The sequence below is a fragment of the Candoia aspera genome, chromosome 2 (assembly GCF_035149785.1).
Source record: "Candoia aspera isolate rCanAsp1 chromosome 2, rCanAsp1.hap2, whole genome shotgun sequence".
Taxonomy (NCBI): Eukaryota; Metazoa; Chordata; class Lepidosauria; order Squamata; family Boidae; genus Candoia; species Candoia aspera.
This window is the reverse complement of record NC_086154.1, coordinates 231,046,842-231,335,199: the sequence shown is the minus strand read 5'-3', so window position 1 is coordinate 231,335,199 and position 288,358 is coordinate 231,046,842. Positions and strand designations below refer to the sequence as shown.

The following is a 288,358-nucleotide window of genomic DNA, read 5'->3' as shown; positions in this document are numbered from 1 at the left end:
CTTACCTTTGATTCCTTCGAAAAGCCACTGTCACCGCCTCACCTTAGTCTGTCTCAATTCTCCAGTTCTACCATCGATTCATCTTGTTAAATACTCAGATCACCAGATTCCTCTACCTCAGCTTCTGTGTTAATTCTACTCCCTCGGAACCGCCCTGTTTAACACCTCAAAGTCAACAGCTTCTACAATCTTCAAGAAGTTGGTAAAATAGTACAGTGCAAACAATCCATTTACTCAATTGTATTCTGTCTGTTGCCTATGACTTTCTTTTATAGCTTAATTTTAAGAATCAATCCTCAGAGTTAATTACCTTGTACGTAGAATCCATTCTTTTCCTATTCAGAATTCCATACTGAATTCAGTTTCAAAAATTGAAATAATAAATTTGTTAATTATTAGTAGACCTTCCACTGAGGTAAAATTAGCTTAATAAAGAATTGTTAATTAATTAATTCAGAGTCTATCACCTAAACAGGACACTGCTTAAGAAAACTTCAAGCAAAAAAGATATTATAAACATCTTAAGAGGTTAGAAAATAATCAACACTGTAATAGCTAGAGAAAATTTATTTTATTGCCAGCCAATATTTCATCTGATTGCTTTACCGTTAAATGAGTACACATCTTTGGCAACACATTCAAATGCATATCTCTACCCGATAGCCGCTGTTTGTTGATTTTGTACAAAGAGGTTGATAATGGGGAGACACTAAATTTAAAGTCATGTTTCAAAGCATATGCAGTAGTCTACTAACATCTGTGACATGCAGCACATTAATTTAGCCTCTACTGGAGTTTTTAATGAAGTTTTTTTTATAAGAATGTTATTAAGTTTCAAGCAAAGATAAAAGCTACAGAAAAACAAAAAACTACAAAGAAAAAAAAAACTGAAAAAGTGTAGAAACACAAGAGAAAAATTTTCAAAACTACAAAAAGAGGTGACTTCTGACTTTTAACAGCAAGGATATACAACAATTTTCCATAATCAATCCCTTATTCTATATTGAACCAAAATCACATTATTTCTGTAAATCATTCCATTGGCACATTATAAAAATCACTAAATACAGTTGCTCCATCCCCTTATATTAAGAAAAAAAATATAAACCCTCCTAATCACCTTCCCTCCCAAAGATAACATTTATTTAATTATTTCCTTCCTACTACTATTCTATACATTCCTGTCTGCTATAATAAAGATCAAACTAAAAAAACATATAAATTGTCTGCCATTGTACTTGATAACACAATTTTAATCTTAATCATATTAAACCTAAAACCAGACATTTTTTATTATACCTTAATAATCTTAATCCAAATCATTAAAGATAAATGAAATCAAACCCTAAAAGCAATCCAGATAAATATTCTTAAACCCTTACCCCACTTCAAAATAAACCAGAGCATTTACATATTCCCACAATGCCCCCAGAGTTTTTCTTTAAAAAATCAAACAGCCCAACTGCCCCCCCTCAAAAAACTCTGATTTCTCTTCAGGAGACCTCCCATACATAATAACCCCTTCTTTTCCGTGGTTTTCCATCAGAAGATCAATTTCACTTACGGCTTGCAACTCGATCTCTCCCTTTAATTTCTCCAACTCGACTATCCGATCTTCATCCAGCATTTCAACAGAAGTCCTGATCTCACTCTAAGAGGAGGAATTTCTGTCGCTGTTAAATTCTTCAGTTTCATCCATGACATCCCCAACCAGATGACACATTTTAGACCTCATGTTTTCCACAATGTCCTGAATGCTTACATAAAAACTTGGTAGGAATCAGAAAGAATCTGTTTAAAATCTTGTTGGAAGTCAGAGAAAGTCTGTTTAAAATCTTCCACCTCTCAAGCAGTAAATTATGGCACCCCCTAGGAGCTTAACCAGCAAAAATCAAATATATGAAAGAATTCTGAAATGAGTTTACACAAGCAAAAGCGAGATATGCAAACAGTTCCCCAGGGAAAGTAGAAGCAGAAAACAGAGTTCAAAACAGGCGATTGAGTGTGTAGGAAAATGCCAATATCTTCAAATTTAGTAATAATAACAGGGAGACAATTATTTACTCTCAATCCTCCTTAATATTTGGATGGAAAACAAAGTCCAAAACTTAAAAATATTTTTTTAAAAAAATTGATCCCAAAAATAACAATAAGCACCAAGAGAACCCACTTCTCCTTGCTGTAGAAAGCCTGTCTTATGGTACGTGTACTTAAAAGAAATATAAATTGGGTGATTTAGAAATGGGGTGCCAGTCTTAGTGTCCCTTTAAGGCTACAGTGCGGCTTGGAAATGGTGACATCCTAGCCTCCCGGCTACTCTTACTAGTCAAGCGTGAACACTGTTTGGGATCTTCTGGCTGCAAGCAGCTGTCCAGAGGACAGCTCGGGTGATTCCAGGTGTTTTCCTTTTTTCAGAAAACACTCCTGGTCTTCAGGAAAAACCTGCCTGAGCCCGAAAAAACTACCATGTTGTCAGTTCTGCCTGCTAAGCCCACAGGCACAGCTGTTCAGTCCGCCATGTCCCCACTGGAAGTCTCAATGAAGTTTTTGAAGAATAAAAAATGCAGAGAATATCTGCATACAATCCCTTAGGATTAGTGGTGACTGAATATAACATAGTTATTCTCTGCAGAATTTATTTTTCAAAAAGAAATCACAGAATTGGAAGGAGCCATTTAGGCTAATGAGTCCAATTTTATTAGTGATGTAATCCTAATTAAAGCTCCCTCAACAGATGGCTGTGCTTGAACACATCCAGGGAAGAGGAGCTCCAACCTCCCTTGGAAACTGATCCCACGACTGAATTTTCTAACATCCAGTCAGAATCTCCTTCCCGTAACTTAAGAACATCGTTCTGTGATCTGCAGTCTGGAACAAAAGAAAACAGGCTTTCATTTTCCGTGTGACACCCCTTCATGCACTTAAAAAGGGGTATTATATCCTGCGGCTTTTCTCAGGGCTCAACATACCAGGTTTCCTTAATTTATCCTTGCAAAAATAGTTCCAGAATCATCCTTGCTACCCTCTTCTGCTATTCCAGTTTCTCTGCATCTTTCCCAAAACCTTTGATAGAGGGTTCTTGTTCTGACAAGATTGATGATTATGTGTCATCAAACTGATGTCAACTCTTAGTGACTGTAGAGCATAAATCATTCTAAGAAAGGTTGAATTAGTCTGCAAATACTGTAGCCCAATAGATAATTCTTATATACTACTTTCACACAATCAATAGTTTACTTAAACAAGATTTATTACATTCATCTGTGAATGGATGAATGAAAGATTCTCTAATTCTAGGTTTGCAGAACATACTGAATAAAACTATTTTAGCCTAGAATATTGGGTGAAAACAGCTGAGCAGAGGGAGATCACTAAGCTACTTAAAAGCAACACACAAGTTACTACAAAATGACTTATACCACTTCTTTATGGTACAACAATACATAAATTAATAAGGAAACTTTCAGCCATTTAATCAACATATACCTGCATGCTACAAAACCAATTTCAAATATAAGTGATAGCTACTTGTGTGGACCAGGCTATCACATTAATGCATAACATGGTTTGTAAAACATGGCTTATAGTTTAATGTTATGCATATGTAGCTGACAAAGAATATTGTGGCACCTTAAATATTAATTTTTATAGCATTGGAATGCATGAAAACCAATCTAGTCCAACATACATATGGGTTATTATTCTGTGACAGGAACATATAAACATTCATGAATGGAGAGGTAGATGAGGAAAAGTTGTAGGTCTGTATTTTTTTAAGTCATAGGAACATCAGAGTAGCCCTGCTGGAACAGACCTATCTAGTGTCACAGACTGGTGAACTGGATACACTGGGAAGCTCAAAAGCCTCGACTGAGGGGTGATAGCCTCCTTCCACTGTCAATTCACAGCCATCAGTACTTAAGGAACACTTCCTATGATTAAGAGGCAGCAAACAGACATCAATACTACTAGTCATAGCAGCTGATCTTCCATGAACCTGTTTTAAAAGCTTTTAAGCTGAGTGCCCAAAATCATCCAAAGGAACTGCTGTTGGTGAATTTCAGTTTAACTACACACTGTGTATTTATTTTATTTATTCACTATTCATTTACAGAAGCAAACATGAGACAGGAGGTCCTGAGCAATTCCATTTCTGTTTTGGCTGTTTTCTATTACTGACTCTGTCATACAGGGCAATATGCAAATTTCACTGAAATAAAATGGAATTGATCCTTATGATACACTTATTCCCCATAAAGCTTCAGTCCTGTATTCAGAAATTAACTGATCCCAAATCAATAGGCACCGAGTAAGGTTCAGGCTACAAAAGCAGGGCATCCCTAATAACTCCTAGGAAACAACCTCTATCAAACATGCTTGGCCATCTTTAATAGGGGTTATTTCTATGTCAACAGGCATAATACTGCAACCTTTTAAAGATTAACTATTAATATTTATTGTATGAACCCAGCTAGGTATTCAGCCTAGAGTTACTTTGGTGATTGAGGCAATAGAGAGATAAACAAACATTTATCACAACCATTTTCTAAGCCTCAAGGAATCTTGAAATAATCTTCATAGAAAATTAATCCCTCTCTCGCCCCCATCTGCACTAGTTTATGGCAATCCAACAGAATTGAGCTGGGCTAGGCAGAGTACTCTATCACCAAATTTATTCCACTTTTGCATCCTAGGAAGGATTATATTGCTTTTAATTAAGTACAACTATACTACACAATATAGTACAGCTACTGCTACAGTCTGTATAAATTCTAATACACTGCAGTGTATTGGAAAATGACAAAACTAAACGCAAACAAAACACTCCTTTTCAAAAATCCTGTTCTAATAAGCTGCCTTCTCAGACCTGGAGATCACAAATCCCATAAACCCCAGCCAGCGGTACTCTGCTGATAGAGACCAATAGAGTAAAGGACCAAGATTGGGAAAAGCTGTGTATTTCAAAAGTCCGATTCCTATTCTGTTTATTCCAATACCAGTTCGAACCACCGGGCTCCGAGTTAGCCCCGGGTTACAACCAGTGGCTATTTAGCTGGCTGCAAAAGATACCGCGCGCGGCTCCGCTCGGTATTTCCTCGCCCACCGCACCACACTAGCAAAAAACCCGCCGGCAGCCCCCGTTCCGCGGCCACGGGCGTCTTAGACAGGAGCAGGCGCCTTAGGGCGGCTCCAAAGTATACGGCTAAGTGAGCCGTCTGGGGCACTCGAAGGGCGGCAACCCAGCCATCACCGCACGAGTCCATCGCGCTAGCAGAAATGCGGAGGAACCGCTCTGCTTTCTCTCTCGCGAGGTCAGAGTTCGCCTGCCAGCCCGCCCGAAGTATTTTCCACGCTTACCCGCTTGAGGAACGGGCCGTCTAGGGGCTCGGGGCGGAAAGCTGCCTTTCCTAGCCCCAGGCTCTTCACGCTTCTCCTCCGGGGCGCTGGCAGTTGCTTGTGAAAAACGGACGGGAGGGGGAAGCAAGGAAGGAACTCGGCTGGCTACGGCCGTTCCGACGGTCACACCGTCCGCGGCAACTTTTGCCTCCTCGGCCGGCTGCTTCCACGCCGAGTGACGACTCCGAGAAGCTACCGCCAGACGCCGACAAGCGCCCGGCTGTCGTTTGCGCGCGGAACAAGGCGACTGCAGGGAAGGGGCGCTTCCTCCTAGAAGCCGGGAAAGCAACCAGTGGAGGGGGCGGGAGCGTGCGCAGCCTCCCCCTGGTCCGAGAATTAGGCGAAGAGGTAGTTCGGAGCCGAAAGGGGAGGGGATAGTAATAGTGGCTGGATTCGCAAGTGAACCATGCGAGCACATTTTTTTAAATTAGAGCTGTTGAAAAAACCATGTTTAGTTAATAAACTCCAGTGGATGGGAATCATGCCACATGCTCGGCCCGAACCATACAAATTATGATTTAACCAGATTTGTGAACCAGTCTGGGTTATTATTACTGATGTGGTTACTACTAACAGCTCCCAGGATTGGAAGGTGCAGTTCTGGGAATTTCTGTTTCAAATGTAAATGAAAAGAATAGAGCTAACACGTAACCTGTGTTCACATGATAGGTAAGCATTAAACTGGCCAATATACTCTAGTTTAGCATGTTGTGTGGATCCTAGTCCACAGGATTAATTTATGGTTCAGTGTGTCATGTAAACCCTTAGACTGGGTTCCTTGGGTTAACCATCTTTCAGTTATCCATAAATACACCTGTTCTATGAATCCAATGATGCAGTTTATGTATTGCATGGAAGAAGTCCCTGTTTAAACCCTTATATCTCCAAACCATTTTTTTACCCAAATCCATATGTGGTTTGCTTGTCCCCCAACATGGCTTGTTCAATAAACCCTAATTAAAAACTACAGCTTCTTGTAATGTATCAACCAGGTTAAATCAGTTATGCTGCATTAGGTAAAGGGTAAAGGTTTCCCTTGACATTAAGTCCAGCCGAGTCTGACTCTAGGGGGCGGTGCTCATCTCCATTTCAAAGCTGAAGAGCCGGCTTTCGTCCGTAGACACTTCTGTGGTCATGTGGCCGGCATGACTAAACGGAACGCCGTTACCTGCCTGCCGCAGTGGTACCTATTAATCTACTCACATTTGCATGTTTTCGAACTGCTAGGTTGGCAGGAGCTGGGACTAGCAACCGGAGCCCACTCTGTCATGCGGATTCAAACCGCCAACCATCTGATCAGCAAGCTCAGTGGTTTAACCTGCAGCGCCACCGTGTTAATGCTGCATTAGATGGACCAATTATCTAACTGAGAGTGGGTTATACAAAAGCAAAAATGTGGTTTGCTTACATAGGAGTGAATGAGTTGTGTGAAGCCAGCCACTGGCTTGTAAACCATACTTAATATCTTGTGTGTGAATCCAACCATTGAGATTTATTAAGTAAAAGATGGTTAAGAAAACCATAGTATGTTGTGTGAATATAGCTTGTATAAGGCAGCTTTACATGTTCTATAATACACAGAGAGGTTTGAAAGGTATTTACAGCTCTTTCTCAAGCAGCAAAATATCTTGGGAAGGTTCTGGACTCAAAACAGATAAGCTTCTGCATGAATTTTGATTTACAGTGGAATGAACTTTATGATATTTATTCTAAAGCAAATGATAAGAACACCATCCTGGGTTAGGCCAAGGTCCAGCATTTTGTTTCTCACAGTGGCCAGAAATGTCTGGGGTGCTCACAATCTCTCTCACACTGTTGTTCCATTGAAACTGGTATTTGGAGATAACACTGAGCTTCAAGATCAAAAGTGCTTGGTAGAGCTGCCATTCTTGAATTTAGCTGTCAGGCCATCACTCTGTCTTGGGGTAATGAATTCCACAGGTTAATTATGTACTGTATGAAGAAGTAATTTTGTTTGTTTTAAATCTTCCAATCAATTTCATTGGATAGCCCCAGTCCTAGTGTTTTGAGAGAGGGAGAAAAACTTCTCCTTGACACTTTCTTTGTGCTATTTATGATTTAATACAATTCTTTAGGTATTTTTAAATTAGATTTAGGTGCCACTTGATTCCAAATGACTCTCAGAGGCTCGCAATATCAAACAACCACATACAAACACAATGCAATATAACAAACAGCATCCAGCCAATCAATTCTTTGCATATACAGAATCTCATCTAACAAGGGGCCCCCAATCACACTATCCCAAGGCCTAGGAAAACAGCCAATTTTCAAGGACTTTTTGGAATGGGATCGGGGTGGGAACCCCATGGATCTCTGGAAGGTCTTGTTCCAGAGGGCAAACAGTCTGACAGAGAAGACATACTTCCTGAGTCCCAATAGATGGCATGGTTTAATGGGGAGGACCTGGAGTGCACCAACTCTGCCAGCTCTTATCAGCTGGGCAGAAACCATGGGAGGGACATGTCATCATGCTGCCCCTCAGTTGCCCATTTCCAAGCTAAAGAATTCCAAACATTCTGTCCTTTTCTTCTGGGGAAGGTGGTGAATCTCCTAATCAATGGATGCCTTCTTCTGGACTTTTTCCCATTCTGTTATGGTAAAACCTTGATATGATGAGTCTGGTGGAGGGAAGGAGTGTCTGTTATTCCTGATAGTTAAATCAGAGACTACATCATTTTGACCATGTAAGTCATATGTGTGATTATGTCATTACGTAAATGACACATATTTATTTATTTTATTTATATATCAAATTTATTCACCACCATCTCACTCAGATATTACATCTATGTTATTTTATATTATCACATTTGTGTGATGTCAGTCATTTGTATAATGATATAAAACAACTGAGGCAAGTGTCAGTTGCATTGTACCATCATTTGTGTAATGATGTCATTACACAAATTATGTAAATTGATACAATGATGTCATTTGGATCATGATAACAAGTAATGTAAAGCCCCACAGAAATTGATCCATGGTATACAAAATCTGTTGTATTGAGCTTTAACTGTACAGTTTATCTCTTTTTCAAGTGTGGCAACCAGAACTCCACACGGTGTTCAGGATATGGACATACAATAGATTTGTACTGAGGCATTACAGCGTGTGTGAAATTGGGGTTTGTTGCTCAAATGTGTAATTTACACTTAAATTGAGTTGCATTTGCCATTTAGCTGATCATTCCAAATGTTTAAATATCCTTCTAAAGATCTTTATTGTCGCTTTCTGTTTTTACTACCCTGAATAGTTACTATCATTTGCAAATTTGAGCAGCTTACCTCTTTCCTCTAAGTCAAGATTATTTACGTAAGGGCTGAAGCTAATGAGATGGAAATCAAAAACCTTAGGCCAGTAAAAATCATTATATCAATCTGGAAGCTTTTTATTTATTTATCAACTTTCTAGGACAGCCTGAATCCCTAATGACTCTGGGTGGCAGATAATATTATTGAATGTGAGGTTGACTTTCAAGACAACTGAGAGTTACTGGGCTTGGTAAAAAGTCTGAACTTTATGAACATGTTAAAAAGCATTGGTCCCAACACAGATACTTGAGGGATTCTGTGGTTTAATTTCCTCTATTGAAAAATTTCCTTTGCTGCTTTTTTTTTAACCAGTTAGCAGTCCATAAAAGAATAGACTCTCTTTTCCCATGGCTCTGTGTTTCTTCAGAAGCTTTGATGAGAAACTTTCTATACCTCAATTTTTAAAAAATCTTTGGCAGTGTCAATAGGGTCACCTCCGTCCACATGCTGATGACACTAAAAAAATCCAATTAAGTCCTACTTAATTGAATGGTACACCAGTCCTTAATCAGTGCATACTAGATTGGAGTGGGAACAGTTGAATCTGTGGATTTTAGTTTCTTTTAGTTTTTCATTTTTGCAAACATATTTGTTAAACTTGCAATTTTATAAGGTATACACTAATATTTTCAGGATTTGGGTTACACTGTTTGCTTTTTCTAACAATGTACAGAATTGAAGCCTTAGGTTTGCCATTGCCTTCCTCCTCCAAGAGATTTTGATCCATTAAAAGCTGTACACTGGGCAGAAGTTAGATACGAGATTTCCACTCTAGGATTCTGGTGCAGTGAAAATAATAATGTATCTGTTAAAAATAAACTTGCCTCTTTGTTGTTATTCATTTGTTCAATTGATTTCAATTCTGTGTCTGATTAACATCATTTTACCAGGGTTATCTATCAGTAAATGCTTCTTTTTTTATAAACCTATGCCATCAGTGATAATATCTAGCTACTTTGTCAACTGCTGGCCTGTTTTGAGACTGCCTTCCATTTTTTTCAAGCATCAGAATCTTTTCCAATGACTCTTCATATTATGTGAACCAAATATTTAAGCTTTAGCTTCCAGTAAGCAGTCTGGTTTTTATTGCATTTGCTACTGAATTATTTGTTTTTCTTGAGATTCAAGGTATTTTCAACAATCTTCTTCAACACCATAACAGAGAGGCATCAATTTTTCTTTGTTCAGCTTTTCTGATGATCCAACTTTCCCTGCCATATGTTACAAACTGGGAATACCATCGCTTTAATAATATATATCTATGTTGTCAGTGTGATATATATCTTTTTTAATATTTTGCTTAGATTTGTCATAGCCTTTGTCCAAAGTATCAGATGTTTCCTTAATTCAGGTCTACAGTTACCATCCCTATGAATGTTTAAGTCTAGGGAAAAAATAAAACCTGTTACTTCTTTAACTTATTGTCCAGATATTTGTATTGAATTGGCTTTGCCTGTGGACTTAAATCTTAGCCTTTTTAAAAAAAATATTGACCAGCAGACCAGCTTTTGCATTCATTTCTTTCATTGTCAGAAAAAGATTGTTAACTTTCCTTGTTTCCAGCCATCAAGTGGTATTACCAGCATACCTGAAGCTGGTGTTTCTACCAGCAATTTTTATTTAGATTTCTATTTCTTCTAGTCCAATATATATTATGATAAATTCCATATATACATGACATAAATTAGATTACAGTATACAACCTTGACATACTTCTTTTCCAGAGTTGAACCATTTAGTTACTTTATTGAGTAGATGCATTGGTTGAGTTAACTCACTCAATTAAATTTAGTATTCTTTTTTCATAAAAGTAAATGGTGAGGTTCATAGCAGATTCTATGATATAATGGTTCCATAATGGGGGTTCACACAATATCCTTAACCCAGGTAGCCACTAACTCAGTCATATCTCCTTACTAGTGGTTCTTGCAGCAGATAATCATACAAGTGAGTCAAGAGCATTTGGGGAAATACAGATAGTATGAAGTAGGATAGAGCAAGAATTTGGAAAAACAACCCAGAAGATATTGGCAAACCACTTCCATATTGTTGCCATAAAAACTATTAAGGACAGTCCCTTTAGTTACCAGGAATCAAGATAGATTTGAGGAAACCTTTCCTTTTTAAACTGTAGCATGTGAAACTAATGGTTAATTCAGCTCTAACTACCCAGAAGATACTGGCAAACCAATTCTATATTGTTGCCATAAAAACTATTGAGGACAGTCCCTTTAGTTACCACAAATGAAGATAGATTTCAGGAAACCTTTCCTTTTTAAACTGTAGCATGTGAAACTAATGGTTAATTCAGCTCTAACAGCTGAATCATTGTAAATAAAATTGTCTGAAGTAAATCATACCATGTTACCATGACTCTAAACTCGCTAGCTGAATAAGGCATATATATAAACAATAACCCAGAGAGATCCATACTATGAAAACATCCAAGGACACTTATGCAGTCTCATCCTCTTCTTTGCCATCCTTGCTTCTTCATGTACCACCCACATTGTTAATATTGTTTCTGTATTGAATAGCCTGGGAAATGAATGTGCAACACACCCACTCTTTTTGAAATGTTACTGCTCTTCTCTGACCTGTTACAGCCTGGCTTATGTAAGGCACGTGGGTGCTATACACTTCTGAATGGTTTTATCAAAGTTGCTAGTAGGGACAGCGTCACAACTGTAGCTGCAAACAGTTTTCCTATACATTCACTTAATATACCCGCAATGCCTCTTTAATTTAAAGCAATATCTCATTGCTAATTAAATAGTGTAATAGGAGAAATCTCAAAGGATCTGATATAGAAAGGCTTCTAAAAGAAACAAACATTTTTGAAACTGGTATTTTCATGTACCTGTGCAGACAATTTACAGATATGTGTTTCACAATTGTGAAACTTCTGCAAATGCCCAATTTAAAACAGAACTATGCAAGATTACAGTTGCTTGTTTACTCAGGTCTGAAAACAGCAACCCTTCTTCCTGGGAGAAATCTGATTAGTTGGTGACCAAGAATTTGCAGTTATATTTTGCTTGTTGATATCATGGTAAAATTATAACAATACCAGTATTTCAGCAATCCAGACAGACTTAATTCTCCTTAAGTAATGGAATACGTTTTAAATATTGATAGATATTTCGACATGATAGAATATCACTCATTGGGAGTGGCACAGGACCATATATGGAGTTTTCCATTACATCTTCTGTGTGTCACTAAATGGAGCAAACCAGTCTTTTGGCTCCATCTGGCCACCTAAAATCCACTTAGAAAAACTTTACAGAATAAGATTCCAAGCTCTTTTCTTTATTAAAATATAATGTTAACAGAGTGTCAATGCCTATTGTAAATACTTCATTACAGACCAATAACATTATCTGCATTGATTATTTTTCAATATTTAAAACGCATTCTGTGCTTAGAGTAACACTTCTGTTCCTAGTATTCATATTTCTCAAACATAACAGTGGATTCTAATTTGACAAAGTAAATATTAGGGCTGTGAAATGGTTTGGATTCAGTTCTGGAAAGGTGCTTCACAGGATGCACAAATGGAAATATAGTACCTTCCTGAAACTCTATAAAGCAGTGTTTCTCAACCTCAGCAATTTTAAGATGTGTGGACTTCAACTCCCAGAGTTCCCCAGCCAGAAAGGCTGGCTGGGGAATTCTGGAAGTTGAAGTCCACACATCTTAAAATTGCTGAGGTTGAGAAACACTGACAAGTGCTCTGTTCACATCCTTGAGTGCTGCAAGGTACCTTTTTGGAATTGAATCTGAAGCACTGTATAGGCTAGTAAATGTCAGTATGCTGATTTAAAAATCTAAGGAAAGAGTTGGAATGGAATTTGTTTTTTAATTAGCACTCTGTCTTAGACAAATATACTTTTAAAGTGTTCAGCTTATGAGGCCATCTCTATCCCATACTTTTGTGCTGCATATATTGGGGCCACAATTATTTTGATGGCCATGGATCACACTTTCTTTTGAGGGCCTCAGCGAGTGAGGCTGTGACATGGTGACATCACTACAGTGCTGGTGTTTTAATGGGGTCTTTTGGGGAAGCTAGAAATTTTTAGGTTGTTTCATACTTTTTAAGATATGTCTCTCTATTGTATTATGCACACATTTTGGTTTGTTCTTTATAAGAAATTGACACAAAATAATGGCTTATTCCTGCCAAATTTCAGTGGAATGATTTTAGAAGTTTCTGGGGTTCCAGAAAGGGGTTTGGGGGAACATGGGTTGCCAGCTCCTGATGTATATTGTGGTACATGCACTAAAATGTTTTGAACGGTAATATATTTGATATTGCAACATTGGACAGATCTATTTAATAAAAGCTATCCCACATTCCAAAACACCAGACTTGTATGATTGTTTTTCATCTTTAACTGAAAATATGTCAATACTTTAAAGATTGCCATCTGCATTGGAAAGCTTGAATTTAAAATCCACATTTTAAGAGCATATGCTCAACATTTAATTCCAAAGCTGTATCTACAGCCCTATTAAATAAATTTTTAAAAACCCCTCTGTTCAGAACATTAAACAAGACACAATAATTTATTTCTTGTAAAGGTATATGAAATGGTGATCTGAATAATGAAACTTCAAATGTATTTCTCCCTCTGTTTATAGCATTTAAAAATAAAATTGGGATTGTTTAAAGTAAAATACTTCTTTACGTTCTCGGCTCTTCAGGTAATGGGAAGCTTTGACCAGTCTTTTACAGAGAAATCTTTAACTTTCATATTAATTCAGGACTGAAAGTATGCTAGTAGAATGGCTGCAATATCTATTGCACTCTTATTCAAGAAAAGAGGGATAAAGCATTCGAGCAAAAACTCTTCTGGTGTTGCTTGATCTCTCATTGGCCTTCAGTACATCCATCCTGATATTCTTCTAGGCTGCCTCTGAGGGGTCTGCAGTTGTGTCCTTCTTCTTAAAGGGGTGGTTACTGTTGCTGGTGGTAGGAATGGACAGGCAGTGTCTGGAGTCTTCAAATGTTGCCATAGGGCTCAATACTCTTCGCACACCTGTTTAAAATTTATGTGAACCTGCTGGGTGATATCAATATTGCTGATGTTATTACATCTTGACCCTGGAAGGAATGAGCCCAAGTGCTTGGAGGCTGTTAGGGCCTGGATGAGGAGAAACAAGTTGAGACTCAATCTCAGCAAGATGGAGTGGCTTAGAAACCATAAGCCATCCAATTCTGGAGATATGCCACCTTTAGTTGCTTTCATCTTGCAGAACTGGTTTATAACTGAGGGGTCCTCCAGGACTCACATCTCCTGCTTGATGAGCAGATGGTAGCCAAAAGAGACTTTGCACAGCACCACATCATGTGGCAGGTATGACCCCTCCTAGAATGGGAGGCTTTACTCATAGTCACCCATGTCTTAGTTGCCTCTCATTTGGATTACTGCATTGTGTTCTATATTGGACTGCCCTTGAAGAGCATTTGGAAGCTACAGCTGAACTTGAATGCAGTAGCTCAAGTCCTATGGATGTGCCTTGATATGCCCATGTAACACTTCTCCTTTTAAAGTGCTGTGGTTGCTACGTGGCTTCTGGGTACACTTCAAGGCGCTGATTGTCAATTATTGTTACTTAAAAAGCCTTTAATAGTTCAGTTCACTTTCTCCTAGTAACATCTGCCTACCTGATACAATTGAGTAGGGTGGACTCACTCATCCCTTTTCTCAGAGGCTACTACCTGGAGGCATGCCTTTTCTGTGGTGACTCCCTGCCTCTGGAACAGCTTGCCCTCCAGACACCAAAATGGCCTCTTCCCTCCTGACTTTTAAAAAGTCTCTTAAAATGTGCAATATAATGTTTTGACTGTTCCCTCTGGTGGGGAATGGTGTTTTAATTTGTGGTATTCCCATTTTCTAAGGTTACATTTTTTCCCTGTCAATTTGGCTTTTTTATGTTTCCATTTTAATTTAATTAAGATCAAAGAGCACCCCAAAATAATAGAATTTAAGGCAAGATACAAATTAAAACAGAAATAATATATCCCAATAATCAATGGTCACCAAGTTAAAGAGCAAGTTAATCTTAACATGTTATTGCATAATCACTATGCAGGATAGCAGAATTTCAGAGCTTGGAGTGTTATTTCAGTGTCTGTATCAGCAGCAGAGAAGCATAGAAGGAAGTAGATATGCCTGGATAACATACAAGACTTGGCATAATGACTGATAATCACACAGTTCTCTGTAATATCTGCAGATTATTTGTTGGAAGTCCTGGCAAATCCAACATGCCTCATTTGAATATGAATTAACATGTAAATTGAGTTGTCCCACAGTGCAACTCTGAGGAAGCTGTTTGTTGCCACTCCCACTTCCTTTCCCTCTCTTCCTCCTTCTCCACCAGAAGCAAGCACACGGATGTGTGCTGCTCTCCTCCATTCTGGGTACCATGTGGTGGGCCTGGAATTCCCCTTTCTTCCACACAGCTCTTGGCAGCTGTAGGGCTGAGAGTTTAGGGCAAAACTAAGAATTTAGAAAGAAAAGAAGAACAATGGAACTTCATCTTTTCCACCAAGATGGATGTAACAGAACAACAATAAAGTCAGGAAGAAATTATTTTACTTCTTAACCTAATATGTCTAAATGTGTGATTCTTTATGCTTGGGAGGGCTGAGTGTGTAAGATCCATAACCTGTATTTCTCTGGCATGCTCACTGAAGCTATTTTAAAGATAATCTTTTTCTGTGCCAGCTTCTCAGCTATGTTATAAGCTCTGCTCCAATTCAGTTGGTCCTAGCAGGCCACTAAATTGGCTTCACTATTAAGACATGGCCAACTGATTCCACATCTCCAGAGCCACATGGGCAAAGACATTCAGAAAAAGGAATGCCCACATAACCCTGGAAAACTGCTGAGGGCAATGCTTCAAAGCACTATAGTGTAAATGCCTTCCTTAGTTTAGCCTGAGTAAGTCCATATAAATAATATGCCAATTTATAGGACTCTCTAAATTGGCAATGACTTAACAACTGAACAACGAAAGTGACCTTTTTATAAACCCTCTGCCAGTCTGGATAGCAATGTCCCTTAAGTGCTATTTAACATTTTTCCTAGCCACAGAGAGTACAATGTAGTTAAGATTGATAAATGTAGACATATACTAGCCATCTTCTTTTCTACCTCAGATATCCAGCTAGAGGTTTATCATGGAAAATCAAAGAGATAAAACCAGTCTGTTGATAGTTCAATCTGAAGTAATATGTAATACTCACTAACCAAGCCTGAGTCTCCATCACTGCTAGTCCTAGTTCCACTTTTAATGCCTATCTAGATAATCTCTTGACCCCTCTCACTTTAAATACTTGAATTCCTCTTGTTTATGAACAGGATTTCAAGTTTGAAGTAGCTTATCTAAGGCCAATATGGTAACTTGGTATCGACTGTTTCCTAACAATGCTCTCAAAGAACAAAACAATTAAATTAATAAAGTTAGTCATAGTGGAAATGTACATTTTTAATATTATGTATGCCTTATCCACCTTCTATCCTGTACATAAGAGTCTTCAAGGACATTATATAACAGAAGTTAGTCATCACAATCCAACAAAGATCAATTCAAAAGAATACTTTTAACAGGAACCCAATGGAATTATTTAACATTTTTTTTTACTATGAAATGGGTTAGAGAAAAGTTAGGAATGCCTAGCTCTTTTCAAGAAGAAATTATTCTCTTTTCCCTCTTAGGTTGCATTCATTTTGTCATGTCTATTAACAATCAGTGGCATTTAGATGGGAATGACTGGACTTTATATTCATCTGTACTCTGCAGCTGTTACAGACCTGCTATTTCATAAATTGCTTGGTTTTTTGGCCTCACTTTGTAAGAAGTAAACCGAACTATATTTATGATGTATTTAGCCAGACAGTGACTATCTTATCTGAAATAGAATCTATTGATCTATTTCACTTACATTCCAACTTTCCTTGGGGAGCCCAAGACATAGGATATTTCCTTATTTTATCTTCACAACCACTCTTGGTCTGAGCATAACTGTGTCAAGGTCACCTAGTGGGCTCCTGGGGTCTTCCCAGTCTGAGCCCAACACCATAACCACTATACACTAAATGCACATTATGCAAATATCTGATTGATATTTAATATTCCATCACACGGCATTGTTATTATCAGTTGTCATACATAAATCAATACTATCAGAAGCACAACATTAAGAGCAAAAATCTTAAATACCCTTTAAACTATTCAGAAGGTAATAGCTGTAGAGAGGTATCTGCACTGTTCAATAGCAGCTGGATCCTTTCAGGTAATTTGTTTTATTCTTTCAACAAATGAAAAAAATCGGCACAAGAAAAAATGTTTCACTGAATTCACTTTTACAGTAACCTCAACTATTTACATCTACTAAAAGCCTCACTTTTCTCTCTGAAGTTGACCTAGTTTCAAAGAAGAAAAACATGATTTTTGAAGTGTACATGGATATTGGGATGTTAAAGTGCTACAAAATGAAATGAGATTATGATCCTTATACTAGGAGACCGCAGAAAATTCCAGATACTTCAGTACTAACACTTTAAGAGAATAAATTCTCCATAAACAGTGTGAATATGTCTTCCAAAGTTTGCTGTTACATACTTCAAAGTTAAGTACTGAAAGACAGAATTCTGTAATTAGGAAGAAGCTGTCTTTATTCCTATTTTTGGTATAGTGACTTGGACTTTCTTTAGCCAAGGAGAATGTGTATCTACAATGATCTAAAACTCATATATTCATGCATTCTGCTGACACAAATATTAAATACTTATACCTAAACATCCAAACTGTTTCAGTACTGTGGCTCACTCCATTGCTGTTTCTCCTAAAATTAATTTGGCTGAGAAGACCTCTTTAAGACTCATAGCTGAATTCTTATTTTGGTTTGTGAGATATGCTGCACACCCTTCCTACATCTTATTATTTGAATTTATGCTTCTGATTATGCATCAAATTAATTCTTCAAAAGTACTAGGTTAATAAATGCTTTAAAATATTGTTCTATAAGCCTTACTATACTGTGAGACAGTAGGAGACTCCTCATCTTCAGAAGCATGACCCTCCTTTCTTCAGTAGTCTTCCAGTGTATAAGTTAAAAATAAGTAGCTTTGAGACAATCTTTTATAGAATGAGGGGAAAAACTTCTCCCAGGTACTATGTGGATAAGTGCAATGAATAATATAGCACAATGAATGACAATTTAATTACCAGTCAGAAAGAAAAGTATAATACAGATATAATTTAATCCCCCTCATTCATGCTTTCTTGGGAACAAAGTGTTCTAAACAGCTTAAATATTAAATATTGCTTAATAGTAGAACCAGCAAGAGAGCTGAAACCAGCTGGCCTCCATTAGAGTGCCAAAAGTAGACTGGTGATTCACCTAAAATACACCAGTCTTCAACAAAATCTTGGCGAGAGTAATTACCACATACTTTAATTTATGCAGTCATGATGTATTAGTGGCCTCAGCTGTCCTGGTCAGCCTACTTCTTGTTTCAATGTGGGTAATCTGGTACCAACATACAGTGATTTAACATGATGTCTCTTTAGTTGTATCTATATGATAAAGAAGTGAATGAAGAAAATAGCTACCATAGCTGGTGTGTCCAATCACAAAATATAATTTAACAGAAGGAAAATAGGTGAGGTTGTTCCCAATAATCTCATTTTAGCATCCCAGGATGCTCCATACCATTCCAGTTTAGCTTTGTCTTTTTTTAAAGTTCATATCCAAACATAGCAGTAAGCTGCAGCAACCCCCCCTTTTTTTTCAAGAATGCATGGGGCAATATGAGGCTCAGGCATTCTTGTTGCTCTATTTTGTAATATGACAGATTAGCATCTAAAAAATTAAAAACCTGAGGTGTGGTAGGGAACCTGATGAGTAGGAGATACTGTGTGTATATTAATGCTTACAAACATCACGTTGCCTATTCCTGTGCCAAATGAAATCCTTTCCTGTCATGGAAATAGAATTTGAGAAGGCAAAAAATGATTCTAATTTATTATTTCAAGAAATGTATATCCAAGGGTTCCAATATACCTGGGCAATTAATTTTGTTGCAGTAATGATAGAGGAATGTTTGATTCTCAGCAAAGTCCTATAAAGTACTTGGGATGCAGTTTCAAAATGTAACTATGCTTCAAAAGCTAACATACCTGCACATTCTGAAGATAGGAGGGATCAATGTTGACTATGTGTGATGATTCCAGTTCTGAAATCAGTTCTTAAATCCTAAATGTAGAAATTCTCAGTACAATCCATTTAGGATGTGGAAGAATTCTTTATTAGGATTAAGTAACATGAAATAAGTAACAGGAACCATAGGGCTTTGCCTATGGTTCATTACAACCCACACCAGTCCATCTTCCAGACGCTGCTAGAAGGCACCGACAGGACGACCTTGATGCTAAGAACTTCTGTAAACATTCTCCAACTGTTTTTGCTGGAATGTTGCCCCTCCTCCTTCGCCTGGATTCAGTTCTGGAAAGGCGCTTCACAGGATGCGCAAATGGAAATATAGTACCTGAAATGCTGTTACTGTTTAAAATGCTTCAGTATATTGGCTGTGGTAGACCACTGGATAGCAATCAAGCTGCCAGATTGGATCCTTGGCCCATGTCCACATCAAATTTTGCTATGCTGCGTGTCTATGCCTTTGAGTTAGTTTTGACTCCTGGCAACTGCCTGGACAAGTCCCTGCAGTTTTCTTGGCAAGATTTGCCATTGCCTTCTTCCTGAGAAGAAGAGAGTGACTGGCCCAAGATTATCCAGCTGGCTTTGTGCCTAGAACTTACAGTTTCCTGGTTTCTAGCCCAGTGCCTTAACCACTACACCAAACTGGCTCTGCTATCCTGTATGTATGCTGTAGCCATTAAAATGTTGCTGCCTTTATTAACTTAATTATAATTGTATTATATAGAATGCAATTTAAATTTAATGTAATTTAATCACTTTAGGCACTATCTGACTCCAAACTGACTTGGGTAGTGTATTATAAAACCAACAGAATAAAAATAGAATATAGTGCTTATGAAGAAATAAAAAGAAATAAACAAGAACCAATGGCCAATCTGACTAACCACACCCACACACAATCAGGCAGGGGCCCAACCACCCTTCTCCAAGGCCTGGCAGGACAGGTCTTTAAGGCTTCCTGGAATACAAGCAGGGTGGGAGCCACATGTATATCAGGGGAAATCTCATTGCAGAAGGCAAGCAGTGTGACAGAGAAGACATGCTTCCTGGGTCCCAATAGATGACATTGTTTAACTGAAGGGACCTGAAGTGTGCCAACCCTGTTGTATTGAACCAGACAGGCTGATACCACAGGACAGAGGCAGGCCCTTAAATAACCAGGCCCTATGCCAAGTAGGGCTTTATAGGTAATAACCAGCACCCTAAATTGCACATGAAAGCATACTGGTAACCAGTGCAGCTTGCACTGAGGTGTCACGTGGGCATACCAAGGCATGCCCATCACTGTTGCATCCTGGATCAGTTAAAGTTTCCAAGTGGTCTTGAAGGGCAGCCCATGTAGAGTGCATTGCAATTGTCAAGCCAGGAAGTTACCAAGCATGAGTGACTATATAAATAATGCATAATTATTTCTTTCAGTATCTCACCATATTCCATAGACATTCATAATATAATCTGTCCCATTGCCATTCCAGTTCTAAATTCCATATATTGTTGAGTTATTTAACTTGGAAAAATGACTTATTTTAAAATGCCTTCAGGATGATAGGTAATGCCTCATTCCATTATATACATAAAACAGTTGGAGAGTTCCTTCTCACTTAATTAAGCCATCTGTGTAGGTTACTATGGGGAAAATGACAGGTAGAACTGAGTGAATGGTTGTTACAATTTCTCAGTTGGCAAGGATTTCTATAGAATGCAAAATGCTGCTTCTACTCTTAGCCAAAAAGTAGGCACATTTGTTCACAATATTATTTCAAGTCTTAGAATAGCTTGATGAAATTAGCATGTAGTAATGAATAATTAAAAATTCAGAATGATAGATTCTATTTAATACATTTATTATTATTAAAGGCCATAGTTTTTTTTAAAGACCAACTGTTATAAGTAAACTGGGATTTTATGTTTAAAAGTTTGTAAGTTGCTAGTCACTTTAGAATTTTTTTTACTTTCATGCACTGAAACCGTAAGATAGATATTTATAAAAAATGGTCTGAAATGACAAAACAGAAGTAAATGGAAGATGGTGTGAAAAAGAAGTGCAAAAACATGGTGGAAGAGCAATTTAACAAAACTATTCTGAGATAAAAGGCAATTTATCATATATTATCAGAAGAATACTGAGTACAATTTCATTCTCTCTGTTTTTTCTGGAGAAAATTAAATCCTGTCCAAAAATGATCAGTCACACATGTGATATTTGGAAAGTACCCACTTCCAAAACTTCTTATTGGTGATTAACTACCTAGCATTGGTAATTGCATCAAGAGGTATTCATAAGTGCTTGCTTAACAACTTAATTGCTCTATCTTGATTTTCATTTAAAATAAAATCAATTACTCATACCCCTTTGTCTTCCCCATCCCCCAGTACTTAAATTTTAAATAATGAATTGTCAGGTTTACAGCTTGAATAATTGATAATTAAAGCTGGCATTTCAGCAACTATCAGTTGGTTAACACATACTCAGCTCTGAGTATTGAGAATCTGAGTTAAGGTCAATAGATGGTAGGCATTTTGAACTGTCTTATCAGTTCTGTGCATTCTATGTTTGTCTGTATACCCTATTTAGGTCTAACTTCACTAATTGTTCAGTTGCTTGTATCTTACCATTCAGGATAGCAATCTATAAAAACCACCAACAAACAACTGTTCTGTTGTTTATTCGTTCAGTCGCTTCCAACTCTTCGTGACTTCATGGACCAGCCCACGCCAGAGCTTCCTGTCAGTCATCAATATGCCTAGCTCCCCCAGGGATGAGTCCATCACCTCTAGAATATCATCCATCCATCTTGCCCTTGGTCGGTCCCTCTTTCTTTTGCCTTCCACTCTCCCTAGCATCAGCATCTTCTCCAGGGTGTCCTGTCTTCTCATTATGTGGCCAAAGTACTTCAAACAACATAAAGGGAAAAAAAACTCCTTTGACTTTGACTGCTGCTGACTACAGGAACATGCCATGTAGTTTTCTTGACAACGGTATGGAAATGGATGGGGTTTTTTTACTTCCTGGTCTCCCATCCCATTCCAATCATATGTTGGAATGGTCTTTGTTCACTTCCTCCTCTTATAAAGACAAAGGCAATATCAAATAAGCTGATTACCAGCTAAACTAATTTTAATTTGCAAACTGGCACATATTCAGCACATATATGTTTAGCCTAAGTACATGCAATGAATATATATGTACTGTACATAAATCTGGAGTGTGGCATTTATAGCTTTCCAGATCTTGCTGACCTACAACTCCTAGTATTTCTCACCATTAGCAGAAATGGCAGCACTACAATATTTGGGAATTTTCTACTCTTAGCATAAACAGATCAGACATTGTAACATGATAAAAATGTATATAAACCAGGTGAACAGACTTACCACACAAAAAGCAGGATCTTAGAATCCACTGTTTTATTAATGAAAAATACCCATGGAATGTATTTAATAGTAGAAGTATTTATGAACATTTGTATAGTGCACATCTATATACTGCAGTTTATGTTGTACTATATGAACAATAATGAGAGCGCTAGAATTGAACAGCAGAAGAGAAACTTGTTTTATCTTAATTATTAAAATTAACTGGGAAATTACTTACGACCTTCAGAATCATAACTTTCACCTGCTTTCTGGCATGAAAAATGAGATGCAGATGCTCCTCTTCCTGATTTTCTGCAACTAAAGTAAGCAATATTTGCAAATAAATCTGTTTACAGCAGAGGCAGCTACTCTTAGCAGAGTTGCTATTGGGGAAATGCCTTTCTTTCTTTTTTTTTTTTTTTGCAAGACAGGTTCAATTATTGGGGGAAGGATGTAGCACCAAGACACTTTTTTTCCTTCTTGAAGAGAATAAAAGCCAGGCAAAAGTCTTTATTAATTCTGCAAAGAGTTAGATGTACAGAGGCATTTTGCTCACATCAAATAGGTCTAGATGATATTTTCATAAACTTCAAATTTATACTGAACACCATTCTCTTCCTGGGTATCGACAGGGATACCTGTATAACTTGAGAGAGGAATAATAATTTGGTGGTTAAATACTTATTTAACTGGAAATAAAATGAAACATTTTTTATATATACTGTTTGATTTAAATATTTTCTTCAAGTTTACTTCAGTACAGATAAATCAGTGATTATATGGCTAGTATCAGTAAGTTTGGTTGATGCAAGGTATTTTTTGTCTATATAATACTTACTTAGGTAGAAGTCTGTATTTTTTAGGATCAATTTCTGGAAAAAACGTATCACTTTCAAAGTCATGCATAATTCTCGTCACAAACAGTTGATGATGAATTGGCTTCTCCATCGCTGCCTTTAAAAAGAGCAAGACATAATGAATGAGTTTTGCTTATTTGGTATGCTGGTCCATGGCTGAAATAAAATTGATTGCTTATTTAGCATTGTGAAAGGTACTTGTACCCTGAGCATTAACAATGATTTCGATGAACAGTTTTAGTAGTATGTTCAGTCTAAAGAAAAAGAAATTTTGTAGTTAAATGTCCAAAGCATAAAAACAGCTGGAAAGATGTGTTCCTAAGAACACAAGAACAACCTTGCTGGAATAGGGGGCTTGCCTAACGCTACAGGAGCGTTAGTTACATAGTTGTATCTGGAAATCACAACAGGACAGGAAAAGTTACCTGCTCATTAATACAAGCATTATATTATTACCAGCTCATTAATACAAGCATTTCCTCTGTATTTGGCACTATATGGCTCGGTCTACAGAACACATTACAGCAGCATTTCTCAACTTTGGTGACTTTAAGAGGTGTGGGAATTCTGGGAATTGAACTCCATACGTCTTAAAGTCATCAAGGTTGAGAAACACTGCATTACAGTATGCTAAAGGGTAGTTGGCTGGTTTGTAGCTCAGCATGCACATTCAGGCAAATCAGTTAATTGAGAAAACAATGATTAAGGGAGCCATGTGTTGTGGAAACATGGGCAAGATGTACATGATTATAAAGTAGAAAAGATTTTCATGACTTGGTAACATATCCGTGCAGATTGGTATCCTATCAATATTTTCTTTTGTAGCATAATATTCAAAAAATATTAATGTGATATATACATCAGAAGTAAACCATTTTGAAACAATGTCTCCTGATCATTGATTTTCTTTGGTTTTTAGATGAAAAGGGTAAATTGCTTGTAAAACAGTATGAAAATTAAAAGATGATATAGTCTTATCTGTTAAACTCCCTTTCCTGCTTTTCTTCCACTTAACCTCCTAAAGAAAATTCACTTAATGCATTATTAACTACTGCTTTGACAAATGCCTGTTCAGGCAGACCTAATCCAATAATTTAAGAGTAAGCACTTACAGGGAACATGACTTTCTAAAAAAGCTGCTCCAATTATAAATGTCTTCAGGTAAAAAAGGAGAAAAACATTTTCAGTGGCTGTTCTTCTGTCATTTACTTGCTAAGAAAAGGTGCAAAGACAGACGTGTCTAGGATCAAAATGATACTATTCAGTAATTATATCCCTATCTGAATTTCTCATTACGTTCTTCTAAAACTGAGCAATATTATGATACTTTAGCCTAGCATATCTTGCTTGGTTGGTTTACAATGTTCAGTGTATTATGCAAATCCACAAAATTGGCTTAATTCAATAATATGTGGTAAGGCCATCTAACTGATCGATGCAATTTGGAATAAAAACAGCAGCAAGAACGCAACTTTGTTTGCATGACACAACTGAACAAGACATCTATCTTGGTTACTTACCTCACCTCTGTGCTACAGCACACAATTGGGATGTTCCGTTCATCAAGTGGTTGTGCATATTTATTTCTTTATATTTCAAATTTTGTCACCGCCCATCTCTCATAGTTCTTGAAATATAAAAAGTTGATATGCCAGCCATCCCCTTTGCACTTCCTGCCTGCCCCCCACATGCTGGACCAAAACCTGCAGTGGGACAATCAGGGTCAGCACTACTGTGGACAGGATTGGAAGGAGCATACCCAAGCCCATCCATTTCTGCCTGTTTATGAAAGAACATGCATGGCCATGGGTGGAGGGAGGTAATGGCAAGAGATTATGTATTGGCCCTTTTTTCATGGTTAATTATGATGAAGTTATAGTAAATTCAGCTCCCTTAAAGTTAATTGGTTTACCAAGTTTTCCTGTTTACTGAAAATTGTATTGGAAATTTTTTCCTTTTTAAATTTGTGCTAAAGCATTTTTGTTGTTTCACTTCACAAAGGTTTATCCTTCTAACTTTGGCTGTCAACTATTTGGTCCTCCAGGACCCAAGTCAAGGATAAATTGCCCTATGGATTCTCTCTTAAGGTACAGCTGATCTTGAACTATGAGCAGGATATTATAATACTTAGATAAAGAATCCTGGATATGAATCCCACACTGAAGACAGCAGAATATCCAAATATACTGAGTTAGCTGGTTTGAGATTACTCAGGTGGCTCTCAAAGTAAATTGATCAATTTACTGAAATTGATTAATTTCTAGATTACCAGAGTTTTTATGCTACTACTCAAAGGCATGTTCAAGAAGATTCCTTACATGAAAATACTATGTTCTTGTGATGATGGAATAACCCAATTGCTAATAAACATTTTGGAAAAATAAGTTTTATGTTACAACAGTTAATGTATTTTATCAACCTTTTTCCTGGATAATCAGATGAATGTTTTATACCACAACTCTTCTATAACAAAGATTATGATATAATGTTCACAATAGCCAAAGTATTCATGACTACAAGCAATATTTGCTATCAACTAACATATAATTTTCTACTGGGGCAGCATTTAACCTAACAACTGCTACTTGAATTAATATTTTATTATTGGAGAGCCAAATGATTCCTTGCTATAATCATTCAGCTTACATAAGAAGGGATGAAAAATGAGAACAGCAATGAATCCTATATTTTTGGTTCACATACAATAGCAGGTTATATTTACCCACATTCTCTAGAGTTCTTATGTATAAAAGAAAGGACACCTTACGAAGTATCCTAACTTACAAAAAAATCAGTTCACAATCTAAAAACATACTATAAAAGTTGCCACACTTCTCTAGATATTAAGTCTCCTTTTTTCAGAACTTCAAAAACTTAAGATGATGGAGATGAAAAAGTAACTTTGCAAACAATCCTCACATTTAGAAGCTTCACAGGTCTGTAAAGCAAAGGAAAGCTGAAGTAAGATTATAAGCACAGTTGCAGTTTCACTTAGCGACTGCTTTGCTTAACAACTGTGTTGCTGGTTACAATTGTGGTCACTAAATGAGGACTACTTGTACTTACTAGGATCTTCTGGTTGCCTTGTTCTTTGATTCTAATTAATACTGAATGAGTCGTGCATATTCTATTATCTATCTTATTGGGTGATGCTGCCATAAAGCCATGTTTCATCCCAAGGAAAGAAAAAAGTTTAAAGGGCCTCAGGGAATTCCCACAGAATACACACAGAGAGCATTTAAAAAAAAAATCATCAGCTCTTAAAATCGACAGCTATTTAAAAAAGACCAAGAGACAGCAGCAGGCTTAAACTACCAAATATGCTTTATGCAAGTGGAAAATATCTCTGTGTAATAGATCACTATGTGATAAATGTACATAGTAATACTTTATTGATTAGCTATGAGGCCGTATCAGAATACAAAATATAAAACACAGAACAGTAATAAGACCCTAAGTTATAAATATAAAAAAATAAATAAGTAAAAGAAAATATAACTCATATTTTCATGTCACCGCTACAATTTACCCCAGTCAGATCCACGTATGCAGTTCTCAACCGTACTGTTTTGTTTAAATAAAGGGCTGTGTTATATGTCATTTCTGGATTCTGACGGCACAGGAAGTACGTTGTTTTAATGGAAGGAGCCCAATAGGCCATTTGACTAACGCGTGGTCCAAGATGCTGACCTCTTTCTTACACAATTGACATTCAAAGAATGTTTGTGTTATGCCTTCTATCTCTGGGGCTCTGCAAATACAAGTACATTCATAATAAGGAACTTGGTGAAACTTTCCATATTTAGCCATTGTGTCCAACTGCTCAAACCTTGCTTGAGTTAATAGCCCCCTAAGGTGTTTGGGCATTTCTGTGTTTAAATACTTGGCAATTTGGAAGGGACATTTATACTGGCTCATCCATTTCAATGTGCCAGCCTTACTAAGGGTGCCTATATCTCTCTGAGCTTCAGTATCCAAAATCCTTTGTGCAGCAATCTTTTTGACTTTAGGATTAATAGAAGTTATCAGATAACAATATTGCTATTACAAATCATGATTTTATTTGTTATATTAAGGATATAATACCCAAACTATAAAGGATTTGAAATAATCAGATTACTATGGCTCAAAATGAGAAAGCAGAAATGAAAAGAAAGAGTAGGCTGAGGTATATATTTTATATTTGATGACTTTCACATGCTTTGTATAATTCAGAGTAATAACAGAATGAGTAAATACAACTAGAATGTTTATAAAAATTTAACAGTTTAAACTGTAACATTGGATCTGTTACAGTTTTAAACTGTATTAATTTAACTTATGGAAGCTTGGCAGTTATGTCCTTTACACTTCAATGATGATGATTTATTTTTTTTTCATTGCACCACCATTATGAATTTCATCCAAACTGATTTAAGTAGAAATGGAAGATAATACGGAAAGAGCCACACATTCTATGAAACCTAAGAGCTGTTGTAACACACAGAATAAGCCACTCAAAAGTTCATATCTGATTATTAGATTACTTAAAGAAGTTATGTGTTTAAGCCATACCTTATATACTGTACTTCCTCCAACTATCCAAACCTTGTCTACCTTTCTTTCCAATTCTGGTGTTTCTAGAAGATCGAGGGCTTCTTCCAGACTTTTAGCCAAATAATGGGCTCCTTCAGGAACGTCCCTTAAAACATAAAGATGTTACCAATTAAAATCCAAGGACATGGTGGGCTTAGATGTAGCAGAGTATGGTAGTTGGACTTACCATGAAGTACCTTGCTGGCTACCAAAAGATAAATCGAACAGGAAAATATTAAGGGCAAGACTCAAGACTTCATTATGTTCCATGAAGGAAACCTCTCCTTTCAGTTGCATGCACTGACTTCAGCTGAGTGTAGTTCAACTTTTTTACTGAAGAGATTTTATATTCCAGATGTTAAGAGCAACTGAAGAGGAAGGTACATCACGTGCTTTGTTTGGGCATCAGCCTTTTCCCCCCTTGTTTTTCTTTTCCCCACAGGAGTTGCCTAGAAGAAAGAAGGGTTCTGCCATGGTACCTAATTTGCCCCTCATCCCCTCAATTTGGGGTGTTAATATTGGGTTTAAGACTCATGCTGTTGTCACCATTTAGATGGTGAAAAAGGTACAGCTCTGAGACTGGAAGGTCCTTTGGAATGTGGCGGATGGTCAGGAAGCAAAACCATCCTTTTCCTTTGTGGGAGCGTGAGGGAAAAGGCAAGGCTGATTCCAAGCTGCAATATGAATATGTGGGGAGAGTTCCAAGGCCATATATATATTCCATATATATATGGCCTTGGAACGAACGAACTATATATATATATATATATATATATATATATATATATATATATTTGTTTATTTTATATTTCAAATTTGTCACTGCCCATCTCCTCCCACCAGAGGGACTCTGGGCAGTTTACAACAAAATAATCACAAAAACAATGAATATATAAAATGCACTATAAAAATTACATATCACTAAGAAATATAAATAAGAGTAAAGTCCAAATGGCTGTGATCTCATTCAGTCTTTCATGGAAGGGGTACTTCAAGGCACCATTCAACCCCAAGCATGACTATTCTCTTCGCCGCCCTAGACAGGTGGCAGAGCCAGGTCTTCAAGTTCCTCCGGAAGGCCAGGAGCAATGGGGCTAACCACACCTCTGGGGGCAAGATGTTCCAGAGAGTGGGAGCTACTGCAGAGAAGGCCCGCCTCCTGGACCCCACCAGACGGAATTCTCTTACCGACGGGGTCCGCATTGTTGGGACAGCCCAGCTCTCACTGCTGTGACAAATGAGAAAAGGCAGCAAAATAAGGCAGTGCCTGGGCTCCTTCGGAACACAGCCAACCAACCTAGACTTTGCTGCTGTGCTACCTAACAAGAGGGAGGACCAGAGGTAGGAGTTGCTGCCTCCTGTTTGATCTCTTTCAATGCCCAACAGGCACCCTCTCAGAGAAAAGCAGTAGGGGACCCCTCAGAAACAATGGCAGCTGCTCCTTGCAAGTTTGTTGTGTTGCCCCAGACAGCATAAGATACCAAGGGCCCTTCCTGAGGCAGTGGGGCCTCACCCACTATCCAACAGGATCAACCCTGAAAGAAGGCTTGTTTGCTCACTGTACAGACTACTTACTGCCTTCGTCACTATATTTAAAAATATATGTGGTGCTGGCTACCAGCTAGGCTGGCTTCCAAAAAGGGATGGACGAATTCATGCAAGTCACGGGGATCAACGGCTATGAGCCTTGACGGCAGCAAGATTGCCTCTGAAGGCCATCTCTGGGGACACTAGCAGGCTTCCTTGTGTAGTTGGTGGGTCGCTGTGAGAACAGACTGCTGGACTAGATGGGCCAGGAGTACGATCCAGCAGGGCACTGCTTATGTTCCTAAATAAGAGGTATTAAAATCAGCCAAATAAAAATTAAGGAGAACATATGGAAGTGTTGCCTATTTTTTTAAGAATAGTTGAATTGTGTATTCAAATTATCTTGATTTTTGACATACGAGTGGAAATACTAAGAGCAGCTTTTGGACTATTTGCTTGTAACGCAAAAGAATGAAGTCTTGATTTTAGGTTTTGATGATTGAATGGTTTGATTTTAGAGATACAATATTACTAACTGTTTAATTAATAGTAAGAGATTAACTTTTTTGTACTTTTATACCTGTGCTGGAAAAGGTCAGAAGCCACCGGTCTGATATGCTTTTTTGTTTATTCCTGCACTGTTTTAGCCTTTCCTGTTTCTTTTTTTAGACCTGTACTCTATCGGTCTTATATTCTGCATTATGTTTCTTAATTATATCTTGAAAAATTAATAATAAATTTAAAAAACAATAAAAAAGAGCAGATTTTAGAAATAATTGATTATTGAATGCACAGCCTGTTCTTGGGACAGAAATGGCAATCTTTTATGTTTTCTTCCAACATTACATAGGATTTTGGTCTTCTTTGGTAAATTTATCTATTTATTCTATTTATATAACTGCTCATCTCACATACATGACTCTAGGCAGTTTACAATAAAATAGATAAAATACATCCTATAAAAAATAAAACACATAGCAACCAAGCATCAAAAAACAATAATCAATAAACTTAGCTTGATGGAAGACTTTTTTTTTTGCTTCTGAGATGGGCTTCATGTGTCTACTACATCTGATTCATGTAAAATTTGTTCTCCCAATCAAACCAGCAGAGAGGGCATACCCACTTTCTGGAATACTCACCCCACCCTCTCAGTGCTTAGATGGCTCAGTTTTGATTTGTATTTAAAAGTTAGTTAAAATACTGCTCATCCATGAAAGTCAGGCAGTACTCAGTTCTAATGCAGTAAAATTATCTAACATTACAATAAAAATGAGAGCATTAAAACAGCAGAGCAAAATTAAATAAAGCAGTATAAACCTTCAAAATACTTGGAAATATACATTAAATATAATCAAATCCTAAAAATGATAGCAATGTCAACATTAGGTAAACCTGAATTCCAGATTTATTTATTTAAAATTAGGCTTTAAATGTTTTCATATCTAATAGGCTGTTTTTGTGTCTGTAGTTGTCAACTGCATGCATTTATCTCTACCGCATATCTGCTTCAGGAACCCTATTTGAATTACTGCACCTGGGCAATAGATTTAGAAGTTATAGCAAAAAGAGTAGGCACTTTGGTATTAGAATAGCAAGTAGCTTAGTCATATATAAATCCTCAAAGAACCTGCTGATATATTCTCCCAGATTGCGGTGGGGTTCTCCCAGATTATACAAAATGTTTTTAAAAATCAAACAAATAATAATTTGTTGATTTAGGAGCTAAAAACCACTATTAGTAAAATCTACAGGCATTATTAATGCTGTAGGATTCACTTCTTCAGCAAAGGATCGTTACCTTGTCGTGGTGCTGGAGCTTGAGCACCTCAATGATGCCATGAGCTAAACCGTGAAAGGCCACCCAAGACGGGAAGGTCATGAGAGAGAGGTCAGACTAAATGCAATCCCTGGGGAAGGTAATGGCAACCCACCCCAGTATTCTTGCCGTGAAAACTAAATGGATCAGTACAACCAGAGATATGTTGGTATACCATCGGAAGATGAGACCTCCAGGTCAGAAGATGGTCAAAATGCTATTGGGGAGGAACAGAGGATGAGTTCAACTAGCCCCAGACGTGATGACGCAGCTAGCTCAAAGCCGAAAGGACGGCCAGCGGCCGACGGTGCTGGTGGTGAACGGCGAATCCGATGTTCTAAGGATCAACACACCATTGGAACCTGGAATGTAAGATCTATGAGCCAGGGCAAATTGGATGTGGTTATTGGTGAGATGTCAAGATTAAAGATAGACATTCTGGGCGTCAGTGAACTGAAATGGACTGGAATGGGCCACTTCACATCAAATGACCACCAAATCTACTACTGTGGACAAGAGGACCACAGAAGAAATGGAGTAGCCTTCATAATTAATAGTAAAGTGGCTAAAGCAGTGGTTGGATACAATCCAAAAAACGATAGAATGATCTCAATTCGAATTCAGGGCAAGCCATCTAACATCACAGTGATCCAAATATACGCCCCAACCACAGATGCTGAAGAAGCTGAAGTAGAGCAGTTCTATGAGGATCTGCAGCACCTACTGGACAACATGCCTAAAAGAGATGTTATTTTCATCACGGGAGACTGGAATGCTAAGGTGGGCAGTCAAATGACACCTGGAATTACAGGTAAGCATGGCCTGGGTGAACAAAACGAAGCAGGACATAGGCTGATAGAATTTTGCCAAGACAACTCAATGTGCATAACAAACACTCTCTTCCAGCAACCTAAGAGATGGCTTTATACATGGACTTCCCCAGATGGACAACACCGAAACCAGATTGACTACATCCTTTGCAGCCAAAGGTGGCGGACATCTATACAGTCGGTAAAAACAAGACCTGGAGCTGACTGTAGCTCAGATCACGAACTTCTTGCACAATTTAGGATCAGACTAAAGAGATTAGGGAAGACCCACAGATCAGCTAGATATGAGCTCACTAATATTCCTAAGGAATATTCAGTGGAGGTGTAGAATAGATTTAAGGGACTGGACTTAGTAGATAGGGTCCCAGAAGAACTATGGACAGAAGTTTGCAACATTGTTCAGGAGGCGGCAACAAAATACATCCCAAAGAAAGAGAAAACCAAGAAGGCAAAATGGCTGTCTGCTGAGACACTAGAAGTAGCCCAAGAAAGAAGGAAAGCAAAGGCAACAGTGATAGGGGGAGATATGCCCAATTAAATGCAAAATTCCAGAGGTTAGCCAGAAGAGATAAGGAATTATTTTTAAACAAGCAATGCGCGGAAGTGGAAGAAGACAACAGAATAGGAAGGACAAGAGACCTCTTCCAGAAAATTAGAAACATTGGAGGTAAATTCCAGGCAAAAATGGGTATGATCAAAAACAAAGATGGCAAGGACCTAACAGAAGAAGAAGAGATCAAGAAAAGGTGGCAAGAATATACAGGAGACCTGTATAGGAAGGATAACAATATCGGGGATAGCTTTGACGGTGTGGTCAGTGAGCTAGAGCCAGACATCCTGAAGAGTGAGGTTGAATGGGCCTTAAGAAGCATTGCTAATAACAAGGCAGTAGGAGACGACGGCATCCCAGCTGAACTGTTCAAAATCTTGCAAGATGATGCTGTCAAGGTAATGCATGCTATATGCCAGCAAATTTGGAAAACACAAGAATGGCCATCAGACTGGAAAAAATCAACTTATATCCCATACCAAAAAAGGGAAACACTGAAGAATGTTCAAACTATCGAACAGTGGCACTCATTTCACATGCCAGTAAGGTAATGCTCAAGATCCTGCAAGGCAGACTTCAGCAATTCATGGAGCGAGAATTGCCAGATGTACAAGCTGGGTTTAGAAAAGGCAGAGGAACTAGGGACCAAATTGCCAATATCCGATGGATAATGGAAAAAGCCAGGGAGTTTCAGAAAAACATCTATTTCTGTTTTATCGACAATTCTAAAGCCTTTGACTGTGTGGAACATAACAAATTGTGGCAAGTTCTTAGCAGTATGGGGATACCAAGTCATCTTGTCTGCCTCCTGAAGAATCTGTATAACGACCAAGTAGCAACAGTAAGAACAGACCATGGAACAATGGACTGGTTTAAGATTGGGAAAAGAGTACAGCAGGGCTGTATACTCTCACCCTACCTATTCAACTTGTATGCAGAACACATCATGCAACATGCTGGGCTTGAGGAATCCAAGGCTGGAGTTAAAATTTCTGGAAGAAACATTAAGAATCTCAGATATGCAGAAGATACCACTTTGATGGCTGAAAGCGAAGAGGAACTGAAGAGCCTTATGATGAAGGTGAAAGAAGGAAGTGCAGAAGCTGGCTTGCAGCTAAACCTCAAAAAAAACCAAGATTATGGCAACCAGCTTGATTGATAACTGGCAAATAGAGGGAGAAAATGTAGAAGCAGTGAAAGACTTCGTATTTCTAGGTGCGAAGATTACTGCAGATGCTGACTGCAGGCAGGAAATCAGAAGACGCTTAATCCTTGGGAGAAGAGCAATGACCAATCTCGATAAAATAGTTAAGAGCAGAGACATCACACTGACAACCAAGGTCCGCATAGTTAAAGCAATGGTGTTCCCCGTAGTAACATATGGCTGCGAGAGCTGGACCATAAGGAAGGCTGAGAGAAGGAAGATCGATGTTTTTGAACTGTGGTGTTGGAGGAAAATTCTGAGAGTGCCTTGGACTGCAAGAAGATCAAACCAGTCCATCCTCCAGGAAATAAAGCCAGACTGCTCATTTGAGGGAATGGTATTAAAGGCAAAACTGAAGTACTTTGGCCACATAATGAGAAGACAGGACACCCTGGAGAAGATGCTGATGCTACGGAGAGTGGAAGGCAAAAGGAAGAGGGGCCGACCAAGGGCAAGGTGGATGGATGATATTCTAGAGGTGACGGACCCGTCCCTGGGGGAGCTGGGGGTGTTGACGACTGAGAGGAAGCTCTGGCGTGGGCTGGTCCATGAAGTCACAAAGAGTCGGAAGCGACTAAACGAATAAACAACAACAAAAGGATTCACTTGCATTTACTAGTGAAAATAATAATAACTGAAAAACCGAAGTTATTTGCAATCTTCATAAAATCAAAAAGATATGAATATGGACTGTCCATAAGTATAACTCACAGTATTAAAAATGAGATGTAATTATTGCTGCTAAACAACTCTTTGACAGGATGGCTGCATCTATTTCTGAGCAAGTAAATGATGGTTAAACAAATCTTTCACAATCTCTCCCCCTCTTCTGGGGGAGATGGGCGGTGGCTAAATTTGAGTAATAAATAAATAATAAATAAAATAAAATATAATTATCTAAAAGTTGGTGTGCTACCAACTTTGTTTATGCCACTCTCTACAATCAGTTTACTCATTGTAGCTGATTTTATACATCTCTTTTGAAAACATCAAAATCGGTACTTACTTCAGTTCCCTGCTGAGTACTACATTAATTCTATTTTTTAAAGGACGATGTTTCTCAGGGATGGAGAACCAGGTCTTCTTACCCATTATTACCACATTTTGCTTTCCTGTAAAATGCAAAGATATTTAATGTGATTATGTAGTGACACCTAGTGGTTATAGCGTGGTATTTTTATGAAACCTGTTTCAAGCAACATTGTCATACTTTTCAAAACTCTGAAGTGAAGCTCTTGGTATCAGTGGCTCATTGCTAGAAGCTCAGCTAGAGAAGAAAATAAAATCTGGATGGCCTCTGCTGAAGAGTGACTGCCATTAAAGAAAGGACCTTCTCAGCTGTGGCATTCCCTCTGTGATGAGACTTGCCTGGCACACAACCCAGATATTAGAGGATTTGGACTGCAAATATTTTATAGTCTGGTCCTGGCTGATTGTTCGATTTTATATTTTTTTCATACATTCTGTTATCACACAATTGTGTACTTTGTTTATTGTGGGGATCCTTTCCTATTGGTTTTTATTGCCGCCACCAAACCCTTTCCTGATTTGAAAATTATTTTGTCGTAAAATGGGGAAGAGACAGAACAGCCTAACCACTATGTTAACATTTATACATGGAATCAAATTAACATGATTAAATACTGTCATAAACCCTAACAGATGGAGGTTTTCCTAGGGCCAGGAGTTGGAGCTCCCCTTAGACATGTTCTTCCACCTGCCTCTCCCAACTTTCTTTCTCCTCTCCTATTCCTTCTCTCTGTAATATAAACTGGGACAGGCCCCATGCATGACTATGTTTTGACTGAGAGTTCTAATATCCAATTATCACATGGGCTGATGAATAAACGTTAATAAGGATGCAAATAGACGCATACTGCACTTAGTTGTGCAGCCCTTAGTTGAAAGACTTAGGTAACAGCTATGTATTTCCCCTGCCTAGCTTTAATTCACTAGGTAATTTTAAATAAATCACTCAACTAAAATAATTTGGAATTATGCTAACATACTTTGAAGGGTTGCCGTAAGGAAATACTAAGATGAAAATATAAAATGATAAGTCATAAAATGACTGCAAATTATACTACTATGTAAAATAAATACTACATTGTTATCCTAGCCTGTTAAGGCTTTGCCACTGATTTCAGCTGAACCAAGAATGTAGTTCCACAATACATAGAAATTCCTCTCATTCAGCAGCCTGTGGGCTCCTGATATGATCAGTAATGTGCTTGGACACACAAAGCAGATTTGAGGATCTTTTCATCCAGTTTCTTTCTCAACAATGACAGCCATCACCCAGCCCAGGAAAAATTAGTCACTATTACCTTCTTCTTTAGTTGTAGTTGTCATTTTCTGAAAATGCTTTAACTCATTCCTGTTCAAAAACAAAACACATTTTGTGATGACATAACCTTCACGAGCATTCTCTATTGTTACCCTCAACATCTTGACACTTACTTGGTTAAATCATGGCACTGCAGCCCACCTAGGCACAGACTGGTTTACGATTTCATAAACTTGCATTTGCATTTTAATTTATATATCTATATAAGTGTGCTTTCGATTATCATTACTGTGGCAGCATTCCTAAACCTGATCTCCTTCTAATATGATGGGCCCACAATGCTCAGAATAAGGAAGAATGTTGTGAAGGAACTGAAGTCCAAATGATAATAGTGCTATCCTATTTGAGAAGGAAGAACTGCTTTAACAAGAGCCCAGCTTCTAGAAAATATAAGGGCAGGAGGTCCCCGCTTTTTTCTTTTTTTTTTTTTGTTAAAAAGTCTTTGCTTCCCAAGGCAATGGAATCCAAATGATGCACCCCAGTCCCAGGAAACATTTCCCCAGTTCCAGGAGGCATGTCTAGATAACAGCATGAAATGTTAAGATCTAAACTTCCTTAATGTTCTTCTGTCCTGCTCTTATGCCAGGTATCAAACCAGGAAGGAATAGTTAGAAAATGCAGTTAATTCACATGGACTACTTTTAAGGAGTGCCTTAGAGCCCTCCTCACTGAATTAGATCTTATCGCCTCTTGGATTTTATACTTATTTTTATCTTCTCTTTATATTAGCGAATTGTATTTGTATTTTTGTATGTTTATGGTTTTAATGTTGGTTTTATTGTAAACCGCCTGGGGTCCCCCTTTTCGGGAGAGATGGGCAGTGATAAAATTTGAAAAACAAACAAACAAATAAATAAATAAAATTTCTACAACCGTCTGTACATTGTAATTCTCTTATTTATTCGGTTCTACTGCTTCAGGCAATACATCCCAAGGGACAACACCAAGAAAAACAGAAATGTGCACTTAAGTCCGCTTGCTGCATCCTGTAAGTTTACTGTCCCAAAGGACACTGATCTGCTGAAACATTATTCAACTTCATTTAGGCGGATTTCTATCTGAGGGAGGGCGGGGAGACATTTTATCCTTTGCTTCAAGCAGCCAAAGCTTTTGCCCTGGCGCTGTACTAGGCTACTGAACTTGAAAAGTAATAGGATTTCAGGCACTTTGTAATCAATTGTGTGGCCGCAAAATAATGCTGTTCGTTGATAAAATAGATAAAAAATATTTTAAAAGGCCAGGTGTCCCAACTTTACGGTAGTACTGATTAGGGACGGTCAGAGAGAAAATGAATTCAACAATAATAATCAAGTGCTGTTAAAGGAAAACTTGCGCGATCTACTATAAAGGAAGTATCTATTAGCCTTTGGGCAAAAAAAAAAAAATCTGATCGGGTAAACTACAACTCCCAAGCTACACCACTTCCATTCAGACGAAATGATTCAATGCAATAACCTTCCCGCAAAGAAAGCAGTGCACGCTGGGAGTTCTGGTTTTCCCTTCGCAGTAAAGCGCGGGATAAAAGAAAAGAAGCAGGTCGGTACCTGAGCGGTGGCCAAGGAAGCTTTCCGTCCTTTCCGATGCCCATGTTGTTGCACACAGCAACGATATAATGTAGAGTCGCCACCATCGCTCTTTTTTCGCTGCAGCAACTCTGCACCGGCGGGTCTGCGTCGACGGGGAATTTCGGACCGAGAAAACCCGCGGAGCATGCGCAGAGCGACGCGCCTCCCGTGCGGAGAGAAGGGCGGGTGGTCCTGGCAGCCATGATAGTGGGGTCCATTTCACTCCCCGGCGAAGTCGGAGGGCTTCCGTGACCCGACGTTCGCGCCCCGGCCGCTGCTGGGAGGAAGAGCCAGGGAAGCCGCCGGTAGCCGTGTGCCCGCAGAGCCCTCTGGGCGGCCTGCGCGGCTCGTCTCAAGGGACTCATCGCATGCGTGGCTACTTTCCTAGTTTTTCTGCTCTTGCACCGATCCTGCGATGCTGCCGGGACGAAGAAGAAGGCGGCCTAACCCCGGTGACGGGTCCCGGGGGCAGACCGTGCTAAGTAAATTCTTCCCGCCGGTGGCATCTTTGCAGCGCTGCAGCTCATCTGAGGAGGTGGAAAAGGAAAGCCCTGAAGCCTCTGCTCGGCATACGGTGCGCCTCGGATTGTGGTGACGGCTGCGGGGCAAAGCTGGGTGCTCGTTCGTTAGACTCCTGCACTGAGCAAGGATCTCTGGGCCTCTCGAGAGCTAATTTGTGGCCCCTGTTAATGCAGCGTGATTGGGTTGGGCAGTTTGGGCCGTAATGCCCTCCTCCCTTCTAGCCTTAAGTGCTGTGAAAACTGCTGGGTCTAGCAGGACTGACCTCTCAAATGGTGATTAGAAGCAATGCTGGAGTACAGGTGGTCCTCACTTAACAACCATTCCTTTAGTGACGGTTTGGACTTTCAGTGGTGATGAAAAAACCGACTGACAACTGGTCTTCACACTTACAACCATCATAGTGTCCCTGAGGTCATTTGGGCACTTGGCAACTGGTTCACATTTATGACCATTGCAGTGTCCAGTGGTCACATGATCGCCATTTTCAACCTTCCTGGTTGAAAATGCCTGCAGTGATTTGCTTAAGGACTGCCACAAAGGTCATAAAATTGTTTCAGATTTGCTTAATGACCACTTTGTTTAGCAACCAAAATTCCAGTCCCAACTGTCATTAAGCGAGGACTACCTGTAGCTGCAGAATTGCTCATCCTACTTGGAAAGCCTTCTCTTCAAAAAGCTAAATGTCTTTTTAGTATTAAGTTTGGGGCATTTGCATTTTACTCTTTCATTCGGAGGCACACAACATTAGAATTCAAGAGCACCAACAAGGTTGTTTTGGCAGCAAATGATGGTAAATGGAGTCAGACCAGTTGAAATATCCTGTAGTTTCATTATGATAATTAAATAAAACGTCAAAGCAGGAGTATAAGGGGAACACTCTGGGTCTCAAAGCAAACCACTGGTGATGAAAAAGCTCAGGCATCTTTGCCCCCTCCAGGCTACAGCAACTGAGGGTGGATGAGGAAGGGGAAGATGAGGGTCACACAGCTGCTTGCTTCCTCCCTGTCACACCAGCAGTGGGCTTGGTACACCCAGGAATCTCCTTTCCCATCAGTCACTCAAAGTATCCCCAAAGCCCTCCTGCTCTAGACTCAGGTCAGGGGAAAATGTTCTCTTTCCCATTCAAAATACAGCTGGGCATGTGTGCAATACTTATGCCCCCTCTTCCATCTCAGTAGCCTCCTGGGAGTCTTTCTCAGGCATAACATACCTGAGCTGCAGAAATCTGGACGAGCAGTAGTTGGCAGTTTTCTGTATCCCTCCTTACTGCCATCTTGTTAAGAGTTAGAAGCTGAGATAGAGTATCTCTACTGTACTTAATCTGGCTTTTTGAACATGTAAGTAAATAGCTAGGGGGAATCTAGTAGTGCCTCAAGGCAAGTGCCTCTATGTTCAGTGACACCATGCTTCTGAGTATTGCTTGCTAGGGTAGAGCAGAGGGAAAGGACAAATTCCTTATCCTTGTGTGAGGGAGAAAATCACACCTGGAGATGGTTAGTGCCCTAAAATGGTCACGTGAATGATATTCCAACTATTATCATCTGGATTTTATGTTGTATTTATGTTTTAATATTATATTTGTATTTATATTTATTTATGGTCTTTTAATGCTTTTATCTTTGTTGTAAACCGCCCAGAGTTCCCCCTTTGGGGGGAGATGGGCGGTGACTAAATAAAATAAATAAATAAGTATAAGCCCCAGCATTAGTTCCAACTGATGTCTTAGAACCACACCGGCATGGTTCAAATAACATGCTAAGCCATCCTGTCTGGAGGAAGAAAACTAATTTTAAGTTGACAAGAATCAGAATTTTGAACTCAGTTGTCAGTCTTGGTTTCAGATTCAATTTTCTGGAAACTAGAAATGGTTGTCAGTCTGGTTTTGGATGGTTAGTACAAGTAAATAGGTTTATGGTTGTAATCACAGATCATAACAAGGATGATTAACTTCAGTAAGCCTCAGTTGTTTTGATTTTGTTGGCTTTTATTAATTGAATACAAACAGATTATTATACAGTACAAACATATCAAAACTTCTTTTTTTAGGCTATTGAACCTGATAGCAAAAAGAGAAAACTGGTAAAGAGCAAAGAATATAATGACAAGTCCTCAAAGTCTCTACAGGGTAGAAAAGAAGAGACTAATACTGTGGGTTCGCAGAACACAGGTGAGTTTTAATTAATATAACTTCCTTTTCTCTCTATCTAGGAGTTGTTCCAGAAATTTGGAAGTACTCTATAGCTGTGCCCACTGCAGTCATCTAGGAATCCAGGAGCAGGATAGAATTAGAGAACTCTCCTTGGCTTTTTATTTTGTCATTTACAAAATTCATTTTTATGTACATTAGTGTTTACCACCTAATTTTATCACAGTTTTATCTGAAATATATATATATAGAGAGAGAGAGAAAGAGAGAATGAATTACACCTGTTGTTTGATTTTCAGTTGTATTTTGCAAATGTTCTAACCTGTTGATTAGTACAATATTTGTGAGTCTGTATTTTCTGCAATTTTATTTGGTTTATATATTAGACTTTCACAATTATGTAACCTTTTAAAGCAGGAGATTTTGGATGACGAAGGGCAAAGATCATGGGAAAGGTTTTGTTTAGAGAAAAGGATGGAGAGTTTTAATCAGAGAGGTACAATATTTGTTGATCTAGGAATGGACAGAAAGCAATTGGAAGTGGTCTAGCCATAGCTTTCGGGAAGAAACAGGCCTGTTCCAGATATGGACTATCTTAACTACTTCCAGTTCAAACTGGGAGTGGCAGGGTCCAGAGGTGATTCAGCAAGATCCAGAAAGAAATGGAACATGCAGAGTCCATTCCCACATCAACAAATTTTACTCATCACTTTTATGAAACTTGTGCTTAATCTAGCATCAGAAACTAAGCCGGTGTAGGAAATTGAGATCATTGCGTTTTCAAAGCAGCAAGATAAATGAATGGTTTTGGTAACAGTGTTGGACAGATACGAGAAGATCAAGAAACAATTAGGACATGAAACAGGATGTTTGTGGACTCAGAGAAAAAAATAGCTATTTTTGCACTGTTGCAAAGGGAGAAGCAATATAGCCTAAAGACTGAAGTTAATACAGTATAGCCAAAGCTATGTGCTATTTAGCAGGGTAAGTGCCAACATAGTTATTGGATAAAAAAAATATATGGAGGAAAGATGAAAAATATTCCTTGGATGTAGTGTGTTTGAGATAAAACATTTTTTATTTATATTGCTAATGAAGGGGGAACAAAGAAATGTATGCACTCTGAAATATGCTCAGAAACCTTTGAGAAATTGAGAGCATTTAGCCATTTGGAGCCTCCAAGAAACAGAGTTCCTTCAGAAGCTTTTCATGGAAAAGAGTCAGTAGATTTGAAAAAATGCCAGCGTTCTGTGACTGGAAACAATAAAACAAATGATTCTTCACATCCCCCAGAAATCAGTAAGGTAATCAGTTCTTTGCTATATTTTAATTCAGCTGTTAAAATTCTTTAATTGTGAGTGTTGACTAAATTTTGATGATGCTAAAATTTAGTATTGTTAAATCTTGAATCATCGTGTTCTATGTTACAAATGAATAGGGTGACAATGGTAGCAATCCATACGAGTCAATACCAGACAGAGATAGTGCATGTGAAATGGTGCCGTTAATTGAATCAGCATTTTATGTATTGTGCTTGAAGTCAGCTGTTGGTTAATAAAGACTATCAATATTCGATAGTCAATAACATTCAATATTTAAAAAAATAGTCTGGTAATATGTGCAATAGCATGAGTAAGCATTAAGTAATTGTTATAGATGGCAGCATTTCACTGATCTTGGCTGATTTTGAAAAGCTAAGCAGAATCATAGTACCTGATAAGTGCTTGGATGGAAAACACCAGGAAATCTCAGGGTTATATGATAGCCTGTAAGATGGAAAAACATACTGAAAGAAAGCAGTGGCAAGCTACTTCTACAGTATATTGTTACTAAGAAAACTACATTGACGTGTCTGTAGTTCCCAGGAGTTGAATTCCCTTTGAAGAAGATTTTACCTTTCCTTTACTTGTTGATCTTAAATGTCTGTCTTATTTAATATGTGATCCTAATCACACCCAGTTGTTTTCTGATGGGTGTAGATCTTGAGGAGATCCCTTCTGCCAGGATAGAAATTTCAAGGTCCTGAATTATGGTAGAGCTGGCTTTGGATCTAAAGCTGCTTTGTTCCCAGAGAAGGGGTAATTTGGATTCTTAATCTATGCCAAATAGAATTAGTATGGGAAAATTCCTTTTTATTGTAATTTATAGGAGAGAAAAAAAAAGAAATATGTTCCAATAGGGAAAAGGGGTAGGAAAATCTTCTTTTCTTTCCCATCTTCTGTTTTAACTGGGAATAAATAGCTGATAGATTCTGAAAAAAATTAGAGATATGTGTTCTTGCACTCATCCCCTCTGAGATTGCTGTGCTAATCCCTATGGGATTAAGTAATGATTTTAACAGATCTTACTCAAGCAGGGCAACAGGTAATCTGGTTTAACAGTAAGTAAGCCATATTAAATTCAATAAACTTATTCTGAGAAAAGTACATGTAGGATTGCAACATAAATAATTCATTTTCAAGGTTGTGTAACTATAGATTTATTATTCTATATTTCTATTGAAAAATGATTGCAATTTTTCTTACTACAACAGCTCTTAAGTTATCATTAAAATTTGCTTATTTTAGTCTTCAATCTTTTAAAGTACCTTATACACTTAGGCAATGAAAAAGGAACCAGGCAAAGGAAAATTGCAGAAGTTTGATAAGGTATAATTGGAAAAAAATACATGTAAAGCTAGAAAATTATCAGTGCTAGAGCATTTTTGTAAATGTGCAGTGTGGGTTAAAAAATATAACTTAGTAAAATGCATCCATTAAACAGGACTGATAGAGCTTAATTCCCGAGGAAAAAGTAATAATAAAGATGGGCACTCCAATTCTCTTTGAGAGCATAGACTAAGTTCTATCATAGTAGTAACCAGTAACGATTAGAGTTTCTTGACTTTTCATCCTTATTCTCAGTGTGTTCCATCTCAGAGCAAAACATTTAATTTTGTCTTTAATAATCTACAGTATCTGTTGTCTCTGTTTTTCCAGCCCAAGTGCTTCTCTAAATTGCTTCTCTAGTGTGTGCTCTGTACCATGTCTGCTATGATAAGATTTCTAGTTGCCCACCAGGTTGCTGGCTAAATTGTCTTTCCAACAAAACAACTCTTAGGTTTTATGTGCTGCTGCAGGGTGTTACTTTGAGAGGGCTTCCAATTCTGTTTGCTTCCTGGGTTACACTTGGCATTCTGTCACTGATATATAATTGATGAAGGAAGGATGATCTGAAATTAAACTGTTGAGCTGGAATTCAGATGTATAATAATTTCTTTCTCCTGCCTGAATAATAGTACTTTTACTAAATATTCTTTGTTTTCTTTTCACACATAGGGAAGAAATACCTCCCGGTTTTTTACCATGAATATGAGATTTGAAAACACCCCAAATACATCAGATACAACTTTTAAAAAAACAACCAAAACTGTATATACACCTCTTGAGCTCCAGTTCCTAGAACTAAAAAAACAGTATAAGGATGCTATTCTATGTATTGAGTGTGGTTATAAGTACAGATTTTTTGGAGATGATGCAGAGGTAAAGTGCTTCTCTGTATGGCATTGTGTTAAAGTTATATGTTGCTGTTACTGGTGTTGTGCATAATTATTGAACAAGTTATGTGCAGAAGATAGAATGTGGTTCTTCTACAAACTTCCAAGTGTGATAGGAGCTATAAGCAGCCATTGGTTTATATCTTGGCAGGTTTTGGCCACAGCAGCAGCAGCAGCAGCATGCTATTTCAGTGGCCCAGATGGCTTCTTTTGGCCTGGCTCCAGATAATACTCACACATTTATTTAACAACTTATCTGCAGACTGATTTTTGCCAAGTATTCTACATACATTTGTTTATATTTGGGGTATGTGTTTTAATTACAAAATTTGCTTGAAGTATAAGATAAGTATTGACAAAGATTAGGATTTTTAAAAAATAGTATCTACTTTAATTTCCTGTTTTGTGCTGCTGCATGCCTATACAGAATTACATAAAATTATGTTAATACGGTTGTAGTTTTATTTAATCTTTTGAGACTTTTAAAATGCAATATATTTCAGTAGATGTCATTAAGTGGTTATCATATACACATACAAGTTTTGTAGTATCTATACTGCTACCAGAATAAATTGCTAATTACTGTCATATTTTATAGATTGCTGCTAAGGAGCTGAATATATATTGTCATAAAAATCACAATTTTATGACTGCCAGCATACCAACGCACAGACTGTTTGTTCATGTTCATCGTCTTGTAGCAAAGGGATATAAGGTTTGGTTCTAAAGTTACATAAATAATTCTAGTTTTATATAAGCTCGTTTTTCAGAGTTACATGTTTTCAAATAAATTAAAATATTTCAGACTAAGTTATCTTAACTGGTAGTATTTTGGTGTACTGGTTAAGGCATCAGGCTAGAAACCATGAGTTCTAGTCCTGCCTTAGGCACAAAGCCAGCTGGGTGACTTTGGGCCAGTCACTTTCTCTCAGCCCTAGGAAGCAGGCAATGGCAAACCTTTGCTGAAATCTTGCTGAGAAAACTGCAGGACTAGTCCAGGCAGTCTCTGAGAATCAAACACGATTGAGTTTGGGCGACAATGGGCTATGGCAATGCATGTGCATATGTCACATAATGCTAGATGTAGATTGGGAATACAGATCACATTGCACTAAGCCAGTCATTGTAGTTTATACACTGCATTATGACTAAAATGAACTATGGCTTAGTGGTGTGATGTGTGATCCTAAATGTAATGTCATGATCAGAGGTTGACTACTAAGTCGGACCAAAATGTTATGATTGCCAAGTTATATTTCCAAGGAGGAGGGTCTGCTTCCTGATCATATGTTGTACTATGTAATGTGGTACAAAGTCATAGATCAGTGTTTTTTGGCTGTTCCCTCCAGCTTGGTGTGTACGTGGCTGGTAGAACTTAACTGCATGCAGGAATATGCAGGCATAAATACAGCATGTTTGTGTAGCTGGAACTTGATGCAGGATTGCTAAGATCGTCTGCATCTTTTTGACAGTTGCTCTAGCATCTGGTAGATGCAGAGAAAAGTTGATTGACCTCAGAGCCAGAGAAAGGGGTTCTTAGTTTTACATCTCTACTCTCACCAGATAAGTATGTAGTTAATCCAATTGTTGTGTCCTACCTATCTTTATGGTTGGAGAAGAAGAGTAGGAATAGGACTTTCTCTCTTCCCTTTAAAATTCTTATGCTGAAAGGAAGTTTAGAGCTTGTCTTAACTGGCCAGAGCCTGGATGAGAATTTACTATGGTTCAAGAGGTACAGTCATTTAGATTAAAGACACTGAGGATACAGGGGTGAAAACAGTTCTGGAAACTTAAAGAATTGAGGGAAAAACGGATTGGATTAATGTAAGTATTTGAAGGGTTTTTCAGAAACTAGTTCACTGCACCAAAAATACTAATTTTGTATTGAATATTGAAATTGGTAAATATTTGATATGACTAGTACTTTCAGTATTTCAATAGGCTTTCCTCAGTTGTCTTTGCTTTTTTAATTATTTTCTCTCTTGAATGGTGAGTTGCAGTACATAAAATAGAGAAGAAATCCTTGTTCTTTTGTTTAGACATGGTATTATGTCACGGGTCCACTTTTCCTTAATCCCAGAGGAAAAACACTTGCTGATACACTGAACTGATAGAATTGATTTCCACCAGTCTGTGGAAATCGTTCAATAATATATTTATTTTTATTTAATGTTCGTCAGTGCTTCATGTTCTCTGCTCTTGCAGGTAGGAGTAGTAAAGCAAATGGAAACCGCTGCTTTGAAGTCTGTGGGAGAGAACAAAAGCTCTCTTTTTACCCGAAAATTAACTTCACTATATACAAAATCCACATTCGTAGGAGAAGATATCCTTTTATTAAGGGTGTTGAATTATTTTGATGAGATGGTTCTGCTGCCTCACTTGGGGTGGAGAGGGGAATAGATCTACATGGGGATGGCTGCTATAGACCACTCCTCCCATACTTGGACTGTTTTAGATTCTTTTGCCACTTGGATTTTTTATTTTTTACTCTTATTTATATTATTTATTGCTGTAATTTTATATTGTATATTTTATTCATTGTATTATTGTTGTTTTAATTGATTATTGTAAACCTCACAGAGTCCCCTGATGGGAGGATATGGGGGGGACAAATTGGATAAATAAATAAATAAATAACATTTATTTTCCTATACCTCTTCTTGTTAGTCTGAAATATCCTCTCTTTATCCTTCCAGATATATTTACACTTGCTTCCTCTGTTTTGCCAACAAAATTTCCCAAATTAGGGATGATGGTTTTCCTGTTGTGTTGTTCCATATCTTCAGTAGAATTTTATTATATAGCTTATTTTACAAAACTCATTACATAAATGTGATGTGGTCTTACCTATAATTCTGTTTGCTTCAAAAAGTCTGTCATAGGGCCAAGGGACAAAAATGATTAGGGGGATTAAAATACAATCTACAAAAAGAAAAAATCATTTGGAGATTTTTGGTTCTTTAAAAATCACACAAGGAGCAACATTAGAGATTTGTAAAATAAATGGAGAAGAAAAACATTTTTCTTCTTTCATAATGTAGAACGTCCATCCATCTAATTAGAGAAAGAAGCCTTCACAAAATTGTTGTTTATTCGTTTAGTCGCTTCTGACTCTTCGTGACTTCATGGACCAGCCCATGCCAGAGCTTCCTGTCAGTCGTCAACACCCCCAAAATAGCCTTGTGTAATTGGAATGTTTTCAGACCAGTATACTATAATATTTGGGTTTGTGAGGACTGTGTAGAAAATTAATTTCCTTTAACGCTTGCTACATTTGAATCCCTTGCTGAAATTGGATGATTCAATGGATGCTGAGGAAAACCCATCTAATGTCTGGGATAATTATCTTCTCTGCATTTCTGAAAATAAAGAAAATTTAAACCATAAGAATCACAACATTGTTCTAGGCGTAGTGGTAAGCATTTCTAAAGAGTTTTTTATAATTGTAGCTGTAGAAGTTGTAATTGTTCACAATATATCCAAACTGTACTTTAGTACAAATATTATAATTTGTTCTACTTAGTTCAGCACCAGCAGTGAAAGTGACTTCCTCAGCTGTTGCTTTTCTCTTGGTTCCACAAACTGTCTAAGGGTCAAAGTACCTTTCAGAAGTGGGTTGGCTATAGGGTGGAGGGACTGAAAGGGCTTCTGCCAAATTTTGTGAGCTCTTTCCAAGACCCATGCCCCAAACCGATCCCTTTACCCAATCCTTTAGAAATAGTTTTGGGGAGACTGATAGTGGGAAGAAAGAATGGAAAAACTGCATTCTAACAGATGCTGTGGAGTAGTATAATACTATGGAGTAGTAGGTTCAGTCCAGGTTGGTTTGGTTGGTTTTTTTACATACAGCTTTTATAGATTGGATAAGGGCTAAAGTGTCCCACTGAAACCTTGTTGCTTTCAGCAGAAATGAAGCGGAACTAGCTCAGATCAAACCCAATTTTATATAAATCTTGGGAATTATTAAAGTTTGAAAGTTTATATCAACCTTCCCCAACTGATTTTGCCCCTCCCCTCACATGTTGGATTACAGCAGGACCATTGCCTTAGCTGGCTGGAGGTTCATTTAGGTCATAATTCAATGTATCTGAAGATAGCACATTGAGGAGCACCAAAATTGGATTTAGTTAGTTTTGGGATATCCCAGGATTTTATTCCTTGATCAAACTAATTGAAAGCAGGATCATAAATAAAAAAGATTTTAGTACAAATGTGATATGTGATATGTGATATGAACTGTACCACATGCAGTGATGTTCACTGGTTTAGAAGTTTAAACCATTAATGAAGTCAGCTTAATAATGGTTATTAGTCAGGACAATTGAATGGAACTGCTTGACTGCTACTGTACATACTTCCTACAAATACCTTAAGGCATCTGTATGGCTGAAGAGAAATAATAGCTCCATGATGTGGACATTTTTTTTAGTAAATCAAAACATAATACAATTTACATTCTTTAGAATCATTCTGTATCTATGTTGGTTTATTATACTACAGAGAAGAGAGAAATAAGATGCCTTGGGGTTGTACAGAGTTATTCTATGTGGAAAATAATTTAAGAAGTTGCTGTGTTTTTTCTTTTTCCAGGCTGTCCAGCCTACTACAGGGGAGGTTCTCTTTGACAGTTTTCAAGATTCTGTAGCTCGTTTAGAGATGGAAAATCTAATACTACGTCTGCAGCCAGTTGAGATTATTCTTCCTAGAGATGTGTCAGATCAGACTGAGAAGCTTATAACTAGTATGACCTCTGTATGGTAAGCCTTTGTGTAGTAGAACAGTTTGATACATGGTTGGGACAAGGCTTGCTAAGATCTTTGGACTGAAAAGTTTACCTCTTATATATAAATCTCCCCCATTTTTAATTTTTTAAAAATAATTAAAACCAGATTGAATTTCTGTATGTTATTTCTATCATTAAGATAGCTTGCATTTAAATTTAAATAGGCTTGTGGAGATTAAAATGAAGGAATTACTAAAAATATATTCATATGTAGGCATAGTCTTTACTGGGCATATACGTCTCTGTTCTTGCTTGACAATGTACATCTGGCATTAAAGGAAATTCATAATTCTGAAAAATGAAGAGCAAATTTATAATACTGTACTTTTAAGCTTAAATTAGATTAAATTACAGTTGTATCTATAGGAATGACAGCATTACATGTGTATGTGATTTAAATTAATTGGGAATTTTTTGGAATTGTAGTAACATGAAAATGAATTTGGTCAAGTAGGAAAAAATGGTTAAGAATGCAGTCCTGTATATTGGTATTTGAAAGTACAGATCTTTGAACCTAGCAGGGCTTATTTCTACGCAGGGATGTTTTTATTTATTTATTCGTTAGTTTGTTAAATTTTTATCACCGCCCATCTCCCCCAAAGGGGGACTCTGGGCGGTGTTCAATAAAACATAAATAAAATCAATCAATCAATCTATCTATCTATTTATTTATTAATAAAATAAAATAAAATAAAATAAAATAAAATAAAATAAAATAAAATAAAATTTCTATGCAAGCATATGTAGGATTGAACTGTCAAGTCAGTGCTGGGTTCTGTTCGGTGGGATGTAGCCCTCAGGTCTTGAGCTCCTTTACCCTTACATTAAATAGCACAGTGTTTATTTGAACCTATTTAATATTCTGAAGTTACACTTGATCCATAGGAACCAGTGGCCTCATTAGCTGTTTTGGACAGCAGTTCAGGGTCTAAACAGGGCTAACCCTACCAATATTTAGAACAATGAGTGAATGATAAGCAAATTATTCTTTAATTATTATTTACTGCCTGAAAAAATGTACGTAGGAGTTTCTGATTCTTGTGCCAGACTGTTTTGGCTAAACTTGAGTATTACCCACTGTAATTTGGAAAAAAAAAGGTACAGTATTTTTATATAAATCAAGCAGCTGACTAAAGGTTAGCAAGTATGTAATAAATGTACTGTTCTGACTTTATAGAAAAAGGCAGATTCAGGATATGTTATTTTAAAAAAAATAGTGGTTCTATGAAACCTAATTTTACTATGTAGTTATATTTTCTCTTTTGCAAACATTTGCTTTGACAATGCTTTAATGTTAGTTCCATCATTAGTTCCATCAGTATATTATTTTTAATAACTCCATCAAATTCAATGCAAAACATTGAGAAATGATAACATTCGAATTAGTGTTGCTTTTGAGTTTGATTAAAGTTGTTTTTAAGTAGTTTTTAAAATATGATGGTTCTAAGGCAGTTAGTGAACATTTATGTGAACGTAGTGGACACTTACTCTATTTTGTTGTAGTCCTTTTGTTAAAACACAAAAATTTGGCAATTTTTTACACTAAAAGTGAAACTTGCTCTTTGCTTTAGCTAAAACTTTTCCTCAGCCCTTCTAAATTAACATCAATTGGCTAGGTTTTTAGATTTAATATATTAAATTAAAACAAAAAAACCTTAATTTTTCAAATAGTTTTATAACATTACATAAATAAATGTTTATTGCAACAAATGATTTACCACTAGAGGGTCATATGGTATTTCATTTTGGATAGTCTCTCTGATAGCCCCTTTCTCCTTTTTACTTAATTTCTGTGGGGCACAATCTCCTGAAACTTGTGTATTTTAAAATCCTTGGAAGAAATGTAAGATCTAATTTATTCTAAGGATTTATGATGCACTTTACAAGAACTTTAGTTGAGTGAATTGTGCATTGTCATAAAAATATACAGGTAAAAACAATGTAGAACATTGCAGTGGCAGAACAGGATGAACTGTCAAAAGAAATAAATCTATTATATTTTACTTCATTAGCCAATAGTTTCACTTCTCTGGATTCAGTGATGGTCTGATCAGACAGTATTTTCTTTATGAATTCTTTCATTAGATATATTATGTCTTACTTTGATAAAACTGCAGTTCCTGCTTGAATTAGGCACTGACATAGGTTTCCTCTCTGTTGTCATTTTCAGTTCTCTTGTACTTTAAAGTCTTGTTCAGATTTTTGTGTTACGAAAAGTGAGCAAGTCCTCATATGTACATTACTTGCCCCTTTTTCTTGGTAATAAGTATGATGCTGTACTAGGTTTTTTGGTCTGGAATCTTAATATTTATCCCGATATTTATTTATATAGCTGTTACTTCAAATATAGATAAGCATAATATGGGATAAGATGGGTTCTTCACGAAAGAATAACTCTTGAACATAATGGTTACAAAGTAAAATAAAATATACTGAAGAATTCTTCTGACCCATTAATGAAGACTATCACCACCAATTGTCCAAGTTTTTTTCTCTGTTCTTTTTTCAATATGTTCCTGCCAATATATATATTTTAAATAAGATTTTTTTTTGTTTATATACACATGGCATGTATTTTTTAAATGTTTGCTCCTGAATATATTTATCTTCTTTAGTTCTGTTCATAGCACAGAAGGAATTATTAAAATAGTATGCTATATGTGTATGTAAGCTCTAGTAATACGAGTCAAGGAGCACAGTGAAAACATGGGACCCTAAACCTAGAGGTTTATCTGATTAGTGTTTGCATATATTAAAAGTGACTTGATTATTTTGTAAAACTTCATTGTATCATGTTAATTAAATATAAAGAAGACCAAACTAATGACAACAGGTAGAATAACCAGCCTTTGAATTGGCAATGAAGATATCAATGTGGTGGGTAGCTTCTGCCTTTTAGGATCAACCAGCAACAGTAAAGGCATAAGCAGTCAAGAAATACACCGCAGACTAGCACTTGGTAGAGCAGCCATGAAGTCCTTGGAAAAGATATTCAGATGCTGTGATGTGTCTATACCTACTAAGATCAGAATCATGCAAGCCATTGTATGTATGTATGTATTTAATTTTTATCCTGCCTTTATTATTTTTATAAATAACTCAAGGCTGCGAACATGACTCCCTGTAATACACTATGGAAGCAAAAGTTGGACTTTGAAGAAGCAGGATAGGAAGGGTATTGATGCCTTTGAACTTTGGTGTTGGAGAAGACTCCTGAGAATATTTATTTATTTATTTATTTTATAAATTTATTCACCGCCCAACTCCCCCTCATGGGGGACCCTGGGCGGTTTACAATATCATGGACATCCAAGAAAACAAACCAGTGGATCTGTCAGAACCAAGCTTGCCTCTGACTAAGTAAGTGAAACTATTTCCGAATCAGAATTGGAAACTTACTGGGCTGAAATTGGAGAAATGAAACACCAGCATGACTCAGTAGACCGGGAAGAATCCACAATGCTGATTGGGCGAGATATGGAGGAGGATTTGAATACATCAATCAGCGCGTGGCAGAGATGGGCTAAAAAGTGTGCAAAGGAGAAGGCAGCCTGATTGGCTACAGGAGACTCCAAGCACACGAAAGATCAGGACAAAAGGCAGCCGCGCAGAGAGCGAGTTGCCGGAGACAACCGATCCACTAAGCCTGCAGCTTCAGGAAAAGAGTCCTTACCGGTGTCGGAGTCAGCGTCTGGCCAAGCAGCCTTTGCCTTGCTTCCAGCCGTGAAACTCCACGATCTCCTCAGTAGCGTGGGCAAGACTTGACGTTCCGGCGCCACCATTTGCCTTCAGGCCTGCATGCCTGCACTTTGCATGCTCCGTTGTGTCCAGGAATTTCACACCTATCGTGTTCAGGATCTGAGTGCCAGCTTAGTCCGCGGCTTCCAGCTGAGTCCAGCCTAGTTCCAAGTTCCAAGCCTGGCTCCAAGCCGCCAACTGAGTTGTTTCTTTTGGACCTAGTTCAAATAGGATCTTGATCAAATATTTAATCTTGGTTTCATTTAAGGACCAGACATATATAATTAGTCACTGTTTAGTAATCTTTATCTCTCACATGTGTGAAAGCCAAAAGCCCCGCTTTGCATTGATTGCATTGATATTTTCTGGACTGCTTCGAATTCAGCATAAGCAAAATGTTTAAAATGTCTTTAAAAATCACTAAATCACTAAAAATAATAAACATGGCATGGCACAACTCTTTTTGCATCTGTTAATATATTGTTTTCTACTACAGATTAAGGTTACTATGGTAACTAATCATTTTGGCTGGGTGAAGAGGTTGAATTTAATTGTCCCCTTTACACGTGTTAATGGTTGCGTTGCCTAAGGGAGGAACTTGCCTGAACTTGTTTTAGTTTCAGTTTCCCTTCTGTGTAGGCTTGCAGAGAATATGCAGCTGAGAGAAATCTCTCCTCTCAGCAAACAGCCTTTAAATATGTTTATTTTCTGTAAATAAAATTATTTTTATAGAAATGCCTGGTGTGTGACTTTTCTGATCTCTCCTGGGCCAAATGCTTTCTAGCACTCTGCCAACAGGTTATGGGCCCAGTAAGCAGCCCAGTAAACCCAGTAAGCCCAGTAAAACCCCAGAGAGAATAGAGAGATCAGCAAACTGAAGATCTGTCTGATGAGACAGATGCTTCTCAGGAAAGTGATAGGAGTCAAAATTTAAGCCCTGTATTACCTCGCAGATCTCAGAGAAGTAATAAAGGTGTTCCTCCATCATGTTTTCAGGCTGAAACAGTAAAGGCTTTTCACATATTCACAGAACCTGAGTCTTTAGAACAAGTGAATGCTTTACCACCTGAGATTGCACAAAATTGGCATTCTGCCATGCAACAGGAATTAGCATCCTTGAAAGAAAATAAAACATGGAAACTGGTAAATCTACCTGCCAATGAACGCTGTCTAGGTTGCAGGTGGGTTTTCAAACTGAAAAGGGATGCTGATGGCAAAATCCAAAAATATAAAGCAAGGTTAGTTGCAAAAGGGTTCACTCAAAGGAAAGATTTAGACTTTGGCAAGACTTTTGCATCAGTTACTAAAGGTGAATCAGTTAGATTACTGTTAAAAATTGCTGCACTCAAAGGAATGTCAGTTCACCACTATGACATTCAAACTGCATTTCTCTATGGTGATTTAGACCACAAATTATACATGCAGCAACCCCCTGGCTATGAAAAAGGAGAGAATCTAGTCTGTGAACTGCAGAAGTCAATCTATGGGTTAAAACAAGCTGCTAGATCCTGGAACCAAAAATTAGATGAAAAACTGCAGAATTTTGGTTTTGAAGAAGGAAAAGCAGATCCATGTGTATATATGAAGAAAGACAAACAAGGCTGTATGTATCTATGCATTTATGTTGATGATTTGCTGCTGTTTACATCAACAGAAAAACAAAGGCTTGATTTTGAAGCCTGCATGAAAAGCCATTTCACATTAAAAAACCTTGGAACTGTAACAAATAACCTAGGTTTGAAAATACACAGGGAGAAGGATGGTAGCTTTCTGTTAAACCAAAGGAGAGATAATGTTAAAATATTGTGAATGGAAAGACAGAGTTGTCAAAGAAAATTGGTTTGCATCTTATTCTGTAGTATAAAAAGGGGAGTGTTGATATGTTTTCTACTACAGATTAAGGTTACTATGGTAACTAATCATTTTGACGGATGAAGAGGTTGAATTTAATTGTCCCCTTTTCATGTGTTAATGGTTGAATTGCCTAAGGGAGGAACTTGCCTGAACTTGTTTTAGTTTCAGTTTCCCTTCTGTGTAGGCTTGCAGAGAATATGCAGCTGAGAGAAATCTCTCCTCTCAGCAAACAGCCTTTAAATATGTTTGTTTTCTGTAAATACAATTATTTTTATAGAAATGCCTGGTGTGTGACTTTTCTGATCTCTCCTGGGCCAAATGCTTTCTAGCACTCTGCCAACAGCATCAGCCGAGTAAGCATGTCCTAGCTTCTGAAATCTAGTTGGGGTCAGTACTGGTCGGAAGAGGGAGATAGGGAGATAGTCTAATATCTGACACCATTTGCTTTACAAATTAAAGAAGAGGCTTTTATTTCAATGGTGTGAAAACAAATTAGGTAACAAGATGTTCCTATCTTGAGTCTTTCACATCAGGTTAGTCAAACTAACAAAATAATAGTACAATTAATGTCATTCTTTTAGAAATGTAAATAATGCAGGGCTTAGCTAGAGGAAGGAGAATAACATTTAAAGTCCAAATTCAGAACTTTAAACTTCTCTGGAATTGAATTTGTTGAAAGTGAATCCTTTCAAAATGCATTAAGGAAAGGTCACCTTTCAGACCAACTTGATTTTAAAAGTTTCACTTGGGCAAAATAGTTGTTAATCTTGATGTATTTGTGAATATTGAAGTACAATATGGAGAGCTTTTGGTATTGTTTAGTTGTAACAGCATAGTAAAGTTGAAAATACCTATTTTTTACAGTTTACAAGATGACAGAATACGAATTGAAAGAATGAAAAATGAACATTTTGAATACAGAAGTGCTTTTAAGATGATTACAGATTTCTATGGCAGTCAGATACTTGATGGCACAGGTACCTAATCCAGAAAGTCCTAGAGGTTTATCTGATTAATGTTTGCATATATTAAAGGTGACCTGATTATTTTGTAAAACTTCATTGTGTCATGTTAGCTTGACATAATTTACAAAATATTTGTTTAAATTTACTAAGTTAATACTTTTTAAGAGTAGAGATAGTTATATATTTCTTAAATGTTTTCCTACAGCGGTGTTTTAGTAGCAGAAAAAAGTTTTGTTATTTTCTGTTTCTTTAGAGCCAACAGAAGTTAATTCTTGTTTAGAAATGCCTTAAATCAAAACATAAAGTTAATTCAAAAATTTATCTTTACCCTAGTAATTTGAATAGTATGTTGATCCATATTTTTGAAAAAAGCATCAGCACCAGGAATCCTGTCTTTTAGAAATATTTTTAGAAATCAGCTGTTATGAAATTAATTTGTTAGTATTTTACAGTGAGGTAAACACAGATGAGTTCAATAAAACTTAATCCAAGATAAGGTAAATTTGTAGGATCACAGCTCTTTGGTAGTCCAGAAAATGATGCACAGTTTCTAATAGTCAATAGAGAATTCAAGGATGCAGGAGCCACTGAATTCTATGTGCACTCAGCAGCTATGGATGAGTGGCAGGGAGGAATCTGTAGTTCTTCCAATAAAGTCAGTCGGAAAGTAAGGGATATTTCCATTAGATTTCCTCAGCTTCCATAAACTTTATTGCAGCTAAGCTTACAATTGCTAAGTATGTTTTACACTCTTCCCCAAGATGTGTAGAGGCTTACTATTAAATGTTGTTACTGTTGACATGTCTCCAGTTGCCAATAAAATCAATGTAAATGTGCAGTCCTATTCTTGTCTACTTAAAAATAAGTTCCATTGAATTAAATGGTGTTTAATTACAGGTAAATGGGTATAGGGCTGCAGTTGTAAAATATTTTTATATGGGATATAGAAACAGCAATTTATTATTCTTGTTTGCCTTATTTGTAAACCGCCCAGAGTCGCTTATAATTAATACATCACTATGGGATACTTGCTGTCCTATGCAGACCTATAGGGTAGGTAAAGCAATAGTTTTTAGTAGTGATGATTAAGATGCCACTTCGGAGAACTGGCTGCAAACTGTTTCTGGAAGCTATTATAACTCCAACAAAGTGGATTTTATAAAAAGTTGCAATTTAAGTGCTGAAATATGACTATTTTTTTCCAGGTTGCCAAGCATTGTCCCAGATTTTAAAATTTGATAAGCCAGTGTTGTGCTCCTTGGCTGCTGTAATCTTGTATCTTAAAGAATTCAATTTAGAGAAGATACTCTACAACCCCAGGTAAATAATTTTAACTTTAGATAATTTTAGATAACTCAAATCATTGTTACATTGCTTTACATAATTTGGCAGGTATTTTTTCACAATATAAGTGCACTGTAGTTGTGATATCCAAGTTATCATGAAAAATATATTTAGAAGTAGAAGAATTTTAGAATTGTAAAACTATGTTCCCTACTAATGGCATCAGCAATTCAATTAGGTTAGACATATAGTGTATATATTTATATATATCCCTCAGTGTAATGTGTAAATTATTTTTACAATTTCATGACCACAGTGTTACTGACAAATGATTTCTGAAAATGCTGCCTAGAAAACTGCATGAACTTGCCTATGTAGTTGCAAGGAGTCAAGAATGGCTCAAAGACAAATACACACACACCCCATTTCTAGTCCTTATACGCGATCCCACAGTATGTCAGAAAAAGCAATAGTAAAAAAATATTAAAAAGTAATGAAAACAAAAGCAACATTATAATAGAGAAATGAAAGTATTACTTAAGGCATTATTACATAGGTCATAGGGTAAATATTCAGCCAAACTGCTGAAGTGAAACAAAAGCACAAGATCTTTTACTACGTAGACTATAATAATGAACTTAGTAGGAAAGGTTCTACAATTGGCTACAGAGCTAACTAATTTTTGGAAAATAGCCAGATGAGTCTGCTGCTTCTAATGCTGCAGAATTCAAGTGGCATATGTGCTGGCAAAACCTCACATTCATCTTTATTTGCTTCTCAGGACCAATGAAAAGGCTTTAATTTCTTCTCCCTGTCCCAGATTCTCAAATTTAGCTGAGTGCAAGCTTATGATTTAGAGGGAAAATTTGCTGAAGTCCCAAGGACAGAAAGGACTACTGACTATAAAAGGACTTCCTGTTAACACTTGGTTGGCCAGCAAGACATTTCTGAGTTCTGGAAGGTTCTCTATCTTAGGGTGTCCTTAGGTCAGTCTTCTTTTCCTCTTTAGTCATGAGTTTCCTGGCTTTGCCTTTTAACTCTTGGTTTCTGATTTTAGGTTCACAGTTCCTTTGACCCAGCTTGAATGTAGCTTAGGAATTGATTGTCTTCAATTCCATATGAAGTATATTAGCTCAGTCAACTCCTCTATGAGGCTGTTTAAATTTACTGTGAAAATGAAACTCAAGAAATGTATAGGAGACAGGAAACATGACATGACACCTCCCAAAAAAGTAAAGAAAGTTACTAGCATTGTTGAATTTTGCAAATTTTAGCATGAATTTAAAATTATAAATATTAATGTTTTTTTAATGTCAGTAAAATGAATCACATGTTCTTTGATGGCTATTTCTCCTACTCTGAGTTTAATGCTTTTTTCTTGTGACATATAAAGTTAAGGGGCTTTTATTTAGAGTGCCAATGGTTTTTTGTATCTTTACTATAAATGATTTTTTTTTCTTTAAGTAATTTTAAAAAGTTATCAAGTGAAGATGAATATATGACACTAAATGGAGCTACATTAAAGAATCTTGAAATCTTGCAGAATCAAGTAAGGAAGAATTATTCATCTTATGTATTTATGTACTTTGTGAATTAAAGCTTTACATTAAATCATTTTTTCCCAGTTTTTCTGGTCTGTATATACATGTCACCCATTTTTCAGTTAAGTAAAATTTAATCAAATGCTTCACCCTAGAAGCAGGTAATTCTTAAATATATGTATGTTCTGATCAGTCAGCCCTAAAGCCCATGTATTACTTAGGCCATTAAGAAGGAATCAGAAAAAGAAAGGTGTAAGTTCATATACAGTAAATTCTCAGTTTAATGGACCATTCAGGAGAAGCGGCTGAATATTAAACTCAAAACATCTGTTAAATCTGAATGTCTGTAATTTGCATCAATATAAATATACAAATGATATAGATTATATCATTTGCATAATTATGTCATTTGGGACTACATGACAGAAGTCCTGCAAAATCTTCAATGGATATCTAGAAAATTAAGATTTTGCTGTATTTTAATAATTTCCACTAATTCGCTTGGTAGAGAGTTTGGGCCTGTGGATCTAAATTTTCTCTTCCCACTCCTCACATTCCTTAACAATACCATGTTAACATTTAAAAATAGTCTGTATTTCAATTATTGAGTGACTTAATAAGAAACAGCACTTTCAGCAATCACATTCAGTATGACTTGGGGGTGATCTTGGCAGGCAATTACTTGTTTTTGTTTTTCTTTGAGCCTGCATTCATAGTATTTGAAGAAATATAATTCTATTCATGGGACACCTCTCCATCTCAAAGTCTAGTAGGAGGCATCAATTAGTAGTAATAGATGGAGGAATCTTGATCCACTGCATAGGCTTGATCCACTGCATAGGCTGGATATTCACAGTGGAGTTACTTTTCTGAAATGACTGTAATTTAAGTTCAAGTATATATTTGAGTAGAAGACTGAGTGTTAGCAAAGTACAAGATTCAGCTTGATGAGACTTGATTCAGAAAAGAGGTAGATTTTCCTTGAACTGATTAGGAGGATGAATCTGAGGTACGATTTGAAAACTGAAGGAGTTTTTCATTACCTATTAAGTAAAATTTAAAAATTAATTAGCTATAATTTATTTAGAAATTAGACATGAATAGCTATAATTATGTTTTTACTTTTTTAACAGAGTTATATGAAACATGTAGGAATTGTAGAGGAAGGATCAGAAAGTAAATGAATGGATTGGAAATGAAAAGATTTAGAAAGAGAATTGAAAAACTGGATTAGGGATTGGTTCAATGGGTAAGCAACCAGAAGGGGTTAAATGTGCATTCATTTCACCAATATTCCCCAAAGTGTTCCTGTTCAGATTAAGGAGAATAGACTAACAAAAAGACTTGGGCAAAATATTTCATAAGATTTTACCTTCTAACCTTTACTGGGTTTCATGTATTGAAACAATAAAGAGCATTGTTCAGATAATCTGGCAGTCCCAAAAAGCATACATGATTTATGGTAGAATCAGCAGTACAATGGTCAAGTCACAAATTTAAGGGTCAGAATCAAGGTTCAGCACTTGTACAGTCTATGTTCTCTCAGAGGCTGAGAAATCTGGACAGAGCAGAGTTCTGCATCAATCTACCATACATGTTCCAGTGCTTTACTTTCCTTACAAAGAGACCTTTATACTTGAAACTCCTGGCCTCTACTGAGTACAACTGGCACTGATCAGAAGTGATTACTCATGCTGAAGTACCTGGGAACTTTATTCCTAAGGTGGGCTTCCAAGCAATCAAGCACTTCTTTGTCTCTCTGCTCTTTAGCAATGGTGTCATCATTCTTTGGGCTTTGAAGCTCTGTCTCTGTGTTGGATCCTAGGCCTGGACTAGTTGGAAATAGTGGAGCATGGTTCTACAGAGCTGTGCCATGGAACTACTGAATTAGACATGCAAGATTCAGTACACAGCTCCTGGTCTCCCCTCTCCTGACAAAATGAACTGAGTGGATGATGAACTGTGACACCCTCTTCTAAAACAGTCTAATTAGAGAGTCTTGGTTAAACATTTTCTTGGATTAGAAGTGAGACATGTTAGTCATTTTCATCTCTATGTCTATCCTAATGATTTGCATATAATGAAAAAGCAAAAGTGCTGTTGTTGTTGTTATTTAGATATACTGTTTGCAGTTCTGTGAAGAAATTATTCCCAGAGCTTTTGGAATATTTACTATTTATTTATAAATGTATAAATACTTAATATTTATAATTTTATGGTGGAAAATTGGAAACCTATTGCTTTAAGAATATTGCTGGGCTTCTCCTGTCATTAGGTTGCAGTCATAGATGATGGGAATATGTAGAACTAATAGAGACAGCATGAAAGAACTCTTGGAGTCATATTTTATCCAGACTTTTTAAAATATATAAAGTATCACTAGTATTACTCTTTTCAAGTGTATAACCAGTGTAAACTATTTTTAGGGGAGCTAAAAAGAAACCAGGAAATAATATTTTTGGAAGCAGATGTTTAACTATTGGGTTGCATGATTTTTGATTCTGTTAATGTTTGATATGTCTAAAAAATATTTATTTCTACCATGTATTCATCCCTCCAGAATTAACAATTTGAGTTGATTTCTATTTTACATTATTCATATTTTATATTGAACTTGTGCTCTGATTTGTTAATTAAAATGCCCATAATTATTTTAGACTGATAGGAAAACAAAAGGCAGCCTGTTCTGGATCTTGGATCATACAAAAACTTCATTTGGACGACGAAAACTAAAGAAGTGGGTGACGCAACCTCTCTTGAAATCCAGGTATTTACAAATAGCTGATATGGATCAGCTCAAATGTACTTAACTTTTGAGTACCATTCTTTTTGTCTCTTATTTTGTAAGAAGCTTGGTGAGTTGAGCTCTACAAGCTTAGAGAAACAAGTCTTGGCATTCAAACCAACTCTGTCACTCAGTCTTTCTTATCAGAAAGAGAATTTCCAACAATCTTATTAGTGTATGAATGTGTTTTGATTACCTCCTTTAAAAATATAATGATACTGTTTCACCATTTTTTATTATTTATATTTTACTCTTAACAGAGAGTTGGGCAGTAGCAGTCAGAAAACTGCATGAAGTATTTTTGTAATAAATTTTCATATATACTTCCTCAAAGAAAGTTCCATTGAGGCTGCTTCCCTAATATAAGTGTGTGTCAGGGTGATGGAATGTAAACCTGGTTTTTGGGCATGAACACATCCTTAAGGAAGAGAGTTCAGTGCCTGATGGTTGGTGTTTGATGGCTAAATTTCCAAACGTGGAATGTTACGTAAAATACTGACCTGTCAGCAATTTATTTACAGTAACATATCAAGAAAAGCTGATTTTCCCCCCTAATCAGTGTGTATTCAACCAGCTTCCTCTCCTAACATATTATGATGAATTACTGTGGTTGCAGCTAAATGTGCTATAATTGTAGTTCAGAATCATTATAAAACCATGCTGGATGGCTCATCTCTTCCCAAGAGGAATATCTATGACTAAAGCCTCGTCTAGATACAATAGTAATGTTGCTGAGAATTTGTAAAAAGAAATAGTTTAAAGACATCTGAGGAAAATGTGTGAGTGGATTCTTAACTGATGAAAGAAAGGCCAATATATCAATATGATCCAGTTGCTGATCCAGTGTTGGACTGAGCTTACCCAGACCAAGGATTTAATACTTTTCCATGGTCAAATGTACTGATTTTTAGATCAGCAATTAGTATCATACAAACTTTTGATGTAGAAGCAGAGTTGGGGTAGCTATGATGCTAAAAGATATTAGAAATAATGGCATCTTATAATAGCGTGGCTATGGATTTAATTACATATGGGTGAACCTCTTCTTTTTCTAGGCACTGTAAACATATTACTTAGTAAACGAGCAATAAATATGCTCTCATATATGAAGATACTGGTAATCCAGCACATAAAGGGAGGCAAAACATGGATATGGTCTTTAGGGTCTTTAGGGGCAATATGAATGTCTGGGGAAGGGATGAGAGGGATAGCAAAAGAGAAGGCATGCTTCCATGACCCCTGTAGCTGGCACCCCCTGAACTATTGGGATGTGGACAGAGCCCCTCCTGCTTGACCCTATTGGATAGGCAGATGTTACTGTTCTAGAATAGAGATCTGAAGAGCCATTTAAAAAAAATGTATTTCAGACATTTCATCTCACTAGCTGAGGGAGATGAACTAGTTCAGAGAAGGCAGTACAGATTTTCATAGTTATGGAATGAGCTTTATATACAATAAATGTTTCATTGTCTTCCATAAGCAATGTAAAAACACATTTTAGAAGGCATTTGGCTGGTCTGTTGTGTTGCCTTTACGGACCTTCAGTGTTGCCAATTTAATATTGTGATGTTGCTGGCATAAAGTCATATAATCTGTTGTAATAGAAGTGATATGGGAGCAATGAAATCCTATTCTAGGTAATGTATTAAATAGCCTATGCAATATAATTCTACCTGAACTATAGGACTGAATCCAGCAGTACAGGAATACAAAACTAGAAGAGGAAAAGCTTGACTAGAAGATTATTTTTATAAAAAGAACAAGGAAGTGCACTGGATGGTGACCTATAAAGGGTCTTTTTGTTCAGTACAGAATGAATGAAGAAACAAACATGTATCCCATGTTGTATAGAACCATTGATATAAGAAACAAAAGAACATTTAGGACTCTGAATTAGTGCTAACTTCCTAGGACACATGTAGTGATTCAGGTAAAATCCAGATTGTTATAGTCCAGTTATTAACTTCTGCATTGCTCAGAGATGTTTACTGGTTGTTTTTAGATCATTTAGTTGGTAAGGATTCAGATACGAAATCTTCATTATAGAAAATGCTAACAAATTACTTATTTCAAGTCAGTGTTACATTTCAAGGTGATCATAAATATGGACCTTTGTAGAAGTTATGCTTTAAGTTATAGTTTATTAGAACTCACAAAGCAACATCATTATCAGCACATCTTACTCTTCTGTGGTATCTGTTCTATTGTACTTGAATCTATACATGAGTAATAGTTCATCTCTTCTAATTGATTTACTCTTTTTCTTGGCACATGTTGCTGAAATTGCACTTCATTCATGCATAACAAAAGTCCTTGATTGTCATTTAACAGATTGGAGATGGATCTGTATTCTACACATAATCATCCGAAATGCATTCATGAATATTTTCACTAGTGTTGTTCAACAGCTCTGAAAAAAAGTTGTTCCATAAAAACTGTTCTAGAAAGAGACTGAGTGATAGCAGTAGAAAACATGTTTGTAGCCTCACAGAATTCTCAGTGTAGCCTCACAGAATTCTCAGTGTTTTACTTAGAGGGTTGAGGAAAAAAGAAAGGAAATCTTTCTGACTCACATGAATTGGGAGTTTTGGGGGCTTTAGGTTAACTTTCTGTTATGTGCAAGGGAGGTCAGTTTCTGTTATTTGCCACTGTAGTTCAAATTCAGAGATTTACTTAGTAATCTCCTCACATATATGTTTCATACTTCTAGTTAGAAAAAGAAGCTGTTGTTCCTTTGTTCTTAAAAGATAAATACTTATGCCATCCGTGTTTGTTACTGCAAAACTTCAGGACCTTAGAACAAGCTACCTGAATCCCATATAAACATACTCACCACACTATTCCCTTTTTTGCAGAGTGCAGACTAATAGTAAGAAACAATTCACCAAAGACATGAAATAAGTAAGAGATAAGGAAAAGAAATAGAGGTACATCTAGTTTATACCAGAACCATTCACATTCCACTCTATACCTTTCTGACTTTGCAAACCATACTTGCTTCCATCAAGAACATGCACTGCTTCATTCAGAAGGGAAAAATCAAAACATCCCTAGTAACAATTAGGTGCACATGTGTTTTAATTATGAAAATATTGGAATAAGACCGGGAAGCCAGGATCAAGCCTACTTTCAGTCATGGAGTTTTCTGTGCCTTTCCCTGTGAGAAGGAAAAATAGGATCTGCTTTAAGAGGCCTGTGTCATGTTCCCTGTTTCAATGTTGCTGAACATCGTAACGGTTCGCATGCCAGAGTGTTGATGCGCGTTCCTGGCTGGGAGGGTGCTGCTGATAAACCTTGTATAGAAAGTTCTGTTTGCCTCAGCCGTGGAGGAATGTGTTTGGGTTATCTCTTTAATGTCAAGGTCTTTCTGCCCGTTGATCAGCAGAGCTCGTTAGGAGCACCTGGGAATGTGGAATTGTATGAATGAAGGGGGGGGTGGGACGTCATTTGAAGCGGGGCTATTTAGTTTGACTGTAGGTGCGCTTTTCTCATTCTCAGCTTTCTTTCTGTTTGCACTCTATTCTAAATAAAATCAGAACCTAAACTTTGATTTGGAGTCTGAGCGTTTTATTTGGGTTCAGGCAATCATTACAGCCTGTATATATGATGAGCAAGCCCCATGGCAAGCTGAGAAGCAAAAATGAGATAATAGGAAATTGAAGAAGGGGCTGACAACTAAGGAGGAATACAAACTGGAAGCTTGAAGTTAGGAAGAATAACGCTCAGAATGAGATGAGACTGGTAAGGAATGCAAAGTAAGGGTTTGGGGAGAGAGTACTTTATTTATAAATAGATCGTTGATCTGTTGCACAAGGAAGATAGAGAAATAATACAGGTAGTCCTCAACTTACAAATATTCAAAGTTTATCAGTAACAATTTTATCAACTGGGCCCCAAAGGAGGTCTTTATCATAAGAATACAAAGAACTTCAGTATTGATTTGACTATTCTTAAACATCTACATAAAAAGGTAAAGGTTTCCCTTGACGTAAAGTCCAGTCGAGTCCGACTCTAGGGGGCGGTGCTCATCTCCGTTTCTAAGCCTTGGAGCCGGCTTTGTCCATAGGACACTTCCGGGTCATGTGGCCAGCATGACTCACGGAACGCCGTTACCTTCCCGCCGAAGCGGTACCAATTAATCTACTCACATTTGCATGTTTTCGAACTGCTTGGTGTGCAGGAGCTGGGATTAACAACGGGAGCTCACCCCGCCGCGCGGTTTCGAACCGCCGACCTTCCGATCGACAGCTCAGAGGTTTAACCCGCAGCGCCACCGCGTCCCTCTAAACATCTACATAGATCAATACTTACAAAATGACTATTCACAATGGTTTTTTTATAGCATTTGTTGTATTCAGTGGATATTCACTATTTTTGCAACTAGTCTTACTTTGTCACTGTATCCAGCTTGAAATCAGGTTTATATTGCATTTCAAGATGAATAAAAAAATGTGTAAATATTTTAATCTAAATACTACAATTTTACATAATTCAGTTTTGTTTTAAATGTAGATTTTATTAAACATAGATTATTATAGTATAGGCATAATACCAGATAAAATGAAAATAATGTCATTTGAATTGCTAGCTTTTGATAATATTTGCTATATTCTATTTGTCACAGAACTGAAGCGAAGTAAAAAAGCATTAAAAACTGCCTTTTTATGTTGACATACTTCTTCTGAAGATAATCCCCTACGTGTGTTATTCTTGGGACAGTATAAACATTCAAAACATGATTCTGTGAGAGGTGGAAAAAATAGGTCACTTGATATTAAAGTATGTCTATTGACCCTTCCCCTCCTGCTTCCCCTTTTTTAATACTGAGGATTACAGCAGGCATAGTGTATGCAATGTTTGTGTTAGATTATTGGAACTGCTGTAACATAGCCATATGTGGAACTGTTTAAAGTGCAGATTAACCTTGCAGGATAGGAGTGCAGCCTATAGACTCTGTGTCACAATATATTTTCACACTCTAATTCAAACTGGTATGTTGTAAATAACATGATCAAATATGCATGTTTCTTCCAGTACCTATGTAAAGTATGTAATGTATTACTGATAAAAATGATACTTCATCATTGGGCGTTATTGTTACTAGAGGGACAGCAGGGAATGCCTTTTATCAAGCCAGGGTGATTTACAAATTGTAAATTTGTATAGAGACCTTAGTCTCAGGGATTCATTTTCTGGTAACTCCAGCAATGTCTTGTATATGTTGGACAACTCTGAAAATGGCTTAAACATTTTGTTAACAGGCTGGTTGATTCTATCGTACTTTCTAGTTCATTTACACTGACTTTTTAAGTCCTTGAATGGCTTAAGGCTATATTACCTAAAGCAAAGTTGGCAGTATGGCATCTGGGATGCCCCTGTAGCCATAATAGTGAATCAGTTGATTTTCAAGGCTCCTTACTTGACAGGTTTCAGAAAACAGCAGCGGTGACCACACCATTTCAAAACTTACTACATATTTTCTTGAGTGTTCTTCAATCAATAATTATAGTAAAGAGCCCTTAAATAATAAGAAAAGGATGTTAGAAACAACTTCAAGACAAATCTTTCAGATGGACTTTCATCAAAGGAGGACCAACAGTAGCTCCAGATGCACTCAATTCTAGAAAGCCAGACTGTTATACCAGAGTCATAACAGAACTAAGCTGTACAGTTCTTGACAGTACACCACAGATTCTGACCCTGACCCCAATACAGAGATTTGATTATCGGACTCTTAACAGTATCATTGCCATTGTTTCAAGAGTTAAAGGGCAAGAGAGGAGAAAGTGTGCCTGGTTGCTTAGAAGAACATGGGAGTGATTACTGCATCTTAATTGACCAGTTTCTGCAGTTGGTGCCACAGTATGCAAACTGAGGCTGGATCTTCCCACGCCACTACCTTTACACACACACAAACACACACAATTTACAAATTGCCTAGGGAGATGTTTGTGTCTGAAAAAGGCAATTTACAAACTGCCTAGGGAGATGTTTGTGTTATTCCATCCACACATGTTGAATTCTGACTTATGTCATGGTTCGCTAAAGTATGTTTAGCTTTTCACAAATCTTTGGGGAAAAATATTTACACTGCCATCTACTTTATTGCATCCAATGAAGTTAATTAAATCAGTTGGAGAATATCTGAGAGACTATATTTAATTTTGTTTAAACTGTTCATGTAATGTAAGTTTAAACAAAATTAATTTTTTGTTTAAAAGTTTAAACAAAATTAATTTTTTGTTTAAAGAAACTTTAGAAATCAAATTTGTTAGTATTAGAGAAAGAATATCCATATAAGAAATGACAGGCAAAGTTGTAGTATTATCTGCTTATACTAAAAAAAAATGCTCATAGTTCATTTGGTAAGATACATTAATAAGAAAATATGATAGTATAATGGCTGTTTTACAGCACTTAGAACAATAGGTATCAGAATCATGTTGGATTAACCATGTTTCTTGTGATCTTCTAATATATTGAAGTTCCTTTATGAATTTTTAAAAACTTCTTTTAATACTTAAAAGAATATTTTACTGCTTTAAGTAGCCATGCCATCATTCTTCCCCAATAAATTTCTGACAAAGACATGGAATTTCATATGGAGCTATGTGAGATATTTCATAAAAGTGCTATTCTCTATTTCTTTCAACCCTCATTTTACAGTGAAATTAATTCCCGACTTGATGCAGTGTCTGAAGTTCTCTTCTCAGAATCAAGTGTTCTTGGTCAGATCAAATCTCTCTTACATAAGGTTCCAGATGTTGAGAGAGGAATCTGTAGTATTTATCATAAAAAGGTAAGACTACAGATAATTTAAAAACATATTCCTATTACATTTTAAATGCAGGCAACATTTCTTGAAATGTTATGCAGAATTGTTTTATACATTGTGAGGCAGAAAATAATTGAAAATATCTTAGCTTTTAGCAGTGTCCAACTCTTAAAAAAAACCCATCCATGTTTCTTTATATTTCTGCTACACTAGGTTCCTTAAAACTCATTGACTATTTCAAGCTATGTATTGAAGTGGTACTTAGATTCGATTTAAATTTTTATTTAAATTACTCCAATTTCAAATATCTAATAACTAAACTAATTCCCTTCCTACAATAATTGAAATCAGGATGCATATATTTCAGTGCATGTCCAAAATTAGGAAGAGAATAAAACAACCTTTCTTCAAGTATTAGAACTTAGTTTCTTGCAGAAAATACAACAGAAAATACAATACAATTCGTTTGTTAGGTTTGGAGGTTCTGCAAGACTATCGTAACCTCAAGATTGATTTTTTAAAATGACAATTGTTTCTGTTTTCAGTGTTCCGTTCAAGAATTCTATTTGGTAGTAAGCACACTCTCTCACTTGGAAACAGCAGTCAAAGCACTGGTTCCAGCTATACATGCTCAAGTACGGGCATCCTTGCTGCATAAGAACCTCTTGGAAATTCCTGAATTGCTTAGTTCAACAAAAAGATATTTAAACATGCTTAATGAAGAAGCAGCAAAGTAAGTAAATTAAGCATATAATTTGTTTCTTGGTGCTATGTAAGTAGGATGCAGTGCCTTCTTTTTTTTAACCAAGTAGTGATTGTAACAAAAGTTTGGTACTCTTCACCTTTCCCAACCTTTCTCAAATTGTTTGTAATTCCTTCACACATACACACAATCTAACATAGATGCTATTAAAAAAAAATACTGTAAGAGCTTTTTAGAACCCCCACTGGATTCTATATGTTGTTCTTAAGACTAACTCAGCCTAACCTAATTTTGTGCTGATGTGCCAGATTTTCCTGATCTGGCTGAAGTTTGGATGTGGTCCATCTTGGGTGCTCCACTCCTTTTTTGGCCTTTCCAAAAGTGAAATGACTTGTGCCTCACACTACTTCCTCCAGCCAGTGCACAGTTCAGGCAAGTTCACTTCTTGGACTTTGGTTAAGATCAAGTATTGTGAAGGATTATGATTTCTAACAATAATCTCTGAAAAGGAGACAAAATTGTAATTAACCCTCTCTCTTTAGTTTGGCTTATATATATACAATTGAACTAATTGTATTGAAGTTTTTTTGAAGAAATGTTTATTCTGGATTTTTATACATTTTCTTTCTACAATTAAATTATAGTGACCTAGATCATATTATTATTATATGTCTGTATTTGCCAATTTTTGTTAGTATTAAACAAACGTCTATGTTTGGTATTGAACTAAAAGTGAATTTGGATTTTCTTGTAGAATTGGGAACAAAACTGAACTGTTCAAGGATCTGGATGATTTTCCTTTAATAAGGAAGAGAAAGGATGAGATTCAGGCAGTACTTTGTCAGCTCCAGAATCATATTCAAGATGTACGAAGAATGCTAAATTCCTCCTCTGTGGATTATGTATCAGTATCAGGACAAGAGGTAATAAAAATACTGACTTCATTATCTTTTACTTTTGTCTGTGCAGCATTTAATTAATTTTAGCAACCATTTAATTCTGATCATGTTTTTATAGAAACAGTTACGTTATCTTCCTTCACTGAGTAGTCTGGAGCTAAACAACTTGGTACCCTTTAGGTAGTTTGGAGTGCAAGTTCCACAATCCCTTGTCATTGGTCTTGTGGCTCATGCCAACAGGATTAGGAGTTGGTCCAGTGGCATGAGTTGTCCTAAGACTAGTAACATTAAAAAAAAAATGTGTTTAGTATGTAAGTTTATATGTAGATACTTAAAATATAATAAACCATTTTCTTCAAAGTACCAGAAATTCTGTTATGAAAATAAAGCTTTGAGGCAGTTTTATTGAAGGCATCAACCATCATAATGTAAGTTACAGAGTGTCAACATCTGTTTGTAAGTGCGCCTTTGGCAGTGATTGAATATTAGTTACAGTAATTATAAGAACTAAGCACTGTAAAAAAGTTATGCATTTGCTGAAATATGGTACAGGACACAAAAGAGGACAAAATTTTAAAAGGACATATTATAAGACAAAGCTTTACCCAGAACCCTGTTTAACTATGGGGAATTAGAATTATGGTAATAGAGAAATTATTTGAGGCCAATTTCAGCTATATAAGAGATACAACAAGGAAATGATGAAAAGTTTGGCAAAGAGGCCATGGGATTTAGGACTGAACTCCTTGCAAAATACTGTACAAAAGTAATATATTTCCAGTTTTCTAAGCTCTCAGTGTTTTGTAACAGATTGGCATATATCAGAACCTAGAATATATTCACTGATATCTTTACTGAGTTTTTGATTCAGTTTAAAACACTTCAAGAAGACAGTTTTTCAATAAGCAAGAAAGCCTGGTTTGGGTCTACAGCACAAGATTTAGAAAAAAAGTATTTAAAACACAGTTTGAATGTTGGATCCTGGATTTATACTTTATTATCTGTAAATGAGTATGTAGTTTTTATGAGAAGCACACCTTGCACACAGACTGATTTTGGTTGTAATGCAAAAGTAAAATAAACTCACCCTTTCCCAGCTTGGTCTATCCTTAAATTGTGTTGGGTTTATAACTTCCAAGTTCCCAGCCAACATGCCTAATTTAAGAGTAATTTCAATTTGCATTCACACATAATATTAATCTGTGATTGTTCAAAGGCAGATATAAAAATATTTCATTCTTCATTACTGTGCTAAAGGAGAGAGAAGTTGATAAGAGCCTAGAAGCATGAAGTTCACAGCAATTCATTATCTTTATAATTTTATGTTTGAAAAAGGACCTTTTTTAATTGTGAGCATTTATGAGCATGAAAATACAGGGCCAATTTTATATGACGCAAAGTTTCCAGTATCTCTAGACAAATGTACAGACTATGAGGAACAAACAGAAATGAATAGAAATCTTAATGCAGCTCCACAAGTATGACATTAGAGGCATTACTGAGATTTGTCATGGGTTGCATCTCATCTTTTACTCCAAAAATGCTCTCCCTGATTTATGTTTGGGTCCGTTCTGTTCAGTTATTGTGAACTACATCATCTACTTGGATAATAATTCATTATAAAAATAAATTAACACCTTTGGAAAGCAACTGTTAACAGTGGTGGTAGCAATATATGTCTCAAAATACAGATCACATTTGATATATAATATGATGACTACAAGAGCTATGGTTGCTTCATAATTATTATGAGCCTGGTTACCACCAGAATCCCATGAGCATATATGTGTGTGCTGGCTTTAGCAATACTTCATCCAGATTTTACCTTAGGGTTCTGTTTTTTTCCTCAAGCAGCAATCCAATTACTCTGTTCCTCTTTGAAAGTAGGATACAGGTATAGGTTGGTAAATCATGACAGCATTAATTGTTGTAATAGTATGTGGGAAAGACCTTGGGAGAATGGGTCAAGAAACACTACCTAGGGAACAATCAGATAAGAGGCAGCATAGCCCGCAGATGGATAGTAGGCAGGACAAGAGGCTCAGAAGAGACCCTTCCTAGTTACTTGGGCTGTAAAGGAGATGGCGGGAGAATTGTACTTTCAGACAGCAAGATTCTGTTAATGTAGCTTTACAATAAACTAGAATTATTTTATTGGTTGCGTTATCTGTCTGGTCTACCTAGTAAGGCTGACAGATTTCAATTGCTATTTATATTGTTGTCATACAAAATTGGCTTTTTGTAAGATATAGTCTGGATGAATCTGATGAAGCAAAAGAGGTGTGTGATAGTCAGGTTCTAGGAGTTTTTAATCATATATCAATAAATCTTCCCTTTGGATGGAAGGCCTACTCAGTTTGATTTTAGTAGTTGCACTGAATGACTAACTGAATGAATCAGCAATATTATGTGGCTGCAGAAAAAACAAAAACAGTTATATGCTACAAAAATAAAAAATACAATTTCAGATAATAGGAAGTAGTAGTTCCATTCCTTTGTGTATTATATAACCACCTTGACTATAGTGTCCAGTTCTGGATAATCCATGTTAAGAAAGATTCATATGGCAAAGAGAGGAGAGAGAGAGGCTGATTGGGCAGAATCCAGAGGAAGGTTTGAATCCTCCAATCAGTGCTTGAGAGAGGAAGGCAGAGAAGCACCCAGGCAGAAGGCAGCACGACTGGCTACAGAGGAGAAACAGTGTGAAAAGGATGGGATAAAAAGGCACCAGTGCAAAGAGCAAGTTGCTGGAGACAACTGATCCTTCGAGCTGTCTGCGTTCACAGAAGAGTCCTTGCCAAGAAATGGAGCCTCGCCTGTAGCCGATATGGAATCAGCGGCAGCTTCTCCTGCCTCTGAGGATCCTCCTTCCTCACACCCCAATTTAGCCGAGTTGTGCCTTGCTCCCAGCTCCGAGCCTCGTCCTGTTGCCTTAGCCAGATCCAGCCCTGCCTCCAGATCAACGCTGCGTCTTTCCTCCCCAGCCAAGTTCCATCCTGTCTCCAACCCCAAGCCTCTACCTGTTGTTCTAGCCAGATCCAGCCCTGCCTCCAGATCAACGCTGCATCTTACCACCCCAGCCAAGTTCCATCCTGTCTCCAACCCCAAGCCTCTACCTGTTGTTCTAGCCAGATCCAGCCCTGCCTCCAGATCAACGCTGCGTCTTACCGCCCCATCCAAGTTCCATCCTGTCTCCAACCCCACGCCTCTACCTGTCACTCCAGCCAGATCCAGCCCTGCTTCCAGATCCCAGTCACATCTTGTCACTCCAAGTCCAGTCTTGTTCACAGCGCCAGGAGTCTTCTTGCTGCTCCTGCTGTTCCTAGTCATGCCTCCAGCTCCGAGCCGAGTTCTGCTGCTCCAGCCATGCCTAGTCTTGCCTTCAGTTCCAAGCCTTGTCTTGTCGCTCCAGCCGTGCCTCGTCTTGCCTCCAGTTCTGAGTCTTGTGTTGTCGCTCCAGCCATGCCTAGTCTGATATCCAGTTCCGAGCCGAGTTCTGCTGCTCCAGCCATGCCTAGTCTTGCCTCCAGTTCCGAGCCTTGTCTTGTCACTCCAACCTTGCCTAGTCTTGCCTCCAGTTCCGAGCCTTGTCTTGTTGCTCCAGCCATACCTAGCCTTGCTGCTTCTGCTGAGCTTACTCTCACATCCAATCCAGAGCCTCTTCTTGCTGTATAGCCAAGAACTGGTCCTGCCTTTGATCCTGCAGACTTACCTTGTTTCCTTCTACTGCTTGGGTGGACTTGATTATCTAACTTACTAAGGACATTCTTCTGATGTAAATAGTTGTTGAAATAAAAGAATTCCTTTTGTAATTCTGTCTGGCCACCTCTTAGTCTGAACAGGACAGGCACATTCGAGAGTCTGGTGCAGGGGCTGAGCAAGGCTCAACAGGAGTTCGCTGGGAAGCGGCAAGACAAGGCTCAACAAGAGATTGCTGGGAAGTGGCAAGGCAAGGCTTGGCAAGAGGTCGCTGCGAAGTGGCAAGGCAAGGCTTGAGACCAAGGTCCGGCACAGCAGCAAGACAAGGCTTGAGAGCATGGTCTGGTGCAGCAACTAGGCAGGGTTCAGGAATGCGATTCACTCTGGCAGGACAGGGCTTCTGCATCGATGTTCGTGAATGGTTGTCTCCGGCAATCTGTTCTTCTCTCTGGTGCCTTCTTATCCCATTCTCTTCCTGCCGTTTTCGAGTGAGGGCCAATTGGGTTTCTTTTTCCTTGGTGCGCTGTTCCACCCTTTGCTCTCTAGGGCTGATAGGCGGTGGTGAATCCACCCCCTGGCTTTGACTAGTCAATGGCTTTGCATTTTTCTGCTTCAAGTTTCCCGCTGATTCTAGCTCTGCTTTGAATTTCCCACCTTCTGTGCTTTTCCACTCAGCTAAGTCCCTCTCCTCTGATTCAGAGTCAGACTCCATTCTGACAAGTATGCTGTGGATTGGTGTTTCAGTTTATCTATATGAAATAGCCTTTCATTTCCTCCTTGTATTTTGGAGAGTCTGGAAACCTGAATACATTGCTCTATGAACTGGTATAAGCTTTGATGACCAGGTACATAATTTAACAAGTTACTTATCCGAGATAAATGTATAACCATGCAATAGAAGTTGGCATGGTACTCCTATTTATCTTGATTATTCCTTATGTTATTCTTTTTTTTTTTCTCTATACATACTAACATTTTTGGGGATAGTTATGTCATGAAATGCACCATTAAAAACTCTGAAGAACTTGTAATGCCCTGAAAACTGGCTCATCAAAGCTTTTGTAAATTAATATCTGTGTTACCATTCAGGTACTACAGAATTTTGTTCTGAAACCAAATTAATCATTTGATACTTTATTCTTTGGTGTTTTAGTTTCAGATTGAAGTTAAAAATTCAGCTGTATCTTCCATACCATTAGATTGGATTAAAGTTAGCAGGTATGTAATTTAATATAAATCCTAGAATGATTACCATCTGTTGTGTTAATTAGTTCAATTATGCTATATATTAGTTCAGTGATGTTTATGGTGACAGAACATATATTATAAAATGTTGAAGTAAATATATAAACTGATAAGTATTCAGTCCTAATCTTATGTTATTACAGAAAGCTTGAAGGGAGCTTTTACTTCTGTTCAAGCAAATGCAAACAAAAGTCGTCAAATCCCCTGACTCAGTTTAGGAAGGTTAGGTACTATGTTGATAGAAACATTAGGAGCAGGGTATGTGTGCCTCCCTGCCACTTACCCTGTTTTATTTACTTATATAGGATGTAATAAAATTTCTTGCTATATGCCCAGTTCAAAAATCATGGTATAGGGTTAAATTAGTAATGAAATGAAAGTATCAATGAACTGCTCATTCTATTGGTGATTCAATTAGTCTCCTGAGATCAGGTCTGACCTTAACTGAGCAAGCCACCTGCATTTGTCTTGGAGGTGTTGATTTTAGATATTTATAGCTGTAAATAATGTTAGTGTCCAGTGTTGTAGCATTGCTAAAATTAAGGAGGTATCATCCTGAAAGAGACAGCTGCTTATTGAACAAGATGTATGGTATATTTAAGAAAAAATAATTTCAAAATAAGCATGCTACCAGTATACATGTCTGCATTGATTTATTAATTCAGTAATACCAAGTATAGTATAGTATAGTATAGTATAGTATAGTATAGTATAGTATAGTACAGTACAGTACAGTACAGTACAGTACAGTACAGTACAGTATATTAAAAACCTGATCTGGCTTTAAGGCCTACTTTCAAATAGGTCATCGTTCTGAAGATGTTCTCCTTTGCTATCAGGCACTTCTCCTTTGCTATCAAGCATTGCTTTTAGATATTTAATTAAGCATAGCCATTTTCATGAGGGATGTGAGTGCACTCTTAAGTCTAGGTCAGAGTCTGAAGCAGTGGGTTCTGGGCTGGTAAGGATTGATTCTGGCCCAGTCCCATGTTAGGATCTAGCTTGTGGGGCAGGGGTTTTGGCAAGATTTACTATGTTGGCAACAACATGGACCATTCAGTTTTCTTGACAACATTTGTTGGAAGTGTTTTGCCACTGCCTTCTTCCAAGAGCTGAGAGAGAGTGACTGGCACAAAGTTACCCAGTCGGCTTCATGCCTAAGATAGGACTAAAACTTACGGTCTCCTGGTTTCTAGCCCAGTGCCTTTAACCACTACACCAGATTGGCTGTCTTCACTCTATGTAATTACAGATCATAAGGATTTGGGGCAATATCAGAAGAATTATGCAGACTTGTTGGAAGATGTAATTATTTCACTCAGGCTCAGACCACTTGGAAAATTACGCCTAGTGATACTGATAAGCCAGAGTGAATTCAGAGGAGAGCTACCAAAATAGTGAGAAGTCCAGAAACCAAGCCCAATGAGGAACTGTTAAAGGATCTGGGCATGTTCAGCATATAGAAATGTTGTCTGGGGAAAGATATGATAGCAGACTATGGAGAATATGATTAAACGGAGATATTATAGCAGTCTTCAAATATCTGAAGGGCTGTCACATTGAGGATGGAATGGACTTACTATCTGTTGCCCTAGAGGGCAAGAACCAGTGGGTTAAAACTACAAGGAAGTAGGTGGAGGCTAGATGTCATGAAGAATTTCCTGACTGTATGAGCTTTCAGATGAAGTGGTAAGTTCCCCTTCGCTGGAGGTCTTCAGAAAGAGGTTGGATGGTTACCTGTCAGCAATACTGTAGTGGATCTAGTTGACTTCTAAGTGTTGACTTCTAAGTTGACTTCTAACTGTATGGTTCTACTATTCTGTAATTAATCAATTAAATAACCAACTATTTCCTAACTATTTTATTAGTCTAATATTTCTTTAATAATATATCTGGGAGTTGTTCACAACAAGTAAATGAAAAACAAATTAGAAATAGACTGCCACCCCATCAATATTTGAATGATATAGCTGGATGTCAAATTCTGCAAATAAATTACATGAAAGTTAATTTATTATACAAAAATCAGATGATCAAGTGAACAGGGAGAACAAACAGAAGGGAGAGAAAACAGGAAGGAGAGACAAGAAAAAGAGGGCAGTGACAACAAAACATGTAAGGATTGACGCCAGAAAAGCAGCTTCTCGCCTAGACGGAAACTTTTTGTAAACATAGAGCAGATTTCTTCCTATCTGATGAAGGCCAGAAAGAGAATGGCCAAATTTCCATCGACTGAAAAAAGGAAGGAGGAAAAAACCTAGAATTTAAATGCTAGAAGAGATACGTATACAGATGCATTGTGTTGCTGTAAGCAAGTTCCTGAATTATGGGTGAAGTATTTGTTTAAAATTTATTAAGATTTAAGATTTATTTCATGGTTTGAAGTTTACTCATACTCCCAGCATCAAGCCTGGATTTGAACAACTATGCAAATTTTGGATGTGTCTGAGTCCTAACTTTGATAATTCAGTCAAGCAAGTGACCACTAATTGAAATCCATTGCCTTCAATAGGGCAAATGTTTGGGTCAGGAGTTACTGCTGACTTTCAGCTGTTAGCTCAGGATATGGACATGGACTGGAAAGAAAGAGGCTTAATTTAAAGAGGGACTATCAAATAAAATATGAGATTAACTCATTTGCTAGAGCAGCCCAGAGATCCTTTAGGTCTGCTTGGATATCAGTGGGATACTAAAAGAGCTGAGGCAGAATACTAACAAGAAAGGAAAAAAAACTAGTCCCATCCTTCAGTTTTGTGAATCAATCTCATTACTGGAGCTTAGATTCCTGTAAAACATTACTATCCAATGAGATACGGAGTTGGCTTGCTTAAAATAATTTATTAATGAGAACTTATAGAAGGGCTTTTCTGCCATTCCTCCCTCTTACAGCTGCTACCCTTTTAAAAAAGAACAGCTTCTTCCTCTTGTGGATTCTGTAAGCATTAGGAACTTTTAAGTACTTTTATACCTGTGCTGGAAAAGGTCTGATACGCTTTTTTGCTTCCTCCTGCACCAGTTTAGCTTTTCCTGTTTCTTTCTTAGATTTGTATTCTGTTGGTCTTATATTCTAAATTATGTGACTAATTAATAATAATAAAAAAAGTAATTACTTCCTTTCATCCAGTGTCAGGAAGAAGATGGCCAGAAAGTGGGAAGATTTCACTAGATTCACTTCAGCTGAAAAAATAAAATTTCTTTTCCCTCCTGAATAGGAAGGCAGGAAGAAGGGCTCTGAATGGAGATTATCTCATTGCTTTCCCTGAAGAAGGAATGGAAATGGAATGAGGACTAAAATGCCCTCTAGCTACCCACAAGCTGAAGGGATAGGAGAGGAAAGCAGCACCTGATATCTCAAACTCAGAGGGGAAAGGGAAAGAGAAGATAGGAAGGGAGGTAGTGTAAGGGCTGACGCTGGAAGAAGATGTGATGACTCCCTTTGTCAAGGATGGGAAGGGTCACATTTCTGTTGATTTGAAAAGGCTTAGAAATGACGCCCAGAACAGACATATACATAGGGCTTGATTTGCTCTGCATTAAGCAGATATTCTGGGTTTATAATGGCAGAGTAATTTTTTTTCAAATAAGTCAGCAATGTGGTGTGGCTGAAAAAACAGGTAATTACTTTTTTTTTTTTTTGCTGCTTCACCAGAAGCATCATTTTCAGAACCCAGGAAGTTAAAGCTTTACTGACCCATCTGTGAGTTAGACCCCACTTCCCCTATTGTAACCAGTTCTGGCTCTGCACTTTCAATCAACCTGGAATGAATTCAGAGCAGGCCATCTAGGGTGATCTACAGTTCTGTGAAGAAAGCTAGAATGAGCTTGGCATCTTTAACTTAAGAAGAGGGTGGAATATGATAACTCTCTTCAAATACCTGAAAGGGTGCTAAACAGAAGAAAATGAGGGCTTGTTCTTTATTGTTCCAGAGTAGAAGATGTGGAATAATTAAGTTATAAGGAGGTATATTCCAATTGCATGTTAGAAAAACTTTCCTAGTGCTAAGAGTGGTTTGACAGAATTCAGTAGTTACTGAGAAGGGTGTTCAAGAAGAGAGTAGTGTTCAAAAAGAGATTAGAAAACCATCTGGGTTGCATTAATTTGGATTTCCCACACTGAGCAAGGGTTTGGACTCAGTGGACTAATTAATTTACCAACTCTGTGATCCCATGAGGTATTAGCAGGATAATAACTAGTACAGTCTTGTTTTTGCTTTAAAGTAGGGTTTTGCAAACTGTGAGATGTGCTTCCCTTGGAGAGGTGCAGACAGAGTCCAGGGGAGGTGTGAAGAACCTTTTAGTGACGTTGTTACAATAAATCCCAAAGTTTCATTGTATTTTTTGCATTATTCATTTGTGTTCCTTTTGGTGTTTGGATTTTTAGGGGAGGTGTGTACATTAAGATTACACTAAAGAAAGGCGTGATGGCAAAAATTTTAGGAACCTCTGCTTTAAAGTGCTTGAAAGTATTCTCTGCCCTTCAGAATTTCTGTGCTCTTCATTGTGTATATGTGTGTGTATGTATGTGGAGAGAACGAAAGACAGAGCATGCACAGGTGCACGGCGTATAGTGATTATGGGTAGGTGCTGGACTAGCAGCAGGGAGTCCCAGGTTCTAGTCATCCCTTAGGCCCAGCTGGGTGACTTTGGGACTGTCACTCTTTCAACCCTCCAGCTGCTTAAACACTATTCCGCACTGGTTCTCAATGTCTGTCTGTCTGCCTATCTATCTGAAGGTTCATTATAATGTGTATGTGTGTGTGTGTGTGTGTGTGTGTGTGTGTGTACACACAACATGTTATAACGAACCTTCAGAAATACTAATCCTAAGAAGGTACCTAATTTTATGCATTGCTGCATAATTGATTGATTAATAATGTTTATCTCCTGTTTGGGTTCTTTCTTCAAGCACAAAAGTTGTGAGCCGTTTCCACACTCCTTTTATTGTAGAAAATTACAGAAAGCTAAATCAGCTACGTGAGCAGCTGGTCCTTGACTGCAGTTCTGAATGGCTATGTTTTTTAGAGTAAGTTTACAAATTCTATTTTTGTTATGGTAATAAGTAGATTTCAGAATAGAAAAAGGTAATGATAACTGATACATCAAAAGTAGTTTAGCAGCTGAAAATATTCCTTGTATTTTTAATAGGAATATATTTCTATTAATATTAGGGTTCAATTCAAGGTGTTGGTTATCACCTTTAAAGCCCTACATGGCATGGGTCCAGGTTACCTAAGGGACTGCCTCACCCCCATCACATCGACCCATCCCACCCGGTCAGGCAGAGAGGGCATGTTGTGGACCCTGTCCATGAGAGATTGTCGATTGGCAGGGTCCAGGAAGAGGGCCTTCTCTGCCATAGCTCCTGCCCTCTGGAATAAGCTACCCTCAGAGATAAGGCAAGCCCCCACCCTCCCAGCCTTCTGAAAGGGGCTCAAGATGTGGCTGTGCCACCTTGCTTGGGGTGGAAGGGGGCAAAGTTTGTTGTTGGGGGTGGCTGGCACTTTGACACGGCCCCGGCAAATTTTAACAAGACTGATTTGACCATCTTGAGTTTTAGATTTCGTATTTTATACTTTATATTTTAGAGTTTTTACTATATTTGTATATTTATATTTTATAACGTATTTTAATTGATATTTAATTTCTACTGTTTTAATTCGTTTGTAAACTGCCCAGAGTCGTTTTTGAGATGGGCGGTGGAAAAATACAATCAATCAATCAATTTAAAATTCACAGACTTAGTATTTTAGAGGAGTTTTGATCTTTTTGAGGACTTAGATTACTGATAAGCAACATGGTCATTGGCACTTATATGCCCCAAAATATATCCCTTAGTGCCTGCTAGGATCAGCTTTTAGAAGTATTTCCTTCACTTTGTAACATACACAGGAAGGTGGCATTCTGCAAAACAGAGAACCAGTCTCTTGCATCATATTTATTTGCAGCATACTTTTGGCCCCCACGGGCCACTGGATAGCAGAAAGCATTAATATGAGCTAGTTCACCTTCTGATACGTGGGAATTTTCTGTCTTGTGATGCTCATCAAGGCAGCTGTTTTGTGATAGGCAAATCTATTGGCATGGCAGTAATTTTGTGAGTATGTCTACAACATACTCTCATAATTTCAAATGTGCCCCCAGTTCAAAATGTTTGCCCACAGATGGCTTAATTTATGTATTTTGATGACTCTATAGAGAAAATCAGAAGTATGGCTGATCTGTTTGTCTGAATAAGCAGCAGTACATAAATAGTTGCACCCAAGCATTCTAAAAATATCGTAAGCTAAACATTACACAAGGGTTGCCAAATTTGTGCTGCAAAAACTTACTATAAGTCTGGATGAAAGTGTAAAACTTTGGTGCCGTCTTATCATTGTCTGGATTTTTTTCAGCCCAGATCAGCTACCCCTAATTATACAGCACAATAAATCTTGAGAGCTTTTTAAAAAAATTATGGTCAAATATAACAAACCAATATAATTTAAAAAATACAACTATTAATACAATCAGAAAAAAATATAAATATGTTTATATACACATTACTATAAAATTCTTGAGAACTGAAAATTCTATACTGACAGTTTTATTACTATTTTCATAATATGCTGTAGTTATGGACTATCCATCTCTTCCTCCTGATCACATTGTTGTACCCAGGCAGCTTTTGTAACAAAAGACAAACCCTGCCAAAAGTGCTATGTTCCCCTTTCAGAATTTCCTATCTCCCTTGTATCCTCCCTCAGTCTTTCATCATAAACTATCAAACCAATACAATCATAATATCTTTTCCACATGTATGTGTAAATAAACCTAGACTTAAACTATGTATTCAAAACGGACAAGGTATGTAATAATGTAGCATTGCTGGCTAGTTATAGTTAATTTGAATCAATATTTCATTCGCTTTTTTTTCCTTCCCAATGTACTTCTCTCTAGTCATTTTAATGAACATTATCACGCACTCTATCAAGCTGTGGGTCATCTAGCAACTGTGGACTGTGTTTTTTCCATGGCTGAGGTTGCCAAACAAGGAGATTATTGCAGGTAATCATTTTTTAAGTAGTACTGGAATATTTAGGGTGCCATTGTGAATTTACAGAAGTGCTGACCAATTCTTGCATGCTATCTTTGAAGACCTAGAGACTCTCCACCTGATCAGATTGTTTCTAGGTGGAATTGTTGGAGCTGCATTTATTATCAGTGGGGCTGGCTTTTTTCAAGTTGGGTAAGGCAAACATATGATCTGGGGCCTTTATTCCACATTCAATCTATAAACATATCTGTTTTTCAGACCTGTCATAAAAGATGAAAGATCAGAAATAATGATAAAAAATGGGAAACATCCTGTGATAAATGTGTTACTGGGAGAGCAAGAGCAATATGTTCCAAATGATACATTCTTGTCAGTAAGTAAGCTTTTAAGAACTGGAATAATCAGAAGATCATAACATTATTTTTAGTTTGGAAAGCTGTTACATATATGGTGACTACATCTCCCAACAGCAGTCCTTACAAAAGATTCAGAATATGCCATTAAGGTGCCTAGATTTTTAGATAATTACACTTAAATTGAATAGATTTAGAGAGAAACAGAAAAATTACATAATCTCACATTTACTTCTTTGCTGGCTCTTTCTTTTCCTGCATGCTCTAAAAACCTATTCTGGAGACTTGAGGTCTCTCCAGAGAAGATTTTGAGACGTGGGATGGCAGGGAGGAGAAAAAATCACTTAGCCTACTCATGGATCTTTATCACATAGATTATTTTAACAATATTTATGCTTCCATTGCAGACATTTTGGGTAATCACATGGAAGTTACAGATAAAAGAAAGTGCTGCAAAGCATCTTTTCACAGTCTTCCATCTATGTTTAGATTCTGAATGCCCAAAGAATATGTATGTACAGTACATAAACCCAGGCAAAGGATAGCAATTCATATAAACAAATTCTCTGAAGTTGCTGCTCCCTGTTTGGAGAAATGCTCTTTTACATGCAACACTCCAGATTTTTAATATAAAAGTAAAGATCCTTTTATTCCAGGATGACATAGGCTTTTTTTTTTAACGGCTCTAACAATGTCATATAGCTATTACAGTCGGTGTTACAATTTCATTTGAATTTTAGATAGTTTTGTGAAGCGGTGATGATAAATGAAAAAGAAATGTTAGCCAGACACTGAAATTAGAAGCTTTCATGTAGTAATTTGGAATCTGTTTAGATGACTTGTATATGATCACCAAATGTCTGAAACTTTTACGTGAACCTTGTCTTAAAATACTCTAATTATAGTATTCCTTTTTCCAGGAAGACAGTCAAAGAGTAATGATAATTACTGGACCTAACATGGGTGGAAAGAGCTCTTATATAAAACAAGTTGCATTGATTACTATCATGGCACAGATTGGTTCTTACGTACCAGCTGAAGAAGTCAGAGTTGGTATTGTGAATGGTATATTCACCAGGTGAGACAACAAAGATATATGTAAGGGTAAAATGACAAACACATTTCTTAGTAGCTTTTATTTTTCAGTTTCAATGTTACGAGGTTTTTTAGGATTATCACAAAACATTCACATTAACTGTTTAAGACTATAGCAAGTAATCCCTTCTCCTGTACTTCCATATGCCCATTGTGGGTACTTTTGTGAACAGGCTAATTCAAATGTAGAAGCCAATTAAACAATGCTGCTGTTTTATGAAGAAAATCAGCCCCAGTTGCATAGCATGTAATAGAATTTAAAAAATTATAGCAGCAGTAGCTATTATAACTTTAATAAAGAGGAAACAAATGCAAAAAAACATGTTTGATATATTCAGATACAGGTAGTCCTCAGTTAACAACCTCTCATTCGGTGACCATTCAGAGTTACAATGGTGCTGAATGAGTGGCCCTTATGACTGGTCCTCGAAGTTCCAGCGTTCCCAGCACCTCTGCAGTCACGTGATTGCGATCCAGCTTGCACTTAGAGTGGTTGCAGCGTCCTGCAGTCATGTGATCACTATTTACAACCTCCCTGCTGGCTTCCCATAAGAAAAGTCAATGGGGAAGCCAGCAGGGAAGGTTGTAATACACTCCTGTAAGTTGCTTGCACTCCCGTGGCTTTTTCTCCCGAGGAGCCCAGCTACGGAGTATGAGATCTTGGGTATCTTGTATCCGTAGCAACCCCCCACCTGTGGTGGTCCACCTGTGCACCCTTCCCAATCCGGCAGCAGCCCCCCCCCCTGCTGTGCTCACGCTGTGCTGCAGCAGTCACTCGCCACTGGCCTGCTTGCAAGCCACTTGGGATTTGCAACTTCCTGCCAGCTTCCCCATTGACTTTGCTTGTGGGAAGCTGGCAAGAAGTTGGGAGGAGGTCCTCGCTTAACGACTCATGTTCCTTGCTTAACAACAGCAACAGGGACTGCCAGGACTGCAGGTAAGTGATGCAATCATGTGACATCATACTTTATGACTGCATCTTTTAGTGATGGAAATTCCAATCCCAATTACCGTCATTACGTGAGGACTACCTGTACCACATGTGAGTTTGGTTTCAAGTTGTTTATTAAATTTAGCAAGATTTAGATCTTTTGTGTCTTAAAATGCTTTATTTGTATGAATGTATTTTGTTAGCTTTGAAATATTTAAATCTTTAATTTCCAGTCAGGTTAAATTTGTACTAATGAGTCTTTCATCAACACTTGAGAAAGAATCATTATATTGGATCAATTTACTAAGTTTACAACATGTAGTGAAAGTGATGAAAAATTATTGGCAATAATTTTAGTGGGAGGTTATAGTAGCTTTAATGTTGATCAACTGTATTGATGAACAACAATCGCTGTCATGGTGCCTGTCCTATGGAATAGCCTCCCTTTTGAGATCTGGAAGGCCCAACCCAGCTGGATGCATGGATGGATGGATGCACACTTTATGTTATGAGTTTGTTATGCAGTGCCTTAGTTATTGCATTATGATTTAATTGTATCTTTCATTTTGTTTACAGGGTTTCATTATTTTTTCCCCCTGTGGACTGGTTGTTAAGCACTCAGAGTTATTTATTTAAGATGAATGGCCATATAAATTTCCTAATTAAACAAACAAACAACAGTTAAAGAGATATTAAAGACAAATCCTAGTGGAGGAAGTATACACTTTTGGGGGTGGGGGTGGAGGTAGGGAAGGAGTTTTAGAATAGGTGTAATTTCCTTCAGATTGTACCCAAAGTACCTAAAACAGAACTATTAGTATTGTCATTCTATCATCTTTACAGAACTTTATGTGTTCCTTGAACTGCAGAAGGGCTTCGAAGCTGAAATCTTGTTATAATGCTGGGAAAAAAAATTTGACCTGCCATCTAAAGTCATAACTCAAGCTTTGTCCTTTATGTTGAGAACTTTGGATTGATTTTTTTCTATGATCCATTTGTTTTCTTAGCTATCCATGGTATTCTCAAGAGTATTCTCCGACCCCAAAATTCAAGATTATCAATATTCTTTCTATCCTATTTCTTCAGAACCCAACTTTTGATTCCATAAAGGGTCATAGGGAAAACCATTGCCTGCTTGATTCTGATCATATACACATATCATAGCATCTGAATATCTTTTCTGAGGTCTTTATTGCTACCCTACCAAATGCTAGTCTGTAGCATATTTTTTGACTGGTGGTTCCTTTAGTTGATCCTAAAAGGCATAAGCTATCCACCACTTCAGTGTCTTCATTGTTATTTCTAAGGCTTGTTGCTGTTCCTGTTGTCATTAGTTTGGTCTTTCTACATTTAATCTTAGTCACTTTTTTTTTCACTGCGCTCCTTGACTTTCATTACTAGAGCTTGTGGGTCATTTGCATTTTCAGCTATCAGACTAATGTCATCAGCATAGCACAGGTTATTGAAATTTCATCCTCCAGTTTTAAAACCACATGCATTTTCTTCCAATTCAGCTTTCTTCAATATATATTCAGCAAATAGGTTGAATAAGTACGGGAAGAGTATACACCCTTGTTTCACTCCTTTGCCAACCTGGAGCCAGTGTGTTTCAACATCCTCTGTCCAGACTGTGGCTTCCTGTCCTGTGTATATGTTTCTCATTAAGACCTGGTTCTGTAATTATGCCTGGGGCAGGAGGGAGAGTAGCCATTCCTGGGGATGGTTAGTTTCTTAGAAGGACCCTGCTCTGCCTGCAAATCATAAAGAACTTCCAGCCATCAAGGTTTTTGTTATATTTATTTTATTGTGTATTACAGTGTTTTACAGTTTTATATTTTTATTTATGTTTTATTGTAAACTGCCCAGAGTCCCTTTTGGGAGATAGGCGGTGATAAATTTGATTAATAAATAAATAAATAATGAGATATTCTGGGATTCCCATTTCCCTAAGCACATTCCACAGCTTCACATGATCAATATATCAAAGGCCTTTTTACAGTCAATGAAGCACATACTGTCTTCCTACCCTAACTTTATATTCTAGTATTAGAGGTTCTTGTAAGTACAGTACCTTCTAAAGTACCTTGGATGTTGACATCTCTGTTGTACATAATTTCAAGATACTTCTTCCATTTTTGATCTTCTTTGAGTCTTTGCCCATTTGTTTTTGGATACAGAATGGGTGCCACAGACAACGTATTTAAAGGTCGCAGTACATTTATGGAAGAACTAACAGATACAGCAGCAATTATTCAAAAAGCAACTTCACGTTCACTAGTAATTTTGGATGAACTGGGAAGAGGAACTAGTACACATGATGGAATTGCAATTGCTTATGCTACTCTAGAACATTTCATTAGGAATGTAAGTATACTATTTGACTAAGTATAATTATTAATAAATTACAATTAATCATCAAATAAGTAAAGAAAAAGTGGGAAAAAAACCCAGAAAAGTATCTGTAGGTATTATATATAGCAAGCCTTCAATTTTTTACTGAAAAGAGCTATTTGAATTTTTAGTCAACTTAATCTCAAAGTTTTTGATAGTTTGCATATAAGACATCACACATAAAATTAATTAATTAAAACAATAATAGTGCACATTTACAAATCACGCTTTACAAACTTTCCTTACTATAGCCTTATCTTTACAACGTTCTTGAAATATTCTAAGATTCTTATTTTGGCTATTTTTCACTAACAATGGGAAAAGATTTTCAGATGTTGAGATACTCAAAACAGTACCTTATGTACATGTAATGCAATTTAAGTATGATATCACCAAAATTATATTTATAGACTTAATTATAACACAAAAGTGTTCAATCTAACATTGTCAGCCTGAAAAATCTACCTGCAATGGATGAAAATGAATGGCTGGTATAAATGGGGCATGCTTCTTTAGGACTTAGATGTCAGTTAATGCCAGAAGTTCTATTAAAAGTGAACGGTGCAAGTATACATACTTCTCATATCTGAAACTAGAGGGATGAAGAAATTTGTCCTCCGTATTACCTGGGATTAACATGCACAATGAAGGATCAATTTGGGCCCCATCTTACCATATAAAATCCTAAGTATTAATGAATATTAAAGAGCTCTTTATTTATTTATTATTCAAATTTTGTTACCGCCCATCTCCCCCAAGAGGGACTCTGGGCGGTTTACAATAAAATTTAAACCACAACAATAACTTTATGCTGTAGAACCAGACTAAAACAAATCATGTGTCATGAGTGCCGTTGAGCTAAAGTCATCAGCGCAATGGCACACATGACAATGACAAGGAAATAGGTGAAGGGGTACAAGATAAGTAGCCATCAACCCACAACGACTAACGGCTAACAAACAATAGCTAAACGGATCACGGAGCCACCCAAGCCATCAGCGGCAATACAACGGGGATCGCCCAGCTGAAAGCAATCAGCAGAGGAATGGGAAACCTGATGATGGGCGATCCCGGAAACCCTCACCCACCGGCAGGGCAACGTATTGGACAAAGGGGGGTGACGTGACCGTGAGCGAGGGGGCGCTGACCGGCGCGGGGTATTTAAACCCCACACCGGCGCGCTCCTGTCACTCTCAGCTTTTTTCTACCAACGCTGTACCTGCCCTGCAAATAAACCAGAGCCTGATCCGCGAACCAGTGTCTGAGTATTATTCAGAGGTAGGCAGCGCATGACAAAAGCTGAGAGTCATAAACTCAGCCTCGCCGAGCCCCACCGGACGACAACGAGCCACGGGAGGAGTAGACGGCGAGAAGACCAGCAAGATGAGGCCGGAGCGGCGCGGGCAAGGAGGGCGAGCCGCGTGGCAAGAGACAGAGGAGGACCGACCAAGGCCAGAGGCACCGCGGACTCCCGGAGCCATGGACGCCCACCCCACCCCACCCGACCCGAGCCTCAGCTCCAACCCCAAGGGGAGATGGCGACGGAGGCAACAGCACGACTTCCGAAACCAGCGGAGGACCCCGCGCCCCACATCACACCCCAGCAACGGGCGTGGAGCGACAGCCCCACGGCGGTCAACACGGAGGAGGACGACGGAGACACCCATCAGACGGCGGAGGAAGCGGACCCGCGGCAGAGGGACGATGAACCCCGCCGGCAACCCACCCCCGAGGACGCGCCAACGGAACCGGCCCCAGCGGCGGCGCGGGCTGTGGACGAGGAGGCACGAGCTGAACTCGCGGCCATGCGGGCTCAACTGACGGAACTCCGGACCATGCTCCAGGCGCTTATGCCCCCCGCGCCACCCAACGACGTCCCCGCACAAGCCCACACCCCGAGCGAAGCACCGAACCCACACGGGCCAGCGGAGGGTCAGCAGACGGCACAGGCGGCCGACACCACACCCCGGGAAGCGAGAGGCGGGGCCGCACAAAACGCCCGGGCCCCAAAGGACTTCCCCATCTTCTTCGATGGGACCTCCACAAAACTCTCGTTTTTCGTGACCAACGCTAGGGAGTTCATGGGGAGGCACGGACACTCCTATGACTCCGAGGCCGACAAGATCGCCGCCGTGGCGATCAAACTCCAAGACAGGGCGGCGGACTGGTACGTCCAACTGTACGAGTCCAGCTCCCCCGCCCTCGCCACCTTCCCTGCTTTCATCAATGAGATGAAAAACTACTTCGAAGACCCCCTAGCCAAAGTAAGGGCGAAAAGCGCACTCCAAAGACTTAAACAGGGCACACGGACGGTCCCTGACTACGCCCTGGAGTTCAAAGCCCTCGCGGGGAAGGTCAGCGACTGGTCCGAGACCACCCTGCTGGAAATGTTCAAAAGGGGGCTCAACCGCGACGTCCTCCAATGGGCCCTCTACCGCGACGACCCAGAAACGTTACACGGGTGGATCCACCTCGCGGGGAAAGCCGAACATGCGCACCGCACCTTCCTCATGACAACCACGGAAGACACAAACTATGCCGGGAAAAAGGTACCCGCACCACACGGGGGGATGGCCGGCCCCATATACCCAAAAAAGAAGTTCAACCGGGAGCCCTGCGGGAGGTGTGGCAAATTAGGGCACAAGACGGCGGATTGCTTCGCCAACCGACCGCCGACCAGCGCGCCCAAACCCACTCCGAAAATTAGCCCCAAACCACCCAACCCGGGGCCGCCCCCTCACCGCCGAATGACCGTGGCCACAGCGACACCAGAAGAGGGCTGGGACGCTTACTGGGGGGAAGAGGACAATACAGACCCCGACCAGCCGGCGGGAAATGCTCCCCGCTTGCCCTGAGACGCGTGGCGAGGCAGGCGGTGGGACAGCAACGCGGACCACCTCAACGAAACGACGAAAGCCCCGTAATATTGGCAGCAATTCAACTCTCTGCCGGCAACGGAGCCACCACGGCCGCGGCACTAGTGGACTCGGGGTGCTCAAAAAACCTCATCCACCCCGACCTAGTCGCCAAACTCGACCTCCGCTGCTTCCCCCTCCCCACGCCGCTGGCATTCCACCAGCTGGACGGCTCTACAGCGGGAGGGAAACCAGCCACGCTACAAACCGAGCCGGTCACCCTGCAAATGGGCACTCACACCGAGCGCACATCGTTCGTAGTCACGCACATCGGACGGCCCATTGCAGTCCTGGGGATGCCATGGCTCGCGACAAACAACCCGCGGATCAACTGGGAGACCCGCACCTTCACATTCGGCGACGGCGAGTATCGAGCACCAGTTCCAGCGGGCAGAAGCAACCCCACGGTAGGACGAGCGGAGGCGACCACACAAGACAACGCCGCTACCACAGCAGACCTACCAGAACAATACGCCGACTTCTCCGAGGTCTTCGGAGAGGCAGAAGCTGACCAACTACCCCCCCACCGCAAGACGGATTGCCGGATCAACCTACTGCCCGACGTCCCCTTACCTAGACCAAAGATCTATTCGATGACCCCGAAGGAGATGGCAACCCTCCGGGAGTTCATCGATAAAAACCTAGACAGGGGATTCATAGAGCCAGCATGCTCACCGGTCGGAGCCCCCGTCTTATTCCGGGAGAAGAAAGACGGGACCCTACGGCTCTGCACCGACTACCGGGGCCTAAACGCGGCTTCCCTGTCCAACAAATACCCCTTACCCCTGGTGAAGGACATGCTCGCCCACCTGTCCACGGGCAAAGTCTTTTCCAAATTGGACCTTCGCGAGGCGTACTATCGCATCCGAATCAGGGAGGGGGACGAATGGAAGACGGCGTTTAACTGCCCCCTAGGCGCTTTCCAGTACAAGGTACTGCCCTTCGGACTCGCGGGGGCCCCTGGGGTGTTCATGCAGCTCATCAATGAGGTACTGCATGAACATCTGTTCAAAGGGGTCCTGGTCTACATCGACGACGTCCTTATTTACACAAAAACGCACGAGGAACGTGTAACCCTAGTCAGGCAAGTCCTCGACAAGCTCAGAAGGGCGCAGCTCTATGCAAAGCCTACAAAGTGCGAGTTTCACAAAGAGCGCCTAGACTATCTGGGGTACCGAATCTCCAGGGACGGCATCGAAATGGACCCCGCAAAAGTCGAAGCGGTGCTAAACTGGGAGCGGCCCCACAACAGACGGCAACTACAGAGCTTCCTCGGATTCGCGAATTTCTACAGGTCATTCGCCCGGGGGTTCGCTGAGATAGCCCTCCCCTTAACGGACCTCCTCAAAACCAAAGGGGTGGGGGACACCCGACGCGCCAAGAACCCAGGCACAGTGCTGAATTGGACTCCCGCGTGCCAGACCGCATTCGACAAGCTGAAAGCGCTGTTCACTACGGAGCCAATCCTCGCGCACCCGGACCCAGAACGGCCGTTCGTGGTCCAAGCCGACGCCTCAGACTTCTCCCTGGGAGCCATCCTGCTACAGAAAGACCCCACGGGACTCCTGAAACCATGCGCCTACCTGTCAAGGAAGTTCTCCGAGACAGAGAGGCGATGGCACGTCTGGGAGAAAGAAGCCTTCGCGGTGAAATCGGCACTAGAGACATGGCGACACCTACTCGAGGGAGCCACCCAACCATTCGAGGTCTGGACTGACCACCGGAACCTCGAGGCCCTACGAACGCCTAGACGCCTTAGCCCAAAACAGGTCCGATGGGCCCAATTCTTCAGCCGCTTTGATTTCCAGCTGAAGTTCATGCCGGGCAAGAAGAACTTCCTGGCCGACGCCCTCTCCCGACTGCCCCAAGACGAAGAGCCCGCCCCAGACACCATTGGGACGGTCCTATCCGCCTCGCAACTGGGGATGGCCGTGACCACCCGAAGCGGCGCACGGAGGCAGCTCGACTCTACGACGCAGCCGACGGCGGGACAACCGGCGACGGAAAGAAGCCAACCGCAACTACCAGGGGGAATGCGCACGGACCTCGCCGCCGCCCTCAAAACCGACCCCTGGTTCCTGGCAAACCCCGACAAGGTAACGATGGCACAAGACCTGGCATGGGGGGAAGGCAGAATCTACGTCCCGGACTCGCAACGCCAGGCGATCTTGCATAGGTCACACGACGCCAAGCAAGCGGGACACTTTGGGTTCCTCAAGACCCTACACCTAACACGGCGTCAATTCTGGTGGCCCGCGCTCAGGCGAGACGTAAAAACCTACGTGGCGTCCTGCCCAACGTGCGCTAGGGCCAAACGGGCACCAGGCAAACCCGCGGGGCTATTGCAACGGGTGGCAGAACCCTCCCGCCCATGGGAGGAAATCTCTATGGATTTTATAGTGGACCTCCCACCCAGCCAGAAGAAAACGGCCATTTGGGTGGTGAAGGACTACTTCTCAAAGCAGGCCCACTTCATCCCCTGCACGTCGGTCCCATCCTCACAACAGCTAGCCAAACTCTTCCTCATCCACGTGTACAGGCTACACGGATGTCCCGCACGTGTGGTGACCGACAGGGGCACACAGTTCACCTCCAAATTCTGGCGGGCCTTCCTGAAGCTGACGGGGACCCAACAGGCCCTATCTACGGCTTGGCACCCTCAGACGGACGGAGCCACTGAGGTTCTTAATGCCACCTTAGAGCAATTTATACGATCATATACTAACTACCACCAAGACGACTGGGCTGAACTGCTCCCGTTCGCCGAAGTCGCATACAACAACGCTGTCCACACGAGCACGGGGAAAACTCCGTTCGAAGTAGTCTCGGGGCGCGACTTCGTCCCCATACCGAAGCTACCTCAACCCCCGGAACCCCAGGTGGACGCTAGCGACTGGGGACGGAAGATCGCGGAAGCATGGCCAGTAATCACGGCGGCGCTGAAGGATGCACAGGCTGCCTACAAAGAGCAGGCCGACAAGCACCGGCGCCAACAACCGACGTTCCAGGCGGGGGATATGGCCTATCTATCCACCAAGTTCCTAAAGTCAACCCAACCCTCGAAAAAACTGGGGCCTAAGTACATCGGGCCGTTCCGAGTCACGCAAATAGTGAACCCGGTAGCAATACGCTTGGACCTGCCACACAACCTCCGGAGACTCCACCCGGTGTTCCACACCAGCCTCCTGAAACCGGCAACCACCTCCCGATGGCACCCAAGCACGTCACAGCCCGCACCGGTGATGATCGACGGGCAACACCACTTCGAGATAAGGGACATTCTCGACTCCCGCAAGCAACGAGGAACTCTACACTATCTGGTCAGGTGGAAACACTTCCCCCACCCGGAATGGGTGGCGGCGCACAACGTTAACGCGCCTGACCTGACCAGAGTATTTCACCGGGCATACCCCGACAAACCGCAACCAAGGTCAGCAAAACCAAACCCCCCCCCCCGCAGGCCCCCCCCCGCCTCCCGTGCCCCAAGGGAAAGGGCCCCCCCAAGCCCGCGACTTGGGTGGACCTTCCCCCCCCGGGACTCACTCCCCCCGCCCCGGGCCCACGGGGTGGTGACAAACGTTCGCCAGCACCCTCCCCCGGCCACGGGGGAGTGGCAAGCAAGCCAACAGGGCAACCTGGGGGCAACGCCCAGGAGACACAACAAAGGCGACGCACTTTAAATAAGAAAAAGAAGGGCCCTACCTGGAGCTGAGAAGCACCCGACCAGCCACGCCTCTCTCCTCGCCGAACTGAGCCAAACAAACAGGGTGTGGCTGGAGCATGCGCACGCCAGGTCAGGACCCGAGCATGCGTACCATGGACACACCCTGGGAAGGCACGTGGTAGAGGGAGGAGCAAAGGGAGGGGCGACAACTACTCCGGCGGGAACTTTGAAAAAAAAAAAAAAAAATGTGGCGTTTTGACAGCTCCACGGGGAAAACCCAGAAAACCGGGGGAGAACACTATTCGAAAAGGGGGCAGTATGTCATGAGTGCCGTTGAGCTAAAGTCATCAGCGCAATGGCACACATGACAATGACAAGGAAATAGGTGAAGGGGTACAAGATAAGTAGCCATCAACCCACAACGACTAACGGCTAACAAACAATAGCTAAACGGATCACGGAGCCACCCAAGCCATCAGCGGCAATACAACGGGGATCGCCCAGCTGAAAGCAATCAGCAGAGGAATGGGAAACCTGATGATGGGCGATCCCGGAAACCCTCACCCACCGGCAGGGCAACGTATTGGACAAAGGGGGGTGACGTGACCGTGAGCGAGGGGGCGCTGACCGGCGCGGGGTATTTAAACCCCGCACCGGCGCGCTCCTGTCACTCTCAGCTTTTTTCTACCAACGCTGTACCTGCCCTGCAAATAAACCAGAGCCTGATCCGCGAACCAGTGTCTGAGTATTATTCAGAGGTAGGCAGCGCATGACATCATGTTTAATTAAAGGCAAATGATAGTTAAGTTATCAGCTTGCTAATAGTTGATGATGTACTTTCAAATCTTAAATATATATTTTTCCCCTTTAGGTGGGTTCATTGACACTATTTGTTACCCATTATCCTCCACTATGTGAGTTGGAAAAAGCCTATCCAACCCAAGTTGGGAACTACCATATGTCTTTTTTAGTGAATGAAGACTATAGTAAACCAGAAGATGGTATGATACCAAACTTATCAGACTTATAGCTTCTTTTTAATAATTCCTTAAAACTATGTGGTTGTCTATGTCTTAGCTTCAGTCATCTTAGTAGAAACAATTAATATGATTAAAGCTAAAGTTAAAGTTCCGTATTCAGGACAGAATTAGTTATTGAGAACTGGGTGTCTGCAGTGGGTAATAAAGATATTCAAAACTGAACATTCAGAAAAATCCCAGAATTCTGTTTCTTCCTTGAATGATGTTTTGGCTGGGACAGATAGTCCAGCTATATTCCAGAAGTGAATCCTCCATTCGAGGAGGGGTCCATAATATTCCGGCTTGTTTTGTTCTGAACCCTATATACAGAATCCCATGAGCCACTTCCAGTTTTGAGAATTAAGTTCCATAAAACTGCCGGACAGTGTCTAGAACAATTAGATCAGCAAAGTCCAGAGAAGAAATGGAATGTTCTGGAGTTCTTCAGAAGTTCCATTTTCAGAACTTTAGGATTTGCACTACTTAGAAGTAATTTCTAAAACTTACTGAAACAGTTCAGTGTAAAGTGATAATAAAATGCTTTTTGTTTTTAGATTTTGAAGAACAAAATCATCTTGACTTTGTCACTTTCCTTTATCAAATAACTAAAGAAGTTGCTGCAAGAAGCTATGGTCTAAATGTTGCTAAACTAGCAGATGTGCCAAAAGAAATTCTTAAAAAGGCAGCTCATAAATCAAAGGAACTAGAGAGATCAGCTAATATGAAAAGGTTAGAAAATAGATTGGCTTGCTTTTTTCTGTAATACATTGTTCATAGGTTTCAAGGAGAAATGCAACTCGGAATTGCGCATGTACGTATGTCTATGCATCTGTCTGTGAGAGGAGTTGTATGTATGTGCTAAATAAAGGGAATTAATTTTAGTAGTAGATAATAGTATATGTTCTGTTAATATAATTTTGTATGTCCTAGCCCTTTCTGAAATGTGGTTTCTGGCAGGTGTGTATGTGTGTATACATATATGTGTACACACACACAAAGCCATACATGTACAGAAGTGTGTAACTTGTAGACATTTACTGAGGATTTCTAGGATTGGTTTCAAGTGAGGTTGGCAGCTCTCCAAGTTAAAAGCTGTGTATTGTGCAGATTTTTGCCTGTTTTCAATCTATTCTTTCATTGGGAAAATGCCATCAGTACAAGGTTGCCTTCCTCTCAGATAAAAATTATATGTAGTGATATATGGATTCCCACTTTAATACCTTCAGCCTGAATTTATTATTTATGCATTTACAAGCATTTCTCTGTCCAGCTCCCATGATTCCCAGTAATATAAATGCCAAAGGTTAAAGTCTTTTCTTTTTAATTTTATTTACAATACCATGAAGAAAATATAAAAGCAAAATACATATAACCTTATTTAAACACATATCTAGGAACTGGGTAGGGAGAGTGGAAGGCAAAAGGAAGAGGGGCCGACCAAGGGCAAGATGGATGGATGATATTCTAGAGGGGACGGACTCGTCCCTGGGGGAGCTGGGGATGTTGACGACCGACAGGAAGCTCTGGCGTGGGCTGGTCCATGAAGTCACGAAGAGTCAGAAGCAACTAAACGAATAAACAACAAAGGAACTGGGTAGTAAATACATTATGCCTTTGTTGCACATAAAAAGTTTAAACCAAGTAGGATAAAAATAGTCTTCTGCATTATCATAACATTGATTTTTGGGGGGGAGTCAACTTTTCCATTAGAGTGGTTTTCCAATGTATTTGCCATCATTTGGAAATATTTATAGTTTAATGTTTTAATTCCTGTAGTATCTCTTTTAATCCCTTTGCCAAGCTCTCCCAACCTTCAAGATGTATTTTCCACCTTAATGATAAAAGAGTAACAGTCTAGAAATATACAGAGACTAAGATATTTCTACATTAGAGATAGATATTTTACAGAAAAGAATGAATAGAAAACATGCAGCTTGACCAGAAAATGATCTGAACAAGCAAGGGACTGATGACTGTGTCGCCTCATCTTCAGATCACATGTAATTTGCTCCAAGGTGAACAATAGGCCTAGGATGTGACCACTCTTGAGTTGGAGTTGAAATAATCTGAAACAGTCCCATGGTGGTCATGAAGTTCTGAGGAACTTTGGATCCAACCTAAGAACATGGAGATTAAAGTACCCCAGCACTGAAAACTTAGACTGGTCAGGAGAGTAAACAGAATATCAGCAACAGCCCTAACTTGTCCCTACAACCCAATTTCATATAGGCTTCAGATACATAGTGTTTAATATTTCTGGGTTATTTATTTATTTATTTTAAAAATTTATATCAACCATCTTAAAACAACTCCAGGTGGCTTACAGCAAATAAAACAATATAAAACTGACAGCAATAAAACTAAAAACAGAAAAACCTTGTGCCACAACCACACTTCACTGATGCAACCCACATTCTCATCCCACCCTGACCTCACTCTATCCAAACACCTGGGAGAAGAGCCAGGTCTTAAGGGCTCTCTGGAAGGATAGAAGGGTGGGTCTGTCGGATCTCAGGCACACTTCCAAGAACCACACAATGGCAATGTTTAAGGGAAAGGACCTGGAGCATCCCTACCGTATTGGTTCTAGTGGGATGGGGAGATATATTAATATCTCAAAACGGTGGAATGTATGTATCTATTTCTAATTCAGTGCCACCTTTCCCTGCTTACTCCACAGAAGTAATTAACAATACATTATTTTTTAAGACTTTCTAGCATTGTTTTTTGCAATATTAAAATATTAGAACAGGAGGGAACTGCCTCTCTAAAGATAATTTACAAAAAAGCATATAATTTGTTCCCTGTTCTAAGATCTGAAATACATTATTTGTTTTTAATATGATTTTCTCTAATAAAGCTTAATGGCTTAAACGTTTGCAGTGAATGCCTTTAGAATTTTGAGTCATGTTATTGTTTGATAAAAAGTTTTTGAAATCTTATTTTATATCTGTCTTCTAAGTTTGAAAGAAAAATAATTTATTATAGTTTATTATAGAAATAAACTTTACAATTCAGTCTCTTACAGTCTTTTAAAATAAAATACATTCTATTATAATAATAAAGAACTATAATGCTAGTACTTTATTTTCTCTAATGACAGTATCACAATTCAAAGGTATTGTTATAAGCTTCTACTATTCTATTAATCCTAGTATCTTCTTGAGAGAATTTGGGAAAGAATAAAGTACATACAAAAAGCAAAAATTTGAATGATAGAACTCAACCTTCACAAACTGTTGTCATCTAGTCTTTTTCTGATATGCAGGTCAGTGTGTGTAATCAGCTGTCACGTGCAGGGGAGACTAGACTGTGCACATTCACTTTTAATAACAATACTTTTCTCCAGAAAAAAACCACAACGCTTAACTACTTTTTATTGATTATTCCAGTAGAAAAGTTAACTAAAAATAACAATATACAATAAATTTACAATATCGGCAATAAAACAATATGATAATCAATATAAGACATTTCCTAATACTAGTACAACCATAATATACAGGTAGTCCTTGGTTAATGACAGTAATTGGGACTGGAATGCAGTTGTAGCACACGATGTCACATGACCACATCACTTAGCGATGGCAATCCTGGCAGTTCCCATTGCCATTGTTAAATCCACCAGTCATTAGGTGAGGACCCACCCTGGTCCAAGCCATTCCCAGCTGGGTCCCTCCCAGGCCCAAGCCTTGGTGAAGGACTGCCTCCGCTTGAACTCCCCCCACCTGCCTATCTCTGCACTTGTGGCCGCCTGCCTACCTGCTGCCACCAACTGCCCCCGCTGCCAGGCCCTACCCACTGCACCAGGCACCACTGTTATACTGGCCGGGGCCTTCTTATGCTTTAGGGCAGCTGGGGCTTCTCTAGTGTGCTGGCCAGGGCCTCCCTCTGTTTGCACACTGGCTAGAAGGATCCGGGGCTGTCATGAGTAAGGACAGGGGCCTTCTTTTGCACTCCAGTTGTTTTTCACAAAAGAAAGCCCAGAGCAGGGCGCGAACAGAGGCCCTGGCTGGCGCATGAACAGGGGCCCTGGCCAGTGTGCAAGAGAAGCCCTGGTTGCACCGGTGTGAAAGAAGGCAGCAGGAAAGAAGGCCCTGGCTGGTACAGTAGTGGCATGCGGTGTGGTGGGTGCGGCAGCAGGCAGGGCCAGGTGGCAGAGGCAGCTGGCAGCATGGTTAGACAGATGGCCAAAAGGTGGTAATAAATGTGGATGGGCCTGAGTAGGCCTGAATTTTGTTCACATGACCACAGGGGCACTGGAACAGCTGGAACTTCAAGGACCACTTGTAAGTCCCTTTGTGCAGTGCCATTGTTAACTTTGAACAGTTGTTGAACAAATGGATGTTAAGCAAGGACTACCCGCAAATTATAGTGAATAATAAGAAAGAAAGTTGTTCTGGCTTCATAAAGGCCTGCAAAAATAAGAGTTTTAAGGGCCTTTTTAAACTTCAGGAGATCTGAAGATGCACAGTATCAGAGGGGGAGTTGATTCCAGAGAGTAAGAGCTAAATGGGGAAAAGTGTTAAAATATAAGGTGGCAATTTTAACATGAAGGAAAATTAATTGACCTTGATTGCACAATGAAGCTGAGCACATGACTTTTTAATTTAACTTTTAACTTTTAAAGTTAAGGTAAGACTATTTCAGTGAATCTTCCGCAGAGATTTGGGGGAGTTTTGTTTCTGTTTTCCTTATCACCCTTCTGATATGAAGCATGCTGTGTTTATCTTACATTACCAAATAGGAAATTACTGTGTTTATTATTTATTGTATATAAATATTTTCTGCATATGAAATAACAGTGGATGTTATTTACATGTTAACATGTAATTGTTGATGGCTTAATAACTTTTAATACTGAATTGTTTGTGTTTTTTAGAAAAATGTTGACGTGTTTTGCTAAACTATGGAACACTGATGACATTGGAGAACTTCGAAGATGGAAAAGTGTGTCTGAAATAGATAATGATTCCAGCCAATTTAAAAATTCCAGAGAGCCTGCCAACTGAAAATGGAAATAGCATAAATTCTCACAAAAAGAAATAGATGTCCATAAAGTGAAATTTTAGATCACTTATGGATATAATGATAGATTTTTAATAACAAGGCCTGTTTTACATAATCATTTTGGTGTTTAATTTCTGTAAACTAACTTTAAGAATGAGTTATGTAGAACGGAATATGTAAGCTAAAATGGTATAGCTATTGGGAGCATCAAGTATCCCCCTCCCCAAGTTAAAAGCCACTTACAGGGCCTTTCCTCTTACTCTATTTTCATAATGAAAATTATGTAATTTTCATCCAGATTGGCATTTGCAGAGTGGAAAGAAATGTACAGGTAACCAAAAGGTACTTCCGTGTTCTTTCTCCTCAGGATAATAGCTTGGTGGGGGAGTTTGTTTAGGAAAGTATGTGGAATATGAAGCTCCTTTTCCCCAGTACCATGGTGGAATTAGTTTGGGAGATACCCAGAGCTGTTTTTACTTTTAAAGCAAGTGACAGATTTCCTGTCACCTTGTCAGGCTCTTATAATCAGAAATCATTGCAAAATACATGTTTTACACTATGTTATCTTGGTGCAGTCAAGGCCAAACATTAAAGCAAAAATGGTACATGCTGTGTTATTTAATTTCAGTGATGTTTTATACTAAACTCTGATTCTTAATTTTTCAAATTGCTTCCTAAAATCTGGTGACTTTATGCACTGAAAATAAAAAAATTGTTACATTCTTCTACATTATGTCTCCAAACATCAGATTTCCCCCCTAAAACTATTCCTTAGTATATATCTGAAAAGTATTTTCCTACTTGGTTAATTATGATTGTTGATGGAAATATGAAAATTATATAACCATAAATTATATTGAAATAAATTTCTATTTATACATGACTGTAAAAGATGTGTTCATTTCTAAAACAACTAAAACAGCAGAAGAATAAATTATTTATTTGGGTTTTATAGATGCAAAAGAGCTTCTTATTATAGGATAGTACAGAATAGTATTTTTATACTTTATATTGCTATCTTTTTTTTAAAGTGAATTGGTCTTTGTCATTCCTGCAGAATAATCTGTAGATTAGAGTTAGCGATCTGCAGTCAGTGGCAGTTACAGTTCAGCAAGAAATGTGGGTGGGTATGGGTAGGAAGGCTATATGTATGAGTATGCTTGAAAGCATATGCAGTGGCATGGTTTGTGAACCTCCAAAAGGCACTAGGTACAGCCCTCTGAGATGAAAAGGTAAACTGGAAAGCTCTGATACCCAAAGTTTTCTTTATGGTCTTGCCCATAATTTGGTGGGTAAAGAGTATAGCTTTAATGTTGCAGTTATTAATGAACATGAATTTGCAAGCTCAAACAAACAAGTGAATTTGAATATGTCAGGCTCAGAACAGATACCATTTATGAGATGTCAAGTATTCTCAGACTGCTTTTTTGCAATATAGAATATCTGTTAAATACATACAGTGACAATAGATAAATAGTGACTAATATTTATTTAAAAGCTCTTGAGGTGATGCTAAATTTTCTGCTGACTGAAGGAACTTTCTCCAAAAAGCCTCTTTCTCCAGTTCCTTGTTATAAGGGAGTTCAGACATGCTGGCTGGCTGTACACATGTAGCTGACCTTGTGATGCCATTGCTAATGTCTTGTTTGGGAAAAGCAAGCAGCAGCAAACTTTGGGAGGTTGCCAAAAAACAAAAAAATTGCCCCAGATGGCTACAGCAGTTTACATGCTTCCTCTGTTGATTAAATCTGGGGGAGTTGTTGCCATGCAACCGCAAATATATGCAAATGGCTGTCCAATTTTTAATGAAGTGCTTACAATGCTGGATAAGAATGTGGGGATCTAGGTTTCAAGCTATACTCAATTATGGGGACTTGAGGACTTTGGTTAATCAAAAAAATGCAAAATATTCTCTCATTTTACAGTATTTATACAAACATACATGCATTTAAAATTATTAATACTATCCACTTCCTGAAACACAAGATGGTTTGCAACAGAAAACACAAAAACAAAACCAATTCCTAAACTAACTAAATTAAGACAACTCTTCCATCATCAATGCCCAAATACTCTGAGGAGAAAAAAAGTATTCAGTACCTTCTTAAAGGAGAGAGACATTTTCTATCTACAAGGCAAGGTTTTTCTGAACGTGTGGCAGCCATTGATGGGCTCTCAAAGCCCCCCCACATTTCATGTAGGGTTCTGAACACATCCCTCAGAACACATGGAGCAGGCTAAACCTTACCAAGAAAGATGAACCTGCAAGTGTCTGGAAGATGAGCCATGTAAGCCTTTGAAAGTCATCGCCAGCACTTTGAATTGGATATAGAAGTAATCTGGTAATCAAGAGCTGCTGTAGTATCAGGGTAACATTGCTAAATTTGCCACCCCTGTTTAGCAGACAGGCTGCTGCATTTCCAGCCAGTTGAAGCTTCCATCATCAAAGACAGTCTCAGGTAGAGCAGCAGTTCCCAACCTTTTTGGCACCAGGGACCGGTTTCCTGGAAGACAGTTTTTCCACACACGGGTGGAGAGGGGGGGATGGTTTCAGGATGATTCAAGCACTTCCTCTTTTTCCCGACCTTTTATTCTTTTTTCTTTGCACTGTTTGGGGATAGTAGCCAATGGGCTTGCTTTCTCTGACAGGAGGCGGAGCTCAGGCGGAAATGCGAGCGATGGGAAGTGGCTGTAAACACTCAGGCTGTAAATTCACTCACTCGCCCACTGCTCACCTGCTGCTGTCCGGCCCAGTTCCTAACAGGCCATGGACCGGTACCGGTCTGCGGCCCGTGGGCTGGAGACTCCTGATGTAGAGTATACTACAATATTTCAATCTTCTGGGACTAGCTATAGCAATACCTAGTCTTCCATTATAAGTCACCGAGAATCATTGTGATCAGCACAGTGGAAGTATGATTAATAAATTATTTTCCCAAAGCTTTATCAGTTTGATGCAATAACCTTGAACATACTTTATATTTTGTAACTCTTAATCCCTTTCTTTTGCCTGTTTGAAAACAACCTCATCATCATTGAATCATACATACTCTTGAAATTCTCCAATATTTTTAATCACTTTTGCTTCAAGGGCTTCAGTTCTCTATTTTTCAAGGTTTATGTACTGGATAGTCAAGTCGGTACTTCTTTCTGATAGTGTTAGCTTGTGCAGAGAGTTCTGCCTTTCCCTATCTGCTACCACCAGTGAATTATTGCATAGTAAGACTCTTGAAGAATAAAAACAGCAATTACAAGGTATTTAAAGCAACCTGTATCTGATTCTTTGAAGGACATTGATACAGTGATAAATCCATCTGCGTTATTTGAGGAAGGTGCCATTTTGACCTGCAGGAGCAGAGCAGGCATGTTGAAACCACATGTCCTTCTGAGTAGCTAGTGGCTTGTTCTTAAGTGTATATATTGGATGATGTTTCCCTCTTCTGTTGCTCATTCTTTATTAATTTATCTGTAGGACAAGTCTTGTTTTTGTGTCATCCAATCAACAGAATACAGTTACAACAGTGTAGGATTGTCGGTTTACTGATTTCACTTCCCTTTCCCTATTACCTCCCTCAGAGTGAGATTTATGAAAGCACAGCTCTGGTGTAGGCAATGATAGGGATCTAAAACATGCTCAAGAGTGGAAATTCTTTAGTTCTTTGAACACCCTAGTAAATAATGGAAATTGGAAAACGGGCACCTTAAAGTTAAGTCTGACCCCTCCCCCAAGGATAAAAATATTATGGACTGCAATGATAAATGAATAAAAAAATATTTGTACAAAAAATAGAAGTTTCTCATGGTTTGAAATTAACTGTTAACACTATTAAGAGAGAGATGTATTATTTATTTATTTTATTTATGACAAATAACTGAAAAAAGATAGTGCTTGTTAGCTGGAAAGGCCAAGTACAATAAGTATGTCACTGTAGTTTTCTGACACAATGTTCCTGTAGGATTTCATTTTTTTAAATTAGATTTATATCCCGCCTTTTGTACAAGAGCTCAAGGTAGCATACATAATTCTCCCTCCTCCTATTTTTCTCTACAACAACCCTGTGAGGTAGGTTGGGCTGAAATACAGCAACTGGCCCAAAATCATCCAGTGAGCTTCTGTAGCTGAGGATGGACCAGAACTTTGGTCTCCCTATTCCTAGTCCAACACCTTAACCACTACACCACCATGGCTCTCTCATTCACATTTAGCATTTCAATAAGAAGTATGTGTATATACAATCTACCTATCCTAATTAAGTAAAGATCTTGAGCATTTTTCTGTCTGTAGTTTATTATGTAAGCAGGTTCCATTTTGTATTGCTTTTAATATTTACATGTAAACTGGATTAAAACATAATATTGAGAAAAGTGAGGGCAGAGTTAAATGCAAAATTTAACTTTCTTAGCATGCCTACAAAAATTAATTTTTGAAACAACAATAAAACAAATTTTAGTTTTTCTTAACTGTAAAAGTGTAACTTCTAAAATTAATTTCTGCTGTGTATCTGTGTAGGCACTATTTTGATTAGTCATTGCCATTAATTGCTTTTCAGGTTTTGCTACATTACTTTAAAATTAGAAAAGAGAGTAAAATCCTCCTGGGTAGGCATTAAAAACTAAACATGCATTAGATGTTCCTGCTTGGTTCAAATATGAAATTAATTCTGCATAGTAGGTAGAATAAAAGAACTGTGAGCTCTCAAGAATTTGTTTAGTTTATTTCTTTATTTGGAGATAAGCTCCTTTCATACATTATTATGAGCTGAGATTATTATCTGAAGTGGCCAAGGCTGCATCTTTTGCTCCTGCCTTGCCTAGTTTTGATAACAGCTTAATCTTTTTTCTTAAATGGTTGCATCACACAGTAACTAGGCTGCTATAATATAGCTATAATTTGGATTCACAGTGGCCTCTTTTAAAGAGCCATTATAAAAAATTGTGAAGTCTTAAAAGAGGGAGGAATACTTAATTTTAAATATAAATTGCAAGTTCAGTTATATTTGGAAATCTTAATATGTCATATCCATATGTTGTCATTTTGATCACAGTGCAGCAGACAAAATGTTCGAAGCTGGTGTTAGTTCTATGTTTCCTTTATCACATACTGTGCTATATGTGGCTGCAAAGACATGTCAGTCACTTTAAAGGAAACTTGCAAGGAATCCATGACCAGTTAGGCAAAATAACACACCAACATTCCAGAGAACCCTAGATTTTCACTAGTTGATAAGTGTGTAAGTAGCTGCCTCTTATACACCCTGCCTAATCTTGAACAGCTTTAATGATCAGGAACAGCTTTAATGATCAGGAACTCTCTAGTAAGAAAAAATAGCATTACAATGAAACTGGGATACCTGGTTTGTTGTTCCCTTAACAAGCCTGAGACTGAAGCAAGATTCCTCCTGGTGATCTCCTAATTACTGAAGCTCTGTACTGATAAGAGCCAAGCAAGAGCAATTCCTTAGTGTGCACTGTTGTGATAGATTACAACCACATTTTGTGCCAATGCAATCTATATATCAGCATGCTAGTTTGTGAGTAAGTGTATTGTTTTGTGCTAAAGCACTCACTGTCTATAGCAATTACTATTGCAGTTGTTAACTATTCATAACCATATTAACACAGTACATTTCAATATTTTCTGAATATGCAAGCATGTGTTAAATTCATGAATAATGAGCCCAGTATGAAGAGATCAGGCATGGTTTTGTTTTAGACAATCTGATTGTGTAAGGTCACTGAAAGTTGTATGACAATGTGAATCTAATGCTTTTTTAAAAAAAACCCCATAGTAATTATTTATCTAATTGTCATAAATCTCTTTAAAAGCATGAGGGTTGGTTTGGTTTGGTCTGGTTTGATTTTGTTACCAAGAAATGAACTGAATAAATATAACTAGAAGAAGGAATAAATATTTGTTTAAAGATTTTTAAAATGTCATCAGTTTATAAAATCTGTCATTTTTTTAAAAAATCAATTGATTTCCATAAAGTGATACTGAGATTGAAAATTGTTGCAAAGTAATATGCCAAGGAAGTCTTCGGTGCACTGAAATATTTAAGGTTTTTTTAATTTACAGTTTCAGATTTAAAAAGAATAAATAAAATGCATCACATCTGGAGGCAAAAAGTACATTTATCAGGAGAAATAATCAAGACAGCTTTTACTGATATCCTAGAAGAGTTGCTATGACCAAATGAAGGAGTAACCTGTCACATGCCATCCAGACATATGAGCTGCTAACCTGTCGTGTGCCTTCCAGACATACTTTTGGCTGATAACTGGAGTCTGGGGAATAGTTGAGAGAAGAACAGATAAGGGGTTTCATACCCAGAGAGTCTTTCATAGGAGAGAGAAAGTTGGAATGGACTGAGTTGATAAGAAGGAAGTGAGTGGAAGTGAGAGAGTGGACAGAAAGAAAATGCATGCTGGCTGGGGAATTCTGGGAGTTGCAGTCCACACATCTTAAAGTTGCCAAGGTTGGGAAATGCTGCCCTAGAAGTTGCCTGATACTTCCCTCTGTTCTTGAGTGAGTTTGATCTTCCTACTTCTGCTGCAATGCACTCAGCATGAGGGAAATTCAATAAACAGGCAAAACCGCCCACAGTCCCTCTGGTGGGAGGGGATGGGCAGTGACAAATTAGATAGATAGATAGATAGATAGATAGATAGATAGATAGATAGATAGATAGATAGATAGATACACACACACACACACACACACACACACACCTTCTAAAAGGCCTGACCCACTCAATCCCATTCAGAGAAAAAATAAGAAAGTCTCTGTGGCCTCCCCCAATACAGACTCTGGAAACTGAGGTCTTTTCCATATCCACTGCCCGTGAAGCCTCCCCTGGACAAGAATACTAGAGTTCTATTATTCTCACTGTCCCTTGTCTAAACCCCATAATTTCTTGCCTAGCAGTTATTGTTGTTTTCTGGACTGAACCAAACCAGCAATATCCTAAAGCATTCCTTTTGTGTTTCCAGGATATTTCAGCCCTCCAGAACATTCTTTCGATATAGATCTTGCATCTGAGCTCTAGTTCTTGCCTCTTCCCTCATTGTCAGAAGTTATTCCTGTTGCTTCAAATGCTATGCTCCCCAGAATTGCTGCAGATCTGAGAGTTCTGCTGCATTTACTATTTCATGAGGTTCAGAAGTGATGGTGATGTTGCTATATCTCCTGTGAAATCCAGCTGGCTCTGTATTGTTACCTGATGCTGAGGTTGGAGACCAAGCATCTGGCTCTCTTTCTGATGGGTTCCAATTCTATAGTGAGCATGTTTGTCAAATGTCCTGCCCCTTTGCCTGGAAATTCAATGACCATCCAAGACTGTGGAGGACCAACTTTACCAGTCAGTGCAAGATGCCATTTTCTAGAATCCTAATTCCCATGTTCCCAATCTTACTGGAGATAACAAGAAATTCTTGGGCTTAGCCAGCCACTATGCCATTAAACCTCTTGCTGTGTGAAAAAAACTTTATAGAGTGAAAAAGGTCTGCTAACACTTATTTCATCATCCACCTCCCATTTCTGTTCTATTAGATGTGTCCCACCATCAGCAACATTTTGTTCCCACAAATAAGGGAGAAAGAAGTTGGACTGACAAGGACGCAAACTGTATTCCTCAAGGGCATTTTCTTTTCACACTGCTCTATACGAGTCATGTATAGTGAAATATCATATATAATCCTCATTATTATCATGTTTGTCAGATGACAGGCATCAGATCATTCAGGTTTATCATGCAGGAACAGAATATTTGCTAAACAGAAGCATAATGTGGCTAATTTGGCAGCCAAAGTTATGACATCCTCTCTTACTGTTTGTCAGCCTACACTGAAGGTACCAATCAAAGAGAATATCTGTAGCTCAGGGTTGAACAACTGTATATAAACAGAGAGCAAATCCCACTCCCTTCTAACACTGAAGGTGTTGCCTAGCTGGGCAATGAAACGTCTGCAAGAAAACAACCAAGCTCAGAGAGCACCAAGGACTCCACTACACTGAAGGCGAAGACTAAAATCAAGGACTTCCTCTTCAAAGAAGATGTTTGTTCAGAACTCAGATTGATAATCCTTGAACAGTCTACAAGCTCTATACAAAAGTGTGTAAATAGAAATTACAACCTTACTTCAATCTCTTTCATACCTATCCATAGTTCCTATTCTGCTTCAGCCAAGGACGGCCACCTTTTCAAGTGAAGCAGTCATTCCAGGCTTGCTCTTGATGTTGATATTGCCTCTCTGTTCTGTGCAAAACAGCCACAGGTCAGAGGCAGCATCTTTGATTCTGATCTTGATGTTTACCAATACCCTTCATTCACAGATGCCTTTGTTCAATTTTAGGAAGTGTGGACCTCTGTAACTAATGACTGCTAGATTTTGTCTATTGTTTCTCAGGCCACTGAAATTCTGAGCTATCCTTAACTGCTACTTAACTGCCTTGTTCCAGGCCATTTCCAAAATTATGCCCAGGGCTTTTTTTTTTTCCTTCAACAAAAAAACGGTATGATTGATTAGACCCTCCAGAAGACTATGCCAACCTTCTATTCAAGATATTTCACCATTCCAAACAACGATGGCCATACATTTGCACTGGGTATTCATCATTTTACCAAGTCCTTGAAGCTCTCCTACTTCAGGATGATATTGGTTGCTGTCATTCTTCCCCTTCTCTAGCAAGGATATGGTTTTCATCTGTTGACTTGCAGGATGAGTACTTTCATATGATTGTAGTGACCTACCACTGTACTTTTCTTCAATTTATAGGAGATGGTTTCACTTACCAGTTTTGTATTTTACCATTTGGTCTTGCTATGATCCGTACAGTTTTTCTAAATGTATGGTATCTATAATGGCATACTTCCACATCCAAGCTATCTCCTTTCTTTATCTGGAGGACTTGCTCACAGTTGCACCTTGCTTTCTCATTATAAATCTGAAGTGCTTCTTTTACATGACTCCAGAATACAAGTCAACTGTGAGAATCCTTCCCTTCTGTATAGGTTACCCTGTTCATAGGGGGAATAATCAGTGTTAGGAAGGGAGCCATATTTCTCCTGCCTTGGCTATGCCATTATCCAGGTCTTGCCAACATAGTGCCCCAGTCTCAATCATTTTCTCTGCCTTTGGATGCACCCCTTATAGATTTACTCCACTTTTACATTATAGCACTGGTCCCTCCTACAGTCTGTAATTATTCTAGTAACCGTAAGCCTGGAAATGTCCTCAACTACCAGCAAAGCCATGCTTGGTGAGACATTCATAATGAAGGCTGCATCTTTCAGCTATGACCCTAATCTGGGAAAATAGAATCTGCCTGTCATGTACTGTATGTATATCCTGAGAGAGGATATTTAGGGCCCCAACTCCATGAGAGATCAACGTTATATACAGATTACCATATGAGGTTCATTTGGACCCTTTCTTGCTGGCATTTCAGAAAGGTACAAAAATAATGCTGTTTTGACAGAATTTAGTCACTAAGAATGACAGGCTGCTTTTTACTTCGGTTTGCACTTAATTCTGGTGATAGTTTTTAATTCAAGAGATACTGGTTTTATGGAGGCAGTGGAATGCTTAAATTTTACTTTGTGATTTTTAAAAAATGTTTATCAACTAGACTCACTGTGATCAGACAGTATATAAATCTATGTGTGAGTGGGGGGGGGCAAGGTAAAGAAACACCCTTGTACGTGCCTCAAACTCATGAGAGAAGAAAAAGGGAGTTAGCCACAGATGGGTGAACAGACCCTGAACACTGATAAGATTGCTTAGGTTAAGAATTTGTAGCTGATTGTGTAGAGTAGCTGGCGTCTACAAAGAGGTGTTTGAGTGGGATTAGCCTTTGAAAGGAGGAAGAGATAAGGATGGCAGAATCATCCCAGACACATAAACACATAAACCTAGTAACTAACTCAAGAATGCTTGGGAAACAGGAAGATTGTGAGCTGAGCCCTCGAAGGAGGGGGAGGACAGTTAGGGTATAAAGGTTTTGAGCTAGCTTTGTTCTTGGTTCCTTCTTGCACGGAGGGACCCGCCTTTGCAAACGCGTAAATAAAGCCTTTTCTCTGAATCATCGAACCTTGTGGATTGGAATTCTTTTGGGAGGTTTTTCCTGCTGACATATGTAATAAATAAATAACTGCAGGATGGATCTTTTTGCAACTTGGAACTACTGCATCAGTGTTTAAGTTCCTATAGCCGAGGCAGCATAGAATTCCAATTTCTTATTCTTTTGGAACGGACCTCTACAATAACCTTTCTGATCAGAATCCTTGTAAGAATTCATAGGGATTCAACAGTTGCATTCTCATCATACAGTAGTGGCCTTGACATCCATAATTGATTCCTCTAGTACACCTTACTCTAGAATTATTTTTGCCTCCTGAACTGGCCTGACCTATTGAACTCTGCTCTGAGACTCTCATTCTGTTCATGTTGATGTGAAATCTTTCAGACTTCTGGCTACCATTCCTAGTCATTTTGTGTCATGGAAGATGGCAAATTTAATAGCAGTGACACTGATTTGTCATGTAGAACAATTATATGGATTGAGATCTTCTTATCTTTCGAAGGGATAAAGTAGTCTTCGCAGGCATATTTTTTCTTCCACAATCTGTCTCCATTTTCCCAATTCTTTGACAAAGAAATCACTCCATTCTCTTGAAAGAATGATTGTCTTCTGCTTGGAGACTGCAATAAAAAACTAGTTAGTTCAAGTCATTATCTGTGAATTCACACAACCCACCCTGCCATCTGGTTTCAAGTGATCTCTGTGATCCTTTTTGGTTCCACTGTATCAGCCTCAGAAACTGAAGGTGTTTGCTAAGGTGAGTACCTAATTATGCATAGTATGAAGACTGAGCAGGACCCCATGAATAATTTTGTAAGCTCCCAAAGGTCAGAATGGGCTCTGTGCAGTGTGTGAATTCAGAAGAAACTACTCAACTCCAGTTACAGGTAAGTGACCAATTCATGTTTTTTGTTTGCTTTGTTTTGTTTGTACTGCGTATCAGTGCAGTAATGGAGAATTCCTGTTGAATTTTCATAATAGTATTAAAAGTAGAGGAAATCATAACCTTACATTACAATGACCATCTGTATGTGATCAAATATATGTTTCCGATTCTTAGTTTCTCATAAAATATCATTTTCTGCAGGATATCTGCTTTGGTGGGAATGCAAAATTACCTGTGTCTCAAGCAATCAATTTTCTATTGATGCACTGTAACAACAACAACAACAAAAGCTATTTTGTAGCAGAGCATTTTAACATAAGGGCTTTGGGCCAGTTCAGATCTAGCCGCAGTCCTATCTGAATGTATCACGTTGCCAAGTTTTGAGAGTTGAATTAATTCCTTTTTCAGATTGGCTTTTGGTTTATTTGAGACTGGAAAAAAGCTGGTTTTGCCTTTGAAGCCTACTTGTAATGACTGCCTATTCTAAAACACTCTCAGACTCATGAGCAGGAATTCAAAGATATCTGATTTATTAAAGAATAGTATGCAGGATCACAAAGAAAGCTGAGAATGATAAAAGCACGCCAAATGCAAACTAAAAATCCTCGTTGCAAATGGGATCCCCCCCCCCTAGAATCTTCCCAAGTTCACAATCCCAGGTGCTCCTAACAGCTTCTGATGGTCTGTGGGAAAAGTCCTTGAACAGAGCACATAACCCAAACACATTCCATTGTAATGAACATAGATACAGAGCTTGGTACAAGGTTTCACAGCAGCTCCCTCCCAAACAGAAACGCGCATCAGCGCCATGGCATGTGAAATGTTACAATGTACAGTGCACATTGAAACAGTGAACATGACACTACTGTTCTGTGGAGTGTGTGGGCTGTCCATCTCCCCTACCAGCTTTTGGGCTTTCCACCACTATAAAAGTTTCATGACCTATTTTGGGACTCTGTCTTCATTGTTTAGGACTTATGACCACACTCTACCCCACCTGGTTGCAAAACTCAGACATGCTTATAATTTTATGTTCAGGGGCTTTTGACTACAGCACACAACATGGTGAGATGGCTTCATAATTTCTTTCTTCTGTAGAGACACATGATTCTTTGCTGTGGCATCTGACCCTGGGAACGAGGTCCCCTCTGAGGTCCAGAGAGCTTCCACCTTGATGGCATTCTGGAGGGCCCTAAAGGCCTGGCTGTTCTCCCAGACCCTGGGAGGGGGTTGATGGAGCCCCCTTGTTGGATTGTTTGATACAATACACGATTTTTGTGTCAAGTGGCCAATGCCCATCTTGTTTAGCTGTTTTGTACTAAGTTTTTATCATGTTTTTGTTATATTGTAAGCTTCCTAGAATCGGTTCAGAGTTGGGCAGTGCCTAACTTGAATAAACTAAAAAATAAATAAATAAATTCACATCATATCCACATAGATAGGGGTAGCGTTGATCTGGAGTTTGGGACGGACTTTTATTTTTCACTGATCTTAATCTTCAGGGGCTCAAGGGATGATACATTGACTAATCAATATTCTTTGCACTGTCCTACTGGTGAGGTGGCAAGAACACTGAACATCTTTCACGACATGGAGCTTTCTAGAAATTAATGTAGTAGTGTTGTGTGTGGTATGTATGTGCACATGTGTGCATGTGTTTACATTGAGGAACATTTTCTGTATAGACTTCATGAGAATGGGGTAATTTTAGATAACTGAACCAATAACAATATATTTGTTATATTTTGGTGTAATAGGCTTGTTTGCCCTGCCCCTCTAAATTGCTCACAACAACCCAAAGCAGTCCCAGCATGCATTTTCAGAGCCCTTATTATAACCAAGATCAAGTAATCATAGAGCCAACATATAGATCTCGTTATGGATGAAATGTTCTAGGTTGATAAAATATAGCTATCAGGTGTCAACTGAAAGGAAAAAAGGACAGGAGGAAGAATCAAAAAAGTCTTCTGTTTATCCTCATAATTCAAGTTATGGAAAGGAGTTGTCAGAAAAACAGTATACAGCCTTCCCTGTTTTATGTCCAGTTTGGAAGGCCTCAGGATCTTATTTATGTAGGAAATAGCTACTTCATATGATTTGGCCATTGGATTCCCAAATAAATTAGTTATTGATGCACAGTTGAATGAGTGTAAATGCAGAAAAAAATAATACTGGGGACAAAAACGTAGGGCACAATTTAGCTATCTTTTTGTTGCATTGATCTATAGGGATTTTACTTTCACTGACTGGTGACCTTGATACATGTTTATACAAATATTACAAGTAGAGACACAATAATGTATATAGAACAGCAATACCTAATTAACAGTAATATCTAATAGTCAGGTAATAAAAATCTCCTAATTCTAATAAATTCTACAAAATAATGTAATTAAAGTTCTTGGAGCTATGTTCATTGTAATTCTGAGTGTTCAATACTTCAAAAAAAAATCCCTACAAAGTTTTAAAGGTATTTATATCCTCTGTGCTTATGTAACATAGTCTTTAGTTTGAGGCTAGCAGAAAGCCTTTTATACTGCCTACATACTGAAGTATATTTTTCTTCTCTTTGTAAGGAAATTTAGAATTCAGCTATTGTATAAGAGTTCTACCAAGTTTTTGCATGCTGAAAAGTGCCTATTTATAGCACTTACCATACTATTAGAATTACTTCATCAAATTCTGTAGTACATTAGATGCTGATCACTAAAGCATCTATTCCTGTCTTTTTTACTGAAGCTGCTTGCAATAATGTATGTGATGCAAAAGATCCCTTTATTCTTAGTATCGAGTAGGCCACTAAACTGTCAAATGGATTTTGCTCCTGACTACTTATTCTGTAGCGAGATGCACATTTTTTTTAAAATCAAGGCTGCTAGTTTGAAGAGTTGCTAAGGGCAAAATCTTCTAAGCCAAGGTTTCTGCTGTGTTTTCAATGGAATTAAGAATCATACCACAAAGAGGTCGTTAATTTGTTTTGCTGCCAAGGCTGTATTTTTCTTCCCTTCATTCATTCATCAGAAACCTGATCTGTGCTATAAGCCAAATATATTTCATTAATATTCTGCTCTAAATGGTTAGTGGTCTGTTGCTAAGTTCTCAAGGAAGGTATTTATGGGGGCATTGTGAAATGTAACCTTTGTCAAACTATAAAAGGAAATGTTTTTGAAATGGAAGAGAGATGTTTTATTTATTTGTTTATTAAATTTCTCTGCCGTCCATTTCGTATGCGACGACTCTGGGCGGCTTAATGTTGCTCAAGTAGGAAGTAGCTTTATGAAAGGAAGGCAGAATCCTTCACCTTGTTGGTATGTGACAAATCAGCCTCTGACCATTAGTTACCTTCTAAAAACAGAAGTTATTTATTTTGCAATGGCAAACAACCATAAGAATGAACATTTGTCACTGCACTTGCAGTCTTTTCACATACATGCATATTTTTTCAATCAGATTACTGTGAATATTCATACATATAATTGTTCTTATCTGGTTGCACTCTTCTCTATAATGGGTTTATCAGACTATGGTTAGAGAATAGACAAGCAAAGCTAAGATGGGCTATATAACTTACACAGATGGAGCTGCACTTTTGGAGGCTGGATATCACCAGTCTTGAAGCAACTGCACTGGCTTGGTGAAGTTTATAAATGCTGATTTTGATTTATAAAGCTATAAATATATAATGGCTTTGGGCCAGAATAATTGAAATATTACCTTTCTCTGCATATTTCTGACCATAATCAACATCTTCACCATTTTCTGTTGCATGGTTCACCATTAAAAAAAATAACCTTAGGAACTCCCTTAAAATAGCACCCCAACAGTATTTTTTGAAGACTTTTGATAAATTTTAGTATACTGTAATTTCTTTGAATATTACTTTTGTTTTGTTAAGACGTTACAGCACTATTGCATTCTTTAAAGTTTATATTGCTTTGTATACTCCTCTGGAGAAATTTTTAGAAGTAAATATTTTAGTGAAAAATAATGATATAAATATAATGATATAAAAGGAAAATATCTGAACTTTATTGTAAAGAATATAATAATATGGCTATTATTATATGTAAATGTTTACATAGAGCATGCATATGCACCTACGACTAAATTAGTCATTTAATTATATTATATTATTAGAATGTGAATAGTAGACTTGTTTCTGTTACCATAGCAATGATTTCATCTTGACAGTATATTAGTATGTAATCAATCTGTAATGATAGAACCACATCAAATATTTATGTATTTATTTCAGTAATAAAAAACAGCAGCACCTAAGTTATTTTAGGTGTTAAGTTAGCTGTTGATACAGTGTTCAACATGAGTCTGGGAAACCTGGGTTCAGATCCCTCCTGACAAACAAAGCGAACTGGGAGGCTGGAGTCGGGCAATGCCGCACAACCTCATCGGTTTCACAGAGGTCTTGCAAGGACAAAATGTGGGAATGCCATCTGTTGGTCTACATATTTTAGAAGACACTTGAGATAAATATGCAATACATGCTTATTTAGTACTTAGATGTTATTATCAAAGTAAATTTACTAATAGTAATAGCAAAACTTGCAGAGTTCACTGCAATTTCATCACTTCTTTATGTAAACTGAACATCTTTATTATTCCCCAGTGCCTTAACCTCAGGTTACTATTTACCCCTGGGAACTTTTCTCTTCCTCACCTTGTGGCATTTAGGGTTACTCCCTCCTTACTCCTTACTCCTTTGGTTTATCTTTGTTAGCAATGCCTGCTAAGTTTGCTTCTCTACTAGCTCCCTTTCCTTCTTTGCTAATTAATTGATGGCATATTGGGAAATTTGTGCCCACTATCACATTTGCGTCCCACACAGGTGGGATACAATCCCTACAGTTATGTCTTTTTATGATTCCTTTCATTGCTAACTGGGCCTTCACCAACAGTATCATTTGTGTTTTCCCCAAAATGCATGTGAGAACTTGCATTCCTATTCTGAGCAAACATCCAACAAGATAAGGGCACGCTACTGTGGGCTGATCCATGAAGTCACGAAGAGCCGGAAGTGACTAAACGAATAAACAACAAACTGTTAGGGTTCTAGTTGTCTGTTAGGGTTCTAGTTGTCTCTATTAGACCAAGGGTATTTTTTCTATTTGCCCTTGCTGGTACTTTACCTTTCCTCTTAGCTGTGTTTTGGAGGTTAACAGCCAATGGCTAAGAAACTTTTCTGTGTCTGGCTCACACAGGTTCAGGCTACATGACCAGCCTTGCCACATGTATGACATTTCCTCCTATTCACATTCTCGTATTGGTTTTTTGCTGCCCTTTTAAAACTACACTGTCTTCTTCTAATTTAGCCTCCTTATGTTCCTCAATCTCCTTTTTCTTATGTGTTTCCTTTTTCTCTGGTCCTTTTCTAATAACTAACCAGCTTTTCTTTGGTTTTTCTGTCGTGCAGGCAGAAAAATAATGCTCAGCCAGCTGAACTACACAATGGTCTGTCTCTGGAGGTGCTGTTCTACCCAGAAGCCCAGAGGTCCTTGTGGACCTTGTGGACCTTGTGATATATTGTTTTCTTTGATATCTGGAGCATGTAGGAGCTATTCTAACGCTGCTTGTTTCACTATTGCATCTGGACTCTCTGATTCCTTCCCCAGGTACATACAGACATTCCCTAAATCTCTGATTCTGTATATATTTTGTTACATTATATTGCTTTAAGATTGTCTGTTTAACATTGTTGTAATCTACAATGTCTCTGAAATCAGCTCTTAGGGCTTTCCCTATAAGTCTGGATGCTAACTGGGCAACCCTTTCCCAATTTGGCCATGCACATTCAGTTGCCACCCTTTCAAACATTATAGAAAAAATTCAAATCCTTCCCTTCTACTAATCTGGGGATTTTAATATCCTTAGGGTCTTCTCTGTTACGAGATGGAAAGAAGATCTCACTTCCATACCTAGAGTAGGTGCTGGCATACCTTTAAGTGCCACTAATATCACTTTAAATTCCTCTAAACAAATCTCCCTTTCTAATCTCTCAACATTTCTCAGCTTCTCTCCAGTGCCTGTCTTCTTGCTGTTGTAACATTAGCTGGAATGAACCTAGCATTAGGGCTCAGGGGGATTCCTCCTTTGGTTCCTGTTCCCTTGTTTTTGGCTTAACTGGGGGATTCTGACAACCTTCAGCCTCTTTCATGCCTGCATGGGGTTTCTGCTGTCTGTGCTAAGTTTTGGGTACAAGTATGTGTGTGTAGTCTAATATCCAGGTCAGTTCCTAATGTTCCAGCAATTTCCTGAACAGATCTTTGAGTTCTGGATCCAAATTCTTTCTTTCACTGCAGCAAATTAGTCCCCTCCCTCATGCCTTAAGAACCTATTGTGTGTCTGGATCACTTTCAAATCTTACCAGCCACTGCCATCATATATTGGAGGGTGAGAAAAAGGGTCAGGAATGTTCCAGACACTTGTACACAATTCTTCTCTATTTGCACTGACATTTAATAGATACAAAGGCCTTTGATATACAAACATACATATACAGATCTATATAGACAATTTCAAACAGAGATTTTTAAAAGCACCTGTTTTGCTCCCTGCAGCAGCTTCTTTCTGTGCTTCACTTCTAGATTTGCTTCTGTTGTGGGGAGGAGAACTGGAAGGGGGGGGGGAAATATATCTTTTGGGGGTTTTGTAGTCTAGTATCTTGGTGAAGACCTCATTGCTGACCTTTGGTCTGTTGTCTGAAAACTGCAGTCCTTTCCATCAGCCGATTCTCGGAGCTACTTGCTCCTGTGGGGTCTTCAGTTGTAGATTCCTTCTCCTTGGCACACACAGCATGGCCAGTCCAGTCCATACCAAAAAAAAAATGGTAGGAATGTCCAAGAATCTCCTCCTCCTTTACTTAATGCTTTTGTTCTTTTATATGTTTGCAGCTAGAAGGCAAATGTTTTAATTAAGCCTGAAGCTTCTCAGTGTCTATATGATACTGAGCCTGATTTTGACCCACAGAAAAAATTTTTTAACCTTGAGACCACTGTGTCATCCCAAGTCCATCTGGGCAATCCACATGCCACACTTAGTACAAACAATATAAAGTTGTATAGAAATCCAAGCCAAAGTCTAGGCCTTCTACAAACTGTTTATTTTTTTTCACCCAAGGAAAGACAAATTTCTTAGCTGTTTCTGTTAATAACATTACATTTAAATTAGTATGATTATAATGTTAAAGATTACAATTTTACAGAATCTGTGCCAGGCTGATACATTGCACAAGGCATTATCAGAAATCTGGTGTTGATGTTCCTGCCAAGAACTGGACAAAAATAAAGCAACAATTCCCTCCCTTGTAATTAAGAAATGAATATGGTACTGTGCAACATGGAGACACATTGTCCTTTTTGCTTGTGCAAGCAGAGGGATTCCATTCTGACTAAAATGGTAAATGTTATTTCTCCTCTATTCCATTTGCTGTTTATCAGTTCTTTATTCTTGAATGATAATACATCACCCTGCATTAATAATGGCTGTTCATCTCTATAAGTGTTGACATCACAAATGCCTATCATATGATAATGTACAATATATGCCATCCACAATCAGAGGTGTCCACAAGGTGTATTAAAAAAAAAATCAAGATGGGGTCATGACTGCACAGTTGGAGCTCCCCCCCCCCACTTTTATGTAAGTTGCATGTAAAAAGGGACAGAACTTCAATTAGATGGTCACAGCCACAATCTTGACTTTTTTGACACCCCTCCCCCATGCAGACACCCTTGTCTACAAGGCCAGGCCAATGATCACTCAACTAGCAGCAGTTCTTCAGAATTCAGGCCATTTTTCTGGCTTTAACTGGAAATGCCAGTAGCTAAACTGGGACCATGTATATGCAAAAGATGAGGTGTACCACAGATAAGTTTTTTTTTTTTAGTAATGTTATTAAAAATTACAATTAAAAAGATAAAAACTAATACAAACTAAAAAAAATAAAAGAAAAAGAAAAATGATATGCAGAAAAGAGAAAAATAGAAAAGAAATAAGAATATAGTAAAGAAAAAGAAAAGAAATATATAAAAAAAAGACTTCCCCCTTCATCACAATAACTGTTACCCCAGGAACACATGTGGACTCAGCTCAGAGATGGTACTTTAATCAGAGAGCAGATACTGGAATGACTGGATTGTGAAAGTGTAAATGGAGATGTGAAAAATTAATGGGAATGTGCAGCAAAAGTGAGAAAAGTAAACCCAGTGTTTCAAATGATTAGGAAATTGTGTCAGTCTCCACAATCAAATGTTTGGGAAAACATCTGGTTGTGTTCATCTGCAATGGAACAGCCACTCGACATGTGTCAGAAGAAGAGAGGGGAGGGGGAAAATGTAAGGAGTGTAAAACTATCCTGTCTGGGTTTCAGGTGGGAGTCAAAGATGTTCTGCAGGAGAGATCTGCGGCTGGCAGTGTTGGCCGTTGGAAGGAGGATGGGAAAGAAACAAGGGGGAGGGGAATGCCTGGGACTGGAATGTTTTAATGGGGGATTTTGAGCGGAAATTTCTAATCACAGCTTTTTCATTGTTCTGTGCACTTGTTTCCAATATACCTAAATTCTGCATATAGCTATTGTGCATGAATTGGGTGAATGGTGAACTTGAGGGTGCCAGTTCTTACAAATTGATTGAAATGAAATTGCCAAAAATTGCTTTGCCTTTATATTACAATATTGTTTTGCCTTTATATGAATCCTCCCCAAGTCCTGTTGTGCTGCCTCATCATAGTGGAGAGGGATGAATGAAGAACGTCAGGAGTGTATGCCAAGAGTATAGGCTTCAGGCGGGGTCACCCAAGAAGGATATCCCAGCTGCCCAACTAAAGCAAGCAGTCACCTATATTGGGCAGCAAAGACATAGGAAGATGCTGGAGGCAGATGATCACTTTGGTGACAATGGCAAAGGCATCAATTAATACTGCACAGGAGAAGGCAATGGTAAACCACTCCTGTATTTTTACCAAGAAAACCACATGGATATAAAACATAAACGATTGAAGATACAGTGCCAACTTCATGGACAACTATTTAATATGATGATTATTCAAGTTTATGCTCCAACCATCGATGCAGAAGAAGAGGAAGTTGATGACTTCTATGATAGTTCAATTTGAAACTGACAGAACATGCAAGCAAGATGTGCTGCTTGTGATTGGAGATTGGAATGCCAAAGTTGGAAACATGAAAGAGGAAAGTATAGTTGGATTGTATGGCTTAGGAAATGAAGCAGGAGACTGACATCAATTCCTGCCACTCCAATGATTTCTTCATAGTTAACACTGTCTTCAAGCAACCAAAATGATTCCTCTATGCATGGACATCATCAGACAGAATATATAGAAATGAAATTGACTATATTATTGCTAAAAGGAGGTGGAGGCACTCAATTACAGCGTGAAAGATATGGCCAGGGACTGTGGAACAGATAGGAACTGCTCAGATGCAAGTTCTAAGTTAAGCTGAAGAAGAAGAAAGCCATTCAGTTTCCACTATATGATCCTGAACATACTGTATACCCACCATGTTTCAGGAGAACATCAGGAATCGCTTTGAAGACCTGAATCTCATTGATAGAGAACCAGAGGAATTATGGAATGGACTTAAAGGAAGTTGTTAAGGATCAATTTGAAAAGAGGCTGCCAAAAATGAAGAACCAGAAGACAGCAAACTAGAGTCGAAGCAAACCATGGAAATTGCCAAGAAGAGAAGAGAAGCCAAAGCCAAAGCCAAAGCCAAGAAAGACAAAAATCTCAGAAAGTTTCAGAGAGCTGTTAGAAGAGACAAGAAGCAGTATTAACATGACATCTGTAAAGTCATTGAAGATGAAAACAGGCATGGAAAACAAGGAAAGTCTTTCAAAACATCTCATTGTAATCATGAGAAACTTAAAGTATATACAGGTCAGGAAGCCACAGTACAGACAGAACATGGTGAAACAAACTGGCTCCAGGTTGGCAAAGGAGGGTGACAAGGCTGTATACTCTCCCCTTATTTATTCAACCTATATGCTGACTATGTATTAAGGGAAGCTGGATTGGAAGAAAAGGAGCATGGTTTTAAAATTGGAGGAAAAAATATCAATAACGTGCACTATGCTGATGACACTACTCTGATAGCTGAAAATGCAAAGGATCTGCAAGCTCTAGTAATAAAAGTCAAGAAGCACAGTGGAAAAAAAGGGACTGAAATTAAATATAAAGAAGACCAAACTAATGACAAAGACAACCAGCCTTAGAACTGATAATGAAGATATCAAAGTAGTAAATAGCTTCTGACTTTTAGGATCAACCATCAACAGTAAAAGAACAAGTGGTCAAGAAATATGTCACAGACTAGCACTTGGTAGAGGATCCATGAAGGCTTTGGAAAAGATATTCAAATGCTGGGATGTGACTATACTTACAAAGATCAGGACTGTGCAAGCCATGGTATTCCCTGTGACAAATCAACACAGACTTCTCACTTGAGGCACAAAGACCAGGCTCAAATTATTATACTTTGAACACATTATGTGAAGATTTAGCTCTCTGGAGAAGGCTGTAATGCTGGGAAAGTGTAATGGTGTGTGGGAATGATCTTGGGAAACAAGAGGAATACCTGCAAACTAGGCAACAGTCAGATAAGAGGCAGCTGAGCCTGCAGAAGGAATGGGACATGGCAAACATCTCAGAAGGGATGCTCCCTAGTTTCTTGGACCATAAAGGGGCGGGGGAGATGTACTTTCACACTTGCAAGATTCTGTTAATGTAACCTTACAATAAAGATAGAACTAGTACTCCTGGTGTGTGTTTCTTCTTTGGACTACCTCGTAAGGAAGAATACAACCAGCAGGAAGATGGACTCAGTTGCACTAGTGATGAGTGCAATGTTGGAAGACCTGAAAGACCAGGTTATGGACAGTTTGTCATGGAAAAAATCTATGTGGTTGCTAAGAGTTGACAAACACATAATCAATGTATATGAATAAAATTCTATTTTGAATACAATTCTGACTGTCCTATGATAGATCATAAATTGAAAAAGGAGCCCCCCAAAACCAGTAAAATTCTAAAGAGACTGGAGATCTCAGCAAAATAATAAAGTTATGTATGGTGTGGGAATTATTTTTTCCATTTCTAATAGATTACAAACTACCCTGGTTGGGTTTGTATAACACACTAATCCTAAACCAAGCAAACCACATTATAACTTAATTCAGAGAATGAACTTTTCCCCTCAGCACAGGTGTCAGATATTTGAAGTTATAGATAATGCTAAACAACTCAATTCTGTGGCTAGCTGACACACAGATATACAGAACATATACATACAGAAATATAATTGTGTGCATGCTGTAGATATTGGAGCCACGAAGCTTAGTTTTTCAGTTGTTTCTTTATAACTTTTCTTTTTGATTAAAGTATAAAGCCTTTCTTCAGCAAAGGATTGTTACCTTGTCGTGGTGCTGGAGCTTGAGCACTTCAATGATGCCATGAGCTAAACCGTGAAGGGCCACCCAAGGCGGGAAGGTCATGACAGAAAGGTCAGACTAAATGCGATCCCTGGGGAAGGTAATGGCAACCCACCCAGGATTCTTGTCGTGAAAACTGAATGGATCAGTACAACCAGAGATATGTTGGTATACCATCGGAAGATGAGACCCCCAGGTCGGAAGATGGTCAAAATGCTACTGGGGAGGAACAGAGGATGAGTTCAACTAGCTCCAGACATGATGACGCAGCTAGCTCAAAGCCGAAAGGACGGCTAGCGGCCGACGGTGCTGGTGGTGAACGGCAAATCTAAGGATCAACACACCATTGGAACCTGGAATGTAAGATCTATGAGCCAGGGCAAATTGGATGTGGTTATTGGTGAGATGTCAAGATTAAAGATAGACATTTTGGGCGTCAGTGAACTGAAATGGACTGGAATGGGCCACTTCACATCAAATGACCACCAGATCTACTACTGTGGACAAGAGGACCACAGAAGAAATGGAGTAGCCTTCATAATTAATAGTAAAGTGGCTAAAGCAGTGCTTGGATACAATCCAAAAAATGACAGAATGATCTCAGTACGAATTCAGGGCAAGCCATCTAACATCACAGTGATCCAAATATACGCCCCAACCACAGATGCTGAAGAAGCTGAAGTAGAGCAGTTCTATGAGGATCTGCAGCACCTACTGGACAACACGCCTAAAAGAGATGTTATTTTCATCACAGGAGACTGGAATGCTAAGGTGGGCAGTCAAATGACACCTGGAATTACAGGTAAGCATGGCCTGGGAGAACAAAACGAAGCAGGACATAGGCTGATAGAATTTTGCCAAGACAACTCACTCTGCGTAACAAACACTCTCTTCCAACAACCTAAGAGATGGCTTTATACATGGACTTCACCAGATGGACAACACCAAAATCAGATTGACTACATCCTTTGCAGCCAAAGGTGGCGGACATCTGTACAGTCAGTAAAAACAAGACCTGGAGCTGACCATAGTTCAGATCACGAACTTCTTATTGCACAATTTAGGATCAGACTAAAGAGATTAGGGAAGACCCACAGATCAGCTAGATATGAGCTCACTAATATTCCTAAGGAATATGCAGTGGAGGTGAAGAATCGATTTAAGGGACTGGACTTAGTAGATAGGGTCCCAGAAGAACTATGGACAGAAGTTTGTAACATTGTTCAGGAGGCGGCAACAAAGTACATCCCAAAGAAAGAGAAAACCAAGAAGGCAAAATGGCTGTCTGCTGAGACACTAGAAGTAGCCCAAGAAAGAAGGAAAGCAAAAGGCAACAGTGATAGGGGGAGATATGCCCAATTAAATGCAAAATTCCAGAGGTTAGCCAGAAGAGATAAGGAATTATTTTTAAACAAGCAATGCGTGGAAGTGGAAGAAGACAATAGAATAGGAAGGACAAGAGACCTCTTCCAGAAAATTAGAAACATTGGAGGTAAATTCCAGGCAAAAATGGGTATGATCAAAAACAAAGATGGCAAGGACCTAACAGAAGAAGAAGAGATCAAGAAAAGGCGGCATGAATATACGGAAGACCTGTATAGGAAGGATAACAATATTGGGGATAGCTTTGACGGTGTGGTCAGTGAGCTAGAGCCAGACATCCTGAAGAGTGAGGTTGAATGGGCCTTAAGAAGCATTGCTAATAACAAGGCAGCAGGAGATGACGGCATCCCAGCTGAACTGTTCAAAGTCTTGCAAGATGATGCTGTCAAGGTAATGCATGCTATATGCCAGCTAATTTGGAAAACACAAGAATGGCCATCAGATTGGAAAAAATCAACTTATATCCCCATACCAAAAAAGGGAAACACTAAAGAATGTTCAAACTATCGAACAGTGGCACTCATTTCACATGCCAGTAAGGTAATGCTCAAGATCCTGCAAGGTAGACTTCAGCAATTCATGGAGCGAGAATTGCCAGATGTACAAGCTGGGTTTAGAAAAGGCAGAGGAACTCGGGACCAGATTGCCAATATCCGCTGGATAATGGAAAAAGCCAGGGAGTTTCAGAAAAACATCTATTTCTGTTTGATTGACTATTCTAAAGCCTTTGACTGTGTGGACCATAACAAATTGTGGCAAGTTCTTAGTGGTATGGGGATACCAAGTCATCTTGTCTGCCTCCTGAGGAATCTGTATAACGACCAAGTAGCAACAGTAAGAACAGACCACGGAACAACGGACTGGTTTCAGATTGGGAAAGGAGTACGGCAGGGCTGTATACTCTCACCCTACCTATTCAACTTGTACACAGCACACATCATGCAACATGCTGGGCTTGAGGAATCCAAGGCTGGAGTTAAAATCGCTGGAAGAAACATTAACAGTCTCAGATATGCAGATGATACCACTTTGATGGCTGAAAGTGAAGAGGAACTGAGGAGCCTTATGATGAAGGTGAAAGAAGGAAGTGCAAAAGCTGGCTTGCAGCTAAACCTCAAAAAAAAACCAAGATTATGGCAACCAGCTTGATCGATAACTGGCAAATAGAGGGAGAAAATGTAGAAGCAGTGAAAGACTTTGTATTTCTAGGTGCAAAGATTACTGCAGATGCTGACTGCAGTCAGGAAATCAGAAGGCGCTTAATCCTTGGGAGAAGAGCAATGACAAATCTCGATAAAATAGTTAAGAGCAGAGACATCACACTGACAACAAAGGTCCGCATAGTTAAAGCAATGGTGCTCCCTGTAGTAACATATGGCTGCGAGAGCTGGACCATAAGGAAGGCTGAGAGAAGGAAGATCGATGCTTTTGAACTGTGGTGTTGGAGGAAAATGCTGAGAGTGCCTCGGACTGCAAGAAGATCAAACCAGTCCATCCTCCAGGAAATAAAGCCAGACTGCTCACTTGAGGGAACAATATTAAAGGCAAAACTGAAATACTTTGGCCACATCATGAGAAGACAGGACACCCTGGAGAAGATGCTGATGCTAGGGAGAGTGGAGGGCAAAAGGAAGAGGTGCCGACCAAGGGCAAGATGGATGGATGATATTCTAGAGGTGACGGACTCATCCCTGGGGGAGCTGGGGGTGTTGACAACCGACAGGAAGCTCTGGTGTGGGCTGGTCCATGAAGTCACGAAGAGTCGGAAACGACTGAACGAATAAACAACATAAAGCCTGTAAATGCAAAGAAATAACACTCACAATATTACACAACATATTTTCATTTTTAAATTGACTACACCATGAAATTGTTGCTGTAGTGGTATAAAATAAATGTTATCCTCTTGATCTTTAAACTTCTTTTTAATCTAACTTCTCTGAGCTGCCGATCGGAAGGTCGGCGGTTCGAAACCGCGCGGCGGGGTGAGCTCCCGTTGCTCGTCCCAGCTCCTGCCAACCTAGCAGTTCGAAAACATGCAAAATGTGAGTAGATCAATAGGTACCGCTTTGGTGGGAAGGTAACGGCGTTCTGAGTCGTCATGCTGGCCACATGACCCGGAAGTGTCTATGACAACGCCGGCTCCAAGGCTTAGAAACGGAGATGAGCACCGCCCCCTAGAGTCGGATTCGACTGGACTTTACGTCAAGGGAAACCTTTACCTTTACCTACTTCATATGAAACATGCTAACACAACGTTTGACTAAATAGCATTTATTTTTTTAAAAAACCTTTTCAATAGGAAGTAGACTTTCAAATATACATGACAATTTACATATTATATTAGTCACATCAAAGTACCTTTTTAAAGCACAACAAGAATAAGATATACTGTATGTGACTGGGTTTTTCTTCAAAGACCTTGAGAGAGAGAAATACATGCTAGTTTATAAATTAATTTAGGTGAATTATATCTCTAGTGTGTAAACAGCCCATTCTTTATTACTACACTTTTTCTCTTCCAAAAGGATTTCTATTGACCTTTCTTTTCCTCTAAAACTTCTGTCTACATAATACATCCTCTAATCCAGACCACTTATTTTCCTTCCTCTCAGTTATAGTGCTTGTCAGCTTGCATTATAGCTGAATAACAGAGAAATACAAAGGCATACCCTTGGGTGGAAAACTTGTTCAGCTTTGCAGGATGGGCAAGCTTAATCATGTAAAATAATTACAATAGTGACTGATAATAAATATAACCATAAAGTTTATAACCTTCACTGAATAACATTGACTTCAATGATAACAAAAACAAAACATGAACAAAAGGGAACATGATTAGATTAGATTAGATTAAAATCTAAAATCAGGATCAAAATATTTGTTTAATATTCAAAACTAGTTGTTCCTGAAGAAGTGGTCTTCCAGCACCTATAGATTCAATTCCTGCTCTTCTTGATTGATGAAAACCTCCAGGGAGATAACAAAAGGCTGGGTCAAAATGGTGGTGAGTCATGTTTGACATACAACATAGTGCTGCTGACCTTGAATGAAGTGGGTGGTGCAACACCTCAAGAAAGGACCTGCCAGATTTTGACCAGCAGTTTCAGAGAACTATTGGCCAGTCTTCAACCTCCCCTTTTGTGCTAAGATTGGTCAGTGATAGGCCTGCAACTGTGGAGGTACCTGGATGAGACATATTATTTTGACCCTTTTTAGTTGTGTTTTAGGGATGATAATAACCAAGATAACATTGACTACACTTGTGATGGGACAGGATAGGGGATCTTGATCCTGCTTGATGTCTCAAGTGCCTTTGATACCTTTGATCATGGTATTCTTCTAGATTACCTTTGGGGGTTGGGAATGGGGGGAAGTTGAGCCCTACAGCCCTCCATTATGGGGTGCCACAGGGCTCATCTTTCTTGTTCCTCCTCAGATTGGGCAGGCAGAATCTATGGAGGATATGTGGTCTCAAAGACACCAGGTCCTGAGCCATATAGGACTTTATAGGTGATAACCAACCTCTTGCACTTAGTTTCTGGGTGTTCTTTAAGGGCATCCTATGTAAAACTAATAATGGAAATCTCTTCAGAAGATGACAAGGCTGTGATAAGACTGCAGTTGGAGCACTAGCCCAACCTGGGCAAAGGCTTTACTCTCATTCTCTCCAACATATAGACACAATGCCATTAATAAGTTTTGAAATTAATATCTTTGTATGGAGCAATGTGAAATTTGCCATCCCTCAATTTTTTTTAAATTGCTTTTTGGCATACACAACTGGTTTGAATCAAAATGTGATAAAAAGTTATCCAGAGCTTCATCTTCAAGGGACAAAACTGAAAGTCAATCAGAGAGCAAGATTAGATATTCATATTTCAGTCTATATACAAAAGTTATCCAGTGCCCGAGGCATTCTCATGCATGTGATGATTAACTGCAAAAATTCTTACTGCTGTAGTGCCATTATTGAAAGTATATTTAGGACATAAAGTATAATGGCATATAGTACATTTCTGATTTATAATGACTGTCTGAATATTAAAATAACCACTCGTTGACCACCTATTCTTAATGGGCAGCCTAATTATGGCTGGAATCTCCAACACTGCTTAATGCTGCATACTGCCACCTGAAGGATGCTTCAGATTTGCCCTTCTTCAATAGTGATCCACACTTATTGCTTGGTAAATTAGTCTGAAATGGAGAGCAGTTCAAATATTGCTGCTGTAGAACTATGAACAATTAAAGGATAAAACTGAAAGCTCATGGTTCCTATCCTGTGGGGTGAACCCTTCATATATATCCACCAGTGAGAAACTTGTGGAGGAATTTAACTGCAAACTAAAATTTTTGCTAGCTTTTCCAATCACAAAGTTTTGAACTAATATACAAAACTTAGGTACTATTTCAAAACATACTTAATTTAACTTTGCAATGTCGTTTGTCCATGAAAAATGAATATTAGTCTGTACAGACATACACAGGAAGAGGGAAGTGGAGTTGTAAAGATTAAGGAAAAGTAGTTTGGTAGCTCCAAAACAAAGGGACAAATTGTAAAGTGTATCCAGTTGCAACTGGTGCTCCTGCATGGCTGTTTCCTTGCTGGTGAACTTGCATGGATAGAGATGTGGTAACTTGCCCTTTTCCTTCTGACTGGTGAGGCAAGCAGAGGATGTATACCTTCCCCTCTGTAATAACAAGGTCACTTGGCAGTTAGACTGATTCTTTCTAAAAGGGAGGAAGTTCCCTGCGGTCGATTAATAAATGGATCTCAGCTACATTTGTTCTAGAAGATAGGAGATGCCCTTAATTCCTTGCTGATAGTAGAAGGTGGGGTGTATTCCACTTCTGATTGACACCCTCAGATTGTTACTTATGAAGACAGCGTAAGCTCACAATATAGAGCAACCTGCATAGGACTTGAATTTCAATGCATCAATAGCAGTTGCATTTTTTAAAAACATAATTGACAAGGAAATAGCAAGTAGTTAAGACTGCTCATCCATGAGGGGAAGAAAATCCACCACTGAATACTTTTATTAGAATCAACTAAGTGACAGAGGAGTGCTCAAACCTCTGGGTTTTCTAGATCAATTCATGAGGCAGATATTACAAAAAGCAAGGAATGAGAAAGAAGAAACGGTTATGAGGTCTGCAGTTTAGTCTCATGCTGGTAACTGTATATTTCCCTATGAAGACTCTCTGCCAGTTCGAATCCAGATTTGGACCTTGGTGTTCCCATCACATGGGCTACGTATGAGAGATTTACATCTGGCTCAGCTGTTGAATAGCTGATGCTGCAGAAAACAGTATTTTCTTTGAAAACAGTGGTGGAACTGTTGCCTCAGCCCATTCGCTACTGCAGGGTTCAACGGCCCTAGCTGGCCTTTCAAATGGAAAATAGCTTGAGGACCTCAGCTTTTTCTCTTATAGGAACCACATCTATAGGAACTATATCTATCTCTATTTCTATAAAACTCCAACCATGCATCCATCCATCCTGATAGCTAAAAGTGGTATTTCCCAAGGGACATAAAGATGAAAAAATATTTTCATGAGAAAAGTTTCCAATTCCAGAGTTGGGTAATATTTTTGACCAACTAAAATGACATAAAAGAGTATGCACATGGTAACATTCTCCAGAACATAATAAAAACATAAACTGTATTGTTAGGATTTTGAGTTAAAACTCAGAATTGTACTAACATTAAATCCTGATTGAGAATAAAGACTTACCACTCAATTATCAATTATTTACTTGACTATCACCAGATCCAAATCTGAGACTTTGATAGGATTTGCTTAAGGCAAGTAACATTCAATTAATGTATAAACTTTCACAGACCATGTGAACTCAAGAAAGAGTTTCTAAATATTATTGATGCTCTCAGTTGAATAATATATGAAATACTTCACTTGAGATGTCTATAGGGAATGATAGTTATCTGGTTTATGAATTTTGTTCTACTGAAATGAATTTCAAACCTCTATACAGGAGTATTAATAAAGTTTGTATTTGCATTATCAATTATTTAATAGTAGCAATACATTCATGCTTGCTAGCTTTTTCTTCAAATGATGCTATCAGCCAAAGATCTGTGGGGGGGGGGGGGTTCCCCATGAGTTGAAACTTCCTTTGGAATTATTTCTTAAAAAGTGAGTTCTTCTAAAATTTTAAACTGTTTTTTAGAGGCAGAGTTGCTGGAATACCTGCTCTAGGGCAACATTCTAGCTGAATATAAGCTATTAGTAGAAAAATTTCACCCCAGTATAACATGTTGCCTTAGTGTTAATTTTGTTGCTATAGTTACCACGTTCTTTCTGATACATTTAGCAATACCAAACATCTCCCTTTTCGAGTTCTTTTGTCAGATCATCTCAGTTGACTCATACTGGAGAATGTTGGTGTTTTAAGAATTATGCAAGCTTTTCATAGATAAAAAGACATTTGGCTTTGATGTATGCATTGATTCAGATAGAATCAGAGGAATATGACATTAGTCTAAGAATTGTCTGGTCAGTTTTCCCAAACCTGGTTACTTTCAGATATCTTAAACTCAATTTCCAACATGTATCTGGGAATTATGAGGCTAGTGATCCAAAGATCTAAAGAGCAACAGGTTAGGCAAAATTGATTTTACAGTACACTAATTAGTAGCAGCATTCCATGGCTTTTCATACAAGAATCATTCTCACTCTGACATTTTAAAGAATTTAACCAAATGCTATTTATAGTTAAGGCAGATGCTTTAGCTTTGAATTTTCAGCCATTACACATTGGCTGCACTCACACATCATGTCAACCATAATGTGGGATGTTTGGTCTTTTATTAATGTGTGTGAACTAGACCACTATGGCTGGTTCAATACAATATAATTAAAACAAAGTATGGTTTAGAATATTTGACATCTGAGACTGGATTTCCTAGATGCATGCCACTACTGTTGGATGAGCGCTTTTCTATGATAAGGGGAGATTTTGATTTTTTAATAATTACTGGAAGGATAAATATTCCATGCATGTCCAAACATTACTGTCCTTCTGTCTGAGAATAACAAAGGAACTTATTAATACGAATTTGGCAGATCATTCTGATTATTCCAAAATGAGGGAGCCTGTCCAACAATGTCTCGAAGTCCATGAGTACCACTCAGACATCTGTACTGACGTGTATTCCCACCCCTAATGCCAATGATTTGTATGCATCTAGAACTGTAGCATTCCAGACATATATCACAGTTGATTATCTAGAATGCTAATTGGAAATCAGCTTATTCTCTTATGTTTGGCAATATATAAATCAGGAAGCAAAATAAAATAGCTCTAGAAGTAAATATTAAGTCAATACTTCAGCTTATTTATTTATATTTCATATTTTGTCACCACCCATCTCACTAAAAGTGACTCTGGGAGGTATACAATAAAATTAAAATAACTACAGATTAAAATACAATAAAAGCAAAATTCTTCATAAAAATATAAATATAAAATCCAAGATGGGAAATACAAAGATCTTAATTTAATACATATATGCAAAATAACTTACCTTTGTTTTTGTTTTTTTACATTAACAATATTAATAAATAAGACCTGGTAAAAGTTCTATGTGCTTATTAGGATCAATTAACAGTTCATTTGATGTACAGGTAGGTATATTTATAAAACAGGAATTGCTCTACTTTCAGGACTACTCACTCATAAAATACCTTATACTACATGCAAAGATAAAAAAAATTAAAAATATTAAAAAAAGTTTTGCAATTATGAGTCCCAATGCAAAAAGGAATTCACAAGCAGGATCAGAGTATTTACTCTGAATTTTTACAGAGTGCTAACCTTGAATGGATAGCAATTGCGAACAACATTTTGCTTAGTTATTTACACTGAGACTCATCCGCATCTATTTTTATTGTAATGATTATTCTGAATTTGTGTTTATGGCAACGCAGCTGACTTGACACCAAATCAAAGTAATTAATTTTAAAACATACCAAAATATTAACTCAGTCAATCAAATAAGCAGTAAACAACAGCCCAATCAAAGAATTCCCAAGGAGAGAACAACACCCCCACCAACACAAGCTGGACAGTATATAAACAGAGCGCAAGGCCCACTCCCTTTTCGCACTGAAGATGTTTCCTAGCCTGGCAATGTAACGTCTGCAAGAAAACAACAAGGCTCAGAGAGCACCAAGGACTCCACAATTCAACCCTGAGCTACAAATATTCTCGATTGATACCAAAATCTCTCTCTCTTATGAACAACAATATGGGAGGAAGGAATAAAAAAATATGATTTTAAGAATAAACCATTTTTACTGAGTAACTACTCCCCTGGAAATTGACTGAACCCTCAGAGTGGGGAGATGTGATCTTTTAAAATGGAAAAGGTTTACAAATATTTTCTCCATTTTATAGATAGAGTGGGGGGGGGGAAAAAAGAAAGCATTGTATAGGATAAGAATTAATTGGTAACCTGTTGCTTGATGTAGGCAGATGAGTCAGATTATAAACTGTATTTCCTGTTTGCTTAAAATGCTACAATATCATTGTAGCTGGCAGTCTGCATGGTGATTAGTGATGAGGGATGTCCATGCTAGAGGGATTCTAATTACAAACAGCCGGTTAATTCAGATTTTGCCGATTTTGCCAATTTGCAAAGTGATCTGCCAATCTTATGGCAGATATCTTGCAAATTTGACTGATCTTACAGCTGATGAGGCTTTCAGCAAGACTCTAAGCCTTTTATTAGTTTGGTGCATATGCAAAGTACTTTAGTACTAGTTTGTAACACACAGTTTTTGTATAAATAGTGGTAGAGGAGTATCAAACAATTATACAAATTTAATAACCTATGTTAATTTCTGGAAGCAAATGAGTGTATATAATTGCATTATTACTGAACCAAGTTCCACTACTTGCTGTGTGGTAGTGCCCTACAGCAAAACAAGGAAATTTTCCCCACCAGAATAGAGTGTTATGCTTATTCAGATCTAACTGGTAAACAGCACAGTCCTAGATGGGTCTATTCAGAAGTGACCCTTACTTAGTTTAATGGGATTTGGCTCCCAGGTAAGGGCATATATAGTATTACAGGCTGGGCTTTATGGTCTTAATGGTGCCAGCTCTATGGTTCTATGGGGTTTCTTCACTAGTTGCAAAATCTGAAAGGACACAGCCTTCTGCACTTTGGGAAAAATGGTAAGGTGCAACATTTACCAATATTTACATAGTCAAGAAAAACCATGAAGGTTTTTTTAACCCACAAAAGCCTACTTGATAATTAGTTTCCCCTTAGGGTTTCTAGCAGACCTGCAGAAAGGGGTTCCACTTGTTGAGCTGAAAATTTCCTATTATTTATTCTGTATTTCCCAGTCTGGCCTGCTTTCTGTGTTATACAAGTTGCTGAGGGATTCTGTAGAACTCAGAGGTTTGTACATCATTTGGTGACATGTTGCCCAGTCCTAATGAAACTATTACTCAGCTCTGGATTGTGCATTCCTTTTGCTTCTGATGATCAAGGCCCAGCACCTGTTCTTTGAACCGAGTAGACATTCAACCTGTAAAGTGGATTTTGTGTCTTCAACAGCCTTGAAGGTGATGTGAGGAAAGAGAGGAGGCGGCTGTGTTGGCGGTGGAGGAAAATGCCCTCGCCGTCATTGTAGGTTGCAAAGACTCAGAATGAACGCTGGCCCCGGAACGGTCGTTCCATGAAACTGACGGGTCTTGAGAAAATCTGAAGGTAAATGTATTCTCGCTAATCCTGCAGCCGGGAAAGCACCACAGGGGCGGGTTGAACACCCTGCTTAACTTTGGCGGTCTTTATTCTAAAGCTTCGTGGGCCTTCTTGCATCGACGTTTCCGCGCAGAAAAAGTGCCCGCCGCAACACGCCTCGAGCATTTTGGCGGACAACTCCGCGCCTCTCCTCGCCTTTCTTTCCCACTCCCTTCGCTTGGCTCGACCGGCTGGAGAGAACGCCCCCACTCCCGGAGGCGGGCGGCAGAAAGGAAGAGTGAGGTTCAAGCTCTCTAGAGGCGGGAGCGCGCGCGCACGCCCGGGGAGGGTTGTTATACCGCACTCTGGCAGCGGCCGCGGTGGCGACTTTGTGCTTTAAATTGGTCTTAAAGCCGATTACGGCTCATCTCCCAAGTGATTATTTTCCTTTCTGGCTCCCGGTGGAGGTCGGGGCTGAGGTCGGGGCGGAGAGGTGAATGGGCTTCAGCTGCCGGAGGAGGAGGACGGGTGCGGAAGCCCGGCGAGCGCGGGGCGGCTATACTCGGGGAAAGCGCGGCTCGCAGAACTTTTCTGGGCGAACAGAAGCACCGGGCGCCAAAACAAGGATGCCACCGGCACCCTCGGGCTGGCCGAAGCGCTCGGAGCAGCTGCCAGCTGAAGCAAAGAAGCTCAGCTACAGCCCCGGACTCCAGTAGCACCCAAGGTGGCGACACCCCCACCAGGACGGAGGAGCGCGCCGGCGCGAGGCTTTGCAGTGGTGCGCCACAGCGGAAGGCTGATGGCTCTGGGCTCCGTCTGGCTTCGCCTCGCCTGTCTGGAGAAGCCGCGCTGCTGTTCGACGACGGGCTGGTGACGGCGGGGCTCCCCCGTGATCCGAGCGGTCGCAGTCGGCGTTGGAGGCACCATGCAGAAAAGTGTGCGCTACAACGAGGGGCACGCCTTGTACCTCGGCGTGCTGGCTCGCAAAGAGGGCACCAGGCGCGGCTACCTGAGCAAGAAGACCACTGAGACGAGCCGCTGGCACGACAAATGGTTCGCGCTGTTCCAGAACATGCTCTTCTATTTCGACAGCGAGCAAAGCACCCGGCCCGCCGGCATGTACATGCTGGAAGGCTGCACCTGCGAGAGGGCGCTAGCCCCAAAGGGCGCATCCGCCGTCGGTGCTAAGGACTCGGCGCTGGACAAGCAGGTAGCGGCCCCGCCCTCGCTAGCTGCTCTAGGAGGTTCCCCCTTTCCCAGCGCAGCCCCCCTCCTTTTCGTAGGCCCCCTCTCCTTATGGCACGTCGGCAGAGAAGGGGCTCAGACAACTTTAAAAGGGGGCGCCAGATCGTCGCGCGACCGCGGGGTCTTCTCCTTCGAGTTTTGATCTGGCCGCGTCGCGCCTCGTGTAAGCAGGAGGAGGACCGCAAGGCAGCGTGAAGATCCTTTGTGCTGTTCTGGCCAGGGTGGCTTGGCTCTCCTTGAGCTTGCAAGTTTGAACTCTCTCGACCGGCTTTGCCCGACCTTCCAGATGTGTTGTACTACAAACTCCTCTAAATTCCGTAGCCAGCATTGGAAAGGCTGTCGAATTATAGTTAGTGCTTGAAACAGAAAACGCGTTTAAGTTTTGAGCTCAGAACTAATAGCCCAACTTGAAACATTCAGTCCAAATGTTTAGGGTTCTCTATCTTCAGTCCCACCAAGTCTTGGAATGGCTTGAGTGTTCTCAGAGAAGTAAGAGTAGCTGGGATGATAGTACAATATATGTTAAATGTTACTCCTCAGCCAGTGAGGATGAAATTTGGTCAAATGCTTGATTTTCAACACATTTTCGAAAACATGAAAAAAGTTCCTGAGAAATCAATAGGAACATTTCTCTTACCAACTGTCAGATTTGGTTAGATTAATATGTCTTGTCAAAAAAGCCCTCAACAGAAAGAATTGAAAGGTATTTTCAGTTTCTTTAAATAAATCATCTAGATTTTTCAGCCAACAGAGTACAGGATGAAGACAGAAGCTAAACTCTTTAACATTCCTTTAAATAGGCACATGTCTTTTATAATGTTAACATTTTAGTTTTAAAAAACCCTTGGCCAATTTTTGGTAGGCACTGTTTTTTTTTTTCAGCCTGCCTGCCAGGTGCAAATTGTGTTTTGTTTCCTGATGATTTTTCTGGCATATAGCACTGACTGCTGGCTGAAAAAAAAAAGGTCTGCTGGTTCTTCTTAACTGTTTAAAAACATTATCTTTACAAAAAGACGTGAGAGAATGCATACAGTGCACATGCACACCAAAGTTCAACAAACCAAGCCAATATAGTACTACTCTACTAGCAGTACTGGCAACACTTGTTTATGAAGGAGATCAGGGCACCCATATGCATATTTTTGTACTACCTGTGTGCAAATGAAATATAGCACAGTAATCAGAATGCACACATTAACTCTAGCTTCCCTGTAGGAAGTCTTTTGTTGTTTTGAAACAGCAATAATTTCTCAGACATGCAGCTTTGACCAACTTTCTTCTTGAGCCTGACTCTGTGTGTAATATAGTTCTAGCTGCTGTCTTGGCAAGACAGGAAAACATTTGGAAAAAAGGGAAAAAATAACTGTAGTTCTTGGAATAGCAGGACACTCCAAACAAGGCTTCTTGAAACAGCCAAGTTTTATTTCACTCTTGGAAAAAAGGTGTGTTCTGTAAATTAGTTTGACTCAAAACACATGAGTTTTAATTCAGGATTGGAACACTCAAAATGGCTATTTTGAGGTGAGAACATTTTTGAGGTGGTTTTGCACATCCCTGGTTATAGTCCAACACATCAAAAGGCACCATATGAGGGAAGATTGGTCTAAAGTATGCTGGCTGGGAATTTGTGAGATGTAATCCAATTTATCTGAAATACACCAGATTGGATCTAGAAAAAGGCTTTTAAATATTACTATCTCTTCCTGTACTGTAGCCCCTGGGGATACAGGTCATCTCTTAGTGTGAAACAACTAATTAGATGATTTCTGTGAAAAAAAATGGTGTGATAAACTGGTGGTGTGCTGTCACTTTTGAGAAGTGGTCAGTTTTCCATGAGGTATTATGAAATGTAATGGTAAAGGCCTTGGTCAGAGATGAAGGAAGTCCTCAACCATAAACACTGATGTGGTGACTTTGAGGTAGTCACTCTTAGTTCAATCTTCATGGTAGGGTTATTCCTGTGAGAAAAATTGGAGAAAGCAGTGCTGTTTATGTCATCTTGCGTTTCTGAGAAAAAGGTAGGACAAATCTGATTAATAAATAGATTCAATCTATTTGGATTAGATTGAAATCCAAAAAAGAGTCCTCAGGACTGCTTTTTCTTTTTTCTTTTAATTTTTTTTAAAAAAACCCAAACTGGTGGTAGTGAGGAATTCAGCTCTGCTTCAGTAAAGTTGCAAATCTGCTATGGCTTACAAAACACAACAGATTGGGGGCACTCCAGTAATAAGAGGAGTTGGGATGGTTAAGTTTGTATTGCCTAAGGCAGTTGTATGGTCTGTTTCAGTGTTTTTCAACTTTGGCGAGTTTATGATGGGTGGACTTGAACTCCCAGAATTCCTTCTGGAAGTTGAAGTTCACCCATCATAAACTCGCCAAGATTGAGAAACTTTGGTTTATTTGTACAGTATAGTTGGTCCGTTACTCTTTTGCTGTTTTCCTATCTCCTAGGTATGATGGATGGGTATTGGTTCAGTGCACTTAGTCTTCTCTGAATTATTTCATTGATTAATTCTTCAGTGTTCATACTTTTCTAAGGTTGCATTCTGGCAAAACAGCCTACTGTGGTTGTTCAGCCAGAGTTTTGCATTTAAGGCTAGAGAATTTTGGAATGTGAGGCTTGAGCTCTTCTGAAAAAGATACAGAAGAAGACATCCCTGTGTTTTCATATAATGGCTTGATACAATTGCTAGCCCTGTTAAAAGTAATACAGAATGTGCTTTATTTGGGCAGAGCAAATAAATAGGATAAGGTAATGTGGTGGCTAGACATTCAGCAATCCTGTCCCTATGCATTATAACGAATTAATAATCTTATCCTTTCCCCATTTTAAACTTCGAACAACGTCCATATTTTAAATGTTTGGCTAGGGCTTTTTTTTGGTGCAGTACATATATATATATAGAATAATATAGTCTGTGGAATTAGTCTGGACAAAAAATGTTCTGGAGCATTTAGTGTGAAATTTCTCAAGTATTTGAAATGTGTAAACTTTCAGGTGTTTACTTTAAGTACAGTTAACTAAATATTTCTGAACTCTTTCTAATCCTATATAAAATGAGGAGCCCAGTGGAATAACTGTCTTTATAAAAAACAGATTGTATATAGATTTGTATAATTTACCTCACTGAATTAATTTGAATTTTGTGACCATAATTTTATGTTTATTGAAACATAATCCTGGCATTTCTTTAAATATAATGTGTGGAAACCATGGGTCCAATTATCTCGATCACAAATCAAAAGAGTTCAGTGATAATATTTATGAGATGCTATATAATCTCTGAGTATATGTGGCTTTAGCCATCACAGTAGCTGCTCAAAGTCAGGATTAAATCTGCAGATAGGAAGCAGTTAGCAACAGTAGTTTTAAAACATTGGAAATGGTACTGGAAAATTGAAAGTTTAGTAATGGATGTGATTTTTTTTTAACTGACATTTTGACCCAAAGCATGGGTATTCTAGAATCTATTAACAAACTACTTGGTTGTTGAATTACATTGTTAATACTTGTAGTCTGCTTGAACAACTTATTAAATGAGGAAAATATATTTTACGCATTCAGGAGTAATAGTGATGCAAAATAATAGAGAGAGGCAAAACTCACGGAATGGTAATATGATGTAGCTTCTTAAAGTGCAATCCTTTACAAGACTACTCAAAAATAAACTTCATCGCATTCAATAGGTATTTCTAGAATAAAGGATGTTGAATTTCAATCTTAGTCATGTGCTACATCAGACTTCAGCACTGGCATCTCTGTTGTCAGTGTGTTATTCCTACATGAATACAAATTTGCAGCTGATGGATATTCACTAATTTCTCTTGATTTATAGAATAAAACAGGTGTCAATTCTTTGGAAGTGCTGGAATTTTCTCTTTAAAGAAATACACTTTTGACATTTAAAAAAAATAGGAAATAAAAGCCTGCATAGCTTAAGAAAATCGTTCCATCAATTTAACTATATAAAAAACAAACCATGCCAGGAAACAAATGTTAAGCTGTTCCAGTGTGACACACAATTAAGTAGAAATCTTAAGTATATTTATAGAAATCAAGAGGATTTAAAAGAATGTTCTTAAAATAGGAGTTTTTATTTTTCTTCTTTTGTGACAGGTTTAAACATAAATGTTTTCATGCTTAGTTAGCATGATCTAAACACAAAAAAAATGCCCGGTCAGTTCATTTCCCCCCCACCCCCAGCCCCAAACAAAGTAATATTTAATTATTAACATAGAATTTAACAATTAAATTTAATAGAATTGTTACATTAATTGTATCAATATGTGAGAATAATTCAAAAGAATATTTCTTCTCTTTCAAATATAGAATAATTCTACTTATTCTTTGTGTTTTTCTGTTTTTGCTAAGGGAATATGTTTCTTAAAATCTTGATACAAATAAATATAATTTATTTAATGGGAAATAAATCCTGTGGATTAAACTTGAATATATTTCACCAGATTCTTACTGTGCTGGGATGAACACTGCGATGCAATCTTTGGTAATCTGGGGTGGTGATACGGCGATAGAGGTGGCACAGATCAAACTCCCAGTTCATCACAGTATGCAAAGTGGGGGATGACTGACTTCTTTGGTGAAAGTAATAAACATGCCTTGTGTTGTTCTACATGTGGCTGCAACTCTTTTATTCTATCCTCCCATGTCTAATGTGGGTTGCTCTATTCATGTTGTTAACTGTAACCATTCATTCACAGCCACTTAGATCCTTAAATTTCTGTTGTTTAGCTAAGCTGAGTACAACTTGAGCAAAAGAGATCCCAGAGTTCCCAACAGGGACTAGATGCTGGGAATACATCATTGGATGATATGATTGTCATGCATCAGCTGGCTTTTGAGTAGCTAACAGTCACAATTCTTTTTATCTCACCATTTCATCATTCTCTGCAACAAATATCTATTCTGAAATGAAAAGATCTTCATTTACTTTGTGCTGTATGAAGATCTACCACCCCTTTAGTTTATTCTTCCTATAAAACAATAAACATATATTGGGCTAGAAGAAACTCTAGAATGATATATTAAATGGCATTCAAATATGTATTTCTCATGAGAATAGTGCACCAAATCTAGCATTCTCCAGATATGTTGCGACTAAATCTTCCAAAATTCCCCAGATGGTTCTGGGAATTACCTAGCAGTCTGGAGAACACCAACCTAATAAAGAGTACTTAATATCAAAGTTATCCATTTCATTTATCATACCTTTGTGATACAGCTTCTATATATTGGGATTCTGGGATTCATGACCATTCCTGAAGTTTATTTCATTTCAGTAAAGTGCTGAAATGTCTGATTTCTTGTAAATATGGAAGGAAAGAAAGCATGGGGAAATGTTTCATCAGTAGGTATAATATAACCACTGCAAGAGCATCTAAGATTTCATATCTCAGTCTTATGTCTCAAGTAACATTACAACATTTAAAGATTATAGTAATATAAAATATGATTAAATATTTGATAGGTAGAAAGAGCACAGAATTTGCAAAAGCAGGAAAGCAAACAAACAAGTAAAAAACCCTTTTAATTTCCAAACGTTGTAATTTACCATAACTACAAAGCAAATCTTACAGTGATTCTTTTGAGCACAGTATATTGTATGATGCATTCTGTGTTTTATATCCCAGTCCTAAACACTAATTAGGAGTACAGGTAGTCCTTGCTTAATGACCACTATTGGTCGCTAAGTGGTCATTAAGCGAATCCAACCCAACTTCACCCTTTTTGCGGTGGTTATTAAGCGAATCACCACAGGTGTTAAGTGAATCGTGTGGTCATTAAGAGAATCATGTGGTTCCCCACTGATTTTGCTTGCCAGAGGCCAGTCTGGAGGGTCAAAAATGGCAATCACATGACCACAGGACACTGCGACAGTCATAAATGTGAACCAGTTGCCAAGCGCCCAAATTGTGATCATGTGACTGCGGGGACGCTGCAACAGTCATAAATGTGAGATCAGCCGTAAGTCATTTTTCAGCACCATCGTAAGTCTGAACCATTACTAAACAAATGGTCATTAAGCAAGGACTACCTGTAAAATTCATTTTACTGGAGCCTAATTTTAAGTTAAGTTTCAGCCAAAATTGAATACAGAAGATTTTGCTTAAGCCCCAGTAAACATAGTGGAACTTCAGGACTTTTAAGATTACACTATACATTATCCACTTCATTTAAATCAGTGAAAACAGATTTCATTAGAAGTAAGTTTTGGAAGCATAGGGCCCTAACAGAAGATTTGCTGTTAGGTTTGTGTTGTAAATATATATATGTGCTTCCAAATAGTTATACTTTGAAGTTAAGTCCATAATATTCAGATTTATTATATGTATAAGTCCTCCCAGATAACAGGGCTCAGTTACGAAGTTCTGAGACTAAGGACTTAATTAATTAATTAATTAATTAATAATTGTAAACTGCCCAGAGTTGCTCTTTGAGTGGTGATGAAATTAGCAAAATAAATAAATGTTATCATAAAAAAGAGTGTTATAATCTGCCATGGTGAAAAAGTGGTCCATCAAAATTAATAGAAATTGTGTAATAATGGATATAAAACAATAGAGATAAAAGTTGCAGAGTGCTGGAAAGTGTTAGGCCCAAGATATCAGAAAAATCACACACCAGGCATTTCTATAAAAATAAATTTATTTACAGATGCACAAAAACATATTTTCAAGCTTGTGCATTCACACGCGCTCAGAGAGGACTTGGAGGAAGGCTGTGAAGAAAGGAAACCAAAACTAACAAGCCCAGGCAAAATACCTCTCCAGGGCAATTAAAAGTTTTACCTTATATGGTCATGCCTTTTCACCCCCAAAACTAAGGATACTTAAGTTTGACCTTCTGACTCTGCCAGAGTGATTTGTTACCATAGTAACTTAATGGCTTGCTCCTTGCAAAAAACAAGGAAATTCCAACAATAAACACTTGAAGAAGTCTTTCATTAAGTGTTATTGAATTTGATATGTATCCCTGCCTACGTAATGGACATAATGCCAGTTTGATGAGTGTCAATGTAGCTTTACAATAAAGTAGAATTAGCTTATCCGGTCATGTTTCCTCTCTGGTTGGCCCCGTGAGGCCGACATCAATCCTGCAAGTTTGTAAGTACAATTCTCCCCCTTGCCTCCTTTATAGCTTGAGAAACTAGGGAGGGTCTCTTCTGAGCCTCCTGTCTCGTCCACTATCCAGCTGCAGGCTATGCTGTCTCTTATCTGACCGTTCCCTTGGCAGCATCTCTTCACCCAGTCTCCCAGAGTCTTTTCCACATGCCATTACGGACTGTAAGCATTTGTATTTTCCTAGAAGAAGGTTTATAAGTTTAATTATTATGGAATTGAGCATTATAAATGGAAAAAGAGGAACTTAATTAAAAATATGAATGTACATATTATAGTGTGGCAGACTGTTTATTATAATTCGTTTATTTATCTTTTTTTAGGTTTGTAAGTTGTCCCCAATAATCCAAGTAACTCCAGGTGACATATAATATATGAAAACAATAAAACACATAGAAAACTGTAATAACAACAACAAAAAAACCAATATGTACTACTATATCAGAAAGAAAACACCGAGAACCAAGGAATAAAATCCAATATAGGGGCGGGAATTTCACAAATTGCCCAGAGCCAGTATAGGATAATATGTTAGCCTGGATGAGTTTCTATATACCATAGAAAATAATTATTACTCCAGTATTAAAGCCACCAGTGCATTTCATGCATATATGCAAATACACACAATAACTGATTGCTGGTGCAAACCGTTAAACAATTTATTTTATAGTTGCTAGAATTGATGTTAAGTTACTCCACCAGTCTGTCATAAAAATGATACTGCACAAAGGCAGTAACATTTCTGTGTTCCTTATATGTACAAAAACCCTCCAGCTTAAGGCCTCCTCTTTTATTACTTTTGTGGCCCATACATTCTTCTTATAGCTATAGAAGCAATTTGTGCTAAGGATTACTTAAAGTTAAAATTAACTTCAAAGAAATGGGAGGTCAGTAAATGTAGGTTTGTTTGCAATTTTTATCATACATTTCCATATACTTTGAAAATGGCCTAGAAGTCCAGCTTGATGCAGGAAATAAGATCTATATTGTCCTTGTTCAGAGTCTGCTCAAAGACCTCCTTTGAACGAGTTATGTAACAAGTTCCATTGCCAGACTGCTTTATTGTGATGTGTGAAGGCAGCCAGGTTTTGGATCCTGGATTACTGGCCATTGAACAGTCATAATTTATGGACACACTTGAGGCAATAAGGCAGTTTGTCAGACTGTAGCTTAATATAGGCATATTATTCAAGCACCTGGCTGCATCCCATTTACTCTTGGTTTGCTCTTTCCTCTGCATAAGTGAAACAACTAACTGCAGTTTATCATTGTTTTCTGTTCCAGCTGGAGTGGAAAGTTATGATTAATGTTTTCTAAATAAGGATATGAAGCTATGGTTTAATTTTAGTTTCTGAATCCTAATTAGTTTGGAAGCCATTCATCCATATTTCACAGGCTTTGTGGATTCTTGGGATTTTAATTTAAGACACAGCAGACCAGCACCACTTGTGTATGTGTGTGTGTGTATGTGTGTGTGTGTGTGTGTATGTGTGAGGAATAAAAATTCCTCTTTTTATTCAGCAAAGTAACACAAGCCATTAGTTTAGATTCTAAGGCAGCCTTTTTTTATAGCTTCTTCTGCCCAACCTCCCTCCTCAGCACAGATAACAGCATCTGTAAAGCTATCAGCAGCAGCTTGGGTTAGCAGTGACTGAACAGGTATTTCAAAATAAGTTGTTTCTCTCCTGGCAAAGTAAGGTTTTCTGTATCTAGTGATGTTTGCCATATGTTTGTAGTCTAGACTAGAGTTTCTCAACCTTAGCAACTTTAAGATCGGTGGACTTCAACTCCCTGCTGACTGGGGAATTCTGGGAGTTGACGTCTATGCAAATTGAAGTTGCCAAGGTTGAGAAACACTGTACTATATTGTAACACTGCACATAAAGATGAGTACAGAGTGAGAAATAAGAGGGAAAAAAAAAAGGAAATGAAAAATAATAAAATATCAGATACCAAATTTCCGTGGATGCAATACATGAAGTGATAGGATAGATTAATGTAGGTTTGCGGACAAATTCTATAATTTTTGCAAGGACAGCAAACATCCTCAGTTGGATATAATGTTACATAGAGCAAAACACACTACAGTATTTGCTCTTCCAGGTGAAATGATGAGCTGGTCTTTTTCTCATCCTTCTCTTGGGTGTCCCCTGTGTTCCCAAAGTCTGCCCTGGAAGGATCGAGATGGCTTTATTAGGAGTTGCAAGGGAGAAGATGTGTAAGAAAAAAATGATGCTTTTCTTTCTCCAAGATACACCATAATGTAAATGAAGAGCAGAAAATTTGAAGAACAACGTCCATTTTTTATAATAATTAGACATGGAATGGAATATACAGTTTGGATCTAAAGAGTAAAATATAATTGTTTTTAAAAATTCTTACATATAGCAAGAGAAGGAACTACACAAATGTTTGTTATTTAAAGGTGATGAACAGTTTAAAAATATGCTATAAGAGAAGACATTTTTGTTTTTTTATCTCTGTTTAACTATAGTATCAAGATCATTTGCGGCCTAATGTAGGTGTACCATATATGGGTTGCAGAGATCTAGATGACCACAACAGGTTATCAAAAAGTTAACGTTTTCTGTGTCTCTTTGTTGCCATCTAATGACTTACTGGATTTTTGCAGCTCAAATATTATATGCCTATCTTGATAAATATGATAGGCGTATCATATCTGGATGGCAAAAATGTTTGTGTTGCTGCAGTGTTACAAATGGAAATGGGAAAGCATGAGAGAAGGGGAGGATTTCTCAAACTGGTTCCAGTATTATGGTCCAATATAGGGCAGACTGGTGGAGTTTTTTGGTAAATGCTAATTTTAGAATTACTACCAAACACTGGGAATGTAAGAGTTATACTACACTTAATGATATTAAAACATTTTCAGATAAATGTTCTTTTGCTAATGCTCTGCTCTCTACTTCAGAACTGAATGACAGCTACCTTGGCTATGAGCTAGAAAAATTAATAGAATATAAAAAGGATACTTTTAAAATAATTTAAAGGAAGAATAGCTGAATTAAAACGACAAGAAAAACAGAAGAGTATACTTTGATAATAGTTTTGTAAAGTAATTTCAAACTCTTGAAATTTTAATCAGATTCAATTAAAATAGCTGCTATAAAGATGTTTTAACTAATGTTTTTTTTCTTGAATAAATAACGATAATTACATTTCCTTGGTGGCCATGGTTTTTGTAATTTCTTGCTTCTGTTTTTGCTATTGTTAGTAGTTATTTTGTCATATTGATTTTCCTTTTTTAATATTCTTACTGTAAGAAGGGAATGTAAGCTAGTCAAAATCCTGCTGGATTGAAGTGTCATTTAAACTCCAGGAAATAATAAATGAAATGTCAGTATTGTCATGTTTAGATGCAAAAGATACCTTGAAATTAATTTAAGGATGCTTTCTATAGGACTTGTGATATAGGTCAAGAATAGATAGCCTTAGAATTTTGGAATTTGTATAGGTATTCCAATAATACGTTACTATTGGAGATTGCCAACTCACAGAATAGCTTCCATAGTGGATATAGCCAGTCACAAACACCCACATATAAGAAGGCAGATTGGTGTGGCTCTCTACAGCTTCCTTTAATCTCCCAGGATGCCCCTTGCATTTTTTTTCTGGAAGAAATCTAAGCAAAGTTTGCATGGCCCTCAGCTTTTCCACTAACTAAGTGGCAGCCAAGCATTCATTCATTTTCAAAGTATGTCTATGAGGCCCATGTATGGTCCAGATTCAGTCTAGTAAATAAAGGTGACATGAGGCACTGTCACTTCATTTTCTACTATGCCAGCTTCTCATTTTTAAAAACTAAAAAAGAATCTACGATTTTTTAATGTAGAGAGGCAGGAAGATGAGTAAATATCAAGAGAACTATCCATGGACACACTGGTTGATTAAAGATTATGTTGAGATGGGCGGCTATAGAAAATAAACAAACAAACAAACAAATAAATATGTGCCATCAAGTCAGTGTTGACTTTTAGTGACCACCTAGATAGATTTTGTGGAGACTCTATTCCCAAGCTGGTCCTTCAGGTATTCTAACAGTGTAACCATTGTCACTTTAATTGCTCTGTCCAAGCATATCAGCTTAAGGTGATAAAAGACTTTCTGAGTCACTGAAGCCATTTGGGTCTATAATAAATATAATCTAAGCCAGTGTTTTTCAAACCTGGCAACTTTTAGATATGAGGACTTCAAGTCCCAAAATTTCCCAGCCAGCATGCATCTTAAAGTTGCCAAGTTTGAAAAACATTTATCTAAGCCTACCTTTCAACAGTACAACAGAATGCTTAGGAACAGTAAAGTCCCCTGCAGAATAGGGAAAGCATCATGTAAATGTGATGAACTGGGGAACTGTTTATAAACAGCATCTGTTTTGTTTATTATCTGTCATCCAGTCTATTAACTGCTCACACATTAGTTCAGAACATCAGCTGTTTCACTTGTGTTAGTTGAAAAAGGAAGATAGGACTGGCTGTAATCCTGATATTAATGACAACAGCCTGTATTCTCAGATAGCCTCTTCAAGGGATTTCGTACAGATTTTTAAAAGCACTAGGGATAAAATAGAGCCCCGATGAATCCAATAAGATAACTGCTACAGAGCAGAGCAGTAATTCCCCAAGACCATCTTCTGGAATCCGTCATTTATTTGGAATGGCACTGCTGTAATGCATTGCTTTAATATCCCACTACTGATAACTTGTTTGAAGGATACCATGGTTAATGGTACTGGAAATTGCTGAGAGAACTAAGAAAACAGATTGGATCAAATTCCCCTATCATCCCAGGGAGTAAGCAAACAGTTTCTGTTCAAACTTTCTCTTCTGATTGAGTTTATGCGTTCATGAGGAACTGTAGAATAAATATTATACCTGGAGGTTCTAAAAATCATAAAATCATAGGGTTAGAAGGAACCTTGGATGTCTTCTAGTCCAACCCCCTTTCCAGGGCAGGAATCCTCAGACCATTCCAGACAAATGGCTGCCCAAGCTTTGAAAATCTCCAATGATGGGGCACCCGCAACTCCAGCATGCACTTAATAGCTCTCACAACCAGTCTGTATTCCTCTCTGTAAAGCTTTCACCCATTGGTTTTTGTCTGACCCTTGGGACAAATCCACATCCTCTTCCATGTGACTGCTCTTCATGTCTTGGAAGACCGTTGTCATGTCTTCCCTTAGCCTTTTATTCTTAACATACCCAGTTGTTTTCATAGGATTTAGCCTCCAAACCCCTCACCATCTTGTTGCTCTTCTCTGCATTTTCCAGTTCTTCAGCCTCCTTTTCATATTGTGGTGACCAAAACTGGACCAATGCAACGTAGAGCAGAACTATCACTTCCCATGATCTCAACATTATACTTCTGTTTGGACAAACAACAGAGGAACTCAAAACCCAATTCCATTACACATATAGTCAAGAAGAAACCATATGACAATGAGATTGTAAGGAAATGGTTGAGCTCATCTCCACTGCACATTCATTCATTCATTCATTCATTCATTCATTCATTCATTCATTTGCATTCACTTGCAAGCTACCCAAGGTGGCTTACTTTATTTGTATGCCACCCATTCCAGAAGGCTCTAAACTAAAGAAATCAAGATGATAAAACAGCAGTTCCAGGACTAGATAGAATGTAAAGTCATAACATTCTGTCAGGGTCACACATAATCTCAGTCTAGTGCCTAAAGGAAGAGCCAGGTTTTCCAAGTGGTCCTAAAGGACAGCAGAGTTGAGACCTATGGATCTTGGAGGAGATGCTGTTCCAAAGGGAGATGCAGTGACAGAAAAGGCACATTTCCTGATCCCATGACATTGTTTTATTTATAGGACTTTGATAAATGGGAATTTTATTTTATTTTCTATCCCGCTTTTATTATTTTTATAAATACTTCAAGGCAGCTAACATACCTAATATTCCTTCTTCCTCCTACTTTCCCCACAACAACAACCCTGTGATGTGAGTTGGGCTGAGAGAGAGTGACTGGCCCAAGGCGCCCAGCCAACTTTCATGCCTAAGGTGGGACTAGAACTCTCAGTCTCCTGGTTTCTAGCCCGTTGCCTTAATCACTAGACCAAACTGGCTCATCTGCTTACCATATTGCCATATGTTTATTTGAACATACTGTACTATTAAGCTGATCTTGTTGGAATAGTAAGGCACTGAGTATACAGCACAGCGGAACATTGTCTGCATACATTCCCTCCTGTTTTGAAATTTTATTTTCCCAATGTTTACGTTTTGGCAACGTGTAACCTTCATTTATATTTTTTCTGATGTTTTACTGGCAATTAACATAAATTGCTGTGCTGAGATTGCTAGATTACTTGACAAAACGACACAGCTCATTTGCAGACTAATTCAGACATAATTTTATGATGTCTGAGCTGTAAGACCTTAGTTTTGAGCTATCTGATTACTCAAATATTGCTCTTTTTAATAACCAGCTTATCTGTCCAGGAAGTTTAGGAAAAATGAGGGCAGGATGGAATAGTGTTATGTTGGAATTTTGGGTGGTTTTTTTAAATTTCATTTTTTGTTTGTTTTGTAAAGAACTTTATTAATTTTCAGAATATAGTTAAAATACAAAAGATAGAATATAGAAAAGATAGAATACAGAAGAAAAAAGAAAAACTATAAAAGTGCAGAACAGAGAACAGAAACAGAAAGTGACTTCTGACCTTTCCAATATAGATACGAATACATTTGCAAATATAATCTCTTACCATTAGTAACATTTTGTCTATCAAGTCAAACCATTTAATCATTAAAACCCAAAATCAAAACTTCATTTTTTTCAGACACAAACAAGTACTCTAAAAGTGGTTGCCAAATAGAGACAAATTGAGAAACAGTATTTTCTCTTATCAACGTTGTTAACTTGGCCATTTGGGCAGCTCCATCAAGTTTAATAATCCAGTCCTCCACTGAAGGTATTTGTGGATCTTTCCTTCTTTGTGCATATAAAAGTCTTGCTGCTGTAATCATGTATGAAGGCAAAATCCCAGGTTGTTTCTCAAGCTGCTTCTCCATCAGACCCAAGAGAAACAGTTCTGGTTTTTTTATAAGTCCACTTTAAGGATCTTTTGAACTCACCCCCCAAATATCTAACCTTTTTCCAATCTTAAAACCAGTCTTACCCACTAACAATTCTTGATTGGGTGAAGTCATATTTTTGGTCAGCATTTTTGTTTTTTGTTTATTTACTTTAAGACCTGCCAACGACCCAAATTCTTTCAATTTCTTCATCAGATGTTCCAAGGTATCCAAAGGATCCTGTAGTATCAAAACTAAATCATCAGTGAAAGTCCTCAGTTTAAAGACCTCTTTTTTAATCTTTAAGCCCTTTATTTGTTTTTCTCACCTAATATCTCTATTAAAAACTTCCAACACCAAGATAAAGAGCAAAGGCAACAAAGGGCATCCTTGTCTTGTTCCTTTTTGTTGTATGACATAGTTCGGTTACGTCATCGTTCACAATGATGCTTGCCTTTTGAGGGGTATAAATTGACTTAATTCCCTGAATAAAATACTCTCCAAAATCCATATTTTCCAAGACTTCAGACATAAAACTCCAGTTCAAATTACTGAAAGCTTTCTCTGTGTCTAGGAAAATAAGAGCTGCTTGACATTAATTATGATATTGTAAATGTTCTATAAAGTCCAAGACAATTCTTACATTATCTTTTAACTGCCTTTTGGGTAAAAACCCACACTGATTGCGATGAATAAATTCCTGTAAAAATTTATTTTCTTTCAGCCAGTATTGAGGGAAATATTTTATGGTCATTGTTCAGCAATGAAATTGGTCTGTAATTCTTAATTAAAGAAAGGTCTTGGCCTTCCTTTGGTAAAAGTGCAATATTAGCTTCTTTCTATGAATCTGGCATTGCGGAGGCCAACAAAATAAAGTTCATCAATCTTTTAAAAGGTTGAAGAATCTGATCTTCAAAACATCTACAATATAATACAGGTAAGCCATCAGGGCCTGGTTGTTTCCCCAATTTAGTTCCTTTTATGGCTTCTACTATTTCAAAAGTAGTTATAGGATTATTCAGTGTTGCTTTCTGTGACTGTGAAAGTTTTGGTAAGTCCTGTTTATTAATCTTCTCATTGTCCAATAATTCCACATTTCCTTCTTGAGTCTTTAATAACATTTTCTTCTCTCTTTCTTTCCTCAGGTTATATGCTAGCCATCTTCCTAGTTTATTAGCAAATTCAAAATGTCTCTGTTTAGCATATTTCAACTTTGTTTCTATTTTTTTCACAGTCAACATTGACAATTGTCAACATTGACAATTGCTGGTATAGTAACTTAAGTTGGTACACAATATTATCTGTCAGTTTTTTCTGTAGCTCAGTTTCTTTCAGCTTGATCCGATCCAAAATTGTTTGTAAGTTTTGTTGAGATTCCTTCTTAAGACTACAGTTATGATAGATGAAGTGCCCCATCATAACCACTTTACTCGTGTCTCAAACAGTTTTAAAATCTATTTCATTGTCCAAGTTAATATCAAAAAAATCATTTAAATTTCCTCTTACAATCCTCCACAACCTTTTCTTTTTGTAAAATTGATTCATTCAATCTCCATCTATATGCCCTGAATGTTTTCTTTATTGTCATACTTACAGGATTATGATCAGAAAAAGTCTTGGGTAAAATATCCACTTTATAAACTTTATTCGTCATGTCCCTTGAAATCCATATCATATCAATTCTTGAAAAGGATTTATGTCTCTCAGAATAAAAAGTATAGTCCTTTGCCAGTCCATTTTTATATCTCCAAGAGTCCACCAATGCCAAATTGTCCATCAGATCAAAAAAGGATTTTGGTAATTTCTCTTGTTTAATTTTAATTTGTTTCTCAGATGTTCTGTCAAACAATGGAGAAATAACTCCATTCCAGTCCCCCATTAAACACCAACTTTGATATGAAAAAGATGACAATTCATTCAAAAGTTGCCTAAAATTTTACTTTTATCTTCAGTATACTCCCACAATAATAGATTTAAGTCCATAAAGCTCCACTTCAACTGCTACATATCTACTATGCTCATCAGCTAATAATAAATGTGGTTTCAAATGTGATTTAACATATAATACAAGGTCATTAATTTTCTTGAAACCTGCTGAAATAAATTCTTGTCCCACATTTTTATTTATCAAATATTTTGTATCTTTTTTCCTTATATGAGTTTCTTGTAGACATATCACATCATGTTTCAATTTTTCAAATAATGAAAAAAAAATCCTTCTTTTTTTAAGAGGCATTTGCTTCATTTATATTCCATGTAAGACAGTTCAAGGTCATTTTTATGTGAACAACCCACCAAAGTCTTTGGATGTAGCACCCATCTCTTCATCTTCTATTGTGGAATCCACTTGTTTAGTTCCAGATGCAGCCTTTTCTGTTGCATCCTGCTCCAACATAGTTCCATGTCTGACAAGAAAATCTTTGGCTTTAGAGATTGAACTTAGTCTAAACCTTTGTTGTTGGTAAGTAAAACCTACCCCTTCCAATTTTTCCCAACAGAAAGAAATCTCATTCATTTTCAGAACATCAGTTAAAAAAGTATATTTTCTCTTTCTTAAAATTCTCACAGGAATTTCTTTCAGTACAATTATATCCACTTTGTCAATATTAAGCTTGGAGTCAAAATGACCTTGTAGGACCAATTCTCTTCTTTTCCTCCTAGTAAACTGAACCAGAACATCTTTCGTCTTGTTATTTATAGTTGCATACCTCAAGTTAATGCAAAAGACTTTTTCTATTTCTTCCAAAATTTTATCATCCTACCATTCAATTAAAGCTGCCAGAGCTTGTGAAATCTTATCTTTTAAGACTCTCCTCAGGAATCCCCCAGAGCCTTAAGCAAAATTCTTTATCCCTTAATTCAAGCAATGCAATTCTGTCAAGCTCTTTCTCCCTTTCACTTTACAATACGTCAACTCTGCTAGTTACTTGTTTCACATCTCCTTCTGTTTTCTCTAATTTCTGCTCCAATTTTTTTTCAAAGTCAGTAAATCTTGTAACTATCTTTTTCTCAAGAACCTCAAAAGATTGGGCAATAGACTGTACATTTAGCAATGAATTCCTCAAACATATTCTTTAGTCCCTCAGATTTGCCAGAAACTTGTCTTTGTACTCTTCTAGTAGCCATAATTTCTATTTCCCCCCTTTTTTAATATGTTGATTTAAAACATCGATGTTTTAAAACTTAATACTTTGGTTCCCTCTAGTGACCAACATACATCCCAAAGAAAGAGAAAACCAAGAAGGCAAAATGGCTGTCTGCTGAGACATTAGAAGTAGCCCAAGAAAGAAGGAAAGCAAAAGGCAACAGTGATAGGGGGAGATATGCCCAATTAAATGCAAAATTCCAGAGGTTAGCCAGAAGAGATAAGGAATTATTCTTAAACAAGCAATGTGTGGAACTGGAAGAAGACAATAGAATAGGAAGGACAAGAGACCTCTTCCAGAAAATTAGAAACATTGGAGGTAAATTCCAGGCCAAAATGGGTATGATCAAAAACAAAGATGGCAAGGACCTAACAGAAGAAGAAGAGATCAAGAAAAGGTGGCAAGAATATACAGAAGACCTGTATAGGAAGGATAACAATATCGGGGATAGCTTTGACTGTGTGGTTAGTAAGCTAGAGCCAGACATCCTGAAGAGTGAGGTTGAATGGGCCTTAAGAAGCATTGCTAATAACAAGGCAGCAGGAGATGACGTCATCCCAGCTGAACTGTTCAAAATCTTGCAAGATGATGCTGTCAAGGTAATGCATGCTATATGCCAGCTAATTTGGAAAACACAAGAATGGCCATCAGATTGGAAAAAATCAACTTATATCCCCATACCAAAAAAGGGGAACACTAAAGAATGTTCAAACTATCGAACAGTGGCACTCATTTCACATGCCAGTAAGGTAATGCTCAAGATCCTGCAAGGTAGACTTCAGCAATTCATGGAGCGAGAATTGCCAGATGTACAAGCTGGGTTTAGAAAAGGCAGAGGAACTCAGGACCAAATTGCCAATATCCGCTGGCTAATGGAAAAAGCCAGGGAGTTTCAGAAAAACATCTATTTCTGTTTGATTGACTATTCTAATGCCTTTGACTGTGTGGACCATAACAAATTGTGGCAAGTTCTTAGCGGTATGGGGATACCAAGTCATCTTGTCTGCCTCCTGAAGAATCTGTATAACGACCAAGTAGCAACAGTAAGAACAGACCACGGAACAACGGACTGGTTTAAGATTGGGAAAGGAGTACGGCAGGGCTGTATACTCTCACCCTACCTATTCAACTTGTACACAGAACACATCATGCGACATGCTGGGCTTGAGGAATCCAAGGCTGGAGTTAAAATCGCTGGAAGAAACATTAACGATCTCAGATATGCAGATGATACCACTTTGATGGCTGAAAGCGAAGAGGAACTGAGGAGCCTTATGATGAAGGTGAAAGAAGGAAGTGCAAAAGCTGGCTTGCAGCTAAACCTGAAAAAAACCAAGATTATGGCAACCAGCTTGATAACTGGCAAATAGAGGGAGAAAATGTAGAAGCAGTGAAAGACTTTGTATTTCTAGGTGCAAAGATTACTGCAGATGCTGACTGCAGTCAGGAAATCAGAAGACGCTTAATCCTTGGGAGAAGAGCAATGACCAATCTCAATAAAATAGTTAAGAGCAGAGACATCACACTGACAACAAAGGTCCGCATAGTTAAAGCAATGGTATTCCCAGTAGTAACATATGGCTGCGAGAGCTGGACCATAAGGAAGGCTGAGAGAAGGAAGATCGATGCTTTTGAACTGTGGTGTTGGAGGAAAATCTGAGAGTGCCTTGGACTGCAAGAAGATCAAACCAGTCCATCCTCCAGGAAATAAAGCCAGACTGCTCACTTGAGGGAATGATATTGAAGGCAAAACTGAAATACTTTGGTCACATCATGAGAAGACAGGACACCCTGGAGAAGATGCTGATGCTAGGGAGAGTGGAGGGCAAAAGGAAGAGGGGCCGACCAAGGGCAAGATGGATGGATGATATTCTAGAGGTGACGGACTCGTCCCTGCGGGAGCTGGGGGTGTTGATGACCGACAGGAAGCTCTGGCGTGGGCTGGTCCATGAAGTCACGAAGAGTCGGAAACGACTAAACGACTAAACAACAACAAAGTGACCAACAATATTTGTAATATTTGTAATGGAAAGTAAACCCAGTAGTAGAAAGTAGTTGAAGGGGGGAGAAAGTTTCCAGTTACAAAGTATCCAGTTACAAAGCCACAAGTTGAAATTGAAAGTCTTTCTCTATCAGTATTAAAGAAAGTAACCAATCCCAGCTTGAAAAAACAACTGCAGGAAATACTTTCCCGTAGTGACTAAAAAAAGACCAGTCCCAAATCCAACAAAAACTTTTACTTAAAAAAAAAGTTAAATAGAAAATACTCACAACATTTATTCCCTTACATTTTTTTTTACTGAAGCAGTTCAACTTTCAGCTTCCTTGCTCAAACTTTAATCCTTTAAAGGAGTTAAAAGGTACCAAAAAGAAATCCCAAAAATAATGAAAGTTCAACCAAAAGAATCAATATTTCTGTACTGGAGAAAGCCTCTTTAAATTCAATAATTCAAAAACAAAAAGATGATTTTAGAAGTGGGGTATTCGGAGTTAATGTCCATGTTTTGGCTTCAGCATGGCTTGGAAGAGATGGCAGTCCCACCTCTCAGCTGATGATTCACCATTTGGTCTCTGGAACACCATTTTGCGATCCTCCGGCAAGGAGCAGCTGCCCAGAGGGCACAGGGAATATTTCCTTGAATTCTCCTTCCTCAGGAGAATATTTTAGGGATCTAAGGACCTGCCTGATCCACCAAACAAATGCCGCATTGTCAGTCCTAACCTCGGAGTTTAGTAGGACTGGTCATTCTGCCATTTTTCCTCCACCGGAAGTCCAGGTTTTTTATTTTATTTATTTATTTATTTATTTTGTATAAGAAAGCTTGATTAAACAATCTTCAGAGTGATTCCACTTACTGGGTATCTTCAGCTAAGCACTCCTTTTCCCAGGGTTAACTACATTGTGACATTTTTGTTTCTGGGGATAAATACCATCTTGAATTATTTGGAGAAAGAGTAGAAAAAAATGAAACCAGTCAAACTATTTGACTTATATCCCACCTTCCTGTTTTGCAATCAAGTTGGCTAGCAAAGATTAAAAACAAAAAGAGAATATAAAAAGTTTAAAAATGTAGATTTAAATCACCAAATAAATACAGAAATAATCCAACAATGAAAAGCATGTTGAAAGGGCTGTATTCTTACAGATTTTTAAAACACTTTTATTCAGTCTCCAGCTTCCCTTTTTGGGGAGGATTGTTGAGGTGGTGGTCAGGTTGGAACTTCAGAGTTCCCTTGAGGAAACAGAATTACCAGATTAGTTTCAGGCCAGGGCACAGCACTGACATGGCATTGATTGTACTTGCTGATGACCTCAGTGGAGTTGCCCAAGCAGTCTTGGATACCATCAATTGTGGTATTCTTCTGGACTGACTATGGGCTTTGGAAGTTGGGGGCATGGTGGTTCTCCTGTTTTTGTCTGGTTCCAGTTGGTGATGATGGGAAGGGGAAGATCAAGTCCAAAGCCTCTAATCTACAGGGTACCACAGGACTCAGTGCTCTCATCCTCCTTTTAATATCTACAGGAAGCTGCTGAGTGAAGTTATGCATTGACACGGGGTCAGGTATCATCAGTACGCTGATCATACTCAGGTATATACCACTGGTAGATGAAGTGATGCTAACAGGATCATGTTACAGTGCCTGGAGGCTGGGGGGAACTGAATGGGAGGGACAGACTTAAATTCAACCCTAGCAAGACTGAGTGGCTATCAGTATTTGGACCTTCCAGAACCAGGGATTTTCCATCTCTAGTTCTCAGTGGGGTTGCACTTCCCCACATGGAACTGGTGCACAATTTGGGGGGTTTCCTGGACTCTCAGCTCCTGTTCAAAAAGCAGGTGGCTGTCTTGTATGCCAATTCTACCCACTGCTGAGCTGGATTTTCTCATAGTCTCTCTTGCCATGATTATCTTATGTGTGGGCTAGTGCAGAGAGCTTTCCATGGTGTTGCTCTTGAAGATGACTTGGAAGCTTCAGCTGGTCCAGAATGCCACAGCAAGAGCAGTTATGGGCATGTCACAATATGCCCATGTAACACTTATGCTTCATGAACTGCACTGGTTACCAGTAGGCTTTTGGGTACAATTCAAGTGCTGTTTATCACCTACAAAGCCCTACGTGGCATAGGGCCTAGTTATGGACTCTCTCTCTTTGTTTATACCTGTCCCATAGGATCAGACAGAATTGCCATGCTCTGGATTCCATCCATTAAGCAATACTATCTGATGGGACCTAGGAGACATGTCTTCTTTGTCACGGCACCTGCCCTCTGGAACAACATCCTCCCAGAGGTTTGAAGGACCCAAACTCTGCTCTACTTTAAACAAGCCATGAAGACCTGGCTCTCTCCCACAGACTTTGGGCTAGGGTGGGATGTGGGCCCCCCGTCTGGGGGGTTTTATGCCTATTCTACCAGGATGACCATTTTTTGTTGCTGGTGTTGTTCTGTTTCCTTGGTTTTAAATTTGTATGCCACCCAGAGTCATTGAAAAGTTGGGTGGCTTTAGAATTGAAAAGCAAATACTTGAAGGAACGTAAAATATTAAAATGCATACTCTTATTTATTTGATACCCTTATTTATATGGAAATGACTTACTTAAAATCTGAGTGATGTGTCCGGAAGGCACAACTTAATAAGTTTTGTCGATAAGAGAACTGTAAATTGACATGCAGCCTGAATTTTTTTTTCTACTTTTAAAATACCAAGTTGAATAAAATACAAGATTCTTTTATTCTGTTCCCTTATGTACTACCTAAGAATATCAAGATTGCAATAGTTATTTTACTGACTGCTTTTGACAAAAACTGATGTGCAAATATGAGTATGTGAGGATAGGACACAGGGAATTTAGATGGCAATCCCGTATTTACTTTTCTGGGAATAAACACCACTGAACTTAGTTGTACTTTTCTTTCCATTCATGTATTTAGACTGCAGAGATGTGGTCTTCTGTCATTTTTGTATTCATGTACTAAACCTTTATCTCATTGTAAGGTTACTTTTAAATGATCCAGAGCAGGAAGGATATAGATTGGGTGGAGTATGGTGGGAAACTTTGCCATTAAATGGAAAAATGATTGCAATATAGTTAACAGTCCAAAAACAATTTGCTAAGAGTAGCATTTTGGAAGTCTTCCCAAAACTTCTCAGTTGACTTAACTGTATATTTTAAGTTGATCTTATTTTTAAAATGAGAAGATGAAGTACCTAAAACAGAAAAACACTATAGTGTAGATAAGGAAAGGCTGCTACTGTTGTTAACAGAGACCTGCTTTCATTTTTTTTCCTCTCAGATAACTTCTGTTATGTTCAAGTTCGAGTAAGAACTTTAATTAATGTTCAGGTTCTTATTTCTTTCATTGTTTCAACAGGAAATGCGCTTGTTGAACAAAATTAAACCTTTAGGTCTGCCTTCCTAACCTGATGCCATCCAGATATACTGGATTTCAGTTCTCAGAATTCCTAAGCAACAGATCAGGAGGGTGCCTGGTTAGGGAAAGTTTAGATAAAACAAAGCTTTTTTTCCCTGTCAAGAGCCATTGACCCAGGGGGGTTAGAAAAACAGAGGGAGCTATTGACCTAAGGAGTAGAAAAACATTGTATACTTTAGAGCAATATTAATTAAGTGTACAACTTATGCAATTATTTAATTGTATTAATTTTAAAAATATTGCAAGATCTAGGAAGCTAATATTGAGTGAAGATTTAGATTCAGGAGGGAATCCATTGACTAGAGCCTTCCAAATTAGGCTTTTATTGCACGGTGGCAAGGGATATAGATAGAATCTTTCATTTAGAAGTCATCCGTAGTACCCCAAGGATCTTTTGTATTTTTGCCTTACCGAAGATAATCTCTTATAAGGAGGGGATGATAGAATAGGCAGTGATTGAAGTGAAGTCCTTTTTGGAAGCACCCTGTAAGGTACAGTAGTGTGAAGACATTCAGCCTCTCCTTCTACCTGGGAATATTTTCATCCTGAGGAGAACAGAAGAATGGGGGAAGTTTACAGTAGATGCAGCTGTTGGAAGGGGGCTGAATTGTCTTTCCACAGTAATATGCAACTACCTGATGTCTTTATCAGCTTTTCCTTTGGGGTTAGCATAGGTGATGCTGCCTGGAAATGTCTGGGGGCCAGATGACTGTAAGACCGGGGTAGATTTCAGCCCTTGGACAAAAACATTCTCCCTTTTTCTTAGATTGAAATGTTGAGGAAATAGCAACTCCAATATTTTTTTAATGTTTCAAATTGGTTCAGTTAAAGAGACGTGGAGATGTAACTAGATTTCTCTGTGCACATATTTTGCTGGATCAGAAACTTCAGGCATAAATTTGATATTTAGTATAATGTGCATAATGATCATAATGTGTATTAAAGCAACTGACATTAGGCTGTAAAATGCTTTGGATTTAAAGGCGAATACATGCCTACACATAGCACTTGGCTATACCTCTTTAAAGCAGCTGCATTTTTTCTTGGGATTGTACTCCAAAATACCTTTTGACCCTCAAACGCCAAGCACTCCGCATTCTTAATAGATTGTTTAGAATATGTGGGCTATATTTGCTGTGATGAGTCATAAATCGTTAGGTGAACTTGATGAATCTGTCAACATTATTGCTTGTTTTAATAATTTTAGCCTTCTGTTTTTTGATAGGCTAGAATTAGCTCTGTGTATTGCACTTGCTTCTCCCCTTGGTTTTCTCATATCTTCTAATTTTCAGTCTAGCACCAAACCATAGTTTGCCATTATATATGGATCAAACAGAAATGACGTTTGATAATGTCATTTTTGGTAATGCTGTTTTGTAAAATGCCTGTCAGCTTCAAAGAACAACTCATGACAGTTTTTCTGTACTAATAGCGATCACATACATTTCTGTACCTCTGAGACTTTAAATGTGAGCTTTACATTCTTACAGTACCTGCACAGAATTTAATTTGTGGAATCAGAATTATTTCACAGCCCTAAGAATGTAATTAATTTTCCTTTGGCTCATTCTATTTTGTAATTTTTCTTCTTTGTGTATCTGTTCTGCTGCTCTGGATACAATCTGGTATATTCTACATAGTAAAGGTAAAGGTTTCCCTTGACATTAAGTCCAGTCGTGTCCGACTCTAGGGGGCGGTGCTCATCTCCATTTCAAAGCCGAAGAGCCGGCGTTTGTAGACACTTCCGTGGTCATGTGGCCGGCATGACTAAACGGAAATAATTTTACATAATATTTTACATAGTTCAAATATCAGTTTAAGCCATGGCTTGCTTAATTACGGTTAACTGGATAAACAACAGTTGGCTGGGTTTGCATAATCTGCTGAACCAAAATTAGACAAATTACAGGTAATTGACATTTAGTGACTGACGCATTTAGCAACCGTTGACAGTTACAGTAGTGATGAAAAATAACTTTATGTCCAATCCTCGCATTTATGACCTTTGCAGGTCTGTAAAGCAAAGGAAAGCTGAAGTAAGATCATAAGCACAGTTGTGGTTTCACTTAGTGACCACTTCACTTAATGATCAAGTTGCCAGTCTCAATTGTGGTTGCTAAATGAGGACTACCTTATAGCTTAATGTCATCTGTGAATCCTATCTCTAGGTTCTAGATGTTATAACTGTAATTTGCATCACACAATGTTAGACTGTAATTTGCATCACACAATGTTAGCTCTAACTTCTCTTTCTAAAAGTATGAGAATGTACCTATGATACTGATTTTACAGAGTAAGTTTTTTAGAGAAAATTGTACTGATTTTAGTTTAGCTTCATAGATCTGGTAATAACTTTGTTGTACAATACAGAGATGAAGCAGAGGAATACAGCAGGTAGTTCCTATGAACAAAAAATTAAGCTGGACCGTATAGCAGTTGATTTCCACTGGAACCCATACTTATATTTTAACATTTCAGACTGATTTTCAGTTAGTACTTTTGTTTACAATATTCAGTTTTGTGTAGCCTTAGATTTTGACATTTGTGCAACTGGTCAAACTTAAATTATTTTATGAGCGAACTAAAATAATGGAAATAATTTTATAACACTTTTATAAAGTAACTGCAAGCTTTGTAAGATAAAGACATGAACTTCTGCGGTGTTAAGAGTATGATGCATAAGAATAAAGTGGCTTAGATTATAGTGCCTTCTAAGAAGCAATTGTAAGTTGGAGCAGGTTCTACTAGATATCTTGTCTCAGTATATGTTGATTAATACTGTTGAATTACTCTTACATGCATTTTTTGAAAATATTGTATATTGAATGGTACCTATAAACATTATGCACAGACATTATCAACAGTAATATTGTTAGAAATTTTATGATACGATTGCTACGAACAGTGCTGTTTATTTATTGTTTTAGTTATTATACCCTGCTTTTCTGAGTATAGGTAGTCCTTGTTTAACAAATGACTTGTTTTGCGACCGTTTGCAGTTATGACAGTGATGAGAAAGTAACTTTGTGACCAGTCCTCACATTTACAACCTTTGCAGGTCTGTAAAGCAATGGAAAACTGAAGTACGATCATAAGCACAGTCATGGTTTCACTTAGCGACCACTTCACTTAACAACCGAGTTGCCAGTCACAACTGTGGTAACTAAATGAGGACTACCTGTAGCCATTTTTCAGAATTAGTATATATCTAATTCATGGTAAATGTAATTTGTAGTACGGGGTCAACTCATGGATGAAATCCAGGATATATGAGCAGATTTCTTCCTTTGCTTTGTTATGGGCCTTTGGCCAGGACCTGAGGTTTCACATAGCCATGCTTGCATACAGACCAAGTGTATGACTTTGCCATAAAATCAGGAGTCCTCGTTCTTCTGCACAGCTTGCCTGGAGTAGAAGCAGGAGAGCAGTGTCAGCAGGATGCTGGGTCATGCCGAGGCTCCTAGGCAACAGATTGGCACGCAGAGCACAGAATGTCTAGGTACCAGGAAAAGTACGTTCTTATATAAAACTATTATTATTGGTAGGCAGATAGTTAACTAGATACATGTATATGAAAGAAGACTGTTTTGACATTTTGGGATTCCTATTTTTTTATTTATTTGATCTTTTTTAAAAAAAATAGGTTACTTACTGATTTTGAGATGCATAATAAGGTTTTCCTAGCTGTAGATGTTCTTAAGTGAGAACTGTGCAAGAATTTCTACAATATTTCTCTCCAAACTGTAATCAGCACATCTGTTATACTTCTTTTAGCTATAACTGTTTATAGCTCAAGTGAACGGCAAGTCCATATTTAAATACATTTTAGGACTGTATTTCAAAGGTGGCATGTTCTGTTGTTACTGAGATATCTTAACCTTTACTAGGTACCCAATTAGACACCCAGCAAGAATAAGCAAACTGTGTAATATGGATGGTTTTAATTACTGTTTTATCTGAACATTTCCATATAAAATACTCAATTGCAAATTATCAGTGAAGTTATTTTTATTGCTTATATAACCAAGCTGAGGTGGGTTTATTTGTACTTTCTCATTATAAAAAAACAAACAAAAAAATTATTTAGAACATAATCTGGTTTTTGCTATCAGTGGGTTGAAGCATTTTCCCTGAAATCTGAATACATCTAAATATTTGTAGCTTTTGGTTTCATGAGGATAGATTCTGTATTATTCTACACAGAAAATTGGTTACCTTAAGTAATAAGTGCATTTACTGGATTAGTAAGGAAGAATCTATCCACCTATACAGAACTCTGGATCAGTCTGGATGTAATGCTGAGCTATACCTTAGCTTTATTTACAGAAGGTACTGCAAATCTTAGTCTCAGATGTTTCTTCTCCCCTCTCATTCCCTGTAGAATAGAGGAGAAAGTGAAAGGCTTTCATTTCCATGGTTAGAATAATCCTAATTTCTTGTTGCACCCACTTCCAGTCAATTTATAACACACACGTTAAAAACAGGTAGAGCTTTGATCATACCATTGCAGCCGCCATCTTGACTTTTTAAAATCACATCTTGTGGACATCCCTGTCTAGATAATCCTGCTGGATGCCAATGATGTTGTATCTGAATCAAATGTCAGTTGGTCTGAATGGAAACCTTATCACAGAAATTGTTGTCATACGGTTTTTCATCACAGCTCTTGCTGTAAATGGAATTCAAACCAGCAAGAGTTCCTCTAAAACAAATTCGGGATGTACAAATGCAAATGTAAGAAATCTGTTTCCGGCTTAGGTTTTAGAATTTGTATATTAATACAAAGCTGGTTAACTATCTGACAAGCCTGGAATTGCCTAGATGCTATAACCTTCTTACAAGCCTGCTTTAGTCTACTGCTATCTGCTTGTGGAGGGCAGGTTTAATAAGACGCTATATAAGGAAAGGATGCGCTTTTGTCCGTAAGGTGCTGTTGAAACAGCTATTCATGTTCTACTTACATTGTATGTTTTATGGGGACATATTATGTTTATCTCACTCATTTTATCAAGATTTCCAGCTTGTTTATGCCTCCCTTCGGTTACCAGATAGGTCCTGCAGCATTACATATTGTAACTAACATGTAACGCCTGCTATGAGATAATAGTGGGCTCTTCGTAATATTTTTTAAAAATCTAGTGAATCTGGTTACAGGTGACTTTGGTGTTCCTGTTTTGCTGTATAGTATTGTCTTTGTTTTAGCCTGGTTTATTTTACTGTTGCTGGTCTCTGACTGTGGTTAGATTTTCAAGCATGTTGCAACTGCTCTCAGGTAAAATGTGTATTATTCAAGCCAGTAAGGATCTTTGATTTGTGAGTTTGGTTGGTTTAATATAATACCATTCTCAGGTTTGAGTGAGATGGGACCTGTGATTACTTTAAATATAGAAGTTGGTATTTTTTGTTTCTTATTTGCAACCATGCCAGAGGAAATGGAGCAGATAAGTATTGTTTTTCTTGTGACATAGTACTAATTGTATATGTAATGCTAGTCTTAAATCTAGGTTATCTGATTGTCTCGAGCACTAGCTTTCCAGAGGCCTTTTATTTGGGAAATATTGTTGGAAGGGAAACCATGTTATGCATTCTTGGACTCTAAATTTTCAGAGTTTGATGTAGCATTCCCTAGTTTAACAATAAAATACAAGGAAACTGTTGTTGTGTTGTTGTTTATGCTGAGTAGGAATGCTTTGCGTGCTCTCAATTGCCTATTTTCTGTTGTTCCAGATATTTGGAAATGGTTTGACAGCAGTATGATTAACTAGCTTATTAACTTGACCATAACTGAGTACTTGATGAGGAAAGCTGCAATATTCTGGCAAGCACGCCAAGGTGTTTGGAGAATTAATGGTCATTATCTAGATGGGAAGTTTATGGGAGATGGGATGATAATATCCTTGATAGCTGATATTATTAAAATACTAGTCCATCTTTTCCAATTTGGAGCTTCTTGATGTATTGGACCGAGGACTGGGTAGATCACCCTTCAGAGATCATAAAATGCTAGTCCTAAAATTACTCTAGCTGCCTATGTTACTAGTCAGACTCTAACACCCTTAACTTTCTGGGTTCCTAATACATGAATAAGTGCTTCTCCCAATGTGTACCTATCTGACTGTTAAGATCTTCAGGGGCAGGAAGCGTGTGTGCTTTTTGACATTCCATGGCTAGGAGAAGCACTTTATATGGGAATGTGAAAGCCAACCTTTTCTGTTCTGGAATTCCTTTGCTGGAGACCAGGCGCAGTTCTGACATTGGAATTCCTTTCCCACAGAGGCCAAGCTGGTACTGGGGTTAAGTGTTGTCTGCTTTCATTGCTAAGTGAAGACCTGGCTTTTGACTCCAGTATTTGGTCCTAAGCAAACATTGCCCAGTCTTGCTATTTGTCCACAAATGCTTTTCTGTTAGTGTATTTTTTTACTTGATTTTATTCCTCTATCTTGTTTAATGAGGTGCTTTATGAAGGAGATTTTGGATAGACCAGAAATATTTCTCTATGCTGTGCATAGTTAAACTGTGCCATTTGCTGCGGTAATCAGTGTAGGTAGTTTTGAGAGAGTATTAGACAAAATTATGGGGCATAAAGTTTTTTTTAATATGGTTTTATATATTTTAATTTTGTATTTTGTTTTTACATTGTTTTGAATTACTGTAAGACACCCAGAGTTATGTATTTCAGATGGATGGCTATATAAATCAGATAGGTAGGTAGACAAGCTAATAGCTGTGATAGCTGTATGATTCATTCAAACCAGAAACAGCCCTCTTAATACAAAGAAAGGATTAGAGAATAATAGTATAGCATGTGAAGTTCTTATAAATCCCGTGCAGCATTATGCCTCTACTCATACTAGTGAAGACTGTAGGTCATATGGATTGTGAGTGGTATGTGCCATTGGATACCACTGAGGCTAGCGGTATGGTCCTAACCAGATCCATAAATCAAGTTTTCCAGGAAGAAGTAGTAGGAAGCATCATAAGCTCTGAATAGGGCTCCATGAACTAACACTGTGCATTCAGACTATATAGCAAACCATTTGGATGATTTGAGGAGGGAGAGGGCAGGCAGGGATATCATATTGGTACCACGGATGGAGATAATGGCAGGAGTCAGAGGGAGGGCTGCTCTTCGGAAAGGCAGCGTCAGTGTTTAGTACTGATACCATGTTCCAGCCCCTTGTGCTCAGCCCTGAGGCCTGGTCTTTAGAGCTTTGAAGCTTTGGCCTTCAGTTACTGCTACTTGATGCAAGGTCAGCCTGTCATAAGGCTTAGTTCATCCATGATCTAATCATGAATCAGAGAGTTGATCTGCTATGTGCTACCAAAACCTGGCCGGGCATGCCCATGTGGGATAGTGGGGTAGCACCAGCCATGTTCCCAGGGCAGAGATATGGGTATGGCTGTTGTTATCCAAGAATCTGTTTGGTTTTCAGGGGTTCTGGTCCTGACATAACCAGATATGAGATTCTGTTTGTGAAGTTGAGCAGTAGAGATCAGATGGGATTGCTGTTAGGTTCCAGCCTTCCTGCTATTTAACAGCTTCCCTGCTCACGTTCCTTGATTCTCAGTGGCTTTCAATACCATCAATCATAATGTCCTTCTGGACTGGTGGGGTGGGGGACCCAGAAGCTGCTGGGTGAGGTCATCTGTGAGCGTGGGGTGTGATACCATAAATAGTTGGTGATACTCAATTCACCAACTGGACTCACCCTGGACTCACAGTTTCTACTTGAGCAGGTGGCAGCCATTGCTAGGAGGGTCTTCACATAACTTCATCTTGTGCACCAGTTGTGCCTGTTCCTGGATCAGGAGGCTCTGCTCACAGTCACTCATGCCTTAGTCACTTCCTGTTTGAATTACTGCAATGTGCTGTACATGGGATCAGAATCCACCAGCAAACTTAAAACCTATTATTTCTTTCTCTCATTTATTCAAGTGATATGACAAGCTTGAGGGGTGGCTCAAAAGCTATGTTCAGATATAAAAAGAGGTACAACTAGCTAAGCCATAATGCGAAGCTGCTGAGATATCAAAATAGCCTCTGGCTTAAGAAATCTTTTGTGATGGTGACTGCAGCATTGTGGTAGTTTTAGTGCTGAAGCCTAGGGATGGTAATGTAACCTGCTTAGAATAGAGGTGGGGAGGCTAATCCTATAGGCTTTCCTGGGAAAAAGTGTTCAATGAACTTGAGATGTGCTTCTGAAGCCAAATTCTTTTCCTGAATAGAGGATCTGTTCATTTCAGAAACCTTTCTCACCCAGAAAAAGCTCTATGGATTGTGACAAAGCAGGGGTTCATTGTATGTACTGATTGTCCTATTTAGTTTATATTTATATTTTATTAATTATATTATAATTACACTACATTACTACATTTAAACCTTTTTAAAACTATTTACAGTATTATTTCACAGTCCTCTTTGGCCATGAAGGGCAGAAGCCTCTTGAGCTCCGTTGTGAGGAGGAAGCAGATGGAGAAGAGTGGGTAGAGGCTATTCAGCAAGCCAGGTATGAAATCCAATACCAGCTACTAATAATTTGGTTTGAGTAAGGGACAATGTCCTCCTCCCCTCCCTTCCCCTCCCTCCCTCCTCTGGATTTCTTCACCATTACCAATTCTTGCTTTGCCTTCTCTTTCTTATAATGCAGAAAAAGAAAAGTTCAGGCCAATACTTTTCAAACTGTTTTTTTTTCTACGTCACCCGTAACTCTCCAAAATCCCCATTTACTTTGATTTGTCACGTTTGTTTACTATACCTGATATACATATCTGTAGTCCCAACCCAGCCGATTCATCTATTTTGTATGTATGGGTAGTCATATCTTCTGAGATATGAGCAGCGGCTTGAGACACTTTTATAACAGTAAACTAACATGAAGAGCCATTGCTGAACTCACATATGTGAGACCATCTTTTTAATTAATTAATTAATTAATTAATTGAAGTTTATCACTGCCCATCCACCCCCACAAAGGAGGGACTCTAATACAGGAGAAGGCAACCTCAGGGCTCTATGTGGCCTTGCAGCATTCATTTTGTAGTCCCCCAAAGCCCACCTGTAACTGGTAAGGCTAAAACGTTTGTCCTCTAAGATTTTAAAGAGCATAGTGGGTGGTATAGTCCTATTCCACCTCTTAAAATTTTCAAATAATTTCCCCCTCCCCATGGGTGGATTTTCTCACTGAGACAAGGGCAAAATGGATGCCTTAAGGCATCTTTTTTATCCACTAAAGCTCCAGACCTTTTGAAAAACAGCCTGAAACAAGTTACCAACCCACTCTGGTAACACCATGACGTTAAAATACACTTTCTGGCTGCAAGAAAATGCTTGCTTCCAGTTTGATCTCCACCTGAGTGGCATCATGATACAAATTTGATCTAGCTGGGGGAAGTTGCTTGTGGTTCCCCTCTTAGGGAGTTTTGAGGAGGGCCTTACACTGGACATCAGAAGATCTTCTGGAGGGCATATGGTTGGGTTTATAGATTGGTTTTGTTATGTATTTTGCATTCTATGTTTCACTTCAGTTAGACTGTAGATATTTTAATTGGGTATCTTTATCTGCTTGAACCATCAAGCATCCTTTGGGATTGTGCCTGTCTATAAATGTGATAAATAATTTGCTAATGCTGCATTTCAGAATGTATGGCTTTTCAGATCATGTGAGAAGATTGAGAGGGAATTTCTTATTTCAACACATTTCCAGTCAAGGAGTGGACCAGGGAAGGCGGGCTGTACTTTCCCCTGTGTAGCTTTCAGATGACAATCTGGTTAACTTCTAGCGCTGGCCCTTCTTGGTTCTGACCATCTCTTTGAACTCTTATACGTATAGCTGGCTGCAGTTCATTATCAAGATCTGTTTCTCATATCAAAGAACTAATATCCTCATTTCCTATTGTAACTTATTGTTATTTTTCTTTGTAGGGTGTCACAAAAGGTATCTTTTTATGGGAACAAAATAAGACATACGGTAGAAAAGAAAATATTCTGCTGTTTGTTATTATAATCATAGATAGCTATAGGAATTCAGGTGTATCTGACTGATGGAGAAATGCAAATTGTGTAATGTTGGTAACTGAGAGCTATTCCTTTCCTGATCCAGCCCTATAGGGCATGGCTTCTGCCCTGCTCCCCCATGGGAGATGGGAGAACTTCCAGGTTGCTTAGGCTGTCTGAGGCTGGAGACGGCCCGAGCTGTAGCCTTCTCCTTGCTCCATCGGCCTCTCTTTCCACTTGTGAGTAGGCAGGTGATAAATAGGCTTCACAGGGTGGGCTTCCGGGGGTGAAAATAGCAGTTTTCCTATAAAATAGAGGGTGCCTCCTCCCAGCATAGTTTAGGATCATATATAATTCTGCTTTGGTAAAAGCATCCATGGAAGAGGGGGCTGGCTGGGACTCCTATTCCTTACACATGTTATCCTTCAGAGATCATTGCAATGGCGTAGAAGGAGACTCCAAAAGCGTGCTCTTGTGGAAGGCTTGGTGGGTTGAGCGCTGCTGTGCTGTTCTTTCTGGCCTACCTACTGTAGCTGGTTGCCAGAGGATTGCTTCAGTTGTTGTCACCCAGGACGTCTTCGAAAAGAGGGAGGAGATAGCCACTGAGGACCTGCCACTGAGCCTACTGCATTCTCCTTGGCTGGTTCACTTTTTCTGCTGCTCTGAAGTTTGCCCTTTCCCTGAATGACTTTGGCTTTTCAACAGGCTGCAGACTCTTTCCCTGGAATTTCTTTCCCCAATTTCCATTGCCACTTTCTCTGTGGCTGTCTTGACTATAGCTTCCTGCTGGTAGGGAGCCACCAGAAGGCTTTTTTGCATGGCTGTTCTCAGGACCTGAAATGAAGGCTACTGCTTTTCCAAGGGGACAGAGCATAAGACTGAAAGAGAACATTTACTCCATGACACAGGAAGGCCTACTTTACAACTGGAAGAGGTGGAGTTAACCTTTTACTGTCAGGTCTGTCTCCAGGGACTGAGAATAGAATGCTTCTTTAGAAGGTGGCATCACTCAATACTTTCACCCTTGTCCCAAAGCCACTCAAAGCATTTCAGTACTGATTGCACAGCATTTAGTTCTATACCTTGAGGCTAATATATATCAAATTGCTACGGCCAAAGAAAAATCAGTTTTTCCAAGACCAGTGTCTTACAACAGGACCTTTGATACTTCTGGCATGTATTAATATCAAATAAAGCATACATTCCACAGCACTTTGTGTTACAATAATTATTTAACAATACACTGATAAACTCCCTTTCCTTTATGTGTCTCCAAATTAAATACTGGTTCTGTACCAGGGAATCCAATATGGAATGCCTGACAATGTATAGAGTGGCTACAGTTTGTCGGAAATAATAGGAAGTTTACTGGTCAAAAACTACTTAACTGAATAAACTCTGTTTTGAGATACCTAAGAGTATCTTAACATTAAAGTACCGATAAAGCTCCTTTCCTCAGCCCTGCATATTTAAGTATTCCTGGTCAGATTTATGCAGTAGTTGTAAAAAATAAAAATGTATGGGAATATACTTACTAATTATTTACTAGGAATTATTTACTAGGAATCTAGTACCTTTGACTTTGTTTTAAATGTGTTGCCTACATAATTTCTAACAAACATTTTCATTATTTTTTTCAACATGTAGCTATTCAGATATCCTGATTGAGAGGGAAGTATTAATGCAAAAATATATCCATCTAGTTCAAATTGTAGAGACAGAAAAGATTTCAGCCAATCAGTTACGCCATCAGCTTGAAGATCAAGACACAGAAATTGAAAGGCTTAAATCAGAGGTATATTTCAAAACAATTCAGTCTTACTGTACTGCTACTGCTATCTAATTTATAGTCTGGTTTCCTTTTCAATCAGTGGCAAAAGTCTCATGAATTATAATGAAGCTGGATTAAGCCTTTGGCTGGGAGTAACACCTCTGAATATGAAACTTATTTCTTTGCTATTTTGTTGTTTTAAATTTATTAATCATTTTTATTAGTTTTGCATGGTTGTTTTTGCATGTTATTTGGAACTGTTGCCTTTTTCCTCCAGAGGGTTGCTTTGCTTGTTATTTTAACCTGAACAAGCTAAATGCAAACCAACAGCTATCTGTGGTTGTCTGCTTTATGTAACAGCCCTGCTTTTTTAGGATCAAGTACTAAGAAAATCCAGGACCTTCGTATCTAAACAGTTGCTGGACCATATATAGTTTGTATAATGAGTGTTACATGGCCTTAACCTGGAATAATTACCATAGGAGTAATGTAATTGAAAGACTCTGCTATTGATCATCAAATCTTTGCAGCTGATGGAACAGAAAAGATTTTCCTGAATGTTATTTTACATAGTCCTTTTTCAGACATTGGAAGTTTTATAAAACCAGGGAGATGTTATTATGCAAGGCTAAAGGGGCTTGAAATTACAGTTTCAAAATTTCGTGTGATATTCTGAAATCTGTGGAAACTCTTAAGACTTTACATTTTTGTTTGTTGTTTTTGCCAGATTGTAGCTCTCAATAAAACAAAAGAACGAATGCGACCATATCAAGGCAATCAAGAAGAAGAAGATCCAGATATTAAAAAGATTAAAAAGGTACTTTTCCACTTATGCCATTTAGATGGAGAAGTGATAACATTTTCTATTTTTTTCTTTCAATTAAGGAAAATACATATTGATTTGAACTGAGCAGCACAACATTTAGTAAGTATTCCAGAACAGCTAATTATCATGATGCACTGTTTGGTGAAAGAGACAGTGATGTTAATAAGGTCCACATAGCTTAAAAGTCATATATCAAAGTACTCTGTGAAAATAATTACCAAGAAAAATGTTCAAACTATTGCATTTTTACGCTTTTGAACATAAGGCATCACTGGAAAAAAAAAGTTTGAGATGAATGTCTTTTAAGGAGATGTCCTTAATAGTTGCTATTCTGGCACTGTAACACTGGAAGAGGGAAAAGAGAAAAAAGGGAAGAGAAATGTAAAGGTATATATAACCAACAGTGCATTATTGAAGTTCTCTATAACCATACAATTATAGATGATAATGACATTTGAAACAATGGGTCCTATTATTAGCAGGGTTTTTTTAATATTCTACATACATTAGGTCTCAGAATTGCAAGTCAGATTCTTCCAATAGCATTAGTTATTCAATTTATCAATTTTTATTTATATATCTGTGGCATTTTTGTCATGTGCATTGGACAGAAAATGTACTGCCAATTTGTTTGACTGTTTAAAAATGCTTAATCATGAATATTGGACTATTGGCATTGGGTGTATACAGTTATTTAATGCATTAATACCATGTGTTCTCTGAGAGCTCAAGGTAGCATGCATGGATCACCTCACTCCTCATTTTATTCCTAAAGTATCCAACATCCTTGGGAAATAGGTTGGCCTGAGAGAATGACTTGTCTAGAGTTACTGACTAAGCACTGGGACCTTGAATCTGGGTCTCTCTAGTTCAAATCCATCACCTTAACTATTATGCTACATTGGTTCCTCTTCAGTTAATTTTCATTTAAATAGGGTTTGCTTTCCTTCCAAATGATTTTGAAAATGAGATGTTGGTAAAAATATAATATTAAGTGGTAAGCCAATGCAGAGCTTTGGATTAGGTGTTGAAGAGGTGTTTTGAAATGCATGGGAGCATAAACTCATTAAAGTAGCTGCATCTTTACCCAGAAAACAGACATGGCTATTTTAACGAGTTGCAGATTAGTTCCGTGCTCCCACTCCTTCACGTTCCATAACACATCCTCCAAATCACATGTGAAGAATAGCTAGCTGAATTAAGAAGACCTTTTTAATTTACCTTGTTAGTGATTGCTAGCAATCTAGAATTCAGTTTTGCAGTGTGCTTTTAGGACTTTTCATTGTAGATGCTGCTATAAGGACTCAGAATGGTTGAAGCAACAATAATGAATTCACAACAAACAAACAAACAAATAAAGCTCTGTTCTGTGCATACAACTAGAGGTCTTCAGGAAGACGAGACATAAAACTTTGGCTGATCATTTCAATCACACTGCACTACATTCGGCGAGAGCAGAGTGCTAGAGTGCAGCAATGCAACTGTTAACCCCCCAAATTAAGAGTCAAGTAGTAGGCAGCCATAAAAGTTGAAGCTATAAAATTATAAAAATAAGATTATATATTGTGTAAAGCTAGGATATGCTCACATTATTAGCCAACAAGATGTAAGGTGGGACATTAAAATAGCCATTGTTTCCCGTCTCAGGTATTTGTATGACCAGCCTTTGCTGATTTAGTGTAATTACTGTAGATTTACATTTATCTACCAAATAGTTTAATCATATTATAAATAGTTTGATTAGCTTATTTCTCTTTGTTTAAATTTTTATTAGGCTACATAAAATTATATGTGTGCATTAAATTCCTTTTCTAACATACCTTATTTTGTCCATCAACCCATAACTATACACAGCAGGATAAACGAGAAGCTTTTCAGCAAACAGGAATCCCATTTCCACCTTGGTGACTGCTGTTCCCCAATTCCATGGAGTTTAAGACTGGAATGTAATACTATATATCATGGTGTGTTATGAAATTATTAAATCAAACTCTATTACTGGGCCATAGCTAATTGTAGAACCGTGCTTTACATGAAAAATGCCTTATGTTCAGAGGAAGCAGCCCCAATTGGGCTGTGAAAGGTTATTGTCAGTATTCTTGAAAGAGCTACAGGCAATATACAGTATGTGAAAAATGCTGAATTAGGACAGCTTTAGATGCACATTTTTTAACAAAAATATGTTCACATGTAGAGAAGAAAGTGTCCCTCTTCACTCACCCTCCATTTGTGGTAGAGTGTATTTTTTGCTCTATATACACATATAATGCACTGTTAACTCCTTTGTACAGGAAGAATACAGTGATTTGGTCCATTTTGACAGTAGAATACTAGTTTATATTGTACTGAATCTATTTTGAATTGTCACAGCAGCAAACTATGATAGCGAGGACATAATTAAAAATATAAGAACAAATGTATGAATGAAGTAATGAAGTAAGCTTAAAGTTAAAGCGTATGTATAACAAAGCAGGCAAGTGAAAATTGGGTTGCAGTGATTTTTAGCAACTCAAGAACCACATCAGAGTTACTGAAAGCAGTATAGCTATATTCAGCAACATCAGTAAATTCAAAAATTACAATCTTTATGAGATGTCAGATTGGTTCAAGCAGGCTCCCAGTCCTTAGTTCTGCCAGTTCGGTCTAGTGGTTAAGGTGCTGGGCTAGAAACCAGGAGACCGAGAGTTCTAGTTCCGCCTTAGGTATGAAAGCCGGCTGGGTGGCCTTGGGCCTGTAGCTCTCTCTCAGCCCAACCCACCTCACAGGGTTGTTGTTGTGGGGAAAGTAGGAGGAGGAAGGAGTATTAGGTACATTCACTGCCTTGAGTTATTTATAAAAAATAATGAAGGCCGGATATAAAATAAATAAAATAAAAATAAAATAAAACAAAATATTAAGATATGTCTCTCATAAATTCCCTTTTTGCTGTACTTAAGTCAGAATAGGCATTGTAATGCCTCTGCATAGTTTCTCTCTTCTGAGTGAATTCACAGTGCCAAATATTCTAAGAGCAGCTAAACCAATCTGGACTTCCTAAGCATGCTCTCGGATAAGAAGTAGAAGGGTAATTGCCTCTTTCTCTTTGTTAACTGCAGGCATGTTTGCCTTCCTTTCTTGAGACACCAATTACAAATACTTCTACTTGAATGGGATATATGTGCATTTCAAAGACCATTAAGAATGTGTTTTTTTAATTTATTCCGTAGGTACAGAGTTTCATGCGTGGTTGGTTGTGTAGAAGAAAATGGAAGACAATCGTCCAAGATTATATTTGCTCTCCACATGCAGAAAGTATGCGAAAAAGAAACCAGATAGTTTTCAACATGGTTGAGGCAGAATCTGAATATGTGCATCAGCTTTATATCCTTGTGAATTGTTTTTTAAGGCCCTTAAGAATGGCTGCAAGTTCAAAGAAGCCACCTATTAGTCATGATGATGTTAGTAGCATCTTCCTCAACAGGTATTATTGGATACATTTAAGAAAAAAACTTATTCCAATATGATTGCATGAAATTTTCTATCCTTCTGCCTGACTTTATTTTCAGGGGAATATTTCATTTAGAGCATTAAAAATCCATCAGATATGTTACACATTATTGCATTGAATTTTTAGGACTTTGAAATTGAAAGCTCTTGTTTCCTTTTTCTTTTGGGTGGCAGGGGAGGACTAGATAATTTCCAATTTTTCACTCTTAATTGCAGTAGCTTTCTTGGAACAACATGAAAAACTAATGTATGTTGATATGCTCAGATTTAAATTGAATAACATCTGGTCTTAGATGTTCTAAAACTAGTGGCCAGATAATCCCAAATGGGCTGAATCAAAGCAGAATGGTGCACCTATGGAGTCTTTGATATCCTTGCCACTCATACCAGCTAGGACAGAAGGTGCAGGAAGGGGCACTTTTGCTGGGTTTTTCAGCCTAACATGCCTGAATTGAAAGCATTCAAGTAATCAGATTGGCTTAGAATCCAGTGGGTCCAAAATTGTCACTCCCTGTTCACAGAATGCCCAATTTTGGGATATTCTGCCTGCCACTACTAAAAGAGCTGCAGATGCTGGCAATTACCAGTATGCCAACTTAAACCTTGCTAATTATCCTCATTCAGTGCTTAAGACAGATCTCTGAATAGGTTTCCTGTTGTTGATTCTGTTGTTTGTTGATTTTGTTTTTTATCCAGGCTTTTTTTTTTGTAAGCTGCCCAGAGTTACATTGTCCGAGTTGGGCAGCTGTATAAATTCTTTAAATAAATAAATAAAAAGTAGAGCTTGTTATTTCAAAACGATGAAATAATGCTGCTCTGTAGTTTGTTTATATAATATATATATGAAAGTTCTAGCTAACTGCATCCCAGAAATTTTGAACTAGGGATGCTTATTTAGACTATACGGATAGTCTATAAATAGTATGTGTTGATAATTTCAAATAATATATTTTACACAGAGATTTTTACATTTTTGTTTTTTTTGTCAACTCTTATTTCTCTCCAGTGAAACTATAATGTTCCTTCATGAAATATTTCATCAAGGATTAAAAGCAAGAATAGCAAACTGGCCGACCTTAATTTTAGGTAACAACATTGTGTATCAGTTTATGTGTTTAAAAAGTAGTGTTATAATTTTGTTTGAAAGTTAAGCTTTTTTTAAGTTACTTTTCAATAAGTTGTTCTATTTTTTATTTGCCCCGTTAGATTATTTTAGAAACTGACCGTATCCGCCTGTGTATTCTTTGTTCAAAAGCAGTAACAATGTTAGGAAGCTGCACTGTATTTCATTCTGCAGATAACAAAGTTTATAGCTTTTTTTCTTCTGTCAGAAATTTGTGTTTTTAATAGCTACATTACAGGCAGAATTAAGACTAATATGACTTTCCTGTCATCTGAAGCTCTGTCCTAACATGCGAAACGCTTACGGGGAGCCTTCATGTTAGATTTGTTAATATAGATATAACTTTATCCATCACTTACTGCTCCTGGAAGAACTCCTGAGCAGCCAAATTGTGACAGTATTAGGGGAAACAGCAGGCCTTCCTTTTAAAGACCTCTAAATGATGCAGTGCCAAAAGTGGAATTAATTTGGCTTCAACATTTTATTTCTGTGAATGAAGAGGAATGGCTGCAAAAACACCTGTCTTTTTATCTTTGTAGCTGATTTATTTGATATTCTTCTGCCCATGCTGAATATATATCAAGAATTTGTTCGAAATCACCAGTATAGCCTACAGGTGCTTGCAAACTGCAAGCAGAACAGAGATTTTGACAAACTCCTAAAGCAGTACGAAGCCAACTCTGCGTGTGAGGGCAGAATGCTCGAGACATTCCTTACATACCCTATGTTTCAGGTAATTTTATTGCGTCAATCATTTTTATCCTCATCCTAATGGCTGTTGCTGTCACACAGTCTTATCATCTTCCCCAAATGATGCAGTTAGAAAGAGCAGCGTCACCTGGAATCACTAGACTGAAGAAAATTGCTATAGCAGAAGTCTGTTTTATTCAATGAAGAGATATGTTGTATTGCAATCCTTTGTACTGGTCAGATATTACATTGGCATTAGTCCTTCCCTGTCCATCGCTTTTCAGTCATAATTTTACACTGATGTATTTTTACGTTGTAGCCATTTTTTCTTCTATGAAAATTAAAATATTCGGGAGGATGCCCAAATGGGCATTGTGACAATGCAGGAATGGTACTCAACCACATCCAGCTATGCACAAAAACCCTAGTCCTCTAGAGAATGAAGAGTACAGCTGCTTCATGGTACTCTGTGCTGTTGCTGTCATGGTACTCTGGTTAAAGAGGATTGTTAAGCCCAAATAAGAGAAACATGCAGACTTCTCCTGGGTAGCATCCTGGGTGGAAGGAAAGCTTTCAAGATACTTCTGATAATATACTGTGCACACTGCAGCCTGCTTTTAGAATCTGCTGTAGTTTTCTGTAGATACAGATTATTCTACTCCAAATAATTACATGGCAGCTACTGTTATTAGCTCATGAAAAAATTGCTGCCAAAGTCCTAGTGCGTGCTTTAAGACTAACAGTGACAGCGGTCAAATAATCATTTAATAGGAGAAAAACAAAAGTTCATTTCTGTGAAAACAGCTGGGATAGAGGGAGCTCATCCCTGTCAAGGAAACCTGTCATTACAATTTCATTGATGGGGGATAGCCTTCCACACACCCCTGCCAGCAATTTAAGTGAAGCAACCTTTATTTTTCTCTGTGACAGCTGCCCTCAGAAAAGGCAGTGTAAGCAGCAACTCCTCTAAAGCAGCTTATTAGGGATTTAATAGCTGCCCTGATACTCCACAAATATCTGAAGCAAGGTCAAAGATTAAGGATTAGTCTGTTTCACTTTGGAGGGCTTTGGAAAAAATAACTGATTCAATTCAAGATTTAGCCATCATCACAAACAGATGCACACTGCTATGTTCATGCTACTCTCACTGAATTGATATTGCTATTTTAAAGTAATTTTTAGACTCTGAAGATAGATTCCTGTGCTGAGCAGAGGGTTGAACTCAGTGGCCTCAGTGACCCCTTCCTAGTCTATAATTCTATGACTGATTTCTGAAGTAGGAAATACCATTTGGTTAGATTGTATTGATGATGCTCTAAGAAAATCCAAAATGGAAAATATACCATGTTATAATCAATTATACATTTAGAAAGCATTACTGACCATTATTTTCAATCCTTTTTAGATTCCTAGATATATTATCACTCTTCATGAACTTCTAGCTCATACACCGCATGAACATGTGGAAAGGAAGAGCCTTGAGTTTGCTAAATCTAAGCTGGAAGAACTTTCAAGGTTGGACTGCTTTTATTCCCAATATGTAAAGCTAGAATAGAAGCTGCAAAATATAAATTGGATAATATTTTTAAAAATTGCATTTGTATATTTATTTTACTTATTACAATGTTTTTATACTGCCATGCTCCAAAAGACTGGTAGTTTGAAGTAAAAACCATAAAGATGCAACAATCAAAAAAATTCAACAGTACATCAAATAAAATACCCACTGGTGCTAAATCCCATTGGTGACTATTCCAGGTCAAAGACTCTACAAAACAGCACTCTTAATAGCTCTCCATCAGGGAACATACCAGCTGAACTTCTGGGAGCAGAGTATTTGAAAGTGAAGGGATGCAGTAGAGAAGCACTGTTTCCATTCCCTTCAATCTCTCCAATAGGAGGAACCTTAAGTAATAGCTCATGGGATGAACTTATAGGACAGGCTGGTTTTTCTTCAAAGAGGCAGTCCTGGAGAGACCTGGGAGCCAAGTCCTGAAGGCTTTATAGATTAAAATCAGCATTTGAATTGTACTCAAAATCCTATCAGAAGCCAATGCAGGCCTACAGACCTGGTGGTGTACAATTATAATGGTGAGCACTACCACATCTTTCACCAGTTATAATTTCCAAGTAGTCCTTAAAGGCAGTCTCATATAAAGCACATTGTAGTAAACCAGCTTAGAGGTGAGCTACCATTGGCAAGGTCTCTCAGAGTCACAACTGACAAAAACCATCCTGGCCATGGGTTCTACTTGCCAATTTAGCAGTAACTGTAAGTGCAGACGAACCTTAAGTCATGGATCTGCACCTTCAGGGAATGCAACCTTTCTAAAATTAAAGTATAGCTGGCAGAAGGCCAGATAGTTTTTGAAAAAATAGTAACTTAGCCTTCCCAGGGTTCAATTTCAATTTATTTTATCACATCCAGATTCCCACAGCCTGCAGGCACCAGGTCAAGTTCTTCACCGTATCTCCAGCTTGGCCTGGAGCTGTATAATTGAGTATCTTCAGTATACTTAAGATACTTCACCCTGACCAATGGATGACTTCTCCCAGCAGTTTCAGATAAATAATGAAAAGCAGGGAGATACCATAACAGAGCATCCACCATAGTAATTGCTATGGAGGGCATGAACTCCTGAGCTTTCCCAGATTGTCCTGACCCTGGATATGGACATTGAAATCCACCACTATCAGAAGTTGGTGATTTTCCAATACAAGCCCAGTGATGAGGTTCAGGAACTCAGGAAGGGATCCTCCCAGGCAGCAGGGAAGACATACACAAGTGTACAGCCCAGCTTCAAAACCACTCACATCCAGTCACAACTTGTGCAGTAGGACCCCTATTCATAACCAAACTGTCTCGGAAGATCATTACCATATCTCCTTCCTGATTTGGAATTGCAGTTGCTGAAGGCAAATCTTGGACAGGACCAGGGCCCTGTCCTTGTCAAACCAGGTCTCAGTAATACATACCAGATCCACTACCCAGGTTAACTACAAACTTCTAGTCAACGATTACTAGCCAGCAATGGAACAGATATCTGACCAAAACCATTCTTACAGGCCCACAATTTAGTGGGGCTGTTTAGTGAGAGACACCCCCTCCCCGCCAAGTTGGCATATGAAAAATATGTTTTAAATTGTTCCCCAGGTGGGTGAATTTGTTAAGGAAAATTCCAAAGTAAAATAGCTTGAAACACAGGAATTACTAATAAAAGAGGCAATAACTATTCAGTGTGCTAGGGGTAGGTATGGACAAGATCCTGACAGGGGATAAACAGGAGAGACACTAGGCAAACTTTGTCAAGGATAGTTGTCCATTTTGACCAAACAAATCTCAATTATGATGCATACAGAATGTGTTATCATGAAGGTCATAAAGTTCACCCAAACTATTCTGGCTTATTTGTTTACAAATTCATAACTGGATACTGATTTTTTTTCTCTCTCATTTGCAATAGAATAATGCATGATGAAGTAAGTGATACAGAAAATATACGGAAAAATCTTGCAATAGAAAGAATGATAGTAGAAGGTTGTGACATATTATTGGACACCAGCCAAACTTTTATACGGCAAGGTAAGACCAATTAATTTAACATGCATTTATAGATTATGCATTTATAGAATATGAAAGAAAAATAAAATTGAAAACAATAGAATTCATGTTGGCATCACTGGGAAAGATAAGGATGCAAAATATCTGTACTAGACATCTGCACATCTATATATTTGTAATTTCCGGGCTTCTGTTGAGCCCTACCTCTGTGCCGTTTTTTTTCCAGGAGACATGAAAAACAGCAGCACTATAATAATACAGCACCCATGGGAAAGTCACATACCCAATAACCGGACTATCATCTTCAGTGGACCAGAAATTATCTACAGCACCATGGAAAATAGTTCTGTCTGGCCGATAGATGTTGCAATCCCAAATGATGCCAACATTCGGGCAAAAGCACAGGAGAAACTTGAAGTACTTGAAGCTTTGTCAAATGGTGGAGAGATTGTGAGGAATGAAAATAGCTGTTTTTTGTTCCCATTTTTCATTTGTGCTTCCAGAACAGCTCACAATGATATCATTTGATTTCTTTTTAAATTAAAATCGTTTATAGTGGCAGATTTTTAAAATCGAAGTCTGAAATTCTTACTGATATGCCTCAGTTCTGCCAGTTGGAAGGCCTCTCTGTAGTCCTTGTGGAAGCTCACCATATGTTCTAAAACATTATTTACATAGCTGTTGCATGTGAACTGCCTTCATATATACTAATTGTGTACTTAATTCTCCAAATTCTCCTCCTTATGGAGCTCAGATATTATTCATACAGAGACATGCTATCAGGATTTGCACAAGTATAAAAAAAATGGGAAGAAACCCCTAAGGAAGCAAGAGGCAACTTTAAGCAGAGAATAAAACAGAAATACTGGAGGAAGGCATGTCTGGCTGGCTGAGATCATGAGTAGGAGCAGTCACTGTTACATGTTTATTGCACATCCTGTTTGTGCTATAGGAAAATGGTGAAACAATGTAGGTTTGCTTTGTGCTGTGTAGTTTGTAGAAGGAAATAGAATGGAATGCTGGCCATAATCTAATGGTTTGTTTTAAGAGACCCCAAGGCCATTTGCCCATCTTTAATGGAATGTTTCCTTTGAAAAGCAGATTCCAACACTGGATATAAGCTGTTGATTTAATGTCTCTAAGTTCCTAAGGAGTTCACTGTTTGTGAGGCTGGCAATGGAGATGGAGAATATGTTTTAAACTGCCCAGTGGGAAACACATTGCAGAACAATTCAAATAGGAAATGTTACAGGTTTTTGTTTGTTTGTTTTCAGAGCGAATTTCTATAAGCAGCTAACACAAGAGTTCCAACATTTGTATCAAAATTCCACTAACTGTGGTGGAAAACAACTCTCCAAACAGTAGTATAGAAAATGGATTTCAACTAACTAGTTTTACCAGGGAATTACATAGGGAAGAATTACATACAAGAAAAGAATGTATCTTTTTTATGAATACTGTCAATGACAGAAGAATTTTAGACATCTCAAATTTGATGCTGATGTATGTTATTTTAAATAATCCTGTTTCCATCCACACAGCTTCTAAATGTTGGTATTAAAATACATTCTTCAAATCAGTATTTTCCTTTGTATTCTCGGTCTATGATCTGAAAATTAAATAGCTATAAAACAGAAAAGTTTGAGTCATTTGAGGCACTGGTATAAAACAGTCAGTGTATTTTAATATTAGGATTCATTCACTTATAGTCAATACCTTTTATGATGAGGACTTTTCATTTATGAAGTATGGAAAGGGAAGCTGTTCTACAAGATGAACAACTAATATAAATAAAACAATTCTAATTAAATGCCAATATTGCAGGTTTTATGTTCTCATATTATCAAGATTTTCCTGTGGCACAAATGTGCCAACTGTAGGAGAATATTTTAGGGTTTGTCAGTGATCTGTATGAGTTATTTAAAAAATCTTCCAGGATTTTATTACAAAGCATCCTTATCAGATGCATATCTCAGCCAGTTTGGTCTAGTGGTTAAGGCTAGAAACCAGGAGACCGTGAGTTCTAGTCCCGCCTTAGGCATGAAAGCCGGCTGGGTGGCCTTGGGCCAGTCACTCCCTCCCAGCCCAGCTCACCTCACAGGGTGGTTGTTGTGAGGAAAATAGGAGGAGAAAGGAATATTAGGTATGTTAGCCGCCTTGATAAAAATAATAAAGGTGGGATAGTAAATAAAATATCTACTTAATTTTGGACAATCGTGTTCTTAGGAAATGTTTCTGACAATATGGAATTAAACAAGTTTATTTATAATCTTGATCTTTTTTTATGTATGTATGGGGATTATGCTTGAAATATTTAAAACTTAAAAAATGGTTTTGTTGTACATAGAGTACAAAAATACAAGTGAATTTTATGTTAAACCACTAATCATGGGTAATTCTTATAGAACTATGCTTATGCATATGAATCTTTATGCTGTATGTTAATCATATTATAGTTTGGTGTGTTAATATGTATTCACTGCATAATTGTTTACTTTTGTGCCTATGTATATACACACAATATATTATTATTATTGTTATTATTATTCAAAATCAATCCACAGCAGGAAGACTTCTTCATTGAAGGTTATAGACTGGAATCTACTACACTCATCCAGTGTGGGTTGGTTGATAGATTTTTTTGACTTCTCAGTCTGGGGCCGAGAGAGAGTGACTGATACAAAGTCACCCAGCTGGCTTCTGTGATTAAGAGAAGAGTAGAATCTGGGCCTCCCCACTCCTAGTCCAACACCTTAACTGTTATGCCATACTGGTGTTCTCTGTTATTATCCCTCTCTCTCTCTCTCTCTCTCACACACAATAACTTGGAAAGCATCAGAATACCTTTATTTGGAAACAAGTTTCATTGGGGACCTCATTTAAATGAGGCTCATGACAAAGACTTACCTCTGTGAATTTTACTATGACACTGACTCTTCTTTAAAAGATCGGCTTGTATCTTGCAAATTAGTGACCTATTGTATAGAAATAAATTATACTGGTATGAACAGATTTTTACATTACAGGGTTGGTGTCCATATTAAGAACACTTTCATCACTGGCTTCATATGAATGTATTTGTCAGGATCCAGCATCTTGTTTAAATAGGTCCCACAAAGATATGTACTGGAATTATCTTGGCTGAGCTTGATTTTGTGAATGCCAAAAAATCTATAATTTAATAAACTATAGCATAGCAAAACTGCATTTAGTGTATTGTATTACTCATATTGACTCATAGTTTTAGAACTCTGCTGCTGAAAAGAATCACCAGTATTGTGTCCTCACAGCCAATTAAAAGAAAGTAAACTCTTAGAGTACTCCTAATTCAAGTGGGTTTATTTATATAAAGTCATGTCTCAGTGATATATACTTAAAAGAATGATATTTCCAGTTCTAAACACACCTGGTTAACTTGGATGAAAGGGCTACAAACTTCAGTGGAATTTACTTTCCAATAAATAAATATGTTAAGGATGTGACTGAACTTCATCTGAGGTATATTTAAATATCAGTGATTTCATTTAGATTTATTCTCACATCAGCATGCATATTATTGCATCCACTGAATATTTTGGAGATAAGGGTTGCAGTCATATGTAATGCACTCTATGATTTTTATTCTTGGTTTGTTGAACACACAATAATAGCCTTGTTTACCTGTTCTAATAAGCCATGAATGGATATATCTCTAAACCCAAGCAAACAACATTTTGTGTTACACATGAAGACTTTTGATTCGGCGTGTGAACACAGGGATGTAGAGAATATGACCTTTAACTGGGGTCATCTTCACTTAATCATGAAGTTTACTTAATGCCTGGAGTAAATCTCAGTCTTTGCACATAACCAAATTACCCTTTCTATGGCATTGTGACAATAAATTGGGTTTAAGCTTATACTTCTTCATCCATTGGACCCTCTTGATTTTATTTAACTGTTTGTTTCATGTTTAAAAATAAAATTTCATATTTTATATATATATATATATTATATTCATAGTTTACAAATTCAATATAATAATACAAATGAAATAACACAATTACAAAACTAAAATACAATTATTTCCAGGCAGTAGAGTATGTGGCAGTATGAAAATAAACACTAAAAATTGAGAAATACAGTGTAATACAAAATTAAGGGAAAGGACTGGTAAGCGTGCAAACAACTATATGCATTGTTTTGTGTCCTAACCTACATATACACTTAAATACTGAAGAATGAAATCCAGATCACACTGGTGGACTTCTGTTTGCACATCCAGACTTTTCCCTCTTCTGTTCTGCTTCTGCTGCTAGTTAAACTTTTGAATAAAAAAACCTTTCAGAACTATACAAAAGAAATATCTATTAATTAGTCCCAGTAGGTCAGCCCTCTTTTAATCTTCTGCTCTTCAAATGCATTGGTATTGCATTTCTTATGCTGGCTGAGACTTCCAGAATTCTCAGCCAGTATTAGTTGGTTGAGAATTCTTAGAGAAGGTTGCATTGTTTTTTATGTTATAAGAGAAAGTTTGCAACCTTAGCAAAGGACAAGGTAAGTCTTGTTACTGGACTTTGGATTTATGTTATAATTCTGTATAATGAAAATATTACAATCTTGCACACTGTTACATTCTATAACTTCCATTGATTTCATGATTGCACCAAAAATTTTTGGAAATAAGGTTTATATGGTCATCTAAATTTGTCATTTAGTTGGCTACAGATATAAGACACTGAACTTACTGTTAACCGTAGAAAATAATTCCTTGTATGTATTATATATTTACAAAGTATTATTTGCTTTTCTACTTACCAGGAACACTTATTCAAGTCCCATCAGTTGAGAGGGGAAAACTTAGTAAAGTTCGCCTGGGATCATTGTCCTTGAAAAAAGAAGGCGAAAGGCAATGTTTTTTATTTACAAAGCACTTTTTAATTTGTACAAGGAGCTCTGGAGGAAAGTTGCATCTACTTAAGGTACATATTTTTGTAACAAAAATTATGACTAGAATAGTGAATTGTAGAACATATAGTAAAATAAAATATATGACTGTTACAATTAATTGCAGTAAAATAATGTAAATCTGTGCAATAAGAAGATTACATTATTGACTGCCAGGCAATCAGAGCTTCCAGTTGAAATATTAACATGTTCAAGGGGACTTTTTGTATTTACATATGATGGTTTGTTTTATCTAAATAATTCTAAGACCAAAAAAACCCTTATTTTAATTTTTTTAAAATATAAACATTTTAAAAGACTACTTATGGTTTAGAAAATAGTTAAAATATTTTTTACAGAAGCATATGGAAGGCTCATACACTTCCACATCCCTGAATTCCTAAACTAAATAACGTTCAGCAGAACTGAGAACCATTAAAAATTTCCACCTTATATTGAAATCCTGTTTCTTCCCTGAATGTTCCTTTTACAAGCTTAACTTCTCTTGTATTTAAAAAGCTTTTAATATTACATTCTGTACTTTCATTATTTTGGTTTTGACAAGTTTTTTCAATCACTTTATGATATATTTAAATAGAGTACAGAATTTGTAGTATCATTTTACATTGCAGTATATTTCTGGAATTAGACTGATATTGATATCTCAGTTACAACAGTAATGTATTCAGATACTAAAAAATAGATACGTTATAATTCACTATTTAAATATATTGCTTATTTTGTCAAAATATTTCTTCTGCTCTATTGTTGGAATACTATGGTTGAGTGCTTCATGTTATTAATCTTATCAGTAAAATATTTTCAGTTGAACTGGGATAAGACAGAATTATTTTAATTGGGAAAAGGAGGTGCATGCATTTCCACATTCTTTGCTGGAAGTAATAATGTTCTCTGTACTTAATTAAGAAACTCATCTAGTTAGTGGAATAATGCATTATATCATGTATAGCATAATCCTGTGTCTGTATAGAGAGCCAGTTTGGTGTAGTGGTTAAAGATCCCAGGCTAGAAACGGTGAGATTGTGAGTTCTAGTCCTGCTTTAGGCATGAAGCCAGCTGGGTGACTCTCTCTCAGCTACAGGAAGAAGGCAGTGGCAAACTACTTCTGAACACATTGCCAAGAATACTGTAGAGACTTGTCCAGGCAGTTGCCAGGAGTCGAGACTGACTTGAAGGCACACAATCTCACTCTCACGCACACAGAGCCTGTCCACTTAGAAGTATGCTGAATAAGGTTTACTCTAGGTATGTGTGCATGGATTGCACCTTCTGTTATATAATTTTATATACTTCTAAACTGAAGAACAGTGAAATAGATTTCTGAAAAAATTGCAATTTATGTCCCTAGGCAGGAGGTGTCCTTTCGTTAATAGAATGCACGCTAATTGAGGAAACTGATATGAATGATGATGAATGTAAGTTCTATCAAATTGTTTAATGCAGTTATAAGATTTTCTTTAAAAAATAAGATGCATTTATTTTTCTGCTTATGAAATATTAATATAGACAATAGGGGGTACCTCTAATAAAAATTCTAATTCAAGGAATAGAAGATGTATGTATATATGTAATGATTTATTTATTGCTACACCAGGCTAGAAACCAGGAGACAGAGTTCTAGTCCTGCTTTAGGCACAAAGCCCGCTGGATGATCTTGGGCCAGTCACTCTCTCTCAGCGCTAGGGAGAAGGACATGGCAAACCACTTCCAAAATTTGCCAAGAAAATGTAGGGACTGTCCCTACTTGTCCAGGTCCTATATATACATATGTATGTATGCATGCATGAATACATACATACTTACATAATGAAGTAGCAATTTTGGGCAGTTTACATATAGTTAAAAACAGAACAACCAATAACAAAGCACGCAAAAGAACACAATACAGGATAATGGAGGCTAAACCACAATCTACTCCAATTAAGTCATTTCAGGTTAGGCTCATCCAGTGCTCTGGCCCAGTGCCCCAAGGGAAAAATCAGGCTTTCAAGGCCTTATGGAAGGTCAGCAGGTTTGGGGACATTCCAAAGGATGCATTCTATGACAGAGAAGGGAGGATTTCTGTGTCCTGCTATATGACATTGTTTCATGGAGGGGACTTGAAACACCTGCCAGATCTCCCATTTTAAAAACGATTACTTAGTAAAGGTGTATTCTGCCCTTTTATTTGAATTAAATAAAGGTTTGGAAATAATAAGGCTGATATAAAAATTACTACTGAGGTTGTACCCCTATTTTGCTTGGTTTACCATGGAGATTAGCACAGAGTAGGCTCTGAATTAGGTTTCTTGCCAATTAAAAGTCAATGCTATATTGTCATAACAAGAGTCATATATATATATATGTCTTTGTCTCATATGAATGGGTTTCAACTGGAACACGTAATAAAACTTTTCATTTGTTTAATTATAAATTCTGTGAGCCAAAATATTTTACATTTATATGAGTCTGCAGTGTTTAAAAATATCACTGATCAAAGATATTAAAATTTAGACTTCTGCTCTTTGAATTTTGGCCGTATATACATATCACTATGGAAAGTACTTTTCTCTGGATTGTGATCTAATCTAGTCTCTTCATTTCAACCTGTAACTGCCAAATTCCATTTCTCTTTCATTCATGAAGCAAAAGGTTCTGGGCAAGTATTTGGGCACCTTGACTTCAAGATTGTGGTAGATCCTGCAGATGCAGCCCCATTTACAGTGGTCCTTTTAGCCTCTTCACGGCAGGAAAAAGCAGCATGGACCAGTGACATTAGTCAGGTAATCAGTTTGGGCGGATATGGCATAATTCATTCAGCATATGAATGTTGTCTCAAAGCTCGTTATAATATTTATTAACAAATATAATTGCTTAATGGCTTTGAATGCAATGTTGGTGAATGAGTGGCAGAATGACTAGCAGATAGTGTCTTGAGCTAGGAGTGGGAAAACCCACATTTAAATCCTTATTCATCTGTGAAGCCAATTAAGTGACTTTGGGCCTGCTGCTGTTTCCCAGCCTAAGAACTATAAGATTTTTTTTTTCAAAAAAAGAGCAAGTGGTAGAAGAAGAATGTAACGTAAGATTTTTTTAAGTTTCAGTAGTTAGTTTCTAAATGCCATGAGAAAAACAAGCCCCAATTTTCCAGTGGACTGTTCTCACACAAGGATCTATTACTTTTTGTATCTTTTTCATTTGATTTAACATCTTAGTCCAGCCTTTTCCAATTTAAAGCCCCCCAGATGTATTAGAAGAGTGAACTGCTATGCTGACTGGGAATACAATCTGAAGGGCAGCAGGTTGGAAAAAGCTGATCTTAGTCCTTATGTACAGAGTCATCTGCATGTTATTACTTTCCCTGTCCAGAATTCTTTTAAAAAACTGTTGTATCTGCACATTTTCACCTGCATTTTGGTAGACAAACAGTTTCTAAAGAAAGAAGACTCAATTGAAAGTGGCCAAATTTGGATATGCTGGAATGGCCAGAAAGGGGGAATGCAAGCATTTGCCTTTTGATCCAATGTTATAATTAGTAACATGTCTATGTTTTTGATTGCATGGATTCATTGTGTTAATCGTAAAACAGTTAAAAATAAATAGGTTTTGGCAATGAAAGTAAGAGAATGGAACAGTAGTTGGAAGAATCACTATGCAAGATTATACTGTACTAATTGCTTTATATGTTTGTATCTTTTAAGTAGTATAGAAGATTTTGTACAGAAGTGCCAAGAACTGGAGTACAAAAATGGTTCATAGATGAAATACAGATTATACTCACATGACTGCCAATAGTATATTTCATGAAAAACTGCTGCTACAAAAACAATTTTTTTTTCCAGTTAAAGTTGCAAGCCTTATTCTTGTTGCTGTAGATCAGCTCAGTTGGTCTCAGTTAAGCTGATAGTAAAGGAAAAACCAACGAAGCAGCATTCATTTTTTTCCATGTGCTGGTAATATAATTAGAATTGCAGCTTTTAATCTAGTTAATTGGTATGTTATACAATTAAACCTTTAATTGCAGATTAAATTTTGCCTGTGATTATTTAATGGGACCGAAACTAAAGGGCAAAGCTCTTTGAGGGCACATGGATATATATCCTTGTTTACCTTCTGTGTGCTAAATTTGAAGAGACAAAACAGGGTTGACTGTTTCCTCCCAACTATTTTATCATATTAGAAACAACAGCAGGAAAATATTGATTTATTTTATAGATTTAAAGAATGCCTGACTCCAATTGGCTCTGTTTTACATAATAAAAATGTTAAAACAATAAAAAAAATTATATGCATCCAGAAAAGCCATATGAAACAACATAAAAAATCTTACAAAGGCTCACCCACCACCTTGCCCCAAGGCCTAGGAGAATAGCCAGGTTTTCAGTGTCTTTCAAAACATCATTAGGATGAGAGCCATATGGAGCTCTGGGGTAATGCTGTTCCAGAACTAGGTGTCCCAACTCCTAGGCCCCAAAAGGTGATATTATTTGAGGGGTCCCAAAGTACACCCACTCTGATGGACTTTACTGGATGGGCAGATGCTATTAGAAATAGGCAGTCCCTCAAATAACCAGGCCCTATGCCATAAAGGGCTTTAGAGGTAATAACCAACCATCAGCCCTTCAAGGTAGACCAGACTAGGAAACTAAAGTCATGCATGCTAATAATACCTTTATCATAAGGTTACAGTAACAGGATCTTGCAAGTTTCAGTGTGCTTCCCCCTCCCTCCCTCCCTTCCTTTATCTTCATACGAACTAGGGAAGGTCTTACCTGAGATGCTTACTTGGGTTACAGTTCTGCCCCAGACTCAGTTTCTTTTATCTGACCATTGTCTTGGTTGTACTCTTTCTCCTTTTCGTCATGGTTATTCCTTCTGCCCATTACTGACACCTTGCATTGCATCTGAAAGCCAGCTGGTATAGCTCATTACTACTTGTGCCACCACATTCTGGACCAGTTGTTATTTCCAAGTGACCTTAAAGGCCAGCCCTGTGTAGTAATTGCAGTAATTCATTCATGCAGTGCCTAGGGCATGAAGTGTCCTGTTTCAGGTTTCAAACTCATACACATTTGCAGGATAAGAATAGCAATTTACTCAAGGCTGAGAAAATAACAGCAGACAAGGAAAGGAATGTAAATCAAAACAGAGTCTCTGGGAAAGAAAGCTTTCCTGGGTAGTTTCGCTTCCAACAGGAACTCACAGAAGTCAAAATCCAGTCCAAATTCAGAGAGCCAAGTCATGTTTGTCAGCCAGTCCAAAGGTCAGAGTTTCAAGACTTTTACACAAGCAGGATTCACAGGAACAACAGATCAGACAGTTGTTTCCAACAGAGAAACATGGGTCAGGGCTTAAATCAGGCTTCAGCCAGCTATCTTTGATTAGAATAGTTGCTCCTTTGCTTGGCTAGGAGCCTCATTGAGGGTCTTTGCTGTGCTCTCCGTTCTACTTGCTGAGTTCGACAGCTTGGAGGCTGTACTTCATCATCTAACTGCTCCAGCTGTTCTGATGGTGCCTGAGTTTGATGAGCCTCAGGTGATCCTCCTGAGGCTGACATTCCACTGATTCAGCTGGACCAGCTTCGTCAGAGTCTGAGTCCTGGGCTATGACATGAAGGGCCTCCTGATCCGGGAATGGGTGCCACTGGCACACTAGAGGAATCGGTGAAAAGGCCCTCTTGGCCACAGCTTCCACTTGCTATTTGAGCAGTAGCTGTGACTCCAAGGCAACCTCAGTATTGCAGACTAGTCCTGAATGGTCCAAGAAAAAGGACAGAATATCCCTTTGGGCCAGGTGGGCCTGAAATCCACAGTCACTTGCTCTTGTCAGGATTGAGCCCAAGTTTCTTCCTCCCCATCCAGACCTGCAGTCTCCAGACACTGGGAGAGTACATCGTCAGCAACACTTGGATGGCCCAAAGTCAAGATGTATGATAGGTATCATCAGCATACTGATAATACCAGGATGTATGACCAACTGAAGATGACCTCACCTGTGATGGCCAGCTCAAATTCAGAGGAGTCTGAGATGGAGAAAGCTGCTCAGGATACCCCAGAGGAATACCAGTCTCTGTGGGGAGGGGGAGCTTGCTAATCAGGCACTTGAGGCTGAACTTGGCCAAGGAACATTCAAATCGGCTGGAGGTAGCAGAAGATAAGCAGAAGATCCAAAGTGTGACTACCTGTATGCCTTAGGCATTTGATAATTTGGAACAAATTGCTAAACCATGAACTCCCGCACCACCTTTGACTCAATGTCACCTGGTAGCAAATTAAAGTCCCCAAGAACCAGTAGTCTTGGGGTCTCTATGATCAGGGTCTCTATGATCAGTCTGGTGATAGAATGCAGCAGTTAAGGCAAGGAAGATACTGTGAAGCAAGGAGGCCAGTACAACAGTAGCAGTCCCAATTGTCCTCTAAAACCCAGCCTCAACTAGAGGGTCTCAGATTCAGTTATCTGTATCACAGAACCTTTCAGAGCTCTGTGATTCGTGGATGACAAGAGCCACCCCACCTCCCCTGGGCCTTCAGCAGATGCCAATCCTGGAACCTGAGAGGAGAACTCATACCTCAGGGCTGATCCAAGTCCCAGTTATACATGCCTGGTTGGCTGTCTCATCCACAATTAAATCATGGAAGAGATTTACAAACTGACTTGATGTACAAGAATGACAGCCAGAATCCAGAGCCACCAAGGATCTGATAACCTGGCACATACAACTGCAGCCATCCCAGCTCCTGATAGCAACACCAGGTACCCAACCAGGCTCCTCCTGCCCTCAGCTGCCTGTGTGGTGTCCAGTTCTTATGGCAGTTCTTGATTCCACCCCACTGGCCAAACAGCCTCTCCCCTTCCTGTCCAGGTGGATAAAAATTACAAATCTAGGCAGCCAGCAAGATAATAAAGATTCTGGCCCCCAAGTCTGGAAAAGGAGTCCCAGTAGACCAATGCAGAAGCCAGTCAGCTGGAGCCATCAGGGGCTTCCAAATAATGTAGGCAGGCCCCTAGATTGATTATGTGCCTTTCAACTGAGCACCCTTTTCATCACTCCCATATTTAGGGTACCCCTTCATGTTTCACTCCCAAAAAGCACCCCAGGGGTCCAGGTCACTGTCACCACCTGTCCACACACAGCATCCAATCCTGGTGCCAGGGATGCAGTACCAGAAACTCCTGATGGGGACTCAGTCAAAGCTGAGCCTTGCCCAGCCACCAGCCAAGTAGCATTCAGAAGGTTGTCACCAGCCACCAACCTCCGCATGTCCAGCTGACGGACAAATATGCCAAGCCATAGGCTTCTTCTCCAGAGACCTTTCTGTGGCAATCCAAGCCTCACACCAACTTCCGCACTGACTCTGCAGCTATAATCCCTTGCTGCACTGCTCTTAGACCTTGGCTTTAATGCCTTAATGAATCCTCTTTCAAATGGTTCTGTGTAGAGTCTGACTGAGGGATAATGTTGTATTAAGCCAGTCTATATTTTACAACTGCTTTCACAGTCATAATATGTCTGAATAGATCAGAAGGAGTCTGTTTACAAGACTCTGTTTCAAAAAGAGACTGAGCACACTTTCATATTTTAAACATACTTAAAAAATATTAACCTCACATTTATTTGGGAATATGCAATCATCACCTGTAGGAAAAAGATAATAAATATTTAAGTAAAAAAAATAGTAAAGTTAACATCTCTAACCAATACATGATTGGCCAATCGCCACTGACTATAAGATGAAAGGCAATACCAGCCCAGTTGTTGACGCCAGGCCTATTTGCTGCTCCCCTCTGACTTGCCACACCCTGGATGATTATTAAGATGGAGGAAGTTGAAGTCCAGTTGCCTTAATTTTAGCTAGTAGTTGAATCTGATCTGAATCCACCCTATAAATAAAGTCCTGAAAGCTGAATATTGAGATAAAACTGAATTAGTTTGGTTCAGTATCTCATACGACTTTTCCCCACCCTGGAACAGTTCCACCAGTTGCCTTCATGTTCTTATCTGGAAATTATATCCCCACAGAGCAGTAGATGGAACTTGTGGAGGACAGAGTCCAGTAACTGTGGGAGATAGCATAGTGAACTTACTCATTCCCAAATTCATCATGAGCCTGCCCAATTGAGAACAGCTCCTGAAAAGATCCTCAGCAGCAGACTGTCACTTTTTGAAACTTAATCATATGACTATGGAAGATTGTTATTACAGAGGCTGCAAGGCGTTGATTGTTTCCAGTAACCAGGAGCTGCTGTTTTCAGCCCCTTTGGACTGAATGAACTGATGCAAAAAGAATTTAAAACCTGTGATTTTGCAGTGTTTCCAGGAACAATGCATTTTGAGATGGGAAATACATTCAAAACAAACCTGGAAATATTACTCATTCATTTTCTTATTTACTGGAATTATATCCTGGCCTTTTATGCAGGTTTGGCTGAGAGATACAGCCTGCCCCAAAGCCACCCAGCGAGCTTCTGTGGCTGAAGATAGACTTGAATCTGGGTCTGCTTGGTTCTACTCCAACATCTGCAGCACACTGGCTCATTTGCAACTTCAGGAACTTTAAATAGTAAAAAGTTTAGTTTTGATTCTGAAAGTGTTCAAGAACGTGGCAGCTCAATCCCCTCTATCCTTCCTACTAACTGAAGAATTTTTTCAGATAAAATTTTATTTTCTGTAATTATAGTATCTGAGATTTATAGTACTGAGGCAAAAATGAATTTATAATTTGTTTTTTATCATTAACTTGTGTAGTGTGTTGACAACATACGGTGCAATGGTTTAATGACAATAGTATTTGAAGAAAACTCCAAAGTCACTGTGCCGCATATGATTAAGTAAGTGTAACTGCATTCTCATGTTACGTATAGTTGTCTTGGACTATTTTTGTTTTAACTCAAATGCAGACTTCAGGGACAAAATAAAATCTAGCAATTTCATTTAATTGTATTGTTAATCCTGCATTTCATGGGGAAATGCTACATTATATTGTCTGTCTGTCTATCTATCTTTTTAAGTGATTTCCCTAGGGCAAAGATTTACAACCTCCTGGTCATGGGGATGCTAGAATTTCATGTACACCTTGTAAGTAACCCCACAAAATAGCTACTATTATAGATGTGGCCAGTAACAGAATACTAATTTATCACCATATAGGTCTCCTTTCAGGATGTTGGCTTTCAACTAAATTTACCTTTCAGTTGGACATGTTTTCAGTCTTTCAGTTGGACATGTTTGCAGAAAGCAGTGGGTTGCAGCCCAGTGGTATTTCTGGAAATAAAAATGATGCTGAAGGCTAGTTATTTTACTTTTCAGCATATTCTTTCTAAATTAAAAGACTCTAAACAAACCAAACAAATTAAAGTCAACAGGGTTAGGCTTCAGGCAAAATGAGAGATGCCCATAAGCACACTGGTGCCCATATCACCCCACTGCAAATTTGGCCCACAGAGAACCCATGAGATTTTATTCCATTGATCACAAATAAGATTTTGATTTTATAAGTAGTGTCTATTCAAGGGTATAAGGAAAGTTTGTTTCTTTATATCAGAAACAATCTACAATTTAAAAATAAATATCCCTGGCTTTCAAAGCAAATTTCTTAATGTTTTTCAAATAATGTTATATAGATCTGATGCCCGTCTTCATAAAGATGACATTGACATCTGCTTCAGCAAAACACTGAACTCCTGCAAAGTGCCCCAGATTCGTTATGCAAGTGTTGAACGCCTTTTGGAAAGATTAACAGACTTGAGATTTCTCAGTATTGATTTTCTTAATACTTTCCTACATACTTACCGCATATTTACTAATGCAGCAGTTGTACTGGAAAAACTGTCAGATATTTACAAACGGCCTTTTACCTCAATTCCTTTCAGGTGAGTTTTTTTACTTTTACTAATTTTTACTATTTTTGTGGGAACATTGGTCGTAATAGTCATCCTGCAAACTGCATTATATATTAATGGTTTGATAATAACAAAAATCACTTAAAGGGTTCCTTAATCCCTCAGTAGCAGGGTGATTTAATTACCCTGGAGAATTTTCCTGTACAAGGGAATTTCAGAATTTGTATGTTAGCATCATCAATGCATTTCAATTTAAATCTCTAATTCGGTTGTCAAATTCCAAGTAGAAAAGCTGTTCCCTTACATATCTCAGATTTTGAAGGTTATAACCTACATTTTCAAATGCACTCAACACACAGAATCATTTTTTTAAAAAGTTGTACTTATTTGCTCAAGCAGCTATGAACAAATGATGAGGTGTAGCATTCTAGACAAGCTGTAATCCAAGGGAGTCTCATCCACTGCATTAAAAAAATGAAATCTAGAAGTTACTATATGGGCCATGCATACTGTGTTTAAATTCTTTTATTTTGAAAAAAAAAATCCATATAGCTGCGTATTATCTGAAGCTGTTCTTTTGCCCCCAGATGATATTTGGAAATTGACTTGCAATCAGTCAATCAGCTATGATTAACCAGAAACCATTATGTTTGATTGGACAGACAATCCTATTTGGACAACCACTCCTAGGGAAGTTACAGGGTATCTGAAAGCCTGTCTTTAACTAGGTAGCGAGCTCTCCAGAATACAAAAATGACTATGGAACACATAGATATAATAATGTGAATAGGGATGTTCCATGTATACACCTGGGTCTGGTCTAAAATACACAGTGTTCTGCCCAAATGGAAAACAGTGGGGAAGCAGCCACTAGCAGTCATGCACAACAGCAGAGCACAGCAACAGTTAAGGAAAGGTAAAGGGAAGAGCAGGAAGGGCTGAACTGGGTGGGTATGTCATGCTTGACTGAAGTGTAGTGACCAAGGGAAAGGAAGGTATTAGAGACATGGGGGACAGGCTGACACAAAAATAATGCAGAGGAGAGTGGAGAGGTATACCAGCCTTGTCTTACTTCACAAGACCCCTCCCAAATTTATCATAGCCAAAACCTGGCAGTTCAGCTGGATTCCTGAGCCACCATGAGCTTGTTCATATATAGAACAAAGCATGCACAGCACTATATGTGAACTACTATGTATACATTGGGATCGAAAGAGATTTTGTCTTGCTTTTATTTTGTGTAAAATTACATTCACAAATACTATAGTCCTGGAAATTTTGTACGTTGTATTCAGAACCACCTCTATATTAAAAAACAAAACCAGATACTAGATAGTTTGGACATTCTGACCACACATTTGGTAGATAGGCATCTTGGACTAGGTCCCTGGCAAAGAGAGGCCCTGTGTATAAATGTGTTACCCTAATCTTTCTGGCCATTGTTGAAGTGTTGTTTCTGATCAGTATATTTGGCTGGCACCAACTAGATCCAAAGCAGCTAGGTTGACCTTCCTAGCAGATAGCTATTTCATACATAATAAAATCATGGATTATAGAAGTCAGTTTTGTATCTTGGCCTTTTCATTTTCTAGGATTTGTCTGTGTTTTGGTTTTATATATTCTCTTATAAGCTACATTTTAAAGGCAGGTCTGACATGATACTTTTCAAAATTACTTCTGAATTTTTTTGTTTGTTTTCTAGGTCTTTGGAACTGTTTTTTGCTACTAATCAAAACAATAGAGGAGAACATATGGCTGATGCAAAGTCACCACATCTTTGCCGCAAATTCTCTTCCCCTCCACCTTTATCTCTCTCAAGGACTTCCTCACCTGTCAGAACAAGAAAATTATCATTAACTTCTCCACTAAATTCAAGAATAGGAGCATTAGATCTATCTGCTTCTTCTGTTAGCAGTCCTACTTCAACATACAGCCCTGGAACATCACCACCCCCTCTGTCATCTAAAGTACCACTGGACCTAAGCAAAAGCCCTTTGTCTCCAGACCAAAGCCCTGGTTTTGCAGAAGACAGTTCAGAAAATCCACGTAGTGAGCTTTGCAACAAGCTACGAAGAAGCATTCGAAGAGGTATCTATCATCTGTCTGTTTCATTATATGACAACTTTATAGTGTAGTCTTCTTCAATATGATTTCCTCCAAGTGTTGGGGTTAGAAATCTTACAATATCCAGATATCCAGGCAGCAGCTAATGCTCATTGGAAGTTTGGGAGTCTCTAGAAACTAGGTTAGGGGAGGTGCTATGTATTGCAGTTAATGGCTGCTTACTGTGATTAATTTGGCAATTGGGATACCCTATGCTTTGCATGAGCACCGCCCACCGGATACCTGACACCACTATTTCACTTACATTTATCTGTGAAAAGAAGTAGAAAGCAGTATTGGAAGAATAAGTAGCTAATGTTCTACAAACTTTCATTCTTTTTGTAAAAAAGTAAATACTGATTCAAGAAGTTTAGAAAAAAGTATTTTAGAATGATCCGCATCCCTTCATTTATGCAAGACCCTTATTTGAACAGAAAAAATTGGGAGGTTTTGTTAAATTCTTTTTTTCTTGTTTTCTTATATATGGTTTCCTGTTATTTATGTATGTCTATCATGCTTTTTTAAAGGTATGGCAAATGTCCTTTTTCTGAAAAGAGGAATTGACTGGCCTAGAGCCTCCCAGTGTGCTCCATTATAGGAGATTTAAATCAGCTCTTCTCAAAGCGAGTCCAACATTTTAACTGACACACCATTCTTTCCTTCCCTAGAAGCACATCCATTTTCAGTATTTGCCCATAGCCTTCTCAACTGATGTTTTCTGCTAATTTAATTCCATTTATAGTTGTGTTGAAACATTAATTCCAGCTCAGCAAGACTGTGCAGAATTTGAGTTATCCTACTCAGCTGTAATAAAGTTTAGACAAAATTCTCTTTTTAGGCAGTCTTGAAGCTTTTCTCCCTTCACCAATGCAAGGATTTACAGTTAGGCTAGAAGCAGAGTTGTTACCAGGCAGCTGCATAGCCAGATGTAAGTTTTTCTCAAGACAATTTAAAGATGTTCTGCCTAAACAGCCTGATATGTGACAATAAATACATTACTGTCAATCATGTGTGTTAATGTTTACATAAAACTTGTATCATATATGCAGAATGTGGATGATGCTATTGCTAAAAATGGGAAAAATAGATTGCATGGGCATCACTCTTTATGTATTGCAGTTGCAGTGCAATAGTCAGTTACTATAAAGTTAATAATAGTTTAGATGTATCTGTTCTATTTTACATTCATTCTCTTGGGAATGTCTTCATACTTTTGCTTCCTGTGGTTATTCTGCTTCATTTCATTTCATTTCATTTCATTTCATTTTCCTTCACATTCCTTTCTTGACACTTATCAGATATATATTTATCAGGTAAACCATGTAGAGCCTCTCATCAGCCTTGTATGTATCACTGATTCTCTTGGTCTTTCATCACAAACAACCAAATCAATCATGCTTTTAGTTTTATATTCATTACTTTGAAATGTGTAAATATGAATACATAATGTATTTGGAACAGGTTTTTTTCTAAACAGGCTTTTTCTCACCATGCTCATTCATTCTTGGGTCTCCAAACGGCCATATCACTTTTTCTATATTCTCTTGTCTCGTTTCCCATCCATTCATTCTTGTCACCTAATAGAATTTTCCCCCTTGGATCATTTATTGAGAATATTGCATAGTTTTTCCCCAAACTCATCACTGGTTCTTCTATTATTAACATTTACTGGAGTGTAAAATCACCGACCTATGAATTCCTACCTTTGTATACACTCATAGCAGTTAGTTATACCAGTCTATATTTTCTGACCTACATTTTAGCCTTACATTCATAATAAAAACTACCTTCATTTCCCTGCATCCTTTCATCAGCTCCACTCCACAAGAGCAGACCACCTTTATTCAGATGTGTTACATCCTTCCTATTTCTCTTAGTTTCACAGACATACAACTTATTTTTATTTTGTTTTCATTTGTTAATTCTTTTTACCATTTACTCCTTATATAAAAGGAATAAAAGGTAAATGCCTTTTACCATTTATTCCTTTTATATTCCAAGTTACAAATTTCAATATGTTGTGGTCATCACCAGATGGACCCATAGATACTGACTTCCTCTGACCATAACTACTCCAATTATCCAATAATCAATCAAAATCCTTTTTAGTAAGATAGAGAAGGTGTGGACTAGTTACTAGTTACTTAGTTGCAACTGTGCTACAGATAGCATTCTCTGCTAATGGTAAGGTCAGCATTGATCAGTTTTGGACATTTTCATCAGTAACTGTAACCCAAACCAAATTTTACCTCAGGCACACTTACTTATTGTGTGCAATCTAGGATCTTTAATCTTGAGACTCTCTCAATTTGATAGGATGTGGGCAGCAATATGTTGCTTTACAACATATTGCTGCCCACATCCTATCAAATTGGATGTACATGCAGTGTACTGAAACACTGAGGAGATCTCACAAGATTAATTAAAAATATTACAGTCACATCTATGGCTAAAGAAGAAACTATTATTTAATTGAAAAAGATCAGTTGGTGTTTTGGTTTCTTAAGTGTTTTGGTTTCTTAACCAAAATATTTGGCACTGTTGAAAATAATGCACTGTTCAACCAAGAAATCTTTTCAAATTGACATTAAGGATAATAACGAAGATAGTCATTAATAAAACAATAAGATCAAACAATGGAGTGATAAGAATTTTGCTAGTGAGTTAAAGATAAAGTAATGTTTAGATATTTATTTTAGTTAATGAATTACAGGTAGTCCTTGCTTAATGACAATTCTGCCCTGTTCAGACTATGAGATGGCCAGACAGAATTATTATCAAACTCTTTATTCAAAACAACTATTTACAACAGTAAAAGTCCTGATGAATTCAATCAGACCACCCAGGCAATGACGGATGAACAGGCAAGACTGCAGAATCAGACTGAGGCAGAATAGCAGGCAGAATTCAGCCAACTCACTGATTGAAGCTGTTAAACTTGATGATGCTAGAGTGCATGGCAAGGCAGAAGCTGGAGGCAAGGTCCTGTGGACTGGCATGCAGGTAGGATCGAACTGGAATGTGGAGGCTAGGCAAGATTGGACTGGAACCCTTGGACAAGGCTTGACTCTGGAGGCTAGGCGGGGCTGGACTGGAGAGTCTAGGCAACACTGAGGTCTGGAAACAAGGCTGGACTGGACTGGAGAGTCTAAGCAAGGCTGAGAACTGGAAGCAAGACTGGACTGGACTGGAGAGCCTAGACAAGGCTTGGATCTGGGAGCACACCTGGATTGCACTGGAGTGATGTGACAAGGCTTGGAGCAGGACACGCTCAGCAGGGACAGCAAGGAGAGGCTTGACTGGAGCAGCTTGTGCAGAACATGGTTCCACGGTGGTAGAAGACGCTGGCACTGGTTCTGGCTACAGGCAAGGCTTCCAACGCAGGTAATGGCTCTTCCACAAACGCCGTGAGCTTGAAGGATCAGTTGTCTCTGGCAGCTTGCTCCTCACGCGCCTGCCTTTTAAAGTGATCCCTTCTGCGCCTTTTCTCTCCTGCAGCCAATCGAGCTGCCTTCTGATTCATGCGCTTCTCAGGTCTCCTGTCTTGAGCGCTGATTGGAGAATTCTAATCCCCCTCCAGAGTTTGTCCACTCTGCGTTTGCAAATTCTCCCACTCTGCTGAGTCATTTCCTGGTTCAGCTTCTCCAAGTCTCTCCTGGTGAGTTTTGTTTTCCCCTTCTGACTCCATATAAGTTTCATTTTCGGAGTCAAAAGCAGGCTCAAACCTCACACATTCATTCAGGGACCATTGAAAGTTATGACAGTTAGGTCCCGCCCTTGAAGTTATGGCTGTTGCAGCGCCCCTGTGGTCACGTGATCAAAATTCGGGTGCTTGGCAATTGGCCCACATTTACAGCCAGGATCCCAGCAGCGGGAGGAAGAAAACAGCAAAGGTCAGCTGGGGGTGGCGGGAGGTGGTAGGGGTAAGTGGCAGCGGCAGAGTACAGGGTGGCCAAAAGGGCAGAGATGTGGGAAGATGGGCAGGTTGGGGCAGTTGAAGCAGAGGCGAGTGCAGCAGGGCAGCTCAGCTGAAGGGAGATTGCCAGGCTTGGCTGGGAGGAGGGAGTGGGATGGAACCAGCAGTTTGTGCAGGGCAGGAGAAGCATCACCTAACAATGGTGCGGTCCTTGCCTAATGACTGCAACCGGGACTATCAGACCTGCTATTGCTAAGCAGCACAATCACATGATGTTTCGCCTAACAACTGCTTCGCTTAGCAATGGGAACTCCAGTTCCAATTGGAGTTGTTAAGCAAGCACTACCTGTAAATAATGTGTCTGAGATTATTTTCAGCAAAAGTTAGCATACCGTATAGCACACTGTAAATATATTACCCTTTTCTTACAGACTCTGTTCTGTGTTAGTAAAATCCAGGCTACAGCCTATACCTTTCAAGTGTTCTACTGTATATTAGTTGTAGAGTAGCTATACTACCTTCAGCAAAGGATTGTTACCTTGTCGTGGTGCTGGAGCTTGAGCACCTCAGTGATGCCATGAGCTAAACCGTGAAGGGCCACCCAAGACGGGAAGGTCGTGACAGAGAGGTCAGACTAAATGCGATCCCTGGGGAAGGTAATGGCAACCCACCCCAGTATTCTTGCCGTGAAAACTAAATGGATCAGTACAACCAGAGATATGTTGGTATACCATCAGAAGATGAGACTCCCAGGTCAGAAGATGGTCAAAATGCTACTGGGGAGGAACAGAGGATGAGTTCAACTAGCCCCAGACGTGATGACGCAGCTAGCTCAAAGCCGAAAGGACGGCTAGCGGCCGACGGTGCTGGTGGTGAACGGCGAATCCGATGTTCTAAGGATCAACACACCATTGGAACCTGGAATGTAAGATCTATGAGCCAGGGCAAATTGGATGTGGTTATTGGTGAGATGTCAAGATTAAAGATAGACATTTTGGGCGTCAGTGAACTGAAATGGACTGGAATGGGCCACTTCACATCAAATGATCACCAGATCTACTACTGTGGACAAGAGGACCACAGAAGAAATGGAGTAGCCTTCATAATTAATAGTAAAGTGGCTAAAGCAGTGCTTGGATACAATCCAAAAACAATAGAATGATCTCAATTCGAATTCAGGGCAAGCCATCTAACATCACAGTGATCCAAATATACGCCCCAACCACAGATGCTGAAGAAGCTGAAGTAGAGCAGTTCTATGAGGATCTGCAGCACCTACTGGACAACATGCCTAAAAGAGATGTTATTTTCATCACAGGAGACTGGAATGCTAAGGTGGGCAGTCAGATGACACCTGGAATTACAGGTAAGCATGGCCTGGGAGAACGAAACGAAGCAGGACATAGGCTGATAGAATTTTGCCAAGACAACTCACTCTGCATAACAAACACTCTCTTCCAACAACCTAAGAGATGGCTTTATACATGGACTTCCCCAGATGGACAACACCGAAATCAGATTGACTACATCCTTTGCAGCCAAAGGTGGTGGACATCTATACAGTCGGTAAAAACAAGACCTGGAGCTGACTGTAGTTCAGATCACGAACTTCTTCTTGCACAATTTAGGATCAGACTAAAGAGATTAGGGAAGACCCACAGATCAGCTAGATATGAGCTCACTAATATTCCTAAGGAATATGCAGTGGAGGTGAAGAATAGATTTAAGGGACTGGACTTAGTAGATAGGGTCCCAGAAGAACTATGGACAGAAGTTTGCAACATTGTTCAGGAGGCGGCAACAAAATACATCCCAAAGAAAGAGAAAACCAAGAAGGCAAAATGGCTGTCTGCTGAGACACTAGAAGTAGCCCAAGAAAGAAGGAAAGCAAAAGGCAACAGTGATAGGGGGAGATATTGTCCTAACAGCCAGGAAACATGCTGAGACAAGGAACTGGTCTCTAATGTTTTATTGCTAGTACATAACAGGAATCCTAACAAACTAAAGAAGCGTGGGAAAAACCCAGACATATAAACCCCAAAGGTTAAGGCGGTCCCGATCTGTGTCTCTTTGAATGGCTGACCAATTCCTCAGTGCTATGCATGCGTTTAACAGTCTGGAAGGGAGCCCCCTGCTCGCCATCCTTACTCATGACAGATATGCCCAATTAAATGCAAAATTCCAGAGGTTAGCCAGAAGAGGTAAGGAATTATTTTTAAACAAGCAATGCGTGGAAGTGGAAGAAGACAATAGAATAGGAAGGACAAGAGACCTCTTCCAGAAAATTAGAAACATTGGAGGTAAATTCCAGGCAAAAATGGGTATGATCAAAAACAAAGATGGCAAGGACCTAACAGAAGAAGAAGAGATCAAGAAAAGGTGGCAAGAATATACAGAAGACCTGTATAGGTAGGATAACAATATTGAGAATAGCTTTGACTGTGTGGTTAGTGAGCTAGAGCCAGACATCCTGAAGAGTGAGGTTGAATGGGCCTTAAGAAGCATTGCTAATAACAAGGCAGCAGGAGACGACGTCATCCCAGCTGAACTGTTCAAAATCTTGCAAGATGATGCTGTCAAGGTAATGCATGCTATATGCCAGCAAATTTGGAAAACACAAGAATGGCCATCAGATTGGAAAAAATCAACTTATATCCCCATACCAAAAAAGGGAAATACTAAAGAATGTTCAAACTATCGAACAGTGGCACTCATTTCACATGCCAGTAAGGTAATGCTCAAGATCCTGCAAGGTAGACTTCAGCAATTCATGGAGCGAGAATTGCCAGATGTACAAGCTGGATTTAGAAAAGGCAGAGGAACTCGGGACCAAATTGCCAATATCCGCTGACTAATGGAAAAAGCCAGGGAGTTTCAGAAAAACATCTATTTCTGTTTTATTGACTATTCTAAAGCCTTTGTGTGGACCATAACAAATTGTGGCAAGTTCTTAGCGGTATGGGGATACCAAGTCATCTTATCTGCCTCCTGAAGAATCTGTATAACGACCAAGTAGCAACAGTAAGAACAGACCATGGAACAACGGACTGGTTTAAGATTGGGAAAGGAGTACGGCAGGGCTGTATACTCTCACCCTACCTATTCAACTTTTATGCAGAACACATCATGTGACATGCTGGGCTTGAGGAATCCAAGGCTGGAGTTAAAATCTCTGGAGGAAACATTAACAATCTCAGATATGGAGATGATACCACTTTGATGGCTGAAAGCGAAGAGGAACTGAGGAGCCTTATGATGAAGGTGAAAGAAGGAAGTGCAAAAGCTGGCTTGCAGCTAAACCTGAAAAAAACCAAGATTATGGCAACCAGCTTGATTGATAACTGGCAAATAGAGGGAGAAAATGTAGAAGCAGTGAAAGACTTTGTATTTCTAGGTGCGAAGATTACCGCAGATGCTGACTGCAGTCAGGAAATCAGAAGACGCTTAATCCTTGGGAGAAGAGCAATGACCAATCTCGATAAAATAGTTAAGAGCAGAGACATCACACTGACAACAAAGGTCTGCATAGTTAAAGCAATGGTGTTCCCCATAGTAACATATGGCTGCGACAGCTGGACCATAAGGAAGGCTGAGAGAAGGAAGATCGATGCTTTTGAACTGTGGTGTTGGAGGAAAATCTGAGAGTGCCTTGGACTGCAAGAAGATCAAACCAGTCCATCCTCCAGGAAATAAAGCCAGACTGCTCACTTGAGGGAATGATATTAAAGGCAAAACTGAAATACTTTGGCCACATCATGAGAAGACAGGACACCCTGGAGAAGATGCTGATGCTAGGGAGAGTGGAAGGCAAAAGGAAGAGGGGCCGACCAAGGGCGAGATGGATAGATGATATTCTAGAGGTGATGGATTCGTCCCTGGGGGAGCTGGGGTTGTTGACAACCGACAGGAAGCTCTGGCGTGGGCTGGTCCATGAAGTCACGAAGAGTTGGAAGCAACTAAACAAATAAACAACAAGCTATACTACCCTATCCTGTGAAATACATAGTTTAGTACTTCGTTGAAAATGTTTTCTAGTTTTTATAGCAAACTCCCACTTATCAAGTTACAATAATTTGGAGAATAGGCTTGGCATTAACATCCTTTCTCTCTTCTTATATTTAAAGACATTCTATAGTTAGGGAGTCACTGGCAAATCATGGACACAATCAGAGATTCTCTGTTACTGGTTTTCTTTTGAAAATATATCGCTTTCTACAAAAAAAGTTATTCCTGTTTATCATCAGGAGAGGGAAAACAAAGGCTATTTTAGTCATACAGTCATAATGAACAACTTCAAAATGTGAAATTCTGCATAGAGTAAATGTGATTGCAAACAGAACCCCTATCTACAGAATAGCATGGCAGTGGAGAAATGTTACTTACTTCTGTCCAAAGGATGTGTGTGTCAAATGCACATGTTCCTGGACTGGTAGGACTTAGGGTGATTAATGCCTTGCTCACCTCTCATTTGAACTACTGCAGATGGTCCAGAATGCATCAGCACAGGCAATATTTGGTATCTCACATTACATTCATAAAACACTGCTGCTCCATCAACTGCACTGGCTTCCAATGGGCTTCTGGGTATGATTCAAGATGCTAGTTGCCACCTATAACACCCTATATAACATAGGGCTAGGTTACTTGCAGGTCCTCCTGTTCCCAGTTGTTTCTGTTTGTCTGGTAGGGAGAGCATGCTCCGTGTCCCTTCTGTCAAGCAATGTTGTCTTGGTGGACCAAGGCATGCGTCCTGTTGCAGTCCAGACCTGAACAGCGTTCCCTCAGAGATTTGGACAGTCCAAATCCTGTTGGCCGTTTGTAAGGCACTTAAAATATGGCTGTTCCCACAGGCATTTGGGCTGGGACCATTGATTCGTCGACCAATTTATTGTTAAACTGGTAAACTTGAAATTTATTTATTTATTTATTTATTATTCAAATTTCTATTACTGCCCATCTCCCCCCAAAAAGAAATGCTTTTTTTGATCTTGGACTGTGATTAGGTGGATTATTATTTGATTGTAGTTTGGTTTTAAACTTTCTATACACTACTCAGAGTCATTATTGAGATGGATGGCCACATAGATGGTTTAAATCGATCAATCCTGGCTACTGAGGTGCACCTCTTTCAAGATATTTCTGCTATATATCTTCATAACACAGAAAATGTGGAGTTAATAATATTTATTTGTTTGTGAGTGGCATATAATCAAGAAACACCAACAAAATACAGATAATACAAATGGGAAACCTTTTTCCTATTTTATTCAATAGTCTGTTCTCTAGAGATTTTGTACATTTGAAGCCCACAAAGTTCTATAGTAACACTCATTTTTTAAAAAAGAAGCAAAAAAAGCTAAAGTTTAAAAATGATACCTCTTAGTTATGCCATTTATCAATGTTGCTATCTGGCAGCAGCATATACATTAATATTTAAAAAGTGTAAAGCTAACCTTATAATTCAAAATCGCTGACACATAAGAGTTACTCAAAACAAGCTAATTTGTGCAAATATTAATTTGCATGATTTCATTTAGTTTATAATATGAGATACTTGGATTTTCTGACAGCCTAAAGAATTGTTCAGGAGCATATACTGAAGAAGAAGAGCCTAATCTTGTGAGAAAGTTAATAATGGATGTGAGACTCACACGACTGGAAGTTCAAGTCCTTGCTCTGTACTTAAAGCATTCAAAATGGATGGCCCCTTGCTCTGTGCTTAAAGCATCCAGAGCAGATGGCCCTCTGACCTGTGCTTGAATCCAGCCAATGAATAGCAGTCCACTATTTCTCTGGGTAACTGGTCCCACTGTTGAGTTCTCACTGTTAGGAAATTCTTTTAACCTTAGAAAAGATATAAAGTTCTATTTTAAAAAATAGTTATTAGTGCAAAATACAGTGTTAAATCTAGAGGCCAGATCTGTTCTTCATTATCAAGTTCATTCCCAATCAACAAATGGAGCACAGTAAGCTCACATCTGGAAACAATTCATTGCCATGATTTTATTATCCTGAATTTTAGTCTTCTGGATGGAGAAGTTGCAATTTTGGTAGAGAACCATCGATATTTTTAGGGAGCATCCTTTCAGGCATAAATATCGCAACATGTGCAGAGTCTGATAACAAAATGAAAGATATACTAGGATATGATACCATGGGGAGTAATGTTTGATATCTCCTGAGTCGAATAGAACCTTAGGAATTAAGCTGGTAATATCTGAACTTGTCTTTTCTTCCAAGCTCATATAATGTTATAAAGGGGATAATCTTACAGAAAAAAATCTTCTCAGCTAAATCAACTCAGTGGTGATTTATTTTAAATATTAGTCTATGGTCTTTGATAAATGAAAGGATTTTTTTTCATAGAAGTAGAACTAAATCAAATCTCAACACTGAAAAGAAAAGCTTTTCTCAGTTAACATTTAATACCAAAATGGTTATTTTTGCAAACAATAAATTTTGGAGAGCCATTTGTTTTCTCTTTTCATCAAACTGTCTTGTGAATCATATTGCCTCCTTGTTTCTTTAGCCTGGATTCTGAGGTTTTGTGTGCACCATTAGATCTATCTGAATAGAACAGATGCAAAAAACCCACAAAATTGCTATTTCAAACTTTGCAATATCACAACCCCCTAAATTATAATTGAATTGTTGAATTGAGTTAAGGAGGTGCCGACACTGCACCTATGCCTGCTTCAAAGTACCTTGTGGCGGCACTTCCTTGATCCAAAAATGTATTTTCCTGAGGTTCCATGGCTGCTATGCAAATCCAGGGAAAGATGCAGCTTCTTTAAGGAGGCACTGGCAGGTGGATAATAGGGGTGCCAAAAATTATACTAATCAGTAGTGTTCAAACAGAAGCCACTGCGACTTTAACACATTTTTGTATCAAGTGAATATCTCATACACACTCATACACACAGTTGATCCATGAATTACTTGATGTTGTGCTGATCAATTTAGGGACATGTTGAGATGTATTTTTTCTTTCAATTATGTGTTTTTGTATGTGGAGTTAGAAATTATGGTTATGTACTGCCCAGATACAAAATACTGTTGCATTTTCAGGGTGTGTGTTTCAGTCTTTTGTTTTGTAGTAAATCTGTGCACTGAAAGTTAAGTTTTTAGAATCAGAGTTTAGTATGTTTCCTGTGTTCCTATAGTCCATTTTTTTAATAGCAGGAGTTTTGGAATCTGTACCAGTTGATCATCCTATCCCAGAAAGTGCCTCACCAGTAGATCCTCCTGAGCTCTCTCCATGTAGATCCCCTTCAACTCCACGACATCTACGTTACCGGCAGGCAGGAGGTAATATAAAAATATTGGTTTCATTACAGTACACTACTACATGGATTTAAGCCACTTCAGTAGAATCTGAACTTGTGTAAATCAGTCTGGATTGCAGCCTTAGTCTTGAATTTGTTTCAATAAAATAAAAATTTTATCAAGATATTAATCTCCTGTTTTTTAATATTTGTTTATCACACAGTAGATAGAAAAGTAAATGTGAATAACACCATTCAAAATGAATGGGCAGTAAGAGAATGAAATTTTGCATTAAGCTGTGATGAAATGTTCTGAAACATTTTGAACAGAATGTACATTTGTTCAAGAAAAACATTGATTTCAGTCTTACTTCTGACAGATTTGTATGATACAAGCTGAGAACACATTTTGGGTACTGGGTGTAAGGAAGACGTTTGATACCTACTATTGTTAGTGAGAAATAAATCTATCTGTTCGTACATGTGTGGCATGGAAAATGTACAGATGGTATCCCAATTACTCATGTGCAGGATGTCAACAAATTGCTTAACTGAGAGCTCAAATTATTTTGGTAGAACTCCAGCAGATAATCTGGCCCCATTAAGATGCTTAAATAATGCAACATTCCAACAACATGATACTGCATACATATATAGAGTATGTAATTCTGTAGCTTCTATGCATGCATAGGAAGTAGGTATGATTTGGTTTTTTTCTCCCCCTGTACATATCCATAATATCCAAAGTATTGTTTAGGTGTAATAACCAATGTATCCTATACCTTCCTGCATTCAGACAGGAGGAATTGGCAACATACAAGGAGTTCTGAATGTTCAGTTTATATGTTGCAAAAGATACATAGGAATAGAAAATGATTCATTAGCACTTGCAATCACAAATAACATTTTGAACTTTTTTGTTGTTGTTGACAGAGATATTTATAGTGATTTTCCAATGAAATGATAGCTGTCCTAATCTGGAGAAATAGTTTGGAACTAACTGTTAGGAATACTGCAGAAAGAATAGATAGGATAGCTTCACTGGGTGACAGCAGCCCTAATGATGGCTTTGGCATTATTTTTCCTTCCTTCCTTCCTTCCTTCCTTCCTTCCTTCCTTCCTCCCTCCCTCCCTCCCTCCCTCCCCTGGCATATAGTACATCTGGGATGTACTGCATGCTACTGAGATGTAGAGAATTAAAAATACTTCAGACAAGTTCAATTAAACAAGTTCAATTATACAGAAGCATATAAAATATTAAAACACTTAATGTAATGATGACCTTAATAACTTTGCCTGTATAGTATAGGCTCTCAAACCCCAACATGGATAAAAATATTTTCAACATACTCCAAAATTGTAGTCAAGTAGGTATATACATAATATTTAGTGGGAGGGAGTTCCAGAAGATTGATGTCACAATGGAAAAGGCTCTCTTCCACACTGAGAAAGACATCCAGTTCTTACTGCTTCACCTATGATGACTTTAAGTTATAAATAAAGAATACATTTTTATATAGACACACATTAGATTATAGTTACTAGGGTTTTGAAATGCACCCAACAGTAATACAGAGAACATAAATAGATACCAGGCACTAACAAGCAGGAAAATCAAAGACCAGATTACTGTTATACAGAAGGAAACATGGGAAGAGAGGGCTATGGATTTAACCTAAAAAATAAAGTTGAGGAATCCTGTTAAGTTGTTAGGTGAGGGCCTGCTTTGGGCACCACTCCAATGTGAAGTGAAGGGGGCATAGCCCAGAAGACAAACTTTCTCAGTGGTGGCCCCAACTTTATGGAACACGCTGCCCCTGGAGATATGCTTGTTTATTCCCTTAATAGGCTTTTAATACTCTTGAGACCTAATGGGAAAGGGGGATAGACATCTTTTTTATTTATTTTGTATTGCTTAGTAACATATTTCAAGATTGCTTGTTGAGATTCTTATACACTCCCCAAAGTCATGAAATTGGGGCAGTATAGAAATCATGTATATAAATAATAAACTGTGTTTGCTCCCATTCTTGGGCTGCCATAAAGATTCAGGCCTAAACATACTCTGTCAAGTTTCTGGGAAGCTTCAGCCAAATTCATGCCTGCCTTGGTAGAGCCTGACAATGGTATTCTTATTTTCAAGGAATGGAACACTGTAAATCTCATTCTGTGTGTTGATCCATTTTTGGGAACAATGAGAAATATTAAATTCAGTGTTCCACAAACAGGAGAGAGAGAAAGATTGGTAATTTTAAAATTCAAAGCAGCCGGAATGTTTATGTAATCAACTTGCATATATACAGTATGCACAGAGATGTTCAAATTGATTCTCATTTATAAAACAATGTCAGCTGATACTGTATTTGTTTTTATTTTCCTTGCAGTACAGGTGACTGACAATGGTCATTGTCCCGTTTCTCCTGCTTCTGCTTTTGCTATTGCTACAGCTGCAGCTGGTCATGGAAGTCCACCAGGTGAGACTACTAGTAGGTCTATGTGCATCAGCCCTGATTTGATTTGAATTGGACATTTGAGCATTATTTTATCTAAGTTTCCAATTCAAGATTTAAGACAAACCAATCCATTCTACTTGATCTGAGATTTGATTTTAAAGAAGAATTTGTCAGTAGTCTGTAATGAGAAGTATCAGAATACTTAATGCTTCAGTTTTTGGACTGAATGGGATGGAAATTATAGGGATCAGACCCAAGTTTCGACTGGTATCTTCACAAATGTTGCTGTAACAAATTTTGAAGTATTCTTCTTGCATTTCCAACTTAAAAATAAACTTTTAGAAACTGTTTAAAAATAAGGAACTTTTATGGGATACCACTGAAAAAGAATGCCTACTGATTACCCTTTTGGGGTGGAGTGTTTTTGTGGGTTGCCATGAGGGTTGGCATCACTGGCAAGCTTGGCTTCCTCCTCCAGGGAAGGATCCCCTTCATCTGATTTCAGTGGGGTAAATTGATTGAAGCTTTGTTGAATCAAAGCATTCCTTTGAAGCTTTTCAGAGCCCTAATGACTAGACCTATAGAGAAAATAAAAATGCATGAGCATCAATAAATAGTTGTTCATGCAAAAACAAATACAACCAGTCTTTCTAATAAGTTTTAGTTCGGTAATTTCATGTGAAGTCTTAGTCCCTTTACTTGAAAAGCTGTCTGATTGTCAATGTATATGTCTACTCTAGCCACACACACAAACATCTGCATACATAGATACCAATTGAGGATAACTTCATTTCTGGTCCAAGAAACCTGTCACAAAGATATCAGTTTTTTTTCCAAAGCCTTTTTTTAAGTGCTAATTATCTCCTTTGAAGTGTTAAACACTGCTGAGTCAAAAATAGTCAAAAAATGGCCTGTTCCCTTCATATGAAACTCTCTTCTTTATCCCAGTGACAGCTAAAGTATGGCTAATACTTTAAAGTTCTTATAATGTTTGCAACAACCAGGTTTTGGAACTCCTTTCTCCAAGAAGCTTCTAAAGCCTCATTGCTCCAAAATACTTGAAGGCTAAGTAACATTTCCAATTTTATTGCTTTTGCCAAGTAGTTTAGTATATTGCTCCTCCAATGAGGTAACTGTTTAACTTGTTTGGGGTTTGTGTCTGTGTTTGCTTGTTTCCTTACTTAAGTGCATAGGTTCTTCTGACTATTCTAATTTTTAAATTTTGTTTTGTTTTATGCCCCTTTGGGCAAACATTTAATATGAATAAAGAAATGATTACAACACTGGAAGAAACTGCATTTGGTGAAAATTTCCATGCTGTAGCTGTTGAAAGTGCAAACCACTTTTGTCTAGTTGCTAGCACTCCAACATCTTATTTTTGCAAGAATCAAGCACAACAGTGTTTCTGTTATTAAGATTGCACTTTTTTCTAAGTACGAACATGGGTTTGGCATTTTCTCCCTATTGCTTTTCATATGAAATCTATATATTGTTTACCTCCAAAGATTCATCTGTCTGAGGTGCAAAGACTGAACATAAAATAAATTTGTTTCAATCTGTCCATAAATTTTATACCCATCTCCATATATTCTCTTTTCCTTGCAACTTTCACAAACTGTGATGAATCTGAATAGAATTCTATTTTTGTTCCAGAACTAAGAGCTGTTTTGAATCTGGAGAACTGTTGCTTAGCAATTCTGTCAAATGGTTGGGCAAATGCTTTCTTTCAGACTGGCAAATCACACTATGTAGCTTTTATTAAGCAATTATTAAGCAATAACCTTGTATTAAAATTACAATTACCTGAGTAGGATAAAAGGGACTTCACCTTGTTGATAAATATATCTTAATAAATGTATCTTCTTTTATAAGGAAAGGTGATATAGTTTAGTGATAGAGCACATGAGGAAAGTTCCAGATTCAGTCCTTTGGTCTTCAGTTAAAAGCATTAGCAGATGATGGGAGCAAGCTGTCCTGGGTGTCCCTGAGATATCCTAGGGGTCCAATAATACTTTATATTATATATGGTGCCTGTTAAACATGCATCTGAATTCTGATTTATACTAGAGATTAGTGAAACATCCATAGCTTTCCTCACATTAACTCATTAGAAATTATCTAAAACTAAAAATTGGATGGCCTTAAATAATTTCTTGAAGCCAACCAAGATCTTTAAAAAAACCTAACCATTTGTTTCTACCACTTTCTCAGGAGAACATGAAAGCATAATGACAAAATGCCTCTGAATTAGATGATGATACAGTATGCTGATTAAGCCACAAAGTTGGCATGTCTGTTTTTTAATTAAATGTAAGGGAAAAATTGACACTACATTGTGAAGTATGGTGGACTCAGCTGGAAGCTAGGTTTATTAGCCAAAGTAAAACTGAAGAGACTTTGCTTTGAAGAGATGTGCAACTTTCTGGGTTATGGACTGCTCTCGGCCTTTGAATAGCATGATAAAGTCTGCACTCTAAAGAGTTGTGGTGGAGCCAAGAGAAAAGCAAATCTCATTTCATTCATATAATTATGCTTTATGCATATTTAAATCTGAGCAGTTGCTTTGTATAAGGAGAAGCATTTCTAAAATAAGTGAATTCTAATGCAGATATGGCAGGGGATTAAGGAGTAATTAAACAGTATGCTTCCTTTTTTGGATAATGCTTTATCACTCAAATGTATACTATATAGACTCTGCATAGTGAATCTGCACCTTTCAAAAGTACTGTAGGAAGTGACTTTTTGTAAAATTTCAAATTGCTTATCTTTCTCTTCTTATTAACAAACATATGAATGCTTCTGAAAAGCTATTATGTGAAACTGGGATTAGTCAGGATTCATTCTGTTTTGACAGGAGCATTGTCATTTCTGGGAGCAAAATAAATTACTTTATGATTCATTGTATCTCTTGGATTGATTTAACATTAATTTTGAACAGGAATTGCAGTTTCAAATAATAATACAAAACCAAAAACTCAAAATGCTGCATGTCTTCATGGGTATTGTGCTTTAGTTAATCTAAGTCATTGTCCTGTTGGAAGGGCCAATGACGCCCAAGCTTCAGCTTCCTTACAGACGGCATGATGTTTTCTCCTAGGATTTCCTTATCCTTCAATGAATCCATCTTGCTGTCCACACGCTGCAGGTTTCCAGTGCCAGAGGATGCAAAGCAGCCCCAGAGCATCACCGAGCCACCACCATGCTTAACTGTAGGCAGTGTGTTCTTTTTAGCATATGCTTCATTCTTCTTCCTCCAGACATACCATTGATCCATCGGGATGAAAGGTTCCAGTTTTGTTTCATTGCTCCACAGAACAGAATCCCAAAACTTCTGTGGCTTATTTATATGATTTTGAGTATATTGGAGCTGACTTTTCTTTCATATAAATGAAAGAAATGTCTGGAGGAAGAATAATGAAGCATATGCTGAAAAGAACACTCTGCCTACAGTTAAGCATGGTGGTGGCTCAGTGATGCTCTGGGGCTGCTTTGCATCCTCTGGCACTGGAAACCTGCAGCTTGTGGACAGCAAGATGGATTCCAACAGGACAATGAGCCCAAGCATACCTCAAATTCCACTAAGGCTTGGATGCAGAAGAAGCCCTGGAAGATTCTACAGTGGCCATCACAGTCACCTGACTTGAATCCCATAGAAAATCTCTGGTGGGAATTGAAGAAGGCAGTTGCAGCATGCAAACCCAAAATATGACTGAACTGGAGGCCACTGCTCATGAGCAATGGGCTAAGATTCCTCAGGAATGCTGCCAGAAGCTGGTGTCTGGCTATGCATCTCGTTTGCAGCAGGTCATCACAGCAAAAGGGTGCTCTACTAAGTACTGAAGATGCTTGCCATGAAGGTGTTGAATAATCTTGAGACTGGAGAAGTCATTATAAGTTGCATTTTCAGTTGAATTTGGGGACACCACTTGAATCATTCATTGTGTTGAGCTATTTCAATTGCTTTTGTTTGATTTGTTCATTGCAAACAGCTGAAAGTCTGTACTGTACATTTTGGCAATCAACCTGATTTGCAATGGGGGTTGAATCATTTTGATTGCAACTGTATATAGTGACTACTTACTCCAGATTTTTCTGGCTGATTAATTGCAACTTTGATCTCTAGTAGATAACCTATACTGGAAACAAAATAAAGCATGACCTAGTTAATTCTGTTGCTCTCAGTGTCAGCAGAGTAAAACCAACATTTGTTTGTTTTTATTGTGTTTTTATTGTTAGTTACCTTGTAAATCTGTGTGTCACAGCTGATGTTGGCCAGTTTTCTTGTTCAGGCTTTGAGCCCTATTCAGAAAGTAGTATCTAAATAAGTATCAGGTGCCCAATGAGATGTAAGTTTAGGCAATCCAAATTCTTTCTCAGTCCTTGTCGTTTCACACTTGGTGCATCAATATCAATTGGTACCCTATCAACAACTTCTTCCAAGTTTTTGCAATCTTTATTTGCAAATCTTGGTATTTTGTAATGTTTTCCAATTCCTTGTCTTCAACGTTACTGTCTCTTGAAATGGCTACAACAATAAATCAGACATGGTTCTCTTCAAATACAGCAATGTCTGGTGTGCTACATTAATATCCAACACACTTTTGCTCTGTCATGCTAAGTGAATTAATCTGTGATTTCAAGTTTCCAGTAACTCTTACTGACTGTGAATACATACTTTTTACATACATTGTTGTTATTATTTATTATTTTTACATATTAATCTTTCTGGAAATTGTTGCTAAGACTGGACTTGAATGTATGCAAGTCTTCTAAGTTTTTGAGGACGATTGCAGAAATACTGCTGTTTGCAGTTAGCTGTTTTCCAGTGGATTTCAGTTTTGTCCAACATGTAGGATTCAGTTTTGTCCAACATGTACTTTAATCAAATCACCAGGAGAAACAGTTAGAAATTTCAGTATTGACAGCATGCGGATGACAACCAGCATATTCTTTGCCTTGCCTCTTGGTCCAAAGAGATTGTACGTATCTTGATCATTGGTTTTGGGGGAAAATGGAGCAGATACAGGATATAGATATAATCTATCCAAGGCATTCATAGAATTGTTGTAGTTAACTCAGCTAGATTCCATAGGGTAGTATTTCTTTGAAAACACAGGTTTATTGTCTGATGGCTGTCTTGGACCCAGCCTTAATTTGGGGTGGGGTCCGTAACTAGATTTTTGCTCAGATTAGACTAGATATATACTATCTAAACTATAGTTAACTCAGTCTGTGTGACTTTGCCTTTGAAAAATGATCAGAGACATCAGTGATACATACAGCAAATGGTCATGTTATTAACAGAGGCAACATAGTGGGAGTGAGCAATTGCATTAACGTATTAAGGAAATAGTTTACCTTAATTATTTAGTCCTTAACTACCAATGTTTGAAAGCATAAGGACTGGGCATATTAAAGGCTATTTACCAGTAGGAGTTCATGCTTGGATATTTTCAGAGAAGACCTCCTTGGAGGAGGAGGCGGACCAGTTACCCCCCCCCCCATCGCAAGACAGACTGTGCCATTGAACTGCTCCCTCATGTCCCATTGCCTAAGCCAAAAATTTACCCAATGACACAAAAGGAATTGGCGGCGTTGCGGGACTTCCTTGATAAAAACCTCACTCAGGGCTTCATTGAACCGGCAAACTCGCCGGTTGGAGCGCCCGTTCTGTTCCGCGAGGAGAAGGACGGTACCCTAAGACTGTGTACAGACTATCGCGGGTTAAATTCAGCATCCTTGTCAAACAAGTACCCCCTCCCCCTCGTCAAAGATATGTTGGCACACTTGTCAACTGGAGAGGTTTTTTCCAAACTTGACCTCTGCGAGGCGTATTACCGCATTTGCATCAGGGAGGGGGATGAATGGAAAACAGCTTTTAACTGTCCCTTGGGCTCCTTCCAGTATAAGGTACTGCCTTTTGGTCTTGCAGGGGCCCCGGGGGTTTTCATGCAACTAATTAATGAGGTTCTGCATGACCATTTGTTTAAAGGAGTACTGGTTTATCTGGACGATGTCCTGATATACTCCAAAACTCAGAGAGAACACGAAAGATTAGTAAGACAGGTTCTCACCAAGCTCCGGCACGCTAAACTTTATGCTAAGCTTTCCAAGTGCGAATTCCACAAGTCGCGCCTGGATTACTTAGGCTACAGGATTTCAGATAAGGGCATCGAAATGGATGCTGCAAAGGTTCAGGCTGTTTTGAGCTGGGAGTGCCCGCGCACCTGGCGCCAGCTCCAAAGTTTCCTGGGATTCACAAATTTCTACAGATCCTTCGCAAAAGGGTTCACGGAGATTGCCCTGCCCTTGACTGATTTGTTGCGGACCAAAGGCGTCGGGGAGACACGCAAGGTAAAAAACCCAGGGGCTGTGCTCAATTGGACTCCTGCCTGTCAGACTGCTTTCGACCAGTTGAAAGCTCTCTTTACAGCGGAGCCAATTTTATCCCATCCCGACCCCGAACGGCCTTTTGTCGTTCAGGCTGATGCCTCTGATTTTTCAACTGGGGCTATCCTATTACAAAAGGATTTTGCTGGACTCTTGAAGCCCTGTGCCTATCTCTCCTGGAAATTTTCCGAGACGGAAAGGCGCTGGCATGTCTGGGAAAAAGAGGCATTTGCAGTAAAAGCAGCACTGGAGGCTTGGCGTCACCTTTTAGAAGGGGCGACTTGCCCTTTTGAGGTCTGGACAGACCACCGCAACCTCGAGGTGCTCTGCACGCCCAGGCGCCTCAGCCCTAAGCAGATTTGCTGGGCTCAATTTTTCAGCCAGTTTAACTTTCAGCTGAAGTTTATTCCGGGGAAGACTTTTTTGGCAGATGCACTTTCCCGACTGCCGCAGGATGCGGAGCCGGTCTCCGACGTGGGGACTGTGCTCTCTGAGTCTCAATTGGGTTTGGCCGCTGTCACCCGGAGCCGCGCTCGGGAACAGCCTCCCCCCCCCGCAAATGACTCCGGTGCAGCCCGCCCCGGGCCGCAGACAACCACAGATGCTGGGTGGGTTGCGTGCAGATTTCCCCCTCGCATTAAAGTCTGATCCCTGGCTCCTTGCTAACCCTGACAAGGTTTCCATGGAACAAGACCTCACCTGGGTGGAGGGTCATTTATACGTCCCTGACTCGCAACGATCAACTATCCTCAGCCGGTCTCATGACAGCAAACAGGCTGGTCATTTCGGGTTCCTCAAATCCCTCCATTTGACCCCACGCCAATTTTGGTGGCCCTCGCTGAGGAAGGATGTCAAAACGTATGTGGCATCCTGCCCTGTTTGCACAATGTCTAAGTGACCGTCCGGTAAACCCCAGGGGCTGCTGCAGCCTGTGGCTAACCCTTCACGCCCTTGGGATGAAATCTCTATGGATTTCATCATGGATTTACCGCCCAGTCAAAAGAAAACAGTCATTTGGGTAGTCAAAGACTACTTTTCCAAACAAGCTCATTTTGTCCCCTGTGCCTCTATCCCATCGGCGCAACAGCTGGCGAAGCTCTTTTTGGTGCACGTGTACTGCCTTCACGGCTGCCCCTCTCACTTGGTGACCGATAGGGGCACACAATTTACCTCACGGTTTTGGCCGGCCTTTTTGAAATTAATTGGCACCGAGCAAGCATTGTCAACCTCCTGGCATCCCCAGACTGACGGATCTACTGAGATCCTCAATGCCACCCTTGAACAATTCCTCCGCTCCTACATCAACTACCACCAGGACGACTGGGTGGATTTCCTTCCTTTCGAAGAGGTTGCATCCAATAAAGCTGTGCATCAAAGCACGGGACAAACCCCCTTCGGGGTGGTGTCGGGTCGGGACTTCGTTCCTATTCCTGAGCTCCCACAGCCCCCGTCTCCAGTAGTGGCAGCCTGTGATTGGGGTTCTAAACTCGCAGACTCCTGGCCCGTCATTAAGGACGCTCTCAATGAGGCACCGACCTCATACAAACTTCAGGCTGACAAGCACAGGCGCCAACAGCCGCCTTTTCGAGTAGGAGACCTGGTTTATCTCTCCACTAAATTTATCAAGTCACCTCAGCCTTCCAAGAAACTGGCCCCCAAATTTATTGGCCCCTTTCAGGTTACACAAATTGTGAACCCGGTCACGGTGCGTTTGGATCTACCTCATAACTTGAAGCGGCTGCACCCTGTGTTCCACTGCAGCTTACTCAAGCCGGCCAGTGACCCCTCCCGGTGGCATCCACGCACTCCCCCCCCTCCACCCGTCATGATCGACAGACAGCAGTACTTCGAAGTCAAGGAGATTCTCGACTCCCGCAAGCTTCATGGCTCTCTCCAATACTTAGTGCGCTGGAAACACTTTCCCCACCCTGAGTGGGTCGCTGCCCGCGACATTCAGGCCCCCGAGCTAGTCCGCAACTTCCATGGTTCATATCCCTCCAAGCCCTTGGTTTGATTTTCTTCAGGGGGGCGGTATGTCATGATCGCCGTTGCAATGTTTGCGACATCGTAACGGCTCGCATGACAAAGCGCGGATGCGTGTCAATGACTGGAGAGGTGCGGGCGATAAACCGGACAAAGAAGGTAATGGGTTTGGGAGATCTATTGAACAACAAGGTCTCATCTCCCAGTAATCGACCATTGACACCATTGTCAAAGAAATGATCAGGGCGAGGTTTGGAAGGGTGCGTCCGGGCTTTCGAGGAATATCGAGGTCTAATCACCTGGTAATGGACCATTACCTCGCAGGAAGATAAACAGGGCAATGCCTGGGGCGAATGGGGCTGGACGACCTCTCACCTATCAAGTCTGGATGGCCTGTCACTCCGTGGAACCCGTGGGGCACACCTGGGGAGTGTGGGGGTGGAGCGCTGTTTGGCACGAGACTATTTAATTCAACTTTTGGCGCACTTCCCGCACTCTCAGATTTTTACTGGTGTGCATTCTATTCTAAATAAAAGCCAGAGCTTAAACTTGATTTAGAGTCTGAGTCTTTTATTTAGTCTTAGGCATTCCTTACAGGTATGCTGCTGGGCCAGCCTCTTTCTCAGTAGTTTTGGAGACAATTATACAACGAGAGTTTGAGATTTCCATTGATTGGTTGAAAATCATACTTACACGTGGAGGCTGTATATTCTCTACACCGATACAGTGGCTGCATGTGTGCCCATTAGGACAGTTAAAAATCTCTCTCTTAGTTTTTGGGGAGTGGATAGTAGGGAGTAGACTACAAACAGTGGATTTATCAGGGTTTGTTTCCCTTTTCTGGAAAAACTGCACTTGTGTTTGTTTTAAAACGAGCCACGTGTTTTTATGGTGTCATAACAGAATATTGAATTCACTTCTATGATATTCAGGCTTATAGGAAAAAATGAAGCAAGTTCAAGTAAACATTTTATTTGTTTATAAATGCAAGAAATTCTTTTTGAGCAGTTGCAAATATATGCTGTATCATGTAATGTATATGTGTGAGCAAAATCTTCAAAATCCTTTGTGTGTCAACAATGAAAGTAATTTTTTAAAACATGCTTTTATCCAACCAAGCTGTACTGTGAAGAATTTTGCTTTGTTAATTCTCTTAGATTTTTTTTCTCTTCATCTAATTGCTTTTATTTTACTGTATCTCTCCTTTAAATTGTGTAGGATTTAATAACTCCGAACGAACATGTGATAAGGAGTTCATAATACGTCGAGCAGCCACTAACCGTGTCCTGAATGTCCTTCGCCACTGGGTGTCAAAACATTCTCAGGTACTTTTTATAATATGCTTTTTCATGTGAAACAATAACACATTCTTTTCTGTTTATGCATTGTGCATATTCTCCTCCTGCTTTCCAGTTTTTCCAAAAAGTCAAGAATTGATTCTCCAAGTCTTATGTCTCATTGATATGTTAGCCATGCTGAATGGGAATTTTGGGAGTTGTACTCTCAACACCAATTTGAGGAAAACTATGCTGGCATTGAAACGTTGTAATAGCTTGAATATACTTTTTGGCAACTCTGCTACTAAGAAGTGGGATATTACTTCTGGATATTGCTATTGCATGGTTTCCATAAAACAAGGTTTGTATCATAAACTGATATGAAAAGTTTGTCTCCATTCATTTCTGAAGTGTATGCAAGGCTGTCAAGAAACCAGCACTGAATCAGCAAAATTCGTTTCTGTATGCTTAGTTAAGTGTAATTGGATATTTTTTGGCATGCTTTTAGGGCAGATAAAAGAGTGATTGTGGTCTCTAAATTTGATCCATGATCCATTTTAAAATTAAGTATGCTATCCTAGAGCCAATTATCTGGATAATATAATTTCCTACAAATTGTGCTTGACATTTATAGCCTCAAGAGTTCAGCTGTATCAGTGATAGTGCCAAAGACTTTCTATATCTGCCCAATTTAATATAGAAGATATATTCTGTTATTGGCAGCAGCTATGGAAGGGAAAAATCACGTGTTTTTTCTTGCAAGTTGCTGTTGAGGACAGTTCCTAATTTTCTAAAGAAGAATATCATAACATAGGTTATTTATTTTTGTGCGTATGGAAACTGGTGCAATGTATAGCAGCTTTCAACAATGTAATAATGTTTGAATGATATGTACTGTACCATGTGAATTAGCCCACTGCTGCAGTTGTCTAAGCAGGCATGGAATTGATCCACATCACCTGTCCATAATCTGTCCCCTTCCAGATTGTGCTGGAATACAGCTCCCATCATCTGGATAGCTTTGCTGGCTGGGATTCATATCAATAGGATAGTAACACCCGAAGAGCACAAAATTGGAAGAGGGTTCTCCTTCTAACTAGGTTTCATAGAGAAGAGCATTATCTCATGGAAGTGTGTTAACATAAGAATAGTGGAGCAGACCGAAGTTATAAGCTACCCAGTAGCCTGGTGCCATAGTAGCTAGTCATATGATGGTGGAAAACCACAAAGAGATGAGGGCAAAAGCTGAAGTTCAAACTAAGGCATAGGCAGCAGCTAAGTCCCCTGTCCCTTTTTATTCTTACTCAAGAATCTCTGGATCAAAAGCCTAACCTGGGGATGGGGAAAACTGAATAATTTGCTGTCCATTCCCTCATCCCGCTATTTGGACTGCCAAAAAGGGATTGTTTCATGTCAACAGATTCTTTCCTGGCAACACCAATTGCAGTTGTAAATAAAGTGTTGCTGTTATTTTCTGGAAGCTGCTATACAGAAGTTTGCTGTAGTAGTAAGTGTGTACATAAGAAAAAAAAATGTTCAAAATTCCCCTCAGGGGATTAATTAATAATTTATTTATGCAGCCCAAACTTAAGCATATTTAGTCAAGTAGGTCACTTCCAAATAAATCTACCTAGAATTGAATCATAAGGATTTAGCATGTCAAGATTGACATTAGAATGTTCCCCAAATTAGGCCCAAGTATATCTGAAAATTGTGCCATAACTATTCACTACTTTCCAAATTAACATGGCTAATTAAAATGTCTTGAATAAAACTGTTCTTTTAGCTCTGTGAGTTTATATACTGTATTACATGCACAAAACATATGATTGAAGCCTCATGAATTAATCAGCCATGTGATTTTCAAGTTCTTAATTTAATTTAATTTAATTTAATTTAATTTAAGAACTACACCAGAGTATTCTGATTAACTACTTGGTCTTCTCTGAGACGATACAGTATAGTATCAAGCTACAGACTGCCAAAATAATAAAAGGGGTTTGAAAATTACACAGTCATTTTATTTGCATACCTTGTATATATAAACAAATGATATAACCAGGTTTGGTAGACTGTTGTTTAAGAAATAACTGGCAGTTTCTTCAAATGCTGAGGCCTAGCTTTTCCTGAGATATGTTTTCAGCCTAATCAAGAGGTACATTAGAATTGTTCATTTATGTTTATCATTAGCAATTCTACTTCATTTAAACTGAATATAGCTGAGACAAACTAAGTAGGTTTTATTTCTATGTTAGTCATTCTTGAATTATACATTGTAGAATTATGTGCAAAGTTTTTTCAAAATTAGAAATTTTGTCTAATTGTCCAGAGTCTCTTCCGGTTCTTAAACAGAATCAGAATTATCATGAACCTGGGGCTTTAATTTTAGGGGAACATGTTTTTGATAGCATTCCTGTTCAGAATAAACTTCAAAGAAGTGGTTGATAATTATGCATTTTTACAAAAATTATTCAAAAGTAAGCATCATCTGGATTGGAATCCAAGCATGGAAGTATGGGATCAACCTCCACCCATTCCTGGTGCATGAAGGAGGCACAACTGCAATTGGTGTTGCCAGGAAAGAATCTGTTGACATGAAATAACCTTTTTGGCAGTCCAAATAGCGGGATGAGGGAATGGACAGCAAATTATTCAGTTTTCCCCATCCCCAGGTTAGGCTTTTGATCCAGAGATTCTTGAGTAAGAATAAAAAGGGACAGGGGACTTAGCTGCTGCCTATGCCTTAGTTAGAACTTCAGATAGCAAATTCTGTTGCTAGCTAAATATGATTTTGACCCCAGCTACTCCTTTTGGATTATCATTATGCAAATTATCTTCCAGGGAAAGGATCAGAAAGGGATCTTTCCATTAAACATAAGCCAATTTGATGTCCTCTAAAAACTAACGTGAACTAATTTCTTTTTCTGCTAAAATCTGCTTACGGTTTTGGAATATGCATCTAATGAAATATCGGGAAATAACAACAACAACAATAACTTATTAAATTTATACGCTGCCCGACTTCCAGCAACTCTAGGCGGTTTACAATTGTTAAAACATTTAAAAACAAGGAACAATTTTTAAAAAAACACAAAAACAGCACAAGACAAAAGAACAGTGGCAAAGGAAACAAACCCAGAGGGGAACAGAAAGGAAGAAAAGGATGTCAGTTGCCCTTTCCAAAGGCCTGGGCAAAGAGCCAGGTCGTTAAGGCCCTTTGAAATGCCAGTAGGGTGGGAGCCCTTTGAATTTCGGGGGAACTTCATTCCAGAGAGCAGGTGCTACTACAGAGAAGGCGTGCTTCTGGGTCCAGACCGATGGCATTGTTTAATCGATGGAACCTGGAGCACACCAACCCTGCCAGATTGAACTGGCCAGGCAGATACTATGGGAGACAGATGGTCCCTCAAGTAACCAGGCCCTATGCCATGTAGGGCTTTAAGGTAGCGACCAGCACCTTGAATTGCATCTTGCAAATGCAAAAGAATTCATCTTGCAAAGCTATTACTTTTCTGTACAAGAAAGCTACCCAACTCCATATCTGTAGCTACACTCAACATAGTGGTAAAGCCTTATTTGGCATTATGATTAATGGATATCTCTTATTACATGTTCACTGTAGGTATATTCTGAATTCATTTATAGGAACTTTATATTATAGACAGCCTAGGATGCCCTTGAGGACAATGTCCTCTAAACCTGAAATTTCTCTTCGAACATTTTGAGAATCTATGTATGTAACATTTCATTCATTGGAAATATAAAATACTAATTCAATGCAAATCTTATATAAAGTATATTTAAAATATGATCAATACAATACAAAATACAGTAAGATATAAAAATAAAATAATAAAACATATAGGACATCAGCAAAAAGGGTCAGAAACCACAGGCATCCCCTGGGGAGGGCAGCAAGCTGGGGCAACATGTGTAACATGACTTACATACTTGCATCAGATTTTATTACATCCTTACATATTGTACCATTTGGATAAAGACATCATCTGTCCCCCAAGTGGGGGAGATGGGCGGTAATAAAAATATGACAGACAGACAGACAGACAGACAGACACAGATAATACACAAGCCATCATTTTGACACCTATGAAGGAAATCCCAGGTTGGTGACTTCACACTGAATGGTGAGTTTCATGCTAGAAAAAGAAGTGGAGGAGGATAGAGCAGCCAGATCTTTATGTGGGGCTCTACACAAAGCCTTTACTAAGCGTTCAAAAGAGGGTTTTGTTAATGTTAATGTTTTTATTGTTATTAACTGATTAAGTCTTGGTAGATTTTTTTTTCTCCTTTTCCTCTAAAAAGACATGAGAGCTATGTGTGTTTTATCAGAATCTCAACTCCTACTCTTTGATATATTGGCTCTTCCATAAAAAATAGTCCACTGTGTGAGCTTTGGGTATTTAGCAACCAGAATGCAAGACTCCCACAGCTTTCCTGTCACAACATCTCAAAGATATTTGCATTTCTCGCTTCAGTAAAGCATAGTGTTAGGTAGCATGCTATAGCAAATGTACTTTCTCTATTTGAGATGCAGAATTCTTATATTTATGGTGACAGGCTATACTGTTCTTCTGTTTCCCAGCATGTTGTATGCATTTATCTTCTGCGAACACAACCTTAGTCCCTTGGAAGCTAGCTATATGGATGAGCAAACAGTTGCCTAGGTAGCTGTATTTCATGCAGGGCTTGAAGACCTGAGAAATGATAACACAACAATTCAAGGAGAAACCTGGAGGTATATAAAAATGCTCCCCTAGTGCAATGCTACGGAAAGAGTTACCCTAAAGAAAAGTATTGTGAAATGTCCTAATGTTGGAATGATTAGAAGAATGGTGTAAGTTGAGAAAGAATGAGAGAGGGAGGGAGGGAGGGAGGGAGAGACTTCCTGAGTTAAAGGAAAAAATGAAACTGGGGTACAGAAATTTGGAGATGATTCTTCCTTGATTATGGAGTCACAAAAAATGAGCCATGCCATTGTCAGGACAAACAGGTCATCTAGAATGCCTGTTTGACAGTCCTGGTGGTACTAGCAAGCTGTGTGTCTAATTGGGGATATGATTCTTTGGGTAAAGCACTCAATCAGGCACCAGCTCTAATTTTGTTGGCTTTGGATTTCAGGAGATAATACAGGAAGAGGCAAGGACAATAAAGCTACGAAAAGTGGCAGAAGAAAAGAGAGGAATGTTTATTAAGCAAGGCAGAACTTGTTCTTGTAGGCAGAGTATTCCATCTTGAAAAATAGTGCCCCAAAACAACCTTCCTGCTGCAAACAGACTTCACAACTGAAGAATTGTATATCCCAGCCTGGTGGCTTTCAACTGTATAGTCTAGGACTCTCAGAATTTTCTTGTCGGCATAGCCTTTGAAAATAAATAAAGAATATTCTTTTGTTTCCAATAAGTTTAAACCAAAGCCTTAAAAAAGGAAAAACAAATGAAAAGAAATTATTGTCAATAACTGTCAAAATAAAGCTGCTATCTAGAAATTATACTCAATTATAATGATACTACTAGGAAATGAAAATCTTTGGCTAGATAACAGCTTATTTGCTTGATAGATTTGAATGTTCCTCTTAACATTTACTTACTCTGAGTGTCATATCTTTCTGTAGTTTAGTTACAGTATAAAGAATAATTATAAATATGAGTAAGAAGGAGCTTGCCAGAAATTCAAAGCAGTAATGTATTTGCATTACATTTTATTTATTACTTAATCATGAGCAATATGCTGGAAGAGACACATAGATGAAGGGTGAACTTTTGTTGAATTTTATCTTGATGACTTCCCACTATGAGCTGAATTATTTTGATATTCATGTTTTGTACAGTCAAAATAACAGACTTTGATGTCAGTGGTGAAATCTTCAGTATAGAAATTGGCTGGGTTTAATCTTAATACTAACATTAAGTATAGCTCTATTTGCATGACTCAGCATACTGAGTTTATTGCAGTTCCTGGGAAAATAACTGCCCAGTGATCCAGAGGTAGATTATTGATGAAAACAATAACTGACCTAATGAAATATGAAAAAGCCATCTTGGGGCTTGCTCCTAGCTGACAGCTCCTGGTGGGTATTTTTTCCCCTCACTATTTTTTAAAAAATATTTAAGAGCCTGTGGTGAGATGATAGCTGTGAAAAATTTAACAAGAAGAGGCTTAGCCATCTTCATTCCCTTTTTACCCCCTTATTTCAGGCCCACCACCACACAGGGAGGAGTGAAAATTAAAAGAAAAATGGAGATGGAAAGACTGCTTTGTGGGATTGCTCTAAATTTCTGTCTTTATGCCCCAAAGACAAGAGGATTAGTTAAACTTGTCTTCATTTTGTATAGTATGCCCTGATTCAGATTAAGTAAATTACAATTTATCTCAGAATATTTTGGAACTATTTAGGATCTGATTCTGTATGGAACTACTGGGATTCTTGATTTACACATGATGTTGGGCTTTTAAACAACACAAGTGTGTTGTATTAATGCAGCCTCTGTGAATTAAATTCACGTTCATATACTCCTCCCTTTTTTTCCTGTGATATTGAGTACATTTGCCTCTACTTTTAATTAACCATACCTAGCCACTGTGGGAGGAACTGGGCGGAATTATTGTTCACTTTAAACTTGGTGTGCAATTTATTTCATAGCTTTTTCAGATAAAATTTTTATTTCTTTAATCAATATATAAGCCACCTCCATTGCTGAGGCAACTCTAAGTGACATACTACTATATAATAAACATAATTTAGAATCCAAAATAGAAAAAAAATGTCTTTTGCTTGTTTGTGACTAAAGCTATCTACATGTCCATGTTTATACATAATGCAGTTAGTTGAAAATATAGGCTAATCTTTCTAACTGGCTTTCAGTGATACTAAAGGAGGGAAACACAAGGTGGAGGAAGCTCACACACATAGTGTTGAAGGTGCCAGAGATCAAAGCTACTAGATAAGTAGGCAACGAATATCTGTTTAGTAAAGTGGTAATTTGATAAGAAAGATAGTGTGGTGGTTAAGGTGAATTAGAAACCTTAAATTCTAGTAATCCCTTAGGCACAGAAACTGACTGGGCGTCCTTGACCCAGTCTCTCTCAGCCCAGCCCACCTCATATGGTCATTGAGGCACTGTATATGCTACCTTAAGGTACCAAAAACAAGGGGGGGGGGCGGGCAGGACATAAATACAATAAATAATAATAGATAACTAATTTCTACTATAAATCAGAATGTGCATGTTGAAATAAGTGATAACTTCACAGAGTTGTACTGTGAATAACTTTTGGTTTCCTTTTAGCATTTTTTAAAGCATGTCCAGGTTTTCCTGCTTTATGCTAAGGTTAGGTTCCCCCCAAATCTTATATAAAGGTTTGCATAATGAGACATTGAACTAGTGGAAAACAGCAGTTGTGGGGTATGGTGTCAAAGTTGATAACCCCAATGCACTGAGAAATGTGCCCATAAATTTTTAGAGCCTTATTCATAAGCACTACGTCACTCCAAAATGTTTTCTTCCTTGTGACATATTCCATGTATATTGAAAGCACTTTCTTCCTCTTACCCCCTACTGAATTTCTAATGTGCGTGGTTATCATGGCAGACAAAGAGGTAGAATGCATCATGGCACTACAAATGCTATTAGCATTCTTCTTTATGTTGTGTATAGTACATTTCACCCACGTTAAAAGCTCATCTTATGGCCAAGGATCATGCACCAGCTTCAGCATGACATAATATGTCCCACTTTATTTCTAGTGTTAGAGAGGTCCTTTTTGTTTTCATTTTGGATAAGTTGTTGATGGCCGTTTTGATCCCATAGTAACAGTAGTAGATACTGCAGATATGGAAGAAAATGGAAGACAAGGATCCACAACTAGAACAACCTCACAACACAATGGTAAATGTGTGAGGGAGGGCAGAAAAGGATTTTGGCAGGAAAATTTTCAATTTTGGCATGTTTCAGGTGGGAGTATATTTAAAACCACAGGGTATCTGCATTTAAGACAATGGGTATGATGCTTCAGTGTGCAATGTAAGTGTTGCATTTGGCTTAGATCAGACTGAAAGGGCTATTAAGCAGATTAACCTTTGCTTCTACTTCAAAGATACTTGACATAGAACATTTTTGTTGAGAATTTAACTCAGCCGCAACTTTAACTTTGACCTCTAAAAATAACAATGGATTACATAGTAGCTATAACATGCTGGCTCTTGGTACAACCCCACAAGAGGAGGAATATTCCAGTGGAAAATATCAAACTGTAGTTCATGTCTCTCTCATTTTGTTTGCTGAGTAGGGAGTATGAACTTAACTGGGGAGTTTCATGAGCTTCCATCTTCCAGCCATAGTACAATGTGTGGATAATGAACTGCATTTACTCTGAAATTTGTTCTTGCAGTGCTGTAAGTATCAAACAATTTTAAGAAAAATAAGTTTCACACTGAATAAAATTTTATACCTCAACCTTACATAAGTAACTATTTCTTACTAGGATTATACTAAGAATCTTCTGTCTTTGTCAGTATATTGTGGAATTGCTAAGGGATATGTGGATAGGTTCAGAGCGTAAGCGTCTGCAGGAAGATGTGTCAAAATGTGCAAGAGGACAAGAGTGGTGTCATGACTGAAGCCCCAGCCTTTTCTATGTGAGTGTAAATACACTTGGAAAAGCGGTGGGCCTTTGATTGCCACACCATGCCACTCATTCTGCAGATTTTGATCCTCTGTGAATGACACTGACTCAGATTCTCCATAAGCATACATTATGATGTTCAGTTAGTTTACAGATTAAGACACAGATTAATTTTTTAAAAAATCACAAAAAATTCTGAAAAATGCTACATGTTTGTTTACATTTCAGTGTATCCAAGAGCCCAAATAAATACTTTCATTTATTGTTTGTCAAAATTATTAGCCAGGAGCCTCAAGCATATATTTCCTCTTCCTGCTACAGTATTCTTCAATATTTTTATGCTGTTCTTCAGAAATATGAAACATGAAATTCCCAATCTAATATAACATTACAGTCATGGGCTACTCTTGTTAAGAATTAGTGAGGATGAGGCCTTATTTACTATAAAACTAGTAACAACAGGCAGACCAATTGGTATTATGGCCATCTGTTATATAATCCTTCAGCAAAAGCACACCAAAACTCAGACATGAAACAGACTAAATCCAAAGAGAACTGTAATCTCAGGAAAATACACTTTTGGTTCATTATTGGAAAAGACATACATGAAATTCAAACATCCTGTAGATGTCTCTTATTGATACATGGAAAGTTAAATGTGCAGGAGTTTCAAGAACTTTGCTGGCGATGATTGTTTCTGTTTCTATGGAAACATTCTGGATTGCTACTCACATGATAGCATTCATTATAAAATAGACCGCTACAAAATACTAGAGAGATGAAGCTTTTAGTTTAAATCCTTTATTGAAACATCTGCAGTAACCTGAAATACAAATGAATAGAATTAGTGCTTTTCAATGAATTGGAATATGAGCATCCACAGAAGGTATTTCAACACTTGAATTCATAGATGGCTATCTTCTACCCTATCCTTTTTGAAATAGTCTTAATTGTTCTTGTGGGGGGGCAGAGGGACATGTATTAAATAGGGAAAGAGTAAATCAGTTTATACTGTTGTCTAGGATTGAGATAAATATCACATACTGTTACGTATAAATGAGATTCCATGGTTACACAGCAGATCAGCTACCTGTCTATTGATTTGACATGGTATAGGCATATCTTGCTCATTCTAAAGCATTCACTATCTGAAGTGAAAGTGCTTATGAAACATTACTATTTTTAATACCCTAAAATTATCTGAGTTCCAATTATCTTGTGCAGATAACATCTTCTATAAACTCTCCTGTTAATTAATTACTAGTGTATTCCTGCTTCACATTCCATATTGGGAGAAGTCTGAGTCCCAAAACTTTTTTCATTACAAACTATACTTCATGGGATGCCCAGCATTATTTCTACAAGTTGCCTTGGTTCCACAGTGAGCCTATGAATGTGCTCACTTTTCCTGGACATTGTATCTGCTGCTTTTAAGTTGTAAATCAAAACTTCCTTTAATAAATTTTCTGAATATTGTCTAAGAGACCTAGGTTATTCTAATCTGTTAGCTCTGATTATAAAAGATCCTGATTATCTTGCCCAAAGATATCCATGGTTTCACTGAATAGTTACGTATCATGACTTTTGATAATTGGACTAAAAGAATTTGAAGCTTGTGTCACCTAGATTCCCTTCTCCTAAGAAATGAGCTAATTAAAAGTGGAAAGAAAAATGCTTGGGTGAGTTAAAGCTTCAGATGTACTTGGAAGTGGGAAGATTTGGTGGGAACTCTGGAAGCATCTTTCTGAAAACCTAGTAAGGAAACAGTATTTTGGAGAGTATCTTTTATATATGCAAAACTTATGTACTGTATATGTAAATAAAAGCAAATATTACAAAACACTCTAAGACTCCGGTAAAATAATTAAAGGACTCTCAAACCCCTGTAGGCCTCACTACCCAGAGAACTGGGGTGAAAAAATGTTTGGACACTAGTTTACAAGCACTGAAGATAAATGTAAATGAAGTCATATCTGTAGTGTTTCTAGTGAAAAATACAACATGTTTCAAGACGTACTTTTTAAAATCGTGAAACTTTGGTGCAGTTTTAAGTGGTGGCAAATCTCAAGCTTCCATTTTCATGTATTTTACCCCACAATATTCTAGGGCCTTAAACAGTAGATCATGTGAAAATAATAGATTATACTATTATTTTTCACAGGAGCGTTAGCTTATTACCAATTTCTCTCTAGTAACGTAACTGTTCTAGATGAAGCAGCATGGAATTAAGCTATGGGATAGTGATAAGAAAGTACCACCATCATACAAGAATTAGCTGTAAAAGTTGCTCAGAAATGGCTTGCATGGAACTTGATATACATCAGATAATTATATTTGCTGGTCTTCAATTCTTAGCATGGTGATAGGCTGGGTTGTGAGGTGCGAACAACTGTAAACAAATTAACTGTAAAACTATAATACACAAAAGCAAATGTATATATTTATTCAAAAATAAATATTTCTTTAAGAATATTTATAGTCTGTCCCAATCCATATGAAAGCTCACAAAATATAAATCTATAATATGATTCTTTCATCTAGAAACATTTTGTTTTGTAGGATTTTGAGTTAAATAATGAATTGAAGATGAGTGTTCTTAATCTTCTAGAAGAAGTTTTGAGAGACCCTGACCTTTTGCCACAAGAAAGGAAAGCTACAGCAAATATCCTGAGGTAAAGAGGATCTATGAGTTTCATCACAGAAGTACTATGAGAGAAACAGAAGTGCCATAAATTTGGATGTTTAGTTTCAATGTTCACTTGGGGTGGGGGGAATGCAATTGCTTTTGTTACAGAAATGTGCTGCCAAACAACTGTTTCCTTAAGAATTAAAGCCATTTTGATCTTCTTTCTCTAAGAAACATATACGGTAAAATTATACTCATGAAAAAGTAGGGTCTTTTTGTTCTTCCTTCCACCAAAAGTTTGGCTGTAAATTAAAAATATGTGAACATTCTAATTATATTATATACAGGCAATTTGAGAAGCTAAGTCTTTCAATAACTCATCCAACACTCTTGTTTATATGACACAAACAATAATTTCCAGTTCCAAACAGTTCAGTGCTACAGTTGAAAAGCCAAACAAATACTTCAGCCGTTTCCAAAGAAGTAGAGCCAAAATATTCTTCTGCAAGAAAAGCTATAAAAACCTTGTGTAACACCTTACACAACACGATAAACACATTAGTCCGGAGAGTATCATAAGACTCTGTTCTTTCTGGTATTATTTGCAGAACTGCTCTACAGAGAAGATCAGGCTTATATTGCTGTGTATGTGATTGACTTTAGTATTGTACAGTCACATCAGAGCAGTTGATACTGTTACTGACAAGTTGGTAGATGGTGGATCTGAGAATCAATATCTGCAAGGCCTTAAGCATCAGAGTTCAGTGAATGATTTTTCATAATTCCATGTCATCCTGGACGAAGGTTTTGCATAAAGTGCTTCGTGTGTCTCTCTTGGTCCCTGTGTTGTTTTAAATGTATGGAAATAGCATGGAATAATTCCAGCATGTATTTAGAGAGTACTAGAGGCATTCATTACACTTGAAAATAATTCTGAAAATGCAAGACTTACTTGCCATTAAACTCAGCGGAACATATTTCTGAAGAGACATTAAAAAATGTGGTTATCAGTTAAGTATTATTTCAAGACAACAGTCATTAAGATGAATCCAGTAAGTTCTTCTCAGGGAAGCCTTTGGTCATATCCCACTTTCCTGAAGTAAGGGGAAGAGACTCAAAGGTGATGTTCCTTAGTTGCTGCTCTGGCTTTGCAGAATACCTCCCTTTAGAATTAAGGCTTGCTTCATCCCTTCTAATGTTCCAGAAGCAGCTAGTGAAGATGTAATTTTTCTGTGAAGCATGTGGTTAGTTTGTTCTTGCTACCTTTAATTTATTTCACTTTGAGTGACTTATACTAATTAATTTATTTCTAATATTTTAATTTATTTTCTTATTTGTTTTACTTTTCATTTTATTATAATTCATTCTTGATTGCTATAACTTTGATTAGTTATTTTTTAATGTATTTATATTTATTGATTGTTTTGTAAACCACCATGAGTCTGTATTGATTTGGCAGATTACTAGTGGAATAAATAAGCATATACAGATAGTCCTTGACTTATGACCACAACTGGGACCGGAATTTCCATCAGAAGTCATTGCGGTCGTAAGTTGAGTTACCATGTGACTGAACCTGATTTTATGACCATTTTTACGGTGGTTGTTAAGCGAATCCAGCTTCCCCAATGGGCGTTTTTTGTCAGAAAATGGCCAAAAACATCACAAGACATGATCATGTGACTGAGGGAAGCTGCAACCGGTCATAAATGCAAGCTAGTTGCCAAGAATCTGAAATGCAATCTTGTGACATGGGTAGGGGGTGTTGTGACATTTTGCGACACTCAGAAGTGCTTTACAGGGTGTAAAGCACCTGTTCAGAGGCCGTCGTAATTTTGGATGATCGTTAAATGAATGGTCATAAGTCAGGGACTACCTGTATAAAGACTTGGAATACCTACAGAGTAATCATTACAAATAGTGCAAATGACTGCAGAAATTTCACTGCTATATAAAATATATTGCTAATTGATTTTAGGACACTTTCTCAGGAGGATCAAGATGACACACACTTAAAAATAGAGGATATAATGCAGATGGTGAGCTCATTTAAATAAATATATGTTTGATTTGTTTTTCATTAATGTAAATTGAGCTTAATCTCTGGAAACTATGCTTGGCTGTTCCATCATTACTGCCTTTATGCACTGTCTCTTATATTTTCCTTTGATCATTAGGTGTTTCAACTGTTCAGTAGGTAGAAATAGTACAACACAATAACTACGAACATGAACTTTGGCTTGATGAGATGTTATGCAAAATGTGGAACTTTCATTTCAATATACAGAGGAAGTTGGTTAAAATGGGTCATACCTGTGAGAAATCCATTTGTATATCATTACTCCAGATATTTTATTACATTATTCGTTTGTTTATCATTTATATAGCCACCCATCTCACAGAAAAGTGACTAGACAGCACACAATCAAAAACAATTGTAAAATAAAAATATTAAAACAAGCACCATTGAAAAGACATCAAGCAATATTATTAATTACAAGATAGTAGATAAAATTTGATGTTCAAAACAATGCAGCCATCTCATTAGATCACCATTTCCTTGAGATCCCTAAGCCTGCTGACACAGCTGTGTTTTGAGGATTGCCAGAAGGATATCAAGGATGGGGCCAGTCTTACCTCTGGGGGAATGATGTTCCACAAGGCAGGCACCATGGCAGAAAAGGCCTGTCTCCTGGGTCCCACTGGATGAAACTTGCAGCATATGTCTTCTGCTGGGCCTGATGGCACAGGAAGATGTAATCGGGTGGAGGCAGTCCCTCAAATAATTCTCAAATAATTATTTAAAATTGCAGTTGCATTTTGCAAGTAAAAATATAAACAAAAACGTATTTTTAAAAGGTGAGAATCTATTAACCATGGAAGAGTTATTTATGTAGAGGAAGTATCAAGTTGAATTTAAAGCATGGAAAGTTTTAGACAGTGTGAAGTGCTTGATCTAACAGTGACAGCAAACTCCTAGCTATATTCTTGTTCAAGATCCAGGCATATTATTTATTGTATTAAACTTTATTTTCCTATTCTGTTCTAGGAACATGAATACTCTTAAGATTCTGCCCATACTATGCATTTTTATTTTAAGAATTTTCTATTACCTTAGTCTTTTACAACTCCTGTATATCTATACAAACACTGTTTTTGTAATATCTATTCTTCTGAGTATTTTATTGCTTTTAACTCAGACAGAGAGTCCAGCAGGACTCTCTTCAAAATGGGTCTGCAGAGAACCACAAGGAGGCACATACGGAATCTGAAGATTTATGGAAATACAATAAATATTTAAAAGAGAAAAAGAAGCCCCAGTACAACAGTCCATCTCAAGAATAGCCAGGTCCTGACTGAGTAGCTAGAATGCTGTTAGCTAAAATGGGGTGAGAAAGAATAGCATGGTCTATTGGAACAGGGCATGTCTGATTGGCTGGAAACTTGAACTGCAAAACTCTGCTTTAATGAGAAAGTGCAGATACACTGCAATAGTTTGTTGTTTGTTTTATTACTTACCAAAGTCATTTTTAAACAGTAGCAGTACAGTACACTTTGTGAGGAATAGAAGTGGCCTACTTCCAGCACAATACGTGTTCATGTTCTGTATCATTATAAGTTGAAAGGAGAAAGGGGAAAAAATTTCCAGAATCTTGCAGAAAGAATTTCATTGGTAAGAGCCATAAGGCTGCTTCAGATCTTGCAACTACAGGTAGTCCTCGGGTTAGTTGTTCAGCAACTGTTCAAAGTTACGACAATGCTGAACAAGGGGGATTTATGCCTGGTCATAGCAAGCCACAGTCACATGATCGCCATTTGCGACTTCCTTGCTGGCTTCCCACAAGCAAAGTCAATGGGGAAACTGGCATGGAAGATCACAAGTTGCTCCCATAACTTACGCCTGCTGCTTTTTCTCCTGAAGAGCCCCACTACAGAGTATGATATTCCAAGGATTCCATCCCCTATAGCATCCCCCCACCCACCTGCACTCCATAGTGGCTCCCACTGGCCCACCTGCGCTCCGTAGTGCCTATCTGTGGCCCATGCTGGCCTACCTGTGGCCCTCACCGGCCCACCTATGCTCCATAGTGCCCGCCCGTGGTCCCTTCTGGCCTGTCTGCACTAAGTAGTGCCTGCCCACAGCATACAGCCTGCCCACACTTAGTAGCACTTGCCCATGGCACTCACGCACCCGCCAACAGCTCTTAGGCTCTGCTTGCCTAGGACTCTGGTCACATGAGGTCCTCTTTTAACGACCCACGTAGTCTTTGGATTACAACAGCACCCGGGACTACCAGGATTGATGTTGCTAAGTGATGCGGTCACGTGACATTGTGCTTTATGACTGCATTGCTTAGTGATGAAAATTCTGGTCCCAGTTGCTGTCATAACCTGAGGACTACTTGTAAGACCCAAAAATTACAGTGAAATTGTTTTATTAGTTTATGACACTGGGGAACCAATTTTGGATTACGCAAATAAGTACTCTGGGCTTTGTTTAATTTGTGAAGTGCTGTTTTGAATGATGATAATAGACCCTATCAATACCCTTTTGGAAGAACTCTTAACTTCCAAAGTCTTTATGTATTAATTTGAGAAATAAAATAGAACATTAAAATTTTGAGAGAAGTTCATTCATATTTATAAAAATGATAAACATTTGTAAAGCTGGATAAATAATCTATCAGCAAAAGTGAAAATTTATTATGGAAGGTGAATTTTTTCCCTGTGTACTGTATTTTGTGTTTTATTTCTGTTGAAATTAGTTCAACAAGGACTTGGCTGGACTGTGTGCCAAGTAACTATTTCACTTTCATAACAGAGAGCTTGCTTACATAAGCGCTTCCCCCTTCATGATTTTCCTTCTACAAATGATAAAATCTGACTAATAAAATTGATAAAACAGATATTAACCTAATATTGTATAAAACAAATGAGAAAGTTGAAATTGCCTTTTAAACAGTTTTGAACATGTACGTATATATTTTTCCTTACAGCTAGACTGTCCAAAACCAGAATGCTTTGAAACACTATCAGCCATGGAACTTGCTGAACAAATAACTCTCTTAGATCACATTGTTTTCAGAAGCATACCTTATGAGTAAGTGGTTTTCTGATCATCATCATGGGAATGAAAATATTTCTAAGCAAAGTTTTGGATGGTACAAGGATTCACATAAAATTGGAATGGATAATACATACAGTGGAATTAGCACAGATGAAATTGGTGCATATCTCTCAGCATAAATGTATCATGAAAGTCTAAGATCAAAGCACAATAAAGTAATAGCACAATATTTCTGTGCTGTTCTTTGTAAGCAGGATACAGTTCATTTCCTGAAAAGGCTAACATATACAGCACCAAAGAACCAACAGCAAAATTTCTGTATGTGCTGCCAATTCAGGAAGTCTGAAGGACAGATAGCAAGGCCATTAAAGGCTGAATATACAGTATAGTGTTCAGGGAAGGAACACTCAAAGGTAGAGCACACGTTCTGAATATGAAGGAGCCAGTTTCAGTCTGTAACATATCTAGATAAAACTAGGAATAATCATTTGTGAAATTTTGTCTTGAAAACTTGGACACTACTTCCAGGCAGTGTTGACATAACCGGGCTAGATAGATGAGTGCTCTGATTCAGTAGAAGGTGTCTTCATGCTTTCCTAAGGTCTGCCCCTTTTTCACTTTCTAAATCAACAAAGGGAGGGTGCTGTTATTCAAAGCATATCCTATGAATATCTGTGTGCAAAGAAGCTATATGAAGCAATATGGCTCATACATGGTTCTCACTGTGCGATCATGTTAAATAGGGAAGTAGGACTATAGTTGATTTCAGTGGGACCCTACAGTAGTATAAAAGTTTTAGAACTTGTCTCCTAATTTTTCTTGCTTTAAAGACCTGGCTATAGAAAGTTTACCAAAGAAAACATGGAGTCTTTAACAAATATTGGTTACAGATTTTTAAAAGGTTTTAAGTAAAGACTTTTACATACATAACCAATTTTTAGTAGCTGAGAAGTATTCATTCCAGAGTTGTGAAGCTGTCTCCAAAATAAATGGAGTGAACAGAAATAAACATTCTCTTTTCTGGTGTTTCTTTTCCTCATTTTCCAGAGAATTTCTTGGGCAGGGTTGGATGAAATTGGATAAAAATGAAAGAACACCTTATATTATGAAAACCAGCCAACATTTTAACGATGTGAGTTGTCATAAAAATACAGAATACTTTCTAAGAATACAATACTGCTAGATTAAATATATTTCTGTGACCATAAAAATCACCAAAGAATTCCACTTTTCCTGAAGAGTAGCCAGGAGTTTGACAGTAAGCATTTTAAAAAGTAGAACCTTTGGAAATCTGCTGAGATCGCCAAGCAATGGCAAAAGAAACCAAGGTATACAGTATTTTATTAAGAACATAAACTAAAATAAAACAAATTATATTACTTACTACTTACCCTGCTTAGGTGTCTTATTGAGGTTTTGCTCTTAGCATGCTATTGGCATCTATTCAATCAATTTTTAATCAATCAATTTTATTTATGGCCAAAAGGCCCCAAAGCAAGTTACAAATATAATCTGAACTTGGCATTGGATAAAACAGTTTAACAAATAGTATTTTTAATAAATATTACATAATACACTTAAAACCCCAACTCCCTGATTTGTTACTAAAAAACTTTCTTTATAGCCACTGTAATTTTAGGATTTTCATCTGCAAGTAAAACTTTTACATACTCAGAAGTATCTCTTCCTGGTTTGGATTTTAAAATAGGCCAGATAACTTTCTGCTGAAGACTCTTATAAAATTGACAGTGCAACAAAATATGATCCACCATTTCAAGATCAGTACCATTACAGGGACAGAATCCTGTAAGAGATGGGAATTTTTTGAAATGTACCATATAGCATATTTGATGGTAACACATCTAATCTGGCTTGAAAAGGTTATTCTGTATTTACTTAAATATAAGCTATTCAGATACATAATGTAGTGCTTACCCCTGATATGGAAGCAAATGGTACAACAAGAGAAATAAAGAGATTGCAGAATAGACCTAATACTGAGTCTGCTTCAAATATTGGGGTCTACTATCCAGGGAAAGAGGCCATTGCCATCTGTTTGATAATGTCTTTGTTTTTGTTCTGTTACAGGCTTTTGCAACCTAGCGCCTTTCAGATGTGCTATAAGTATTCCCAATATACCTGAAGGGTACCAGGTTGTGAAAGTCTGCCCTATTGCTTTTCATCATTTTTGTAATATATGTTTTCTTACCTGTAGCTTTACTTGCTAAAAGCCAAACATATTTAAATCATTAATTTTGTTTAATTCAATGTTGTAAATGCAAATATTTATGGGCTAGTTCTTTCATTTAGATGAGCAACCTTGTAGCATCCCAAATTATGAATTACACTGATATCAGTTCCCGTGCTAGTACCATTGAGAAATGGGTTGCGGTGGCGGATATCTGCCGATGTATGCACAACTACAATGGCGTCCTTGAAATCACATCAGCCTTCAACAGAAGTGCAATCTACAGACTAAAGAAAACCTGGGCAAAGATTTCTAAACAAGTAAGTAATTAATACTGATGTAGATTTTTCACAAAAAGGCTTACTCTTGGGTAAAAGAAAGGTTACCCAACCCTGTATGAAAACTGTCAAGCACCAGATTAGTTTCATCATAAGAAAATTGTGTAGTCTATTTAACCTAATAATTTTTGTATCCCCTTCATAAGTGTCTGTTTCTTGATGCACTATTGTAACAGTTTAAACATTATTCTGGCAAAAATGATGTTTATCTATGTAAATGTCTCATGCAGCTATGGGTTCATTTAAATGATTTTATGATCAGCCTGTTTTAGGACTGACACATTTAGTATGTGGTAGGACAGAATTCTGAAATTGGTATGTGCATTTGAACAAACTGAACAAAACAATGAATACATGCGTAAGGGTTTTGCCTGTGGTCAACATCTTATTTTAGCTGGCCTATGTTTAATGAAGATTGCTGAAAGAAATACACATTTCTTTGAAGCTAAATTCTTGTTTAAGAAGCACTTTCTGTGTTCTATTACATTCTTCTCATTTTTGTTTGTTTTTTTAATTTATTTTTTGTAGACTAAAGCTCTTATGGATAAACTTCAAAAGATTGTGTCATCTGAAGGAAGGTTTAAAAACCTCAGAGAAACACTCAAGAAGTATGTCTCTTATTTTGTTCTAATCATCATATGATTTGAAATGTACATCTATAATGGATGATGGACTAAAAAAAAACCCAAAACATTACTCCTTTGATTCTTCAGCCCAGCAGTTATACAGACAATTTTGATTTAAACCGGAAATCATAACTGTGTCAGTTGTAGCTAATTTGGCTTCTCTTCCATATTTTTTATTAAGTTCTGCTCAGGGAGGCTTCAATCACTTTTCCTCCTGCTTCTTACCTCTGAGCTGTTTTTTCCCCTAACATTTGTGTAATTAAGAGATCAGGAGATAGTAAAGCTTGAATGTTAGCCAGTAGAGATACAGATATGAAACAGGAATGGAAGTTTTACCATCCCATCCTTGACAGATTAGATTACACCAAACAGCAACGATTTGAAGAATGGAAGCTCCCATTACCAATCTCTTCCCCTTGAGTCCAATACCCATCCTCTTGCAGTTCTTCCATGCAGGAAAAGTCAGGAATATTGTTCTATGCAGGATAAGTTAGGGAAAAGCAGCCCGCAGCTCCATTGAGCGTATAATGTGTGCAATGGACAGTGAAGAAGAACCTTGGCACCTTTTCTTTGAGGGAAAGGACTCAGTGAAGAACTAACATTTTGTTTTCTCTGCACAGAAAATATGTTTAGAGGAAAAAGGATATGTTTGGAATAGGTGCATGTTCTACATGTAGTCCATAGGCTGGACGTTGCCCCTCTTACCATATTATTCACATGCTTAATTTCCTGCAATTAGTCAAATTAATTAAAATAGTATATCAACAATCAAATCTGAAAGTTAAATACAACTCAGTTATGCCATGAATTCAGCCTAATAAATATAGCATTTTCTAAGGCTATAGTCCTAAGTATCCATATTTGGAGTAGTTTCTACTAGACATAGTGCAACTTACTTCTAAAGAAAGGTATTTATTTGGCATACATTTTGATAGTGGAGAAAGTGAGGAAAGCCCATCTATAAATCACAGTCCTAACAGCTGGCATTTTTTTATCCTGCAGTTGCAACCCCCCTTCTGTGCCATATCTTGGGATGTACCTGACTGATCTGGTATTTATTGAAGAAGGAACACCAAACTTCACTGAAGAAGGCCTTGTAAATTTTTCTAAAATGCGAATGGTAATTTTTTCTACAGGTTTTAAAAAAATTGTAAGGATTTATAGGTAACAGTATATATGATTACATTTCAAGGTTAGTGTGGATAGAAATTAAAAAGCAATTGTTTATATTTGTATTTACAGTCAATGTTCTATCACCATCTACTGGCATATTTTGGAGAATCAGTATTGCTGTCATTTGCCCTGTTCCCACCACATCCGTAACATAGACACTAACCCAGTCAAATCTTTCCTGTGTCTCTGGTAACACACAATCACACTTAAACTGGATGAAAAAGCACCATATTGGAAATACAGAATCCCTACCATTTTCTTCAGCAAGTATCTAGTATCCCATTAGACTTTGCACCAAAAATGAATTAAACCCAAGGGGGTTAAATGTAGCTCAAAGCAAAACCAGTCATGTACAGCACTAAGTTAACTCTATCCAGTAAATCGTGTTATGGAATACCCAAACCTACTCAACCAATCCATTTTGCATACCCTCTCTTAAAAAGCAGCTGGAGAGAAAGAACAACAGAAAAAACAAGTTTCTCTACTGCAGAACTTATGCTAAGGCCTAGCAGTACCAAATATGCCTCCCCAACCCTGATTGGCTGCAGTTGACAAGCCATGCCCACTGTTGCCTGTTTGGACCATCAAGGAAATGCTGTTAGAAAATTAATTGTATAAAGAGGAAATTCCAAAATGCTACTTAAAGGATAATATTTATGTAGGTCCCTGAAAGAGCAGTTATACAAAGACAGTATTTTCCTTGCTTAATTCTACTGGGTTGGACCATAAATCTACAGGTTAAATCCTACCTTTGCCCCCAGGATGAAGTTTTCAGAAACTAAATGAGCTCCAGAAAGAAGAGCAAAGAATGAAAACATTGTTACATGAATTCTGTTCCATTCTAGATAGAAAAGTTAGAATTCAAACAAATATTCTAAAATTCAACAAAAAATTATTACTGATACTTGCTTATTTAACAGATATCACATATTATCAGGGAAATACGTCAGTTCCAACAGACTTCCTATCGCATAGAGCATCAACAAAAGGTACAATACTTTCATATCTCCTTTTACCTTACTCTGGATGTAGTAATAAATGCTGTGCCATATTTTTCATCAGCTAGATATGTGAAGAGGTTTGTGACTCAAAGTTTAATTCAGCATTATACTGGTGTAGGCTTTCCCAGCTGGTATCTGTTGGGCAGTGTTTGGCTTCAGGGCTTAGTGACCATGGTCTAGACAACAGATTTCCTGATGTTCTGCTGGCAACTGTGGCTGGCATCTTCAGAGGCAAGGTGATCTATGCAGGCCTTGCCTCTGAGGATCCCAGTCACAGTTGCTGGTGAAAAGCAATTTAATTCAGCATGTTCACTAGTTTTTATTTCCTTAAATAGAAATCAGGAAAAATGCAGTGGAAATGCTGATCAAATGCCTCTGATTTTAGAACTTCATATCCGTTCCATGGGTCCCCCACACAAGGATTCTCCATCAGTTCGAAGTCAGCTTTGAACTTCTCTTATCCCATGACATCACAGAAATAAAGAGCTGACATTATTTATTTTTGGGTTTACCTCTGTGTGTTTCAAATTACTCTTAAATCAACTTTCCTTTTGCTGGTAGGCTTGTTTCTCATTAGTGGGAATAGTACAGTATCATTTACCACTTACCAGTTCTTGTGGATAACCTAGCTTCTCTAGGTTATCATCAGCTACCATAACATTATTTCTGATTACTTAAAAATACAGTTACTTGGCAACTTTGTGCCTTGTAATAGTTAACACTCCAATTGTTTGAAAAATTATTGGTGCATTTATAGTGAAGTAAAATGTAAATGGGGACAGGGTACTGATTGAATACAGTGTTTTACCCTCTCAAATTGGTAGAGTGATAAAGAGACTGTGTGTTGACTCTAAACTACTTTTGAGGAATTGAGGAATGGTGGCTGTGTGGAAGTGCCCCAACATATCCTTGGGAACTTTCCATTTATTGCTTTTGCTATGACTTAACATCTTAAAATACAGCAGCTGATAATGTAGATTGCCTTGACTGGACTGCATTTACTAAATACATAGTATGAGAAACTGCAATTTATAAAATGATATAGAATCCTTGATTATTTAAGATAAATACTTTCCAGGGACACAAATTAATTACTCAGAAATTAACTCTGGGTAAACCTGAACAGTAATAGTAAAAATGTATTTGTGTATCATTTATGACATAAGAATCCAAGTTACAAGAAGGAAAAAGAGGTAAGTGGGGACATGCAACCAAGTCTTCCTATGTATTCCCAGGCCTTACATGAGTACTTCTAACCTGGCTTCAGGTGGTCTTTAATAGGAGCTTTTTAACACTGTATAGGACTGGCAGAGGGGAAGAGAATGGAGAAAGGACATTTTTTGTGATTCCCAGATTCAAAATGTCTTCTGCTGTGTAGTCTTAAAAAACTTTGATTTAAGACTAGTTAACAAGCTGAACCAGAAGATGTGTTTCCATTTGGATTTATCTTCTATTTGAGTTCTTTAATGCTCTTTCTCCCAGAAGAAATCTGAGTTGGGCATGTTTATCTTGCTGTTGCTTCCTCACGAGCATGGGAGAACTGTTTAATTTCATGCAAATAAAGTTACCATAAGCAGCATCTGCAAGTTCTCGCTGTTTTAGTCAGAATGCATATTTCTAGGCATCCTAAAAAAGAAATCATGAATACACTAGTAACAGAAAAGCATCTGGGATGGGGCAAAGGGGCTCAGAGTGGCATAGCTGTATCCCAATATTGTGCTGCAGACTCTAGTTCTTTTGTGCGTGTGTGCAATGTGATTACGTAGAAAAGGGCTGGAGTTTGCATTGTGACACCATGACCAGCTTATGTCACTCTAAATCCCTTGCCCCCCTCTGGACATGGCTGGTTACTATTCATGATTTCTTTTTTACATTACCATACAAGCCAAAGAGGAAGCTTAAAATAAATCATGGGCTTCTTCTCTGGATTGTTCTGGTTCTAAGTAGCCATCATTTTGCATTCACTAAGATGACAACCTAAAAATAAACCACAGAAGGTAGTTTATAGCCACATTGCTTGGATGGAAGAGCTAGTAGGATTATGGCAGATTGAATTGTCTGACTGTGCCCATGGCCTCCTGCCATCTGCATTAAAAAGGTGTTTCTGTTCTTTTCTAAATAAATATCTATTTTCTATCTTCTTCATCTCTTGTTTGTATAAAACAGGATTGAAATGTCTCATTTTGACAAAGACTATGATTCTATTCAAGGAAGTATGTAATGATTCCAGTGTTACCAAGCAATTGTTTCATATTCTTGTTTTTCCAGGTCACTCAGTACTTGCTGGACAAAAGACTCATCATAGATGAGGACACATTGTATGAACTATCCCTAAAACTTGAGCCCAGACTGCCAGCATGAGAATATCATTCTTCAGCTACCAAGAACTTAGTTTAATGGAAATATTATGCATGACATGCCTCTACAGAATGCAAGGGGCAAAAGCTGAGAAAAATTTAAGTTCCCTTCTCCATTAAGGGATGCAGAGTCTCACAGAGATACTTTTTCAGTCACGGAGAAGCAACTGTTGGAGGCATGAAGCCACATGGCAGAGATGTGAGTCAAGAAGTTGTTGCTTGACAGAAGTAGAGATTTGGAAACAAATAAAGGACTGAAGAAAAGGTGGGCAATCACTCTACTGAGCCAGGCAATGAGGCAGCAAAATGAAATATGACTACTGTGTTTTGTTAGAGTTGAATAAATGATGGCAGGTTACTGGAAGAAGAAATCTTGTCTAACCTCCTTTGGATGCAACCCAATCCACAAAAAGCAGGCATTATTTAGGTATTTTGACCAAATTTGCACTTTATCAAGCCAATTGTAAATGAAAGAGTATTTGTAGAAGCAACAATATAATATGTAACAACGTTATTTCCTCTGCAATCCATTCAGTACTGTCTGTGGGGTGAGAGAGGTATCAAAACAGGCATCTGCCAACTTGCCTGTTTTGACACTCTTTGTGGGCACCACTAAAACTGTTAATTTTAACTGAAAATGTCTGTTCATAAATTAATTTTCCTGTATCTACTTTTTCCAAAATTGAAAGAAGATTGAAGAATAGCAGTGTGTCATTCTAAATGCTAGCTTAATATTATAAAAATATTATTCATTCTCTAATAATAGCAATATAGTGAGATGCTCTGGTATGCAAATTAATGCACTGTCTTGCATGGTTGCTCGATATACAGTACAAGCTTGAAAGGGACTGGTTTGATATTGCAATTTTGTGGCAACATTGTCTCTATAGTAGATTAGTCCCTTTGGTAATTTGTACTTTGTTTTCCAGTACTACATTTATCATATAACTTTTGTTAACTATGTATGTCTTAATGAGATTGTCATGTCTTCTCCTATGCACTAGCAGATGAAATGAGTTGATTTTTTTTCTTTCATCCTGGAAAGTAGTTCCAAGGAAATATCCTATTATAAGGATGGACCTCTCTTTCTGGCCCCCACCCATTGAAGACAATAAGTAACCCTCAGCTCTGCATTGGTATCAGAGTCTAGTGACTTATAATCAGTAGGTTAACCTGAGAAATAGCATGAAAAAATCATATATAATTTTGACATTCTGATGGATTTTCATGCTCTTTAAAACAAGTTATAAAGGTATAGAGTTTATGTATCTTCATTTTTCATGGATAACATGACACACCATGATCACTGCTCTTGGCACTGTATATTCATTTAACTACCATTGAGCTTCACATAACTGGGCTAGCTATAACAAGGATATTTGTGTGCTTGTGGATGGGCCTGTATATGATCATGACTGCAGGGCCACCTTAATTTTTATAAAAGCCAGTTTCTATGAGTGTAAGGTAAAGGTAAAGGTTTCCCTTGACATTAAGTCCAGTCGTGTCCGAATCTAGGGGGCGGTGCTCATCTCCGTTTCAAAGCCGAAGAGCCGGCGTTTGTCCGTAGACAATTCCGTGGTCATGTGGCCGGCATGACTGAACGGAACGCCGTTACCTGCCCACCGAAGTGGTACCTATTAATCTACTTACATTGGCATGTTTTCGAACTGCTAGGTTGGCAGGAACTGGGACTAGCAACGGGAGCTCACCCCGTCACGCCGATTCGAACCACTGACCACCTGATCGGCAAGCTCAGCGGTTTAACCCGCAGCACCACCGCGTCCCTTCTATGAGTGTAGCCTGCATTAAAACAGTTGCTCTGCAGCATACATTAATAGAGAGACCCCTTATTTTCTTCTAAAGAGTATATATTTTCCAACACTGAACAGTCTTTGAAAGCTTATATAGAATTTTGTGCCCAGAGACTTGGATTGCAGCCATGGTCCAATAAGAACTACTTATTACTTATTATTTTGCATATTCACTTATACTTTTGCTACAAAAGTCAATCTGTGTATATTACATTCCCTCACCATTAATTCTAGTTGAGAATAAGAGTAAAGTGAAAGAGGTTGTTTGAACAGCAGTAATTTGTCAATTCCTTGGAAAGTAAAAACATATTTGTCCTATTTTTTAAAACTCTGAAAGAGCAGTAAATAATATTTTTCATCTCACATTGTCTCCTTATTGAATTCAGAAGGAAGAATGCATTTAAGTATTTGTTGCTGATACTACATGGCAGAAAAAAATATTTTTGTTTATCTGACTTGAATAAATTACTAACAGATCTATTTTTTTATGTATATGGGTCCCAGATTAGATCAAGTTACATTTTAAGACTTCTTTGATTCCCTGAATAAAAGTAGTCTCCCTACATGGAAAGTATACATAAACTCATTGTTTTTTTTAAAAATGCAATTAATACCAGTTTTGAATAACTAGAGTGGAAAAGTATACTTTTCCAATGACTATCAGCCAGCAGATGAAAAATTCCTTTAAACCCTTTCAGGAGCATTACTATTTAAAAAAGGATGATCATTTGGTCATATTTGAGATTTTATTCCTTAGTGCTAAACTCTGACAATGGAAAATTAATCTGTGTGGCTTTTTTTCATTTGCATTTCTAGTGTATTGTCTGCCCAGAAAATCTAGTTTTGTCTAACTATAAATCCTATGCATTATCTGCTCAGTAGGAAGTTTAATCATACTAAAGGCCTATTTTTATATAACTATATGCATGGCTGCACATTTAAAGGAATTATAAATTCTCAAGTTTTTAGAAAAACTTAAGTAGGAATGCTGAAGGCATGTTTAAGTATTTCTGGTTAATGAATACGGTAGATTTCGACGTGAACAATGTTATTTATAGATACTTGTTTATTCTCTTTTGTCAAAGATGATTGATTGTTCTTTTCATAAATGCCTATCAGGAAAAGGTAACAGCAGTGTGATGCATGATAAACAGAAGCATGAATTATTTGACCAACAGTTAATTTACTGATAGTTTCATTATGTTAATAAAAAATTTAAAAATTTCACACATCAGTTATTTAAGAGAAGTACACTAATTTCCAAGACAGTACTTTTTAGTTTTCTTGCTTCTAGAGTAAGTCAGCCTCCCACCTTCACAGAACCTATATAGAACCTAAACTTCATTTCGTGAGGATTGTTTGTGACATCTAGTGATTGGTTATTTATTTTGATTTTCTTGTACTTCATTTTATATTAGCTTTGTCCTTTCAGGGGGCCCTTTGCCTATTTTGGATTCTAAGTGCAGCTGAAGGTGCTTTTATCAGTTTTTACTCTATTTAATTTATATATTCCATTAAATTATATGATAACTCTTGTTCTGTGTGGTCCTTGCTTTCTGACCTTTTCATTCAAAATCTTTAGCAAGCCTAGATTAATTGTTGTTAACCAAACAAAGATTCCACATACATTTCTGCTGTAGGGAGGGAGGGGGTAGACAAAATACTCCTACAGAATATTCCATACTGTCTAGCATCTTCCTAAAGTATAGTTCCTAGAAGATTTAATTAAAGAAAACAAGTCCCAAGCATATTAAAATCATTCATATATTACTGCATTTGGACAGATTGTGTATTGTGAGTCTCTTCTAATCTCTTCTCAGGTGCTTCCCATATCCCAGAATAGTTCCCCTCCATTCTAGGCAAGAGAATCACTGTAACGTTACCCTTATCTTTCCCAAATGGGAAAGGGAATCCCCTTTTCCTTCAGTATCAGGCAAAAGCAGAGTGTGCAGCAGTCAGAAAGTGAGTTTGGGGGCTGTATATCTTGTGCTTCATCCCAAAATCTTTCTGTCTGGCCAGCCCTTCCAAAGAATCAAGTTTCAAGATTGCCCTTCTGCACTGGGTATCCAAAATATGTTCCTGGCAGAGATCTGCAATGCATAGAGGTGTGAGGTGAGAGGGCAATGCAAGACCAGAAGGGAACAGGGAAAACAGGAGGTATCTTCAGTATGGATAGAAGCTGCAGATTAGAATTTATAGGATTTATTGTGCAAGTACATGAAATTATCCAATAAACTTAGCCTCCTGTTTTTTAGACTATTCTGTGGATGGAAAAAATTGAGTAGACTCTGCTAATTGCCTTGCTTATTTTATATATTATAAATTTATATACTATGTGTACGTATCTATGTATTCACACATACACACACATGCACACATCCCTCAAATTACAGCCTTAGAATTATACTTAAGGGATGTTCATGAACAAAAACATATTTGAGTGTATTAATCAGTTCTTCAAACACAGTCTTATCCACATTAAAAGTGAATGTTGTACATGGAAGTAGTTAGGCAAGGTTTTGATACTGGGTGCTTAGAGCTAAATGGCTTACGTGGACAAGAAAACTGAATCCTAAAAGTTTTATTTTCTAACAACAGAAAGGATGTATTATCTGGCAGAGAAAAGCACTTTAGTTATCCTAGAATGGAAATACATTCTCCTGTCAAATTCTACCAAGTTTCTATTAGGTGAAAGTTGAAAGTGACTACTGGAGACCCATCATACCTCACCTCTAATAATTATATAACTTATTAAATATTTACCATGAACAACTTGTTATAATAATCCATGTACTGTATTCATGTTTTGTTCTTAATATTTAAATTCTGATCCAAAGTCCACACTTATTTAGTAAAACCTTTCTGTTCCTGTGATTTTCTCCTATTTGATACTTCTTTCATAGCCAATTTGAGGCAGTGCTGCATATGTTCCTCAGGGGGCAGGGGGCAGAAGAGTTGACACACATCCAAGCAGCCTACATAATAACTTGCAGAAACCACTTTGTGATCTACTACTGTACAGCAGTATTGTTAACAGCTCTAAATACTGATTGTCATTCATCTTTCACAAATTCACCTGATTCTCTTTTGATTATTTGCTCTAATGTGCAAATAAGCCTGGATCAGATGGACTGATTTTTGTTCTTTTTAATTTTTATTTTCTGGATAAGTTGTTACTTTTCAATTGTACATACAAACACCTGTATACAATGGCGTATACTGATTGACTTTTTAAAAAAAGGGAAGACAAAGACAAGTAGCTGAAAAAACTTCAGAAACTTAAACATTGCCACAGACATCAGAGTGATGATTGATTGATTATGTGCTATCAAGTTGGTATTGACTCTTAATGACCACAAAGATTTTATTCATTCATTCGTTTAATAAATTTATATGGCCGCCCAACTCTCACACATTTTCTCCATGACGATCTGTCCCTAACCTGGACCCATCACCAACTGTAACTAAGTCCATCCACCTTGCTGCTGGTCATCCTCTTCTTCTCTTTCCTTCCACATTTCCCAGCATTAGGGACTTCTCCAAAGAGCTAGGTCATTGCATAATGTGTCCAAAATACGATCATTTGAGCCTGGTCATTTGTGCTTCAAGTGAGAACTCTGGGTTGATTTGTTTGGTGATCCATTTATTTGTTTTCTTGGCTGTCCATGATATTTTCTACCTGTGTCATTGGTTCTTTATATTTAATTTTAGTCTCGTTTTTCACTGTGCTCCATGACTTTTATTACTAGAGCTTGCAGATTGTTTGCATTTTCAGCTATCAGAGTAATGTCATCAGTATAGCACAAGTCATTGATGTTTCTTCCTCCAGTTAAAAACCACATTCATCTTCTTCCAGTTTAGCTTCCCTTAATATATATTCAGCATAAAAGTTGAATAAATAAAGGGAGAGTCTACAGCCTTACCTCATTCCTTTGCCAATTTGAAGCCAGTCTGTTTAACCATATTATGTCCATAATGTGGCTTCCTGACCTATATATAGGTTTTACATGAAGACAATGATGTTCTGGGTTTCTCATTTTTCTAAGCACATTCCACAGCTTGGTATGACCAACATAAAGCCTTTTTATTATCAATGAAATATATACTGATTTCTTTTTGGTATTGTTAGGTTTTTTTAATTATCAAACATGCATCAGCAAAAATATCTTGTGTTACTCGGCCTTTTCTTACATCTCCTTTTCCATGTAGGGCTCTAATCTGTGTTGGAGGATCCTAAGTATTATTTTACTAGCATGTGAAATTAAGGATATTGTACGATAGTTTGCACACACTGTTAAGTCTCCTTTTTTTGGTATTAAAATGTAGATTGACCTCTTCCAATCTGTTGGCCACTGTGTTGATTTGCTAGTATAGCTTGGTTAGAACCTAATTCTTCTTCTATTGCTCATCATATTTCTGTGGATATTCCATCAGTTCCTGTAGCCTTCCAACTTGATAATGACCAGAGTGCTGATCTAACATTATCTTATGGTACTAGAGGTTCTTGTAAGTAGGGAATGTCTTCAAAGATAACTTGGAGTAAGGCAGTAAAACTTAACGCAAAATCTGTTCAGGCAAATTGTTGCCACACAGCTGTGTGGCAGTTCCTTAATGAAAAAAGTACAAGGTCTCACTGCCCCCCCCAACTTATATTCTATTGTCATTTCTGATACTGGTCATAAGATTCCAGAAAAAAACTGCACAGTCAGCCAACCTTGGAGATGCTTCACAAATATGCATGCTGATTAACCTGAGCATGTGAAACCTGTAACTTCGCTGATACAATTCACACTATCATGCACAATTCACAATCCATGAGAATAAGAAGCAAGAGGTATTGGGAGTGGGGGGACAGGGAATATACCCTACCATATATATGTTGAAATCTTCCCAAGCATTGTCTCAGCAGTACAAAGCTGATACTTCAAAAAGGATCAAGTTCATCTGAATGTACTAATACACAGATTAAAGATTGACTCTGGTTGGGACTGAGGAGTGTCAATTTGATATTTTGTTTTAAGTACAAAAAACATTATAGAAGGCTAGATGAACCTATCTAACAATAAGAATACAAAAGGTGCCCAACAGATCATTATGCCTTCAGGGACCTAGTTCGGTGGTCAAATGTTTTTAAAATACCTGAATGGAAGGAGATTGGCCAGTTAAAGATATCTTTCTCTTTAGTGCTCCCTCCCTGTCGCTCCATCATTCACTTTGCTTCTCATGTGACCTGTAATTCTGCTGCCACACAAACTTGAGTTTGCTTTACACTTCCTGGCTGCTGGCATACAGGACTTGTGTCACTTCAGCTTCAAGGTCAGTTGTATTTGCAACTTTTTATTTACCATTGCTGTGACATTTCAAATAGGGTTATTTTAAAAATGAACTCAAAATGCTACTTGTTGAAGCCTTTGAAGAGATAACTATTTAATCATTTGCATAACTGTGCAGAAAACTGTGACAGTGGTATTTACCAGGCCATTGTGTTTCTACTCTAGATAGTGATCCTGAAACAAACAAGTTAAATATTTGAAAATCAAATCTGTCTTATGCAAATAACAATAACATTTCTACAGGCAATCTGCTGAGCAGGCAATTTGAAAATGTCACAGCACGTCCATAAATGTCTTCCATTAACTAGAGAGGCTGAAATGTTGTTATGGATTTTTTGTTTCATTACTAGAGGAAAACAAAAAAAAATCTGAAAGTTGATTGGTATCCAGATTTCTTTTTGGCTGGCATGCTCTGTGTCTTTTCAAATAGGCCTTAAATTTTAGAAGGACCGTTGCTTTATGGGCTTTATTAATTTTTAAGCCATAATAATATAATCAGATACTAGAGATTAGAACAACTTAGATTGTACTTGATTAGAATTTCTGTCCCTAAACTTTTGACAGCTCAGTTGAAAACTTAGCTCCTCATACTTCCTAATGTTAAAGGAAAGAAAAGCAAACATTGACAATGAAAAAATACCAATACTTTCTCTGAAGCATTCCTTTCAGTGACTTATCATTTGACATGCAGTTTATAAATGCAGTGTGCTTAATTTGACACCACAGAACACAGAATCTGAGAGAACAACTGTCCTGGAAAATATTCCCAATATAGGAGGTGACAAATCAAGGTCAGTTTAGACGTTCCTGGTGAAAGCCGAAAGAGGAGTTTGTTTATGCGTGCTTAAATAGCAAATGGGGGATATTGGGATCAGACTTTTTAGAAGACAGAGGATTGGGGGAGGGAATGAAGAGTTTCACTGTGCTTAGTCAACGGTAAGAACTGTGCAGTCCAATTTATATGAAATGTGATGCTCAGATTACAAGACTTGGCACCCTACCTAAAACAGAAAATGAGATTTGACACTGATGACCTCGCAAGTGAAAGTTTGAAGGTGGCCAAGTGGCTTTACCAAACTCATTTTGCTGGGCGTGTGCTGGGTTTTCCTTAGTATAAGAGTTATATTTAGAATGTCCTACTATATTTCTGTTCTCTTAGTTGCTCCCCAGTTCTCTCAAAAGTCCAAGAAATATTCTTCAGTAATTGAATTTTATTGAGAGACAGAGAGTAAATGTACACTGTATACCTCCCATGTCTTTTATAATAACTCATCAGTAGCATCTGCAACTAACCATGATGATGCCAGAAAGATGGCTCATGCACAAGTACATCACCATGCACATGTCACCATTTCCCCCACCCACATACAAGATGCCTATGATTTGTATGCCACAAGGAGACTGTTGGAAAGAAACAGACTTGAGAAACATAGGATAACTGCTAATCCTGCAACAAACACAGGATAATCTTTTTATTTCTCAAGCTTTTCAGACACAGTATGGCCTTGCTGACTGTATTATGTTGTTTTTGTGATTGTGTGTCCTCTTAGTCTATTATTTTATATTAAATACTTTAATATAATAAAGTATTTATTATATTGTTTATTATATATGCTTTTTAAATGTTTTATTTTTTCTTGTGAACTGCCTAAGGAATATGATGAAAGTAGCATGTACCAAATACCTTTAATAAATAGATAAACCTGTATACTTTTAATTTGCATTTTGGAAAGCATAGGAAAAAGGGAACTTGGAGATAAGGATTTGACCTACATTATGAGAAAAATGATTCCATTGCAGGTGCCATTCTCACAGTAATGGAATCAGCATGGCTTCAGCCAGCTTTGGTCGCTCTGTACAATTAACCCATTCCCAGGTGGGGCTTAAAGGGATGGGAAGTCACTGACTTCCTCATACTAAATGGAAATGCAATCATATGCAACCCTTTTGTCAGGCCTAAGTGGCAACGCCTATGGATTGCTGGGGGAAAAATCTAAACCCATGTGAATCTTATTTGAACAGAACTAGGAGACTAACGCTTCTGTGATCTAGTGTAGAAATTGGCATGAATGACAGGTAGAGATGAAGACATTCTCAGAGTGAGTACGAGTGAACATGCACAAGGGTTCATTTTCATTTTACACCATGCCAGTGGTAACTGCCAAAGTAATCATACTTCTCTGCATGAATGCAGGGTTAAACAGCAGAATTTCTTCTGAATAGTTCAAGGCCTTGTGAATGATGTACTGTCCAACTGATGTGGGTGACATACTGTACTTGCAAGGCACACAAGCAGTAAAACACTGCTCACATCCACTTGGATTTATATTCCATGCAATTGGTTTCTTTCTTTCTTTTTTAAACTGATGGATTTTAAATCAATGTAGTGAGTTTTGAATTTCACAAAAGTATTATTTCAATCTGTTTTAGGAGCATCTTGTTGAAAAGATGGGATAAAATGGATAGCCTTAGTAAAGGAATCAAATAAATTGTGCGACATCTACAACCACTAATAAGACTGTTCTTGTTCTAAAAGGCCATCTACTTTTTAAAATAAACACTGCAATGTGTTTTCACTAACATTTCTTAAGTGAAATGCACCTTGTGTATTTTAGTTACGTTGTTCTTTTACTGCTGAGGGTAAGGGTCTCTGATTACTACTTTTAGAAATGCTGAGAAGAAGCAGAGTGCTATTTCAAGTTTCAGTTGTTCTTGTGGGGAGGGAGGGAGGAAGATTACAGTGACACAGGACAAGACTCTACGCAAGGACTACAACATACTCTTGGATATATTCAGGATTATACAGGGAGGGATGGAAGAAGGAGAAGAGAGGAAGAAAAGAACATTTCTTGTGGATGTTTTCTTACTTCCCATCATACTTAGTGATACAAGAGACAGGATGTTTCAGCAGAAGGAGCAAGGATTTTTCTTGGATGCTGGCTCTAATTTAAAAGTTATTTTTGGTGGCAAAAATAGATCTTATTTCAATACTTGTTTTCCAAACTTTTTGAAGTAGCCTCTATTAAACCTTCAGAGTAGGCTGCTGAACATTTGATTTTTTCCCCCTAAATTAACAAGAAATAGGTACATAAAAATGTGCATCATAGATGAATAAATATACTTAAAGAAAGGCTGGAGAAAGGTGAATGTTTTCCAATATGTGACCTCCTATGTTGCCATCAATTTCTTTAACTTTTTCTATCAGAGTCATGTTAAAAATGTTGCTTGAGAAAAAGCAATTAAATTTGCTCAAAGTTTTCATTTCTCTTTTGCAGCAGTCAGCATCAGCTTGAAAGGTCACAACAACAAATTAGTTCCAGGGGCAGCTGTTGAAATCAGTATACAGTACAAATTTAAAACATTGTGCTTTGTTCCATCAGTTGCATTCTCTCCTAATTACTTGTACACAAAACCAGTTGCTTCATATTTGGAATAAGCAACCCACAAATCCTGATGCATTATATAGGTTATATTGATTTAAAAAAAAAATACAACTATTTTAAAGCGGTAAAGGAACTTGTGCTTAGTAACTGTTGCTGTCTTAGTTGGCCTGAGTGTTTCAGCCACTCCTTTTATCTTTTGTCATGTGTTTCAGGGTACAAATGATCTTGAATAATATTTAGAGTGGGGCTAAAGCTCTGAGTACCTTCTTTGCATGCCACCAGAGACTCTGATAATTAACAGATTTTGAAATAGAGCTGGGACGGAATTCTGCCTGAAATTCTGGAAATTGGATGCCCAGTAGAGTAGGCAAGACATTCCCCATCTGGGTGCCTTCCAGATGGGTTAAATTACAGCACCCATTGTACCAACTTGACCATCCAGAAGGCATCATATTGGGGAAGGCCAATAGAGAGAGTATTGGACTATATGGATCAATGGCCTAACTCATCGTAAGCAGCTTCCTGTACTTCAGTCCTTAAGCTAGTTTGTGATGTTTGCAGTTACAGCTGATTTGTACTGAATGGACAAAAAACATTTTTGAAACAGAGCTTGGCTTTGAAAAGCCTATTTTCCCTAATTGGATTGGGCCTTGTACAGTACAGGAAGAGATAAAGTACTTTACTGAGAAGTGTGCAGAATAAATGTACAGAATGTCTTTTCAAAACCTTTTTCATATGGATTGAAAGTGCATGCATTTAATGCATACAGAAGAAAGCAAGACCATGTTTACATAGGTAAATCCTCTTTCTCTATTTTTTTCAATATGTATGCGATTCTTTCTAAATTGTGTGAAAGGGGCAAAGATACCTAACATTTCATACATTGAAGTCATTTAAAAAGTCAGGTTAATGGATGTCATCAGTATTCTGGAATCCAGGGCAATGTTTTCTCGCCCATTTCCCCTCCTTCCTTTAGATGCTGAATGCTGGTGATAAACAAGAAATGTGTTGGTTGTCAAAAAACTGGACATGTGAACTGCGGGCATCTTTTTCTTATGCATTTGAAAGACTAAAGCTATTACGATTTCACTTTAGGGCAGCAGGATACATCACAATAAAAAACAAAACATCATTCTGGGTCAGCAATGTTATCAAGACAGGTTTCCAAGAGTAATTTAATTTAATATTGTAATTTATGAGAATGGTTATAGTAAAAGAAAAAAAGAAAACAGCCAACTGCAGTGCACAGTAGTGAGAAAAGGATGGGAGAAACAGTACCCAGCACCCACAAACCATTACCACTGCAGATCATCAGTTGAGAAATGCCTGCATAGAGAAAAGACAAGGCAAGGATCCCCAAAAATAATTCTCTTGAACTAACTTTGGGATGTGTCCTGATGACCACAGATCCTGACATTTGGACGCAAGTCCTCAAGCAGAAATAGTTTTGAAAAGGAATTCCCAGCCCATTCAGAATAGACATACTAGCTTCAAATATTGCAGCCAAGCCTGGCCCCCAATCTGAGAAGGCAGCTTTTCCAGTTGGCTCTGAAGAATGCACTGTTGAATCCAAGGGTCATGAAAATTCTGCAGAGTATTCATAGAGAACTTATATTTTCAAAACTCACCACCTTGAAGGAGCAAACAGCCGCATCAAGAAAGCCTGGCCTCTTTATCCAACAAAGTGGTATGGCTTCGCTCTCAGCCTTTTGCAGCCAAGTATCAAGGCAATATCCCCTGTTCATAACTGCACAATCACTGTCCATGGTCCTGCTCCTCAACTCTGATTTGCTGTCTTCATTCCTGTCCTGGACCCCAGAAGTTAGTTCCTTTACTTCTAGGCCTCTGCATCTTGTTTGAGCTGTAGGCTTCTTGCAATTATATGTTTGCAGTATTGGATATCATCACGAATCAGGATAGGTTAGGCCACTGCAAAGTAGTGTCCCAGTAAGGAGCTTTGATTGATATAAAAAAAGAAAATTCAGTGTCCGTGTGTGCACATACATACATACATACAGTACGTGCATAATATGTCTATAGGTTAGGAAATTGTTCCCAGCATAACCACATAACTTAATACTTATGAAGAAAGCTGTCCATGATCAACTGCATCTTTTATTTCAGCTACCTCCATACTTCTGATAACTTTGCAAAGAAGCTAACCAATTGTCTTTTTGAAATTCCCAAGATGACTGTGTGCTCCAGACAGTTTCCTCATCTGGAAGTTTCAGTTCTTCTCCTGAAACAAAATATAAACAATTCCAACAATTTCACGTCCCTGGGCTGTCAGTTGAAAATATTTTTGAACTTCTTTGTAAGTTAATGAAAAAGAGTGCTGTTCACATCGGTAAGCATTTAGAGGTGGATTTAGGGACCTTTTTAAAAAAAAAAAATACAGACTGCATCATATTTGAAATGTTTGCTACTGAAAACACGAAGGACTATTTCTAATGTCAGTTTCTTAAAAGGGTTGCTCTACATACCCAGCATGCTATTGTTTTGGGATAGCAATATTATGCAAAACACAGAAAAAGAAGAAAAGTAGTAAGAGATTAAAGGCAAAAATAAAGGCAGGACATAAGATAAAAGAAAGGGTGCTATCTAATCTAGTTTGACAAGATAGGCCTATGGATATTAACCTCTACCACCCATCTTGTCTTTGGTAAGTTGAGACTTTCACATAACACTTTTTAATAAGGTGCAGGAAATACACTGTAGCAGCCTTAGTCACACCTGTTTCCTATGCTGCCTTCCTTCTTTTCTTTTTTTCTTTTCTTTTCTTTTCTCTTCTCTTCTCTTCTCTTCTCTTTTTTTCTTCTTTTTTTGTTCCTTTGAGTTAGTGTTGACTCCTGGGGATTGCCTGGGCAAGTTCCTGCAGTTTTCTTGACAAGATTTCAGAAGTGGTTTGCCATTGCCTGCTTCCTAGGTCTGAGAGAGAGTGGTTGGCCCAAGGTGTCAGCCTTGCAAGGTAGTCCAGTTAAGAAGCATACCCAGAAGTACTCGCTCTACCTTTATTGTAAGGTTACATTAACAGAATCTTGCAAGTCTGAAAGTACATCTCTCCCCCCTTGCATTTACAGTCCAAGAAACTAGGGAAGGTCCCCTCTGAGACATTTGCCATGCCCCATTCTTTCTGTGGACTCAGCTGCTGCTTGTCTAACTATTGTTTAGCCTGCAGCAATTCCTCCTGCCTCCCAAGGTCATTTCCACTTACCATTACACAAGGTCAACCAGCTGGCTTTGTGCCTAAGGTGAGACTAGAATGCTCCCAGTTTCTAGCCTAGTGCCTTAACCACTACACCAACCCACCAACAGTAAAAACAGTACTGGTCAGGTTTGGTGCATTTTGGCCAGTATGTCACAAATACAACCAAAACCCAGTTTTACCCCAAGCATGCTTATATTCTTGTATACAAGCTAGGATCTCCACTTCAGACTCTACCTTGCAAAGAGAACATACTACCATCCATATCCCACTAACTAGATGGTATACGCCATGTATTCACACACAAAAGATACTACTGATATCTTACCACCTTCCTTTCTTAATTTAAGAAGATATAAATATTGGATGAAGGCTTTCTCCAATCCTTATTTTTAGAGTAATAATAAAAAATACCCCCCTATCTTTAAGAGTATGAGGCTGAGAAAAATTCTAGATAAGAATTGCAGTGCATTCATATTTTACCCTAATGTCATCATGGAAATGAGCAAAAGTGTTCTTTTGCTGCAGGCTTGAACTATGATCCTATGTATATGCAAATTTTTCTCTATGTGATAGGCTACAAAGTAAGTCAACTTACACAGATGCTTAGCACGAGATACAGCATTGCAACGATCATTGGGACAAACTCTTAAAGTAGAATAATGTTCTTAATATATTGAATTAATTATAGGGGAGAAGAGATCGGCCCCACGGCCCTTCTTTGTGGGGTGCCACAGGGATCAGCACTGTCTCCTCTCCTTTTTAACATCCACATGAAACCGCTGGGTGAGATCATCCGTCATCATGGGATGAGGTATCATCCGTATGCTGATGATACTCAATTGTATATCTCCATCCTGGGTGAAGTAAGTGATGCTGTGACCACCCTCTCCGAGTGTCTGGGGGCTGTGGGGGCCTGGATGGGGAACAACAGGCTTCAACTGAACCCTGGTAAGACCGAGTGGCTGTGGGTTAATGGTTCTTCTGTTTCCGGGACATTAACATCTCCGGTTCTGGATGGGATTCAACTGCCCCAGACAGACCCGGTGTGTAACTTGGGGGTCCTCCTGGACTCACGGCTCCTGCTCGAAGAGCATGTGGCAGCCGTGGCCAGGAGAGCCTTTGTGCAGCTAAGTGCTGTGCACCAGTTATGCCCCTTCCTGGACTGGGAGGCCCTTCGAACAGTCACTCATGCCCTTGTTATCTCTCAGATAGACTATTGCAATGTGCTCTACATGGGGCTACCCTTGAAAAGTATCTGGAAACTCCAGCTGGTCCAGGATGCAGCTGCGCGAGCTGTTTTTGGTGCCCCCAGAAGGGCACATGTAACACCACTGCTGTGTGAGCTGCATTGGGTACCAGTTTGCTTCCGGGTCCAATTCAAGGTGTTGGTTATTACCTTTAAAGCCCTACATGGCATGGGGCCAGGTTACCTGAGGGACCACCTCTTCCCCATTACATCAACCCGTCCCACCCGATCGTGCAGAGGGGGCATGCTGCAGACCCCGTCTGTAAGAGAATTTCGTCTGGCGGGGTCCAGGAAGCGGGCCTTCTCTGCAGTAGCTCCTGCCCTGTGGAACATGCTGCCCCCAGAGGTGAGATTGGCCCCATCGCTCCTGGCCTTTCGGCGGAGTCTGAAGACCTGGTTCTGCCGCCTCGCTTGGGGCGGAGAGGGGAATAGATCTACATGGGGATGGTTGCTATAGACCTCCCACACTTGGACTGTTTTAGATTCTTCACCACCTGGATTCTTTATTTTTACCTTTATTTATATGATTTATTATTGTATTTTATTCTGGTATTTTATGGTTATTGTTTTTAATCGATTGTTGTAAACTGCCCAGAGTCCCCCAACAGGAGGAGATGGCCGGGGACAAATTAGATAAATAAATAAATAAATAAATTTAATTATTTCCTGCATTATTATATATAATAATTAAAATAATTTATAAACTGAAAACATACAGGGATGATGCTTAAAAAATTATTTAATTGAATATTATTTAATTGAATATTATTTTACCCCAGCACTGAACACTGGACTACTACTTTCAGCAATATTTTATTGCTTCTAAATTTTCAAATGCCCAACTTGGGCATTTAAAGCATAGCAGTTTATTAATGGATTCTTATGACACAATTATAGATTAGATTAATTTCCCAGTAGCTCAGAGATACAAACAATTTCTTTCTCCAGTTTGTGTTTAAGCCAAACTTTCTATTGAACTACAAGAATCACTGACCTGGAACTTTTTCTTATGTTCAATAGGTCGGTGCTTCTTCTTGGTGATGAAATGCTGACATGTGACTGTGTGTGTGTTCAAACCACAGAAATAGTTTGATTAGTTTTCAAATGTCCTTTGCCCTGAAAACTAATGGAAGCCAGGTATCAAAAAGTTTAATGTGGATATAGCACAAGCATCAATGCAGACCTGTATAATGATAGGTAATTAGTAAATAGGTATCAAAAACATGGATTGCATTTGTAACACAGCAGAATCTTAAAGCTAAAAACTTTTCTAACCTAAGTAAAAGATTTAGCCATCTTAAAAAGACCCTTATGGAATGATAAGATTTACCTTTGCAGAATCCATGCCAACTTTTCTTTAGCAAGGCTTGTTTCCCTGTGTGCTTAGGTTTTTTTTTAAATTATTATTACCATTTCAGTCAATCTGCCAGAGCAAATTGCTTGTGCTGCTGTATTCTGGACCAGGTGAAGCTTCTGAGTGGTCTTCAAGGGCAACCCCATGTAGAGCATATTACAAAGGTCAAGCCATAAGGTGGCAAGGGCATGAAAGATATCTGGCCAATTCCAGTCAGGTTTCATATCTAGTTTATAACAAACAAACAAAAAGTCTGGGTTGCTTGGACAGATGACCTTCACAGGAGGAATATACATCTCTTGATTGGACCTGACAGCTGCCAGTCTAGAGTATTTTCATCTTTTGAGCATGCAACTTCACTGGCCCTGAACAGCCCATGCTACCATGTGGATATGGTCCATCTGGTGAAAGCAGGAATAGAGCAGGCATCATCAGCATATTAGTGGTATTAGCATATTATACATGCTTCTGATCTGTGGTTTTCACTTTTTTTGGCAGTGGGCATCTTCCAAAAAATTAGGTGAAAAACAATGGCTACTACTTTTACACATCTCCTGGTCAGTCGAAAAACCGCTGTCTTGGTTGCAACAGTCAGCACTGGAGCTATGGCTACGGGATACGTATTAAATCACCAAAATGTGAAAGCTGGATCTTTCGGACGACAGAAATTATTTCCTCCAAGGTAGTACTTTGATTCTGATACTTGAAAAAACATTGGGGCACTTGGTTTGAAAATTTTAAAATCTCTGTTGAACATACTTTAAGAAGGTAGGGTGGATTACCAGCTTTAAAGGAGTCCTAAAAGTTTATTTTATTTGGGGATGTAGTGGAGGAGCAGCTTAATGACGCTGGAGTTTGCCGGCCAGAAATGGTTGACACTGCAACGGTTTGAGCCCAGCTCCACGTGACGGAAGTGAGCTCCTGTCATTTCGTCCCTAGCTGCTGCCCACCTAGCAGTTCGAAAGCATACCATCTGCAAGTAGATAAATAGGTACCTCCATTTCGGTGGGGGGAAATGCTAGCTGCGCTCTGTGTGGGAGCAGGAACCGGCGCCGGATCCGCCTGGACACAAATGGCGGAGGATTGGTAGATAAAAAGCCCCGGATGAGCCGACTTCCCTAGGAAAGCTGCTGGCCAGCTGGTGCGAAGCTAGCTCGCCCTCTTGTGGTGCAACAAAGAACTAGCAAATATCAGCACCAGAACATCTACTGTGTGTAAAAACATTGCAGACTCCTTGGCATTGTATGCCATACGCTAAATAACTAAATAACTAAATAAAATTTTATCTTAAGCTAAGAACAGTGACTGAGCAAAGCAGGAGAAATTTGACAACGGGCATAGAAATCCAAGAGGGAGGGGAAAATATTTGCCAGAATGCAAAGGGAAATCAGAATATGGGAAATATGGCAGACCAAAACCCTTGTCCAATGAAGTGATGGAGAAGAGGAAAATCTCAAATTGGTGTAAGGATCCCACTTGTCAGCTGAGGGGATGAAAAGAGAAAAGACAAATGGAGAAAAGTTAATATTGAGTATGAGGTGAAGTGAATGGGGGAAAACAGAAGCTGAATTTTAGAAAACTCATTTGGAATTAGAGGGCACAAATCCAAAGCCACCATCATAACTTAAAGCTATCATGCTTTCTCTACAACATCCAGGTGCCATTATATGATTAGAAGTCTGTCTTTATTTAGAAATATATCCTTAAATTTCATAAGACTTGCTACCTTACAAGTGTTACAAGGTTCTGATCTAACTCTTTTATAATAATTAATAGGTAGTATTATTCATTTCATTTATATCCCATCTTTTCTCCAAGGGGTACCTATTTACTTAAGCTCTACAACAACTGTATGAGATAGGTAAGGTTGAGAGTGACTAACTGGTCTGTGTTCACCTAATTAATTCATAATTGGTTGGCATAATTAGGCAACTGCCTCCCGATTATTCTTATTCTTCTGTTAAAACCTGATTTGTAATATTAGGATGCAAAATATCCATATCTGCAAACCCCATGCACTACAGAAAGCCAAGTGGTGAAGAGGATAGGTGGTTGGATTAGATCTGTTGAGACCCAGGTTCTAATTCCATTCAGCCATAAGGTTCACTGGATCATTCTGGGTCAGTCACTATAGTCTACGTTACAGGATTGTTGTGAAGATAAAAATGGGCAGGGGAAGAGCCATGTAACACTGCCTTATAGCCCTAGAAGAAAGGTGGGATAGAAGTGTCATAAAGAAATAAAATGTAAACAGACCTAATAAAACTACACTGATTCATATCAGTTAATTCTTCAGTTCATGCATCTTGTGGTGGATGTGAAAGAAAAACCCACAAATATGTATTCTGAAGGTAATTTTTTCCCTTTTCCATCTGCCCGGGTGCTGTCATTCTTGACCGAAACTAACTGCAGTTTCAGCTGGAAACCACCACATGCCAAAGAAACACTTTTAGGTTTGTTTCTCCTACAAATTCTAAATGCCCATCTGAGTTATCAGTCTCCTGCTGTTTTTCTCAAGCCATCAAATTCATTGGAAAATATTTACACAGACTGTTTTTCATTCTTAAAGGCATCCAAGACTTGTAGAATAGTAAGGTGCTGATTGAATGCCCATCCCACCGTCTGTATTGAAGAAGCAAAAAGCAGAACCAAGCATTTCCTACTCAATACAAAAGTTGTACATTTCTTTTTACCCAGTGCAGACTACCCAGATCTTCGTAAACATAACAACTGCATGGCTGAGTGCCTCACTCCAGCAATCTATGCCAAACTGAGGGACCAGATGACTCCAGCTGGCTATACACTGGATCAGTGCATCCAAACTGGTGTTGATAATCCTGGACACCCTTTCATTAAAACCGTGGGAATGGTTGCAGGAGATGAAGAATCCTACAAGGTGAAACAGTTTGTATCATATACCAGTGTCTCTTCAATATCTTTATTTATTTCATAAAACCATTAGAGAATGGTAGATTCATCACACAAAGGTAGTGTCTAGGAGGACAAGGGTATCAGCACAAAATTCAAGCAGTGTGATTAATCCTGGCATTTGGTTTTTGTCTTTGGGGAGGTTTGCAGAAGTTTTGTGTGTGTGTGTGTGTGTGAACTTTAGTGAAGAGAAAACATCATTAAAGACAATCTCTGTATAATGGTGTCTTGGATAATAAAATGCAGCATGGAAAACAATATTTATTTGCTTGAAGTAGCTGACTCCTCTGCTACTACTAAATTCAGTTTAAAATTGGGGAACCTTCTTCATGAAATGGGGTGAACAAAAAATCTGCAGTAAAAATATCCAGCTACTCTCAGTGAAAGATCAGCCAGATAAACAGATATATATATATTATTATACATTTTCTATAGACCATGTAGAATATTCAATAATAAACAAAGTCCTAACCAAAAGCTGGGATTTCAACACCTGGATAGTACAAGCATGTATCAACATACTTAGTTTAACAGGAGACTAGGCATCACAAAACCTAGATGGAAGCCTGGATGTAATTTTTTTTTTTAAATAAAAAATCTTTTAAAATATTTACGCACTAATTTTCTGGATCCAGAATACGAATACAGTAGACTCTTATTTTATTTATTATCTTCATATAATAACAGAACCAACACTTTACTGTGTGGCAGAATAAAATAATAAGCAGAGGCAACCCAGTGTCTCTTGGGTTTGCCTGAAGTCTCTAACACCGTGGCTGTATCTCTCTTCCCCTTCCCAAAAACTCCACAGCAGAGCTTTCATTGCTCCCCAGAAACAGGAGGAAATAAATAATTCCTGTAGATTTTCAAAGCAAATGTTTTCAAAGCTTTATAGAGACTAGGAAAGATGGCAGGCCTGCTGTGATAGTTCCTTTATTTTTATTCCTTATTAAATCACTGCGAACAGAAGACAGAGAGGCCTCAAAGTGCCTGGGAATTTTATTAAACAATAAACTTTTCTCTGGCACATTAAAGCCTATTGTGCTTGCCCTTTTTTGTTTATTTCTTATTAAACTGGAAAACAGTAACCAAAACATGATGATGTGTCTAATGGTGTTTGCTTTTGCTTTGCATTTCCAAGAACAACCTTGGAATCTTGCTGGGCAAGTATCTTCCCTTCTATTTCAATGTACTATGCTATTACCTCAATAGTCTAATAATATCAGAATCCTCTGTGATATTTTATATAAGGGATTCCAACTTGTGAGGGCCAATGGACATATTTGCCACTAATGTCTTCTCCAGGGCATGTTGCAGGTGCATTCTTCTGTGTATGTGTGCACCATTTCACAGGATTTGTTCCTTAATAGCAAATACTCTTTTCCCAGCAGTAATGTTAAATGACATATTGTGCACCTGTCCTTTCAGGCTTATTATTTAAGAGTAGCCCAGGCCATATTGGGGAAACAACAGCCTCTTTCCAGCTCTTTTATCCTATTCCCATCTCGTTTAGAAAAATGAGTGTGCTCTTTGAGAGTGCAGATTTAAACAAATAATTCTTGTATTTTTTTTTTAAAAACTCCTGACTATTATTGGTATCAGCACCCCTCCTGCATCTGCATGATTGTGAGTCTGTTAGGGGAAAAGGAATAAGTTCAAGGGTTTGGTAAGGAAAGTCAGTAGTGCAAAATGGTGGGTCTGAGTGGGTGATCGAAACCCCGGTCCCTTTGAATGTGTGTGCGATGCATACAGGGCTTCAGTCCCTGGTCACTCCCACCATTTTCACACAGATGACTTCCCCCACTGATGACCCTGATTAAATTCTTGCAGTCCACATGTGGGGGCTTGATTCAAACTGGACTATTATGTGCTTATTATGTTACCCTTGAATAAATGAAAATTGAAAGGGCAGATGCACAATATGCATGTCAATATTAAATAGTTTAGCATCACATTATCTAAGAAACTGAACATTTTCACATGATCCTTTTTAATAAGGCAAAAAAATAGTAGACTAGGTTACTAGCCTTAGTAGTATCCATACTCTCCCACAACAGAAGCCCACAAGCTCTGCAAAGTAAAAAAAAAAATCAGCTTTGCTTTAATTTCCAACAACTGGAGCAAGAAATAAATCAACTTTGTTCCCCTTCCCCAAATTTCTGAAGGAAAGGGAGTTAGAAGAAGGCAGTGGCATGTGTTGCCTAATATTTAAACTGCTACTGGCAGAAATGCTAGAGAATTAGTATAATTAGAAGCAGAAGTTCGTGATAGGAACCATAATTTTGTAGAGATTGCCCCATTGAAGTGCTAACACCCTGTAGATTTTTTTTTCTTTTGTGATAGAGTTTAACTATCTCTGTATATATTAAATGAAGTGCAAAGTGACTTAAAACAAGAACAATGGCCCCATTCTTGTTTTAATCTCACAGGTATCCACAGCAAATTGTAAAGTTGCCAAGTACAGAGGTAAATCATGAAATATATCTACCATTACTTTTTCAAATATCAAATATTGTCTTCAAAGGAAGTGCTTCTAAGATTAAAGCATAGCTAAGGATAAGCAATGGAGAGGAATTTTTTGACATTGAAAGGGTCTGCAGGTATGTGCTATAGACAGCTAGTTCCTTCAGAAATGACGTTCTTATAGTTTGTTGAATGTCTATCATGCATTTTTATTAAAAGTTCAGAATGCCTAACATATTAAGACTTTAATATAATAAAAAAGCCAAAAGGCTTTTACAAAACAAGCAGTAGAGAACCTTGTCTCCTGAGAAAAGGAGGTCCACAGCTTATGTGCAGCTACTGAAAAAGCACTTTTGCTTCAGCTAAATAAACTGGTAACTGGTATTTTCCCTGCAGGACCAATACAGTGAAGTCCTGTCTCTGAACACCTACCAATATTCTTGCTTTGCAGCAAAGCAATTTGTATGTAACTGAGGCATGAGCTTCTGCAGTCAGATATGAGTCGCTTTGTGTGAGATGGGCAGTGACAAAATGTGAAATATAAATAAATAAATAAATGATCACATCAGGGCAGACACAACTGGTGTATCGACTTAACCGGGCAAAGGCACTCCTTGTTACAACTATGACATGAGCTCCAATTATGAATCCAAGAGCACCCCCAGGCTGTGAACTTGATTCTTTATAAGTACAGAAGTTCAAGTATCAACACAGGTTGAAATCCTATTCCCAAGTCTGCTTCTTGACCAGGACCTCCTCTGATTTCCTAGATTAAGTTTTAATGTATTAGCTTCATGCAGCTCCTTCCTACTGTCAAACACTTTGGAATACTAACACCTTCCTTAATAATACATGAAAAAGAAGACAGAACTGTGTGTCATCTATATATTGTGGATGTTCTGATTATCTTTCCTGTGGTTTCATTTAAATACTGTATTATATAACTTAGAAGACAAGCTAAAATCCTATACTCTAGCATTCATAGGCTGAGCAGGAATTCCCCAGCATTATCTTCTGGACTTACGTCCAAGAAAAGATTCTATGAAATGTTTTACAAATTCAGTAAAATGATATCTGCAAGCCTATTCTTGCCAGGTGGTCTAGAACAGCATTTCTTAAACTTTTTCCCTCAGGACTCCTTCCCAGTTATAAAAATTATGGAGGATCCCAAAAGAGCTTTTGTTTGTATGGGTTACATTTATTAATATTTACTGTATTAAATATTAAAATAGATGCATTTGCTGCTGCTACCACTTCTCATGATTGTTTGATGGGATTTTAATACTGTATTATTGTTCAACATAGGCTGGCAAGTAATTTTGATTTCATGAACCCCAGGGGTTCTAGGACCATACTTTAAGAAACACTGATCAAGAAGATCGTCTATGGTACAAAACAACACTTAGAGTTCCAAGCAAAACCACCCAGGGATTCCCCCCCTCCCTGGTCTAGCTCCCTGTACCGATCACCTACCAGGGTGACCAAAGCTATCTCTTTCCCAAAATGCCTGAAGCCGGATTTAAACAAGTCTAGCTAATCAATATATTCTAGAATTTCTGGAGCTGAGATGCCACAATATGCTTGAGGATGTTGCTCAGGAAGGCAAAGTGGCATTTGTCAGAAATTACTCAAAACATGTCAGATTCAAAGAGGTGCCAGGAAGGTTAAGCACGACTATGGTTGTTTTGTATTATCAAGAATCCTGTGCATTTCTTTAGACTGTATAATCTGAAACTTATTCATAAAACAAAAAGATACAATAAGTACATCAGTAGGATCTGCTATCAACAAGGTATTCAACTTGAAATTAAGTGTCTAAGAAACATGGGGTGGTAGAGACCTGCTTTTAAAATGCCAGTTTTATAACGTCCTGGACAGAATCTGGTAATGTTACTGGAGTTCTGAAATGTGCTTGATTGTAGGGTTCCCCTTGAAACAGGTCCAGAAGCTCCAACAGTTGCCTTGGTAACACTTTTTCTCTGAAATAAGTTCTGGTTGAAAGGATTAGATTAAAGTGAGGATAAAAGTATATCAGTTGCCTTTTTAATAATTTGGAATTTTAGGATATTGTTATTTGTCATTTGATTTCAAGAGATAGACTGATTTATGAGCATAGACAGCCTGAAAAAAAAATAGTCTACAAAATAAACAATAAATAAAAAGGAAGGACACGGGAAAAAACAAAACACAAAGTGGAGAAAATCATATATTTTACTGACTTGACAGGTATTTGCTGAGATTTTTGATCCAGTTATCAAAGTAAGACATAATGGCTATGACCCCAAACTAATGAAGCATCACACTGACCTGGATTCTTCAAAGGTAGGACCTAATTTAAGTCTTAAAGAAAACAAATCTGAAGAGAAAATTGGTTTGAGAATAACAATAAAAGACCATTACAACTGATATTAGTATTTCAGTACTACCTTCTCAAGAATTATTTTATGGCAGCTAGAAGGATAGGACTAGGAGAAATATACCACAATCCAAACCAGATAAAACTATTATCTCCCTTAACAAACTAACAAAATGTGTGCTATATTAAAGCAACTATGGGATACTCAGCAAGTGTACTGGGGAGGGGAATTTCAAATAAGGGACTTTTCTTAGCTCTGCAGGCAGTATAATCCACAAGTATTTGCACTGTGCTCCCCACTGCCCCAAGCAGCTCTGGGATGGGAGGTGATTTATATGGGAAATATGACATGCAGATCTTGCATTTTAAAAAAATACTTCCAGTACCTTTATTCTGGATAATTTTATGCCTTTCCCCAGGTTTGGTTTAAAATGAAAAAACTCCCAAAGTTCTGACTGAAGTTCTTCCAGTTCATATCTGCTTTATTTCCCAGATCTGTTCTTCACTTCCAAGTCCAAAGCCAATTTTCTCCATATTCTTGCTCAGCCATTTCATTTGTCTTGAGGTATAAATAATATTGGTTTCCCAAATTTTAATTGTGTAATATTTATTTTTACTTTGTGCTGTCAGATGAAACTTTGTCCTTTCTGTTTACTATAATGCTACTGGACCCTTTTAACTGCTGGCAACTGCATTGCAGAAAGTGGATGGATCTAGGACAAAAACTACATTTGTTTTAATTAGATTAATTTAATTTACACTAAATGAATTGAATAAATACTCCCCACGTGAATTCTGTCACCTTAACTGTTATAATTTAACAGGAAAATTACAGTCTAGACCAATGTTTCTCAACCTTGGCAGCTTTAAGATGTGTGGACTTCAACTTCCAGAATTCTGAGAGTTGAAGTCCACACATCTTAAAGTTGCCATGGTTATGAAACACTGATCTAGACTGTGTTTGTAGGTATGTGGCCCTTGAAGTAGAGATTGTGCATTCCTGTTGCATTTGTTTCATATCAGATATGTATTCTCCTGTAACCCTCACTTTTGTGAAACAGGAAACAGGGCATCTGCAAGGGAGGGTAAAAAAAAGTCAAGATGGAGGCTGCCACCACCAAATTGAAGCCTGCTCCTTTTACACATGCCACAATGCCTGTAAAAAAAGGCGCAGGGCTCACAGCTGCCATATTGAACATTTTGACCCCCAGCCCGCTGTAGATGCCCCTGATAGAAAGACCAAGTTCACTTCTGAAATAATAAAGCGGTCAGCAATTTTGTGGTGAGTAATTGAATTAAGCATTCAAAGAGCCACTTCGGACAGTTAAATTTTCTCATCAAGAAAAGTTACTTCTCTAACTGATGATGGTTGTGTTTTTAAATTCAGGATGAGGTGCTTACAGATCTTCTTCCAGAGACATTGTAATACAATTGCTGGCCTTGGTACCATGCAAGTGGCTACAATGGGGGTTAGGGTTTGTGCTCACCAAAATATCTGGGGCTAATCTTGAGTATCGTTAGGTATAATTCACAACTCTCTCAATACATTTTCAAACTATTTGCGTTTGGACAGATTACCCAAGGGCAATTTGATGAGCGTTACGTTTTATCCTCCCGTGTACGCACAGGCCGAAGCATTCGTGGCCTGAGCCTCCCTCCCGCCTGCTCCAGGGCAGAGAGAAGAGCTGTTGAGAGTGTCATTGTCACTGCTTTGGCTGGGCTGAAAGGAGACCTGGCTGGAAAGTATTATAGCCTGACAACTATGTCGGAAAAGGAGCAACAACAGCTAATTGATGTAAGTTTAGCACCAAGCGTGGAAACTGAGCCCAGGTCACAAGGCAAGGGCTAACAAGGTGGAGAGTCTCTCCTTTGAATTGACTCCTGGGGACTATGTGGACATGATGATATGGATATGGAAGGAGTTGTCCTTGTAGATGCACTGCAGCCCTAAGAACACTTAGGAAATGTCATAATGAACTGGCATCTGAGTAAACATGAAACAAAACTGAGTTGTATCTGAGGATTAACCAGGAAGGAAGAACAGAATTACTAAGCAAAAGCAATATAAAAAGATCAGAATAAATTACTTTTATATTTCTATCATTGTTTTAATAAGCCCTGTGTCTCAAGAATCGTATTTGTAGGTATTGAATAATTAGATATTATGTGAAAGCAGTTGGTATCACTCAAATCTTACTCTATGATTCTGTAAAGTTAACTTAACTCTAAGTTAAATTTAAATGTATTTAACATAACATAATTTAATTTTAATTTAACTCTTTAACAGTTTCTTCCTTAGCATGATTCCAATTCTTTATAAAACCTTAAAACTACATGAAAGTAAAAACATAGTTATTTTTTATTGGAGAAACAGCCTTCTTATTTCCAGGGAAAAAGAAACCAGTATCATCTTTATGCACTCTGTACCTCTGTAAATAATTCAACTTTTTCTTTCTTTTTTCCCCCTCTGCCTTGAATTATGCTGGTTTCCAGGACCATTTCCTATTTGATAAGCCAGTTTCCCCTTTGCTAACTTGTGCTGGAATGGCCCGTGACTGGCCAGATGCCAGAGGAATATGGTACGAAATGTGAGATGTGCATGTTTCATATGTGGACAAGTAATTACATTAATTTCTTACCCAACTACTACTATTCCTAATTCTGAGCACATGCTCGGCATACACATTCTCTTCTTCCATCACAGAATCTTTAAGGTTGTAGTGGGCAATCTTTTGGTGACCATGAGCAGCTGAGGCCACAGAGTGACATTAACCAGCTGTCAGAAATTTGGGTGGGTGGTGTGGGAAGGGAGAATTCAGGAATGTTATGTTATTTTGTTTCAAATAGATGCCTATTCAAGAGCTTACATTACAGTTTCCCATTGTTTCTCACCTCAATATGGCAGGAAACTCGTCTGAGTTTTCAGCAGTCATGGCTAGAGAGAACTTCAAGGACCACCAAAAGGGATGTGTTTAGGGTTGCCTGTGGCCCTGGGCCTATTTTAAAGGAAGATCAGTAGGAAACTTTACTTTTTTGAAAAGCATCAAAGTTGTCTGACAATGCAACAATAATAAAAAAGGAAGAATAGCTAGGGATTTAGGCACTTATTTTCTTTTTCTTTTTCCTATTCTTAATTGTGAGGAAATAGCTGATAAAATGCCTAGTTACATTCTGGAGTATGATTTCAATATCTTGCTTGCGCTAATGCATATGTGTGTGTGATTATGTAAGTATCTAGCTTCACAGATGCCATGTGAATGTAATAATCTCTCCTTTTTGTTTTATCAAAGTAAAATTGTTTTCTTCAATAAAGTAGCAGTAAACAATATTTCAAAACTTTTTGAACAGGTGAACTATTTCGTACTTTCTGAATTCCCAATGTAAAAAGCTTCATACAAATATCAGTAGAAAGGACATAACCAGTCTTGTCTTTAAAATAATTCCAAAACTCTGTTACTTTTCAAACTAGTAGGTTCTTTTAGATAATATCAGCATGCACAATAAACAACACTGTTGCTTGTATCCATATCTTTTCACACAATTCTGTTCATACTCTGAAGGAAAGACAGCTGTCTGGTTTCTGTTATCTGTCTCCATGCCAGGGTTACAGCGCTGAACTACAAGCTTTTTAATGCTTAAGCTAACAGAATATATATTTTCTAAGGCATTGAAATGAACATATGAATTAGACTCTATCTATTATCATCTATCTATCTATCTATCTATCTATCTATCTATCTATCTATCCTATCTATCTCTATCTCTATCTCTATCTCTATCTCTATCTCTATCTATCATCTATCTCTTGTCCCGTATTTCTATTACTTATATTCAAAGGAGCTAACATTTTGGTTATAAGTGTATAATAAAGTATAGATATCAAAATGCAGAGCACTTAACTATAATGGTAAGCTTATTGTGACCTGAGAGAATCCATCAAACTCTGTGATGCTTACATCAAATTGTAAAAATATTCACCATTATGGCACAATAAGCCATAATGTAGTTTGTTATTTTTGGCTTAGATGGCTTTCAATTAGATGTACAAATCCATCTAATTAAAACATGGATTGTTTTAAGGCAATAGGATTCATTGGTTTTTCATTGGTTTATTAAATTGGTTTCTTCCAATTGTGCTTTGTATGAAGTTTGAACCGAGATGTGCAATTTGTTTGCTGTTTCTTTATACCTAACTGCTTACCCTGTCTGCCAAGAAACACATGAGGAAGCTAAGCATTTCTGGACAATGAAAGCATTCCTAAAAAGCACTTGCTGTCAGCTGCAGCTTGCTAAAACTCATTCTTTGGCTACCACGTAGCTGGGAATAAACCCTGCTCCTCAACCCTTCCTTCAGTCTCAACACTGAACACTTAGTTTTGCAGAAGCTGCTGCTGCATGAAAGCAAAAAGAGATGCCTCTCAAAATGGAGCACTGTTTTTAAAAACAAAACGAAGCCTTCCTTTGAGAGTGATAATTAAGGAGAAAAGCAAAATATCATGCACAGAGGGGTTCCTGCCTCATTATCTGAAGAGAGAGAGCACAGCTTAAATCATGGCCAAATGTCTTCCACTACGGCTTGCGTGTTAACTACCTGACTAGACCTTTGGAACTAGAATCATAATTTCTACCTGCTGTATTGTCATACACACCTATGCATTTTCTCTCCCCCCACCCTCCACCCCCATGTAGTTCAATCACAGCCAAACAGCCCTTTCCTGCATTCCGGTAATGCTCCTTATTTACAGCAGGAGTCCGCAACCCTTTTCAAGCTGAGGTCAGCATTTGGCCTCTGGGTGGCTTTCTGTCCTGCACTCTCAGAGCTGGCAAATTCAGGTCAAAGAAGAACACAAATGAAGCATGATTTTATTTTATACAGTAACATACAATAAAATAATTAAATACAGTAATATGAATGTTTCCCATATATTGAATAATTTTCTTTTTCTGTCACATTCAAATTATAATTTAATGGCAACTTTTGCACATAGCTCAAGCACTGTACCCCACTGTACGGGGAGGGTGTATTTTCATCCCTGTGGCTGTGGATTATGTATTCTTAATCTACAGGGGAAAAAAATAGCTATGCCAGCAGCACTGCATCATTTTTTGCAATTGTATGAAAGGGTTAATACAGCTTGTAATACAGCAGGTTCAGACTGGACAGTGGAGAGAAGGAGCGGTCTTGTTCTGCAGAAATCCCATCTCTATAAGGCAGCTGACCAATTCTGAATCATGTATTTGGCACATTTATCTGGTCAGGAAATGATCAGGGTATGGTTAGTCTACTGTCCCAACTGCCTGTCTCTCTCCTTGAGCTATCCAGAGTGATCTCAGATGTGTCACTGGATTAACTTAAGGTATTTTTCCTGTGGCATTACATTGTTTTATGCTGAGGTTGCTCAGTCAGGAGTGGCTCAGGACTTCATGTCTTCCATGACACCATGGATCTGTTCCAACTGATATCTTACCCCATATATGGAGCAAGGTATGTTGGATTAGGCTTTCTATTTGGAAATAACTGGTGAATTGAAGGCAGAAGAACCTTGTTGACTCAGCTTCATGCACCAAAAACACCTGGTCAGTTTTATACTGACAGCCAGTATAAAGCTCTGCAAATTGGAGGTCTAGTTAAAATGGTGCTGTTCAGGCACCTGGTAGAAACCACCTGAGATGGTTTCCTCAATGTGCTTGGAAACATTTCTACATTGTTTGCTAAGAATAACACTGATAACCTTGAGACAACTGGATGATTACTATGATTGTTCTGAAACTTTCTTCCCTCTCAAGGAGCTAAATTATCTCCCTGGTTTACTAGGGAGCTGTGAATGAGAAGCAGTTGTGATGTCAGCTGTAGTGGAGGAACTTTCAGGATGGAACTGATTCTGTACAGAGTGAATTTTATTTGAAGACCTACTTGAACTCCTACTGTAGTAGAGGAGTCAGGAGTCAAGATTGTTTATTTCTCTGCCTCTGTTGCAGGCTGGCATAGCTCTTCCTTATGGTTCAGCATCTCCACCAAACTGTTGGTGAGAAGGACCAGGTCAGTGGTGCTGCATAAACAATTTCCATCAGATGAAATCAGTTGGATCTATCCTGACTTGTACTTCAGATTGGGACAGGTCACAAACTCAGAAACTAGTGGTTCTGCTTATCCTTCTAAGGAATGTGGACGGGATGTGCAGTGAGATGATGTTTATCAATTCTCCATTTTCCTCTTGCCCTTTTTGGAAAATTAAATTGATCAGGATATGACTGGCCCCATGGTTAAGATATTGTGATCAATATGTTCTTGTCTGAGGGTTGTGTTCCCTCTGCCTAAAGAAGACAGTAATAAAATCTTTATTGGAGAGAACCTTTCTTGACCTGGGAATGTATACAGTGTTCCTTTTCTGGAAAAATGATTGAGAAGGTGATGGCCTCATAGCTTCAGATGTGTCTGAGTAATACTGAGTAATACTCATTTTCTGAATTCATTTCAACCAGGCTGGGATCTTGTACTGAAACTGTTTGGTGTTCTTCATAGACTTCCTGTGTTGAAAACTGGGTGAGGGAATACAACCCTACTAATTTTCCTAGGCCTCTTGTTGTTTTAGTACCATCAACAATATCCTTCTAGACCACCTGGTGGGGTTGAGCTTTGGGGGCATCATTTTAAAATAGTTTGGCCATCCTATCAGGGTGTGTCAAGAAGGTAGTGCTGGGATAATGTTGTTCAACATCTTCATGAAACTGCATGCTAATGATCCTAGCCCTATTGCTCCTTACTATCCACTTCACATTGCCTAGTTTTTTTAATGGGCTGGATGATAAATCAACCTGAAATTAAACCCAGGAAAGGTATAGGTGATGTTGGTTAATAAGAAACTGGACTTGGATATTGTTGTTCATCCAGTTTTGGATGAGGCTACATTTCTTGTTAAAAAGTGGGCAGTTTTGACAGTTCTCATTGGTTTTCCACTCTCACTACATTTGGAGGTTGCACAGTTACTTCTACTGCACTAGGTTGTTCCTTCTTAGGCAGTAGGATTTGGTGATAAGGATCCATACCGTGGTTACTGCAGTGTGGTCTACATGGAGTTAACCTACATTACACCGTGGGGTGTAGTGCTGATGTTAGTGTGGTGCTGTTTTACTTTTTCTGTTTTACTGATCTCACAGTGAGCTGCCCTGGGTTATTGTATATAAGATGGATGGCAATGTAAGTCTTTTTAAAATAAAAATAAATAAATAAAACTGTACAGATATTACAAGTATGAAATGTGAGAGGCAGTCTGCTACACTGTGCAACATGCAAGGTACAAGGTTCATATAATGCTTGCACCAAACAATCTGCATTGGTTGCCAACTGTTTATTAGCCTTCATTTAATGTATTTATATTGATTGACCTTTTAAGTCTTAAGCAACTTAGGATCTGACTATCTGAATTTCTGTCTCACACACTGCAAAACTGTCTTGTTGTTGAGAACTGCCAAAGAGACCCTTTTGAAGAGGCCACTAGTGTGAGAAGCCCTCTTTCTGGTCATGGGGGACAATTAATCCTCTGTTACTCCCAGGCTTGGAGTATTGCATTTGGCCCCCCTCACTCAGCCTTTAGAAAAATCTGCAAAGACACATCACTTTCTCCAAATGATCGTTAGATGATTTAAGTACTTATTTACTGTTAGTTTCAATTTGTATTTTAAACTTCTTATATTCTGTTTTTGTTTCTAAATTTTTAAGCGGCCCCAAATGCTCACCAGATCAAAAAAGCTGGATATAAATCAAATACATAATAAATTAATAAATCCCAGCCGCACTGCGAAGAGAATAGAAGAGATATTTTTCCTTTGCCTAACAGTGTTCTGAACACCGGCAGGGAAAGCCAAAGAAATTTCTATACCAACTCTCTGCACGAGGCTTGTAGCCACAAGCAGATCATGTGCGCAGTCAAGCTGATACTACGGCACTGCTAAAGCAGGCTGGATGTCAGAGTCTGTGGGCAGAGCGGGCAGGGAGAAAACAATCCGCGTCTCAAAGGTGCCAGTGGACAAGCCATCTTCAGCCATTGAGAATGCAACCTTGGACTTTGAATGAGAAATGTGAACAGTACCGCAATTTATCTTGCTAGAATGAAATAGGAATATTATCAAAGAAAAGGGTTGAAAAAAATATCCAGCCTCTGTTTTATTATTTTCAGAGGGATACTGTCACTTGTCTGCTGCATCAAAGAAAACAAGTCTTACAGATAAACACAATAAACAAATATTCCCCTTAAACCAAATAATTTTTTCCCTGTAAGGTTATATGATATTCTCCATTATTTTACCTCTTATTCTCTGACATGTGCTACCCAGCCTGTCACAAATAATAGTAAAACCTAGAAGTCTTGTTGCAAGCCCTGTTCATTTTCTATAATTATTCTGGCACTCCTGCAATGAAAAAAAGTTCCTGTATTCCTTGCCTTGCCACCCCAAGCTGATGGCCCCCCAGTACTCTGATTGAACTTCTTGCAACACCCTTTAAAGGATCTCTTAGTACAACCTCTTAAAAGGGTTTAAAGAGGGCAACAGTTATTTCTGTGTGCAGAATTAATATTACTCTCTAGTAATTAAGGAACAACTTTTCAAATAAGGTTTTAGGCATTATCTAGCTCAGTGTTTCTCAACCTCAGCAACTTTAAGATGCGTAGACTTCAACATTCTGGCTGGGGAATTCTGGGATTTGAAGTCTGCACATCTTAAAGTTGCCAAGGTTGAGAAACACTGATCTAGTGGCTTAGTTTTTCACAGCCCTGAATACTTTGTACTTGAACTTTAAAGAGAATGGACATTGCAGAAGACACTTCTCTCCAAAAGCATGCTACTCCTTTGACCCAGATCAAAGAAGTGGGGCACTCTGATAAGCCTGTATTTCACTGAAATTTCCTCCACTTCTGCACTAATTCTTTCATGGATTATTTAACAAACAAACCAGTTTAGAGAAAATTTACATAGGAGTTCAACTTTAGATATGAGGTAACTCCCATCACTCCTATTTCATAATGTTTTAAACTTGGGGGACAGATTCTTCTCTCCTCCAGCCAAAAAAATCATCCATGCTGTCCCATTTCCAGTTCCCATAGCAGCACAAGCCTCACTTTGCCTCCATTTCAAAATGTTCTAGTGCAGCAGCAGTTCAGTACCAGCAGGATTAGAGCTGTATGGTGCTACTTTTGGTATAACTGGAAATTTGGGATTATGTGGTTGTTAGTCAAGAGAGGTATGCAGATGTGGGGATCCTGAGTGACCTTGTCCCATGCATAGACATGGTAAATAACAAAGGGGAAAGGGGAAATGAAAGGATCAAGCATCTGGGAAGATGATTTTTGAAGCTTTCTGTGACCAGAACACTAATGAATTGTGCATCTCTTTCAACCAGGCATAACAATGACAAAACATTCCTCATCTGGATCAATGAAGAGGATCACATTAGGGTGATCTCCATGGAAAAGGGTGGCAATATGAAGAGGGTTTTTGAAAGATTTTGCCGTGGACTGGTAGAGGTGGATGCTTTTCTATGATTGTTAAAAATTTCTAGATTTTAAGATAATATCCATTTGTGCTTTTATGTTATTGCTGCTAATTATTCTTTTTATTGTAAGTAATACCATTTGAGTTTTTATATGTACTGTACTGAAAATAAAGCAGAATCAAATATTAGCGGGGGTGGAGGCTTTAGGCCAGGTGAGGCAATTTCCACAAGCAGCAAATACTGCATGGAAATGTAGGAGCTGTTTTTTTCAATTCATTGCCTTTCTTTGAGAATAAGACAGGATGTACCACGCAGCCTGTTCTGCTCTCTGCAGATCAGCTTATTTCCCTCAAGTGCAGTGGGGAACCAGTGTCATTGCTGATGTTAAGGAAGATTTGAATCCCAATCAAATCAAGTGGAATAGAACTCAGGCAGGAAATTGTCACAGTCCAACCCCTGAACTAGCGAGTCTTGGGACAATAAATTGAATCATAGATTTAATACTATTATACTGCTTTCTAAAAATCTTAACATTTTTTGTTTTTTGCTTGAAGTTTTGTTTTATCTGAAGGATCATTAAAAACTAGCTTCTAATTCACATTATGAAACAGTACCACCTACTCAAGTAGTTTTCTAAGTTTACATCAATGTAGATTTTCTTGTAATTTCAGTGAAAATATCTGATTGACTCAAGTACAAAGAAATTCCATCTGAAAGCCAGTCTAGGTGTTATATACAAAGCAAATGCAGCTATGGGAAAAGAACTAACTATGGTGTGTGTGTGTGTCTGTGTGTATCAAAGTTTACAAAATAAGGTACAAGTTTCTATCTTCATCAGACAAGATGGTTAAAAACAGAGGGAATATTGCCATATTTTTAATTATAGCAATTAATTTAATATGGCTATAAGTTTAAATTGTGTCTGAACCAGATTTTAGTTTAATAGAAGGGAGGGTTTGACTTTTTACAAAGTATAGTGGGAGGAGCTGTGTTAAAATGGCCTCCATCTCTCTGTGTGATAAATGGCAGTTCTTCTAACATGCTGCTTGCAACAGAATGTATTATTTTTATACCTATATTGTTTGTTGAGAATAATTGACATAAGCAAATTATGCTGTTTATTATATTAAATGTCCAGCTAAAATTCATAAAATGGCAACAGATTTTATTGAGAATATGACCAGAATAACTGCTCTGCCGAGCTGACTATGAGTGTTTCAGCAGTAATAAAGCTTTAAACAGCTGGGAAATCAAGACTGCAAATTCAAGCACCCTTATCTGAACGGGAGCTCCAAATAAATCTGTAGTGTTGTTCTCTAAACAGAAACATGTAGTATGGAGATCTAATATAGGGGTCTACATGGCCTCCAAAGCTTTAGCTAAATTTCTGTACTTTATGGATTTATACTGCATATAAAATGTTGTCCTTATGCGGTTTACAGCAGACTGTTGAAGCTTGTGAATTTGACAAACAACAGTCTGGATATATACAATTTTAACAGACAACTAGTACCATTCACAGATGGCATATTACATGCTATGGTGATTCATTGAATTTTACTTCTTCTCCAGGTTGAAAGATTAATTAAAGAACAAGGATGGGAGTTTATGTGGAATGAACATTTAGGATACATCCTGACCTGTCCATCTAATCTAGGAACTGGATTACGTGCAGGAGTTCATGTTAAACTTCCAAAACTTAGCAGGGTAGGTAAGCAATTTATATGGCTCCTAAACATAAAACAATCTTTTGCAATGTCTGTAAAAACAATCCAGAGAAATAAAACAGTGCTGATGCACCTTGTTACTCTTAAATGCCTTAATTAACTGAACAAACATGTTTGTTGTTTACAAACATGTTTACAAACATGCATATTGTAAAAAATGGTCAGTATTTTGTTTTTAATTAATTTGTTTTCAATTAATTATATGATAGGATCCTAGATTTTCAAAGATCCTGGGAAACCTGAGACTTCAGAAGCGTGGTACTGGTGGAGTAGATACAGCTGCTGTAGCAGATATATATGATATTTCCAACCTAGATCGCATAGGCCGATCAGAGGTAAGTTTCCTCCTTGTTTTTTGAAATAGGAGCCAAAGTTGAAGAGGAACTATTTACCTAAGTGTCTGAAAGTATTTGCCAAATCAACATTATATTCATTTATTTGGGGACAAGCCACACCAAACTCAGTGATTTCTGAGTTGACAGTTACACTGGCCTGGGTATGTGACAGAGCCTGTGTAAAATAAATAAACATACAAACAAATAAATAAATGCTAAGGGCTTTTTATGATTCTCTGGCAGCTGTGTGTTTATTTTCAGCAATTGTATTTGTGTGCCCCCAGTTGTGCACCACCCAGAGTCATGTATGTGAGATGGGTGGCCATATAAATCAAATAAATAAATAAATAAATGCCTTTACATATATGTAGATAGTATTAGGGAAAATAAAATCAGGAAAGGCTGTAATTTTTTTTTGTATGATATGTGAAAAAGTATATTTTTATTTTTATTTTTTATTTATTTATTTTCTATCCCACCTTTATTATTTTTATAAATAACTCAAGGAGGCGATCATACCTGATACTCCTTCCTCCTCCTATTTTCCCCACAACAACAACCCTGTGATATAACAACAATATTTTCCCCACAATAACCCTGTGCTGTTGAAGCCAGTTAGTGGACAGTTAGGACCACAGAATGGAGCAGAGCATAACACAGCAGAGAAGCTGCACACAGAAAAAGAATATTATCTTAGATAGCCTTAATGAGCACATCAGAGAAACACAGGTTATTGATCTTACACACTTAGCCCTCCCAAGCATAAAGAATTACATGATTAGCCTTAGTAGTTTCAAAGGTAAAGTAAAAGGAGTTTTACTGGCTTTTATTCTTGGTTACATCATCTCTGGTGAAAAAATGATGTTCCTTGTTTCTTCTGTTCTTTAACTATACTTAGTGATCTCTTAGCCCTATAGCTGCTACCAGCTGCATGGAAGAAAGGGCTAGGCACATGGCTTTAGGCCCAAGATGGAGACAGACGAGAGCAGCATGCTTGCTGCCTCCTCAGTAGGTGGAAGAAGGAAGAGAGAGAGAAAGGAAGTGGGAGTGGCAACAAACAGCTTCCTCAATAGCATGGAGAATTGCATCCTGGGAACAAACTCAATTTACATGCTAACTGAAGCATGCTGATTTGCTAACACTTCCAACAGATATAAATGTGATTAACCGAATATATACGTCACAAAGGTAAGGCAGTTCCAATGCCCACATACAGTTCTACTATTCATAATAATTTCCTCATTCATCTTACTGTACCTGCCAAGAAGATACTGTTATTCCATGTGTAAGTGAATGGAAAAAAACTGCTTAATATGGGAAAACAATCTGGAGCTATTCAGACAGTTTATGCAGATGTCAATGTTTTCAAAGTAATTGGTGAGAACTACCCACCATTATGTCAGACTGGGCAAGGGCTGAAACAGGTATCTAATCGGTCCTCTTGTCAGGCAGCAGGACTTATTTTTCCAAGCCACCTTTCTTATTTCTATACTTGGATGACAAAGGATCAGTTATCTGAAGGAACAAACCATAAAGTGGATACATTTATTAACCCAAAGTACTTTCAGTCTAAATAAGATAAGACAGAGGAACAAAGAAGACAGAGAAGTTTGGTGATCAGACATACACTGTATTTTACAGTTTATGACAAGAATAAATACATGATCATTTTTTATTTTTCTTCAACTGAATAAAGTTCCCTATGGTACCTGTAACGTTATTTGGTTTTGGTTTGCTTCATTTGCTGACCAGTGCAAACTCAACTGATTTGTTTTCATACTGAAACTTGAAAAACAAGACCTCTGATTATCTTGCACAGGTGGCTTGTAAAACAGACTTCAAATAAACTCATAAAGCACTGAGAGAATATCATAGTCTAAAAAATAAATAATTTGAGAATCAAAACTCCTGTCAAAATCTAGAAGCACTGAGACTTAACTTAGGTAAAATGTTTACTATACTACTTTTCAAAGTTAAAAATTATTAAACACACAGAGCATCAAAACAAAGCAAAAAATACTAAGTTAAAAAAGGATAAATAATCAGATTGACCCAGACTCAATAAAGACACAAAGCACTGGAAACCTGGACAGTTGGTTGGTTTTGGGAGGGGGGGTTGTATCTCCCTTCAGTGACTGGGGCAGACTTGTATTTTGCAAAACAAAGGAAGCTTACCCCCCCCCCAAAAAAAGAATTCTAAATTATAAATGCCTTCAACTATTTCAGAAACTAACACCTCACTACTAGAAGTATATTCTATTTTAACTATTTTCTATAGGCTCTTTATTTATACTCTATTCCTTAAAATGTGGAGTCCTTGGTGCTCTCTGAGCTTGGTTGTTTGCCTGCAGATGTTTCATTACCCAACTAGGTAACATCATCAGTGTAGTGAGTGTGGGGTTTGCTCCCTGTTTATATACAGTAGCTTGCCCTGCCAGTGTTGGTGGGGGTGTGGTTTTCTCCTTGGTAGTTCCTTGATTAGGAATGTTGGCTGCTGGAAAGGATGTGTTCCCACAACATGTGGACAGACTCAACCATAGTTTCCACCATAGTTTCCACTGGGAAACTGTGAACAGCCTGTTGTTGTTTATTCATTTAGTCGCTTCCGACTCTTCGTGACTTCATGGACCAGCCCATGCCAGAGCTTCCTGTCGGTTGTAAACACCCCCAGCTCCCCCAGGGACGAGTCCATCACCTCTAGAATATCATCCATCCACCTTGCCCTTGGTCGGCCCCTCTTCCTTTTGCCCTCCACTCTCCCTAGCATCAGCATCTTCTCCAGGGTGTCCTGTCTTCTCATTATGTGGCCAAAATATTTCAGTTTGGCCTTTAATATCATTCCCTCAAGTGAGCAGTCTGGCTTTATTTCCTGGAGGATGGACTGGTTTGATCTTCTTGCAGTCCAAGGCACTCTCAGCATTTTCCTCCAACACCACAGTTCAAAAGCATCTATCTTCCTTCTCTCAGCCTTCCTTATGGTCCAGCTCTCACAGCCATATGTTACTACGGGGAACACCATTGCTTTAACTATGTGGACCTTTGTTGTCAGTGTGATGTCTCTGCTCTTGACTATTTTATCGAGATTTGTCATTGCTCTTCTCCCAAGGATTAAGCGTCTTCTGATTTCCTGACTGCAGTCAGCATCTGCAGTAATCTTCGCACCGAGAAATACAAAGTCTTTCACTGCTTCTACATTTTCTCCTTCTATTTGCCAGTTATCAATCAAGCGGGTTGCCATAATCTTGGTTTTCTTGAGGTTTAGCTGCAAGCCAGCTTTTGCACTTCCTTCTTTCACCTTCATCATAAGGCTCCTCAGTTCCTCTTCACTTTCAGCCATCAAAGTGGTATCATCTGCATATCTGAGATCGTTAATGTTTCTTCCAGCGATTTTAACTCCAGCCTTGGATTCCTCAAGCCCAGCATGTCGCATGATGTGTTCTGGGTACAGGTTGAATAGGTAGGGTGAGAGTATACAGCCCTGCCGTACTCCTTTCCCAATCTGAAACCAGTCCGTTGTTCCGTGGTCTGTTCTTACTGTTGCTACTTGGTCGTTATACAGATTCCTCAGGAGGCAGACAAGATGACTTGGTATCCCCATACCACTAAGAACTTGCCACAATTTGTTATGGTCCACACAGGCTTTAGAATAGTCAATCAAACAGAAATAGATGTTTTTCTGAAACTCCCTGGCTTTTTCCATTATCCAGCGGATATTGGCAATTTGGCCCCTAGTTCCTCTGCCTTTTCTAAACCCAGCTTGTACATCTGGCAATTCTCGCTCCATGAATTGCTGAAATCTACCTTGCAGGATCTTGAGCATTGCCTTACTGGCATGTGAAATGAGTGCCACTGTTCGATAGTTTGAACATTCTTTAGTGTTTCCCTTTTTTGGTATGGGGATGTAAGTTGATTTTTTCCAGTCTGATGGCCATTCTTGTGTTTTCCAAATTTGCTGGCATATAGCATGCATTATCTTGACAGCATCATCTTGCAAGAGTGAACATCCTAGACCAAGCTAAATCCAAAAACAGTAGGGAATTCCTAGAAGCTTGGCATTCAGACAAATGAGCCATCAATGGACACATAGAAATAAACCAGATTTACATACCATTCAAAAGAGACAATAAAAATGCTAAGAAGGAAACAAAAAGACCAGAACACATCTTCTCTAGCAGCCTACACCCAGGTAATCAGAGATTAACACCAGGCAAACAATCAAGCAGAAAGCAATAGCCTAATCAAGGAACTACCAAGGAGAAAACCAAACCCCCACCAACACAGGCAGGGCAAGCTATTGTGTATAAACAGGGAGCAAACCCCACACTCACTAGCACTGATAATGTTACCTAGTTGGGTAATGAAACATCTGCAGGCAAACAACCAAGCTCAGAAAGCACCAAGGACTCCACAGTTGAACACTGAGCTACATATATTCTCTTCTATTGGAATATTCCTTAAAGACCAATTTAAGGGTGTTCATATCTTTCTATTCTGTATCTCTAATATATTTCTTTATTGCTGACCTCTATATTTCTTTTGTCTTAAGCCATATATACCCTGATTGTCATTCTCTGTAGAGCTATATTCCTTCTCTGCAGAATTCCATCTGTCTTTTTATCTTTTTTATTTCCTGATTTCTATTTCTGTTCTGTCCAAGTTTGTTTCTCTGCCTTTCTGTTTGTGTGTTCCTGGCTGGGCTTCCTGATTCTTCTCTTTTTCCAAATCTTTGTTCCAGCTGAGGGAAACAGCTAGAAGAACTTTTCCCTCATGCTGGGTCTCAGGGAAGAAAAAATATGCCTCTCCTGCCCCAGTTTTCTCCTTCCCCGTTGCTTTGGCTCTGTTTATTCCCACAAGCAGACATCTTGTCTTCCCCCTCCTCCCCTGCCTGTTTGATTGGCAGCTGCTTTTTGATTGGCAGGTGGGTCGGCCTGACATGGGGAGAGGTCTGAGAAGGGAGGGGAAGGAAGGAAGAAGCTGCGGGGCTTATAGTCTTCTCAGGCAGCCTATCCTTCCACAGAGATTATAAAGAAAAATCCAAAGTAAACCAAACAGAGGACAGTAACACACAAAAAGAAAACAATAACACTTTCCATTCATGCAGGGTTCACCCTCATAGATAATGAGACCTTGAAGAAACATACTTCACACCCTTCCATTTACACTTTACACACATGCCATTTTCCTCATAGGCTACAGTCACAAAAAAACATGCCGGACAGGCTTCCTCCGAACAGAAAAAGGTTCCAGAATCACCTATATGTGAAACCCTTACTCAGCTAATGAGATTTGGTCTGTATTTACCAATTAGAGACATGAAAGCAATGTGTAATTGAACCATGGATAACGACAGCCACCTGTATAATTAAGCAAGCATCCATATTCAGTATTTCTACACAGAATAATATTTATTCAGAGGAGGATAACCTATTAGGGAAAACTAAGTGTAGAATAACCAGATTTGAATATTTCTGTCCTTAACCGTAAGATTTTTCAAAGCTGTGGATTTTTCACACTTTTGATTTCTCACACTTTAAGGACCACTGCTCCAAATAAAGATGAATTTTGGTGTTCCAGTGTTTTTTAGTAATTAGCTTGGCTGTCAGAGCTTCTCCTGGCCATGGTAATAACTCTTTCTCTAGAGCAGTGTTTCTCAACCTTAGCAACTTGAAGAAGTCTGGACTTCAACTCCCAGAATTCAAGTCCTGGTACTTCTCCCAGTTCTGGGAGATGAAGTCCAGACTTCTTCAAGTTGCTAAGGTTGAGAAACACTGCTCTAGAAACTCCACTGGCATTCAGGAACCAGCAATGGGAGTCAAGGACTAGACAGATAAGTTGCTTTGTCCCCAGATGCAAGAAATCTTAGTAATGAAGATCAGCTACTGCAGAAACCAGCAATCCAGCCTGCTATATGTAACATCTCTTTTTGCTGCTGGCCTTGGCAGCTCCAGCCCTCACTGGCTAATCAATTTATATCACTGAGGAACAATGGACAATAATTAATAGCAGGATTAACAATCAAGGATAATATAATAATTTTTCCAATTTCATCAAAAACTTTCAACTAAAATAAATGACTATTTGGGCTATGCCACCAAATGGCAATGGTGATGTGATGTTTATTTGCTTGCAAACCTGCCACACAATCTAAAAAGATTGCAGTTTATAAAATGTGATGTTAACGTACTGTAATAATTCTATTATTATATTCCTAGACAGTTCTTGCTTCATTCTTAGAATGAATTCTGTACCACAAAGAACTCAAGTAATATTACAGATCTGACTTCAATTTATAAATCCAAACTATTTTAAGGAGGCATCTCATTCTGATTTTATTCATTCTGATTTGACTCATTCTGATTTGCAATCAGAAATATCAGACAGTGGAAATAGAATACATAAAATGATATCGGGAGATATGCTACAGGTGGACATTTTGGCCCTGTATGATGTATCTGGGATATTTATTCTCTTCCTGAGTCCCTCCAGATGATACACCCTAATGAATGGGACCCAGAGCATGCCTCTCCTGCCAAATCTAACAGGATGGGTAGATAGAACAGGGAGAGACATCATCCTGCAAGTAACATAGCCCCAAGCCATGAAGGGCTTTTTTAGGTAACTACCAGCACCTTGAACTGAACCTGGAAGCATACTGGCAACCAATGCAGCTTACTGAGTAAAGGTGTCAGATGCACTGAATGGCACCCATAACTGCTTGCCACACTTTGCATCAGCTGAAGCTTCTGAATGCTCTTCAGAGGCAGCCCCATGCAAAGTACATTGCAGTAGTCCAATCAGGAGGTGATCAAGGTTTGAGCGACTGTGAGTAGAGCCTCCTGGTCCAGGACAAGGCACAATTGGTGCATAACATATAGCTATACAAAAGTCTTCCTAGCCACTGCAACCACCTACTCTTCAAGCAGGATCCCTGAGCCTACAAGAACCCCCAAACTGTGTACAAGGTTCCACCTGGGATAGTGTAACCTCATCCAGAACTAAAGATGGAAAGTCTCCAGAGTGACTTGAACTTACAGGATTGAGCTGAAACCTGTTGTTCCCTATCCAGATCACCACAGCCTCAAGACACTGAGACAGGACTTCCTTGGCATCTGTTGGACAATCCAGGGTGGAGATGTAAAGCTGGGTATTACCCTGAACTGTTGGATGACCTCCCCAGTAGCTTCCCAAAAAGGGAAGGTTAGACACTGGTCAAAAATTGTCCAGAACAGGAACAACTAGGGTCTCCACCAAGCTACCTGCTGCATCTCTGGGAAATTCCCCAGGTCCCTGATGGAAACTGAGCTGATCCATAGGGTTCCTGGGACAGACCAATTTAATAGATCCATCTCCACTATGAAGATTAGTAATAGCCACCAGTCTCTAGGTGACCAGAAGTTTCACCATGACAAAAGACTTATATTAATGCCTTCCACTCTCAGATCATCTACTAGTTGTTCCAAGGTGAATATCAGGTCAAATGTGTAGACCCCCATATAGTGGGGCTGTGATAAGCTGAGATAAACTCATGGTTGTCATAGTGGCCATGAACTCCAATCTCCCTGACCCCACCCGAAGGTTGAAATCCCCTAGCACATACCACCTTGAGTATCTACCTTGAGTCCAGTGGTCATACCATAAGCTCATCCATGCCCTCATGTTGAGATTAACAACTCAAGTAAGCAAATTTTGGGCAGAGGTACCTCTCCATCCTCGTCTACCAGATCTCAGTGATACAGCCAGGCCCACATACTCCTCCAGCACCAGAGGAAATTTTTATTACAGATGGACTTGGCATTCAACAGAATGAGCCTGAATTGAGGGCCTCCAGTGATCTAGAACCCAGGACCTCAGGTTGGAACAGAGAAGCTGGAAGATGGGCAGGATCTAGATCTCCTTTCCTCTTTCCCCTGTTATGGTTCCTCCTCCCCCACCCCGCCAGCTCCTATTGTACGCTCTTCAGAAAGATTGCCATATTTATGCCACCTTTCCCTGGGCTTTCTTCTACTGATGGTTTTTGACATCCAACCCAGAATTTTCTCATATGTGTTAAATCTAGCATTTAGGATCTTTAAAAGCCAAAAGAAAGGGGTACATACTATTGCCATGTAATTGCTTTATCTGAGAGGCAAGCTACATAACTTTAAAAAAACCCACAGACGGAACTTTTCTAGCTTTAACCACTTCATATTGCAGATGTATGCTTGCACTTTTGAAAATTATCACAGTTAAAAAGTTACGTACTATGAGAAAATGTTGTTCTTCCTATTGTGGCCATTTTCTATGCCCATGGAGATTGGGCAGAATGACATGGATTATTCACAATACAATTTTCTCCTAGAATTGTGAAATGGCATAGTCCAAGAAGGATTATGCTGTATAATTTACTGAAGATATAATAAACTTTGTGGTAAATAATTATCAGTAGAACTCTCAGATCTTCTAGGGCTTTATAACCTAATCTCAGAAGATTGTACTCTTATTTAAGGTGGAACTTGTCCGGTTAGTCATCGATGGTGTGAATTATATGATCGATTGTGAGAAGAAGTTGGAGAGAGGTCAAGACATCAAGACACCGCCAGCACTGCCCCAGTTTGGCAAGAAATGAAGCTGCTTCTGGTGATTATCATCTGACTGGAAACTTGTCTATATGGATAACATTTTTCCTCAAATAGATACCTATTAATTGGGGTGTTGGACAAGAAGCTGCTGAGAAGAATAGAAGCCAAGAACATAAAATACAGAAATGTGCCAGAATATAAATGGTTGCAGACCTCATTGCTGAAGAGTAGGATTGCCTTGAAGATTAACAGTCTTGGGGTACTTGCCTGTGAAGTTTAATTCTTTTAACGCATAAAGGATATACATATACAAGTGTGTTGCATGCACACATTTGTATGTGTATGTGTGTGTATACAATTCCAAGATTGGTTTCAGATGAAGATGGCAACCTGGACTGATGAGGTGGAGAAGTTGTGCATTGCACAGGATTTTTATATATTTTTTCCTCTGTATTCTTCCTTTGCATAGGGAAAAGATTGTGTTAAATACTGGGTTGCTTTCATTTCAGATAAGCAGAAATTAATCGAATATATTATTATATGTGAAATTAGATCTTAATGGCATATTAAATAAAATGCTTTCTGATGCCTCAGATGTTACATATCTTTACAATTCATTTTAAAAAAGATATGAGTTATTCACACAGATAGTCCTATGGCTTTGGCATAAGGATATTATGGCAAACTAACCCATGTGAGATCCCAGAGAGCAGAAACAGAGATGAGGCAGCTATGCCAGGGTCTCTGCTCATAGCACCCATTTGCAATGTCACTACTCATCAATAACGGCATTTCCAGTAATGTTCCCTCATGGAGCTAATCCAAGAGGCTCTTAAATGAGAACGCCACAATAATGTCACCCTGCCTGGAATATGCATATACTCCATGCACAAGCCAAATAATTGGCAAGCACTTGCTATTTCACCCATCTCAGCTTTATTCAACTGAGTTAATTTTTGTTGAGTTCTTGGTGTCCTCTGAGCTTGGTTGCTTCCCAGCTGACATTTCATTACCAGGCCAGGTAACATCATCAGTGCACAGGAGGATGGAGTTTGTTAGTTGTTTATATATTCTAGCTTGCCTTGCCAGACTCTACTCTCCCATGCACCCATGATGCTACCAAGCCTTTTAATGAAATGTCTGCAGGAAAACAACCAAGCTCAGAGAACACCAAGACCCCAATAGTTCAACCCTGAACTAGATATAGCTCTACTCTAGTATTTGAGTTAATTTTGTCAGTATTGTCCAAGAAGAAAAGAACTATGTTTCTTGTACAATTGTACAATTCTGATATATCTATCTCTATCATCTTTCTTTCTTTCTTTCTTTCTTTCTTTCTTTCTTTCTTTCTTTCTTTCATCTATCATCATCTATCTATCTCTATCATCTCTATCTATCATCTATCTATCCTCCATTACCTTCTTCCACAATTATTCCAGATGGACAGGCAGGTACTGGCCAATCAACCAGACATTGTGGTTGTAGACAAGGACCAGAAGACAGCAGTGGTGATAGATGTAGCAGTGCCAAGTGACAGCAACTGCAGGAAGAAGGAGCATGAGAAGCTGGAGAAGTACCAGGACCTGAAAGAGGAACTAGAGGGGATGTGGAAAGTGAAGGCCAAAGTGGTCCCAGTGGTGGTAGGAGCACTCGGGGCTGTGACCCCCAAACTGGGAGAGTGGTTCCAACAGATCCCAGGAACAACATCAGAGCTCTCTGTCCAGAAGAGTGCAGTGCTACTAATAGTAAAAATACTGCGCAGAGTCCTCAGACTCCAAGGCCTCTGGTAGAAGACCCAAGGTAGAGGAAGACACATACCACCCATAGGGGTGAGTAGGGTGTGTGTGTGTGTGTGTGTTTGTGCATGCATGTTTGTGTTTACAGTATATACTGTATATATATAATATATTCAAATTACCAGATCTAGAAAGCCACATTGACGGTGAACAAAAACAAAACTAACCAGATGAGATCCTCAACTGGATTTCTAGCCCTACTAATTTGGTCCTTTTCAATCATCTTACATTTACTCAAATAGTCAATTGAAATCAGTAAGATTTATTTTTGAACATAGTGTGGTTGAGAAGATACATTTCTATTAGCTTTCTCTTGAATTTAAAAAATCACCAAATATAACTTCTGGTAAAACACAACACAAAATAACATTTATAATCCATATCTGCTGTCTAATATCTTTTATGCTTAGTAAGAAATAAAACCTATTGATTTCAATTATATTAATTTTCACAAATGCTTATTTGAAGTTAAGTTACAAGTTTGGATCATGCTACTGATTTTTATTTAAAAAGATATGAAGTTAGATGTAAGTTGTTTACTAACTTCATTTTTATCTTTTTTCCCATGTCCAATTGAAAACAGTCCAATTGAAAACAGATATAAATTATATTTAGATATTATCTTATTAGACTAATGCAAGATTACAAAATATTGTGCAGGCATTTGATTTTTCAAGAATGCTTCATCAAGCATAATATTCT

General features: G+C 38.4%; 4 protein-coding genes across 4 annotated transcripts; 3 read left to right on the top strand and 1 right to left on the bottom strand.

Moving 5' to 3' along the window:
• Positions 1 to 22,774: 22,774 nt before the first annotated feature.
• DHFR (dihydrofolate reductase) lies at positions 22,775 to 37,968 on the bottom strand. The gene is made up of 6 exons (XM_063295479.1): positions 37,583 to 37,968; positions 36,019 to 36,068; positions 34,698 to 34,803; positions 27,741 to 27,867; positions 23,168 to 23,283; positions 22,775 to 22,975 (listed from the first exon to the last, which is right to left on the bottom strand). Exons 1-6 carry the CDS (start codon positions 37,966 to 37,968, stop codon positions 22,897 to 22,899), a joined length of 864 nt encoding a protein of 287 aa, XP_063151549.1. The 3' UTR covers positions 22,775 to 22,896.
• A 50-nt stretch (positions 37,969 to 38,018) lies between these two features.
• Positions 38,019 to 99,394, top strand: MSH3 (mutS homolog 3). The gene is made up of 24 exons (XM_063295480.1): positions 38,019 to 38,177; positions 40,172 to 40,292; positions 41,370 to 41,575; positions 43,589 to 43,792; positions 44,405 to 44,521; positions 46,012 to 46,129; positions 47,079 to 47,221; positions 48,397 to 48,563; positions 55,046 to 55,158; positions 56,352 to 56,466; positions 57,895 to 57,979; positions 60,629 to 60,738; positions 67,423 to 67,555; positions 68,077 to 68,264; positions 68,989 to 69,157; positions 73,986 to 74,050; positions 78,984 to 79,100; positions 81,014 to 81,121; positions 81,369 to 81,483; positions 82,384 to 82,541; positions 85,667 to 85,853; positions 93,331 to 93,460; positions 94,033 to 94,207; positions 98,361 to 99,394. Exons 1-24 carry the CDS (start codon positions 38,019 to 38,021, stop codon positions 98,488 to 98,490), a joined length of 3,333 nt encoding a protein of 1,110 aa, XP_063151550.1. The 3' UTR covers positions 98,491 to 99,394.
• A 33,423-nt stretch (positions 99,395 to 132,817) lies between these two features.
• Positions 132,818 to 242,234, top strand: RASGRF2 (Ras protein specific guanine nucleotide releasing factor 2). Its single transcript, XM_063295478.1, has 27 exons — positions 132,818 to 133,232; positions 164,444 to 164,550; positions 167,685 to 167,832; positions 168,536 to 168,625; positions 171,841 to 172,094; positions 173,127 to 173,206; positions 173,783 to 173,976; positions 175,339 to 175,448; positions 177,398 to 177,516; positions 182,296 to 182,456; positions 183,791 to 183,857; positions 185,068 to 185,204; positions 191,168 to 191,250; positions 192,043 to 192,291; positions 193,964 to 194,349; positions 205,460 to 205,588; positions 207,930 to 208,019; positions 217,590 to 217,696; positions 228,851 to 228,963; positions 230,896 to 230,956; positions 233,915 to 234,018; positions 235,033 to 235,117; positions 236,296 to 236,493; positions 237,040 to 237,119; positions 238,140 to 238,257; positions 239,231 to 239,299; positions 241,580 to 242,234. Exons 1-27 carry the CDS (start codon positions 132,948 to 132,950, stop codon positions 241,670 to 241,672), a joined length of 3,717 nt encoding a protein of 1,238 aa, XP_063151548.1. The 5' UTR covers positions 132,818 to 132,947; the 3' UTR covers positions 241,673 to 242,234.
• Positions 242,235 to 258,533: 16,299 nt separating this feature from the next.
• On the top strand, positions 258,534 to 285,943 carry CKMT2 (creatine kinase, mitochondrial 2). Its single transcript, XM_063296732.1, has 9 exons — positions 258,534 to 258,685; positions 260,701 to 260,899; positions 265,621 to 265,716; positions 267,324 to 267,545; positions 268,244 to 268,329; positions 275,148 to 275,271; positions 276,813 to 276,947; positions 277,177 to 277,302; positions 285,788 to 285,943. Exons 1-9 carry the CDS (start codon positions 258,534 to 258,536, stop codon positions 285,905 to 285,907), a joined length of 1,260 nt encoding a protein of 419 aa, XP_063152802.1. The 3' UTR covers positions 285,908 to 285,943.
• Positions 285,944 to 288,358: the final 2,415 nt, after the last annotated feature.

Excerpts from the sequence above, each read along its gene's own strand:
- DHFR (XM_063295479.1), bottom strand. The coding sequence starts at position 37,968 with ATGAGTCCCTTGAGACGAGCCGCGCAGGCCGCCCAGAGGGCTCTGCGG. Across the intron at positions 34,804-36,018 it reads AACTACAACTAAAGAAGAAG|GAAAGCAAAATGTGGTAATA; the intron begins GTAATAGTGACT and ends TGCATTTTACAG. Across the intron at positions 27,868-34,697 it reads GTACTCAGCAGGGAACTGAA|GGACGTTCCTGAAGGAGCCC; the intron begins GTAAGTACCGAT and ends TTATGTTTTAAG.
- MSH3 (XM_063295480.1), top strand. The coding sequence starts at position 38,019 with ATGCTGCCGGGACGAAGAAGAAGGCGGCCTAACCCCGGTGACGGGTCC. Across the intron at positions 60,739-67,422 it reads CAACCTCTCTTGAAATCCAG|TGAAATTAATTCCCGACTTG; the intron begins GTATTTACAAAT and ends CTCATTTTACAG. Across the intron at positions 85,854-93,330 it reads TAGAACATTTCATTAGGAAT|GTGGGTTCATTGACACTATT; the intron begins GTAAGTATACTA and ends TTTCCCCTTTAG.
- RASGRF2 (XM_063295478.1), top strand. The coding sequence starts at position 132,948 with ATGCAGAAAAGTGTGCGCTACAACGAGGGGCACGCCTTGTACCTCGGC. Across the intron at positions 133,233-164,443 it reads ACTCGGCGCTGGACAAGCAG|TATTATTTCACAGTCCTCTT; the intron begins GTAGCGGCCCCG and ends AACTATTTACAG. Across the intron at positions 236,494-237,039 it reads GGGCAAAGATTTCTAAACAA|ACTAAAGCTCTTATGGATAA; the intron begins GTAAGTAATTAA and ends TATTTTTTGTAG.
- CKMT2 (XM_063296732.1), top strand. The coding sequence starts at position 258,534 with ATGGCTACTACTTTTACACATCTCCTGGTCAGTCGAAAAACCGCTGTC. Across the intron at positions 275,272-276,812 it reads TTTGCCGTGGACTGGTAGAG|GTTGAAAGATTAATTAAAGA; the intron begins GTGGATGCTTTT and ends CTTCTTCTCCAG. Across the intron at positions 276,948-277,176 it reads AACTTCCAAAACTTAGCAGG|GATCCTAGATTTTCAAAGAT; the intron begins GTAGGTAAGCAA and ends ATTATATGATAG.